We start from the raw sequence: 288,358 nt of genomic DNA, 5'->3' as shown, positions 1-288,358 counted from the left end.
CGACGGCCGCATTTGGTTAGAGCCCTAGAAAGGCTCTTGGGCGCCCCCATCGAGTGAGAGCCCAGAGAGAGGCTCTGGGGGCATTTTCCTTGATTTAGAGCGCTGGAGCTCTATTTGCCTATTTGCTTTGTGAGCCCTGAGAGGCTCCTTGCCCAGTCAGTTGTCCTGAGCCCACGAGGCTCCAACGTTCGCACCCTTGGTATTTACAACTGTCCAGCACTTAGTGGACAGTTGCTACGTTTAGGCTGGGTGTACTTTTTGGCTTATTACAGCCTGCCCTGACTTTGGGACACAGGGACTGCCACAGGTTGTGGCTCATGTGAAGTTTGGCGCAATTGCTTGTGCTCGCACCGCTGAATGTGTTCTGAAGCATCATGTGTCTTTCCTTGCATACTCCGCTGAATGTAGGTACTGCATCATGTGTTGTCTTGTGCTCGCACCTCTGAATGTGTTTGGATCCATCATGTGTCTTCCTTCCCTACACCGCTGAATGTTAATGCATCATGTGTAATGTTCCTATGCTTATACCCCTAGATGTTGGTGATTCCTAGGTGGTTGCTTTTCTCCTAGAACAGGTGTTGCTAGTTGAGGTCTTTTGTTCCCTGCGCAATAGTTTCCTAAGGTAGTTAGGGTTGCGTAGGAGGTTCTTAAGCTTTACCAGTAATTACTGGTTGTGTGTTAATTTGTGATACACGTTCTATTTTGATTCTAAAAGTATTCTATGTGCTAATTACTATTCCTAAAAAGTGATGATTCCTGACAGTGGTCCAGGTGGCCCTGTCTTGTAAATATCCCCCCTGTAAATTCTGCCCGTGCCTGTTGGCACAGTGTAACCAAGTGTATGTTTTATCTAATGTGTTTTTGATATAATACAAAGGCTATTTTTGTATAACCTTGTGTGGAGTTTCCTTTGTGGTGGGCCTTGGGTGTTGTTACTGAGTGCGCGCGCAAACACTTAACCTACATAGCCTCCAAGTTTAGCCTTGACTGCTCGCGCCACGTTACCTAGAGGGCGAGAGAGGGGTTATCTTGGTGTGTGACTCCCTTGCCCTGACACTTAGAAATGGCGATCCCTGACTGACCTCGACGCGAGTCTTGGCCGGCCAGGGTCCCGTTTCTAACAGTGACAAACTTTTAATGCACGTCCTGATTAAGATCAAGTTTGTTTCTGCTATTTAAAGTTCCATTATCAACAACATTCTCTGCCCTGGAAATAAGTGAAAACTAGTTGGCTCTTACGTCAAATCCGATAAACCACTAATGAAAGGGATGATACTAATTGACAACAGGAAACTGGTCGAAACACTAGTCAAAGGGCAGTCTGGTATATGTGGAGATCTGGGCATTGTCAACAATACTGGAGATACACGCATAGGGCCATCATTTACGAGGTTTTGCCGTTGGGCAGCGCAGCAGGCCTTCCCGCTGCACTTCCCTATGGCAAAAGAAAAGGGCAGGAATGGGCTGTAGGAATAAGATACAGCGCATTACTAGGCTTTTTGATTCTACCGGAGCCGCCGCCGGTTACTCAACTACCCAGTCCGGATACCTAGGTGTACTTGTGGCACCCATCCCTTCCATTAACTGGAAGTTTGAGCTTTTTTCAAGAGCTTACGGGTCCTCATCTTGTTAATACAGCCAGAGTGTGCGTGATGTCATCTAATGGTGCTCCTTTCACCTCATTCACCATTTCTTTGAGTCCTGATGAAGGGCCCCCCCCCAATAAGGATATAGCTACCTTTATGATTACAGGGGTCGAAAAGTTGACATATTCTTACTTATATCAAACATAGGCAACATAAACATGTTTATCTGTGCTATAATGTTATGTTTGTGAATTTATGTTTAGCCAAGTAAAAGGCCGGATTGGATCTAAAAAACTTGGATGGATTTGAACCTAATTACCTTTCTGATCCTTTACACCATCACTCAATTCTCCTTGAGCACTCACCTCTTCCTGCCACCTTTTTTCCTGAGCACCAATGTGTATCAATGCTGATTCATCACATATTCTTATGTTTTGATTAATTTCGATTATGTGATGTAAATTAAATCACATGAAATCATCTGTTTTTGTAGTGACGTTTGAATTATTTAATGTATTTGAATTCGGTTAAACGAAGGTAAAATTTGAAATCAGCTTTCCACTGTGACTGTTTATTGATGTACCGTAGCTATAAGATACTGCGCATTCCTGTCCTTTTCCCCTGTGCGGGTGCACAATGGGCTGCCGTGCTCCAACACAGGCACCTTTGCTCCATGGTGCAAGGTTGCCTGCTTTGAGGGTATGATTATTTTTGTACAGGAAGGGAAACCATTCTGTACAAAAATAATCACAAAGGCTTTTTCCTCTTTCTATGTGTGCTGCATTGAGCAGCACACATAGAAAGAGGAACAATGAAGAAAAATAAAGATATTTCTCCTCGCTGTGCCTCCCTTACGCTTCCCCTGGAGAGGCGTAAGCTTTTGCCGCTGCCTCAGATTTACGATTTCTCGTAAATCGGGGGCTGTGTCAAAAGGCCATGGATGTTGCTGCGAACGCCCCCAGCAACACCCATTGCACGGCCCTTTAATGCAGAACACTGTGTTAAAGGGAGTGATATGTATCAGGCAGCATTAAACCAAAAAAAGTGGCTTAGTGCTGCCTGATGAATATCACGCAGGCTTCTGTGCCATAGAACATCACAAAAAGTGGTGTTTGAGGCGCAAGGAGTCTCATAAATGAGGCCCAACATTTAAGGAGTTACTACTGGATTCGAAGCTGGTTTTGCAACAGTTGATGGTGCAAAGCAAGGTCACAGGGGACCATAAACGTACAGTTCTCAACAAAGATTATCACAAATATTCCAGGTCTGTGTTCCTGATACCCTCCAGGAGCAGGGAAACCCCATGGTTAGAAGGAACCAACCCCTAGATTCATCAAAGTCCCGTTTTGCGAGTCCTTAATAGCGATTATTAAGGAATCGCTATTAAGGATTTGCAAAACGGGATTCATGTAGGAATCGCTAAAAAAATTGCGATTCCTACACATTCCTGAAATGTAAATTTAGACTTATGTTGCGCACACACATGTCCAAAGGACATGTGTGTGTGTAACATACAACTGAGAAAAATGCACAAAAGTGCATTTTTCTCAGTTTTCGCTATTTACCACGAAGTCAGACTTCGCTGTAAATAGCGGCAAAAAATAGGGAAATCGCAATTTCTTAATGGTTCATAGATTCCTTAAATGCGATCGCAATTAGAAAAATCACAATTTTTTGCGATTTTTCAAATTGCGAGTTCATGACCCATTGATAAATTCCAAATGCCATTTTTGCGGGAGCAAACAGCCGAATTCTGCGATTCGCACCGTTTGCGCCTGCAAAAATGCTTCATGAATCTAGCTGCAAGTCATTCTTGTCTACCTGTAAGTTTAGTCCCTCCCACACTTGGAAATGCAACTTGTACCCCTTCTCCTAAATCCATTCTGCAACCTCATCAAGACGTCAAAGTAGTTACAATCTATTGGCAGCAGAGAGCTAGGGCCTCATTTATGAAAAGTGATGCATCGCTGCGTGAAAACAGCGATGCGTCACTTTTCACTGCGCACAACTTGCAACACCAATGATGCGTCATATTTAATGTATGACGCATCATGTCGCAAGGACTTACAGATACGTCAGTATTTCTGACATATCTGTAAGCGCAAAAGTGACGCATTGCTGGAGTGTGTCACAAAAGTGACGCAACTCAAGCAATGCGTCCTTTCACATGGGGAAAGCCCCATGTGAAAGGGCTTGCGTCAGTCTTACGCCTGCTGTGAGGCAGGCGCAATATTTTGACGCAACAGCATCCTAAAAGTGACGCAGTGAAATCTCATAGATTTCACTGCGTCACTATTACGAGGCTTCTTGCGGGGGAACGCCCCCTCTGCATTCATTATACCTGACGCAGGTATAATGTGGCGCAGGGGTTTAAAAAGTGACGCATCTACCTAGATGCGTCACTTTTTAAATATGGCGCAACAAGGCACATATTTTACGCCGCTGGTGCGTCACAAAAAGTGATGCACCGGCGGGGCAAAACTGACGCAAGGCCTCAAAAATAAGGGCCCTAGTATTTAAGGAAATCTGGTAGAACAGGTGGGAGTCATTTCTGAATACAAAGTCATGGCACTGTCAAATTTGGATTTCCCGGCCAGCCAATGTGGGAGAATGTTTGAAAGGAATTTCGGATGGCTTCCTGCACTGCAGAGATATGAGGGAGGGAGACAGAAATATACACAGGAATGTGGATTGGGAGTTCACCAGCCAGCTTGAGCTGTTGCAGTGTTAGCCATGTGCTATTAATGCACAAAACTCTGGGTTAAAAGAGAATTGCAGCCCATAAACAAGGAATAGAAAACACTATATAGGGTATCTAAGGTGGGGCCCCCAAACTGGTTTCACAGAAGCAAGCACGCCAAAGAGTGGGCTTCGATTTGGCTACGCCCCTGTGGAGAAGATCCTCTTTATCTGGTGGAGGAGAAAAAACGCGACGTGGAGCTGCTCAGATGGCCTTTAAAATGTTGAGCAACTCAGAGAAAATAATGTAGGGTCAGGATGGCGCCACTGTCCTCATTGTGTGAGGGCTGTAACTTTGTTAGTCAGGAAAAGAGGAAAGGAAATGTTTTATTTTTAACCGCATCGCTGCGGCAGCTTTTCCCGCTGTGTGCGGGAAATTTCGAAAAGGCAGCTTTACCTGATGAGCTCAGCTCTTCATCCGCACACGACCACCGTGGCTGATGACGAGCTGAGCTCGTCATTAGCATCGAAGGGGTTAAAAAAAAGAAGGGCAAAAAAGTGAGTATTCCTATAAATATAAGGTCGGTTTAAATGAACGAATAATCCAAGCCAAATCTCACAGAGGGTTAGGCATGTGATAGCTTGGTAAAAGGTGATTGGTGGTCGCAATCATAAATAGATTACATTCTGACTCCTCCAAAGAAAGCACAAAGAGTTAATGTATACATTCAGCACATTTGTGGCCAAGGCATACATCACATTTCTATGAAAGAAAAAAAAGAAAATTACATTAATTTATCAATTTTAAACACCCAGTTTGCCATATGCAAATCAGTGCACCACATTATTATACACATAAAAACATATTATCAATTACTCTGAGAGATAAGCACCTACAGTGCACGTTGAAAAATATTTCTGTTCCTAGACGCTTATCAAATAATTAACGCATAAATCCGATTTTAAAATAGAACAACTATCATAAATGATTAAGGCCTACATGGTAAACCTTTTCCTATATTCATTCAAAAGAGGTGTTAAAACATTGCACCTACAAGCAAGATTAAAAATGCAAATAACAGAAATACATATATTATTTTCGATAGTCTTTCCATCACGTTAGTAACAGGCCGAGTTGTGTCCTTTCCAATTTGCAGTAAATTTCAATAGCAATATTGCCAATCTTAACTTGACAAAAAGCGCTCATCCATAAATGTACCTGGTCCAATTGAAATACTATTCTACACATTAGGAGATCATTTTTAATAAATACTGTGCCTAGCAACATCTCAGCATTGCCTGCAGATCACACTGTTTGACCGAGGCACAACGGTGAGTTTTAAGATTGGCCTGATCAGTAAATAGATAATCTCTTCATTTGGTTAAATTAACAACAATACGATATTAAAAAGATAAAAACTTATAAAGCATACAACTCTATTCACAAGTTGATAAGGCACGTTGTACATAGTCCCTAAAACATAAGTAATAAGACGAGTACAATTGCTACATGTACAGTTAAAAAAGTAGATCCAATATACAAAGGAAAAGGAGTTAAAATAGTAAAATACAGACAATTAAGACTAGGCCACTTGAATCTTACCCATCAGTAGTTTGCTGGTTTCATGCATTTTTAGGGGGAAAAAGCTGATAGGTAAGAGGCTAAACTGTAGTAATGTTTTTTTTCTTCATAAAATGGAGACAATCTGTAAAATACTGCAATATTTAAATATAAGAGCATCTGGTCTTCTGCTACACTTTCAAACTCGTATTTGGAGACAGGTAATCAGGTTAAACGTGCAGCACGCAGTTTTCCTATTTAACACTTTTCTTTGTTTTAAAACAGTGTGGTATTGCCACAGCACAAATGGTGATAGCACATTGTAGCACGGCAAAATCTTACCCATTAGCATCAGCAAAAAGCTGTGGCAATTTTGGCCACATAATTAATAAAATCATCTAGAAAATGCTAACTCAGGGGCAACACCCTCCTACTGATTGTTGTAATATAATTACAACACTGAAGCATCGCCCTTGATTTAGCACCCTTCACTTGATGAGGGTCCAATTTTAAGATGACTGGAACTGGAATTAAATTATATGTTCCCCATGGGTATAATAGTCACTGCAGTTTATTGTCAGTGGTTTAGCCCTAGATAGTTTAGATGGAATCAAAACATAAACAAAAATAATCAAAAAATGTGTTGCAAATCCATATTAATGATTCACCTAGTACAGCTGCTTAACCATAGATATCCCTTTCCAGTTTGTTTTGCAAAGCTCCCGCTGTCATCTTTCCATCTCTTCGGAATACTGAATACGGTCTAAATACAAGTATATGAAAAAGAAATGCCAGGAGTATTGGCTTTGCTCGTACAGGTATGGCTTTGTATAGAATATAACGACCTATTTGATTTTCATGCCTAAAGCATTTTTATGACTGATAACTGACCTGCATTAGCAGCCAAAGTAATGGCGCTCATGAGGTCTGGATGTAGGTAGATGTATGTGTATGTTGACCACGTGTTAGAGATAGAGGTAGAGATGGTGGATTGGTGGGCTTTGGGTATCCACATAGATCATCCCATGTTAATCTTTAGTTTGTGTGTTTTTCATGCTTTACATTGCTTTGATGGGCTGTCCATTATTTCTATTGCATTTTCAGAATTGTTACATTGTATGATTGGAGGTACCATTAGATTAGTGATGAAGTAGTGCTTTTGTTAGACTGCAGATGCATCATAGCCTGCAACTTCTAATTGAGTACCAGTGCGTATACTTTTGATGTGCTTACATTTATGACATGGTGAGATTGACACTTAGGCTTATCGAGGGACTTCAATGCAGGGGCCACACTGCTTAGATGCAAAAGTACTTTTGGGGTTCTGCACCAGGCAATCCTGTCTCCAGTCACAGTGTGACAGGTAGATGGTGTGGGTCCCTTGCCAGAGGACTTTGATGTACCTGAGACCTCCACAAGAGAACAGGGGCAATCCCTTGGAGACAAACCTTCAGGGTGCAAGGTAGTCACCACATGCCAGCCACTATTCAGGGAAGGTGCACGGTGCCTTCCAATGGCAGTGATTCTCCTTGTGCACTTCAGATTCCTCTGGCAGTGTACACCACGCAAGTCCAGCATCAACGGTCCCACGCCCCCACAAGTGTATCTCTCACCTGCTTAAGTATGGCACCAGTAGCTATAATGTAGTGTGCCTTTGAAGTTGGCGGTGGGTCATAGGATTTCCCTTTGAACAACAGATGTCTCCTCTACATTTTAGTCCAGGCTGACATGGGCCCATGAAATACAGATTTTAATCTTTAGTGGGGCCATGATCTGATTCCTAGAGGCCAAGTGTGAAAAACATCGTCCTCCAATCTGGCCAGCCAGACCCTCAAATAGCAGAGGTCTGTTGTTCCAGTCACATGCCCAATGTTAAAATCTGTCTATAGACAATGCATATAAGTGCTTCCCCAGCCTCCAGTGTGGACTAGAGTCAAACTAAAAGGCACACACACAATTTTACAGCAGTGAAATGTACACTTTCTAGAAGTGGAATTTCTAAGCTTTTAATGACAAATCCCTCTTTACTACAGGAGGGGGTTTGTCATTGTGAATCCAACGAAAAGAAACATTATGCGACTGCTCAACTGTAAGCAGCTATTGCAGCTTGTTAGAAATGGGGATCTTGAGTTGGCAGAGATAGGTACCTTTGTCCAAATATGGACCCTTGCTTCTAGTCACAGTAAGGGGGATACACACTTTAGATAACCCCTGCTCACCCCCTGTGTAACTTGGCACAAGCAGACGGGCCAATCCCAAAGGCAATGTGTAAAGATTTGTACTCAAAACACACAGAAATTAAGTAATATGCCCACAAATGGACACCACATCAGTTTAGGAAAAATGAAGTATCTTTATCTAAACTCAACAAGACCAAAATGACAAAAATCCAACATACATCTAATAAAAATATGACTTTTCAAAGGTTTCAAGCAACTGGGGCCATAGAAAACTATGGATGCGGGATTCTACACAAAGTACCTGTAGATGCGTAACAATTCACAAAGCCAAACAGACACAGAGATGGGAAGCGTGGAGAAACAAGGAGATGCGTCAGTTCCTGAGACCTTGGGGAGGCGATGCAACAGTTCAGCTGCATGCAGGAGAAGTGATTGGTCAAATCCAAACTTTTGGTGGAACTGGTGCGTCGATTCCAAGACGGTTCTGGACCACGGGTGATGCGTCTGGAAAACTTGCCGCACAGGTGCGATGCGTGGAAATCCAGGATGCATCGGTGATCGATGTGGCGGTGACAAGCGGCGCTCCACTATGCATCAATCCTTGCAGCCACAAAAGCCACTGCATCTGCTCAGCAGTGGCGCAGCAATGCATGGAGGTTCTTCTCGCACAACGGTGCTGCGTCGGGAAAAACAGCTGCAAGGAGAGCGATGCGTTGATTTCTTCAGTTCTTTGGGTTTGTTCCACCTCCCAGCAGCAAGAACAACCTCCAGAGCCCTCAGCTAGAATAGGCACTTCCTGGCAGGCCAGAACTCACAGCCGCAGAGTTCAGGGAAGCTGGGGGTGAAGTCTTTGTGGCCCTGAGACTTCAGAACAGGAGGCCAGAACACACAGGCCCTTGGAGTTCTCCTCCAAGCAGGTTCAAAGCAAAGTTCTAGCCTTTGTACTCTCCTTGGCAAAAACAGCAACTGCAGGCCAACCCCACACAGCATACAGCAAAGGGGCAGTACTCCTTCCCACAGTCCTTCTCATTGGCAAAGGTTCCTCTATGGTCAAGAAGTGATCTAAAGTTCTGAGGTTTAAGGTCTACTACTTAAACCCCATTTTGTATTTGTTTTCTTTGTGCAAGAATCTCTGAGCCCATCCAAACTAGTAATGTCCTCACTGGTGCAGTATGACCGCAGGGGGTGGAGACAGCTTTGTGCAAGGTAGACAGGCCCTATTGAGGTGCAAGGAAATATCCTCCCACCACTCTAAATGCAGCCAAGCCCCAATTAGCTCAGCTCTGAGTCATCTAGGAAGGGCCAGGTACACCTCAAACCCCTCAGTGGCTGCCTATAGTAAATGCACATCCCCAGCCCCTGTCACTTCAAAACCAGCCAACAAACAGGCAGAGGCACACAGAATGGTTAAACAAGAAAGTGCATACTTTCTAATAGTGGCATTTTCAAACACACAATTTAAAAAAACAATTTCACTAAAATATGTGTTGTTAAATTCTGATTTCAGAGAGCCTAAACTTTATTTCTCTATCTTGTCCCAATAGGAATTCATACTTGTAAGATGTTACAAAGTATTTCCCTTCTATCCTATGGAACAGATAACCTTTCAATAGTGAAAAACGAAATTGGCAGCATTTCACCATCAGCACATGTCACACACACACCAGTACATGTTTTACCTCTCACATACACAGCACCCTGCCCATGGGGGTATCTTGGGCCTACCATAGGGGTGTCCTACATGTAAGAAAAGTGAAGGTTAGGGCCTTGCAAGTGGGTGCACTTCCAGGTCGACATGGCAGTTTAAAACTGCCTGCAGAAAATGCAGTGGCAGGTCTGAGATACCCTTTCAGGGCTACTCATGTGGGTGCCACAATCAGTGCCCAAAGCATCTAAGCCAGCAAAAACAAAATCCAGAACAGCATCAAAAATAAAGGAGGTAGAGGCAAAAAGTCACGTGAAACCATGCAAAAGATGCCAAGTCTAACACAGCTGGAAGTAATCTCAGCCATTCCCTCATGTTAATCTATGGGAAGAGTGTTGTAATGTGCTTATTACTAATGCGGTCTCTCCACTGTGATTCTCTGCCTTTATGCTCAGCCTGTGGTGAGATCACTTGGAATGTTGAGGTTGGTTTGTATGTAGCAGAGAATCAGTTGGTGTGATGGGCTGAGCAGAGAGGATCCTGCTCCTGGTGGGGCATTTCCAGGCATTACGGTAGATCTTTGTAACTGGGAACCTGAAAGATTACTACAAGAATAAATCCACTATAATCATCTACAAGACATGTCTGAGCTTCTATACTTCGTTTTAACACTGCCGATGAGGATGGGAAATTGTATTTATTAATGCATTCTCCTCTTCTTCTATTCCTTTGAATGTTTAATTATTAAAGGGGAGATGTGTTGTAATGTGCTTATTGCCAATACAGTCTCCCCACTATGGTTCTCTGTTTGTCTGCTCAGCGTGTGGTGATGTCACATAGAATGTTGGGGTTGCTTTGTATGAAGAGAGTTTCAGTTGGTGTGATGGGCTGAGCAGAGAGGACCCTGCTCCTGGTGGGTCATTACCATGGATCTGAACATCTTCTTGTAACTGGGAACCTGAAAGATTACTACAAGAATAAATCTACTATAATCATCTACAAGACATGTCTGAGCTTCTATACTTCGTTTTAACACTGGCGACGATTTAAAAAGAACCTACCTGAGCTACCTTGGATGGACTTGACTTAAGAAACTGAAGTAGAAGAAGCCCATGTAGAAGAAGCAACGATTTACAGAATTTCCTACTGATTGGAAAATTATAGGACTTAAAGGACTCAAGTAAGTGGATTGAAACTCATGGATTAGATGAAACTTGGCACCCTAATGCCCCACCAGTGACCCTGTCAACGGTCGCCCTCAACGCAAGGTGCCAGTTCCTTCCCAGTATTAGACTATTTAATTACAGATTTGGGACAGTTTTTGGCTTGCGTTTTAAAGATTTGCTTGAGCTGTGCTGAGAACCATTACATTTTTGCCATCATGCTTAATGAGAAGGAGCGTTCTGTTGTGCTCTATTACAGACCCTGCATGTGAAATCTAGTCCGGAGGTTGCAGATTTATGGTGACAGCTGTGCTTGGTTTCTGACTAAAGAAAACATGTGTGGAATGTGAGTTAATTACTACTCTCATGGTGTTGTTCGAGTCATTGTGAACAGACAGTTTTTAGCCTCGTGAGCCTTTTATGTAATTTTAATGGAAATCGGATTTAAGGAGAGCAGCCCAAGTCATCTACTGCACGCAGCCCATGTCATTATTTTTTTTCTTCTTTTCACTTACTGAGTCTGTTACAGTTTATTGGGAGCGGCGCATAGTGGATATTGTAAGACTCTCTGCCTGAAGGCGAAGATATGCAATGAGCCTGTTGTAATTTGTCAGTGCTGCGCACAGTCGATGTTTTCAGACTCTCTGTATTGAAGTCAAGATGTGCTGAGAGCCTGTCCCAATGTGCTGAGTATTGTATTTTCAACATTTCATTAATCTATTGTCATTTTATTTTCACTGCGCAAGACTTGAAAGTTTAACTGTTTGTTAATCTATGCGCGTGCCAAGCAATGCCCATTAGTCTTACTTGCTGTCTATCGCATCAAGGCCTTTCTGACGAAGGAGATTTGCTGCTGCATTCTTTAATGTTTTTTCCAGCTGAGGTGTGCCGAGTGCCACCCGGTGCGACGCCTGTTACGTGCCGCCATTTTTGGTGTGGTGAACTTGATTACAGATTCATAGTTTATTTTGCCAACCACATTTTTAACGCTCTGCCAGCCACGTTATTTCCTCAGATTTGGGAACGTTGCAGTTATGTTCAGCTGCAGTTCACATCCTCATGACCTGTTATGGAATTGTGTCCAGGGAAGTTGCATTATACAGATTGTCTGTCTCTCGTGGCTTGTTTTCCTTAAGTGCAGCTACAACAACATTTGGGCGTCAAGTTTAACATGACTAGTATCGGCTGGACAAAGAGCACAACAACAACGAAATTTTTGACTTTCCAAGTAGACTGTTTCACAGTGGAGAGCTGGGCACGGAGAACCCGGGTGAGAGACCGCTCACCGGAGCTCAAGTCTTTCATTTATTTATTTGTTTTAAAGTGCTTAGGAATATTTCTTCCCAGGTTGAAGTATGGGTTTGTTGGGAGTGCAGTGTTCCTGTTTTATTCTCACTTGGAAGGGTTTTGGGGATTGGTGTGTGTTTGCGATGTTGTGTATCTCATAATTGCTAATTGTTTTCTTTTATTTTGAGGCTGGTTTTTGAGAGTATCTTTGGAGAAAATTTTCGACTGTGCCTTATAGATGCACATGTAGAGTATTTTTCGGTCTGTGTGTGACGGGTACACACGTGATGGGTTACCTCTAGCGTAGTGTAACTTCTATCAGTTTTGTTTTACACTTATTTTTTGGGGGATTTCTGGAGTTTATTGGTACTCATAGTATGATTCAAGAGTGTTTTGGGTTTAAAGGATACCCTAGTTTTGTTTTGGGTTAAGGGATACCCTAGATTTTCTGGTTTGCCTTGTGTTATATATGCACATTACTTAGACTGTGTGTGACGGGTACACACGTGGGGGGGTTACTTCTGGTGTAGTGTAACTTCCCCTATCAGTTTTGCTATTACCTTTGTTTTTTGGGATTTGTGCAGCACTTTAGGAAATTGGAGCGGTTTTGTTTTTTTGCTATTTTTGTATTTGATCATTTTCAAGGAGAAGTATGTAAGGATGTATTACAATGTTTTGGTGGTGCGTCCTTTTCTTCTCCCTGTCAAAAGTGTGTTTACCATCTTGATGCATTTTTGTGTTTATGATCGTTATCAATGGGGAAGGATGTGTATATATTGTTATTAATGCATTCTTCCTTCTGATCAAAAGTGTGATTATCATCTTGATACATTTTTGTGTTTATGATCGTTATTAAGGGGGAAGGATGTGTTATATATTGTTTTAATGCATTCTTCTTTTCCTGACTTCTTTATTTTCTGTATTTTATCTTCTTCTATTCCTAACATGTGTATTCTCTTTCCAGACTTGTGCTTTTGTATTTTCTTTCCAGACTCGTGTATTTTATCTTCTTCTATTTCTTGATTTTTATCTTCTTCTGTTTCTTTTGAATGTTTTGATTATTAAAGGGGGAGATGTGTTGTAATGTGCTTATTACTAATGCAGTCTCTCCACTGTGGTTCTCTGCCTTTCTGCTCAGCCTGTGGTGAGGTCACTTGGAATGTTGAGGTTGGTTTGTATGTAGCAGAAAATCAGTTGGTGTGATGGGCTGAGCAGAGAGTATCCTGCTCCTGATGGGGCATTTCCAGGCATTACTGCAGATCTTTGCAACTGGGAAACTGAAAGATTACTACAAGAATAAATCTACTATAATCATCTACAAGACATGTCTGAGCTTCTATACTTCGTTTTAACACTGGCGACGAGGATGGGAAATTGTATTTACTAACGCATTCTCATCTTCTTCTATTCCTTTGAATGTTTAATTATTAAGGGGGAGATGCGTTGTAATGTGCTTATTGCCAATGCAGTCTCCCCACTATGGTTCTCTGCCTGTCTGCTCAGCGTGTGGTGATGTCACATGGAATGTTGGGGTTGCTTTGTATGAAGAGAGTTTCAGTTGGTGTGATGGGCTGAGCAGAGAGGACCCTGCTCCTGGTGGGTCATTACCATGGATCTGAACATCTTCTTGTAACTGGGAACCTGAAAGATTACTACAAGAATAAATCTACTATAATCATCTACAAGACATGTCTGAGCTTCTATACTTCGTTTTAACACTGGCGACGATTTAAAAAGAGCCTACCTGAGCTACCTTGGATGGACTTGACTTAAGAACCTGAAGTAGAAGAAGCCCATTTAGAAGAAGCAACGATTTACAGAATTTCCTACTGATTGGAAAATTATAGGACTTAAAGGACTCAAGTAAGTGGATTGAAACTCATGGATTAGATGAAACTTGGCACCCTAATGCCCCACCAGTGACCCTGTCAACGGTCGCCCTCAACGCAAGGTGCCAGTTCCTTCCCAGTATTAGACTATTTAATTACAGATTTGGGACAGTTTTTGGCTTGCGTTTTAAAGATTTCCTTGAGCTGTGCTGAGAACCATTACATTTTTGCCTTCGTGCTTAATGAGAAGGAGCGCTCTGTTGTGATCTATTACAGACCCTGCATGTGAAATCTAGTCCGGAGGTTGCAGATTTATGGTGACAGCTGTGCTCGGTTTCTGACTAAAGAAAACGTGTGGAATGTGAGTTAATTACCTACTCTCATAGTGTTGTTCGAGTCATTGTGAACAGACAGTTTTTAGCCTCGTGAGCCTTTTATGTAATTTTAATGGAAATCGGATTTAAGGAGAGCAGCCCAAGTCATCTACTGCACGCAGCCCATGTCATTATTTTTTTTTCTTTTCACTTACTGAGTCTGTTACAGTTTATTGGGAGCGGCGCATAGTGGATATTGTCAGACTCTCTGCCTGAAAGCGAAGATATGCGATGAGCCTGTTGTATTTTGTCAGTGCTGCGCACTTTCGATGTTTTCAGACTCTCTGTGTTGAAGTCAAGATGTGCGGAGAGCCTGTCCCAATGTGCTGAGTATTGCATTTTCAACATTTCATTAATCTATTGTCATTTTATTTTCACTGCGCAAGACTTGACAGTTTAACTGTTTGTTAATCTATGCATGCCAAGCAATGCCCATTAGTCTTACCTGCTGTCTATCGCGTGAAGGCCTTTCTGATGTCAGAGATTAGCTGCTGCATTCTTTAATGGTTTTTCCAGCACAGGCGTGCCGAGTGCCACCCGGTGCGACGCCTGTTACGTGCCGCCATTTTTGGTGTGGTGAACTTGATTACAGATTCATATTTTATTTTGCCAACCATGTTTTTAACGCTCTGCCAGCCACGTTATTTCCTCAGATTTGGGAACGTTGCAGAGTTATGTTCAGCTGCAGTTCGCATCCTCATGACCTGTTATGGAATTGCATCCAGGGAAGTTGCATTATACAGATCATCTGTCTCCCGTGGCTTGTTTTCCTTATGTGCAGCTACAACAACATTTGGGCGACAAGTTTAACATGACTAGTATCGGCTGGACAAAGAGCACAACAACAACGACATTTTTGGCTTTCCAAGTAGACTGTTTCACAGTGGAGAGCTGGGCACGGAGAACCCGGGTGAGAGACCGCTCACCGGAGCTCAAGTCTTTCCTTTATTTATTTGTTTTAAAGTGCTTAGGAATATTTCTTCCCAGGTTGAAGTATGGGTTTGTTGGGAGTGCAGTGTTCCTGTTTTATTCTCACTTGGAAGGGTTTGGGGGATTGGTGTGTGTTTGCGATGTTGTGTATCGCATAATTGCTAATTGTTTTCTTTTATTTTGAGGCTGGTTTTTGAGAGTATCTTTGGAGAAAATTTTGGACTGTGCGTTATAGATGCACATGTAGAGTATTTTTCGGTCTGTGTGTGGCGGGTACACACGTGATGGGTTACCTCTAGCGTAGTGTAACTTCTATCAGTTTTGTTTTACCCTTAGTTTTTTGGGGATTTCTGGAGTTTATTGGTACTCATAGTATGATTCAAGAGTGTTTTGGGTTTAAAGGATACCCTAGTTTTGTTTTGGGTTAAGGGACACCCTAGATTTCCTGGTTTGCCTTGTGTTATATATACACATTACTTAGACTGTGTGTGATGGGTACACACGTGGGGGGTTACTTCTGGTGTAGTGTAACTTCCCCTATCAGTTTTGCTATTACCTTTGTTTTTTGTGATTTGTGCGGCACTTTAGGAAATTGGTGCGGTTTTGTTTTTTTGCTATTTTAAGTTTTTGATCATTTTCAAGGAGGAGGATGTAAGGATGTATTACAATGTTTTGGTGGTGCGTCCTCTTCTTCTCCCTGTCAAAAGTGTGTTTACCATCTTGATGCATTTTTGTGTTTATGGTCATTATCAATGGGGAAGGATGTGTATATATTGTTATTAATGCATTCTTCCTTCTGATCAAAAGTGTGATTATCATCTTGATACATTTTTGTGTTTATGATTGTTATTAAGGGAGATGGATGTGTTATATATTGTTTTATTGCATTCTTCTTTTCCTGACTTCTGTATTGTCTGTAAGTTATCTTCTTCTATTCCTAACTTGTGTATTCTCTTTCCAGACTTGGGCTTTTGTATTTTCTTTCCAGACTTGTGTATTTTATCTTCTTCTATTTCTTGATTTTTATCTTCTTCTGTTTCTTTTGAATGTTTTGATTATTAAAGGGGGAGATGTGTTGTAATGTGCTTATTACTAATGCGGTCTCTCCACTGTGGTTCTCTGCCTTTCTGCTCAGCCTGTGGTGAGGTCACTTGGAATGTTGAGGTTGGTTTGTATGTAGCAGAGAATCAGTTGGTGTGATGGGCTGAGCAGAGAGGATCCTGCTCCTGATGGGGCATTTCCAGGCATTACTGTAGATCTTTGTAACTGGGAACCTGAAAGATTACTACAGGAATAAATCTACTATAATCATCTACAAGACATGTCTGAGCTTCTATACTTCGTTTTAATAAAGAGCAAACCTCATAGGTAGTAAAAACACACTTAAGTCTTCTTCACTACATGGGGCAGGGAAAAAACAAGTCTACCTGTCCTGCCGTTCACCTACCACTGGTTTTACCCCTTAAAACTTTACCTCAGGGGTGCCCTAGTGGTAGGGAAAGGTCCCCTCAGTATTGGCCAGTGGTTTAGAAAGGCCAACCTAAGCAAACGTTTAATTACCCACATGCAGGCCTGCAATGGCAGGCTTGACACGTGTTTAAAAAATCTCATAGATGCAAGTGCCTGCCCACCGGACTGCAATGGCAGGTTGAAGGCATGTTTAAAAACATTAGGTAAACACCACTTCCTAATGCGTGTAGGAAAGGTACGCACACTGTCACACTGCATTTACAGTGGGAAATTGCCCAGAGCCCTAAGTCCACTAAAAGAGAATCAGCAAAACCCTTGACGAAAAAGCAAAACCTTTAGGAAACCCTACCAAAAGCATGTCAGATCTAACAATTTTCTTTGTAGGGAAACGTTACCCTATTATAAAGGCATTTTCCGTATCAAAACATCATCCCTATTTGCTTTGGCAATGCTTGTTTTATTGATCTCAGTGGAATGGAAGGCTGATTAAATCTACTGGTATTTGAAAACCATATTTCCATAATTAAACACAGACTTCTACATGTGCTGAATTGCATCACACTGCCATCACAAATGCTGTATTTATGTTGGTTTCTACTATTGTAATAGTTTTCTTGTTTCAATATTAATTGATATTTCTCTTTTGGTAATATGTGTATTTCACTCCTTTCACTTTTAAGATGATACAAAACTATGATCAGAAGCGTACACATGTGGATAATATGTAGGTACCACGAGCTGTATTACATCCTTTGGGCTGAATGGGTCTTTTCGGTTCTCCTGTAGTATTGTAATATTTCTGAAGGGGACTCAGATGCTTTTGAGGCCTGTTCTGTAATGCAGATAGTGTTGGCACACATATAGCACTAGAACTCTCTTAAGGGGTTTTAGCTCATTTGCATGGAAGTGTGGACCCTTGCAATGAGGTAAACACTCCCTATGTGCCCCCGTGTATTATGCATGTGGGCGCTGCAGCCAAGAGGCCTTCAGGAGGTTCACTGACAGTGCGTCATAAAAACTTGGGGGCAGATTTACAAGCCCCGTGTGCCACTTTTAAGCCGCCATTGCGTCACTTCTGTGACGCAGCCGTGGCGTAAAGCTAGCACCATGCTGCGATGGATTTACAACGTGACACATCTAGGGAGATGCGTCATGTTGTAAAGCCCTGCGTCACACGAAACATGCATCAGGTTTCATGTGGACATTCCGGCGCAGGGTGGGCGTTCCTGATCAGGAACGCCTCGGAAAAGTGCCTGAGTGAAATCTACAAGATTTCACTCAGTCACTTTTCCGACGCTGCTGCGTCAAAACTTGCGCCTGCTTGAAGCAGGCGTAAGGCTTGATGCACCACGTTGTGTATGGGCAGGCCACGAGCATTGCTAGAGTTGCATTGCGCTTGCGACACGACTCCAACAATGAGCCACCCTTCCGACTGGAGATGCGTCACGCATCTGTTTATCCTTGCACCATGATGCGCCGCAAGGGTAAACGTGCATGACGCATCTTATCTGGCGCATCTCGGCTGATTTGCAGGGATTAGCCAGTCGTCATAAATCTGCCCCAGAGTATACTGTCAGTGCACCCCTAGAGGGCAGCATCCTGGAAGTGGGAAAGGGACTCCCAGGGACCAGCCTTGACATTCCCTTGCAGGTGGGTCAAGTCACTCACAGGGGATCTCTGTACCCCTTTGAGGTGCGGGTGGGTGCCGCCTGTACAGTAAAAGATTGAGCTGCAGCTTCAAGCAACAGCTCCGCCTTTCAGGATGCCCTGAACTCAGGGCAACTGTTAGGCCACGGCCGCCTGTGGGCAGTGTATTGATTGTAATAGGGCACACTGAGCCTGCTTGCGTCTGGGCACCTGTTTTAAGGTGAGCCATAGCGCAAACAGGGACATTGCCCCCATTACATAATACAGAATACAGCCTCTGAAGCCTCTCGGGCATAGTTGAGTCTAATTGGTCAGAATATCTGCCAGTTTTTGTTTTCATTTATGCTCTCCTTGTAGAAATGAACTAACTTCTGTCAACTCTGGGCAGCTGAAATAACGAAGAAAGACACAAGGCAGTCAGAAAATGAAAACCCGGGGCCACACGCAGCTAGTTACATCATTGCCTAATCATTAAAACAATATTTGCCTTGTGTCTCAACCAAGCTGACATACTGATTCCTCTCATCCATCAGACCGCAGCTAGCTTCTGCAGAACTGAACACGGCCTTGCACAATTTACGGCCCCCACAGGCCTCATCACGATGATATGTCTGAACGCGAGACAGTAACAAAGGGTCAGAGGTGAATTAGCCATGATGGCTGGTGCATTACCAGAAGGTACAAGTCAAAAGTTGAAGATTCCTGTCAGAACACACCAACAAATTATGGAACACCAGGGCACAAGGAGAGGAAAGGAGCAGATGCATAACTATCATGGCTCAAAGCAGGGCCCTATGAATAATTATTAGATAGGGGGGCCACAGAGTCAAAGCAACCATTAAAATTGAACAGCTGTATCACAGTATGCCTTAGTCGTACAAAAAAATCTCTTTTATAAAAAAAGAATGACAGAATGATTTGCATTTTCTATTCTTCTGTAAATTTTACTTAAAATATATTAATTGGTTTTTAACTCCGTATTTTAGAAAACACAGACCCCTTTCATTAGGGGAATCCTATGCAATGTTGTTGTCCCTGGATACAGATGAATTAATTTTCCGCACTAGCACTTTCTTGAGAATTATTACATGTGCACGCAAAACCATGGAAAGCCCTCCTTAAATTGTTTACTTGCCCCATAAGAAATGCTTCAGTTTTTTAAATTTATTATCTTACATCTGTTTTTTTAATGTACAAATGAATGTTTTTATTGTGTACTTTTATGGATTTTATGAAATTCGAATAAAGGTCTTTTGAATTGCATTGAATTGACACGGATTTTCAGATCTCTGAAAAGCTCTTTATGTACCAATGTTGTTGGTTTTCCTTTCGGTGAAGCGGTATGTCTGAGGATGTCACAGATGTCACCGTGTGCTCTGAGAGGTGGCTGCCGCATCATTAGACTCAATGAAAACACGACAAGACAGCAGTATCAAGCGTCCTCAAACTGAAACCCTCACCGTGCTCGTGACAAGTCAAGCACAAGCCTACAAATGCTGCTGTCAAGAAAAGGTTGGGTCGCCTGCTTGTCATTTTCTTAATGTGACAAGGAAATGGCGACAGAATTTAACCATCTGCTCTGACTGTGGCTCTGTAAGGCAGCAGGAGCCTTGTCGCAGTAGCTGTGAAGCCTGCCGCGCAAATGACACGCAGTGCTGTGTGGCACTAGAAATGAGGCACAGGGTGTATTATGTCATGCTGGTTGGTGGTGCTCCTTAAGTGCCTTTACATTAAAAAATGCCCATCCTCCTATAGTCATGTGACTCTGTCACCGACTGTAAAGAATACAGTCAACCCAATGCAAGTGCCATTGGATAACATTGGTGTCCTTAGCATTGGTGACCATGCTACCATGCAACCATGGTTATATTAGCCAGTGCCTGCAATAACTAGCACACACCATATGCAGAAAGTACTTCGACTCCTTACACGTGTATCGCGTTTAAGGGCCATATGTATCATCAAACTATTTTGCATTTCCTAAGTAGCGAATTTTAAGGAATCGCTATTTAGGAAATGGAAAATGGTATGTATGAACAAAGGGCCACATGTATCAAGCCGTTTTTGAATCGCAAAGGCCGAAATTCGCAGAATTTTGGCCTTTGCGACTCGCAAACAGCCGTTTTGCATGTTTTGGAATGTATGAAACATTCCCAAAATAAGGAATTGCAAACTTGTGCGATTCCTTATTTTTCTATAGCATTTAGGGAATCGCAAATTTGTGATTCCTTAAATGCTATGTATGTAGCAATTTTAGCTTGCCAATTTTGTTTAAGAATTCGCAAATTACCACCAACTTTCAGTTGGGGCCATATGTATCATCAAACTATTTTGCATTTCCTAAATAGCGAATTTTAAGGAATCGCTATTTAGGAAATGCAAAATGGTATGTATGAACAAAATCGCTTTTGTTCCTTAAGCTTCCTTATTTGCGAATTTGCATTTTGCAAATTCGCAATTAAGGAATCATTTCCAATGCATTCCTATGGGCCAGGAGGCCCATAGGAATGAATGCAAAATAATTGTCAAATTGCGAATTCGCAATTTGCTAATCGCAATTTGAGAATTATTGCAAGGGTGCAGGGGTGTCTCAAAGACACCCTGCTGCACCCCTGAAAAGAACATGTGTGTGCATATGGCGCACATACATGCCCTATGGGCATGTGTGTGCCTCATATGCCACCTTTAAAAATGCCAATTTGTGCATTTCTGGAAGAATTTGCAAGTTACCATCAACTGAAAGTTGGTGGTAATTTGCGAATTCTTAAAAAAAATTTGCAAGCTAAAATTGCTACATACATAGCATTTAAGGAATCGGAAATTTGCGATTCCCTAAATGCTATGGAAAAATAAGGAATCGCACAAGTTTGCAATTCCTTATTTTGGGAATGTTTCATACATTCCAAAACGTGCAAAACGGCCGTTTGCGAGTCGCAAAGGCCGAAATTCTGCGAATTTCTGCCTTTGCAATTCAAAAACGGCTTGATACATATGGCCCTAAGTGATTCTGGCCCAGTCAAACAGCTTGTAACCATCTTGGGAAAGCATGAGATGTTGAATTGGTAACCGATAGCTACAAAAAAGTGAGAGCACACCAAGGTCTGTCCCTACAGTTGCTCAGGATTGCAACTGTCCCATGAAGAGTTAAAGAGCATTGTCACGTTCATCACAGGTAAAACCTGAGATCGACATGACTTCCTGTGTCCTGAAGAATCTAATCTGATAGATCCGCTATTCGGATACATGTGTTGTTCCATAAAGCTTTACGGTTGTCATGTATCTCCAACTTGTGCTGAATCACAAAATTGCCAGACGAGCAGAAATTATTCATCCTTAGTGGCGTGGCTGAGTAAGGCACTCACTGCCCACCGAATGTGTCAGACCTCTCATGGTGTCCATTTAAACAACCGATATCTTCATCTTTCTTCCCAGCAGCAACATCTCAGGATGTTACACCCAAAGATGAGTATTACTGGGTAAGGTTGGATCCTAATATAAAAAATACACAGAAAAAATTACACCCATAGCAGAATATAACAGTTTTTTAATGAAACTAAAGAGAGAATTCATTATTACAAAATGTATGGTTTTAAATGATATCTTGTAATAGGCATTATAAATCAATGCAATATGTACAGGGAAGGAACGAAAATCTTCGAAAATCAATATTTAAAAACAGAGCGACAAATTGATTAAAAGTTACTATTCAAAGATGTCAGCCTTGAAAAAAGTGTTCTAAACATGTTAAAATTGAAAGCAGTACACCAGCCCACAAACTACTATAGAGTTGGCATATAGGGAACTGTAATTTGAAAGAACTAATTCCCAACATATTTTAGAACAAAGAACCCAATGATCTAGAAGTGACAATTACTCTGTTTGACAAGGTTCTTTAAAAAGCTCCAGTGATCGATTCGCTGGTGGCTTTTCCACGGGGAGATTGTTCATTGTGTTTTAACCCCACTCCTTTGAGAGCCTTCTTAGGGCAGGGACCTGGTTGGCGGCTGCTGTTTTGGAGCATTTGACTTTGGTGCAAAAATCCAGCCCTAGAGCCCTCAAAAATGGCCTGACCCTCTCCCCGAGTCACTAAAGTCAGGTTATGGTGTCTGTTTAGCACACAATTTACATAAGGATGTGGTCATGGCCTGGACTTCTCCTAGAAGCCACACCCACTACTAAAAGACATTTAGTGTTGCCTCTGCCCTTCTAAGGCACCCCAACAAGAATTATGGAAATTCTACAGCAGCCTCGTGGTAATCTAGGGCATGCATGTGGCCCACAGCAATGCCTTTCATGTGACCATAGAATGCCGAAGATTTCTTCTTCCTTTTTTACAAAAACAGTTTGGGCACCCAGACACCTCAAGGGCAGGACCATTCAGCATGGACTGACTTCTCTCTCCTGTGCTGGGAACTCATCTTGGAGATCAGGTGGGGAACATGCTTCCCTCCTACTCTCCCTGTACTCTGATTACCAAGTGTGATGAGTAAGCAGGGAGTAGGGCTGCGCGTGGTGGCCTGGGAATACCCTTCCTTGCAGTAACAAAGGACAGGCCTGAGGGCTTCCCAGGATTCCAGGAGGTAAAGTGTAATTTAATTGTCTGAACCTGTAATGGGTGGAAGTAAAAAACAAATAATGTCACAACACTCTTTGTTTTGTGGGAGGGAGCCCGAACTGACCACATGCTTCTTACAGTGCTGAAATTATCCTACTTGGGGTCAGCTGACGCACTCAATTCCCCTAAGCCCAAGGGCACCGGCTGTGGTGACTTCAGCATCACACACAAATGACTTTGACTTGTTGAAATATCACTGCCCCAGCTAGCTGATTTCAAACAAGTATTACTCTATTGTGCTTCTGGTGGTGAGCACCAGCCATCAGGCGTACTCCAGTATGGTCTTCTGACCTGCAAGGTTTCGTATAATACTTTTTGGTTGTTTCCCCATAGCCCTAAGTATGTCTGCTTTTTCTTCCTCGAATGCTGCTGACTCTGAAGGTCTGTTCAACCCTTGACAGTCTCCCGATAGTAGGTCTCCTTGCAGCAGCATCCCATGATCCTCAAGACAGACCTATTTCCCCGTTTGCACTCTCGGTCCACCAAAGTCCTTCACACAATTGCAGGGTGCTTGTGTGTTGAACAATAGCTTGGGGTTTCCATTCCATTGGCACCCATAACAAGGACCAGTTCAATAGAATCTAGAAGATTCTAGATTGACCTCTTGGTGATAACCTCTAAATATCTGATATACAATATACCGATGAATATTTATTTTTGCAAGTATGTGAGGGACATATGGGTACTAATGGATGCTGAAAGCAATCACAAGCTGCTATCCCTTTACATCTAGTCTATTTGGCAGATATTTCCATTACTAGTGGGAAGGGGAGGAAAGCCCTGTGGTATCCCAATCAGAATTTGTTTTGAATAGTTGGGTTTCTACCATGTGGGTTAATAAAGTATTAGATACACCTGAAATAGCTGCTATTACATCCCTCGTCTGAGTTCGCTCATTTAAAAAGTCAGGTGAGGCTAGAATACTGCATATTTTTCCCTATCGTTTGCAGTAAATGTAGGAATGTACAGTATTTTCCATGAATACATTTCTCTACGTTTTAGCGGACAAAATTAATGTGAGCCATTATGAAATCAGGGCCTGTGTAAAAATGTTGAGAATAGCTCTCATCCTATTTGAATGGTAGAATCCATTGGGATACCAACTGATGTCAGAAATGTTTTTCCACTGTAGATTATATGACATGCATCCCCAAGTTTAAAACGAATCACAATAACATAATTGTTACCAAGCTGGAGTAGGTGTATCATGTCTTAGTAATGATTATTATTTCCAAATAATTTCACGCTGGGTGTGGGACCTGGCCCTCCCTGCAGGGTCACTTCAGATGTTTATCTTCCTTTTCCCTAATTTTCTGAACCTGTTTTGTTGGTTTTTAGGACTCTGTGAACATTTTTCTAGCTAATTAGTGGTAAAGTGCTAATGCTCCTTCCCTAAAACAAGTCAAAAATTAGTCTACACCCAATTGGAGCATTCAGTTCACATGTACATCACTGGTAAATGGTACTACATGTACCCAGGGCATGTACATGAAATGCTACTGGTCAGCAGCAGCATCCATAGTGCCAGCTACTAAAGTAGCCCTGTAAATATTGTCTCAGGCCTGCCACTGCAGCCTGTAGTGCAGTTTTAAACTGCCATTCAAACCTGGTAAAATAATCCTTTTGCCAGGCCTAACCCTACTTCTTTTTATACTCCTAAGCCATGCCTAAAGCAGGCCCTAAAGACTTATAGGGCATGGTGCATTTATTTAAAACATAGGGTATGTGCTTTTTAATCTCTTCTGTATTCTAACACTAGTTTACCTTATTGCATTTATTATGTTCTGACTTCAGATTGGAAGCGGATAGAGGAATTATCTTTGCACTCAAAATTAATTGTAATTTAAATTCCTCTTTAATGTTAAAGTCGGATTTTAAGGAACAATTTTGAAAATGGCACTTTTAGAAAGCTAAATACACAAAATGTAGCAGTGGGTCACACAAAAAGAATGGACTAACTACGTGTCTGGAAAGAGCTACATAACATCTGTAGGTGTTTTAATAAATGGGTATTCCTTCTTTGTTGGAAAAATACCCTTGTCGATCGATACCGCCCTGTTCATCATCTGGGATCCTTCTCAACCAGAAGGTAAAAAATTGTTCTCTACCCACTGTGGGTAGGAAAGATGGAAAACAACCTATCTGGCTAATGTAGCCCAGTGTGAGCTATGATATACCTTGGTGTAGCGTGACAACCGTAGAGCAGTGTATAAGAGTGGTGAAGTGAAAAAGTGCTGAATGTGACTTAAAATTGGAACGTGAAGAGGAAAAAAGAACACTTTAATAAGGCACCTCTTTACTCCCAAATCAATAAAAAGAGCAACACAACAGTAGCTTTAGCAAATAACTGCTGCTTAATTTGTAAGGTCTACATGTTTCTGCAGACTCTGTGGATCACAAAGGGTATCCTGCTGCTTCATCAGGACCAATATTACTACTACTCTAAGTGATAAAAATAAATAGAACAGATATTTTTCACCTGGGTATTATGTATGTCATCATTCTCCGGCTTCTTTTGATAGATGATCAGGAAACACACAAACAAAAACGTAGAAAGACACACAACCAAACATTAATATAGGATTAGTTAAAATTCATATGGTAATTTGGCTTGAGATAAATAATTTTATTCTCTTGTGCATTCAAAGATTGCACAAATACTCTCTGATGGGTAGAGTATAAGCTCTCACTTACCTACATGGCAGGAGAGAAAATCTCCACCTCACCTGGCCACAGCGCAGGTCAATGGAGCACCGCTCTAGAGGCAAGAATGTCATAAAAAGGCGTTTAATATGACCAACTGGTTACACTATTATCGTAGCACTACTCACATCACCAATACAGCGTACCAATCGTTAGCATTATTAGACATTGTTATGTATGATCTTAATTACAAAACCTTGATTTTCTTTACTCAGTGAAAAGCCGGGCTAAATCAAAAGGTACTCTGTTCACTAATGTAAACCCATTTATTCTTAAAGGAACCTAGATCTCCATGTTCGTGCAATGGATTTATCTAAACCAAAAAACGGTAGCGTTAGGATTTCCATCGTAATTACGTTGTGCTGGTATTCAGGCGTGTAAACGACCCGTATGTTTTAAATTGTTTTTAGCATTCACGGAGACGAGCTCCTTCTCTCAGTTTTTCAACAACGCTTCATTCATGTTTGGATGTGACTCCAAGCCGAGTACTGCGCATGCGTAGAGCTTACGATGAGCATATAGTTACAAACAAAACAAATAGTTGTATGCCACGCGTCTCTCGTAAGTGTATTGCTCCGAAGGAGCAACACGAGCATACAGGGCTAAGTTGTATCACGCAAGCTTACCTTCCGGTCGGTACCCCTGGCGTCCTTCTGAGCTGTCTTGGGAAGGTGCCAACCGGAAGTAAGCCCTGCGCCTATATCCACATAGATGCATTGCGCAATTAACGTGCCGTGCGTCGTCTCCTTGCGCGCACACACCACGGATTGATGGGAAATGGAGTCTGGGACTCATTCTCGGCCATCCTTTAATAAAGTTTGTTTTGGAAAAGAGGCTTAAAAACACAGGCATCGTCTCATACAGAGACTCGAAACCAACCCTGTTTCCGATAGAGTTTATTGAAAAGGCGTGTCTATTCTCTATATAAATAAAGAGTGGAAATATTTGATAGAGAAATGGGAATCGGAGTGTTTGTTCTCTTAATTCATAAACCACTTGAAAAGGAGAGAGATAAAGTATTTATGCTCAGCTGCATTGCTCCTGTTTGTTCTTTTCTTTAAAAAGGAGGTTAATTCTTCATTTTGGTTGTTCGATTTGTACACTACAGCATTTGCCCGCAATATGTTCTACACTCTTTTGTCAATTATAGAGTGGCTAAAGGGCTTTACGAATATTCTAATTTGCACTAATAATATTCAAAGTAGTGAAGGTCTATAAAAAAGATCCATAGAGACAGGTAACATTCTCTCATATTTATGTGCAAACGTTTGTTGGTCCTACCCTCCAATGGCAAACACTTACATATATATGTGTTTTAGATGTTTTTTCAGGGGCCATGTTAGTTGGTATTAGCATATAATGTACATTTAAACATTGCTTCAAGCAATACATTATAGGTCGGGTTAACATCTATCTCTATATGACTTTTAAATGTACTGAGAACTCCTGGGTCAAATACAGTGTAGGTCAGGTTGACATCTATCTCTATATGGCTTTTAGATGTACTACCACTTTGTTTCATCTTCAAACACCATATTAGTTCACATGACTTATGCATCCCTAATTAGTCTGAATAAATGTGGTTCGTGACTTTTTCAGTATCTCATAGTGACATCCAAGGGATGTCCTCGTTAAGTCCATTCTTGTCTGAATTCAGTTTTTACACCCATTTCTGCTCTTTTTTTAACAGGAATTTGTTAACATCTGTTACATGGGTGGGAATCAGCGACTGCTCTATTACTGTCCATTTCATTTCAGTGGGTTTGTGCCCTGCTTCTAGAAAATGATTTGTCAGCCTCGTCGCCTGCTTCTGACATCTGATTGAGCTCTTATGTTCAGAAATATGAATCTTAATTTTTCGTGTTGTCATCCCTACATATTTCATATTGCAGAGGTAGGTTATAAGATACACAAGGTTCTGACTATTACAGTTTGTAAAATGTCGCTGTTCCCAGGGACGTGCAGTACCTATATCGATGCTTGTTGTTCTAGAGGTTTGGGGACAAGCTGCACAGTTTCCACAGGGATGGTGGCCTATAACTGCTGGCATATCCCACAGTGTGCCCACTGTTCTGGAAACCTTAGCCTTTGGTGTTGTATGGACCAATTGGTCCTTCAGATTCTGTCCTCACTTAAAAGCGAACAGAGGTGGAGGGAGTTTGTCAGTTCCCGTATTCCGGATCCCCCGGTGTTTTTAATGATCTTCTGGATCTTGTTAGACTGTGTACAGTAAGTGTTAACACATGTGATTCGGTCTTGTTTCTCTTTTGGGGGCAATAATTCTAACAGGCTCTCTCGGTTGTTATTGGAGCCTCTTTTAGAAAGCTGGCATTTTCATTTCCCAACCAACTGTGTCTTCCTGCCAGTGATGTGGGTCACATGATTGTGAATGGTTCTGCTATTGGGGTTTGCGTATCACTTCGAGACATTGAGACAAAGGAAACCTAGGTGTGAGGAGAGAGGTTCCTCTTGACAGGATGGATGGTTAGAAGCTACCTGTCCTTTGCCATGAGTACACTTCAATGGGCCCTACCTGCAGCACATACAAAGTACCTTGACACCAGGCCTGCCATGACTTTTGTCACCATAGATACTTTGGAGTCAGGACCAGGGGAAGGGGAAGAAATCAGAGGAACCACTTTTGGGTATAGATCAGAGAATTCACCCACACAATGGCTGGAACAAGGTAGAATAGGACTCTCAGATCCACTCATTAGAACACTGCTGGACCTATGGAATATTCAGAAGAAGAACTGCCCTGCTTCCAGAAGGACTGCCCAGCCCTGCTGCTGTAAGAACTGCCTTGCTATCTTAAGAAGATAGATAGGACCTGTGTACCTTGATCCGAGGCTTCACAGAGTGACTCCAGGGGTCGGTTGGCCAACCTCCTGTGTGAGTTACAAGGACACAACAAGGTTCCATAGGCCTCCCAACAACTGCCCAGCTGGCCAGCACCAACTGGCCCTCCCTCGTCCAGCTTAATTTCTGATCCTTGAATCTGCTGAAGTGAGTCCTCATCCTCAAGAGGTGCCCCCTAGGTCCAGGACCCTTGACTGGCAGTAGTAAGAGCTCCTCCTCACGTAAAAGATGAACATCCGAAAGTCTGGGCTCTTTGCAACCTCAAATGTGCATGTTCGACCCGAAACTCTGGTGTCTGTGATGACCGCTAATTCACAGCTCCGGTGGGACCTGCTCTTCATGCCGAAATTGAGTGTCTACAACAACTGATAAATCAAGACCATCACTGTGCGCCAACAGCAACCTTTTGCGATTCTCCACCAATACAAAGCTCCAAGGACATCTGGCTTTTCGGGTTACAGCAATGACCGTCTGGACATTCGACCTGCTCTTCACGCTGCCAGTCTTTTCCTCGATGCTTCCTCCAAAATAAACCAAACTCTTTGCGTCAGAAACGAAAAAGTAACTCTTCAGTGAGACTAACCTGGTCCAACCCGCACTCCATTGTGGCCAGCCTGAATATGGTATTTTCCCTTGGTATAGCGCGACCTGATAACCACGTGTGACGCTTTCTTCATTTTGGCGCTATTTTGAATAAAAAACCTTCAATCTCTACAGTCTACTTATTGAAATCTTGCCATTCTGATATCATTTCATTTATTAAAATGAATTCTAATTTTATGAATTGGTTTGGGATTTTTCTTGCATTGTGTTTTCCCATTATGAAAATGTGTGTGCTGAAGAAAAGCTTTACTCATTGCTTCTACATTAAGGTTGCCTGTTTTCGTGCCATGCTACCAGAGGGTTCAGCACTGGTTAATTTAGTGACTTTTGTGGTTCACCTGACAATAACTGTGGTAGCTGATCAAGTGCAGCATCCACCCTTCTCAAACAACAACCCAAATTATTATATTGTGTCTAGAAGCAGGAGGCACAATGATGTGTTATGTATTTTATCTATGCAGAAGAACAACAAACAGTAATATTATATTGGGAAATTTACTGGTACTATTGGCTGGTAACCGTGGTGTTTGATTAGTAAGAACATTTAATTTAAGTGCCTGATGGTAAAAGAGAAATATGTAAATGCATAACACTTTGCAGATGAATTGTGAGTGGATGGATATAAGCACAGCGCTTTTCAGGCACAATGAAATAGTAATTGTATGTTGAAATGTACAGATGTAATTTATATCATGACAAAGTTTTAATGTTTAATATTTTTGTTTTACAGTGTATTTATGAGATTACGATAAATATTTATATGAATTGCTAATACATCTTCAAGTTGCTATATTATATTTTAATGGAGAAGCCAAAAAAAAGATTTTAAAACATTTAGGTGCTGATTTAGAGAGATAACTGGTTTTGTTGCTAGCTTATGCCATTGTTTATATTTGATGAATTATGAAATAGTTTGAAATAACATACTTCTTGTGTGACTAGTAGGTTACCCAATATTTGCATTGAAAATTGTGTGAGAATATTCAAAAGGGACTATTGGTGTGAGCCTCACACATAACTTCTTTGCTAGCAGACATGTAGATGACATACCATTGCTTACCTTGATACCCTCTATGCTGGTGAGAGACAATGCTGGGGCAGTATATCTTTCATTTATATGGGCTGATCTGATCAGCGACCTTTCAACAATCACCATATTCCATATGTACTTTCACTTTTTCCATATGGAGAACCAGGTTGCTCTCTTCCATCTATTAGTGCACATCCTGTATCAGGATAATTAGTTAAAATGCCCTTCCTTAATTCTGAATTGCTGCTTTTGAGCTGGCTATTGATGGCTTTTAGGACAACTCTATGAGAAACTGACCATTTTTGAGAGGTCACCTCTATTTCCCGCTGAATGTATTGCTAGCTTTTAGACTCTGCACACTGGGGCACTGCTATCTGAAATGGCTAGGAGTACAGTGGTTGATGGTAGAAAAAGTAGTTTATTTGATAAACAACCCCAGGAGCATTCAAGGACCAACTTCACTGGAAACTCTGCATCTGTGGTCTGCTCCCTGGATTCCACACTCTGGAATCCAGTGAGCACAGTGGCCATGAGACAGTGACATCATTGCTAGGATACAACATATCTCCCTTTCTATAAAATAACAAAATTGACAACCAAATTAAGAACAAAAATAAAACTAAAAGAGAACAGATATAAATTAATACAAAGTGGATTTCACAACGATACTCAAAAGAAATATCCAATCAAGGACAGATGTAATCCTTCATCCAAACTGGTTTACACTTAGGCCTAGTAGATAAAGACACAGAAATGGGTACATCATCTCTTCTCTCAACAGATGTTTTTGGAGAATTGTCTACCAGGCCACTCATTTGTTTGCATTCTAGATCATTACATCTTGTGATACTTCTCACATTCCATTGTTTACCATCATCTAATTTCACTATATTACCAGTTACAAGAATAATTTGTTTAGGTTTAGACCATTTAGAGGAACCGGGTTTCCGATTACCCACTAATTGTGATCGAACCCAGTCACCAACCTTAAATGCTTTAGCATTATAACTGATCTTAGAATTGTGATTTTGAACATATTTGTTCTGATATTGTCGAACTTTAAGTGCTAGGTTCTTGCCATCAGTCACTTTAGAAACATTTCTAGACATCCACACAGGTTTGACCTTAGAACCAGCTACACGCCCTTTTAATAAGGAAAACGGAGATACTCCTGTAGCTGTGTGAGGAGTATTTCTATAACACCACAACATCTCGTTGACAGCATCCTTACAGTCATCATTATTGTTGCTGGCAAGTTGGATGCATTCCTTCAACACTCGGTTGAATCGTTCTATCAAACCATTTTCTCTTGGATTGTACACAGAGGTGGTAATGTGTTTTACACCAAATTTTTTAAGATAGGCGGAAAACTCCTCAGCTATAAATTGTGGACCATTGTCTGATAAGATAGCGCTTGGATACCCTTCTCTACGGAAAATACCTTCGCAAAATTCAACAATATTGGAGGCCTTAATATCCCTCACAAAAGCTACTTCAGGCCATTTAGAGTGGAAATCCATCAAAACAATAGCAAACTTATTTTCAATCCCTTTGACATGAAACGGACCACAAATGTCAATAGCAACTTTATCCCAAGGCCTTTCAGGAAAAGGAGTTGCTGAAATGGTAGTTTCTTGGGATTTGTGAGATTTGTCACTAGACATGCATGCCAAGCAATTTCTAATGCACCTGTCTATATCCTTGTCCATTCCAGCCCACCAAAAATCATTCCTAGCTCTCTTCTTCATGCTAGTCATTCCACTGTGTCCTTCATGTAATAAATTCAATCATTTGTTACGCAAAACTGCAGGTACGACCAATCTATCACCCCTCCTAAGAATGCCATCATAAAAAGATAATTCCGGCCAAACCATCTTATAATCGGCCAAAATAGACTTGTCCAAGGATGACAAATCTACACCAACATGTAAGTTGTTAATGTTTTGTTGTAATAAAGTGTCATCAGTCACAGCTTGAACCCATTCTTGCTCACTAATTGCACTATTACAAGATTCTGCGATACTGGCAACTAACCACACATCATTATCCTCAGATGTATCATCCTTGTCACACGGCAAAGGAAGACGTGATAAACAGTCTGCATTTATATTTTTATGACCGGGAACATAATTTATTTGAAAATTATATCCCTGTAATCTATATAGCCATTTTGCTATTCTAGGAGTGGCTCTTGAAGCACCTTTTGTTGTAAATATGTCAATAAGGGGTCGGTGATCTGTTCTTAATTCAAAAGAAGTTCCCCAAATGAAAGTTTTGAAATGGTCTACACCCCACCAACATGCTAAAGCCTCCTTTTCAATTACAGAATATGAAGGTTCAGCACCCTTAAGTGTGCGAGACGCAAATGCTATAATTCGTTCAGCTCCATTGTGCTTTTGCATAAGAACAGCACCTAAACCATAAGCACTGGAGTCCACAACAATTATAGAGACATGATCAGGATCATAAGGTTTAAGAGCTACAGCTTTAGTGATATCTTTTTTGATGTTTTCAAAGGCCTGTTGACACAAGGTTGACCATGCAAAAGAAGCACCTTTTTTCATTAGCAATCTTAAATTATACACTTTGTCAGCAAAGTTTGGGACAAATTTAGAGTAGTACTCTGCAAGTCCCAAAAATGATCGTAACTGATCTTTATTAATGGGATGAGGTGCATTTTCAATGGCTTCCAATAGTTTCATTTTAGGTTTAACCCCTTCATTGGAAATGGTATGACCAAGATAATCAATTTCTTTCACTCCAAACTTGCATTTTTCACCACATACAGTTAGGCCAGCATCTTGTAATTTCTGCAGTACACTATGTACTGCTTGGTCGTGAGAGAGTATGTCTTTCCCCCAAATAAGAACATCGTCTTGAAAAATTCTTACATTCAATTCACCTTTCAAAATGCTGCACATGACTCTCTGAAACACTGAGGATGCAGATGCCAAACCAAATGGCATTCTGAGATATTGAAAAGCACCCTCCGGTGTAATGAACGATGTTAAATGTCTAGAGTCAGAATGTAATTTGATTTGGTGGTATGCATTCGACAAATCAATCGACGAAAAATACATAGCATCTTTAATGCTTGAAATCATTTCATTGATGTGTGGCAAGGGATACCTATCAACCCAAATATTTTTATTCAAATCCCTCAGGTCCACACACATCCTAATTTTTCCATTGGGTTTGCGAGCCAAAACGATGGGACTAAGCCAATTAGAAGCTTCAATAGGTTCTATTACCTTGGCATCACACAATCTATTTAATTCTTCCTTTAAAGGATTTCGTAGGGCAAATGGTACGTTCCTTACCTTATGAACAGATGGAATATTGTCTGCTTTTAAGATGATCTTGTGTTCAAACTTGATTAAACATCCTAACTCATTGCTAAACAATTTAGGAAAAACAGATTCCCATTTTGAAGATGAGTCTCCATTAGTTAACAATACATGTTCTAGGTAATCATTAGCCAGAACCACCTGGTCAGGATGATTAGGATTTAATACTAACCCCATTTTCTTAAGATCTTTCCAACTTAATAGAGCACGTCCCTGTTCGACAACATAAACTTTAGTTGAACACGATCTCCCTTTAAAAGTTACTTTGGCATTAAAATAACCTATAACAGGTAATCTAACGCCACAATAACCTTTAGGTCGTGCATCAGAAGTTATTAAGGTGTATTTGTTTCCATTTTCCCACATATTTATATCAATGATAGTGTACGGCGAACATGAATCCACCCAAAGCATCATGTACACATCATTTATTAGCACCTCACATTTAGGTGGACAATAATCCTCAGAAATATCATTAATAAAATCATCCTGCAACATCATCACTTCAATATCATTGTCATTGCCATTAAGTTCTTCTTCATCACTATCAGCATGAGATTCCACAAGATTTACAGAACGTTTCCAATTAGTGTAATCTCCGGTTCTACACCATTTGGCGAAATGACCAATCTTTTTGCATTTAATGCACGTAACTTTACTGGCAGGACATTTATTGAAATCCGCAGTATGTTTTTGACTACCACATCTATAACATACTCTTTTGGTAAAACTAGATTTATTTCTAGAAACATTTTGCTTAACTTCTTTGTTATCACTTTTGTAATCAGATTTTTTATAACCAGAGGATACAGCATTAACATTACCTGATTCATCTTTAGAACCTAATTCTTTAACATAATGGGAAGTATTCTCCATTTTCCTAGCGGTGTCAAGAGTTTTCTGAAGAGATGGATTTTTGAGTTCAAGTAAACGCTCTTGAATTTTGATGTTTTTAACTCTATTTATAAATTGATCTCTTATTATTTCTTCGTGTAAATCTTTGAACTTACACGTAATGGCCAAGGTTCTTAAACATGCCACATATTGTTGCACATTTTCACCAGCTAATTGTGCTCTAGAGAAAAATTTGTGTCTTTCAACCACAATACTCGTTTTTTTCCCATAATTTTCTTCTAATGCTTTTAAAGCATCAGAATAAACATCAATAGCTGTGTCATTAGAACTGGTTTCACTAGTTTCACTTGTTTCATCATTGTCAATAACTGTTGAGACAACACGATTTGTTACAGGTAAAGTTTTTAAAACTTTTCTGCCTTCGACACCCAAATTGTGTTTAAGTAATGCTAATTTTCTAGAAGGTAAAAATACATCACCGCCTATGGCTTCTAAATAGGTCTCAAAAGATTCTGACCAATCTTCCCAATTCATAGAAGGCGGACCTGGAGACTGTAAAAACTTGGGAGGAGCAACTACAGAAGATGAGACATCCATAATGACTAAAAAGAATTATAAATGTTAGAATAACACTTTGTACATGCAATAAAATAATAAAGTAAAATAAATGATGTAGTCACCGTTGTCAGAGTAGCTTGTAAATAAATAAACTAAAATAATTAATGTAGTCACCGTTGTCAATAGTTGATGTTTGGTAGTTTATAAATAAATAAACTAAAATAATTAATGTAGTCACCGTTGTCAATAGTTGAATATGCTTCTAAAATTGACTGCTTAAAGTTTATTTCATAAAGTGTGCCCTGTTGCCTAAAATTTATTTCATGGTGATATACATAAATGATTGAAGTAGAAATGCGCGTTAATTGTATGCTGAGAGGTGGTTTCAGTAATATCCATTTATCATTTGCGCGTTAATTTTATCATTTGCGCGTTAATTTCATGCTGAAAAATGGTTCTAGTAGTATTGAATTGTCACTTGCGGTGTTTGTGGAATATCCGACACTATTTTCCGTGTTGGTAAATGAAACAGCAAGTTTCAATAATACTTGCCGTGTTTACGAACATCCGACGAGAGAAATAGCATCGGTTGCTATGGATATTCCAAAATGGCCGTCACCATGCGTGTTTGACGTGAAGAACGTCAAACTTGATGATGCATGTGCAGTGACGTGATGAAACGTTGAACGCGATGCTTTGTAAACAGTGACGCGGTGGCAGAAAGAAACAGCAATGCACGCGAGGGCGATGGCGATCAGAGAAGCATCTTTCAAAACATCAACGATGTAAGTCCTAATGATGGCATTTTTTAAACGTAACGCGCTGAGAGTTCAATAAGGTCTAAAAAATGGCAAGATGAAGCAAATTTTTTTTGCGATATAAATGAATTTAAAATCACAATATAGCGCGATGTAGTAATATGCAAATAGTTCATGAAAATTAGCTTTAGAGGAATTTGTTAAGTAGATTCCAAATTAAGCACAAAAAAATAGTCTATATTTTTTTTTTAAGAAGAAATAGCAGATGATTATCAGGTACCTTGAAACTTTTATGAAATCTTCAGATTGTCGAAATATCTTCAGTCCAAGTCAGATTTTCTTTATTTCTTCTTCAAATGGATCCCATCCTCGTGGCCACTAAAATGGCTAGGAGTACAGTGGTTGATGGTAGAAAAAGTAGTTTATTTGATAAACAACCCCAGGAGCATTCAAGGACCAACTTCACTGGAAACTCTGCATCTGTGGTCTGCTCCCTGGATTCCACACTCTGGAATCCAGTGAGCACAGTGGCCATGAGACAGTGACATCATTGCTAGGATACAACACTATCCAGTGCCCATTGAATGTGCTCCGACCCTAAAACATGTAGAAATCGGCTAATCACTAATTGGCTTTTTTAACTTTCATATGAGGCCATAGTATATGGTGCAAAAAATACACTAACGGCATAGAAAGTTAAAACAGTACTCAAGGACCTGGGTGAGATTCCATTGACCAAACCCTTCCACAATTTGTCCAAGGCTGAACAAACAGTTGCTAAATCCCTTGCAGAGGATACAAGCATCACTATCAAGCAAACGGACAAAGAGGGTGCCACAGTGATTCAATCCAGTGACGACTATGACTGTGAGTGTAGACGCCAACTGAGCAACACAAGATACTACACGCCTATCTCGGTGGATCTCAGCACTGAGATTAGTAGCATGGTAGTTGTGGCAGGGCGTGGCTTGGATGCAGAGGCGAGGAGAAGCGTGAGCGCCGAGCTCCGTTGAGGAACCCCGCATTTCTCCTGTATAACGGACCACTAGGCTCCCCACACACCCACTGGGGATGGGTGAAGCTGAGCGGAGTTGGTCCGGAGTGTTTTCGCCTCTTAAGACGGCGGAACCCGGGATATCTGTGCGGTGTTGCGGGCCACGTTGGTCGCTGCTGAGGATTTCAAAATGGCGGAGCATATACTGAGTCGGCTCTTGGGCCGAGTCAGGGGTGAGGAGCCCTGCCACTATGGTCTTGGTGGCGGAGCATCTCGCCTTGCGGGGCAGAACGGCATAAGTGGCGGTGACCACCTGCGACAACGGAGGAGGCCCACCTGATCTGGAGCTCCGGGACCTCTGGGCTGTGAGCTGTTGCCCTGATCAGTCTGGCGGAGCGGATCGGCCCAGGCAGGAGGCAGCGCCAAGGAGGTGGCTAGCTCTGCGGCTGTGGAGCGCATCGGCGGGCAGTTCGGGGCCAGAAAGGCTGCGATTGGCTACGGGGGTCCCAGGCTGCTGATGCAGAGTGAATCCCATCCAAACCAGCCCAACTATCGCCACAAACAATGCTAAGGCTATCTAACTGGGGACCATCCGGTGGGGGTTGGATAGAGCCTAGCAAATAGGCCACAAACAGTCAGTTCAGCGTCCAATTACCACCCCAGGAATCCCTAAGAACCATTACCATCGCGCTAACCCCCCCACATAATTTTGCATTCAAATCTATGAACGTTGTCACATCCAGTCACAGCAGCCCCCTACTCCCATGCAGCACACAGAGTTTACTCATCCAGCAGTCCATCCGCCGTTCCCGGGGTGACCAGTGGCAGATGTGCACTGTCCGACGCTGTAAAGTCCGCTTCTGATTGACCCATGTCAGTTTCCAGGTCTGAGGCTCTCTGCGAAGTCAGCAGCATTTCTCTGGATATCGCCGTTACTGCTTCCAGTGCCCCTCAGCGCTCCAGCTCTTTTTGTGAGGTAGACGGTTTCCGCAATCCCCACCATCGGTGCCTTATGCGTTGCGATCTGCGGGACGGGGAATCTGCGGCCAATTCCCGTGCCTCCCTCTCTGGTCCATCCTTACCAGCTCTGTAGGACTCCAGCCAATCCCACGCATCCTCCGACGTGTCATGAAAGTAGGTTTTCCCATCTAGGATTATGCGCAATTTGGCCGGGAAGAACAGGGAATATTGCATCCCCTCTGTTTGCAGTTCTTTTTTGACCGCCTGGTAGGACGCGCGGCGCAGCTGGGTTTCAAAAGAATAGTCCGTGAACAGCGTGACCTTAATATTAGCGACCTGGAAAGGGCCGTCCGTACGTGCCCGTCGGAAAAGCAAGTCTCTGACCCTGAAATGCAACAGGCGCGCCACCACCGGCCGGGGACGGCGCCCCTGCTACGGAGGTCTCGCAGGGACACGGTGCACGCGTTCCAGAGTGTAGAAAGCAGACAAACCCTCAGGGGCCACCACCGTTCTCAGCCAGTCTTCTAGGTAGCTCACCATATCTATCCCTCTATCTTTTCTGGCAGGCACACCACTCGAATGTTGTTCCGCCAGTTCCTCCCTTCTGCGTCCTCAGCGCGCTTTTCCAGCACTGCAATCCGGTCCAATGCACCCGCCATCGTTGCAGCCAGCGCGGTCTGTGCCGGCGCAACCTCCTGAACAGCGTCTTCCACGTGTTTGATCCTATCCGACAATTTCGAGTGATCAGCTCGCAGAAGGCCCAGCCCCGTTGCCACCTGCGATATGTCCTGCTGTAGGGCAGTGCGGGAGTCTGCTATGGCAAACAGGATCTTATCGAGCTGTTGCTGCAGCCCGGGGTCCTGAGTCAATCCATGCAACGACCGCAGGTCCACTTAATCTAAAGGCCTCCCGAGCGTGGAGGTCGCACCACCCTCCATAGTTCAGGGCTCAGTGTCCCATGGTGTCATAGGAGTCCCCGAGGGTATACAACCGTTACCACGCATCTTTTACCACGAAGTACTGTTACAACGAAACCATTACAACGCAAGGGTATTTACAACGCATGTATTTACAATGCATTACTCTACAACGCAGCTACTATTACAGCGCATACCATTACAACGTAAGTATAGGTAAGTTTAACTTTTTTTAATACATTTATTAGGGGTATTGGGTTATATGGTACAGGGGTATTTTAGGGTTCAGGGCCAGGTTTGGGTTTTGGGGTACAGGGGTATTTTTAGGGTTCAGGGCTGGGTTTGGGTTTTGGGGTACAGGGGTATTTTTAGGGTTCAGGGCTAGGTTTGGGTTTTGGGGTACAGGGGTATTTTTAGGGTTCAGGGCTAGGTTTGGGTTTTGGGGTACAGGGGTATTTTTAGGGTTCAGGGCTAGGTTTGGGTTTTGGGGTACAGGGGTATTTTTAGGGTTCAGGGCTGGGTTTGGGTTTTGGGGTACAGGGGTATTTTTAGGGTTCAGGGCTGGGTTTGGGTTTTGGGGTACAGGGGTATTTTTAGGGTTCAGGGCTAGGTTTGGGTTTTGGGGTACAGGGGTTTTTCTAGGGTTCAGGGCTAGGTTTGGGTTTTAGGGTACAGGGGTATTTTAGGGTTCAGGGCTAGGTTTGGGTTTTGGGGTACAGGGGTATTTTTAGGGTTCAGGGCTGTGTTTGGGTTTTGGGGTACAGGGGTATTTTTAGGGTTCAGGGCTAGGTTTGGGTTTTGGGGTACAGGGGTATTTTTAGGGTTCAGGGCTAGGTTTGGGTTTTGGGGTACAGGGGTATTTTTAGGGTTTAGGGCTGGGTTTGGGTTTTGGGGTACAGGGGTATTTTTAGGGTTCAGGGCTGGGTTTGGGTTTTGGGATACAGGGGTATTTTTAGGGTTCAGGGCTAGGTTTGGGTTTTGGGGTACAGGGGTATTTTTAGGGTTCAGGGCTGGGTTTGGGTTTTGGGGTACAGGGGTATTTTTAGGGTTCAGGGCTGGGTTTGGATTATGGGGTACAGGGGTATTTTTAGGGTTCAGGGCTGGGTTTGGGTTATGGGGTACAGGGGTATTTTTAGGGTTTAGGGCTGGGTTTGGGTTTTGGGGTACAGGGGTATTTTTAGGGTTCAGGGCTGGGTTTGGGTTTTGGGGTACAGGGGTATTTTTTACATGTATATTAACACATTCTTTAATTAAATGTAATTTAAATAATTAAATTATTAAAAAAGTTATTAATTACATTATTTTTAAAAATTATATACTTACCTATACTAACGTTGTAATGGTATACGTTGTAATAGTATCTGCGGTGTAATGTCATGCGTTGTAAAGGTATGCGTTGTAAAGGATCCTGCGTTGTAAAAATTGCGTGCTAATGGTATGCGTGGTAAAAGTATGCGTGCTAACAACAGATATCCTTAGCGGGGGCCTTCTGGGTTTGGACTGTAGGGGTCGGCTGGAGGTTTGAAGCGGGTCAGGGGTCACCGGATTTCAGGATCGCAGGGGTTACCGCCTCCTGGTGTTTGCCCACTCTAGCTCGGACCGTGGACGGCGGGTACAGAGTGGGGCAGATTTGCGGTCTCTTTCTGCTGCCAGAGGTTGCAGTTGAACAAATCTGGTGTTCACATGAGAAACAGTCTTTGGAAGTGAAGGCAGGCAGGTCCTCCAGGGTTTTTGAGGTTGCTGGCTGCAGGACACACCAGGATTTCACAGGAGCAGGTTCGAGGGGGAGAAAGGCCGACGGGGCTGGTGCCAAGTCAGTTGGCGTCTTCCTCTTGTTAGCTGCAGCATGGCTGTTTGGTCCTTTTTAGGTCTCGCGACCTATCGATGCGCGCAAGCGCATCGAGCGTAGCGAGAATTCATGTGGCGAAAACATCTTCAAACCAAAGGGCTTTCAGCCCCGCGGTTTTCATGCAGTGCCCGTGTACATGCACGCGCATCGCATGCAAGCCCAGCCCAGTCCTCCCCTTATTCACGCCCACCCACCAGGCTCTCCCGCCCCCATCAGGCTTCTCTCCCAATCCGCCTGCCTCCCCTCGCGCATTCACGCCTCCCACCAGGCTTTCCCGCCCCCATCCGGCGTTCACGCCTCCCACCAGGCTTTCCCGCCCCCATCCGGCTTCCCTCGTAATCTGCCTGCCCATATTCGCCAACGGCCTCACCTCCCTGTTGGTTGGACGTTGGATGGGGGATGGTTGGCAGCCCCCTGTCTCTTTCTGCACTCCTCAGTCCCACCAGGGAGCTCCACCCGATGCTTCCCTCAAACCTCCTGTGTTTTCCGGACCCGTCCAGCCCACTCAGCCTGGCCCTTCCTCCGTTGATGCCTGGGGCTCACACTGGGTCTCCCACCATCACGTTCTCCAATTTCACACTCCACTCCGTCCATTCTCGCACTGGCCGGTATGGTGTCTGAATTGTCTCCTTCATTACCCGTTTCCCCGGTCTGTATCTTGAGCTTGTCGTGGGCCCTCTCACTCCCCTCCACAGTCTCTTTCTCCGGGGTTCTCCATGCTTTACCAGCATGCGACTGCAATCGTTGGCCCTGGGGCGCTTCCCACTATCCCCCTCCGCAGGCTGCACTACAGTCTTGTATTGTGCCCCCTCTCATCCCTCCGGATGAAGGTCAGTCCTCCACTTGCGGAGTCGCCTCCCACCTGAACTGCTGAAGGCCCCTCACCACCGCCGTCCTGTGCACTTTGCAGCTCCTGCTATCCTACGGCAGAGTCTCTATTTCTGCTCCTAGGCTCCTCTTCCGACTACGTTATTCACTTGCGCCTTCTTTGTGATCCCTGCACTGTTTCGGGCTGCAGAGCGTGGCAGGCAGGGCCATGAGTTCTCTCAGGCCTGTGGTTGCTCCAGCTCACCTGCAACACCTCTCCATTTCAAGCACCACTCGCGTTCTCCCATTCATCACAACCTCCTCAGCTCTTCCTATACTTGCGCGTCTTGGGGATATCTGGAATCCCTACCCCCGTTATTACCTCTGGACTCAGACATCCAGTGCACTCCCTGCAGCCCGCCTTCGCTGCTGTGATTGCGCCGTCTCCACACCTCCGATCTCACTGAGTACTCTGCCCGCGGGCTCTCGACTTCAGCACTCGTTCTGCATGGCGGGGCGCCATTTTGTCTGCGGCCTCCCGGGATCTTCCTTTACCTAATCCCGCTTTTCTCGCAATCTGCGGCACGAGACTCCCCCAAGGCCTATATTACTTGCTGTGGGGCTCTTCCACTGCTGTTCCATCAAGGGTTTAGTGAGGCTTGGACTCAGGATTCTGGTGGATTCCTAGGGCAGAGCTCCGCGGTCTACTCCCGGCTTCATCAGGGCCTAGCCAAGCCCTTGAGGAAGAGGGCCTACTGTGGCAGCCATTAACCATGTATTCCACTGGGTGGCCCTCAAGTAACATACAGCCATGCTGATGTCTGAATGAGCTTTGAATCCCTCCAAGTCACCCTGGACTCCTTTATTCCATCTTGCTATTGCTGCTGCCATCATAACTTTATCTGGTTCAAATGTAAAATTAACAATTGCTCCTCATCGGTTGTCTGTACTCCTCCATTCTAATTGTTTATATTGTTGCATACATGCTATCACAAAAGTGTGGGTTCTCTTCTCTCCAAACCTCAGGGAAATAATCTCATTCATAGTTTTTGCTCTCCTCAAAATCTGAAGCAAAGCCCCGCCCAGACTGCAAAACCTGCTTCTCAGCTACAATCAAAAATACATGAAACACTTCAAAGTTGCCAACTTCAAATTAATCTCACACAAACTCAAATACTTATTACATAGTTTAAAAAAACATTACCTCCATCTCAAATAACTATACCCAGTCCTTCTTTGCCTACTTTAATATCATGCTCTTAGGCACTCTGCGAACTCAACTATTCTTATTTATCAACCTGTTTCTAACAAAGAATGACTGGCCACTACAGTGAACGTATAACAAGTCACAGTCTTAGAACTCAATCCGTTACTATACAACTCAGAGAGAAAATTAACCAGATTTACCACAGAAGCCTCAAGAAGAATCAAATTCCTCCCCAAGCACCAGGGTACCCACATTCTCCATGCCTGTCCTTATACCTTCAACTGCTTAATTCCAGATATCCTCTAAGAAAGAAGATTCTGTGTCTCTGTTCTCTTATAAGTTAATTTTTATTCCCCATCTACACCTCTTAAAAGCTCTTTGTCAGCTCCGATTAAACATGTCTCCTCCTGCACCATCGTCATCACACATTTGTAAATCATGGCTGTGACATCCAAAATGGTGTCACCACCATCACTCAACACACTCCCTGCCTCATCAACAGACTCTGAATCTAATGGAGGAAAAGGATAACCCATGCTTTTGCTCCAATCCTTAAAAAGTATCTCTCACCAACACGGCACTAAGGGACACCAACACAGCACTCAGGGACACCACCACATCACTGATGTACACCACAAAATCAATCAGGGACACCACCACATCACTCACTCAGCACACCACTCAGGGACACCACCATACCACTCAGGGACACCACCACACCACTCAGCATCCTTAACACCATCACTCAGCACCGTCACACACCAGAAAAGTCACACACCCTCACTCACCCTCACCCTCACACACCCTAAAAATAACACACCCTAACGCTCCCACCCCCTTACACTCACCCCCTCAACCTCACCCCTCACACCCTCACACTCACTCCCTCAACACCCCACCCTCACCCCCCTCACCCCCCCTCATTCACCCTCATTCACCCTAACACACCCTCACCCTCTCACACACCCTCTCACACACCCCTCACACACCCCATCACTCACGCTCTCACACACCACATCACACACCCCCTCACTCACCCTCTCACGCACTCCCTCACTGACTCTCTCACACCCGCTCAGCCTCACCCTCACTCTCCCTTACACTCCCTCACCCCCTCAACCTCCCTCACTCTGCCTCCCCTCCCCTCACACTCACCCTCACCCTCAACTCCCTCATACTAACACCCCTCATCCACAACAATGCCACGAAAAGACGCAACACTACTCAACTACGCAACGCCACTCAACTACGCAACGCCACTCAACTACGCAACGCCACTCAACTACACAACGCCACTCAAGTACGCAACGGCACTCACATACGCAACGCCACTCAACTACGCAACGCTGCCCACTCACCTACGCAACGCCACTCACCTACGCAACACCACTCACCTACGCAACACCACTCACCTACGCAACGCCACATACCTACGCAACACCACTCATCGACCCAACGCCACTCATCTACTAAAAGCCACTCAACTACGCAACGCCACTCAACTACGCAATGCCACTCAACTACGCAATGCCACTCAACTACGCAACAACACTCACACATGCAACGCCACTCACACATGCAACGCCACTCACACATGCAACGCCACTCAACAACGCAACTCAACTACGCACACATGCAATGCCACTGCCACATGCAACGCCACTCACACATGCAACGCCACTCACACTGCCATCCACACTCACACAGGCAACGCCACTCACACAGGCAACACAAATCACACAGCCAACGCCTCACACACAGGCAACTCCTCTCACACAGGCAACGCCACTCACACAGGCAACGCCACTCACACATGCAACGCCACTCACACATGCAACGCCACTCACACATGCAACGCCACTCACACATGCAACGCCACTCAACAACGCAACTCAACTACGCACACATGCAATGCCACTGCCACATGCAACGCCACTCACACATGCAACGCCACTCACACTGCCAACGCCACTCACACAGGCAACGCCACTCACACAGGCAACACAAATCACACAGCCAACGCCTCACACACAGGCAACACCTCTCACACAGGCAACGCCACTCACACAGGCAACGCCACTCACACACGCAACACCACTCACACACGCAATGCCACTCACACACGCAACGCCACTCACACACGCAACGCCACTCACACACGCAACGCCACTCACACACACAACGCCACTCACACACGAAAAACACTCACCTTGCCAATAGATCGCGCAGTACGACAGGTGGAACTATTACAATGGCAAATAACAATGCCTTTCACTGTTGTTATCATTTTGAATACATAAAGGGCTTTGTCATTTACACAACCAATAGCTCAAACTTTCCTACTGCGAGACCTATTGGCAACGCCAGTGCTTGTTCTTCTTGTTTCTTTTCTAGATCTGAGGAAGCAAGGTTCAGGGTTGCCCTTAAATGCTAGGTTTAGATGTGTTCCAGGTAGATAAAAGGCAGGAACCAATGAGTCCCTTCCCTGGGGCGGGTACACCCCCTAATGGGCCCCCCTCCAGGGGGAGGGGGGCATGTGCCTGTCCCTGGTTGGCTGGACTGAGAGTTGTGCTTCATCTCGCCTCCCTCACCTGAGGGGTGGAGTTGGCAGAGGTGGGCACACCTCTCTTCCTCGATTGGTTTTCCCGCCAGATCTCCCGCCCAAAGTGGGGGGCAGAACCAGTGGAAACCAGTTGCTGAAAGCGGCAATTGGGCTGGGGAAGCTCACAAAGGCGGCAAGCCTTTGAAGCTTCCCCTTCATGAACCCTGCCATCCTGGTGGAGGAGGCCTGGCACCTCATCCCAGGATGTGCATTGTTTCAGGACCCAGAGAGCAGCAGGCTCTCGACCAAGGGGTCCAGAGACATGTCTGGTGGTGGCAGCTGTAAGCAGCCACTCAGCCTGGACACTAGTGGTGGGTTAGTCTTCAGGGAGCATCTCTAAGATGCCCTCTGAGTGCATTTTTCATTAAATCCCACACTAGCATCAGAGTGGGTTTAATGTGCTGAGAAGTTTTATACCAAACTTCTCAGTCTTCAATGTAGCCATTATGGTGCTGTGGAGTTCGTAATGACAACCTCCCAGCACCGTATACTCTTAATGGCAGCACTGCATTTGCAATGTCTAAGAAGGGACTTAGACACTGTAGGGGTACAGGGCTCATGCACCTGTACTCCCCACTGTTATACTGCACCCAGCTAGAGGGGCGACTGACCTATGCCAGGGCAGTGGGTTGTAGACATGGCACACAGAGATGTGTGCCATGTTGAATCTTCACTTTGTTCTGCACCACAACAAGCAGCCTGCAAAGGCAGTGTGTGAGTGTAGTGGTACAGAACCTCGAAGTGTGGCACAATAAGTGCTGCAGCCCTTAGATGCCTTCTCTGGTCATGGTGCCCTGGTTATCTGTGGTGCCATTTACCAAGGACTGATATGTGGCTAGAGATGCCAATTGGGTTAGTTTTGAGGGAAGAACACAGGCCCTGGGAATCTGATGGGCAGGGACCCAGGTCACATCAAGTAAAAGTGCATCAGTAGTCTGCCAGAAAAGTGGGGGGTTACTGCAACAGAAACCTACTTTCCTATAAGCCCTCACACTGCTCTGGTAATGTGCGGAGAATCAGTTGCATGAAGCGCACATCTGAACATATGAGGCTGACTACAGCAGCAATAAGAGGTGCCCCAGTGCTTTTCCTGCACGTTAAGTATTGCATTCCTACATAGGGATTTGGATTACCATGCTCCTGGTTGAGGTTCTGGAGATGCGGTGATGCACACATCAAGGGTCATTAGGATGACGGGCGGACTTAGTTGGCACGCCATCCCATCTGGGAAGGGACCACCTGCCATAAGGGTGGGAGTCCCGTGGGGGGTATTAGGATGTGCCCGCCACAGTGGCAGGCACATAATGCATGTTTAACATTGCGGCGGGCGGTGTTTACACCAGCACTCGCTGCAATGTTAGAAATGCTTGTCATGCATTTACATACACAAAGCGGCAGGCACCGCACAATGCCTGCCACATTGTGTATGCAAATGCAGGGGGGTACCACAGGTACACCCCATGTGCACCCCCCACCTCGCCTTCACCATGGGGCCTGCAACAGGACCCCAAAGTGAAGACCGCTTGCTTTTCCGTGGCGGCATTGCCGTCACGGAAAGGCATCTGACAAAGCCCATCCTGATATGGCTGGCAGTGTCTGATAGATACCCCCACCATATAAACCCTTTTCCGCCCCGGTCGCAAGGCGACCGGGGGCGGACGGTCTTTACGTCCGCTGTGGATCCCCCAACCATGTTAATATGGCGGGGGTCATTGCAGCAAGGATGGCAAGCGGATAGCTCCCGTCAGGCCAGCGGTAACTACCGCCAGCCTGGCGGGGACGATCCGCCCGCCATCCCAATGGGCCCCATGGTGTCTTTCTCAGTTTTACAGAGGGGCAGCTCCAGATTAATCCTTGTTGCTTCTCGATTCTCAGATGAAGGCCCAATCCTCGCAATAATTTAGAGATTAGCAATCTCTCCTGGCATACTGGGTCGCTGTAACTCTACCGACCAAGGCACAGGTCACTGCTGCACAGTAGTCCTTACCACAGTGGCCTCTCCTGGCATATGGGGTCACTGTTAGACTCCTCGCAGGTTTGTACCCTTCTGATGGGCGATAACTTTCATAGCAGCCCCTCCTGGCACACTGGCATACAGGGATGCCACTACAGGCACCACACAGTTTCACTTATTCTGTACTGCACTCTCTCATGACTATCTTCAAGTTGGCCCTCCTTGCATACGGGATTTGTTGACTGGAATCTACACATGGGCAGTGACTCAATCTGTGCAGCAGTCGTCTCCTCACACCTCACACTGGGAGTCCACTTGACTGGGCTTCTCATTGGACCTAGTTCCCTCCAGTGCTCTTCTCTTTCCCACAGGACACACTGGTCTTGGCAAGCAGACAGGTGCTGGGGCTTCAATCTACAGAGCAGATGATCTTAAGCCCTGGGTGATGTCCCCTCATCCAGGAAAGAGGCAAGCACGTTTTAGCTGCCAGTCCCAATCACATGCAGAACTCTTGCTTACTTTCCCTTCTCATTCAGATGTCTAGCTGGTTGCGGGACGACAAATTTGGGGGTCTCAATCCCTTCTCATTATGGTCCATTTCCAGCCAACAAATGTAATTTAGCGTCAGGGTCTTTGAAGTTTTATTTTGGAGTTCTGCTTATTTTGAAGAGCACGTTTCTCTCTCATCTTCATCTTGAAATGTTGTCTCTTACAGTAGGAGGCTGACGCTGATAGTCTCACAACACAGGCCATGGTTGTGACTAGAGTTCACACCTTGATGTAAGGCACAGTAATATGTGCATCAAAAGGATAATCCCAGACCACCATCCTTACTTTTTATGATTCCCATATGAGCTGCGTCTCCTTCTTGAAATGTGCTCAGGCCCTTTCCTTGTGCTCTATCACTGAATCAAAGACCATCTTTTTGAAGTGTACAGGGGAAGGATCTCTCAAACTTCACACCCCAGAAGCCAAAAAAATGCAATCCCTTATGGGGAGATGCTTAGGGCTAGAAGGAATTTTAGCCTAGAATTAGATTTCATGAAGAATGTGACAGACATTGAGAATAGGTTTCGTAATAGGGGTTATTCTGATAATGTGCTAATACCAGCTAAAAACAGAGTAATTAAATTGAAACACACAGATACCCTAAGAAATCCTAAAAAAACCATTACAAGCAAATGTAATAAATTACGTCTTGTAACGAACTATCACCCATGGTCACACAGATTCTATATGATTCTGAAAAAGAATTGGCCTCTTCTCTTGGCAGATAAAACCCTACTGGATTATATTCCCAATTCACCTGGTATTACATACAGAAAGGGAAGAACTATCCAGGGCCTTATTAGTCCCAGTTACCCTAAACAACGGGGTGCGCCAAAAATATGGCTGAGAGAACTTAATATTGGTTCATTTCCCTGTGGTAGTTGTAACATGTGCCGGATGTCGATAAAAGGGATTAAAGAATTCAGCTATAATGGGTCACGTACTTTTAAAATCCATCAACATATTGACTGTTTGACTAAGTATGTTGTATATGCGATTATTTGCAAATGTAAAAAGATCTACGTGGGCAGTACCATCCGCCCTTTAAAAGAGAGAATGACCGAACACTTTCGTGCTCTCAAAAATTTGAATCAAAGGTATCCCATTGGTTGTCATGCAGCGAACTGTGTTGAAAATAAGAGAAGTCTGGGATTTCAGTTTCATGGGTTGGAGACTATATGTAGTGACCCACGGGGTGGAGATAGAGAACAAAAACTGAGAAGATGTGAAGCTAGGTGGATTCTCAGACTTCATGCGGTGGAATGCGGAATTAATGTTGACCAGGAACTACATTATTTTCTCTAATTGATTGAATCTTGAATTGTGATCCAAGATTAGCTGAATCCTATTTAACCTGATTAGACTGTTTCTTATAAGCAGGGTCTTATGAATTGTATTATCTAGTAAAGGGTGAGGAATGGAACTAATGTTTATCATTCATGACTATAACACCCTAATTCTGTATATTACAAATACCTGAGTGCCATGAATTATAAATGTACCTGCTGATCTTATTAAGTGTAAACAATTGCGAGTGATGTAAACTGTGACTCTGATTGCACTTAAAATTGTAACTTTGATTGTATTTGGAAACTAACGTGCAAATTGAGGCTTCATTTTGACTATGTTTCCCTAATACTTTGATACACACTTTCTTCTCTCAGATGCACCTTCTCCCTTAATTGCCTTTTTCCTACTAATCCTTTTACAATGTCTATGATTCTGATTCTGTGAAACACTTATACTCACTAGTGGTTCTCTTTCAATGCCTCTGTCCAAAAGTCCGACAGACAATTCATATTCGAGGTTGGGAACTTGGTTTGAACAAGGTAATTGAATTTGGAGTTACCAGTTATGAATTCGGAATTACCTATTGTCGGTGGTTCTCTTTACAGTATATTGAACTATACTTAGAGTAGTACATAATTCGTATTATGTATGTTTCAATGCGATTTTACTAGTCTAAGATGGCGGGCGCTTATGAAATAACATTGTCCTATGTCGATTTCAACTAACACACTGTGGCGCGAACGAGCACTTAAACGCCGTGTAACATCAACACGGCTACTAACGAATATGGGGTGCATCTGATGTGGCAGGGAGTACTCTCCTAGGTAAGCTGTCCATGCTGCTGTACGAGCTGGCCTTTCATTCATGATATGTAAGCACCTGGCATTAGTTGTTTGTTTGTAGGGTCACTTATATTACGATATCGACTTATAGTATCTCGGTGCCGCTCTAGACCCCCAAGTTTGTGTACCTAGCAATATTCACTGTAATTGGCGCACACAGATAATATCATGTTTATTTATGTGGCTCGCAGTGTCGGATTTGTGCCGCACCGCAAGATATATACAAGTCCAATATACCACTCATGTGGAGTAGATATTCGACGCTAATAAAGTGTCGATTTGCGTTTAAAATTACCTGAAATTTTTTATACTATGTCGGACATTTTGATGCGGTATGACGCAACTTTTATATATACAGCTGGTTTGGTTAATTTTGTCTTACATGCTCGAATTGCAATAATATTCAATGTACCAGCTTAATGTGTAATTTAATTTGATAAAATCGGGGTGCTTGATGTGGCAGGGAGTATTCTCCTAGGTAAGCTGTCCATGCTGCTGCACGAGCTGGCCTTTCATTCATGATATGTAAGCACCTGACGTTAGTTGTTTGTTTGTAGGGTTTGGTTCATTTTGTCCTACGTGCTCGAATTGCAATAGTATTCAATGTACCTGGTAAATGTGTAATTTAATTTGATAAAACTGGGGTGCTTGAGCATCATTTTTAAAAAACGATTTATAGGCTTACCTTATTTTGGTTGCCTAAAAGAGAACAAGTCTACCTGCTATTGGTTTCAAATCCGAACCACTAAATATACTTCTTTGTTTTTAGAACCATGATGATGACTTTTAAAACAAGACATGTTTCACATGTTATAGTGAACCCTAGCTAACACACTGGTTCACATCTTTATTACAGAATGCATCTATATATTTATCCACATGAAGGACTCTACAAAAGGAATGGATAGAGGTAACCATTCGCAAACTCACTTTACAGTGATATTCTTTGTCGACTGAATCTATAGTTATTAAAATAATTTTTATATGCTATTCCCATGATAAATTGGGATATCATGCCTATGTGTACGTAGGATTAGGCTGAAGTCGGTTTTATCAATCTGTTTTGAATACTTAGGTCCTAATTTACTCTTTGTCTCTCATTCAGTTCAAATTCTCTACTTGGAAAACTATTGATTTCTGGAACTGGCGTATATATACCGTTGAGACATTTGATCTATATGGTGAGCTTGCTTTTTGATCTTAATACGGCTGCAATACTTGGAATTGCGTCCTGTGGCCCCTTGCTCATCATTAAACTACTGGTTTACTACATTTTTCCCCTCTACTTGGGTGATACAATAAACTTTGGCCTTTGCTAAACTGCTGACCGGGATTTAAACGCACCCCAACACAATTATTGGACTGTTCTCTTTTCCTCCTTTGTTTGCTTCGTTTGTATCTTATTCCTTACAAAACTTATTAATTAGATCACACTTGGCAATCTTTTCTGTTTTTTCTAGTGTAAATCACACTGGTAGTCCTTTTGTGACTTTCTCACTATACACAGTTTTCGGGTTCTTTGATCTCTAAATTCTGGCTCTCAGGTGGCATGTCCACTGATTGGTGATGGTTTTGCTAAGAACTAAAGATCATTGCTTATACTTTATATTGTTTCATTTTCATTTGTAGCCCTGAAGAAGTCATTTGGGTGACTGTGCCCCATGACGAAACACGTGTTGGCATTGTTTTTTCATTGGCTATGTTTTATGTGAATTTGATGAACATTGGAAGACTGACGAAGAATTCTCAGATGTGTGACGAGAAAAGATAAAGAAAATAAAAAGAATTAATTTATTGGACTCTTGAAAGAATATTGATTCAATAGTGGACATCTTTTCTCTAAAGACTATAAGAAATCTATTTGTGCTCGGGAACTATTTATCCTTTGTCTTTGAATCCTCTGGTTCCACAGAAGATTCCCCTTGGGGAAGCAGGTGGCCGCTTTCCCCTGTTCCCTTGAGCCACCATACTTGAAGAACACTATACCGGTTGCAATTGCTCAAACATTACCCAGCCACCCTTTGTTTTGTGTTGTCAGAACTTTTGCTTACTTTCCCTTCTCATTCAGATGTCTAGCTGGTTGCGGGACGACAAATTTTGGGGTCTCAATCCCTTCTTATTATGGCCCATTTCCAGCCAACTAATGTAATTTAGCGTCAGGGTCTTTGAAGTTTTATTTTGGGGTTCTGCTTCTTTTGAAGAACACGTTTCTCTCTCATCTTCATCTTGAAATGTTGTCTCTTACAGTAGGAGGCTGACGCTGATAGTCTCACAACACAGGCCATGGTTGTGACTAGAGTTCACACCTTGATGTAAGGCACAGTAATATGTGCATCAAAAGGATAATCCCAGACCACCATCCTTGCTTTTTATGATTCCCATATGAGCTGCGTCTCCTTCTTGAAATGTGCTCAGGCCCTTTCCTTGTGCTCTATCACAGAATCAAAGAGCATCTTTTTGAAGTGTACAGGGGAAGTATCTCTCAAGCTTCTCCAGCATATTCCACCCAGTTCAAAGGAATGCAGGAATACACAAATCTGCCTGGGGGAAATCCTCTACTCCTCACATCAGGCCTGGGCTTCTCCAAATGAATCCCAGGGTCCTCCATGTAATGTACCATTACAGACACACTTGCATTCAGTGTATGGCCATAGCACATACACTTATCCAGTATGTCCATGCATTATTGTGCCATCACAGATGCATATACGTTCAGCTCACACATTCATTCTGAGAGCACTGCTCGGTACTGTAGCTTTTCTGTATGTGCCATGCTGTTCTTCTTGCAAAATCACACTGCCAGCACTCACATTCACCATGCGTGTGCTGCACAACATATCACCCTTCATGTTTTGCCCTTCTAACAAGCACATGCATCCACTGTGGATGCCCTGCACAGCACTGTATCTCTCATGTAATGTATCCTTTTTAGGCATGCATACACCCATTACATGTACTCACCATGTATGAACTGCACAGCACCAGTCTATCCCTGTAGTACACCCTTCCCAGGTACACATCCATCCAGCGCAGAGGCACCACTCCTGCACTGCACAGCACTCTACATACAATTGATGAAGACCAAGTGTGAGTTAAGCACACAGCAGCTGAACTTTAAAAAAGCGAGTGACTTGCGCCAGTGAAACAGGTTTAAAAAGGACTTGTTCATATTTATTGATAACTATATGTTATGCTGCAACCACAAGGCCTGTCTTGCTTAACACCTGGCGGAGACAATAGCCTTCGACCTCTATGCGGGTAATGATTTGTGTGCCCCTCCCGGTCCAACAAGACTGCTATTCATGAGACAGGCCTATGTCATGGCATACATGCAAGATCTATGTTTGCCTATGAAAACCAAAATCTGCATTAGGGATCAACACACCAGTACAGTTGGACACTCAAGGCAGGGATTTACATCCACAAGCAATGCAGAGAACCTGCCTGTCCAACACTGGTCTCTTCCTCTTCTGTCCATTTCCTGGGTCTCCTTCCTCGAATGAAATCTCTGGGGTGTATTTCCTTTCCTTGCAGCTGCCTACTTTTATGGAGTTTCAGAATCCTCTGTGGCACCATCCTCTGCAGTTTTGAATGCACGATTCTCTTTCTGTTGTGACTTCTTTATTTTTAAGGGTGGGTGGAGCAGGATTAGTGCCTCTACGTGTACTCCCAAAGTAATTATAAAGTAATAAAAAAGGCACTTACCTGCTGTGACTGCCTCCTCCTCACCATGGCCACTGTCCTTCCTCGTCCTCGACGTACTTCTTCTCTGATAACCCCTACGTTGTACGTCTTGCGTGTGAGCATGCGCAAGATGTTCAACGTAGGGGTTATCTCAGAAGAAACATGGCGAGGATGAGGAGAAAAACAGGGGATAAAAACAACCAAAAAAATCAACATTAGGTTGCCAGACTGGAGAACTAATTGGGCAAAGACATGTCCTCTATCAGAATCTATCCATGTTTACTGAATATTGATTAGGGGATATTTACAGAAAAAAATAGCAACCTCTGTCTTTCGGAAGGGGCAGATGTCAGCTTCAATCGTCAGTCAGTGTTTCATAAGTCTTTATTTCGATTATCAAATCATAAAAGACGACAATATCAAAGACAGGATAAGAAGAAGAAAATTTGATAAAAACCATCATTACTATCATCATTTAAAATGTATTAAACAGTGTAATAAAGACTTTATAAATATGATACCACATAAAACATTTTCCATATTTTTTTTTTTTTTTATCCTCATCTGCCCGACACACGTCCCTTAGATGCGGAGTTAACCACCCAGCCAGCTCACCGCCATTGGGAGCAATGCCCTGGAAATTGAGCCGCTACACTGCTAGGCAGAGATTTTTATGGGTTGGTTGAACATCCATATATCTTGTGACGATGTCTCAAGGCAACTTCGTGCCAGTGAAGTCAGTATATACATGTCGAAATCTAGGCAGGCCATTATACTGAATTGTTGAGTAGATCTACTCAAACATTTTCCATATTAAGATACACTTGGGTTCCTAGTTCGAATAACTCATGCCCACCCAAGGAATTTTGCAACACCAACCACTACCAGCTCGGAAGTGTTGGTACGAAATATCTTCATTGCTTTGTTGCTCCCTTTGATTTCTAGCCTACAGCAAATAGGCCTGATCCATTTCAATCTTGGGGCATGATATGCAGGGCAGGCAAAAAGAAAATGGCCCACACTCTCCGGATGGTCTAAACAGAAAGGGCAGGTATTATTTAAGTTGGCAGACCACTTTTTAGTAAAAGAGTTAATGGGTAGTGACCCAACTCGGAACTGATGGTGTAATTTCCGGTCGAGAGTCTTAGTAATCACATCCCAGTAAATCTCTAGGGAAGGGGTCACTTTATGGGCCAGAAAAAGACCTGTTAGGCTCGTGGCATCAGACTGAACAACAGCTGAATGCTTGACAGAGGCCCAATACAGATATTTAAAATCCTGTTTAGAGGGGAACGTGGAAGTCCCCGGGGAGGCCCAAAGCTGGTTTAGACCCATCTCTTCCAGCACCAGTTTCACTTCCCTTAGCCATGCAATATTGGAAGCGCCCCATAATGATTTTACCTCGGCTAGTTCGTTGGCAAAGAGGCTGAGTTCTGGAGAAGTCCAGAGCCATCGCCACAATGCCACTAAACGATACCGAGCCAATTCATTAATGGGCTTACAGCCCATGTCTAGCAACAAAGGTTTAATAGGTGTAGATTGTGGGCGGCCTGCCAGATTCCGCAAAAATTTATTTTGGGCTTTGACCAAAGAGGTTAGATCTTTAAAACCCCAAAGGTCGGCACCATACAGGGTGGCTGCATTTATTTTTGCTTCGTAGATCTTGAGTACTGGAGCAATACGTTTAGTGAAGGACTTCTTATGCTCCTGGATTAAACAACCCGTGAGGCGTGCAAATTTAAGGTATAATGCCTCAACCTGGGGTTTCCAGCAAAGGCGATAATCTAATGTCACGCCCAAATAAGTCATTACCTCCACTTGTTCAATACTGGCACCATTTAAACTAACCGAGCTTTTAATGGGGCGGTTTTTACTAAAGACCATAAATTTGGTCATACCAACATTGATTTGCAGATCGTTTGCCTTGCAAAACTCATCAAACCTGTTGAGTGCTGTCTGTAGCTCCCTCCGGGTTTTTGAGAGAAGCAAAGTATCGTCCGCAAAAATCAACATTGGGTACTTTATCCCGCCCAGAGATGGGGCATCAGTCGCGGTGTCAGCAAAAAACGTAACTACCTGATTAATAAACAAAAGGAAAAGGGTGGGGGGAGGAGCCTAGCTACGAACGAAGATGGCCGCATAAGCTCTCGGCTCCGTCGACCTCCTCCTGCTGCTTGAATATCCTGCTACAAATCCTGCTTTTTCGCCTAGCCCCCGCGTGGGTGACCTGTTGCTGATACTGGCGGTGTGGTCCTGGGAAACTTACGACCCGGATTGCCGGAGTTACATCGAGTAGAAGTTCTTGGCCTAACGCTGACCGAGAGCCGGGACCTCGAGTACTGACCCTGCCGGGTTGTAGTGCAACAACGGCGGCCGGGGGACCCAGACACGGTCCGATCGATAGGAGTGGAGAGCAACCTGTCCCTGGATTGGTGGAGAGCCTGCGTTTCTGCCCGCATTGAGGAGGTGTAATGATCCTGTGAGGGCTGAGTGGTCGGGGGTTCCCTTCTCGGCGTTCCCTTCCCGCCGGGGTGGGGCCCCCGTCCGAGAGGCCTTATCGCTGCTGTTCTGTGTGCCTCCTGCCCCCGCCTGCCCTCATTGCACTTCGGTCCCTGGGGGAATCGGGTGACCCGAAGGGCGCACTGATGTCTGGAGTTGATCAGTTTGCGGCGGTGCGGGGTGAAGAAGAGCCATCATTGCGAACCGTGATGGCCGCCATTAAGGGTCTGTGCTCCTACATGGTTGCTCTTCCACATAAGTCGATCGCGGATGACACCGAAACTGCCCGATCGCATAATGACTCTGATCTGTCTGGTCCCCCTAAGCGAGCCGTTTCTCCCACTTTGATCCCGGAATCTACGACTCGAGGCCCATCTAGTGTCGAAGCATGGATAGCAATGTCTGTACCGCAGTGTGCGGCTGAATCTGCCGTCATGGTGTATCGCCCGTCCATGTTGACGAGTCCGCCTGTGGTCGTGTTCACGTACTCATCCCCCAATGACTTTATTGAAACTGTGACCCGACGGAAACAGCGGGCATCTATCGATCGTGTGAGCTGTGCAGTGTGTTGGAGTATGGGACGGTCGGGATCTGGTCGCACCGTGGCGAGTGTCATGGCGGCTGAGGATTGTGGTGGACTGTGGACATCTATTTTTTCCTTACTTTTGATTTATCCTGTGAATAGGCGGGTGCGGTGTGCAGAACTCATGGTGAACACTCGTAGAGGTCAAGGGTGAGACTGAAGTTCGACTCGGATGCTAGGGGTTCGTGAGGGACCCGGGACCCGCCATTTTCTTGTATTGGGGGCGGGGCGGTGTAGGACGTCTTTCCTGGGTTCTACCGAATCTACTTTGCTTTGTTGCTGATTGTTTAATGACCAGGACTGTACGTCGCAGGAGGGGGGGTAGTGTGACCGGGGATGCGTGATTCTCCTCCACCCTTTACTTTTCTTTTCTTTCTTTTTCTATGTTTCCTTCCTTTATAAATCTCTTTTCTACTATATTTCAGGTTTTTGGTCGCTGGGCGATAGGCACGCTGCTAGGGGGGTAGGCCGTAGCCATCTGCAGGGGTGCAGGGTGGGGGGTAGGGGGTGGGGTATTTTTGTTTTTCCGTTCTCTGTTTCTATGGCCTTTTTCTCTTTTTAGTTTGACTGGACTTTCCTTTTTTCTCTCTCTCCCTGGGTTGGGGGACAGGGTATCGGGTTACTGTTTGGGCTTTTTGGGCGGTGCTGAGACTGTGGCCGCTCAGCCTCTCCTGTCATTGGATTCATCGGGTGGGGTATTAGTCGGAAGTCTTCAGTAATGTATGCTTGCTTATATTGCTTGCTTCAAAATGTGGTCGTCTCTACAGTTGGACATGCTTCCCTGCCCACCCGGTGATTGTATCTACTTTCCCTCTCCTGTTTTCATTTCTCTCCTTCTCGTTAATATATGGAACTGTATTACGTATTTACCGTATATATCCTGTTTTATTTTTAAAAATTGACCTCTCTTATCCTGAGCTGCTCTCCTGGGTGTGCCGTACCAGTTTGATGCTCTAATTTTGCTGCCATGCCTCCGGGATGTTTGGCTGAATAGCTGTGTGCACCCTTTTCTAAATAAAGGTCTTCCAAAAATTTAAAAAAAAAAAAAGGAAAAGGGTGGGGGCCAACACACACCCCTGACGGACGCCGCGTGTTACTGGAAAGCTATCCGTCACCTGCCCTTGTTTTCCCCATCTCACCCTGGCAAAATTATCCTTGTGTAGCCTAACCACCATGTCCAGGAGTTCTGGTGGCAGGCCCATGGATCTAAGAGCATCCCACATTTTTTCCCTTGGCACAAGATCGAAAGCCGACTTGAGATCCACAAAAATGGCATAGATTGCTCCTCCACCCAACTGAACAACCTTCCAGTACAACATGGTTAGTCTGAAAACCTGGTCTATTGTACTGGTGCCTGATCTAAATCCGACTTGCATTGGGGAGAGAATGTTATCCTGTTCCATCCACCCCTGGATTCTAGCAAGGACCATCCTGGCAGCTATTTTTTGGATTGAGTCGATTAAACTTATCGGGCAGTAATTTCCCGGGGCCGATCTGTCCCCTATTTTATAAATTGGTAAAATTTCCGCCCCTTTCCAAGAATCCGGGATCCTTGCCCCTTTGCGATGGCATTAACAAGCATGGTTATGTAGGGAACCCAAATGTGTGTGTTAATTTTAAAAAGGTCTGCCGGTATTGCATCCATCCCTGGGGCTTTCCCCGATTGTACTATACTGAGGGCCTGCTCTGTATCGGAAGTGGTAAAAACAAGCGTGAGGCTAGAGTCGGAAGGCAAGAGTACTCCCTTCATCTGCTCTGTATTTTATTTATTTTATTTATTTAGAAGTTTTCTATAGCGCTAACAAGACCCGAAGGTAGAAGAGTGCTTTACAGTAAAAGGAATGAAAAGGTGGACAAAAAGGCACATAACAAATAAAGGTGATCATCAAATGACAATTAGGGGGGGAGGAGAAGTTCGTACAGTAGGACTTCTTGGTAATAGGATACAAAGTTATCACATAGTTCTGGGGATGGATGTTGATCCTAGTTACCCAGGACCTAGGGAACGGATGAGGAACAAGGATTTGAGTTGGCTCTTGAATTCCGCATAGGACGGTATGGTTGTGGTATGCGGGGGGATAGAGTTCTATATTTTGGGGGCATTTCCTGTGAAGGAGCAGTCCGCAGTTTTCTTCTTTCTGGTTTTTGGTAGGATGAGCAGCAGGGAGTTAGAGCTTCTCAAAATTCTACTTTGGCCAGCTTTTGGGAGTTTGTTTGCCAGGTATTCTGGTTTTCCGGTATGGAGGGCCTTGTGGGTTAGGCAGGCCGTTCTGAAGGTGCTACGCATATCCACTGGGAGCCATTCAAGTTTTTTGAGTGCAGGGGAGATGTGGTCGGATTTTTTGCATCCTGTGATCATTCTTGCTGCCGCATGCAATGTTGTTTTTAATGGAGCCAGGTGTGGTTTGGGGATGCCTGTTAGGATTGAGTTCCCATAGTCCAGTCTAGATAGAACTAGAGATTGCGTGGCTAGTTTAAGGTCCTTGTTGGGAATGAAAGGTTTGATTTTGTTCAGAAGTCTGAGGTTAAAGAATGCGCTTTTTGCCGAGTTCTTAATGTGGTTTGTCAAGGTTAGTTTGGGGTCTAAGGTGAAGCCCAGAGATTTTAGGGAATCAGCTAGCGTGAGAGAACCTTTAAGAGCATCGATCGACTTCAGCCACTCGATGATTTGAGGGTTGTCTTCTTTGTTTGAGATGAGAAGAGTTTCGGTCTTGTCGGGATTGAGTTTCAGGTGATTCTTTGTCAGCCAATCTTGAGCATCATTTAAGACGGCATTTAGTCTGTGGATGTCGTTAAGTGAAGAGGTTTCCAGGTAGATCTGTGTGTCATCCGCGTAGAGGTAGAAGTGGATATTGGCATTCCTGAGTAGTTTGGTGGATGGTTCCATATAGATGTTGAAGAGCTGAGGAGAAAGTACTGATCCTTGGGGGACACCCTTGTTGACTTGCTGGGATTCGGAGGTGAAGTTCTTCATTTTTATTATTTGCGAGCGGTTGTGTAGAAAGGAGGAAACCCACTCGAGAACTACCTCGCCGAGGCCAGCTCTTACTTGCAGAGTCTTGATGAGGAGCTTATGGTCCACCGTGTCGAAAGCTGTGGATAAATCAAGGAGTATGAGGAGGCAGCATTTGTCAGCGTCAAGGGAACCGTGAATGTCGTCTATGATGTTCAGCATCGCGGTTTCTGTGCTGTTGATGATCTATATTTAAAGCCCTGAACTGAGATGAAAAAAAGGCCACCCAGTCATCAGGAGAGACATGATTAAATGGAATTCGAGAGTCTGAGTTCATACCCCACTTTACAATTTCCCAAAACTTAGTTTGGTTGGATGATTGACACGCCGAGAGCAGCTCGGTCCAGTGGTGTTCATCCGACTCTTTCTTCGCTGCCAATTGGGCTCTTTTATATGTTTGCCATGCCATTTTAATGTCACCAGTGACTCGGGTTTTTATCGTCCTGATCAGACTGCAGTGCGCTGCCCTGCAACTCTTGTTATACCATTTATTTTGTGGGCCTGGTGCCTTTCCTTTCCTTAGGTTTGACGGTTGCGTTAAAAGGGTTTTAAGTTTCGAAAAGCACTTGTCATGCAGATCACTGATCTGGGGGATAACCCCCGAGAGGGATGGGAGAGCTTTCATGGCCTTCAATGTTGCCGATACTTCCTTCTCTATTTCGTTTATTAAGGAAGGATCTTCGACTACCCTGGCCCATCTAACCCTTCTTCTGTCATTTGTCAAAATAGCCTCTGACGTTAGACAGGGGTTTTTCGGAGGCCCGCCACTATCACCTTGAAGCTTCATATCTAACGAAAGGGGGTTGTGATTGCTCTCTGGGCGAACCACAACCTCCATATCTATCACCAGAGACCAAAATTCTATTTTAACTAAGATGTAGTCTATTCGGCTCATGCTGACCCCATTATTGAAGGTGGGATGCCCTACCTTGTCGGAGGTTGTGCGCCCATTTACTGCTCGCAGACCCCATTCCAAACACAGCCCTAGCCAGAGGAGTGCCGCTTCAGTAGCCTTTACACCCTTGTTTAAAGATAAAGGCGGGATATTCCAAACAGCGTCTTCCGCTGTCCCCAGATCCTTACCCACACTAAGCAGGGGTTCAAACGAGCAATTTAGGTCCCCGGCTACGAGGATAAATTTGTCTCTACCTATTGCCTCGAGAAGCAGATCTAGATTGTCCATGATGGCCGGCCTACGACCACCTGGACGTCCACGGGCATAAATGTTTATAACTACAATGTCCTGTTCATTAGCCCTACTAAGCTTTATTCCTAGTAGATCTGAGTTGGTCACTTGAATTTCTGTCATTCTGTACCCAGTGGACTGCCTCACCCAGACCACTAGACCTCCTGAGGCTCTGCCCTTGGGGCCCTGGATCGCTGGCTTGAAAAAATTAAGATACCCTGCCCGATATATGGGGTCAGGGGCCCAGCTCTCCTGAAGGATGACAATGTCAAAGGTGTCGATAAAAACTGCCCAGTCCTCTGAATCAATTCGACCCTTTTATCCCGCAATATTCCAGGAAACGACCTTGAGCGACCCTACCTGACTAAAAGATTTGTTAGACTCTAATACAGACAAATCCTCCTCTGTCATTACAACCATTCCAGAAAGGGAGCTAGATGTCCGGTTAAAAGCTATTGGGCTTGCAATATCGCTTTCTTTCCCTATAGAACCCTCATTAAAACACTGTTCTGGGTTGTATGCCACCAAGTTGGTACCTTCAGCTTCTCTACAAGTGTTTTCTAACCCTTTGTCTGATTCCAGTCAGTCAATACCCTCCAGGCCGGACAGTGATTCAAACCGGTTTGACAGACTGGGAAAGAAAGGGGAGTGAGGTATCCTCTCTATCATGTTCCTCCCTGCAGGTCTATGCATTGGGAAACAATTAAGATGAGGTGCACCAAGTCTTTTGGGATAAAAATAATTAAAACCCAAGGATTGCACATCCCCCATCCTCCCAAACCTGGCCTCCCTACGAATATGTTCTACCACCCAGGGGTCCCGAAAGTTTACAAGAATGCAGTCGCCTTCTAAATCCTTCGTACAATAACCCACCCAGTCAACTCTGCGAACAGTCAGGATCTTAGTTGAAGAGGAGGGTGGGAGGGGACGATTTTTATTTAACCAAAAGGCGACCTTATTCATAAGATCGCCAAGGGATTCAGAATGACCCTCCCTTAGGGGTGCGACACCTGTAAGGACAATAGTATAAGGCGTTGCATCAATTGGTAGGTCCGCTGGCGGGGGTCCCCTTTTAATAGCTTTCCTTGAAGGTTGAGTAATATTAGTCTTTACACGCCCAACAGCAGCACTAGAGTTCCCTGTGGGCTGGGAGGGAGGTTTAGGCTCGCCCTTCTTAGAGGACGAAGCCTGCATATTAGTTGCTTGTTTAGAGGTGCTTGGCTGTGGCGGGCCATTGGATTTGGAGCTAGCCTTCTTATGTATTGGAGCATGGGCTACGGTGGACAAAGATGAATTGGGGGCAATATTTGATGTTAAATTACTGCCTTTTGGTCCCAACCCATTGGGATTAGTATGGGACTGCCTGACAGAAGGGGGAGCCTGAGCAGGAATACGATTTTTTCCCTGGGGCTTGGTGTTACCAGAGATGGCATGAGCCAACGGTACTGCGTGGTCGTTCACCAATTTTTTAAGTAAACAGGAGTTGGCAGTTACAAGATTCTCAAGACCATCTAATTTTAAATTCATCAGTCTGGTTCTTTCTAGCACCGGCAACAGGAGTGTCTTAAATAAGACTTCCATTTTTGCAAGTATGTCAATATCACTACTACTCATGCTTATTGGGCAAAGATTCAGAACCCCTGATGAAGCAATGGGAGAGGTGGCATGATCACTAGAGAGCAGGGGGTACTGAGAGCCACTCGTTATATCATGATTGTTAGCGGACAGAGATTGGCATGCCGTTTTTGGTATTTTAGACACACACCCTCTCTGCCGTCCCTTGTTTCGCTTCCTTTTACCAGGGTGATTACTATTCGGGGAGTCACCTTCAGAGGACGAGACAAGCAAAGAAGGGCTGTCTGACAGCACACTACCTTCCACCCTACTCCCTAATGTATCGACGTTATCAGAGTCGATACTACAGTGCAACAAGGAAGGACCTTCAGCTTCACAGTGAACATCCACTAAGACAGGAACCATGTTAGGATTTGGAGAAGGTAATGGAGGGGGTAACGGGCTAATTACAGAAGCAATAGGCCCCAGAGATGAACGTTTACCACTAATAAGGTCTAGTGATAGCCTTTTCTCTACAAAGGCTATCTCCTTCTCCAAAATTCCCGTGGCCTTGATAATAAAAGCATCCAAGGGACCAGAAACCACCCCCTTAGAGGTCTGCAGGGTAACAGAGCGGTCCTTACCCGAGCGTAAAGACATACCTAGGGCGGGTCAGGCTATACAGACAGTAAACAACACAGCATATATAGCAAGGTAAAAAAAAATATAAACACAACAGAATGAGTAAACCAGCAACCCACTGTACCTAGTAACAAATAAAAAGAAGGGAGAAGAATCCCAGGTCCGAGGTCCAGAGGGGGTGGCCCAACCCAACCACGACCGACCACGGACGGCCACAGACGGCCCCGCCCTTGTCCCGGGCTTCTCCCGGGACGCTCCCGCGTGCTCCCGCGCCGCGGGGAATGGCGCTTGTATATATGGGTGGGCTTGTCAGGCTGATGGTGGGGCTGGGCGAGCAGGGAGAGGGGCCAGGTGTCAGGCGGCTCGGGTTACCGGGAGTTCTGGGAGGTGTAGTCCGGTACCCGACACTCGCAGCCCTGCTTGCACACAGACACCCACGGGAGCAGTCCTGGTCTCCACGAAGGCAGGCACGGCGCTGCGGGACCTGCGGAGCGGGTTCCGCGAGTTGTGAGGATGAGGGCTAGATGAGCCAGCAACAAGAACCGCAGCAGAAGCCAAATGATATCCCAAGGCTGTTAGCGGGCAGGGTCCTTTTCCAGGCTGATGGTGGGGCGGGGCAAGCAGGGAGAGTGGCCAGGTGTCAGGCGGCTCGGGTTATCGGGAGTTCTGGGAGGTGTAGTCCGGTACCCGACACTTGCAGCCCTGCTTGCACACAGACACTCACAGGAGCAGTCCTGGTCTCCACGAAGGCAGGCACGGCGCTGCGGGACCCGCGGAGCGGGTTCCGCGAGTTGTGAGGGTGAGGACTAAATGAGCCAGCAACAAGAACCGCAGCAGAAGCCAAATTATATCCCAAGGCTGTTAGCGGGCAGGGTCCTTTTCCAGGCTGATGGTTGGGCGGGGCGAGCAGGGAGAGCGGCCAGGTGTCAGGCGGCTCGGGTTACCGGGAGTTCTGGGAGGTGTAGTCCGGTAACCGACACTCGCAGCCCTGCTTGCTCACAGACACCCATGGGAGCAGTCCTGGTCTCCACGGAGGCAGGCACGGCGCTGCGGGACCCGCGGAGCGTGTTCCGCGAGTTGTGAGGGTGAGGGCTAGATGAGCCAGCAACAAGAACCGCAGCAGAAGCCAAATGATATCAATCGTCAGTCATTTTGGCTGATTTACAAGAGATAAGGGCCCAGATGCATCAAGGTAAAATCCGCTCGCAAAGGGGCAGATTCTCAGAATCTGCCCCTTTGCGACCAGTATTTTTGCATTTAGCATGCATCATCCCAAATGCAAAAATCGCAAATTAAGAATTCGCTAAATTGCGATTACTTGCATTTAAGGAATCTCAAATTGAGATTTCTTAAATGCAATGCATCAAAGTTAAAAAAGTAGCGATTGCGCTTATAGGAATGGCAAATTACCATGACGTTCAACTTCATGGTAATTTGCAAAAACTTTGAAAAATGCACTTTTGTGCATTTTTCAATGTTTCATGTTGCGCACACACATGCCCTAAGCGCATGTGTGTGCGCAACACATGTGCACACATCAATTTCAGGGGTGCAACAGGGTGTCCTTTGGACACCCCTGCACCCTTGAAATCACATTCTCAATTTGCGATTCGCTAATTGCGATTCGCAAATTGAGAATGTCTTTCCATTCATTCCTATGGGCCTTTAGCCAGCAGTGCATCACTTTTTTGGACACACCAGCCCCCTATATATACAAGGCCACATAGAGCCACCCTATGCAGCTTTTCTTGGTCATGTAAATATGTCCCCTTTCACGCATTACTCTGCGTGAAAGTGGCGTTCCGTTGGTGTTGCTCTAGGTGTTCCCATGCAACATCCATGGAACCTGAGGCATTCCCAGATTTACAAGAATTCGTGAACCTGAGAATGCGTTAGATTCCATTGCCTCCCCATGGGAGGCATAAGGGAGGCGGAACGAGGAGAAATACCTTTATTTCTCCTCATGTTTCCTTTTTCTATGTGTGCTGCACCTAAAGGGGAACCTTACTTGACAAAAACAATCACTCCTACAATATAGACAACCTTGTACCATGGCGCAAGGGTGCCTGCGTTGATGCATGGCAGTCCATTGTGCGCCAGCGCAGGGGAAAAGGACATGAATGCACCATATCTTGTAGATACGGTGCGTTCCTGCCCTTTTCGTTTGATGCACAGCAGCGCAGCAGGATGGCTTGCTGCACTACCATGCATCAAAATATTGTAAATGAGGCCCTAAGAGTTTTTCCCCTTTAATTCAGCTAGTGTGTCCACTTGTATTATATTAGAAAGTGGCCTTATTTTTGGCCTGTTCACCCCCATTGTTTTTTGTGCTGAATGGAATTGGCCGTAGCTGACTCGGACTCTGACTGTCTCTTGGGCTCTTCTAGTCAGGCCTAGGGCCAGTGCTATGTTAAACACAAACATACATTGAGGTATACTTATAATTGCCATGGCCTACCCTATACGAACCTATTAGATAAAAGGGCAAGGGGATAAAACCTACCTATAAGTCCCTAGTATGTAATAGGGCAGGGCGGTTTAGAGGCCAGCATCCTTTGTTGCACTTGCATGTGTGCACTGCTGGGAGTCTGAGGTCATTTTAAAGGCAGCCCTGTGTTACAGTACTGCTTTAAAAAGCACAATTCACTGAAAACTCGACGTTGGTGGTATATTAGGAACCCCCCAGGTCTCCCCTAACTGTTCCAGGGGGTGAAGCTCCTGCTATTATGAGCAGGGGCTTTATAAGAGAGGTTCTATAAACCCTGATGAGGAAGAAATTGCACATTGTATGTTCCCCATTGAAGACAGTTGGCCTCATAGGCTAACATGGTAATATGTTATGGACACATTACTATTGCTAGGAGATTGTGAAAATATATTTCAAAGACTGAACAGAACGGTATTGATAAATCCAGCAACTTAGCATTGTTGAGTTTATCATTACTTGTACAGAAAAGAGGTTATAAGACTTTCTTTCCAGTAAGCCAAACCCCAGCCTCTGAACTCTTCCCTGATTGGCCAATCCTGAGGGTATTAGCCAAGCTGTCTTAGTTTGGTGATAAGTGGCCTGGCCAGGCAGCGGCTATTTGATGGAGGGAGCCACAGAAATGCCAGAGCAGGGGGTTGGACCATAAAGCATTCACAGGAAGAACAGGTCAAGCAAACCTGTCAACCACGACCACCCCCTCTCCCTGCCAGATGGAAGGCTTGAGAAAGGAATTCACAGATATGAGTGGGGGAGTTTATGGAAATAAACCATACTCTGAGTCTAGTCAGTTAGCTCTTGCTGCTCTACAGAATGTTCAGCCATGATGGATTTTGAGGGAATAGTTCTTTCTGATACAGGACTATGCCACACTTTGGAGGAAGTTGTCATGCTTTGGGGTGTTTCCCTGCATCTCATTGGAAATGGGTGCTCCCCTGCTTGTCGCCTGGAACACTGGATAGATGTGTGAGAGGTACCTCTAATGTCTGCTGTCTGAAACTAAAAAGAGAAGGAAGATTGTCCTGCTGGAATCCTGATCTGCACCCAAGTGCCTGCCTTTTGAAGACTGCGCCTGCTACACTATCTGGGGCTACAGCTCTGAGAACTTTGCCTACCTTCAAGGAGTAAGGAGTGAAATCCGGGCAGCTACAGGTTAATAGTGCTTAACTGACCCTTCTTCAGCCAGAGTCCAGCTTGTGTGCATCTAGGGGACTTTGAAGTGGTTGGCTAAGTGCATTGTGAAAATTGAAATCCAGACCTGCCAAAGACCATTTAGGATATTCCAGACCCATGGATATGTGTTTCAAACACTTAGAAAGCACCAGGAGATCTTCTGGAAGGACCTCCAGAAGTTTGGGAAAGTTTGGAAAAAGCTCCAGAGGGCCAAGCCGGCCACCTTCAATCGCGACTGGGCCCAGATGCCAGGTTCATCCTGCTGAAGAGCCCTGGAGGTCCGACTTCCATGGTTTGACCGGGAGCTTGCGGAAAGTCAAGCCTCACTGCATCCAGACTGGTGGAGAGCATCGATGGCCTCTACAGAAAAAGCTCCAGAAAAGTGGCAGGTAGAATTTTGACCAAGGCCTCCCGCATGGAGTATCAGAGCAGGGTTCCATCGAGGTGCCACCAGATGCCCAGAAGTGGCGTTATTGGTTTCTAAGCATTAGAAAGTGTTTATTCTTTAAAACGTCATATCTTCGGTTCCCTACATTGGATTTTGATGGTGTTGATGTCATTTTAAAGATAACAATATTTAATATTTTCATAAATTGGTGGGGGATTTTTTTGTGTATTGTGTTATACCTATTCACTGTATTGGTGTTTTAAATGCTTTACATGCCTGTCTCTTAAGTTAAGCCTTGTTGCTCGGTGTCAGCTACCTAGTGTTGAGAAAGTGACTAATTTATACTGACCCTATGTAGGACCCAATACCATGTTGGTGGCCCTGTTGCTGGTGATAGGTGGCTACCTACCACTCCCTATACCCCACCTTCCAACAAATTAAGTGACCACAGTGAGATGGCTTATGTTTGGAACATGACTAGGAAATTAACTAAAATAAGGTACAAAAATGAACAAAGGGAGTCAACCTTCTGTGGATCCACCGATCGCTCATGGTAAAAAAGAACAAGTCTGATACTGCTGATCTTGCTCAGCATCCTTAAGGGATGATTAAGCCAAGGTAAGCCTCAGTAAATAATGAAATGGAATAATTACAAAAGGGATACATATTTTACCAACTGGTTAGAGTTTTAATGGGGATTAGGATTTATCTTTGTCTCCGAGAGCCTTTCTTGTCAAGGTGCTTTTGAGTTTACATATTTCTAAAGGCTTGGGCTCCATTGAGTCCTCCTTCTAAGTCCCATTTGCTTTGTTGAATCACTGTGTGCAGTTCTTTTCTCTCGTCTATGGGGGAAGTGTCCATATGTATAGAGACAAGATTTACTACATATAAATCCAGCTCCTATGGGTAAGTGAATTCCCTGGGCTTGTCTCACACAGACACAAACAAGAGTTTGCGGTCAAGGGAACCATATCTTTTTGTTTGAGGATAGGGTGAATGGATGTAACTTTACTTTATCATAATCATCTCTTAGGAGAAGTGTCCTGAAAATTATATAATATTAACTTTGTAGTGATAAGGACTGTGCTTCCTTGAGGTCTGAAGAATTTGTCTGACCTGATAGTGTCTAAGACGATACATGATAATTTGTCCTTGAGCATTCTTTCTAGTAGCCTTTCTGGTACAGAGTATGTGCACGCTTTCAAACTCCAGAAGGTGATGAAAGTCAATACCTAGTAAGTTTGGTCATAAGGTAGAGAAAAGATGGGTAAGTTCAGGGATTCTTCTGATTTAGGAATTTGGTCCTGCATTATATTATCCCACCAGCTTTGATCTTCAAGTGTAACCACCTTTCTTGGCAGTTTCCATATCTCAGTGCCCCAGTCAGGAGTTTACCCTAATATTTACTCTAGTGCTGTAACTCTAGTCTCTGTGATAACTGTGTTCAAAAGTAGAACATTTCTACAAGCATGGATTTCATTTTATCATTTGTCACAGTAGTCGATGATTCCACCGTAGTGACATGCCTCGATGTCTTTAAGTTTTCTTATGAGTGCTTTGTGTGTTATCTCTGCCATTAACTGTTGGTAGTACTGTGTTGCCCTATTTCTTCTTTCTGACATTCAGAGCTTCGGAAAATGACAGCTGCCAAGATGTTTTAGGCTTAGACATGAGTTCCATGTGTCAGTGTCTTATAGAGAAATGAGCCAGAATACTATAATGGTTCAAGTGTGAGTTGCATAGTGAAGTTTTAAAGGTGATCACAAGGAAAGCTGGAAATGTATGCCCTCAGGTAGAAGAAGTGTGCACTGTAGACACTTAATGGCAGAAAGAATGTAACTGAATCAACATACATCATCAAAGGGTAGAGGTGTGCTATGTTGTGCTGAAGGACAACATAATCATATATATATGGTTAGTATGTACAGAGCTTGAAAGTGAAACAAAGAGCTGTGATCAGGACTGTATTTACAATAACAGATTGGGTGAATATCTCCACATAATGAAAGTCGCTGATCACAGCCTACTCATTAGAGCCCAATCCAAGATGCCCGCTGTCCAGAAAAACAGTGACCATTCGCAAAATCTTGGCATCTTCCTGGACTCCTCGATCTCAATGAACCACCAAATCAACGACATGGCGTCCTTCCGCTTCCACATGCTCTACCTCCTTTGTAAGATTTTCAAGTATATCCCTACCGAGTCTAGGAAAATGGTGCCCCATGCATTGGTCAGCAGCAGACTTGACTACAGCAAAACACTCTATGCCAGCACCAGCCACAAATGCCTAAAAAAACTGCAGACCGCTCAGAATGCCTCCACCAGACTCATCCTGAACATCCCATGCCGCAACCACATCACCAGCCACCAGTGAGACCTTCCTTGGATTCCTGTCAACAAGAGAATCACCTTCCAGATTCTAATACATGCCTACAAAGCCCTAAACCACTGCCTCTCCTTCTACACTCCCACCAGACATCTCTGTTCCGCCCAACTAGCCTTGGCCACCATTCCACAGATCTGCAAGAACACTGCTGTAGGAAGATACTTCTCCTACCTGGCACCCTCAGAAATCACCATCACTGCCACAATTGAGGAAGTACCTCAAGACATGGATCTACGATTGAACGGCAGACCCCCCCACCCCATCCAGTGCCTTGAGACCCTACCAGGTCAGTAGTCGCGCTTTATCAGAACACTGATTGATTGACTGATTGAAGGCCACTGGGGGTGAAGGTTAGTTATTTCAAGTCTCTGGGTTACATAAAGGAGGAAAGGAAGGGATCGTATTTTGCTCCAGGCAGCCCTTCCCATAGGCCATCTTGCAGGCTTAGGATCCATGGCATACCAAAATTGGTTTCGGCAGCTGTTAGAGCAAAGAGCTGTATACTCAAGTGTTGGCTTACCCTGACCGTTCACCCAAACTCACTGATGGTAATCAGATCTTACTCTAGAATTGGTTATGCTGGGCATCCGAGGGTTGCTTTTCGTCCTCACCGACAGTATAAGTGGTATAATGGTATGGGGCAGCTTGCCAGAGACCGACTAGCAGCAACCTAAGATGGTCTGTGTCATAGCATATATGTGGTTGAGTTTATAGTGAATGAAAAAGATACATACTTGGCAGCCGTCATTTCTGGAGGGACGGAAGGGTTTTTGAGAGATGGAGAGGGCATAGATACTCCCATCAGTAGTGGGAACAGAGAGGCTCAGTTTTGTCTTCACTTCCTCAGAGACAAGTTGGTGATGTCGGAAGCAGGTAAAGACTCCATTATAAAAAGATAAAGGCCATGGCAGGATATCGACAGCAGAGCTAATGTAGAAGTTATCCATTTTCAAAGCTGCCATGCTCTGCTTCTCCTGCAGTGTCTTCTCATATTCTCCCATTTTTTGTTCAAGGCTGCTGTCTCTGCCCATCTTTCAGGAATGCCTCTGTCCTTTGAAAGAAAGAGGTGGTTACTATTGTGGTCCCTCTGAATGAATATTTCTAAAGGTAGGAGAGTGTCAGCTACCTTTGAAGAGATTGTCCTGAGTATGGAAAAACGGAGCACAGGGTGAAGAAAGTAAGAGATAACAGGCCATACTTTCCACCTGACACCACTGGAGCAACCTCTTGGTATCCATGCACATAATTGCAGTGGTAAGGGACAATCTGGGTCTTCCCATGATCCAGATTAATCAGAGGAGTTGGCGATGAGGAGCTCTGAAGGCACCTGGAAATGCCTTGGGCCCCAAAAGGAACTAACACTGGGGATACCGACAGACCACATCACAAGGACAAGCTGAAAAGTCATTGAGAGCTAACATGAACGCAAAACAAAAAGCAGCACAATGCAAGCAGGAGGAATACAAACTGATGATAGAAACAAAACAGTGCAGGTTAGGGAAGCAATGCTGATGATGAACTAAGCAGGAGCACTATAACATATCAAAAGTTGACAGGCGCCATTTTGCTAGTTGGTACCTCTTTTATGACAATCTGGAATAGATTGCATCACTGCTTCTGTTTATTTCAACTAAAAAAAGAATGAGTCTACCATCCTGTATGTTTGTTTGGATCAGCAGCCAAGAGCCAGTCCTCCACAATTGCCAGTCTGTCTTGAGATTACGATTGTTCTTGGATCACCTTTGAACTTTATTACACATGTGTCTTCTATGTTCTCTCGGATAAAAACCTGACAGTAATCCCCTAGAGGCAGATCCTTTCTTGTGACTCCATGACAGCTTATGTGGGAAAGCTACATAAAAGCCCATCACTAACCATGGTATATATAGATGAATTATATGCCTTCGATGGTATGAGGTCTTGAAAGTTTCCCCTTTATATCCTGGAGTCTAAAATAGCACCTACCTCAGATTCCTGTGAAACCTTTATAAGTACTGGTTGGGTGGATTCATGATATATGTTCCACATGATGAAATCACCGTATTCCTGGTAGGGCTAATAGCAAAGCAAAAGAACCAATCAGCTGAGGGAATCTTAAAGGGATCCACAAATTGAGGCATTATCTTAGGATAGGTAACTGGAACTAAGAGGTGGTGATACAAACTTTATCTCCCACTTCATGACTAGAGATGGGGCTTTGATGTCTGTTAAAAATTCTTTTTGTATTCTGCCTTTGCCTCAATTAATTCTGAAACAGATCTTTGGATGTCATGCAGTTTTTGGGCAAAGTGGTAATAGATGGAACTGTAGTGGTCAATAATTGCCATATTCTAGGTTGAAAACCATACATACAATAGAATGGGGCATCATAAACAGAGTTTCTGTATGCTAGATTATTTAAGGAGACCTAAGATGCCTTATCTTCATGATGTTTCATAGTTAAGCATTACAAGTACTGCTCAAGTGTCTGATTCAACCTTTCAGTCTGTCCATCCGTATGTGGATGATAAATCATGGACTTGAAATTCACCCTGCCTAGGTATTGATGACTTTTCAGAACTTAGCTATTGACTGTGAACACCTGATAGTAATAATAACCCATGGAAGCCCAGATAACCTTAATGTATGGGTTACAAATGTTGTGCTAGTTCTGGAGCACTTGGTAACTTGATTAGCGTACCAAATATGCAAATCTAGTCAAAATAATTTGCAGCCACTGCAAGACTTGCATATTCTTGTGAAAGAAAATGCTCCACAATAATTTCCAGGGAAATATTAGACCAAGGATAGGAGGGTTTTGTAGGGATTTGTATAAACCCTACAAGCATTTGCTGACCGCTAATAACGAGACACATCTTTCCAATCAGTAAGCCACCGAATGTTTCTTAAGGTAAGTTCTAATCTATTTCTTATTCCCATAGGGTTGGCTGCACGAATGTCAAAGTTCAAGAAAGAATGAGTCTTTGCTATTCATTTTCAGGTACCCAAAAGGCTGGGTTTTTGCAACTGGATAGTAGGACTCTTAGATGGAATTCCAGAATCTTCTTTTTCTGGCACAGAGCAAGAGAAGGCATCATCTTTTCCATGTCTCTCCCAAACAATATAAAATATCATTGTGAGATCTAGATAAATAGAGGATCCATCATCCATGTCTTGAATTGTTACATCTCATTGACGTAAAAGAGCCAACCTTTTGAATGGTCCTTCCATACTGTCACTTTATGCTTAGCTCCCTCTGGACCCTGTCACAATTGACTAAAGTCCTCCATAATGGCTAGCAACTTTCTGTTATAGATGTTATCATTTCTTTTGTTAGATAAACAAGTGGAAGAGTGGAAAGGAATGGCCTTCAGTCTCTGCATCCCTTAGAGATAAGATGGCTCTGATAGCAGGCGTTGAGACATCTGTTCTGTTTCTACTATGAAAGTGAGCTCACAATCGGAATGGTGTAGAATAGGAGCAGATGTGAGCAATTCTTTTAGTGAGTGAAAGCTTTTTATTGCACAAATCCCATTTAATTATAATTCATGTTTAGTGCCAGAGTTATGGATAGCACAATCATAGAAAAAAGACACATGAAGTGCCTATTGAAATGAGATAGTCCTTGATTTTTTTAGACCTCTTCCACATTCTTTGGTGAAGCCCATTTCATAAAAGCCTTTACTTTATTTGGGTCCATCGGGATCCATTGTCCAGGAATTGGAATTCTCAAGAAGACAACTTATGATTTTTCAAGATTTCACTTTTCAGCCTTAGCACTAAAAGCATGTTTTCAGAGCCAAGATAAACAAAATGTATATGCACCCTATGTTTCATAAAAGAGTTTGGGAACACTTCAATGTCATCGAAGTACATAACCACATACTAATCTACATGTCTCCAAAAATGTAATTAACAAGTTGCTTTAAAACTGCTGATAAAATATAAAAAATGGCCATACTGCGGGTTGAAAATGACATTCTACTCATTTGCCTTCTGGATTTGAACCAAGTTGTAGGCCAATCTTAAGTCTAGTTTAGATAATACTTTGAAAGTCCTGATCTGATCCATCAATGAAGAAATCTGAGCCACTGGATACCTAGTGCAGATAGTCACATTATTGAGTTCACAACAGTTCATGCCTGGCCTGAAAGTGCTATCTCCAAAACACTTCTTTATTCCTTGAACTTCATTGATAGTTACCAGAGACTCCTTCTAAGAGAAATGCTTGCAATAGGCACTAAATCAATGGAACAGTCATAAACCTTGTGATAAGGAAGATAATGCCCAAGGCTTGCTGAACACATTGGCAAATTCCTAGTAGGGTTCTGGGATCTGAGGTTTCAGTGTTGATTGTTCTTGCAGACAGTGCTCAATTTGTAAAAACAATTAGTGCCAGGGCTCTCATCAGGAGGACACTGCAGCTTGCACCATTCATTGCCTCTGCCAGGGCTGCCAATGACAGTTCCAACACAAGGACTAACCATTACTCTTACAAGTGTGACAGTTCATACTATTGCAGGTCCCCAAAGCTATATGAATGCCTTGGGATTCAGCATTAGTCAATGTAAATGTAAAGTGAATTAGTAAACAGCTATTATTGTGCTCAACCATAAATTAGCCATACAGTACCACCATGTGGCAGACTGTCATATGCCCTGGAGCTGGCAATTAAGTGCCAGTCCCAAGCATCAGAAACCACCTGCTGAAATTGAGCACTGGTTACAGAGTAAGACTGTTAGAAATGGGGGTCTCTAGTTGGTAGAGGTAGGTACCTTTGTCCAAGTAGGGACCCTTCTTCCTAGTCAGGATAAGGAAGTTACACTCCAAAAATAACTCCTGCTCACCCCCTTGGAAGTTTGGCACGAGCAGTCAGGCTTATCTTAGAGGCAGTGTGTAAAGCATTTGCACATATCGAACAGTAATACATTGTAAGCACTACAGAAGGACACCACACCAGTTTAGAAAAGTATCTAATATTTCTCTATACCTAAGGCAAGACCAAAAGAACTATAAAAATCCACAACATGGACTTTGAAATCTTCAGTTATAAACATAACCTAGAAATGCAGTTCTTTGAAGTCGATTGCTCCTCCTGGTGCGATCACTGCGCCATTAACAAACAAATCCAAACAGTTCTGGTTGACAGTAGCATCGCGGGCCAGCTACAGTGTCGGGAAGACCTGCAAAACAGTACCTTTATAAATGCAGGGCATCGACAACTTCTTGTTGGATTTCGAAAGCACGGCGTCCGTAGGCATCAGTTCCTGAGGTTGGTGCAGGAGTCGTCGGGCCCTTGAAGTCACACGCATTGCAGATTGAACTCCTTGTGGTTGAAGTCAGGAGCGCTGGCGTCGGCAGTCGTTGGGTGCTGCAGTGCAAAATGCTGCAGGGTGGCGTGCAGTACCCACAGGTTATGGTGCGAGCAGCGGCTCGGTGGCGGCGTCAGATGGCATAATTGGTGAGACCAGGGTCGTGGTGCGAAGTGATGCAGTGCTGGCAGGTCGCGGTGCAAGCAGCAGCGTAGTTGCTGAAGCACTGTCGTCGGCTGACGAACTGGAGTCAATGGTACCGGCGTCTGTAGGCCAAGGCTGCGGTACAGGATAAGAGCTGTACGTCGTGTAACTTTACAAGGGAGGCCCTTGAACCACGGTCCATGCAGCAGTGTCAATTTCAGCATGGACCGGCGGTTGCGGGGATACCAAGGTGGCGGCGTGAAACGAGGCGATGTAGAGTGTGGTGCCCACAGGTCGCGGTGCAAGCAGCGCCTCAGTGGTGGTGTCAGCAGGCGTTGCCGGTAAGACCAGGATCGTGGTGCGGCGGTGCCCTCTGCGGTGCCTTCAGGACACGGAGTCGGCAGCGCATTGTAGACAACGTCAGGTTGCTTTTTCTTCTGTTGCAGCACAAAACACACAGTCCCCAGTGCTTAGTGCAGAAGAACTTGAAGTCTTTGCTGTTCCTGGGACTTCTTGAAGAGGGGGCAAGATCTACCTCAAGCCCTTGGAGATACTCAAAGAAAGAAGTTGTACAAAGTTCAGTCCATTCCTTTCACTTCTCATGACAGAAGCAGCCACTTTAGGCCAACACAGCAAAGCACTCAGCAAAGTGGTAGTTCCTCCTCACAGCTTTTCCAGCTCTTCTTATTGGCAATCTTCTTGGTCTAAAAGAGTTCTAAAGTTAAGGGGTTTGGGCCCCACTTTTTATAGCCCAAAATAATTTGTCCTCTCAGGTAGACAGTGTCTGTGCCCAGCCAGAACTAGTTCTGCCTTCTCTGTGTGACTTCCTGGCAGGAAGTGGAGACAGCATTGCCAGAGGCAGACCAGGCCCATTCAAGTGAAAGGAAATCTCCTCCCGCTACTCTAAATGCAGCCCAGGTCTACTCAGCCATTTCCTGACCCGCCTAGACTATCTGGAGCGACGGCTCCTCTCAAGCCCCTTTCATCCAAAACCCAGACAGTCAATCCACAAACCTAGCAGAGGCCTACTGGATGGCTGGGCAAGAGAATACCTACTTTCTAAAAGGGGCATTTTCAAACACATAATGTAAAAATCACGTTCACTAAAAGATGCATCTTTAGTTTCTGAGTTCAGGCATACTAAACTTGATTTTTCCACCTTGTTCCCAGGGCCCGTTATGTTTATAAGATGATATAAACAAACTCCTCATTCTGTCCTATGGTAACAGGCAGCCTTGCAATAGTGAAAAACAAATTGACAGTAATTCACTATCAGGACATGCCACACACACACCAGGGCATGTCCTATCATTCACAAACACTGCTCCCTGCCCACAGGGGTACCTTTGGCCTACCTTAAGGGTGACTGACTAAAAAAGGGAAGGTTAGGGCATAGCAAGTGGGTACATTTGCCAAGTTGACATGGCAGTCCTAGACTGCACACAGGCTCTGCAATGGCAGGCCAGAGTTACATTAATAGGCTGTTTGTGTGGGGGGCACAATCCAGTGCTGCAGCCCACTAACAGCATTTGATTTACAGGCCCGGGCACACTCAGTGCACTTTACTAGGGACTGACACGTAAATCAAATACACCAATCATGGCAACACCAATCCATAATACAATTTACACAGAGATCATATGCAGTGATGAAGTTCCCAGAGTCCTAAAAACAACAACAGCCGGTCAGTGAAAATAAAGGAGGAAGAAGCAAAATGTTTAGGGAAAACCCTACAAAAAGGGCCATCTCCAACAAAGACATGTTAAAAATTGGAGTTCTCCTTCTCCTGACCCAGGGAAACACTTTCTTTACAGAAATTTGATGAAAAGGTACTAACCTGTGTCTTTGAATCAATGATAGCAATGTATTTTGTAAGCCACCCTTCCTCCCTTCTTGGTCATTTGCACTTGAATTCTTTTTTTCCTCTTCAAATGCCCTCATTAGCTCTTCAGAGCTTGCTTCCTCTCCTTCCAGGACAATAAGAGTTTTTTCCATAGAGGTTGCTTCACCACAACGACAGAAGACAATATTTTTTCTTTGTACGACTATGTCTGACAGTGAGACTGCACTCCTTATCCAATTGTAGATTTTTTAACAACATTGAAAAATTGAATACAAAATTAATGATCCAAGTTACAAAATGAAGATTCATAACCCCTAATATAAAAATAATAAAACGTAATCCTGGGACGGAGTTTCCTGCCGATAAAAGCGGCGATACTGTAACGCCCTTTCTTGATAATATGCCCCAAAATTTCTACAGAAGGCAAACACATTCTTCACAGCGAACAACGTTTCCAATATCCAGGTAAAGGCAAATCTTACCTTGCTAGCTTGTGCTAAAAAGTAGTCTTATAACCTATGTTCACACTTTTTATTACAGAGGTGATAAATACGGGGTATATTTATGAAAGAGCTGTGTTGCCCTTGCGCCATGCATTGGGGTGCAAAAGCGATGCAACTCTTAAGATTGATGTATCAAGCCATGCAAGGCTACCTTGTGTGGCTTTGCATGTGTTGATAACTCTAGGGTAGGGCAATGCAGCACAAATGACTGCATTGTGTTACTCTGCCCCAAGGAGGAGTCCCGTGGGTGGAGAAGGGGTTTTCACTATCACGCAGCACAGCAAGGTGACTTGCTGTCCTGTGCTGCATTATTATTTTTTAAATATTCCCTCAATGCCTCATCCCCATTCTCCTGACCTTCATCAAGTTGCACATTTTTGCTGCCAGTAGCATAAACTAAATGGACTCAGACCAGATCAGAAAAATCAGAAAATGTACATATGCACAGATTCTACCTTCTGTCTGGAAAAAAGCTAGCTTTCATTCCTCTTATATTATTAGCAAATAGAGTACGAAATTATGACATTTCATGACATTATGCAAATATTATTCTAATGTTCAAGAAATTTAGCAAAACAAAATTTGACATAAAAATAGAACGTGAAGGTTTATTCTGTGCTCAAAATTCAAATTCCTGTGTGATACAAGCAGGGGGGACTATTTTGATGGAAAAAATGTCTCCCACGAGACATTTTGTCTTCGAACTAATCTGTCTTGAATAAAACTGCAAAAACGGCTAAAGTTTTTTCCTGCTGAGAATTGTATGCAATTTTGCATATTCATGTGACATGAGATTAGCAGGATTTGAAAACATTCCTCATATTCTTCACTAAATCTGATAAGGGAATTGCCAAAACAAAACTTATTTTGTGAAAACATTGTCACCATATAAAGATTGACAATTTGACTTGATTTCCCTTTTGTGTAGAAATAGGTTGCGGTTTAAAAAAAAAGGTTTCAGGGCTATCAACTTTGCTATATAATGCTTTGTAATCATACAATTAAGCTTATTTGTATTGGTGTATGACTTGTGCATTTTTTGTTACATAAGGGGAGAGGAGTTGGTCTAACGGCTAAGGTGGTCGACCTTGAATCTGTGGAACTGAGTTCAAGTCTAGGCAATGACACTAAACATCCTGTGATTCTGGGCAAATCACTTAGGGGCACATGCATCAATGGAAATTGCATTCGCAAATGGTGCAAATCGCAAAATTCGGCCGTTCGCGAATGCAATTCCAATTTTTGGGATGTATTATCATTTTTGTAATTTTGCAATTTAAGAAATCGCAAAATTGTGATTTCTTAAATTGTGATTGCATTTAAGGAATCTCAAATTGAGATTCCTTAAATGCAATGCATCAAACTTTTAAAATTTGCGAATTCGCAAATAAGGGGAGCAAATTACCATGAAGTTGACCTTCATGGTAATTTACGAAAACTTTGAAAATGCACTAAAAGCATTTTTCAAAGTTCCATTTTACACACACACATGCCCTTGGGGCATGTGTGTGTGCAAAATTTACTCTTAGGCAGATTTCAGGGGTGCAACAGGGTGTCCTTTGGACATCCCTGCACCCTTGAAATTGCATTCTCAATTTGCGAATTTCTAATGGTGAATAGCAAATTAAGAATGTCTTCCCATTCATTCCTATGGGCCTCTAGACCCATAGGAATGGATGGAGAGGTATTCCTTAATTGCGATTCTCAATTAGAGAATCGCAATTAAGGAATTTTAAGAAATCGCTATTTTTTTAGCGATTTCTTGATGCTTTGCAGTTTGCAATTCCTTATTTGCGATTCCTTATTTTTCGCAATTAAGGAATCGCAAAAAGCAATATTGATGCATGTGCCCCTTAATCCCCTCGTGCCTAACAAAAATGAATGTGTCCTCATGTAATGCAACTGGTGCTATATAAAGCACTCTGATACCCGATTCGGGTCAAGTTCGTGCTATATAAAACTCCATAAAAACAAAAAAGGTCAGTCATTAATTAAGAGACAAGTGTGAGCTAAGTGACCCTGCTTAGACAAGGCTAGTTTTACAGTAGCAGTGCTGCAATGAAGCTGAAGCGTATTGCAAATCAATACATAGCATAAGGTCTCCGAGCCTGTTCAGCAGATGTCAGGCAGAAACAGAAAAAGTTAAAAACCTGGGACTTTTTACTAGAAGTGATGGAGATTCTCCAGAAACATTTTGTACGTTTTAAAAATTCACAGATTGCAAGAAAACTTGAAGTCCAAACAATCACAGAACTGAAAATAATTACTTGATTTGTAAACAGATTTCTTTATGGAACCAATTTAAAATCAACTGCTACTCCAGGCGAACATTATTTGCTCCTTTGGCTAGTGGACAACATATTTCAGCATGAGCTTCTGTTGCTGTCGTCAATTGGGCATTCATTGCTTTGAAATCCTACAAAAGACTCAATAAATGAAACAAGGCAGCTGCTGAGCAACACAAACAGAATGACTATATTTTCTGAATAAATAACAGTTTAATTACATTATTGAAATAAAATATAGCATGATAGTAATACATTGTACATGTTACAGAAGTACTATTCTGCTTTAGGTAGTCAAATGGTTGAAGCTAATTTAAAGACAATCTCACCAGTACTTGTATACAAAGTTTTTACAAGTTACAAAACAAAAGATATTGCAGCGGTTTACAAGGATGTTACTAGCTCAACAAACATCTAACAATACAATAATCTGTTTAGAGGATGTGAAAATGGAAGAGTTACAGACAGTAAAGAGTTGTGATCTTCCATTTTGAAACACTGGAAAAAAATGTTTGGCGTGTTTGATGCTCTATTATTAAGACAGACTCCCGCCACATTGTAGTTCACCTTAGCGGGAGCAGCATACACATGTTTTATAAGCCATATTAATGTTTTAAGATGTCACAGGAGCATAACGATCTGTCTATCCTACAACTGGTGATTTTAGATCACTATGGGTCCTTCTCTGGCTTTTCATCATATATATATTTACATACATTCTTCCTGATACAAGTACACACAATGTTTCGTTCATCTCAAAATTGGCATTTTCAACATTCCATCGAAGGTCCAGCGCAAGAAAACATTTATAGCAATTGCCAACAGCAGATAGAAGACAGTTTCATATGATACAAATATACATTTCTGACTCTAAAGATTTAATCTTTGTACATGATATGATTGGTCTCGTGATAGACGTTCAACGATGGAAAATGAAGCTTGAGGCAACTATTTTTGTAGGCAAAGACGGGTGGAAATTGTTATGTGGATACGTGTTAAAGCATTGAATGAATTGATTTGCTGTGCTACTAACTATAACTCGTACAGTAAATTAAAGATAATTCTAGCTGAAGCATAGGTTAAATTTGAGTTGAAAAGACTTTTAGCACAAAACAAGTATACCATATTATAACTTGATATACCGTTTTTGCAGTCAACTGCTTAAACTAGCAAATGACGAAGGAAATGAATGTTCACCAGTTACCCTACATGTTGATGGACATTTCGTAAGATACAAGGTAATGTTTCACAAAGCACAGCTTATTATTAGCTTAAATGATGAAAAAGCACCAGGTCTGGTGCAATGGCAGCCCCATTGTCCCTTAATTTATTACATACAAATAGAATTTGAAATGCACAAAAATGCTCTACAGTGGTGTTGCATTCACAGAAAGACAGTTTCCAAAAAAAGGGTCTCCTAAAATGATTTCACAGTGGGGTTTATTAGATTTGGATAGAGTGAGAATCTCAGTCCTTCTGCCATGTCTTCAAAACATACTCAGGTAAGGCCCTCTGCATGGCTTTGCTAGCGGTGATGCCAGTGGTTTCTTAACTTACGACCCACATGACTTCATCTACGGCGGCCCAGAATTGGAAGCCCATACACAAAAGCCTTATAGTAGAACTACTTTTCGTAACTCATGCATGGTGGCAGGTATGCAGAAATTCCTTCAGTACCAGAGGCCAACACATGCATATCTTACAATCCATAGCTCCAATTTGTTTTGTCTTCTAAGTATCTGTTGTCATGGGTTCCTTCCCTCCCCCACCGGTCATGAATACTGCTCATACTTGACCACTGCAAATACTGAACATGCGTGGTGGCTTCCCATCATGAAGAGCAGCTGAACTTTCACCTTTGATAACACTCATTTTTTTATTACAAAAATAATATCCGGCATCACTTTCTTTTACTAGGGATTCTCCGAATCTAAAACTGTTTTCTCTTCCCTAATATGCTGAAAGAACTCAATTTTTTGAAACCGAATCCTTGTGCAAAACGTGCAACAACTGGTAAAGGTAACACTTGGCCATAGCTGCATCTTTGCAGTTATACTATGACCCACATATTTACAATACAGTACACGAAAAAGCACACACGCACACAGCCATCCACCATATGTATATACACGTCCACACAGAACAGATTTTATCCTAAAATACTTTTTCACCTCTTCAAGTAAACATCGCAAAAAAGAAAACAATATCCGACTTCCCTGGCTTGGAGCCCACCAAGTGCTGCCATCAGAGAGACTATGTTAATCAAACCCCGTCCCCACCCTCTAGTTTACAGCTAGTTCCCCTGCAGTGGGACAACACACCCACGCAGGCGCAGAGTCGCTTGAACTATTCCCTTATAGTTATTTACTTCCGGTCATGCTAGCCAGCTAGCCGTCTCCCCTGCCTCTAAGACAGTAAAGTAGAGATTGTGCAGAATGCAAGTGTTCCTCGGTCACGATGCAATCAATTACTCACAAATGACTTAAAAAAACACCCCAACTCGAGAAACCAGCACCTGCTTTCTCTGAATTCCTTTAGACCATATTCACAAAAATACATCACATTATAGCAAAGTGCATACAGATATATTAGGTTCTCTACGTGAAAAAAATAAACAATGCTGACATTTGTAATAGCGAAAGAACAAACAGATTGCTTTTACAGTGGTATGATGCCAGCACAGTTCCCTGTCAATATTATTGCATTAACATTGAAGTGTCGAATTTTGAACATTACTTAATTCGAGGGAAGTATTTGCACAAGAATTTGTAACACACAGCAATTTAGTGCATAAATCCTGTATAAATAAATCCCTCATTAGTGTAAATGCAGGTATTTCTCTGGGTCCACTGGAGACCAGGAGAGTTGAAGGTATCTCTCAAGAGCCCTCTAATTGAGTGTTTTCGTTGCGGTTTACAGGCTACGATACATTGTTTGCATGGTTTCCAATAAGATCTTTTTATTTTCTTAGTTAGACAACCACACGCATCATGCCAACACGCATAGATGCTCAAGCGGAAAGAGCGTGGGTTGTAATATCCCTAAAATGGGTTACAGTGGATCTAGGAGAACTGGATCAATTCACAAACCATTGGCCAATTTCACAAAATAATGAGAAACAATCTTGAAAATATGTTTCTCACGAAAATGTTTCAAATTAAACCCAGGAGAGTAGATTTTCATATAATTACAACCATGACTTCGTCAATCCAATCTGATGAAAGCCAGTTGCATTTGTTGAAAATAAGCAGTGCTGGAGATGCAATTTTCTTTTCAAACTTCCCATTTTCCTGAACGCTTCCAAAAACATTAATGATGTAAATCATTCTTACCACAACCAGCCATTTTCCAATCCAATATGCAAGTCAGAGGGTGCCCAAATATACCTACATTTTGAAATGATCCTCCCAGAAAGTTTTATCATTTTTGTTTTGATTTTACAAGCTAACAGTCAGGAGTGTTTCTCAGTATGCAATCATACCTTACAGGTGAGCATATTGATCTCCTGAAAGCCTCTTTAACGGTAGCGCATGGCTTCATCTTGGACAATAAGCTCATATGGACAGAGGAACATAGCAGCATAGGAAATTTCGTACCATATGCACTACCTACTTTTTTTTTTTTTTTTTTTACTTGTTAGTGGTTTCTCTGATCACTGATCAATCCAACCTCTAATCTTGATTTGAGATTTATTTTTTAAATGTGCATCCATCACAGTTGTAGTCTTTTGGGATATTGAAGAGGGTAGGCAATGGGATTGTTAATCGTATAATCCAGAAGGGTCAAGCTTGAACACATCCTGTTGACTTTTCTCAAACGTTTATAGATGTGTAGACCGAATATTATTATACAACCTATACTGCTTCACCAGATGTTTCTGTGGAGACAGACATGGTCACTTTGGCGATTTTGACCGTGCTCTTAATGCAGTTTTCAGCAGCCCTGTGAACATTTCCTGCATTATTCCCATGCCTATGCTGATAGTCTGATTCCATACTGTTGTCAAGAGGTTGTGATGTCCCTTGGCAAGAGGGGCACATGCTCCAGAAAGCATGCCTCAAGTCTTGGCTCCGCAGAGCATAGATGATGGGATTCACTGTCGAATTCATTAGGCAGAGCATGCTGCAGAAGGCAAAAACAGTCTTGACAGGGTTATTCATCTTTCCAAAGACATCGTAGACCATAATGGCAAGGAGCGGGCCCCAGCAGATAATGAGGACAACCAGAATAAGGACCAGGGTTTTGGCTAACCGGATGTCCATGCGCGTCTGTTCCGGTCTAGTGACCTGTACTTTGCCATCTTCCGAAGTGTGAATAATTATACTCTTTTGAGCGCCCCGTTGCAACATTCGAACAGCATGACTGTGGGCCTTCCAAAGTATGTAAACATAGGCATACACAATGAACAGCAGGAGTATAGTTGTGACCCCAATCCAGAACATTAAATAGTTCTCATCGATAAGTGGGAATATGTCGGAGCAGACCGATTTGAGTTTTTTGCAGTTCCAGCCAAGTAGAGGAAGTACAGCAATAATAATAGCAATGGTCCACATCACGCAGAATGCGATGACCGCTTTCGTCCTCGTCACTATCCTTTTATAAGCAAGTGGCCTATGTATGGAAATATACCTGTCTATAGCAGTGAGAAAAAGGCTACCTACTGAAGCTGTGAATGAGGCTGTAACTCCTCCCAACTTGAACAAGAAGACATTGGGACTATCTTTTCGATGGAACACGTGAAAGTCAAGAAAACTGTAGACAAAGATGACACTTCCAAGGAGATCAGCCACAGCTAAGCTGCCAATAAAGTGGTAGGAGGGTCTGCATCGGAGGGTCCGAGATTGTAGAATGACACACAGTACTAAAAAGTTCTCCAGGACTGTGAAGGTGCCTAGCGTTAGGGAAAGGACGGCAATGATCAGCTGTTGGCTTGCAGTTAGAATCATGAAGCACTCCATATCCATGAAATTTTCCCCACACCTCATGTTATCATCATTTTCCTTGAATGTTGATACAGACCGATTAAAAAACTCAGTGACATTAAACTGATCTAGAGGATAGAAGCCGAGCAGATTATCATCTCCTATAGTCATTTTGTCTGCAGAGTGATCACTCCTGAAGGAGGACAAGGGTAACTTTTGTGGGAAATACCCAAGTTTGGAGGCCATTTCGCCCTTAGTGTCTTCGTACTGAACGTCGTTGGAACCCATGTAGAGAAGGTCAGTTGTGATGGTTCGAAAGGTTGTGTCTGCAAGGCCATCCAGGATCGACTTCATAACCATTTGCTTTTGATCACACAGGCATCTTCAAAAATGGACGAAGTGTAGAAGTATGCTGTAAAGAAAAAACAGAAGGTCCATAAATGAAAATGAACAAGTAGAGCATTTTGCATTATGTACATGAAGTTTTTTTGTAGATAATTTATCACCAGGCTCTGATAATTTATTGTCCATACATAGATAATCAATTGGTTAGTGGGTCAATTGTAAGAAACACCAAACTAATTAAAAATATTAGAACCTATCCTGTTACACAAACAAATATAAGTAAGGTTGCATGACTCAACACAAACTCCCTACCTTAAGTGGACCTTTCATCAAGATCATGTATTATTGTGATGTGAAATATAGGGGTGCATTATTTTGTACTTTATTTATTATTGCAGGCTCATTCTTGTATTACTTATAATAACTTGTTTCAAGCAAGCAGTAATGTGACACTGCCCTAAACTCTATTGTGGCCAGATCAGGCAGCCGTTCATTGCCATCAGATTTGAGGAAAGTCATACACTGCCATCAAACACCTTCTTTATGGCCAGAAGCAGGGTGAAGATAAGAAACCTCTTCCAAAATGTGTCATTTTCGCGGATTCCTACGGAGGCTAGGCGTGTGGGGGTCCAGTATGCTTTGTGTATCAGCCAGAATTGGTTTGGTTTAGGGTGGTAGTTACTTTCTTTCTCCAGGTGGATGCACAGAGGTCGGACTTTTCTTTCTCACTGAGTTCCCTGCCCATTAGTGATTCCCAGTAGGCCGTGGCTTTGTTGTTAAGTTTGGTGGATCTTGGGCACAGGGCTTTGTAGAGGTATGCTACTTGGTGTCACCCATGTAAGTGTAATGCACCGTGTATATATATAATTTCAATAAAAAAATTACTGAAATAAAAAAATAAAAAAGAAACCTCTTCCAAGCCATTGAGACTGTGCAGGGGTCTCTGTGTGCCACCTCTCTCATAGACACTAAGGAAAAGTGAAGGCCCAAATGCTGCCACATGTCCTCCTTGCAGCAGTAATTCCAAACATGCAGCACAGTGCCCCAGTCTTGCCCCAGCACAGACAGGACACTGGATGAGTACAACATGATGGCTGAAACACATCGAGTAAAAAATTACAATTCCATATGCAGCAACTTTTTCGAAGGATCCCAACCCAGAAAGGTAGATGATTAATGGAAGAACTTTTTTTCATAGGGGGGATAATTGTTTTTTTCAAATCAGTTTTACGATCAAGTAATACAATGGGGCAGATTTACAAGCCCATTGCGCCTCTTTTACGCTGCCGTTGCATCACTTTTGTGACAAAGCGGCGGTGCAAAGGCTGTGGGGTATTTACAACGTGGTGCATCTGGGAGATGCATCACGTTGTAAAGCCCTATGCTACATGTAGGCATTCCTGCGCAGGGGGGGCATTCCTGCGCAGAAACGCCTCCTAAAAGTGGCTGAATTAAATCTACAAGATTTTACTCTGTCACTTTTAAGCCCATGCTGCATCAAAACCCTGTGCCTGCTTGAAGCAGGCATAAGGATTGATGCAGCATTTTAAAGATAGGGCACCCCGAGCCTTGCTGGAGCTGTGTCGTGATTGCAACGTAACTCCAGCAATGCACCGCCTTTACAGCACAGATGCGTCGCCAATCTGTCCATTTTTGCCCCATGGTGCGCCGCATCCATGGTGGCGCAGCCGTGACGCACAATAACTGGCGCATCCCTGCTGGTATGTAGGGATGCGCCAGTTATTGTAAATCTGCCCCAATGTTTTAAGCGTGAAGACTGCTATTCTGCAAGCGACTCAATTAGTATAACAGTTTCTGCCACTCCTCGCTTGTTAGTTAACAATATGTTGCATTCTGCTTGTAGTCTAGATTTTAAATTGTGGATTTGGGCTTAAAATCCCAGGGATCTTGACTAAAAACCTATTGTTAAATAAAGGTGTCAAACGTGTCATGATGCCACTTGGCAACTATGGAAACAGTGGGGTAATATATTATAAGAAATAAAGTACCTTACAAAGCACAGGATAAGGTTAAGTATTTAGGTTTGTGGTTTTCCCCCTCTATTGCGGACACTTTGAAAGCTAATTTTGACTATATTACAAAGAAATTGACTGACTCTATCACCAGATGGCACCCCCTATTTCTTTCATGGTGGGGTCGTTTAGACTCCATTAAAATGATGTTGGCCCCGATCGTTCTATACTCTATTTCTATGATTCCTGTTCGTATACCTTGTTATTATTTTAAATGGTTAGATTCACTCTTAACGAAATTTCTCTGGAAAAACAAACCCCCGCGGATCGCCTTATCTTCCCTTCAAAAAGATAAAATGTATGGGGGTCTTAAATTTCCAGACTTTAAATCATATCATTTTCTTTTATTCTCAAACAAGCCTCCCGTTGGCTGTCCACAGACACTCCCACTTATCCTCTTGTTTGGTTATCTTTGGAAAAATCTCTTATCTCACCGTTTTATTTTCCGGAGACTCTTGTCTTCCCTGCTAATGTTTCTTTCTTGAAATCCCCCGTTATTGCTCATTCCCGCCATATTTTAGGCCCCCTTTTACCTTCCTCTTATCCCTCTCTTGCTTCTTTGTCTCAGCAACCCATCTGGCATATTAAATTACTTTGCATCAGGAATTCTTCTTTTTACTGGAAGTCCTGCAAATCCAGGGGTATATCTTGAAATTCCCAACTCTTGCTAAATAATGTTCCTCTATCTTTTACTGACCTTCAAACTCAATTTCTTCTCCCCACTTCCCTTAGGAAACAATATGACCTTTTAATGCCTGCTCTCCACCAATATCTTCAATCTCTTCCTTCCCTCTCTGAATTCCCTTCCTCCTGCTCTACTATTTTCCCACTTTTGAGCATTTCTCCGTCCGCCTCTTGCATTTACAAGTGCCTCAAGACTATTTCTGAACGACTCAAAACAAAGGTTGAAGTGGCCTGGGAAAGGGATTTGTCAATATCTTGGCCTGCCTCTTTATGGGACAAACTATGGTTAAAACTGCATAAAATGTCCAGAGCCGCTAATACTACCCAGACTCTTTACTTTGTGTACCAACGTCTATTATTAACCCAGCAGAAGCTGGCATCATTTTCCCAAGACCTCTCACCTAAATATTGGTCCTGTCCTTGCCTGACTGCAGACTTACTCCATATGTTGTTCCACTGTCCCAATATTGCCTCCTTTTGGCAATCAGTTTGGTCTCGTATGAGTGATATATTTGGTTTTCAAATACCTTTCTCCCTCTCCAATACCCTTTTGGGCTCCTTATCTTCTGATTTATCACACTTCCCTTCTCAGCCTAAGTTGCTTGATTTATTTCTAGCTGTAGCCTTTCACCTGATTACTACCAATTGGAAAGACTCCACAAAGATCAGTTATTCGGCTTGGTGGAATACTATTTGCTTCCACCACAGACTCAATACCAATTATGTTTCCCCTGTTTCCTTAGCTGTTAAAAGGGATTTCTTATGGATTCCTCTAACTACTTATCTCTCCAAGCTCTCTGCCCCTCCTCCCGCTACCGTTGCCTCTCACCAAAATTCAGCTGATGATGTCCCTAAACCTTATAATTATTGATGCTCGTTGTTCATTTTTTATACTACTTATTTCATGTTACTTTTTGCATACAGTGTTACGCTATACAAATTTGCTGGTTTCAACTTATTTATTTATTTAATTTTTGTCTCCCCCCCCCTTTTTTTAGCTTTCTTTTCATGCATTAGATATAGGTGTTTATTGATCCCGTTTTACTGCATCTTCTCAGATTGTACTTTTATATTTTTCCTATGCCTTTTACTGACCGAGTATACTGTATTATGTTTTTATTTCATGTTTTGGTTTCAATAAACCAGAACTTAAAAAAACAAAAACAAAGCACAGGAAAATTATATTGCAACTCACTTCACTGTTCTGTGAACTTATAAAGCCACTCAGTATGTGACACTATTCTTGTATATGGCAAGATAACTTTTAGACATATAATGAACAGTCAGGATACCTGTCCTTATATAGTTTTCTGCCTACAAGGCTTTTATTTATACCAACCATGATGGAACATCAGTAAGGGCTAGACACGTTAAATAAACTTGGATTTTGTAACAAGGGCATGTTATAGTTGATAAATCGATAAATATTGTAAATATGTAGACAGATTAATTTACAAGACAGGATTAACCCCTTCAATGCTTGTGACGGAACCATTCCGTCATCAGTCACGGTTGAGCTGTGCTGATGACGGAATGGTTCCGTCACGACCACACCCAGTTATGGAATGTCCAGCACCGGAGGGAAATCGGGGCAGCACGCAAGGTGTTAATACTGGTCTCGGATTGAATATAGTTTTACAATAAGATCCACTTTCTCTTCTTAGTAGCTAGACTAGATATGATGGAGGACTTTTATACCAACTGAAACAGCAATTTTCATTGTTTTCCTCTTGGGATCTCACACAGAGATGCTGATAACCATGCTTTTTCCTGCATAAACTGGAGCAAGATGCAAAGAACTGGCTAAATTTAGGTTTTGTAGCTGTTAAACATACAGCATCTTAAAAGTTGCCCCCGTTTCCTTTTTTCATTAGACTAAAACGTGTTTCTTTCGGTTGATATTACATAGATAGAAACAGTTAAAACAGCATATGAATAATTCACATTTTATTTTGCCCATGGCCTCTGCTGAAATACTGCTGCTGTGAGACACTCAGCGTATTTAAGATGCACGGAGAGGCAGAGAAGATTCAAATATACTGTGTAAAAGAAGGGCTGGCTGTGCTTTGCTGTTTTGAGCAACTGCTCTGTATGAAAGTAACTATTTCTGAAACAGTCGATCAGTGTAGTACTATATGGCAATAGGCATCACCATAATACACTCCTACATTCTTTATACCCTGCACGATTTGTTTATCTCTTGCCCACCACATTTTGCTTCTTTCCCATCTTATCTCTCTGCTAGGGTTTCATAACATTGCCGTAACTGGTGAAAAAAGTAAAACAAGCATTGACAAAGCCAATAGGTCCTTACCATGAAAGCTATTGGCTTCGGCAATGTTTTGTAGCCATGCTGTACATCAGCGTGGATGCTATGCAGTGTGGTTAAAACTAAGTGCATTAGTGCAGGATGCATCATACTCCTTTTTATTATTATTAAATTAAGCGATGCTGCAAAGGAGCCATGCTGCTATACAGCATGGCTACAAATCATTGCAGAAATTGGCAATGCCCATGCTGTACAGCACGAACAAATGGCAATGGCAGAGCCAATAGTCTCAAAAGCAAGACATACTATCTTTGCCATTGCTTTTTAGGTCTTGGCAGTTGGCACAACATCCCTGTGTTTGCAAAAAAATCCTATCACATAAAGAGCCCAAGTGCTCTCATGTCCATGTCTTAGTGAAAATACACTTGGAAGCAGATAACATCTAACATCTGTTGCCCAAATAAACATCCATTTCAAAGGAGAAAAGGGCTTCTTTGAAGTTCATGTGCCACAGTAAAACAACGCTACAAATGTCAAGAGGTTCAACAAGGATGACAGGGGAGAAGAGAAAATAGAACTAGTGCCTCAATCAAAGTGGGAGGACAGCAATCAAGCTGAAACAAACAGTACTTGGGCAATATTCCAGCCAAACAAAGAGGAAGAAAAGCAGCAGACCCTGGCAAATTAGAAGGCAGCAAATAAGGGTGACAATGAAGCCAAGTGACAGTAAGAAACGAGCGGGCTGCAAACCCCTTGTTGTGTACAATATCTCTTGCAAGTGAGACCATGCAGTGCATATGCTGTCGCAGTCTAGATCAAAAAAGTTAAGTAGCTATTGCGAGTGAGAAGCTTCTCACTTCAAGGGCCTTCTTTCTGGAATTTCTTACTATTGGACATTTGGCCAGCTTCCTCCATGATCACCTTTGAAAGGCTTTGAGGACATACTTATTTTAGGTAACACTAAGAGACTTTTCAGAAAGGTAGAGAGCACATCATACATGTTAGCAATCAGTCAGTCCTCTTCTTTTGAACCTATAACTGCTCAAATGTTGTTACTGTTTTAACCACCTTAATGTAACTTCAAAAAGCTGCCTTTGATAGCCCCTTCCAACTTTGGTGGGATTCAAAAGGTGTGAAACTCCATGCCTTTGAACCCAATGACAATAAAGTTAAATGATATGTTACCCTGATTACATCACCAGAAGTTACATCTCTCAAGTGAAACAAATCGGTAATTAGTATAAGATTAGCAACATGATGCATTATAATACACCAAGGCCATTCCAATCGTGGGCCAGTAATAGAGCTCTTTTTTGTCTGAGTTTCCCCTACATGACCATATACAACCTTAACTGACTAAATGGAAGAATCAACAGCCCAAGCACAATCTTATGTCAAAGACTGTGGTAATCAACACCAAACAAGAGAAACTGTTCTCCCTTTCCTTCTGCACTTTAGTACCACATTAAACGACTTTACTTAGTACATGAAGAACTCTGCTGTTTTAAAAAAGAATATTGAATTTTCCTAGAGAGATGTGGGTAAAATTGGATAACGTTTAACTCTCTAAATGACCACAATCTTGGTGGGAAGTATGGGTTTAACACTCATAAAGTTAAGTAGGGTATCCATATGTAAATTATACAGGTGGTAGACACTCTCTTACAAAAAGCTCACAAGGTAGCAGCTCCAATGGATACCCACCAATATAGTTTCTAAAGTCATACGGAGTTCACATGCTGATATGGCACACATCCTATTTCCCACAACAGATTGTTTGCTTGACCTAAATTTTGGATGAGAGAAAGTTTTGCAGTAGGCATGAGCATAAGAAAAAAAGATAAGCCATGATACACATAGCTCAACAATCAGTGTTTAGCAATGTTACATTCATGTAATAACAAAGCATTGGCAAAGTCAAAAGATGTGGTGTTTTCTGCCAAACATGTGGCTTAAACAATGTTTGTTTTGCTTTCTCATGTATTTTACAAAGCATCATTGTGAGGTAAGCTACTAGGGCCCTTGTCAACCTAAAAATAATTTTTGCTGAAAGCAAAAATATATTTTGTCTCTGAAAGCACACTGAGCCATCACAGTCCTTGGTATTCAAGGTAACTACTTTGTGTGTGGATGTTGTCCTTGTGAAAATGGCAAAATGCTGTCAGTCACAGTGAAGTTAGGCAATCGATGCAGTGGGCTGATTCATTGCCTCATGCTGTATGCTATAGTGGGTGGAACAAAAATGTGAATGACACAATAACAGACAATGGCTGATGGGGGCTGGGTCTATGTTGGAAGTAACCTCAAAAGGTCATGTCTAACACAGACCTACCCTTTGCATCCTGGCCAATACCCTACCTGAGGGACCTCACCCAGGATTTTCATTTTTACCTCATTTCAGATTAGTTTTTAAAAACACTTTGAAAGTGACTTGATAATGATGGTGCAACTGACCATGACACTTCCTATCATGCTGTGTCACTCATGGGCCACAGCAAAATCACGGGACAACGTTTACAGAAGTGGCAACTTTCAAACTAGACAAGAGAGCCCTGCAATCCCTCTTACTGCATAACTCTTCTAACCCTTTCCTTCACTCCTGCTTTTTCAAGCCACACCTACCTTCTTGTTTCCTCTCAGTTTTCATTTGACCAGAGTTTACTAAAGGTCAAAGTCATGAACTTTTGTGTGCGCCAAGCTACTGAAATCTGACGGCCTGCATGAGTTCACCAATTATGTTTTTAATATGTCCAATGAGTGTCCTCTTATGTAAAAAGGTTACCTCCATTGCTATGATCAGCGTTTTGCAATGGTGGCCACTTTTGCTCAAACATTACATACAATATGGCAGTGACAGCATTTTCTTAATACTGCTTCTCTTGCACTATGAAGGTCCCTTATGTCAAAGGTTATGCCTAATATGTCAAGGACCACGTTTTGTCATGGATGGCCCCATGACCTTGCCACAGTAGTCTTCCCATATGCCAAGAACTTCCTCCAAGGTGCCATCACAAGCAATTTACCAAAAGTGCCAACTATGCCACGATTGTCCTCCAGGAGGCCAGAACTGGCATGTTTTCATGAGTGCTCCGTGCCAATATTTACCTACAAAGCCAGCAGTAGCATTTTGCCGAGGGTATCCCATATGCAAGTATTGCCTCCAGTATTCAAGTGCCAACAGTTTGTCAACAATCCTTCTATAAGACAAGAAGCATGCCAGGTCCAAGAGCGGAACTGGAAACATAACAACACATGATCACTTTCATTCATTTATTCACACTCATTCTATCATTAGCATTGACTTGCACTCATTCATTTTAACCTACTCTTGTGCACTCAATCTCATCCTGAATCACTCATTTGCATTCTCTCACTCTTACTCTGACTCACTTATACTTGCTGACTCATTTTGATACACACACACACATCCACAAGCCCATATACAAACATATATGCTCACACGTATACATGCTCTCTCACCCAAACTCACTCTCACTCTCATGCATGCATGGATCATAAATTAAAAGCATTTTAGTTTCCTGATCTAAAATTCTGGTGAAAGTCTAGATCTTGCTGTTCCACTTTTTATTACACTAATAGTGAATAATAAACTACTATTTACTATCAAGGTAATAAAGAAGATGAGGTTAGAGCCTGACTCTGATAATGCGAGATACCCTTGTGTACTTGGCACTGTTTTTACCACCTCTGAGGCAAGGGGTCGCAAAGGCAGTGCCAGGAAAAGCAAGGGGTAAGATAGGGGTAACAACTGAGACCCTTGGTGACCCCTAAAGTATGTATCAGCTCAGGCAATTCTTCATAGAAATGCAGTTGCCAGAGCTTCATTTTACCTCATTATGTCAAGTGGTTTATATAAGTGATCGGGCTGCAGGCAATTATCTGGCTCTATAGAATTTCAAAAGTCTGAGAGATGTCCCTGTTCCGGATCACAATAGAAGTGCACGATGATAATTCTGTAGTAAACAACCCCAATTGGTATGGGGTGCAGGTCAGCATAGAGGTGATTTGTTCGTGAGAGTACTTAAAACATCTCAGAATAAGGGCATTAGTGCACTGCATAAATCAGTATAGGGATGAACCTGGAGAGTCCCCCCCTATACTGCATAAATCAGTATAGGGATGAACTTGGAGAGTCTGTAGAAGCATTGGTACCAGTGCAAAGTGCACGTCAATATAAAGAATATTGTGAGCGCTCTTGGTGTAATATTTACAAGGCCCTTGTGCCACCAGAGCGTAACTTTCGGTGATGGTCCAGCAGTGCAAATCACTGAATCATATCTATGTGGCCACGCAAAGCGACTATCCATGGCTTTGAACGGCCCCGTAGCTATAAGTAAGACAAGGCAGTGCAAATTTCTGCTTTGCGTGGCGCTCGGGAGGTGTTCAATGGGCGATACAGTGGGTTGTCCCACACAACACTCATGGATTTTGACACTTTCCCAGATTTCCGAGAGCATGTAAACCTGGGGAGGTGCCAAAACCTTACACCTCCTGAGATGAGGCATAACGAGGAAAAAGACATTTATTTTGCCTAGTTCTTTCCTCTTTCTAGCACCAATGAAGAGGAAAAGGACATGAATGCACTGTATTGCATAAATATGGAGCATTCCTGCCCTTTCACTTTTGCATAGGGGAGTGCAGCAAGCTGACTTGCCGTGCAGCCCTATGACAAATCCAAATTAATGGGGGCCTTGATGTCCAAGTAGTGGGAGATTTATGGTCATGTCAGGTCTGACTAGTTGCACACTATGAGAGCTTTGAATGTCGCCACACTAGGATGTCTTTCAAAATTGCATTATGATTTTTTTCCAGTTGGTTTCAGTTGCAAAATAATGACTCCATAATTTGTCTGGATGTGTCAATGTGCAGAATAGTCTCCACTGAAACATGCACTGAACAACAAGTAGCCAATCTGAATGTGGGCAAGAACCACTCAACCGTCTAATCTTCAAGGTTGGTAAACGGAGCACAACCACTAAAATTATAATTACATTGGGTAATAATAACATCTGTTATTTACAGTGCTTAGAAAGGGCAGATGTGCAGAATGAAGAGCTATATAAAAACGTAGGGGCTTATTTAGAATCCCAAAGCACTGCTGATGTGTTTTTGACGCACTGGTAGCGCAGTATGCAGACCTATATCTACAAGGCCACCAAAGCAACTTTGCGTGGCCTTCCATGGTCTTGTAGAAATGGAGTAAGGCAAAGCAGTGCAAGTCACTGATTTGCCTTACTCTGTGTCAAAGAGGCGTCCCATGGGTGTTGCAGTGGGTTTTCCCACACAACACCCAGGGATCTCAACGCATTCCCAGATTTACAAAGACTTGTAAACCTAGCAATGTGTCAAAAGCCTACGCTTCCCCAGGAGAGGCGTAACGAGGAGAAATAACTGTATTATTTCTCCTTGTTTTTTCCTCTTTCTATTTGTGTTGCATTCTGCATCCCACACATAAGGGGGAACACATCTCCATTGATTGTTTGTGTGCAGGAAGGTTTCCCTTCCTGCCCAAAAAGTCATTCCTATGATGCAAAAACCCTTGCATGATGGTGCAAGGGTGCCTGCGTTGGCTCAGGCAGCCCATTGTGTGAAAAGGCGGTGGAAAAGAACAGGAATGTGCCGTATCGCATAGATACAGCGCATTCATACCCTTTTCTTTTGGCACAGGGCAGCGCAGCAAAGTGACCGAATGCGCTTCTCTGCAGCAAGCGCATCCAGGCCAATAGCTCTAACTCTCGCAACTAAGAAGTGGAGGTGGATGTGCCATATCACATAGATACAGGGCATTCATACCCTTTTCTTTTGGCACAGGACAGCGCAGCAAAGTGACCTAATGTGCTTCTTTGCGGCAAGCGCATCCAGGCCAATAGCTCTAACTCTTGCAACTAGGGAGTGGAGGTGGATGTGAAGCGAGCAGCTTCAGGCTTCACCAGCTCACTAAGGACATTCCTGCTTTCAACAAAGTAAGAGAACAATTTTCTAATGCATTTTCTTTTATTAAAAAACAAGGACATCTTGTGCTGTAGAACAGAAAGCTTGGGATGATGTAGAGCCTGGCCTCTGGTTCATATTACGAGTGAGGGTGTCCTTGAAGGAAGTGGTCAGTGACCATATTTGCTCTCCAGATGATGACTATGTTCTTTCACTTCAAAACTTACCCAGCCCCATTTCCACTGCAATAAATCTGCAGCAGCTAATAAGCATGCATTCCCTTAGTGTTAAGTGATTGCCTCCCATTCCAGGCAAAATGGCACACACTACCTGCTTGGAGAGTTGTTGTGAAAACCAACACAAATACGTTAATCATCCGACCTGCGTCAGCTTTTCCCTTTCATGTGTAATAATTTAAAGTAATGGTTTTGTAAAACTGGTATTATAGTGAATATTATTACAGTAATTAACAGAGTTTGCTTCTAAAAACATTAAATGGCATTGACATTGCCTTTACATTTTGCTTTCTCCAGCCATGTTAATGGTGGGTTTATGGCTATACTGTTACTGCCTATTGTTTCATTTAGACACAGATTTACATTCTGAAAGTAAACCTATAAATTAGAGACCACTTGGATAGCAACTGCATGTTATGGTTCCGCTCTATTATTGTGTGAGTCTGGTGACTTGTAGTAATACATGAATGTTGCAGACCAGAAAATTAAATAGGAGACCCAAAGGGTCTGGCTTGGCTCCAAAAGGCCGAACACAAGCGGAGCCGTAAATCGTGCAGCAAAGTAACGTAAAGATATCACATTTCAAAACAGTGTACTCCTTTACCATGTGGAATCGTTTCACTTTAGCATATTAAATTATGTCACTGTATTGAGTGTTTTTTATTAGAAGGGATAGTTCTTCACCAAAGGTTTCCCTCTGAAAGGTAGAATGTCTTTGTTTTTTGTTCAACATCCTAAAAAAACAATTGTGGAACAAGTTTTCATATGTTACAGTTTAATCAAATGAATAGAATCATGCCAAAAAAGTAAAAGGTAAAAGGTTTTCCGTTTTTTAACCAATTACCCAAAATACAGGACAAAACATTACATTTGGCTGAAAACACCATTATAGTTAAGGGTTTATTTTTAGGTCGAGCATTCGAGACCTCTTGTATATACTTTAGTATATACTTATATGTTTCGCGTGCATGCTGCTTGCAAGAAGGAGGCACCCATTGAGTAAAGTGTTCGGCAGAACAAGCGGCTTTGCGTTGTAATATACTTATATGTGTATGTTCTTTGTGGGCTCTGGAGATCAGCCCTAGGACTTGTCTGCTTCCACTTAGGGACTTTTTTTCTGTTTAACTACGTCTATTTAACTGTCTTGATAGAAAACAACCAGTAGAGGTCAGTAAAATACCAGAATTAATTTCTGCTTGTTCAACTGCCTCTATTTAACTGTCTTGATAGAAAACAACCAGTAGAGGTCAGTAAAATACCAGAATTGCTTTCTGCTGAGGGACTTTCTTTTTTAAATTTTTCTGGTAACTGCCTCTCTTTAACTTTCTTGCCAGAATCACTTTAGCATTCTCTAGGTTCCAGTCAATAGAATTTGCGTTCCATGACCGCGAATAGACAATAATATTATTTTAATTTTGGTATATTCTATGATATGATGACCACCGAAGGCCCTGATTTTATATTAAAAACAGAGCTTTGGAGTATACCATTTCCGTCTGAAAGGCAATATTTCTCTCCATGTGCTCCCATGCCTGGTGTGTCACACAGTTTGGTGCTTAAATTCCCTCCATGATAAAGAACAGTAGATGTTTCAGCACCCAGGCTATAATGCTGCATAGCTAAATTCATATAAGTTCCCCAAGGCGAGACCGCTTGCCATGCAAATGCTTGTTTTATCTGCAGTGAAGGATGAGAGAGCTTCAGGCTCTGTCTACCGATGAACTGTACACGGTATTCCATTATAACAAAATGTCATTAAGAACTCACCCTTCTTTTCTTCCAAAAAATGTTTCTCATTCTCACATTTATCAAACGATTTCCTTGCCTACTTTTTCCTATATTCAGCGCCCCTGGGAAAAGTCTTTACATACCCTTGATGTCAAGAAGTCACGTTATTATTTCGGACAAGACTAAAGACATTCTTAATGTCAAAGTGCTCTTTTACAGAAAAAACTAGACTTCTCTCAACATGTCATTGAAAGGTTAAGAGGTTAATGGGTCCTTTCCTGTTAAGGGTAGGGCTCATTCCAAAAGAGGGAAGGCAGCTACTGCAGCTCTGTTGGCAAAGGCCCCTGTTTCTGATATTTGTAAGACAGCTTCTTGGAAATCAGTCCATGTGTTTGATTAACATAAGTGTCTGGACCCAAACTCCAAAACAGATACTATGTGGGCCAGGCGTTTGTCCGTGACTATTTGCCTGTGAGAATAGGGTAGGGCTTGCTCGAACACTACCTTTGGTAAATTTGAGGCAGAACCCTGCGGTGAAGAAGTTAAAGAAAATTAATTCAGGTTGCGCACCATCAGAATAACACAATTTCTGTACATGTATCTCGTCCCTTTGAACAAAAAAAATGGCCTAACTGATACCCAGATGAGCAAGACATGAAATGCAAGTCTTCCAAGTTTCTTAAAGGAGCAGATTTTAGCTGCTGATGCAAGTATGCTTTGGGGCACACAATTCCTGTTTTCTCAAAATGCACTGGGGTTTTCAGCCAATTGTACTATATTTGGGCTAAATGTAACAATTGCATTTGTTTCATGTTTTTGTTTGTTTGGTTTAATTGGAAAGCAATTGAATCTCACATGAGGAAAGAGATAGTCTACCTTACATGAATTCAGAGAGAATAGCTACCACGAAGAGCTAGATTAAGTTAAGTAACTTTTCCTTTCCAAACTTGTAGCTGGAAACATTCATAATCTCCCAACCCCAAGGTCATTCAGTACACTGTGTTAAATAAATGTAAACTAAAACCTAAACAAATGTAGTAAGTTAAGGCAAGGCCAAGCATTTTCTTTTATGCTGATATCACAGCTTCCAGTATTCAACACCGAGAAGGCATTCAGGAGAGGCTCAATGCCTCATTACTGAAAGTTTGAGCTAATGGTGTTGCATTATTACTTGCAACGCCAATGGCTCAAACATTTAGTAATGCGAGACCTATTGCATTGCAAATGCTTGTTTTTCTAGTTGGCCCCCAACTCTCTCACCAACAGGGAACTGAGATCATATAGGAGTCACCCTTAGTCCTATCCCACTTGAGTTTATCCACCCTCTCCCAGTCAGTGAATTAAGACCAGCACACATGGTATTGACATCATCAGTTGCATTTAGTCGAACCGATGTATCTTTTGAGCTGTTTCAATGTGAGCTTCAGGTTAGCAGGCAGGGTAGGGCTGGAGACTAAGATGAGCCCTGGTAGAAATCTTCAAATCATACCCACGCAGCAAGAGGCCATGACTACAATTGGACCATTGGGACATGATGACTGGGTGATGCAGCCCATCATGCCCTGAAAGCAGCTCCTAGGGCTGCATCCTACTGGGGATATAGCAGAGAAGCAGAATGGCCAATCCTTCCCTGTTTGAGGGCCTAAAACAGCAACAGCCTTCAGGAGCATTCAGCACATGGCCTGGTGCAGAGTATATAGGACAGCAGATTGGCACTTTGGAAAGCTGTGGTGCTGAGTTGATAAGACACAGCAAGGCGATTGCTGTCAGTTCAAACTTAACGGGCTCATCCACACATGGTACAGATCATGCTAAGGTGGATCGGCTTGCAACAATCCAACAGGAAGACAGGCCAAGCATGTATCTGTGCAATGCATGTCTTCACCACATCAATGCTGGGTTTCTATAGTTTCTGCTACAACAACTGATAGAGCAACCAGTGTAGTGCCTCAGCCGGTGGGTTGCATTACTTCTATCTCTGGGCCACGCTGCCACTACACTGCCTACGCCACCAATAGCTAGAGCTCAACTGTGTCACCATCTAGGTTCCATCCTGATTCAGTATTTGCAGTCAAGTATATTGATTTAAGCATTTCTGAACTAACTCATACACTTTAGCGCAGGAAGCGCACTTATGTTTATTTAGCCAATGCAAAAAAATGAAGTGCCAGGGCCCTCATCAAAAGGCCTCTTCACCCATTGCCCCTGCTAGCGCCCAATGACAGGACCAACACAACTACTTAATTCACACCCTACAAGTGTAACAATTCAGACTATTTGAGGCCCCCATAGATATAAGAATGGCTAGGGCAGCAAGGATTAGTCAATTTTAATGTATACTAAATTAATAAATGACTGTTGTTGTGTTCATCTCTAATTTAGACAAACATGCCACCATGTGGCAGACTGTCATAAGTGCCAGTGTTTACAATTAAGTGCCACTTCCAAGCACCAGAAATGACTGGTGATCAAATTAAGCACTGCATTTTGCAGATATCTGTCAGGTGGACCTGTCTCACAGGCATTATGCCATGTTTTTAGCGAGTGGCAACCCGGGTGTCATTTCACTTTTGCATTGCAGATAAAAAGTCTGCCGCCTGACTGTTTTGATGATAAAAGAAATGAAACACTCCACGTGTTCCCCAGTAATTCGAAACAGAACACTGTCAGAAATCTGTGATCTGTTTTACAGAAGGATAGCAGTGATTACATAATTTCCTCCTTATACTAATCTATTGGAAAAATGACCACTTCCGTTCTGAAGCATTTAATTTCAGTGTGTTTAGTATTACCATACTCAGTGCCTAATTTTCCAAAATAATAAGTGCTGGTGCCCAGAGCGCTGCTTGGAAGTCAGCAGAAGGTACTATTAAATATCAGCCCTCCAAAGAGCAAGGCTGTGTAGCCATAAATCCAACTCGTGCCTGTTTAATCCACGGGCAGGCACTCCCTGCACATTCATCTTACCAGTTTCTGGTTTCTCTCTTGGTGGCAGTTTTCCCGCATTTCTCTCCCTTCTTCTTTACCATTCATGTATTTTCCCTTTCTTGCTCTCAGAAATTGTCTGGAAAGTAAAAATTGGTACCAGTCCCCAAAAGTGAGTGCAGGTGGCCCCCACCGGCAACCACTGGCTCAAATTAAGCACTGAGTTCATCTTCCTCTAAATCTCCTGCTGTTTGGCCTTCTCAGCCTCTCTCTCCTCACTCCTCATGGGCTCAATCCTTTCGAAGTTGATGATGTTATCTTCAGTCTCCAAATCGACGGTCTCTGCCTGCTCAGACTTCTCGACGTTCCTCTACTCATCTTCAATGGAGGGGACTCGATCCTTAAGGAACTCCTAGTTTCTCTGAGAGGCGCCCATGGCTTGGTGCCCCATTTGCTTTTTAAGTCTCGTCCTCATAGTCCTCAATACTGTGGTCCTTCAGGAGACACAAGTTGCACATCTCATGGGGTCCCTCTGTCTGAACTTGTGTTGGAAGTTGGGGCAAAATTTAAAGGGGGTGTTCTCTATGAATCTGCATTCTCTGACCAAGCGGTATTCCCCAGTGAGGCTCCGAGTCAGGATCGAGAAGGCTCAGCTTCTCTGCCCTTCAAATGCTGTGCTTCACGGTGATCTTCAGTGCTTCTCGGTGGAAAAAACATTGGTGTATTTCACTATTTTGATGAAATTCTTCGGAGCTCCTCTGCCATACTTCTAGACCCAACAGCAAAACAAATAATATGAGGATGGCGACCATGCACAGGAACTTCCAGGGCCCACCTCTGACATCAGACAGGGGATTGACTTATTACAAAATGGTGGTCTACGACGCCCAAAAGAAACAAAAAAACAGAAGTCAGACAAAACATGATTCTGGACCCAACCACTAGATGGCAGAATAGATGTGCAGCATGTAAATCCAGACCTTGGACCTTGTGTTACTAGGTAATTCAAAACTGATCACTGCAGGAAATCTATGTGCTGATTGAGAGATGGATAATATTGTAAAATGCTCAGAAAAGCAGTGATGACATAATTTTCTCCATATATGAATTCATTGGAGAAACGATCACTTCTGTTCTGTAGTATTCTATTTCGGAGAGTTTAGTTTTACCATCCTCTTCTAAATCAGGCAAAATGTCAGTGGCTGCCGACACGAAAATATACAGATGAGGTGGGTGAAGGGTGTGTGGAGGTGGAGAGGGGACCTGCGGGAAGCACAAAGGCAACGGGCTGCGGGAGAGGGCAGCGCGGGGATTGGCCTGAGCAGGCTGAAAAGATCCCCCCCTCAGGACAGGGAGTCTGTGGGGTTTCTCCAGTCCAGCTGTTCAATACTACCGGGCTGGAGAAACCTAAGTGAGCATGTATGTTTGGCCGGCCTGAGACAGCCCGTCAAACACATATCCGCACTTTAAAGTGCACATAACACTCCTCCTCCCCCCTCTCACGCCGCAGCCCACCCCTCCCTGCACAAGCTGGCTCGGAGCCAGTAAATGAAAAATAAATTGATACTGAGATATAGTTTTATTTTTCACTTGCTGGCTCAGATCCAGTGGAGCAATACTCCTCTGTGATTGCAGAGGAGCCACTGCTGCTAAATGTCCGTAAAGCAGCAAGATATTACTGCAGCACAATATGCAGATTAAGTTGTACAAAAATATCAGTAATTCAAATTATCCATTGAGTCATGGAAGGCTAGCGTGTGTTCTAGCTACTCTTTGGACTGGAGTTTGAATCTCGTCGTGCGAACACTGAATGCCCGTGTCGCTCTGCTGCTTCTTTGACTGCAGACAGTACGTGTAATTTGAACCACGCCCGGTTTCCGCTTGCTTCATTTGAGTGGACCTTCTACATATATATAAAGGAATTATTAGCTGTATTGGGGTGAGAAAGTGTTTTCTGCCCCACCCCCCACCCTTGTGTGGGTGGGTGTGTTTGCTGGCCGCCGACATTTGTCCGAGATATTGCGAGGACCAAAAAAAATAGAGTACCCCTTTGTCCTGATGAAGCCTCATCTGGCTGAAACGTGACCGCGACTGCGTCTACACCTTTTGCTTCGATTGGAGTCCCCTTGTTACTTTTAAAATTTGTTTGATTTTTTTCTGATTGGCACCATTACAAATATAGATTGGGTTGATGTTTTAACCCCCAGGTGCTTTACTGCTGGGACTACCATTGTGTTGTGCTCTCTATTGGAAATTAATTGGAGGCATTGTTCCGAATTGGGATATATATATATATTTTTTTTTATATATATCTTATGTTTAGGGTACATAGAAACGTGATACTGTAAATGTGATGAATATTTGTATATATGTACATGTGACGTTTTGTATATAGACTGTCGGTTGTTGTGCTTCCCTTGATTTCCGCTCATATGTGTGTTGATAAATTTGCATATGTGTTTTTTCATGTTTAATTTCTGATTCACAAGAGAATTAATTGTTTCTTGTTTGAGAATTAAATTTGGATCAATTCCTTCGGTACCTTGTGTTACTACTTTTTCATCCTAGGATGTCTCCTGCTCAGGTACGGGAGGGTTAAGTGGGCAGAACCCCTGACCATTTTTTTGCTAGTCCTAGCTACTCTGTAGCACGATTCCTTACTTGCAGACTATTATCGGGAAAACCTACTCCATGAACATAGGGGCAGATTTACAAGTCCCTTTCACCACTTTTGCGTCATTTTTAACATGGGAAAGTGATGCAAAAGTGGCGAAAGGGGCTTGCAAATCTGCCCCATAGCATTTAATGCTCTGTTATATTTGGGTTTCAACTTGTGAAGTAAGAGAGGTTAGTTACACCAATGCAAAAAGTCACCTCAATGGAGACTCGTTTTTTTGGCTCACCAAATAATGATTGTAATAATAAAAAGATGTAGTAAAGGGTCACACTTAAGTGCTCTGAAAAAGACCTGCTTCAAAAGTACAGAAACTCCCTGAGCTGTTCCAACTCTTTGTACTGACCCATAATCCCAGGGTTCTCACGAAAGCTTTGGCATAGAAAGAATTTAGGGGCATATTATCAAGGACCGGTGTTAAAATTTTCGCTGTGTTATCGTCAGGAAACTGCTGATAAAATGGTGATAATGGCTTGATAATACGCCCTTGTTAATTCCTATAGAAGCCCATGTTTTGATGTTAACATGAGCTTCTATGGGAATTAACAAGGGCGTATTAACAAGCCCAATATCGCCGTTTTATCGGCAGTTTCCTGCCTATAAAATGGCGATAATTTTAACACCGGTCCTTGATAATATGCCCCTCAGTTCTTCAATTTCTTTAAGGCGCACCACAGGCAAGATTGGTTTTCCAATTAATGGAAGGGGAATTGTTTTGGAGATTGCATTTGTCAAATCCCTTTTCTATATGTTTAAGATAAAGTCACGAAGTCACTTGAATGCTTGCGCTGGAGAGTTTGAGATCCGTTGTAGAGTCATAGATTGATGTGGATACCTGGGCTGTCTGTTTAGGTATGTCAAAGGCTACATCACACTGATACCAGCTAGCATACAGTACCCAGTTACTTGGAAGTTAAAAAAGATTCTGATTCGGGCTAATAGGGCTAGTAAGGAAGTCTAAAAGGTTTGGAAATGCAGCACATACAACTAACTGGTGGCCCAGTTTAATTTACTTTGAATATTAATGTGCAAAGAAATTTAATTCCATTGATAGTAAATGAATTTAGGACATGCATGGAGTTTAATTTAAATGTTCCCACACCGTTTCACTTAAGAACCAATGCTGCCGGGCCCAGGATCAAAATATGAAATATCAGGTCTTCTGAAAGAACCAGGTGCTTCTCAAGTGGCTTTAGGCACTGCTGCTCATTATCTCCAGAATATAAATTATAGCACTAAAGGGAAAACCTCTGTTTGACACGTCCTCAAAGACTCCAGCCATAACCTATTCCACAGAAAACAAAGGCCCCATAGGACTTTCTGTGTTCCTCCTTCATGTATATGGTGCTAAACCCAATTTGCTTAGATGAAAGTAACTGTGGCATGATTACTTGCTTTCTACTTGCTTCTCCATCTGCCTTCCTTCAAGACATCTAAGATCAGCCTCATCTATACTTGTGTCAGGTCCTCCTATTAGACGCGTTAAATGGGGCGGCTGCGGATTTGTATTGAACGCATCCACTTCCTGGAACTCTCTCCCCCATGTCATCAAATCTCAACCTAATCTGTTAGCCTTGAGGAAGGCTCTCAAGACATGTCTTTTTACTTTACAATAATTTCTAGCCACTGCAGCTTGCTCAGGTTGCTCACTCAGCTAGCGCCTAGACGCCTTATTGGTATTCGATCGCTTTATAAAAGTACGTATGACATGGAATTATGATGGACCTTCGGGATCTTCAAACAAATGAAAAAGAGGTTAATTATATAATCACTCCGCCAAAAAATGAGAAAAGCAGAATGGTAGTTGATAGTGCAGGCTGCAGGAGTTATCTTTGCTCAAGTAGACAAATACATACAGACCAGCTTAAATGGCCAAGATAACACTCATCGTATACAGGTTGGTTTGAAGCCCTCCTACTCAAATTTTGACGTTATCATTTAAAGTATTCATCATGGAATGTATTTTAGAGTCCATGTCACCGTTCATTCAAGTGCGTGGCAAAGCAATGGAATGAAGTGACACAGACTTGAGAAATGATTCACCCACTTTGGGCCCAAAACAAAGCACAGTCTCCCTATAACTATTAGGTGACCTGCACGTCAAGACCGTCACACCTAATACTCTCTTCCTGATCATTAGGTCCACAAGACTATCCAGTCTAGGCATCTACAAAAAAGGCTTAGGCTGTCAAAGGCTGAACACTTGTGGCAACTCTCTGATAGGACTGCGCCTTTTGTATCATTAACCCATGGTAGCCCCAAGTTGGCCTTTCAACCCTCCTGCACAATCTGTCAAAAAGTACTGTCATTTTCAAGTCTCCTCATTTGGATGGAAACACTCCCAAATGTAACACAATTATTGGAGAGACCCTATTTCCTGATTCCACCATCAGAGATGAGACCATTAAGATCGGATTACGAGACCGCTGAAGGTCGGGGCCTCAACCAGGAGGACTTGGAAGCTTTATTTTAGACTTTTGGTTATAATTACCTGCTTCATTCATAACTTCTCTTATGCATTCAGTCAGCAGAGAGGACTACAATGTCCTGAAGAATGTACCTCTACAAATATGAATGAAATTCTTCTATGACAAAAAATGATTGTTGGGGGGAGTCTGTTGTTTCCACATATGATTTGCAAGTTGGATTGAATAGCTTGGAGTCTATATAGGTTGACTCCACTCCTGAAAGGGTAGGCCCATGTGAAGTATGGATTGAGGCTTCCCTTACTAAAATCAGCAAGGCACTAACTGGGTTTCTTCCCTTATATAATTCTTGGGGAGGATTTTCTAAGGACTTACTTTGTCCTTACATGATGCAAGTTGTTGCAAGGCAATGCTAGTCCTTAATTGAGAATTAATAGGCCACGCAGAGCCACTTTGAGTGGCTTAGTAAATACAAAGTAGCATTAGGCAGTGCATGGCGCTGCCTTGTGTTACTTTGCTTTGGGTAATCTTTACATGGGTGCAGCATGGGCGTTCCCATGAATCCACCCATGTAGTTTGATGAACACCCATATATAGAAAGACTCACAAATCTGCGTTTGCATCAAAATAATGCGCCTTCCCAACAGAGGCATGATGAGGAGAAATGAAGATTACCAAAAATAATCTAGACATCACCTGCCTTCCTCATTCTGTTACTTAATTAAACGAGGATGTACCAAAATGGTAGGCCTTCATTGGAATCCATGTAACCTTCAGACAACACACCACAATGTGGCGTAATGCAATGACCCTAAATTAATAGTGAAACATTATCTTTACCCAGACTGAAGGCTCAAAGAACCCTACCTTTCTACAGAAGACGTAGCGAACATGAGAAAAGCTGTCTGAGAAACAAGGGGACTGATTTATCATTCTTTCATGCAACGCAACACAGCAGGGAACTTACTGTGCGGAGTTGGGTAAAAGGGAGAAGGCAGACATGCTCCATATTTACAAAATGATGGAGCATTTCTGCTCTCCTTGTGCTGGGGCAATGTGTGCTGCCTAGCACCAAAGCAGGCACACTTAGACCATAGTGCAAGGGTGTCTATGTTAACAGGCAAGATTGCTTTTGTTCAGGAAGGCACTCCTTCCTACAGAAAAACAATCCTCGAGAAATGAAGACATTACTCGATTCTTCCTTCCTTGTCTAGGTAGTTACGCTAAGTGATCTTTGTCTACGATCAGACAGTGGGCTTGGTGCGAACAGGAAGTGAGGTAGGAATGGACATCCTTTGTAGACCTGGAGGGTTGGGGAAAAAGAAGAAGCTTGTGGAAGCAGTCTCAATCATGGAGACAAGACTACCTTCTCATTTACTTAAGTACAAAGACTGCCCGGGGAAGGGAGAATTGGTGTAAGGAACCAAAGAAAGTCAATGAATTGTTCTTTATAGGCCTCTAAGAGTAACTTTACTTTTTTTTTTTAATTGTATACGATTGTGCAGAACATTAGTGGTCAATAGAAATTACAGAAATGTTTTACATAGGCTAAAGCTTTTCTTTGTTCCTATTAAAAGTGCCTACATTTTGAGGAGAGGAATCATATGCATGCACAAAGCGGCCTATTATCTCTCTCTTCAGTCCCTACAACTGTTCATCTGTTTGTGGGGCGGCCAGATATTGCAGAATATTGCTTACGTCATCTTAGGCGCTATTTCAGCATCATGAAAGGAAACATTAATTCCTGAAATCACACGGCGCTGAAATAAGTTTATAATTTATAAGATTTGCATTAATAATCCGCCGGCATCATCCAGTGACAAAAACAAATCTCGTTTTATCACCTCTACTGCCTTCATTACATCGATAATTAACTCCCAGTTCAACAATAATGTGGAAATTACAGCAATGACATTTTTATGCAAATCATAAAAAACAACATCTAGTTGCAAAGTGGACTCTGTATAAATAGAATCCATTAGAACTGCTGTTATTAGCAATGGAACGTACTAAGGTTGTTTCCACATTAATGTGAAGTAAATCCATTAGAGTGGATACAGAAATGTGTGCTTATATTTTGACACCGGTCATAAAAAGCTTTTGTCGCCAAGGCTTCAAAATGCTGGACTGAAAACAACAGTGTTTGCTTTGTCGAACATAGGAAAGCTGTCACTGCTGCTTAGATATGGTGAAAGAAGTACTACCGACGCATGTGGATATACTTTGCTGTATCCATGCCTAAGCTTGCCTCCAAACAGGGAAACATCACTTACAACGCAACTTTTACCACGCAGTGCCTTTACAACGCAACTTTTACAACGCAAACCATTACAACGCATTGCGCTGGGGGGCGTTCTAGGATAGGGAATAGGTTTAATTTACTGTCCAACACCTTCCCTACTATCCACGGGGACTGGAGTTGGAATAGTAAATTAAACTATTCACTATCCAGCGCCCCAAAGCACTACGCGTTGTAATGGTATGTGTAGTAAAATCCGCGTTGTAAAAGCATGCAATGTAAAAGCATGCGTTGTAACGTCATGCATCCCTCAAAACATGTCACATTTATGTGCTTTGACGGTTTGAACTTGAGGGCCACCATATTTTACAATAGGTATACATCACATTATGTTATACATAAGAATAACAGCATAACACAGACAGTTTTAGAAATCACCTACATTATGATGCTTACTTGATCTTTGAAAGTTTGGGGAGGAAATACTTGCCTTGAAATGTAGTGAGAGAGCAAAGTGTGTAAGCTAGGACTTTTCTAGGGGGCTTCTTCCCCCAGGATACATTTGAAAAGAAAGGGGTAAAACAGTGCATTGTAAAGCACGTTTCACATAAATTTACTAAAATGCCAAAGGCGCAGTAAAGACACTCTTTAAATATTAAAATAGTTTCATGGAATGGCAAGTCAATGAATTCTGAAGTTCCCCGCAAGTTTTTCCCATATTTGAAAAATTACCTTTCTTTGTGCCGGGGCAGGCATTTTGTCACAACGGATGTCTCGCCATTTTCCACGGTGCCCCCTTATATAAAAAATTACATAAAATATGCCAGTGCCAAAATTCTTTGTGTGGGGTGAATCTGCACACCAGTAATCAATTGTGAAGATGGATTGTGTGGATTCTGAAGAAATCTTAGCGTGCTTACTAGTGTGAGGGTTGTGTGCCTAACTCCCTCCTAAATAACAATCATTCAAATACTAGCCCAGGGAAACCCCGGGCTGCTAGAAGCACAGCTGCTGGGCATTAAGCCTCTATAAATTTAATGGAGTTTTAACACATTTGTTCGAACTTCAATATTTTCCTTTAATTATCAAAGATAGCATATTTTACTCGTAAACAGTGGTCATCAAAAATACGTATGCACATGTTTCAAAGGGCATTCATAATCAATGTCAAACAATAGGCACATAAAAATATTAACAAGACATATTTTCAATGCATGTAAAATAGTGTAAACAGTTCATCAATGCTTAATATTCAAAAAAATAATAGCCAACATCCCAATGCATTTCGGGTTACAAGCAGAACCCTTCTTCAGGGGATAAATTATATACGGTCAAAAGTTCAATCTTCCTTGAATGATTGGTCTCTCAAAGTGCAAATTCGACAGGATCTAAAAGACAACAGCATACCAAACTATATTGAGTTTTTTCATATGTACAATTTTTTATCACAAAAGAACGTTCTGGAGTAAACACTGAGGGGAAAGAGCCAAAGTACGCGCCACCAAGAGTTGACACCCGTGTCTTACAAAGCGATCAAAAAGTGTGAGATACAAAAATTGCGAGCCGACTCATTCATAAAGAGAAATGAAATCAAACGTGCTTCACTCTCGGAAGTGAAAAACAGGATCCAAAAGGTGACGTCAAAAAATCATGCTGGTGACAATTTCACCGAGTAAATTCCAGTATTCTATTGTCTGCCCTTAAGTAGAAAAACTCCACTTCAATGTAAAAGAATACATACACTCGTCAGAACAGCCTCTCGTTTATCCGGTAGCTTATCCAGCGTGAATAACCCTTTCTTTGCAAGAACCTAAATAACAAGTTGATGAGAGCCTATTACAATTACGGTGCAATGTGTTGTAAATATCCGCAAGATGTCATTCAAAAAGAGATGTTTTTGCCAGATTCTAGAACTACTGGATGAGTTCCTGTCTAAAGCTCTAGAATCTGGCATCATAGATGAGAACACTAAGAAATTTCTTTTCAACTCCGCACCTAAGATTCCGACCTTATACATGCTACCGAAGGTGCACAAGCACAAAACCAAACCACCTTTTCGGCCTATAGTAGCAGGGTGCGGCTCGATCCACGAGTCTCTAGGATACTATCTTGACTTTTATTTACAACCGTTGGTCCAATCCTGGAAGACATACGTTAAAGACACCACCGACTGTTTACTGAAACTGGAATCACAAAAACATCTCTTTTTGAATGACATCTGGCTCTGTACAATTGATGTAGTCGCACTATACACCTCAATAGCACACAAAGAAGGACTGGAGGCAATAGAATGGCGATTGTTACAGTCAGAAATTGATCACAACAAAGCAGTTTTTCTTCTAGAACTACTACATTTTGCTCTTTACAACAACTACTTTGTGTGGAAGGACAACTTTTTCATACAGCGTACAGGGACAGCTATGGGTTTTCCCGGAGCACCATCATACGCCAATACCTACATGGCTCGTTTTGAGGACCAACACATACTTTCGGATCTGATGTGGAAAAGACATGCAGCTGTTTTCCTGAGGTACATTGATGACATTCTAGTCATCTGGACAGGCACCAGAGACGAACTGGAAGAGAGCATTTGCAAACTGAATGAACAGAACCCTCGCATCCAGTTCACACATAGTATTGAAAAACAGAAGATTCATTTCTTAGATATTGAAATAAGTAAAACATCAACTGGGTTATCTACATCGGTATATAGGAAGCCAACAGATGTTAACAACGCGTTGCTGTTCACGAGCGCACATCCGTACAGCTTGAAAAAACATCTTCCGATCTCGCAGATGATGCGAATTAAGAGGATAACATCAGATGATGCGCGAATTAAGGAAGAGATCACCAAACAGATGCAACAATACAAAGAGCGAGGTTACCCAGACCAAATACTCAGTGAAGCTGCTCAGATCACGTCGAGAAAAACTCGCGATGAACTTTTAACACCTAAAGAGAAAGTACCCACGCAACGTGAGGTATTTGTTCTCAAGAACTCTACGCAAGCCACACAGATCAAGACAATAATCAGGAAACGTTGGGAACTTATTGAAAGTGAACCTGATTTCACAACAGTATTTCAAGGCAGTCCCCTTTTCGCACATACTAGAACCAAGAATTTAAGGGAATTTTTGAAACCTCAAAAGCGAACTGCCAGACAAAGAGAGAGGGGCATGATGAAATGTTATAACTGCGGACAATGTGGGAATGTTATCACAGGTGATCAATTCACTCACCCGCAATCAGGAGTGAGCATCAAACTAAGACACAATGCAGACTGCAACACGGAAGGAGTTGTATACGCGATCAAGTGTCCCTGTGGACTAGTCTACGTGGGACGTACAAGTCGAAAAATAAAGACTCGAATAGTAGAGCACAAAAGCCGAATTAGGAATCACACTACAACCTCCCCATTGGCCAGACACTGGGTAGAAGCCAATCACACAATTCCCCAACTCAGGTACACAGTCTTAGAACGCATAGAACGCTCCCCAGGATTGGATTTGCATACACTTCTAGCTAGAAGGGAAACACATTGGATAAAATTCTTAGGAACTATTAATCCAAATGGTTTAAATGATCATTATGAACTTTTGTGCTTTCTCTGAATTTCACATGATGACGTATTTCAGATTGTAAGGGGGAACACTGAGTCTTGGCACTCATTTTTTCTTTTCTTTTCTCATCTTACCCTGTTTTTCAGCCTTCCTATAAATTATCTAATTGTGTTATTTAATAGTCTGTGTTCTTTTTGACCTTTTCACCTCAGACATTTTTGCGTTCAGCGTAGGAACATAGTAAGAGTCTATGACAGAATGATACAGGTGACCTCTGAGATTGTCTCATTATATATCCGTGCATAATATTATATACGAGCGTATTTCATTACTATTCCTTCTATTTAACTTGGGATACCGCAACTAAGAACCAGAGGCTTTTAAAGTATACCTTGAACAGGTTTTTTCATGACGTATAATACAGACGAACTTACTCTTGACAACGTCAAGGCCGCAGGCGCACTACAACCGCCATGATTAGAGAGGAATAACAAAGTTGCGAGACTACAGTCTCTTCTTAGTGTCGACTAAGGCAGTAACCATCGGACGAGTTCCGCACCACGTGATCGGTAGGGCGGACTCGCACCGATAGACTCATTCAGGACGCCGTTGCAGGAGGCGGCAGGTCAGTACATTAACAAAAGAATAGCAGTTACTTTTGGGAAGGACGGCAGTCCAACAGACTTAAACTCACCACGAGTTTTTCTTAACATACAGATTGTTGCTGGGCGACCCCTTTTGAGCAGCGCGTTTACCCGTCTTGAAGTTGGCGGTAAGACTTGTTACTAAGTTAGACTCTTGCGGATATTTACAACACATTGCACCGTAATTGTAATAGGCTCTCATCAACTTGTTATTTAGGTTCTTGCAAAGAAAGGGTTATTCACGCTGGATAAGCTACCGGATAAACGAGAGGCTGTTCTGACGAGTGTATGTATTCTTTTACATTGAAGTGGAGTTTTTCTACTTAAGGGCAGACAATAGAATACTGGAATTTACTCGGTGAAATTGTCACCAGCATGATTTTTTGACGTCACCTTTTGGATCCTGTTTTTCACTTCCGAGAGTGAAGCACGTTTGATTTCATTTCTCTTTATGAATGAGTCGGCTCGCAATTTTTGTATCTCACACTTTTTGATCGCTTTGTAAGACACGGGTGTCAACTCTTGGTGGCGCGTACTTTGGCTCTTTCCCCTCAGTGTTTACTCCAGAACGTTCTTTTGTGATAAAAAATTGTACATATGAAAAAACTCAATATAGTTTGGTATGCTGTTGTCTTTTAGATCCTGTCGAATTTGCACTTTGAGAGACCAATCATTCAAGGAAGATTGAACTTTTGACCGTATATAATTTATCCCCTGAAGAAGGGTTCTGCTTGTAACCCGAAATGCATTGGGATGTTGGCTATTATTTTTTTGAATATTAAGCATTGATGAACTGTTTACACTATTTTACATGCATTGAAAATATGTCTTGTTAATATTTTCATGTGCCTATTGTTTGACATTGATTATGAATGCCCTTTGAAACATGTGCATACGTATTTTTGATGACCACTGTTTACGAGTAAAATATGCTATCTTTGATAATTAAAGGAAAATATTGAAGTTCGAACAAATGTGTTAAAACTCCATTAAATTTATAGAGGCTTAATGCCCAGCAGCTGTGCTTCTAGCAGCCCGGGTTTTCCCTGGGCTAGTATTTGAATGAGTGCCAAAATTCTGCCAGCATTTTATCAGGGTTGCCACCATCTCATATGCCAAGTTGTCCACCTTTATGCCAAGAATTACCTCCATTGTGTTCTGACCAGCATTCTGCCACTACAGTCCACATGCCAAGAATTTCCTCTGGTTTGCCAGTATTTTTCCACGGGTGGACTATATGCCACGAATTACCTCCAACATGCCAGTACCACTATTTTACCATTGGTGCCCTTTATGCCAACAATTACCCCAGTGTGCCAATATTTTGTCACATGTGTCTCTCAAGCTAGGAACTGCTGCAAGAATGCCTGTGCCATAGACAATAATTACCTTCAGTATTCTCATTGTGCTCCATTTTTTATTGCACTAATAGTGAATAATACAGTTTTGTTCAATATTATTATGATTAAAAACGTGCAAAAAATACGGAATGTGAAGCCTCCCCTTTATTCTTGGCAGTGATTTTGCCCCCTCTGACGCCTGGGGTCGCAAAGACAGTACCAGGGGTCGGAAGGGGCAAGCCAGACATTAAAGCTACGACTCATGGTGACACCTAAGTGACATCCATGAGTTTAGGGTAAAGATATTAGTGAACTATCCCAAATATCTCTTGTTTTTCTTCATACAATTTTTTATTTTATTTATGGGTTTGAATACCCTATTTTCAAATAACATACACTGTTTATTGTAAAAATGTCCTACTTAGAATGCTTTCTTCAGCTTTGACAACTTTAATGCAGTATCTTTATCTCCTTAACCGCAGCCGTTATTTCGCCGCAGTGCGGCGGTTCGCAGCGTGGGCAGGGCCGGGTCGGCCGTTCGCAGCACCAGCGAGGTAGTGCCTGCGATGGCCAACTGCCGACGGCAGCACGGAAGGGGTTATAATTACACTAGATTCCATGATGAATTATACATTTTTTTAAACTATTAATCAAAAATAATATTTGTATTTCAAAGATAAGGTAAAATGATATCCAGTGAAGTGCCAAGCTCAAAGTTTTGCTCAGAAACCCGTGGCCGGCCCTATCAAAGGTTGGATGCCGAATATCAAGGCTGTGTAGTCTTGATTCCACCTGATTCCTCTTTAATCAACCACCAGATGCTTCCTGCCCCCTTATCTCACTACTGAAGGTTCCTTTTTATCCTTGAATTCTTTCTCTGTCACTGTTTTTCCATCATTCTCTGCCACCGTCTTTGTGATTTCCTCTCTCTGGCCCTCGATCAAAGTTTGTCTGGTCAGGAAAAGTAAGTGGCAGGCCACAAAATGAATGCCCCACTTGCAACCACCAACTCAAATTAATCACAGATTATATTCCTACTGAGCTTTGCACTGATCAATTCATTGGTCTCACTTAAAATGTATTATATTACGCCGCCAATCACATATACTATCCACAGACCCCTGCTAACATATGCGGTTTTATCTATGGAAAACCTGGGGGCATATTACCAAGCAATAGCGATAATTATCGCTATTGCTTGGTTAGCGTGGTTAGCGTGAAAAAATTATCGCCGAGCTGCGGCGATTTTTACTTAAACTCACCACGAGTTTTTCTTAACATACAGATTGTTGCTGGGCGACCCCTTTTGAGCAGCGCGTTTACCCGTCTTGAAGTTGGCGGTAAGACTTGTTACTAAGTTAGACTCTGCTTTTTTGGCTTTAAAAGCCAAGAAAGCGGAGATAAAATGATCTCCCTATTACCTAGCTGTCACTAACACCAGTTAGCGACAGCTAGTAGGAGATAGCGACCATCTTGGGCCCCACTTTGCATGTCAGTGATATTTATCACTAATGACATGCAAAGTGGGCGTGCCAAGATGTTAGCGACTGAAAACAGTCGCTAACATCGCTATCTCCTATTACCAACTTTTGGAGATATTCGCGCTAAGCGCGAATATCTCCAAAAGGTAACACCTGCCCTGAGCAGTTTTTAGCCATGCTATCCAATGGGAGGTGGATAACATGGCTAAGAGCATTAGCTCAGTAATGCATGAATATCGCTGACTTTTCAGCGATATTCATGCATTGCGGCCGATTTTTATCGCATTTGCGATAAACCTTGGTAATACCAAGGTTTATCTGCGATAAAAATCGCCGCAGCTCGGCGGTAAATTATTATCTCTAACCAAGCAATAGCGATAATTATCGCTATTGCTTGGTAATATGCCCCGATGTCTGTTGAAAACAGTTAATGAAAAGCTGTCCATGCAAGATTACTTGGCCTAATATTTTTCAAAATGTTGTCAGCATCTTTCTTCACCTCATTTTTCCATCGTGCCTTTTCCAAATACATTTGCAGTCATATGTTATGACTAAGAATCTGCATGGATGGAGCAGGGTTAACAAAACGAAAGATACACAGATCTTGTAATCACATGCTGCAGACAGCCGAGGTAAATAAATATTGCAGGCTCGAAGAGCAATTACAAAGAGATTACAGGCTAAGACAGCAAACAGTTTACTTCACTCATATATACTGAGGGATCAGACGTAGCAGTGACAACATGAAAACTATAATTATAGATAATGAAAACCCTCCACACAAGTCACAAAATAACAAACATAGCCGTAAGTGATCTTCTGCACCAATGCAGGTAAACCGACAATACTATTCGGAGAACCACAAAAATTGGCATTCAAATAACAGTTTAAAATATATTTCAGGGACATAACAATCTTGCTAGTTTATATTAAAGACTGAAAGTTTACCATTAAATACAGACTTTGTACTTTGGATAAATAAGCTCAAATACACATAAAGAGTAGGTTGTCATTACATGAAATAAAACAAACCCTATTTAGTCTCTAGCTACCACATTTTTCTATTTAGCGAAAATGTTCAGAGTCCTCAGATATTAGCTTGCTATTTTCACTAAGCAATCACATAAATTACTGTCCCACATTGGCACACTCTTAGCGGGTGGAGCCAGCCGCCATGCACTGAGAATGTGGGCAACGGAGTTCCTTGCCGCCCGCGATCCTCCCGCCCCCGACTGACAGCAGCTGACCTCCCAGCTCCACTGGAACTGGAGCCCAAACCCATCCAGGTCCTTGGTGCCCCGCCGACGATCCTTGGGAGGACCAGGCTATGCTAAGAGCCTGACATAACTTGCCAGAGCTGGAGTGCTTCCTAGGCAAGCTGCCCACTTTGTTTGTGGTGGCTGCCCTACTGAGACCCATGGTCGTAGCTGTGATTAAAGTTGGGGATGACGCCCCGCCTTCCAGAGGGCACCATCTCGTGCTGCCGACTCTGGGCCCGCAGTGGTGAGAGTCGAGCTCCTTTTGTCTTAACCTTGATTATTGGGTGAGGCAGAGATGCCTGGCTAAGATGACGGCCGTACTCTGATTGCTGCAGCACCCCAAATTTCACCCACAGATGTGGCCAGATGATTCTTGGGGGAAGTTCCCCCTCCTGCTTCTTTGGTGAATCGAGGATTCAGGGGGCCATGCAGCGTTTAGCTCAGGGCCCCAAACCACCAGGTAGCCTTTCCCTGGATATTGGAATTGATTTCTGGCTCATCTATGACGACATTGGTGAGTTCCACGGTCCTAGAGCCCCTTCCTGCTTGTTTAGCCAAGGGGCCTGGGCATTGAGTTCCGCTGCACAACGGACCTGTGAGCCTCACAAGTCTCCTACCAGCCTCCTCCTTTATCCCATCAGAGCTACCTTCCACAGTGCCTGTGACCCCAGCGGTGTGGTTTATATTTTTTGCGGGATTGGTACTCCTTTCTTCCTGATGTACCGCAAGGGGCCCTAGTGTTGATTGATCCCCCACTCCCTTAACCATCCCACATGCTCCTTTTTGTTATCAACACAGGGTGCACACAATGCACTAAAGATGACGGGGCAACAAGTGCCTCCCAGGAAATGATCAAGCAGGGAGCTGGTGAGAGGTACACGTTGCATACGGATGACAAGTTAATTCTTGGCTGCCATTGACGCCCCAGGGAAGTGGTTAAAGGGTAACATCGATTCCCTATCTGTTGAACTGGGCTTCATATGTGAGGATTTGCTGAAGGTCTTGGTGAGAGTTGCTGCCCTGGAAACCGCAATTCAGATACTGACACCGGTGGTTCTATCAGTGGATCACTGCATTCAAGCCCTAGAGGCACAGACCCAACACCTGGCCGCCCACCTGGAGGACCAGGAAGGACGGGCTCAATGCAACAACGTCCTCATCATGGGGCTGCCCGAGGATGCAGAGAGAGAATTGTTATTGGCCTTTCTTGAGTCCAGGTTCTTGCAGGTCTCTCCAAATTCTATGCCCTGGTATGTGCACACAGGGTGCCGGCTCAGGAGCCTCGTCCTGGTGCCTCACTGTGGCCCGTGGTGGCTCGCCTCCTCCATTTTAGTGATTGGGATCATCTTCTGCAGCAGGCCTGTTGCCCACAGCCCATTTGTGGTGGACAATTCTAAGCAGTCATTCTATCCTGATTTTACTCTGCAGGTCAAAACTCAAAGTAAATCCTTTATGGCAGTGAAGAAGAAACTACATGACCTGAGCATCTCATACCTCTGGGCCTACTCGCTATTCTCCTGCACGTCCTAACATTCCCACAGATGTGGGACATTATGCCCCTCTAAGACACAGGTGCTCTGGAATAATTGAGGGTGGTCGAAATAGCTGCCACCGTGGCCACTGATGGGATTACGTTGTGGCCCACATCATCTGAATGCCGATCCTGCTCCTCAGACTCTGAAGCCTGTACTACTCCTGGTCTCGAAGATATTCTTCCTGGGATCACTCCGGAATCAGTGAACCACTTGGTTTTATGTGGACCTATGGGCATAAAATGATTATTTTGCCTTGTTTACATAATCATACCCATGTATCATCATCAAATACCAAAGATGTCCAATATGTGGCAAGCATTTCTTCACCATTTTGCCAGAGGTGCATGGAATTATGTCAAGCTTGTCCACAAAATGTAATAGGTTGGTCACTGTCATGCTAGGTATAGCCAGCATTTTGCAGGATTGGCGACAATGTGTCATAGATGAGTCAATGTGATACAGGAATAGACAGCACATGACAAAAAATGCTCTCCAAATGCCACAAAGGGGCCTCTGGAAGCATGGGTGAACCTCATTGACCCTCTTTTACCAACACACACATTCAGGGCCATATTATCAAGAACAGGCGATAAAATTATGGTGTTAACCTGGGCTGCTATGGGAATTCACAAGGGCATATTATCAAGCCCATTATCGCCGCTTTAGCGGCAGTTTCCTGCCGATAAAGCGGCGATAATTTTATCGCCTGTTCTTGATAATATGGCCCTCATACATGTGTACAAAGACGTACACTAGCTCATTCACACACGCACACTTATGCTCACATGCACAGACATTAAACTCAGAACAGGTGGAGGCGGGTAGAGACAGGAGACAAAAATGAGGCAGGGAAGTGAAAAGCAATCTGACACTCCAAGATAAATGTAAAAAAAAATGTAAATTGATACTTGTATAGCGCACTACTCACCCGCAAGGGTCTGAAGGCACTTGTACGAATACCTCTGTGGAACCCATTCTGGCTTTCCCTGTGAGGAGTCCACTCCTGGGCACCCCCAAGGTGGAGGCCAGGCATCCTAAGCGTTGTGGGGGCCATTGTGGAGATTAAGCAAGCTATTGCCCAGATTTGCAGAGTGGAACTCCATGATTGAAATAGGCACCGAGGCAAGAATTATCGGGTCCGTGGAATTTTTGAGCCCAAGACCCGCCGAGGCGTGGAATTGAACCCTGGTCCCGGGCTAGACCTCTGCATCAGGGTCTGCCGCTCTAATCATTGAGCCACACTTCTCCAAATCAAGTGTCGTCCTCCAATTGGCTGAGTATATCATGGGTCATCCAATTTGAGGAGAAGAATTTCAGTGTTGAAACTGAGCTCATGACCAGCTGGATGCTTTACTTTAACCTGGGAAAGCAGCTACTTTTTGAAGTGGCTTTCGGATCTCACAGCAACCTCACACAAAATTGGGGCAAAATTAAAGGTGCCTATCTTTCAATGCCCAGTGTGCCAGTACAGTTTTTTTAACTCACTTATACTGTCATGTTCTGTAAAAGCAGTAAAACAGACCAATCTGCAAATCTTCTCCTTTAAGAACAATGGGGCACAGCCCTCCATCCAAAGGAGGAGCCACATTTCTTCCATCGAGAGTGCCCACACTCATTAAAATGGAAAAAATCATTGCCAAGCAAGACTTACGAAAGCCTTGCCATGTACACATTAATGAAAGAATGAAAAATTCGTAAATGTTTCAATCCCAGTCATGTAGAATTATCGCTCAACAACCCACCTTCCATGCAAGTTCTTGCCATACTAAAAATTGGAAAAGGAGTTACGGTTGCAGGCAAGTCAAGAAACATTCTTAGCAATATGGTATACCTTGTTTGTGTATTATGAATTAATTTAGAGCATAACGCTTGTGTGCCTATTCTCTCCATTGCTGAAAGACCTAAAGAGCATATTTCTGAATCAAATTACTGCTTAGTTTTTGCTACCTCTTATCATTTGACAAATATGTTCTGCAAAATCTCAATACCTAAAAATACGATCAGCTTCAGGTTCCTACTGCATCAAACAGCCAGATAGACATGAAGACACCAAAAGCCACTGCTTTCAGTGCAAGCGACCGAGAGATATATTTGCTGTTAAACATGTATATCCCTTTCTTGATGTCTTTCACATTCACATTGCTCCTGAGCAGTGGCGGCCGCTAGCTGGGGAGATCAGTGGGGCATCGCGGTTGTGGCTGGGGTTAGGGGAGAGAATACAAAAAATAAAAACCTACCTGCAGCCTGGTGCCGCCGCCTCTTCAAACGATGTTCACACAGGCTCCCAGAGTCCCCAGCCAGGGCCGGCTCTAGGCATGTGCAAGCTGTGCACCTGCACAGGGCCACCAAACCCCAGGGGCCACCACGCCAATATATATCCTTAATATATTAATCCTCTGAGGATGGATACATATTTGCGTGGTGGCCCCTGGCAGGGATTTGGCGGCCTCCGGCTCTGTTCCACTTCTAAACTCCCTGACCCCCTCGCCTCTTTACTGGCCTGCGCGCTCCGCCCCGCCCGGACCCCCTCTTCCGGGCCCCCTACCTACGCTCCCTGCCCAGGGCCACCATGAGCCTAGAGCCGGCCCTGCCCCAGCGCCCCTCCAGATGCTAGTCTCATGCTGGTATTAACCAGCATGAGAGAAGCGTTGGGATTGGGTTGAGCAGGCTGGTTCTATGCACCTGAAGGGACTGGGAGCCAGTGCTACTGAGCCTGCGGATAGCTTCAAGCAGTAGCCTGGAGATATCCAAGTGTGTATGTCGGTTTGGTCGTCCTAAGATGGCCGGCCAAACCTACAAGCGCACTCGCAGTGCACTGAGCCAACCACTCCTGCTCCTGATGGCTCCGCCCTCAAGACTCGGGCGGCTCTGGAGCATAATAAAATAATAATAAAGCAGTTTTATTAACTGTTTTATTATCATTTTATTTTACATGCATCTGTGGGTAATGAAGGAACCGCCCCTGCTCCTGAGACTAGTAATTAATCTTTGTGCCTTCATTTTCAGCTCAGTGAGAATACAGAACTCATTTCCGATAGTGTGTTATGCTATGGGTGTTGCTGCATTGCTGCAATGTGTTTGCTTATCATGCCTTGCTCCTCAGGATGTGATATCTGCCTCTGATGCCCATTCTTCTTGCTACAGTTAGTTGACACTCTATAGACTGATTGTATTGAGGGAGAGGGAGTGAATGACAAACCTCTGAAGAGGTTTACCACCTTTGATCATTACTTCAAGTTTTTCTAACAGCACATCAAGTTCCATGTTCCATTTACGTTAGCGGAATGAATGCAGACATTGTGACAGTGACCGGTCATAGGGGAGGGAAGAGGCATGAGATGCTCATGTGATCATCCAGCAAATGCTTCAACCTTTTTTGCGAGCGCAAATGGTGCGATTTGCAAAAACTGTCTGTGCCCGCAAAAAGGGCTTCTGTGATGCATCAAACTGTAAGGCTCTTGCAATTTAAGAAATCGCAATTTATTGCAATTTCTTAAATTTTCATCGCAAATTGAAATTCCTTAAATGCAATGCATGATGAAATCGCAAATAGCGATTTCCCTAATAGGGATAGCAAAGTGCCATCAATTTGAACTTGATGGTAATTTGCAAAAACTTTGAAAAATTCACTAAAGTGCATTTTTCAAAGTTGTGGGTTACACACGCACATGCCCTTGGGGCATGTGTGTGCACAACATGTGTGCACAGATCAATTTCAGGGGTGCAACACGGTGTCCTTTTAACACCCTTGCACCCTTGAAATTGCATGCACAATTTGCAAGTACCTATTAGGTACTCGCAAATTGCGCATTCAATTTCCTGTTCATTCCTATGGGCCTGCAGGCCCATAGAAATTAATGGGAAGGCATTCCTTAATTGCGAGTCGCAATTAAGGAATGTTTGGGAATCGCTAATTTTATAGCGATTCCTACATGCATAGGCTTTTGCAATTTCTTAACTGCGATTTCATAATAATCGCAATTAAGGAATCGCAAAATCCTAGATTGATGCATGTGCCCCTATATTCCTTCAACACCTGTAAAATAACTGGATGAAAGACTCACCATGCTCATTGTATGTTATTTACTTTTATGGTAAATACTGTAATGGGCGTTTTTCAAGAAACCAATGTTACATTGAAAAATCAGAGTCATAAAAACCTAATTAATATGGTCTGTGTAAATTTTGAGCCAACCCAGAACCCTGCTCCATTCCATCCTCCAAATTTTCCAGCCCCAAAGGGGTAACTGTATTCTAATGTGTGTCACATAGGTCCTAATTGCTCAAAAATGCAAGTGTTAGCCGGAGGACTATCTCTGCAGGTATGAGATACCTGTGTCACTGCCTTTTGGCACTGCGGAGTGGGGACGTGAAGCCAAATAATGAATCAACAGAGTCACATTGCAAAAGCACGTCAAATTAGACCACTGATTAGAAATGTGTAATTGGCAACTGGAGGAATTTCCTTCAGGCTATGGGTTACGCAGCATTAGGTTTTAAATGTTTGTAACACCTTGTGATTTGGGTATTCTACATATTCACTGCCTAATCGCAGTAAGTGGGAAAATAGTTTGCCTTGGATCACTCCCAATTGATATAAAGGACCATGAAATCCAGTTTTAGTGCAATGACATTACCTTGCCTTAACAGTCTTAAGACAAGCTGATGGGTGCCCATTGATCCAACTGTGTTACTCTTTGATCAAGAGACAGTCTACTTACCACCTATTTGCAATCCATACTCTAAATATTCCTCTCCCTCACTGCAATGCTCCTAGAACAACCTCTGCATACCTCTCTGTGCGGCAAACCATGCTTTACTCAATGTCAGTGATCCTGCGGCTCTCATCCTTTTTACTTCCACAGTGAGGCCTGATTCACAAAGGACCTCTGCGTTGTGGCAGAGGCCTCAAAGTCCTGGCAGAGTTTCCACAATCAGGGCGGAATCTCTGCAATATGAATTCTTGAGAAAGGAGTCTCCCCCACGACTAGGGGATGACCACCTATAACACGAAGACCACAGTAAATCACTCTGTGGTGTTCTGTATTTAGGTTATGATGCAGGGTGTGGGTATCCATGTAATAATGTTGGGAGTTGGAATGTGGGGTGGTTGCTAGGATGGAATGTATACTTTTGGTAGGGCAAGCAGTTGGATTTGTGTATTGATGTGGATGGAGTCTCTGCTTCTGATCTACTTATTAAACGTGCTACATCTCTGATTTGGAGCTTTGACTGTCTTAATCTGTAAGTACCATTTTACACACTCCCTTGAAAGTGGTGTAAAACCTTATTTGCTAATCAGTTAATCTTTTCCTCAGTGATTTCCCAAGCCCTCAAATGTTAAATCTTTCTTTTTCCTCCACACTCACCTCCGTGAACTGTCGAAGAGCATCTAACGTATTCCTTTCCATTTTCAATCCTCTTACCACTGCATTATCCCATAGGCCCAGCTTTGCTACATTTTTCTCCAACAAGATCCACATATCCATATTGTCTCTGCTCTTTTCTAAGTGTAATCAAAGAGTTGCCATTGCTTGCTTTTATCTCTTCTCTATACCCAAATAAACCAACACAACATATTCTCCTCTGTTTAATCTGTTCCTGTAATTTGGACAGTTCTGTTTTTCTAAATAGTTGTGGGGATCATCCCCAAACACAAGATAACTCTGCTAATTATTCTGCTTACCAAATACTTAAAGATAGTTAAGGACAAGCAAATTACGCTCTTCCCCAACATGGTGTGAGACTGACAGAGGTGCAGGTTCAGCCAACATGCAGAGGGGACCAATCATTGAGGTCCTATGTGTGAGATTAACCAGGCGTTCCTCTTCAACAAGGCCTGATGACATGATATAAGTTGTTACCGGTGACTGGGTGAGCACCACATAGAGAAAAAGTTTGAGTGTATCTTCTCTTTTAAAATGTTATATGAGGATTAGCAAAAAGGGTAAGAATACTCTTGCCCTTTTTTCTAAGTAATTCTAGAAAGGCTGAATTGTGTCAATCTGTTATTTATTTGGAGGAGCCAACAGAGGATGAACTTTTGCAAATGTTCATGTTGGAGAAGTGCACATTTTAGGACAAAGAAACCCTACTTGTACCTTTACCTTGTTACCTCCAGGTGGATTATGGACTTTAGGAAGTGTATTCATTACCTACACACAACTATTCACGGGTCTGGAGAAGACCCGTGGATAGTTGTGTGTAGTAAATGTTCTTTATGGGGAGTGTATCCACGCTAGGTCTTTAAACTTTCCTTGAGACCCCCTTTTTTCAATTGGTGTATTGTTTGTGTATTCATTAACACCATTTATCATTTCCAAACATTTGTGGTTGGGACAGACCACAGAATGTGTATGTGTTTTTTGTGATTATATGTCCATGTGATTCTAAATATTAATTTTGTCCATTTGCGATTGTCTATATTTATTTTTACAATGTTGCACCACCAAACATCTCCAACTGCATAATACAAAAATAAACGTACACATGTTTTTGCACAAATATATGTACTTTTGGAAAGTTAGTCTAATATATTTAGCGTCACACAATTTTTTTGTGATTTGCAAACAAATACATGTAGTTTTGCTTTGTAAATCAATAATATATTTTGGTTCCTGTACTTTCCATTGTTTTATGGGCAGTTTATTAGCCCAAGAGAAGCAGTGGATGTAAGGACACCCTCCTGTTTTTGAACTATGTATCTTAGGGACAGCTGTATCTGAGGTCTCATCCAACCTCATAGATCTCACATTCTGTTGTGGAAAGATCTTCTCCAACTAGGTCAATTCTTAAAACTCCACAACTCATCGACTTTACTGTACTTCCTTCAGAGAATCCCCTCTGCTCCTGGATTTCATCCTCACCTTCCCATACTCTATATATATCCCCTAACTCCACCATAGTCTGGTTGTACACTTCAATACCAAACAAGCTCTCCGCCTTCCTATTATTTTGATTTGAGAGGGACCTAAAAGAAAGAAGGACCTTTCTGTTGAGTTTTTTTCCTTATGCCCGAGACCCTCTTGACCTGCCAACACACTGCTGAAGGGTGTCTTAAAAAGGGCAGACCCTCTCAGCCTGCAATGAAATGCCTGCTACTGGCACTCCTTCACTTGGGTGGTCACTGACTGGTCAATCTCTAATCCAGCCTCCATTTACGGGGCTTGCAGTCTCAGATAGTATCCAGCAAAGACTACAGCTAATGTACTTTAAACTATAAGCTTATTCAAACCATTTTCTATTGTTTGGTGGGAATTCAGTAGCGTATGAAGTCCCTTACACTGAGGAATGGTTTAGGGTTCTGGTCTTTCACCCTTTAGGGATCAAAATATGGTGTTAAGATTCAGTTTGAACTGTTCTGGTTTTTACTATTGATTATTTTGATTAACGTTTCTACCTGTTGTAATCAGTGTTTTATGTCAGTGGAACGTTTAGACTATCTAATTGTCATCCAGAACACCAGAAAACTAGAATAGGAGTTATAAAACCTCTTTCCTCCTAACGTAATCATTTAGTGTAGTATATTCCTCTTGCCCTCGTGCTGTACTCAGCACGAGGGAACACTTCATGTTATGTTTTGTATTCTGGTTCTAATGGCTCCGTTCGGTTCTAGCATTCTGGTCAACATTAGTCAGTTGCCCGGAGTCCTGGAGTCGAGCGGCAGCACATACCTGTGGGTGTTGCATGTATTTGAATAAAGAAGACTTCAATCTACTTCTCTTTCCTTCGGAGTCATTTCACTACATTTGGCGAAGAGCGGGTCCCGAACCTCTTCAAGACACCCACCAGGAAGATACTCGGCCGACTTTCAAAACTTGCCGACTCAGCTCCCTTCAGACAGCTCACCTTTAAAATTATCTTCGAACTGCCTGGCTTTCCTGTCCTCGGCGTGCACTTTGCCTGTTTCCTGGGGATTTTTCTTCCTTTCGACATCTGCCAGACGGTTCGTCTCGAGCCTGTGAGCCCGTGAGTACTCCGTGTTCCACGCACGTCATCACCTTACTGACGTGCATTTGACGCAGTTCTGATTGACGTCCCCTACGTTGCCTCGTCAACACGTACACGTCGGGCGGCCATTTTTCTTGGTTGCCTAGCTACGCGCTCACACGGAATCGGCTCAATGAAATCGACTTCTGTCAGCTGTGCAATTTTCATTTCGTTTTGCCGATATTTAATCGACGTTTGAAAACATCACAACTGGTATTTTCCATTTTCATTGTTATTCTACTAACATTCATTTAAGTGACAAAATTGATTTATACATTCTAAAGTGTGATTCCTTCGGTGACAGGCACACCACTGCATGCATCTCAGTTTTGTTCATAAATTTCAATTGTTTCATTTGTTTAATCCTTATTCATTTCTTGGGCACATGTCATTATTTTAATTATTTTCTCTGACATCATTTTTCAATTTTGCTGAAACTGTGAAATAACTTATTTTTAAATGGCTTCCTCTCAACAATTTGCTCAACCTCCACCTTTTCCTCAACTTCCTGGCAAACCAACTATTCCTTGGTGTCAGTGGGTCAGAGCGTTTGCTAATCATATTGTTGCAATTGACGCAGTAAAGTTCACCCCTGAGAGAAAAGTCGCTATTTTGTATGGTTGCTTAGGAGTTGCGGCACAGAATGTCTTCGAAAATCTTCCGAGGTCCCCTGTTCCCTCTGGTGATGCAGGTGATCATTGGGATGAATATAAGGAAACTTTGTCTCGCTTAGCCAGACATTATGGTGAAGAACCAAATGAAATGCTCGAGAGACATAATTTCTTTAAAAGAAGACAACGTGAAGATGAATCTATTGAAGAGTATATTGCCCAGTTAAGAATTTTAGCATCCACTTGTGAATTTGAATCAAACCCTGACATCTACATCCGGGATCAATTTGTTTTCGCTTGTTATTCGAAAAAGATTCAACAACGCCTGTTGAGTTGTAAGAAGCCTACACTTCAAGAGACCATTGACATTGCTAAGAGCATTGAAAGGTCTATAACAACGTCTAATGCTCTTCAGAAAGACCAACCTCATATTCCTTTTCATTCTTCCTCAGTTGATAATTCTAATTCTGTTAATGTTGTTAATGTGAATAGGTCTTTTAACCCCTTTACTGCTAAGGCTATTTTCTTTCTTTTATGTAATTTCCATTGAAATCAATGGAAAGTCCATGACGAGTTACCCTTGTCATTAGCGGCGAAGAGGTTAAACAGTTGCCTAAAAAACCTAACCCCTTTTGTTACAGGTGCGGTTCTAAGTCTCATATTGGTAACCACCCTACTTGTCCTGCTCTTGGCAAAAGATGTGTTTTATGCAAAAAAATAGGACATTTTCAAGGTCTATGCAGATCTGTCAAAAAGTCAACCAGACCTTCTGTTAATAACATTGTATGTCCTGATATTGATGATTGCATTGATGAATTTCAAGATATGGTTGTTTCTATTCAATGCAATTATATTCACGCTCCTAAATTAGTTAAAGGTCCATTCTGCTCTGCACTCTTTGGTGAGATTGAAATTTTAGTAATGGCAGATTCTGGATCTCCAATAACCATTTTGAATGATGCAATGTTTCGTGAAAAATGGAATAACTCCATTTCTTTGATCGAATCCGACCTCAGTCCTAAAGCATTCGGTGAATTTGACATTATCATGCTTGGTTATTTTAACTATAGGCTAGAGTGCTTTAGCAGATCTATTATTACAAAGATTTATGTTGCGATTAATTGTCGCAATATTGTTGGATGGCAAGATCTCGCCAAAATGGGTCTCTACTTAGTGCCTGGTTCTCATGATCCCATTAGAGTAGGTGATCCTCCTGAGGATTACTCTCCTGTTCCACCTTTTGTTTCCGAATGTCTTCTCGTCAATGATCATGAGTCTGACATTAAACAAATTTTGGACAAATTTCCAAAAGTTTTTTCTAACCAACCAGGTACTGTCAAAGGTTTTCGACATGAGATCAAATTGAAAGCGTCTGCTCAGCCCATAGTTCATAAGGTTCGCCCAGTCCCTATTAGTGCAAGGGAAGAACTTAAGTCTGTTCTCACTTCTCTTAAAAATGATGGTATCATCGCACCTTCAGACTCTTCCGAATGGGTTTCGCCCAATGTTATCGTACGCAAAAAGAATGGCGAGGTCAGGCTATGTGCCGACTTACGCACATTAAACAAAAATATGTTGGTTGATTGCCATCCCCTCCCCAAAATTCATGATCTCCTGGCCAATCTGGGTGATGCAAAATATTTTTCTTTAATTGATTTGCGTTCAGCATACCATCAGGTTCCCCTCACTGAGGCCTCCCAAGATCTCACCACATTTGTAACCCCATTTGGAGTTTACAAATACTTGAAACTTCCCTTTGGGCTAGCTAGTGCAGCTAGTGTCTTCCAAAAAATAATGGATCATCTTTTTGAGTCCATTCCTGGTGTACAGGCCTACCAGGATGATATTTTGGTTTTTTCTCCTGATTGGAATTCGCATTTGTCACACCTGACTTCTGTTTTGAGCAAACTTAATGAATCTGGCATGACGGTCAGAGCTGACAAATGTAAGTTTGGCTCTCAATCTTTGGAATACTTAGGTCATACATTAACTCCTGAAGGCATAAAACCCAAGTCCTCTCTTATTGAGGCTATTACTCATGCCTCCCCTCCTAAAGACAAGGATGCCCTTCGCTCCTTCCTTGGTTTAGCAGAGTATTATGCCCGTTTTGTCAAAGGCTATGCACAAATTGTTGAACCTCTTCGTTCTTTGCTTCGCAAAGGTTCAAAATTTGTTTGGTCAGAAGAAAGTGATGCTTCTTTTATTCACATCAAGAACATGATTGTTGGAGCACCTGCGTTACATCCTTTTCAAGATTCTGCTAAATGTTTCATTATGGTTGACGCTAGTTTGACTGGCTTAGGTGCTGTCTTAGGACAGTGGGTCTCGGGGAAAGATCACACAGTTGCTTTTTCTTCCAGGAGACTCAAGGATTCCGAAACACACTATAGCACTATTGAGCGAGAGTCCTTGGCTTGCGTATGGGCCATTGAGAAGTTCAAAAATTATATATTGGGACGAGAATTTGATTTATTTACTGATCACAAGCCCCTCACTTGGCTTCTTAATGGTGATGGTCTAGGGAGAGCTTCTTCAAGACTTGTCAGACTCTTATCAAAGTTACATGAGTTCCACTTCAATATAAAGCACATATCTGGTGGCAAGAATTTTCGCGCAGACTGCTTATCTTGCATGTCGCTTAATGATTCATCTGATTTGGAAGAAATTGGTGACATCGAGTGTGTAGTTGCCACTCTTGATGCTACAAAGTTATGTCCATGTATCACAGAAGAGTCTTGGTCCAAAGCATTTGAGAATGATCATAACTTAAAATTAGTCGCACAATATATTTCTAAAGGCTGGCCTGAGAATAGGAAACTGTCTAATGAATTAAAAGCGTTTGCTATGATTTCTTCTGAACTTTCCCTGGTTAACCATTTGATAATGAGACATGATGTTTTTGTTCCTCCTTCAGATATCAGGCCTGATATCATTAAATTCGCACATCAAGGCCATCTTGGCATCACAAAAACATCTCAACTTATCAAATCCCATTATTGGTGGCCTTCCATTGAGTCTCAGGTAAAATTTTTCATTGATTCTTGCAATGAATGCTTACTTTCGGATAAGAAATGGAAACTTATGAATACTCCCCTTCATCCCGTTCCTTTTCCAGATAAACCATGGGAAAAGGTCGGTTTGGATTTTTCTGGTCCATTTGATGTCCTTCTTCACGAGATGAAATATGTCATTGTCCTAATTGACTATCATTCGAAATGGTTGTATCACATGTTTTGTGACTCTCCCACTTCTGCCAACGCCATTAAATTCTTAAAGAAACTGTTTATCATTGAAGGCTGTCCCTCTGTTGTAGTTACTGATAATGGTTCCCATTTCATATCCGAAAAATTTACTTCATTTTTACTGGAACACGATGTGGTTCATTTTAAAGTGGCCCTTTACTCACCCACTTCAAACGGCTTGGTTGAACGGGCCAATAGACTTCTCAAAGATGCTGTTCAAACAGCTATTTCTTCTCACAATGACGTCAAGAATTTTCTTGAGGATAAGTTTTGGTCGTATAATATTTCTCCTCATAGTACAACTGGTATGTCTCCTTTTTCTTTGTTAAGGAATAGGAATGTTCATACTAAGTTGTGCCCCAAGTGGTTGTCTCAGAAGAATGTCGAGACCCAAGTTGATGAACCTTGTGATGTTAGTTTGTCTAATAGGGTTTTACAAAAGCAGACTGTCATGAAGGACAAACATGATTTGGGTAAATGTTTCAATTCAATTGACTTAAAAATCGGCGATTGGGTTCTTATCAAAAACCCAAAAAGAGTTTCTAAAGGTCTCTCCAAATTCTCTACCCCAGTCCAAGTAACTTCTGTTAGTAAAGCTTCTGCTTTACTTGGCAGTAGAGGATGGTGGAATAAGAGAGCTTCAGTCCACTTGACCAATTCGCAAGCACGCTCTTTGTTGAATTTAACTAAAGAACAATTTGATCAGTGTGACTGGTCTTTTTGGTTAGATGTACCTATTTCTAGCAATCCTTCCTCATTGAGTTCTTTTTCTGATCAAACAGACTCACTGACAAGTTCTTCTCCTTCCTCCATTGCTTCTGAGGTTGTCGGGGAGGTCCTTCATCAAACTTCTGGTTCATCTGTTCGATGTAGGAAGTTACCTGTCAGGTTTAATGATTATGTTTTAGGTTGATATGTATTTGTTTTCTTTTCATTACTTGCTTTATTCTTTTGGTTTCCTCTTTGAAATATTGTGAAGAGGGAGAAGTTGTAGTATATTCCTCTTGCCCTCGTGCTGTACTCAGCACGAGGGAACACTTCATGTTATGTTTTGTATTCTGGTTCTAATGGCTCCGTTCGGTTCTAGCACTCTTGTCAACGTTAGTCAGTTGCCCGGAGTCCTGGAGTCGAGCGGCAGCACATACCTGTGGGTGTTGCATGTATTTGAATAAAGAAGACTTCAATCTACTTCTCTTGCCTTCGGAGTCATTTCACTATATTTAGTGATCCATGATGCTAGGAACTCTCACATTGATAATAATGTGATTTGCACTGTATAAACCCTCAAAATAATACAATATTATTTTCTCTTCTTAGCCAAGGGAATTAAGTTACACCAGCACTATTGGGCCCCAATCTTACGACTTTGTTACACTTAATTCCCGGCCACTTTATTTATTTAGGTCATTTATAAAGCACCCTGTCACTCCACAGGTACCCTGGTGCTGTATTACGCATCTACAAGCACATAGTGCTGGAAAAAAAGTGTACCAGTGATTTTCAGCAACATGGCCATTACAATGTTTAAGACATGTTCTACTCTTTTGGGACGAGCCATGTTTTTAGTCTTTTCCTGAAGTGCAACAGCCCCCTTGACTGTTTCACGGTTATTGGGAGTTTGTTCCATAATCGAGCTGCCTCAGTCATGAATGCTCTTCCTCCAAATCTGGTTTTGTTGATCCTGGACATATTGATGAGTAGCGTAGATGTCTTTTGGGGCTATGCCAATAAAGTCTATTTTACAGGGAAGCCAGCCTAGGCCATGGAGGGCCTTAAAGACAATTCAGAGCAATTTAAACCTTATTCTCTGTACCAGGTGTAGCCAATGAAGTCTATGTATGGCCAACTTGGCTGCCACCGGTTGTACTCTCTGTGATCTATTACTTAAGAAGTTCGGAGCTCCCAGCAGCAAGGCGTTGCAATAATCCAGCCGGCTCGGAATTATACTTTGAACCACTAGTGGTCTGGATGAGATGGGGAGCATTGGGAGTATCTTGTGCGATGCTCTGATGAGGGAGAAGCAAATTCATCTATCTTGTTCACCTGAGTTTCTTGGCTGAGTTCGTTTTCAAAAATTACACCCAGGTTCTAAACTGTCTCTAAAGGCACCGGGGGCTTGTCTGATGGTACGGGGCAGAAATTGGAAGGAAGGGGAGTTGGAACTCTTGTCGCTGGGCAGCATAGAAACTCTGTTTTATCACTATTAAACTGTAGTGTATTGGCCTTGAGCCATGCTGCAGGTATTTGCATGCATTTGTGGAAAGTATCTAGTGACAATCATTGATCTCCTTCCAGAGACAGGATCAGTTGGGTATCATCGGCACAATTGACTAAGTTGATTTTGTATGACTTAATGATTGGGATCAGTTGACTCATGTATATGTTGAATAATATGGGACTAACTGCGGACCCTTCTGGGACGCCATGTTTAGTGTCCCTGTATTTGGATCAGTAAGGGGAGGGCTACGGGCGCTGTCTATTAGACAGATAGGATTGCAACCACTTTGCCACCGTGCACCCCACTCCAATTGAGGAGAGCCTATCAAGGAGGATATCATGGTTGACCGTATCAAACACAGCAGACATGTCCAGTAGAATCAATATGACTGTGTGGCCTTTGTCTGCTCACATTCTAAGTTCATCCATGACTGCCAATAGGGCAGTTTCGGTTCAATTCCCCAGCTTGAAACCAAAATGCTCGTCTTCCAGTATATGGTTGATTTCAAGGAAGTGAGATAGTTTTTTGCTGAGGAAACATTCCAATATTTTCACTGGGTAGTGCAAGAGATATTGGCCTGTCGTTATTTAGGGACATGGGATCTAGGTTTTTTTTTTTAGAAATGTTGAAATTGTGAAGGTTTCTATGGTCTCACTCACCCAGAAACAACACCTGCCTCGCATTGCTGAGAGGGCAGACCCATATCTCAAAACATTTTCACTGCTGCTCAAGGACTTTTTCATCTTCATAGAACTCTGATTGGCCTTGATCCAGTCCTGGTCACCAAACCATCTCACTGCATAGTGAAGGGAACACTATCCTCTCTTAATCTCAGCCACGCTTTAATTCCCTGACTGTAAAACCATATCTCTCTAGTTGAAATTGTAGGTTTCTGATAGCATATCAATGGCCTAACGTCTTGATGCAGAAAATTTCACTCACCAGGACCAAGCCACATTCTCTAAAGCAAGCAAGAAATGAACCAAGAAACCTGTCTCCAACATTGTCTGGCAGGTAAGGGAAGGAACCCTGACACATTAAAATAGAATGGGTGACCAGTGAAGTTTATATTTTTTTGCAGAGAAAGTTAATTTGGTATTGTGTATGGTCTTTGAAATATAATTCATTGTTATTTTCATAATCAGTTGCCAGGTGTTGTCTTCTATTTTGCAAACCCCCCTCTGCTAGTGCCTACGCAACTGTGTTTCCTGTCTGTTTGTGTAATATGTAGCCTCTTGGCAAAATGCAGTAGCCTACATATACTCTCCATAAAGTATTTCCTACACTACAAGAAGGCAGCCTCATGCAGTACAAAACAAGAGCCCAGTTGCACTCACACGTGGAGCATGTGTTTTTAAAAAGTTCAACACAGCACAGACCTTACCATATGTCAAGATTGTCAATGTTCATTCACATTCATTTGTGGAATTATAAGGCCTCAATAACTGGCCTGCTAATTTTCTAACAAAAGTCATTCGGTATGTGCCAACTAACAAAATATACACTCAACTGTAACGTTTTCTAAGGTTCACATTGACCAGCTGGAAAAAGGATTTTTCCATTCTCTGATAATCTATAATAACGAGATCTGGGCAAAATGTTTATTACGCAGGAGAAAATGGTGTAACTTTGATAATTTACAGAACTTACATGAAATTACCAAGAGAATGCCAATACTCCACATCGCATCATTTTGGGGATAAATGTTAGCGCAAGATGTAACTTTTGGGATTTTTTTTAAAGCTAGCTGAATTTCAGGTAGATTCTTTACCCACCCCTTTCTCCCCCTTCTGTGTTTGCCTCGGCTTGGATTGCCACATTATCTCTTTAGTCCCTTCAGGTATAGTTCTTGATGGAAATCCGTCTCTATTAATGACGTAATGAAGACCTGTGGCTCCTCCCAGACTTTGGTACAATCATGGTCCTTCATGGTTTGAAACTCCAATGCTGTCCCTCCTTTTTGTACACACCGGTGTGTGGCCCAAATAACTCTCTCCAGTCTAGGGAGCATGTACACAAATGACAATGTCCCTCCCTTTCCGGCTGGACTGGTCTTCTCCCAGATCCCAGCAGTCCCATAGTATCCCGAACCTTTTGGGTATCCTCTGACTTTGTAGACCATTTGCTCTATTGTTCAGTATTTATTCATTTCTTTCACACAGTCCTGGACTCATGGTCGATCTGCCCTCCCCCACTTCTGTAAGGTGTCCCTTTTTGCCAACAACAGATCCAGGTTAACCAGCACCTTTTGATAGGATGTGATTACTGACCCATTCCAGATTCCCAGCAGTACCAGGGGAGCTTTTCCATCTATGTGTATACCCACTGCTGTCTCTTACCTGGCCAATATCCCTGGCTTTTACTATCCCCGCTTCGGGCAGTCCCTCAGTGTGTGGGGTAAGAATCTGCACTGTTCGCACCCTCATAAACATATCATGGTCCACACACCCTATTTTGTGTAGTAGTGTCCTAGTGTAGTAGATCCTGTGCATGACTTTAAGTTGTATCAGGTGGAGGCACTCTTGTATGGCCTCCTCAAGGAAGAATTGTATGGAGTCCCTCTGGTCTCCGTCATCTATGTCCCCTATGTCTGCCCGCCAGTGCTCTTGTAACTTGCTCAGGTCTCCGAGTGTGTTCACCATCAAGGTTCTGTAGGTGAGAGTGATTGTCTTGGCGGTCATTTTGCCATTCAGCAGCCATCTCTCCAGGGGTGCACTTTTCCAATGTCTGTTCCTCAGGTGCAATTTACAGAGCGCATGGCGGAGTTGCAAGTACCCAAACATTTGACTGGGAGCCATTTCATACTCTTACCTCTGATGCTCAAATGGGGTTATCCCGTTTATATCCCATATGCATGCCAGGGTGGACAGACCTATCAGGTCCCATGTCCGGCATCGCGGGAGGGAGTTCAATTGACCCCATCTGGTCCCCCGCCACAGTGGGGTTTTTGGTGGCAGTCACTTTTCCCACCCCATCTCTCCTGTTAAGCAATGCCAGGTGGTTACCAATGTGACATGTGTCATCCTCCGGTTTACTGCCTTATAAGGCATGGAGATATCCCTTCTAACCCATTGATGCATGGTCTAGTCTGTATGCAGGGTCATCCAGGGTTGTGTACGACCAATGATTTACTACACTGAATTGTGTCGCTTTTTAGTATTTCTTACCATTCAGGAGTGCTATGCCACCCGCGAAATGATGAATGTTGGAGTGTCGCAAGGACCATATGCGGGTGGCCATCCTGCCATAGGAGGGACTATAACAACCTTTTCAATGTTTGGAAAAATGTGTGCGGTATGGCATATGGGCTGTTCTGCAGTATGTAAGTGAACCTGGGTAATGCTATCATTTTGAAAAGCCATCAGATCCATCAGACCCATCAGAGAGAGTTGCAAGGCCTTCCAATGTTTTGTGTCCATTTCTAATTTAGTGAGCAGCGGGGAGCAGGTTACTTATGTGGTGTGATGTGTTCCCTGTAGAGATCCACAGCCCCAGGTATTTAAAGTAGTCAGATGCTGTCTTGAAGGGAATGGCTAGGTGGAAGCATGGGTGCTGGACCGTTAATCATTCCCTGCCCCCTCACTTTGCGATTGATAACACCCCTAGTAATAAACAGGGCAGCTGAAATGTGTCTATGAAGTGAAAATACCTTGCAAGTTCTGCCTTGAAGGAAGAAGTGAAGGTACCATAGCAGTTGTATCCTTCACTGTTCTGTGGAGCAAAACAGAAGCCAATTGCAAGCTAAGCCAAGCATGGTCCATAAAGCACCATATACAGAGCAGAACAGGCGTTCTATTCCAACTGACCCGGTGACTGGAGCCCTTGGAGGCCAGTTTTGAAAGCTCAAGGCCGCACCTGGTGCCTCTACCTCTGTCACCATCCCCAGCTCCCCAAGAGAGATAAAGTGAGTGAGAGAGGGAGAAGGTAAAGAGAAAGCAAGAAAGGCGGAGAGAGAGAGGAGAAGAGACAGAGATAATGCATGGCTGGAAAGTGAGAGACAGCTCAAGGAGCTGATGGGAGAAGGGATGGCTCGAGCATGTTTTGCCTGAGCTGCTGTTGGTTCCTCAGTCCAGCCCTGACCATATACAAGAAAGGTATGTTAGATACCTGTGTTAGGTGCCGGGTTACACACAGACTGAGTGATTGCTGTACAGATGAAGAAAAGCAAACGTCAGATTTAAGACATGAAGGCACGAAGATTACGCAGGAAGGCTTTACATGGAACAACTATGCTGTTAATCAGCTTGTTACGGCTAAGGGAGGAAATTAGACTAATTGATTAGCGACTAACAATGAAATAAGAGTGGGGTGTATCTAACCTCGATCTTTACAAATATTTCCACTCATATGCAGAAAAGAGAATATAAAAATGATTGCTTAATCTAAAATGTAAAAGCGTGTGTGAAATTTCTAGGTTGAAGGTAGGGCTGTGTCATATGACCTGCAGATGAAATTTTCTGTCTGGTTTTGTTTAACTCCTGATACTCCTAGCAGTGCAGGCATAGCTCAGTAGGGATGGGTACAAATGTTGCAGTTATGGGACATAGGACATGTGTTGGGTGTAGGGGGGTTAGTCAACAGGGCCGGACTGACTACCGGGCAGTTTCGAATGCTGCTGAGCTGGGGGCTGATTTCACTGCGGTGGGGGCTGATTTCGTTCATTGAGACCTGCGTGTGCTTCGAAATAATTAATGCAAAACGAATTTCTTTTAGCACACGCAGATCTCCATGAAAGAAATCACCCCCCAGCTCAGCAGCATTCCAAACTGCCCGGTAGCCAGTCCCAAATTGCTAGTGTAACCCTTGCAATTTGGGGTAAACCAGACAGCAATCCATAAACTCCTAACTAGAAATTGACAGCTGTTCTGAAGAGTATGGGGGCAGGGAGCAAGCGTCCCACAGGACCAGAGAGTTGAAACTGCACTGTGAATGACAATAGCAAGCATGTGACACTGTGTACAATTAACTGTTTGTGACAAATACACAGACTTGAATGCGATGTGCACGATTCACAAACAAAACTGAAATAAACTTTCTTTGCTTAGAACCCTCTGCTTATTATTTCATTAAAGTACTTGCTTTTATTCAATCATTAATCTTTCTGATCATTTTTTCAAATTAATAACTCATTTTACATGTTAATTTTATACACAGTAACGTCATATGACGAGTTTGTTAAGTAAATGATTTAAAATAAATGAAACATCAGAACATTACACAATACACAATGTAATAATCATGTTCAATTTCATGCCCGATGCATTTCGGGCCGTCAGTGCCCTTCCTCAGGGGCCTATCTTAAAACCCAAAAGAAATTTGACATTATTAAACAACAATAAACATGAGAATTCTCAATCACCCAAGCTCTCTGAATTATGTTAATGGTCCACAAGGACCCCTGGTAATTAATGCCAATCCATGATTAATGCTTCTGTGAATCAACATAAGTCTGTAAGAGTGTTATGATGTACAATGTATACATGCTGTGTACCAATCATGCATTAATACGTTGTGTGCAACTATCACTATTGTAATGGTGGTCCAGACTCAGTCCTATGAGGAAATGCATTGCACTGCGTCAGTCTGGCCCACAAGGCCACAGTTGGGCTGACCTTTGGAGTTTCACTGGTGGTCCTTGGTTCAAGAGGTAGATCCAGTCCTTTTCACTCATATAGCAGGGCAGCACGATAGCAGAGTAGCTGGACAGCAGAGTAGCAGTCCTTTCGCACTAGAGCAGTACTGCAGTCCTTCTGAGTCTTCCAGAGGTCGAGAGGTGTACTTAAGACTTGGTTCTGAGGGTCCAATATTTATACCTTATGCTAGTGTTCAAGAAGGAGGAGGTTCTGGAGGTTTCCACCCCTGGAGGTGTTTGGAATTTCTTGCCTCCATGTTCTGGCCCTAGCTTGTCTGGGGTCAGAAAAGACTAGTGTCAAACCCTTTCTGAAGGTGCTGAGGCAGAGGCTTTGTTATGTACTATTGTTTTAGGTGACAGCTCTGTTCCCCTATCCCCCCTTTGGCTCACTGTCTGGGAGCATTACACAAAGACCAATTGCCAGCTACACCCTAGTCATGTGATCGAGAATACAGGCTGTATGCACAAATTGGTTAGGACAAGAAAATGTCAACTTTCTAAAAGTTGCATTTTCAGAATTGCGAATGTTACCATTAAAGAGGGCTTTAAATTACAATTCTTTCGACATCAAACTTTGCAATTCCCATGTGCTACGAAAAAAAATGTTTACATATGGGAGAGGCAGGCCTTACAGTTGTGAACAATTAATTTAAGAGTTTTTCACTACCAGGACATGTAAGCTGAAAGAGCATGTCCAACTTTTTATATACAGTACACCCTGCCCTTTAGGTGGTTTAGGGCCTACCCTCAGGCTGACTTATATGCATTAAAAAGGATGGCTTAGGCCTGGCACCAGGTCCATTTTGCCTGGTCAAACTGGCATTTTAAAACTGCACACTCAGAATGCAATGGCAGGGCTGGGACATGTTTCACACACTAGCTTAGTGGGTGGTGAAATCCGTGCTGCAGGCTCAGTAGCAGTATTTAATTTACAGGCCCTGGGTACATGTAGTATTCCTTTGCTAGGGACTTATAAATTAATTAAATGTGCCTATTTGGTTTAAGCCAATTGTATCATGTTTTAGGGACTGGGAACATAAACTTTAGCACTAGTTAGCATGTGTAAAGTACACACAGCCCATCAGGCCAACAAAAACGAGATCAGAAAAAAATGAAGGAGTAAGGAAAAGGTTTGATGAAAAATCACCCTAAGTCTCACAGATCTAAAACGTGCCACTGCACTACTCATTTGAAAGGGGTCTCCATTCTCCCACTCATCTTTAGGCTCAAGTTTAAAGGCCTGCCTCCCTTGATCATTTTTTTATGGGGGTTAGTCAATTACATCCATCCTCATCATACGCCGAGCTGAAGATTCTCATATTTTCTTGATCGCATTTGGGTAATTATGCAGACTCTCCCTGGTTAAAGTCAAATCACTCTTATGAGAGGGTGTTTCCTTGAAAGTCCTGACCTCGGATGAACCACTGGCTCAGAATGTCATGGAGTTTTATGAAGTCAACTTTCTTCCTCTGCTGTAATATGGCAATCCCACTAAAGCCAGTGTTTGCTCAGTCCAAAGGTTCCATGTTCAAATTGTTGTTACAACTCCCTATGTACTCCTGTATCTTGTGACTTCCAAAATTAAGTCTTCTAGAGCTTCTGTCCTCGTGGACCACCAACCCCTTGAGTGAAATTATAAGCATATCCGGTACAGTACATAGCATTTCAGCTCAATAACTAAAGCTGAAGAAATAAAGATGTCTGCATGCACTACATGGTAATGCAGCCCTTTACTTCAACTTTTCCAAATACGGTAAGCACTAAAGGACTCATCAAAAAATTATTTGCACTTGTACATCTGACTTACACATGCACTCTTTCTTTTTTTTATGGGTGTAAAGGTCTTTAGTTAAACTTAGAAGACAATTCTGTCACTCGTAGTAAGATTTACTCTTACAGAGTTGTCTGATCGAGTAAAACTCCTTCACTGGATATGGAGTGGAAGTCTAAGTGTGTGAATTCGCAATAGGGGCCTCATTAGGATGCGGACGGACCTGCGTCCGTCTGCCACCCCCGAGGTGGAGGGACCGTCCGCAGGGGCAGCAGCGGTCCCTCCGGTGCAATTAGGATGTGACCGCCACCCTGGCGTTCACATCCTGTATCTTTAACCTTGCGACGGGTGCTGCTTGAAGCAGCAGCCGCCGCAAGGTTAAAAATGCATGTTTAACATTTACATGCACAAAGCGGCAGGCACCGCGGGTGCCTGCCGCTTTGTGCATGTAAATGTTGGGGGTACCATAGGTACCCCCCATGTGCACCCCCACCCCAACACCCTGGGGGCCAGCAACGGGCCCCCAAACACCAAAGACCACATGCTTTTCCACGGCGGAAAAGCCGCCGTGGAAAAGCATGTGACGATGCATATCCTAACCCTCCACACCCCACGGATCAGCGGCGGACGGACCTGCCGTCCGCCGCTGGTCCCACCGCAATCCCACCACCATCCTCATCTGGCGGTGGGTGTATTCTGTGGCCGCGGCGGTGAATCCGCATCCTCCGGGCCAGCGATGGCTTCTGCCGGCCCGGAGGATGCAGATTCTCCGCCATCCTAATGAGGCCCTAGGTTTGCGAACAACTACAAATGTAGAGAGTTGTGGGTATTTCCAAACCATTTTCCAAGCCTTACCACCCTGGAGTGTTTTAGAACATTTTACTAATGCCAATGGCAGATGTTACTCATTTTCTAGTTTTTAAAGAGAAAACCTTCAAGATCGATCTATTCAAATAGGGTGGAGCTTGTGTATAGGGGAAAATGTTTTCCACGGACACAAAGAAAAAGAGAAAAATGTTGGCAAGTGTATTTTCTCTTTCAAAGGTTTACACATGTATATATTTGAGCGTCAAAAAGGAATTCACAAAACCTTTTCGGGATTACACCAGGAAACCTGTGACTGGTGCATGTGTCCATGCTACCCTGAAAAAGTTTTGCCAGTGTGAGACCGCTGGAAATCTACATCCATATATTTGTGGGTGTAGATTTCTGATAGTTTTTTAGGTTTAGGTCCAAAGCTTTTCACAGTGACCTGCGTGTGATACACGTGCATGCTATGCGATTTGTTTTTTCACATTCAGTAAGCAATGCTTTGCCGAAACGCGCTAGTGATAAGGTATTCGGGAGGAAGAGAGTGTAAGAAATAAAAGCAAACTGTAGAAAGATATAAATGGGGAGAGTTATAAAAATAGAGGGCCATATTTTACCATCCATTGATTGACATTGGGAAGAGATGGCTTCTAAGAGATCAAAAATGGACAAAAATTTCTTAGAATGGTATAAGGTCTCACCTATCAAGGATCAGAACAAGTGTAATAAAACTGATTTGAAGAAATACTGGAGAGCCTTGGTCAAGAGAGTAAGGGGGAAGGGAGTCACATTTAAAATGTGAACATTTTTAGCCCTGAGTTACTCTTTGATAATACTCCCAATGATAATTGCCAGCAAAGTTGAACCTCCTCATAGGTTATAAAAAGTGGTTCCTGTCTGAAAAGTTTCAGCGCTCTCTCCATTGTCGCCTAGTGTTTGCTTTGTTCGCCCTAAGTTGGCAGGGTATGCTCAGACCCCGCCCTCAGGGACCTGCTTTCTTTTCGCCGTGCTGTTAAAACCTTCTTGTTCACTTAGTACTCTGTTTTTTCGGTTCTGTGTTGCTTAGTTGTGTTGTGCTGCTGCCTTCTCGGGCGCCAGGACGCTCCTTCGCTGGAGCATCTGTGCGCTTAATAAATATGCATAACATAACATAACATAACGTGGGACCCTTGCTCACTTTGACACTGCATTCAAGCAAGCCTGGCTGATGAAGGGTGTTACCCAGAAACCCGTCCCAGGAGGCTTGTTTCTGGTTCAGGGAAGACCTGGCTTGGCAGTTTAGGCTGGACTGTTCCCATGAGGCACAGGGTCAATACTGAATTGCATTTAGCTGGGTCTGAACTGAGGTGGCAAAGTGAGCTAAAGAATGGTGATGGATTCCACCCAGATCGGTGTCTGGGGGTGGGTGTCTGAAAAGTTTCAGTGCTCCGTCCATCATCTCCTTGTGTTTGCTCCTTTCCTTGTGTTGGCTCCTTTCTTTTCCACCCATTTAACCTGTGTATCAGCCACAGACATCACGACATAATGATGAAACATGGAAGTCTTTTGCTCAAGAGTAACATAGAGTACACTTTGGGAATGGTAGAGGCAGCTCTGCTGTATATTGCTATCCCCGAGTTACAGTTTGCTTCAAGGACAAAGAGCTGCCATATCTTGCTATATTTTTTTCCTGTAACGTCAAATCTTTTCGTAATATGTGAGGAATAGCTGGAGTTCTTTACAGCCTATTCCTAGGGCTAATTCCTTTGCCTTGCCACAGCCCCGACGTCAGATGCGTGAAATACACAAAAATACAGCATGTACCAGAACATATCTCTCATGAATGCAAAATCCATTAATCAAAGATATTAAACAATGAAGCTTCATTAGACTTCATTATGGAGGTGGATAAGAGGAACCCAGCTTTTCAATACCATTGGCTGTTTCAGCAGCAGATTGATTAAATTCGCAATGGGCCATGCAGGCTCTTTAACCCCTTACTCAGTGACTGGGTTCTATGGGTCCTGCTGGAATTCTGCATTCCCAGCAGATAGATGCTGTAACGTCGCAGGCCGAAGAGCTCTTGCAGTACCCGGGCGCAGTCGTCTGCTGGAAATTTACAGAAGCATTCAGATCACTAATTGTTTCCTACAGCTAATATTAATATGCCGGTCTAATGCATTACAGTCCATCATGTGTCGCGCTCAGCGCGTGAGATTATATTACATTATTACGGGCTGCATAGCAAATGAGCTCAGCTGACTAGCCGCGCGCGCTAATATCTGCATTCTGCAGCACACCGGGCCTGGGATTGATACTACTCCACAGAAATGAATAATGTAACCTAAATAATAGCTGGCAATTAAAATGACAGCTGCTACTTTCTCGCTGAGAAAAATAGGGGATACGCGCTGCATACAGTGTTGAGGTTTTGCAACAGATAGTACTGGAGAATATTGATGCTTGTAGCACAGTGAAATGGCACATCAATATAAGTGACTGCATCACATTAGAGGAGTGTGTCGAGCACACGAACATAAAAATAAACCTTGATAATGTTTGTGTCTTTATCATTTCTGTGGGGGAGGGGGTTCTAGACCATGTTCAAGGAATGTATTGTTTGTTAAGCAAATGTATTGTTTGTTAACCACATCGCTGCTAATGGAATTCCCCTCCTGTGCTGGAACTCTTTGGATTCCATTGTTTCATGACGAGCTGAGCTCTTTATAAGCACACGACTAGTGTACTGCATGATGAGCTGAGCTCGTCATGAGCAGGGAAGGGGTTAAGCAAATTTGCCGTACTAGCCCGTGTTTGCCGTACTAGCCCGTGCTGGCCTTGAGATGGTAAAAATACTCCCCCGGGGCATTATGAATGGTGATGCACCCAACCGCTCACTAAAAAAACTCCACCAAGGAAAGTGACAGAAGAAGCTAGTGGGCTACCGTAACCCTCTAGACCCAAAGGATACTCACGAGGAAAATTACTAGAAACACCTAGAGAGAAGAAAAAAATCCTCTCTCATCTTGTCTGCAAGAGCCTGGTGCCTTATGTAGCAGAGGCAATGACACCTGGGCACAAATGTAATGACATGAATGGTTGTTCTGCTAGAATTCAGAAGGAGGAAAAGCTTAGCCCCAAAGGCCTACTGGGAAAATGTTCTTTCTATGTGGGGCTTGTAAATAAAAAGGGGCTTGCACCCCCGGTGTGTCACTTTTTGTAATGCACCAGCGGCGTATATTCCTGCCCCATATTTACAAGGACAGGCAAATCCACACTTTAGGGCTTTTTCCGTTCTTGTATATATGGCCCGTTTGCACGCAGCACTTTCAGTGAAAGGGGCATTCCATGGGTGCTGCTGTAGGTGTTCCCATGTAACACCCACGGAACATGACACATTTCTAGATTTACGAGAAATCGTAAACCTGGAAATGTGTCTGAATGCTACTCCTCCCCAAGGGAGGCGCAACGAGGCAAAATGTATTAATTTCTTCTCGTTTTTTTCCTCTTTCTATGCATGCTGCTTTCTACAGCACACACAAAACGAGTAAATCACCTCTGGTGATTGTTTATCTACAGGATGGTGTCCCTTCCTGCATATAAACAATCATTTAGAAAAATGGTGTTTTGCAAGTTCTATGTGTGCTAATGCAGCACACATAGAAGTTGAAAAATGCCATTTCAGATTTTTTTATGTGCAGGAAGGGCACCCTTCCTGCACATAAACAATCATCCTCGTGACGCAGGCATCCTTGCACCATGGTGCAAGGGTGCCTGGGTCGGCGCATGACAGCCAATTGTGCGCCAGCGCAGGGAAAAGAACAGGGATGCAACATATTTTTGTAAATATGTTGCATCCCTGTGCTTTGCAAAATGCCGCAGCATGGCGCAGCCAAAGGGCTTGCAGTGCTGTTCTGTGGCACTTTCTTGTAAATGAGGCCCAAAATTCATAACTAAAAAAATATATACATGTTTGAGGAGAGACTCGTGATAAAGAGATGATGCCTCAATCATTGTTTATTGAGACTGCTAGGTAAATCACTGTATTGCCAATAAAGAGATGTACGTTTGAAGTTAGATGCCGATATAGGGTATAGAAAAATAGCTACACTACAATACACAAACACATTTAATGGTATATAGTAAAGCGGCATAAACTGTTTTCTAGATATCATTATGTCGCCTTTATTGTTAATTTTAGCAGAGTCTTTCTCAAGATATGGGTTACCATAACAAATGTCCAGGTGATTTTTTGTTAGCATTTTTCTTGTGAATTTCTCTATGTAAGATTGAAATGCTGCTAGAATTTTTACAAAAATCACAAACCATATTCTGCCTGGTACACAGAGTAATTAACAAGAAAAATGCTAATAAAACATCAACTGGACATTTGTCACGGTTTAATTGAAAAGTAATAAGGTTATTTTTAATGTTTCATATATGATTAAATTATTAGGCATATGTTCTGGTTTAATTAAGTCACACTATGTTAATGGGGGTCAATAATTGATAGATTTCAGACACTGTTTTTAAATTGCACTTTCAGGAGTGATAAGCTGTGTCGCAGGCTGAGAGGAAAACATGCAGGGCCAGGTTTATCAATGCATTGAGTTGCCGTTGTGTCACGCATGGCGTCGCAAGGACAATGTAATACTGAAGTCAGATTTATTAACCCCTTCCACGCTCATGACGAGCTGGGCTCGTCATGGCGTAGCCTCCTCGCACGCTGATGCCGAGCCCAGCTCGTCGTGAAGCATGGGATTTTGAAAATCTGAGTGTGCGAGCAGAATTCTCTGAGCGCGGATGCGGTTAAGCAATGCAAGGCCGCCTTGCATGGCCCTGCATCACTTGGTAAATCGGGTGTAATGCAAAGCAGCGCAAATCACTGCCTTGCACTACTCTGCCCTGGGAAGGCGTTCCATGGGTGGAGCGTGAGTGTTCCTACACATACGTCTATGGATTTTAGCGCAGTCCCAGATTTGCTAAGACTGGTAAAACTGGGAATGGTTCAAAATGCTTCACTTTCCCAGGGGAGGAGCAATGAGGAGAAATATCTTTATTTCTCCTCATTATCTCCTCTTTCTCAATGTGCTTAATTCTGCACCACACTCAGAAAGAGGAAACATCCTCTAAGGGTTGTTTTTGTGCAGGAAGGTGTCCCTTTTTGTACAGAAACAATCCTGCCTGCCACACAGGCACCCTTGCACCATACCACAAGGGCTCTTGAATTGGCGCGAAGCAGCAGACTGAGCGCCAGCATAGGCAGAGAGCAGGAATGTGCCATGTATTTAAAAATTAATTTAATTTAGGGTTTCTAACGCGCTAGAATCGACTCCCGAAGGAGTATCTCTGCGCAATAGACTGCTGGGGAACCCATCCTGGCTTTCCTTGTGAGATGGTCCCTACTGGGTTTCTCCATGGTGAAACCAGGCATCCCCGGCGTATGTGGGGGGCTGTTGTGGAGATGAGGCAAGCTAATGCCCAGAGTTGCCGAGTGTGATCCCTGGTTAGAGTAGGCACCGAGGTGAGAATTATTGAGTCCGCTGACCCTGGTCCATGACCCTGCCGCGTCAGGAATTGAACCCTGGTCCCGGGCCGTCCTTTGCTCCCGGGTCTGCCGCCTCTAACCAGTGAGCCACACCACTCCATTGGTAAATATGTGGCATTCCTGCCTTCTCCCGTTCCCGCAGCACAGTAGTTGTTCTTCTGCATCTTGTTGGATGAAATATTGATAAATCTGGCACTTGGTCTCAGTATCTCCTATGGAATTTGGAAAGCAAAGCGCCCTAGATCCAGTTTCTGGCAAACTGCAGACAGTGGCCTCTTTTTGTGAGGCAGAATGAGGCACTAATCTGAGAAAGACAAAACAAATAAACAGTGCTTCTTTAGCACGTTTTACAAATACCACCAACTTATTTACAAAAGTTATATTCAACATGGAAGAAAAACTGCAGTAGTCCAAAAGCTTTACAAGCATAATATTAAATGATTTTGCTTAGAACCGGCAGAAGCATGGTATGAAGCTCTATATATAAAACATCTTAGAATTTCTCAAAAGAGCAGAAGTGCATTGGGTCTTGCTCATAAGCTAAAAATCTTTGTTCATGATACCTGTGTCTCTTTGCTCCATAGTCAGTAAGTAAAAACACTTTATTGCTTGATTAATTAAAATCGTCGCAAGAAAGGGACAAATCATATAAACACAAATAACCACCAACCATCTGATCAGTCATATAATAAATATGCAATAAGATTAAAGCATACTGCAACCAATGACCTGCAATAAGTTACAACACAATAAAAGCCTTCTGAATCATAGTAGCTAATAGATTACGTTAATTATGTTGATTTTTGCTCAATTCCTTAAAATCCAAGTTGATTGATAACAGTTTACTCTATTTAGACACTATCTTGGAGAAACGTTTATCCGGAACTCCAGTATTCCAGTGATCAAGGCTTCTAATTGCTTTAGGGATCTTTCCAGGTAAGAAGACCAGCTGGAGCTGTCTTTCTTTATCACAGTCCATAGATGGAACTTCAGCGTATTGTGGTCCGCCTTTCTTAACTTGTTACAATACAAGAGAGAAGGAGCCGTTTGCAGCTGGTCAAACTGAACTCCAGTGTTAACTGAGCTTGGAAGGTGGCGTACAGGATTTGGAATGTGTGGCGTAGCAGTTACATTGCGTTATCTAAAGCCAATCACCTAGTTTGTCCCTTAAAAGAATCATGCAATACCAAATGGTTGGGAATAATCTACACCTCAACGGCTTTACACAGTTGGCTTGTGTCAGGACATCGGACATTCTTTCGTAATTGCCAGAAATGTGTATGTAAGAATTGCATACAATAAAGGTTGAGGAATGTTCCATTTGTTGAGTTTTGCCCAAAGCTTACCTCTGTTGACGTCGTCAAAAGCTGTGATGAAGTCTCTAAAAGCAGCATATAGCAAGTTATCATCATTGGTCAAGGTGTTTTCCACTAGGATTGAAAATGCCAGGAAAGTATCCTCTATACCACAGCCTTTTGCGTATCCAGTTTGGAAGAGGGGAATAATTATTTTCTCTGAGGCCTACTTGCCTGGTCATTTTAAAAGTAATTTTGTGTAAAACTTGCTTTCAACATCAACCAATAAAATGAGGCAGAAATGTTATGGAGCTCTGTTTGACCCCTTTTTATTAAGCATGGGCAAATTTTGCAAATTCGGGATTCGCGAATTTGCGGATTTGCGAATTCGCAATCCGCAAAATTCACGAATTCGTGCCAATTTGCGGATTTTTTTATTTTTGCAAGTTCACGGGGCACTTTGCGTGTTCGCGGGTGTTCGCGGGGCGCTTTGCGTGTTCGCGGGATTTTTTTTTTGCCTGGTTAATCACTGCCACCCTCTCGTTTTTTATGCCCTTCTGCCCTCTGTATCACTCGTTTCTGTTCCCTTCTGACCTCTGTCCCACTCATTTTTTATTCCCTTCTGCCCTCTGTCCCACTTTTGTGCCCTTCTGCCCTCTGCCCCACTTAGAATGGCGCCGGCAAGCTGCCAGCGCCATTCTAAAATAGCTACAAAGAGCTTCAACAGGAAGCTCTAATAGATAAAGTAAAGCAGGTGCTCGAGTTGGAGGCCAAATTAAGTTACACAATCATTAATCACCCCAAGTTTGGGGTGATTAATGATTGTGTCACTGAATTTGACATTCAAATCGAGCACCTGCTTTACTTTATCTATTAGAGCTTCCTGTTGAAGCTGACTTTTGTAACTATTTTATAATGGCTCTGGCAGCTTGCTGGCGCCATTCTAAAAGAGTTACAAAAGTCAGCTTGAACTTTTGACCCATTCCGTTCCGCTCGCGGATTTTGCGTATTCTCGCGGATTGCGAATTTACCCAAAATCCGCAAAATCCGCAAAATCCGCGAGCGGAACGGATTTTCTGCCCATGCTTACTTTTTATGGATAGGGACCAGAAGTGGCACTCTCCAGCTAATCAGCATGGTACGACTGGAAAAACCTGAGTTGTAAAGAGGGCACAAGACTGGCAACTGGTGAATCATCATTGATTTAAAAATGGAGGCTGGAATAATGTTAGGACCAGGAGCCCGTTTGCTGTGGACAGATTGGATGGCTGCCTCTAAGCGGACAATAAACTGTCATTATATGGATTTGAGATGAACTAATCGGATGGTAGAATGTTCATTGCAGGAGCCTTATTCTGTGTGTCTAGGAAAAGATTTACTATATTATCAGAATTTCTGGGAATCCTTACATTTAGCTGGATCATGTATCATATTCAATTGTTTTTCTTCCTTACCTTTCTTTATATCACAAACGTAGATGTTTACCTCCCTTTCCTAAGCCACTGTCATCATGGCTGTAATTTCTAGAGCCTTGTGGTTCTATTTAACAATGTCTTTAGTTCCCTTGGTTCTAAGTAATCCACAGGATGGTGGTCAGAAATTAAAGATTGCCTTTTATTTAAAGTGGTAGCACTTTCTATTGCTTTTGGAGGTCTTTTTCAATATTGCCGCAAACATATTAAAATGAGGCCATCTATTAATAGTTGAGGAGGAGACCTATTCTGCTTTCAAGATGGTCTGGATACTTTGATGTATCTCTTTCACTAGCTCTTTTGGCAAGTTCAACTTGCCATTTAAGTTTCTTTGTGCACACCATCTCAGCGAAGGAACATAACATTCTTTGTGACAGATGAAACCCTTTTTCCCAGGACAATATTATATTTTGGAGAAAATAGTCACTTACTGAAGTAGGGAAAACTGCACAGTCCATAATAAACTTAAAATCTTAAGTTGTTACCCACGTGTACTCCAAGATGGCTTGCTTTGGTGGGGAGAAATGAGTATAACCATCTCGTCTATCGGATTTAGATCATCCAGTCAATGTTTGCAGGCTGATATTTTTTAATTATTTGGCCTTTATCCGGCTTAAGTTAACAGCTATGGCATATTCCAATGTAGATCATCTGTGACATGCAATTTGGGCATACTGTCACATTTAAATTGGAAAGAATTTAACCTTGATCTTGTGTAGTTTGGGATTGCATAAATGTTGCATATTATCATAGAATTGGAATCAGCAATAATGTGTGCTTTATGCAATGTAGCTGAAGTATTAAGATATCATGTGATCTGGCTAGGACTTCAAAGTCATCCATAATAGTTGAGTTATGAATGTAGGCTGCAACGCCCCCTGATGGATGGCCACAACAGTTGAATGGGTAGCAGGAGAAAAATATTCAGTGAAAAATGCAATTGATAGTGACTCCATTGTCCACGATTACTGAACACAGATAATGTGAAACTTATTTAACATAGATAACCTTTCAGCGGTTTGCAGAGATGCCTTGAACCCCCTGAAATTCCATGAGCACACAGCTATTTTCCAGTCTAGCAGATGATTATGGTGGCATAGTCGGTTTGGGTCTATTTTGTAATGCTCTGAGCAGCCAGCTCCAATCTTCGTTTGCCATAAATTTATAATGGAATGAAGCCCTGTGGTAAATCATTGTTGTGTCCAATGTGGTGGACAATTTCAAGTTAAGATCCAATTGCTGATTCAATTGACAGCCAATCGCACCTTGAAAAAAGCAGCAGCTTTTATAAGAATATTCAACCTTCCCACCTTCTTTGATTCTCTGCTGAAGATTAGACTCATGCACTTCCAGACATACTGCTGTATAGTTCATCAATGGGACAGTTGATTTAGCTCCCCATTCTGCTAGCAGTATACTATTATCCTTCAAACATGAGAAAAGTTTACTAATTGTGAAAATGAACACTGTACTCTCATTGCTTTCCCCTTCTTGCGGAGGCTTAAAGGCGATAATTTCGATATCAATGTAGCAGATCGAGTTAAGACCCGGAAGGGATCTTCAAAAGATTAAGATATTACTTCTTTTTAGGATGTCTACCTAGCCGCTGAAAAAATATTCTTAGTAGAAAACCATGTCCTTCTTCTCACGGATCTCAGCCTAATTTGTAGGTCCTATTTAAATCTCTGAGATTGTACATGACTGTTCAAATGTCCTTAGATGCTGTTCATTATTAATTACATAGGGAAGCAACTCTAATGTTCCCCCTCACCTCTGATGGGATAAATGATCCGCAATCTGGACTGAGATCTGCTCATTATTCATATACAAAAAATGGCAACTTCTCGCATGTTTCCAATCACCTCATGTTTTTTGCCGGTGATTTCTGAGGGATGACGGTTAGTGAGCATTGACTTAACCTTAAATTGGCTGCTGTTCTTTCCTGTGGGATTTCGGGACCTCAGATCACCAATGGATTTTTGATCCCTTTTATCATCAGATGGAGTATGTACTATAGCTGATACATTGCTTTCATCCAGTTGGTCTGTTCGTGCTCGACTGGTAAGTTAAATAATATTTAATGAGTGTTTTGTTGGTTCTACAGTTAGTGCTTCCACCCCTTTGCCTGGAATCAATTATTTTTTCAAATCACAAATCTCAGTCAAGTTCAGCTATTATCTGAGATGACCCTGGAGGAGCATTTTGTGGCTTCAGTGGTATAACGCAGAGTGAAAATGTTGTGACTTTGTTGATCTGTCCTTCTCAAATATTTTGAATACTCAACAATCCGTGTGTGACCAGTACTTAAGTATATTCTGAGGCTGTCTTTCTTTTTCAGACGTTACTTACACTTCTTTGAGATTTTAAATCCTTCTTGCTCAGGCTCTCTTCTTTGTATTGGCACACCCTTAGTGGTTCCTACAACTTTAATTTCACCTTCCTCCTTTTTTCCCTTTTGGAACGTGGATGCACTAGCCAATGAGCCGGTCACTTAAATGCAGACAGCATTGTTATCTTTCACTTCTGCAAGTCCTTTTTTAGGTGAGAGCTCATTGTTTGCATTATATCAGGCAATGAAGGGAATTAATCAATAACTGCAGAACAAAAATAAGCCTCCTCACGCTTTTTATTTTCATTGTGCGCTTTATATTTTAAAGAACTTAAGCTGTTCAATTTAGAGTCAGTAGCGATCACGTAAGTTGCAAACATTTGGAGCATCTCAATTTGATTTCTAACTTATCTGAATGGGTCTGAACAGACTGAATATTAGAAGACAGTAGTGCATCTAGGGCCATATGTACAGGCACATTTTCCCATGGGCACCAAATGGGAAAAACCCTTTGATACATCTGGCCCCTAGTGTTCATCACCACACTGGTGATAAATAAATCTCACTGTCAAACACGACAACCTGCTTGAACTTCTGAAACACAGACTGGGATTGTCTGATACTGTATTTAACTGGTTCGCCTCCTTCCTTCAAAACAGATCCCAAAGATTCAAGGTCAACCAATCCCTGTCCAATCCCATACCAGTAACTCTAGGAGTTCCACAAGGCTCCTCCCTCTCACCGACCCTTTTCAACCTTTTAATGGAACCTCTTACCGATCTTCTCAGCCTCGCCAAGATCCACTTCCATATGTATGCAGATGGCACCCAAATCTACATCAAGATCCACTCACTTGATGACATCAAATCACTCAACTCCACTCTACAAAAAACCCAAACTTGGCTGGCCGAAAACCATTTGAAACTAAACTCCCTCAAAACGGAATTCCTCCTATTTACCCCCCCACCCCCCTAATAAAACTCCCACTATCCTAGATTGGCTTAAGCACTTAACACATCTCAAAGGACAACCGCTCATCGTCTACTCCGCAAAATCGCCAGGGATAACGCTTGACAGCAACTTAAAGATGCAGAAGCATATCAGCGCTTCCACAAAAGGAGTCAACTTCCACCTGAAGACCCTGCGAACACTGAAACCCTTTCTGCCAGCCTTCGATTTTAGACAAACAGTTCAAGCCCTAGTAATACCTAGAGTGGAATATGGAGCGGTAATCTTATGCGGCCTCCCAAGATCATCAGTAGCCCCTCTAAGAGCCACAATCAACTCAGCTGCGAGACTCATTACAGGCTCAAAGAGAAACTCTCACATATCCCCTGACCTCAGAGCCCTCAATTAGTTGCCATTTAAAGCTAGAATCCATCTTTAAATCGCTTGTATGACTCACAAGGCCCTTCACCACAATTCCCCGCTCTACCTAGCTCAGAAACTGGAGCTCTCTGCTGGCAGTAGAGCATCCAGGAGTGCCAAAACACTTCTTCTAAAACCACAATGATTTTCCATGAAAAAAACCTATATTCGTTTATTCTCTGGTATAGCTCCTAGGATCTGGAACACTTTGCCCACTGAAACAAGAATCAACCCGTCCTCTGCCTCCTTAAAAAAAAAGCGAAAGTGATCCTCATGGCTCAATTCATGTGAACATGGGCAGTTTTGCTAGTTTTTTTCAGTATATTATACCTATCTATGTCTCTGTACTCAATAGCTGCCATGTTGTCTTTCAAGATATCTGATTTGTACATGTATAAGCTATGTATCGCTATTTCACCTATTTCTTGTTTTGTTACATCTTGTTTTCTTCTTACATTTGAACTGTAAAGCGCTCTGATACTTGTAAGAGTCTTGTTCGCGCTATACAAAACCCTCAAAATAAATGAATAAATAAATAAATAAATGTAGTCAGACTGGCTTTAGTAGCGCTAATAGCAACATTAGAGCACTAATTGATTAAATCAAGTCAACATCTTTGATTGTGCTTATTTCATTGGTCAAGCATGTATCATCCCTCAGGATATCCTTATACTGACATCCCTCCTTGTCATCATTCTCAAAATCCCTCTAAGGAGTTGATCTGTTGAAAACATTGTTAGAAAAGCACTCTTTAAAAACATGAGTTATCGAATTATCCACAATATTGTCAAAAGAAGAGCATTGATCTGGGGGAGCAAACTGCACGCCATTTACTTTGTGGGACACATTGTTAGCCTTCTCATTAGCGCATACTCTTGCAGCCTTATTGCAATAAATTGCATTGGACCTTTAAAAATAATAGCAACTGGAGATAAAGGCGGAACTGGCTTTTGATTTGTAGTCAACTTGCAAGGATCTGTTTGATATGTTTAGTCCTCAATCAGCTCCCCTTTATTCCTTGAATCTCCAGCCTTAGCTTCAGTCTTGTTTAGGTGTCCAGCTTACTTTCAAGGCCCTTGATAAATTTGGGAGAAGTGATGGGTTGTCCTCTTATCAACGAACAGCTCCAGGCATGAGTACTCCCAGACGTCTCTCCAGGGTCTTGCCTTAAGACTCACGCATCTAGTGGACTCTGCTGGACTCCTCACTAGTTACCGGCAAACAAATGCTAAAATATTTTAGAAGATGTAGGTATGGCGTTGGTGTAGTTGTCAGAACTATGACAGGGGGCCTTTGATGAAGCCAGACAGCCTCTAAGCTGGAAACCTCCATGCTCTGATTGGTCTTTCTCTGTCAGTGCTCAGTGCACTATCTGACTCACTCTGAGACTCAACACGAGCCACCGTCACTGCGCCCAAATGCCAAGCCTCAGATCCAAAGTGGACTTGGTGCCGGCTCTGGCCCCTATGGGCTCTACTGGCTGTACAGCTGGGATGGTAGGACGCTGTCACGACCCAGCACACACACACCCTTCACCTCCCGCCCAACAAGCTTCACGGGCTCCAATCTCCGAGTTCCAGTGGCCTCTGGTAGGCTTCACATCTGTTCTGCCTTTCTGATCATGACCCTTGATCCAATTCAACAGCATCAATCCAGGGACGGGAAGGAATGATTGTAGTCAGTGGTGGTGGAACGATTTTTAGAGTGACGGTGCTCTGCAAACAAGTCACCTCACTAAAGACAAAGTGGATATTTATACAGGGTTTCTTTTAACACAATAAATGCTCCCAGTAGAAAAATCTTTGACTAACCCCTTAATTTCACGTTCTTTGTCTTAACTCTTTCAAGTTTTTTGGAGTGGTGGAGCACCTCCTGTGCTCCTAGGTCCAGGGTCTGTGTCTGTAGTTACCTTAACTCAGTGTTTAATTTGAGCCGGTGGTCTCTGGTGCTTGGCACTGGGACTTAATTGTCAACACCAGCACTTGTGACAGTCTGCCACAAGGTGGTCCTGTCTTGCTAATTTAGAGATGACTGCAACAACATTTAATGATACTTTAATATACACAGAAATATGGCTATTACCTACTGCCCAATCCATTCTTATAGCTTTGGGGGTTTGGAATAGTTCGAATTGTCACACTTGTAGGATTGAGATGGTTAGTAGTTGTTTTTTTTCTATCATTGGCAGCATGGCAGGAGCAATTAAATGAAATACCAGCATTTGTTTAGTGCACAACTACATCTGAAGTGGTGTCACAGCGCTGGGGGCCGTTGGGAAGAATAAGCAAGCTATTGCCCTGAGTCACATGGTGCTGGGCTAACCTGCCACCGGCACCGGGGATCGAACCGTGAACCCCGTGGTCAGGAACACTGGCTGCTGCACCATACCTCTTCCACGTGTGTGGTTCAAGCTGCAGTGGCCTCCTGACAAAAGCCCTGGCACTTATTGTTGTACATATTGAGCTCTGCATTATCTGCAAAAGCTTATACAATACAAAGAAGGCCTAAACTTCATTATACAAGTGGGACTTATTCACTGGCTGCTATTTGTGGTCAGCACCAGAGTGCAATAAAAAAAAAGGTTGTTTAAAAAAGAATTAATGTATTAAATAGTGTTTTTTGGTTGACTGTTTCATATCACTTCTTTTCATAAGAACTGTAGGACCCCACTCAAAAACCTCTTTGATAGTAAATCTTTCTTCTTTCTGGAAAAAGAGCATTTATTTATGGTTTTTCTTTTCCCTGGGCTCTAATCATCTACAACAATGGTTTTTAACCTGTGGTTCGTAGGCCCGTGGAGGTCTGTGTAGCCTACGCAGGGTGTCCTCAACTGCTTAGAAAATTAAACAATATAAGCAGATTAATAAAGCATCTATAAATAAATACGCAAAATGTACAAATGAAAATTTCAAACGTAAATGTGAGAACATTTTAAATTGGCAGCTAAAAATTAAGGGGCATATTACCAATAACTAGCGATAATTATCGCTATGTTGACTTAGCGGCAATATTTATATCGCCGAGCTGCGGTAATTTTTAACGCTTAGGAACCTTGCTATTATCAAGGTTTATCTCCTAAGCGTAAAAATCGGCTGAAATGCATGAATATCGCTGAAAAGTCAGCGATATTCATGCATTACCGAGCTAATGCTCTTAGCCATACAATCCACCTCCCATTGGATAACATGGCTAAGAACTGCTCAGGGCAGGTGTTAGCTTTTGGAGATATTCGCGCTTAGCGCGAATATCTCCAAAAGTTGGTAATAGGAGATAGCGCCAGTCGCTAACATCTTGGCACGCCCACTTTGCATGTCATTAGTGATACATTTCTCTGACATGCAAAGTGGGGCCCAAGATGGTCGCTATCTCCTACTAGCTGTCGCTAACTGGTGTTAGCGACAGCTAGGTAATAGGGAGATAATTTTATCTCCGCTTTCTTGGCTTTTAAAGCCTAAAAAGCGGAGATAAACCCCCTTTGTAATATGCCCCTAAGTTAGTATCCTCAGATTGAATTGTGGGAGCAGTGCAAGTGCATCAAACAGAATACAGTATGGACGAAGAGTGGGCTCCTTGAACTTAGTAAATACTGAACCTTTTCTATTAACTTTTACGTTTTTTTAATATTTGTTTGTAAATAAAATAAAATATTTCAACATTTACATATTTGTTTGTTGTATGCTTGGTCCTGCATTTGTTGGTAATGTTTCTTTGTTCACATCATCGAAAATGCTAAGGCTGGGGTCCCTGGCTTCCAGTAATAACTCAGTGAGGGTCTCCGGATTAAAATAATAGGGGCATATTATCAAGGGGGTTTATCTCCGCTTTTTTGGCTTTAAAAGCCAAGAAAGCAGAGATAAAATTATCTCCCTATTACCAAGCTGTCACTAACACCAGTTAGCGACAGCTAATAGGAGATAGCGACCATCTTGGGCCCCGCTTTGCATGTCAGTGATATTTATCACTAATGACATGCAAAGTGGGCGTGCCAAGATGTTAGTGACTGGAAACAGTCTCTAACATCGCTATCTCCTATTACCAACTTTTGGAGATATTCGCGCTAACGGCGAATATCTCCAAAAGCTAACACCTGCCCTGAGCAGTTCTTAGCCATGTTATCCAATGGGAGGTGGATAACATGGCTAAGAGCATTTGCTCGATAATGCATGAATATCGCTGACTTTTCAGCGATATTCATGCATTGCGGGCGTTTTTTATCGCATTTGCGATAAACCTTGCTAATAGCAAGGTTTATCTGCGATAAAAATCGCCGATGTGCGGCGATAATTTTTGTCTCTAAACAAGTTAGAGACAAAAAGTATCGCTAGTTGTTGGTAATATGCCCCATAGTTCTGTCATTTTCAGTTATGTTTAAGTGGGGGTTCTAGGAAGCCAACAGGTTAAGAACTACCGATCTGCAACAAGCAGAAGACGTTTGTTTTTCTCAGCTCGACCATGTATTTTAGTAATCAGCCACTAGATGGTGCTAGTTTCGGATTTTAAAATCATCGATTTTTATATTCGCTCACAAAATATTCAGTCAAGGGCACATAAACATAATTTCTAATGTGTTTTTTCTCCCAACGAAGTAAGAAAACGCAACAAAGAGTGATCGAGAAGAAACTATGGCAACACTGTTGCAGTCTTAAAACTGCTACCTTCAAACAACGTTTCCATTTTTAAGTCCACAGCCTACTTCCTCTTCAGGGTTTCAAACGCTGCTCAAGGTCACCAAAAATCTGTGCAGTGGGCGAAATACTTTCAGACGCACATGAAAAAAACACTACACATTTGTGCATTTTTATTGTGAAAAGTTATGGGGGCATATTACCAAGCAATAGCGATAATTATCGCTATTGCTTGGTTAGAGACAAAAATTTACCGCTGAGCTGCGGCGATTTTTACCGCAAATAAACCTTGGTATTACCAAGGTTTATCGCAAATGCGATAAAAATCGCCGCAATGAATGAATATCGCTGAAAAGTCCGCGATATTCATGCATTACCGAGCTAATGCTCTTAGCCATGTTATCCACCTACCATTGGATAACATGGCTAAGAACTGCTCAGGGCAGGTGTTAGCTTTTGGAGATATTTGCGCTTAGCGCGAATATCTCCAAAAGTTAGTAATAGGAGATAGCGATGTTAGCGACTGTTTTCAGTCGCTAACATCTTGGTACGCCCACTTTGCATGTCATTAGTGATAAATATCACTGACATGCAAAGTGGGGCTCAAGATGGTCGCTATCTCCTACTAGCTGTCGCTAACTGGTGTTAGCGACAGCTAGGTAATAGGGAGATCATTTTATCTCTGCTTTCTTGGCTTTTAAAGCCAAAAAAGCAAAGATAAACCCCCTTGATAATATGCCCCATGATTCTTTGCTCTGCAGATGGATCTTCCTGTGGGAGGATGGTGAAGAAACTAGACCCTGGCGACAAGACTCGAGGTGCTACCTGAAGAAGGGGCAAGGTACACTATGATAGGTGGATGCTGAGGGCAACAATACAGATCCAGGGTACATTTCTTGGCAGGCCAAATAATCTTGCAGAGAGACACGGTTCTCAGTTTCGAGGTGTTTTGCTCACAAGTGTAGTTCCATGTAAACATACGCAGAGACACAGGTTGTTTACAGTGCCTTCCGTGGCCATAGTTCTGTCTGCCGGCACTACTTAGGGCCAGTAGCGGCTCCTCGAGGGAGTGCGGCAGGGCGGTAGGGCAGGGCGGGGGAGGAATTACAATGTGCGCGCTGCAACGCCGATGGCGTTTCAGCGCACGCAATGTAATTCCTTTAATTTAATTATTTTGTTACCTAACACCGGTCGGCCGTATCCCGAGGTTTACTACCCCCCAACCTACCCCTCCCTCTCCCCACCACACCCGCAGCAGTAGTTTCTCAAGGAGCCACTACTGCGTAGGGCTGCCACGGGCCGTTTTTTACTTTCATGACTAGTATTTTAATGTCCCAACCTATACATAGTTAGGAAAATGACCAAGCTCGTTTTGTTTTCCTCTATCTGCACTTACATAAACAATCATTATAACAAGTACGTGCTTATAAAATGTGTTCTAAAGCTGTCTAAACGACCCCTGAGTGACAGTGGTGGCTGCCCCTGTATGGGCATGGTAAGTTGGGGGAGGGAGGCATTACAAAAAATGTAGCAAACGTATCTTCTTCGCCAGCACCCATCTCTGCTCTGTCCTCACTCTCTCCCATTGGAAGCACCCAGGCTCTCGGAGCAGCATTGTGATTAGACTGAGAGACCTGCTTGGCCGCTCAGGCAGTACCTGGGAGGCTGGGCATGTTCTCCACTGGGCTGTGCTGCACAGCCCAGTGGAGAACATGCCAAGTGCGCATCACTGTTTGGCCAGCCCCAGAGGGGAGGTCAAGCCATCATGCGCACTTAGGGAGGGAGTGCAAACCACTCCTGCTCCCTCTGACGGCGGGGAGCCCAGCCTAGCCCGGCCCCAGCCTAACTTCTTGTTAATATAATTTTCTTTTTCTTTTGCACTGCTCAACGAGCATATGGGGGACGCTCCTCTGCCTTAGCGAAGGAGCCACCACTACTGAGTGATATTTTTAAGTAAACAAAGACATAAGTACCATGTTAAAAATGAAACAGTCATTTTTATTTAGAGTTCTATGTAAGTATAGTGTTTGTTTTGTAGAAAGTTAAAACATAAACAAATGGGCAGTATGTTTCGCTGGGAAAGGTATCAACCCTAGCACTACTGTTGCACTGCACAGCGGGCCTGTGTCACTTCACGGTGTCTTGTACACACCACCCCAGACTCACTGGCATTTATTTAGAAGCCTAATGCTCTGTCCGTGTGTCACTGTGTGGGCCTCATTTACAAGCCCTTTGCGCCGCCGGTGCGTCACTTTTTTTGATGCACCAGCAGCACAGTATTACTGCCCTTGTGTGCAAGGCCACGCAAAATTCAATCTGCGTGACTTTTCATGGTCTTGTAAATATGGGCCTCTTTCTCTCATTACTCTGCGCGAAATCGGCATTGCATGGGTATTGTTGTGGGCGTTCCCAGACAACATCCATAAAACTTGACACATTCACAGATTTACAAAGTGTCATAAACCTGGAAATGTGTCAGAATCCTCCGCCTCCCCAGGGGAGGCATCGGAGTGGCGCAACGAGGAGAGATACTTTTTTTTCTCCTGGTTTTATGCTCTTTGCAGCACACATAGAATCATGAATGATTGTCTTTGTGCAGGAAGGTGTTCCTTTCTTCACAGCAACAATCATTCCTGCAACGCAGGCACCCTTGCACATTTGCGCAAGGGTGTCTGTGTTGGCACACAGCTGCTGTTCGTACTCTGGCACAGGGGAGGGCAGGAATGCACGTGTGGCTCACCGGTTAGAGGAGGCAGACCCGGACACAGAAGTCAGACCCTGGACCAGGGTTCAATTCCCCACCTCGGCGGGTCTTGGGCTCAAAATGTCCACGGACTCGATAATTCTCGCCTCGGTGCCTACTCGAATCATGGGTTCACACTCTGCAACTCTGGGCAATAGCTTGCTTAATCTCCACTACGGCCCCACCGTGATGGGATGCCTGGCTTGCACCTTGGGGATGTCCAGTAGGGGTTATCTTGCAGGGAAAAGCCGGGATGGGTTCCCAAAGCAAGCGCCTTGAGACCCTACGGTGAAAGGCGCTATATAGGAACGTATGATTTACAATTTGTGATTTTTAGATATGACGCAATCATGTCCTTTTATTTTGATGCATGACAGCACAGCTGGTAGGCTTGTTGTGCTGCCATGCGTCAACATATAGTAAATGAGACCCTTAATATGGGAATAAGTGACACACCAGCGGCAGAAGGTGCTTGTAAATAATCCCCACAGCATTCCACTCAAAGCTCACACACTGACATATGACAGGTATGAGTACCTTTTCCATTCCTATGTTTAGTCTATGCATTCCGATTGGATTAGTCTTGAATGCATACAGGTAAACAGAGTCCAGACCCATTGAAAGGAGCAAGTACTTTGGAGGGGAGGGGCTTGCCCCAGTAGTTTCAGCATAAGGGGAGGGGTTGATTAGGGGTTTACCACTATAAAACAATGGAAAATGGCTGCAACTGGTGAGTTGTGTGAAGCTGTGCATCTCAAAGCCCATTGGACAACCGACCTTAATCACATTCAAATACAATTTTGCAGGTGATCCTCCTCTTGTGATCTGTTTTGTTAAAAGTGTGTTCTATGGAGGCGTTCACGGTAATCCAAGCTTCACATGAAGGGAAAGGAAAATTCTTCCATTGCCATGTTTGTTTTGTAAACTGAAGTAACATAGAAGCTTACATGCCAATGTGGGCCTCACATGTAGGCCACTGTGGAAACTGTCATTGCATTGGATACAAGCGCCCTGGCACTAATTGTAACCTGATGGATACCTGTCTGAGGACTGAATCTGTAGGATTAGTCTCCTGATCAATAAGTAACATGCATCAGTCATCTCTGAGCACTCACAATGATACCCTGAGGAGCCCCCTGACAGAGTAGTCAGTTTAGTAACAAAGCCAGCTGCCAGGATCACTTTGAGTTTTAGTTGTCATGCCGACCTGGCTTACTGAGGAAAAACACATTGCAAATTTAAGACTCAACCTTAGAAAGCTGGTAAAATGAGCAACATACTATTACCAACACACTGAAACACTTGCATAGCACGCTATTATGAGAGGCCACAACATGTTAATGTTATGTTATGTTATGTTAATTATGTCTTTTATAGCACTCGGCTACTCAAAAAGAGTGTCCCGGCGCTTTATTGACAATCTGAAAAAAAGACAGACACAACACAAAGATAGAGAAGACGGAGTCAGCAAAATAAAAAAAAGGGAGTCTAAAGAGCAAAAAGCCAAGTTTTAAGGCCCTTCCTGAAGGCCAGCAAGTTCGAGGTACTGCGCAGTGTCAGGGGCAAAGTGTTCCAGAGCTGTGAAGTCCGCAACCTAAAGGAGCGACCTCCGATACGGGCCTTCTTCACACGAGGGACAGTGGCAAGAAACATCGACTCTGATCTCAGAGATCGTGCCGGACGGTAAAAGGCAAGCCTCCTTTGAAAGTATTTAGCCCCGGAGGCATAAAGAGCCTTGTGTGCAAGGGTCAGGGCCTTAAAAACTATCCGCTTCCGGATAGGCAGCCGATGAAGAGACTGCAGCAGGCCAGAGACTCTGGCTTGCCTGTGCAGGCCAAAAATGGCTCGCGCTGCCGCATTCTGGACCACCTGCAGCCGTTGTAGGAGATACTCCGGCAGGCCAAGGTATAGGACGTTGGATTAGTCCAATCTACAACCAATTAAGGCCTGTACCGCAGTCCTCCTGTGATCCTCAGATAGCAAAGGAAAGAACTTCCGAAGCATTTTGAGGAGGCCAAAACAGGTGCCAGTGAGGGCAAGAATCTGAGATCTTAAAGTCAGGCCGTTGTCAATCTTAATTCCCAAGTTCTTAGCCAGCTGAGACGAACGCACTGGGGGAGACATATCCGCGGGCCACCATTCCTGCCAATCTGGGTTGGATTGGCAACCGAAGAAGAGTACCTCAGATTTATCTGAGTTGCACTTGAGGGTCAGGCATTGCACCGCCAGCCTGTCGCTGGAGCAGGAGGCCAATGATGATACAAAACAACCATCAGGTAGGATGACAACAGTCGTCCAGCTTTTTGGTTGTGTGAGGCATCCTAATTCCGATAAGGGATTACCTTTATTCCCTGTCACTAATTTACACAACTTTCAGTGAGAGAGTCACTCCTCTAACCATTACCTTTTGGGGAACTTTGTACATTCTTTGGTTTCCGGTGTTCAGCTGGAGCCATTTAAAAACAGCCCCAAGGCACTTACGGATACTCTCTCCATCAAAATCCTCTCCTTTCCCGCAGGTAAAGAGAAGCTGGGTATCGTCGGCATAGGATACGATCTGGGCCCCGAAAGACTCAGCCAATGCCGCCAAAGGGGTCATAAAGATGTTAAATAGGGTCGGGCTCAACACAGAGCCCTGCGGGACTCCGACTCCCAAGGGCGGCATCTCGGCAGAGCTAAAAGAGGCCCAGACCGTTTGTTGACGGCTAGCTAGAAATGATCTAAACCAGCTAAGCACTGCCCCCCTCAGACCGATCTCATAAAGTCTGACGAGCAGACCCTCGTGGGGGACGGTGTCAAAGGCCGCCGACAAATCAAGCATTATCAGCATGGCTCTACCACCCGAATCCAGCGTCTCCTTAATGGCTTCAGACACCTCCAGAAGCGCCGTCTCAGTGCTAAGATTAGGGCGAAAGCCCGATTGAGTGGAATGAAGTAGATCGTAAGATTCTAAAAAGTTAGAAAGCACAGTATGCACATGCTTCTCCAAGATTTTGGCCAACGCAGGGAAAAGAGAAATAGGCCTATAATTGGCCAAAACCTCGGGATCTAGACCGGGCTTCTTAATGAGGGGAATGAACATAGCCTGTTTCCAGGCCGGTGGGACCACCCCCTGGCTCAAAGAAGGATTCAGGAGGGGATTCGCCGACGGATTTACCACTACCGCCATCTTCGCCAGAAATTTGGCCGGACAAGGGTCAAGCGGCGAACCCGATTTAAGATTGGCCATGAGTGTCAATGACGAAGAAGCTAAAATAGGCGGAAAATCTGACAGGACTGGCCCTAGAGGGACCGCAGAAACTGTTCCGTCCTCAAAACAAGGGGAGACTACAACCGGCCTCAGTGGAAAAGAGTCCTGAATCAGCTTTAACTTAGTAGTAAAGAAGTTGGCGAGATCCGAAGCCCACGTCTCAGTAGGGGCGGTCAGGGACGCATTCGACCGTGGGGCAGTAAATTCCCTAACAATCGAGAAAATCTCCTTGCAGGAATTAGAGGCAGCCTCAATACTCCTAGCAAAATACCCTTTCTTCTCTAGGAGGATATCCCGATGATAGGCCTTAACCATAGTTCTATAAGCGAGCCTGGCTGCAGAATCGTACTGAGCCGCCAGGCCCTTTCGGCCACCTTGCACTGCCTGCGGGAAGCCAGCAGCGCTTCAGTGAACCAAGGGGCAGAGACCCGTTTAGATAGCGAGCGAGGAGCCCTCGCAGGAGCCAGATCATTTAGCCTGTCCACAAGCCAGGCCTGCAGAGACTCCAGGTCCCTATCCAGATCCCCCGTGAGAGGGCATGGATGTTCGTAGGATGCCTGCACCAGCATTTCTGGGGTCACCCGATGGTACGCCCTCGACGCTAATCCCTGCTGTCTGAGGGCACTGCTCAAGAGCTTCTTAGTCCCCAGTATTTGAAAATTTACCAGCCGATGGTCTGTCCAAAGGACCGGCAAAAGTGCTGTCACCTCTATAGGGGATGTAGAAAAGACCTGATCCAAAGTATGGCCTTTATCATGCGTTGGTTCAGAGAGATAGGGGACCAGGCCCAGGGGGGGCTGTAATATCGGACAATTTGATCACATCTGGGTCCAAAGCCTCATCCATGTGAAAATTGAAGTCTCCAGCCAAAATACAATGATCAGCTCTCAGGACCAGCGTTGACATGACAGACTGAAGCTCATCGAAAAAAGAACCAACTGGACCAGGGGGCCTGTAGACTAGCAGCCCTTTCACAGATTGATGCGGCGTCAATGATATAGAGAAGGCAAGGGATTCAGACCCTTTGATAGCCTCCGTAGGAATAATTGAGCATACGACCGATTTCCTCACTAGGAGTGCTACACCTCCACCCCTCCCTTCCAGTCTATCTTGCCTGTAAATATTGTATTCTGGGGGAATCGCTATGGCGATATCGGGATTGGAAGAGACTCCTAACCAGGTCTCTGTTAGCATCAGACACACCGGCTTTTCCGTGGTCAGGAGATCAAAAAGCTCCTGAGCATGACTGCGCACTGATCTGGTGTTTAAGAGCAGGCAAAGATGCTTCACACTGTCCGTCTCCCGACTGGACAGTGTACACGGAGCATTGCCTGGCGACCAGCCGCAACCCGGACATCTCCTCTTACCCCTATAACGACCAGGAAACACCTTATAGCAAGCACACAATACCTTTTGTAAGGACCGCAGCACCGAAGATGTATAACAGACCATGATGACACTAGATGAGGTTAGTCCATTTGAGCCAGCCCCCCCGGCACTCCAGTCGCCTCCGGGACGCTGATGGGCGCAGACGGGCTGGACCTTGGCGTGACTCCGGCGTCACTACGGCGAAACGCTGCGCGCAAACGCTGCGCGTAGAATAGCTGCTTTATATGCAGGTCAGCGTGTCCTTGCGACAGCTGGTCTGCTACCCCCAAATGGCCATTATTATAAACAGAGGGGTCCCCAACAGATATGGAGTAGGTGAAAGAACAAGGAAAATCAAGAAGTTTTTCAAAAAATCAAAAGGAAAAAAATCAAAGTTGTTCTAGAAATGCAGTAGCTCTCCCCTCAGACCCTTAATCAATTGCAACTACACAACTTCGAGGCATCCATCACAACAAGGTAGGACCTTTTGCCTACTGGTTAGCCTGTACAGCAAAGCAACGTTAGAGTTGTACCCGTCTTCGGGACGTCTAAACTCATTAGATCCTCATGTTTCTTTCCAGATACGGATTGGTCTTGAAAATAAAGTAGCTCCATCTTGGACTCTTAATATATTGCAATTAAAACAACTCTGATACCCTCAGATTGCAACCCACAGTTCGTTTCTGATCATTCTGGTCACACCCTGACCTGCAACTCTCAGCAGGTAAAGATCTCACAGATAATATGCCCTCATGGTTAGCCCTCAGTGTTTTTAACGGTGTTCCCGGGCGGTAATTTCCCCGCTACGGTTCTGGTAGGGACGCACTGCCCTGTAATAATTAATTTTGACTTTTAAATGTTCTCTTTAACCCTAGGAGGTTTGCCCATCCCCCCACCCCCGCTTGTCCTGAAGAAGACCCGCACTGTAAGGATCAATTATCCTACAATACCCTGGGTCGAAACGTAGACTGTTCATCTACCCACCCTCAACTCCTATCACCGGCGTGATTTGTACGGCTTCATAGGAGCTTGACTCTTTTGAAAATTTCCAGACCTTTTGGATATTGTATATGACCCTGTTTGGATAGGGATCATCTAGAATTTATACTTGAATCTCAATGTATGTTTTTTGTCCTTATTGAATGTAAAGTGAGTCACAACTTTCTTGTTAACTTTACTACTTCCCCTTTCCTCCTCCTTCTCTCTATGGGCACATGAACCAATTACAATTAAGTGTGTATTTGATCTTCTTTATTGAATAACTCGACTATGATGACATGAATGCATGGTGAATAAAACACTGCATTTCTAGAACAATTTTGATTTTTTTCCTTTTGATTTTTTGAAAAACTTCTTGATTTTCCTTGTTCTTTCACCTACTCCATATCTGTTGGGGACCCCTCTGTTTATAATAATTAAATACCCAGGTCCCTTTGACTATTCGGGTTCAACCCTGTTTTGTAATATACCCCCAAATGGCCAGGCGTGCAAAAGACTCACCCAAGATGGTGGCCAAACCTAAGATGAAGCAGGGACCCGCAAAGCGCGGTGAAGGTACAATTATAGTGCAGGCGAGGGGACAAAGCACCAGCTAAAAACAGGGTAAATGGAAAACAAACCAAACACAGATAGAAAAACGGGGCTTTTAAAAAACGCTATCGCGTTAGTGAATAGCTCGCCCTGCAGCGCGCTATGGCGTTATGATGTCAGGTCAGGCGTCCGATGTAGAAATAAACAGAGCAGCCCGCCTAGAATGCCCCTTTATATGCAGGTCTAACATGGACTAACATGGACTATTTGAGCATTTGTCAAGTATCGGGTGGCTGCACCCTCTCAAAAAATAGCACCAAACTTTTGGTACTTTATTTTCTGGCACAAGCGTTACTGTGCTATTTCACCTAGCAGGAGATCAGTGGTGCAAATGTTGTCCTGGCACTTTATTTAAAATGTTTTATTTCTGCTGCCATAGGATTTTCACTCGGGATTCCTTTCGTGATGTGCAATTTGTGACAGACAAACATTGTTATGCTAGAGAAACAGACTTTTTCTGACTATGAATTGAATGTTTATGCTGCTGCACAGTTATTTACAGGCACACGTATTTTATGCTGCAACGTTTAGACCTCCAGGAGTAAATTACCTTTTCATTTATCTCAATTTCTGTCCCCAGTTAGTTGATGCTTATGGGGTCAGAATCACAGAGCATTCTCTGTACGTAGTTTTGTCATACTCTTACCTTTGCGGTGAATTATTCCTGAATTCTCAAGAGTGGGACACACTTGGGCAAATAAAGCTTTATGATTCCTATCCATCTCCTCTTTCTGTGTTTCACTGTAGAACTCCTTGCTCTCCTGTTGGCCTAGTGTTGAGCAGTGGTGTAACTAGAGCCCCAACCCTGCAAAGTGCATGCAGGGAGCCAGCCCCACAAGCTCCAGACCCAGTCCAGAGCTCTCAGGCCAGGGACCTCTCAGCACCGGAGGAGGCTCCCGGAGGTCTGGGCCCACCCCACAGCACAGTGGCTTCAGGGGCTTATGTTATGCCACTTGTGTTGAGCCTTCAGATGGTCAGACAGCCATTATAAATCTTAATCTGGTTTTCCAGGCACGTTGGGTGCTTGAACTCATCACCTTGTACTTTACACAGCAAGTCTTGAGGGTGATGCAAACAGGCAAAAGGCAGGAGCGAAGCGTGGTCATTAAGATGGTGGGGGTGAGTTTCAGCTTTTCCAACAATCACTCTGGCATATAATGTCAAAATACATTGAACGACAGGCAGGGCACATGAGAGGGGCTAAAGGGGCAGTGGAAAGGGAGACAAATATGGATTGGTAAGGGTACTATGTGAGGGAAAACATTTGTTGTAAGATACCAACATTTTTGAAGACACCTCACCATACCTGACTGAAAGCACCTGCACCCAACTATTTTCCAGATAATACATTTATTATGGGGGTGTAAGACCTCCCACCTCACCGAAGCTACACCCCTGGAAGAAGGAACTCAGTGAAGTTCTCCCAGTATCAAGGTATTTGTGCTTTGGTATCGTATATCTTTGATCTTGTGGACTGCAGCGCATACTCATTCCTTAGAGGTGGAGGCCATCCAGTCGGCTGGTGGTACTTCCAGTGTGGTGTGTTAGAATCATAGCTAAATGAGTTGGTGGTTGCAGGTGGTGCCACCAGCCCTAATATTTGAGAATTGACACTTATTTTTCCTTATCAGACTTTCATCCAGAGCAAGACCAATAAAAACACGAAAAGAGGAAGAGAAAGACTGAAAAACAGTTCCAAAAGGAGAAAGCAGCATGCAGGCATGAGATTAAGAGACAATGCATGCAGTGTCTGGTAGTGGCTGAAAGAGGCATGAGGCGGAATCAAGGCTACACAGCCTTGGTATTCAGCACTCCCACATTCAAAAGCACCAGCTGCAGGCTTCTGAGCAAAACGTTGGGCACCAAGACTTACTGTTTTACAAATTAAGCCCTGTTTAGTACCAGTATCCTGCAATTGTTGCAACTTGCTGTCTCTGCTGATGAGTGCACCTTCTGTATTTGCTTAGTTGAGCGTGACATTAGACTTTGACATCCAGGCCCCAATCATGGCAAGACAATGACTTGAAGCTCATCCCTCTAAAAATGCTACCTCGATGTTGGAGACATTGGTCAACTGGGTGATCCAATGCAGTCTTTTCAAGTGATTGTTCCGATAGGCTTTGCCTGCCTGCATAATCTCAATGTTGGTGATGTTTAGTGATAATTAATTGCCATTGACTCATTTTGATTGGCTAAGTGTTTAGGCAGTGCTTTGCAGTATTAATCACGCAAGAAGGCAGAAAGAGCATTTAACATCCACTGTTGATCACTAGCTACAGTTCCCATTCTCTTTCATAAATTATATTTACCTGTATTTGCATTCATGATCATCATTATACATCTTGATAGAGTCAATAGAAATGGCAAGTACAATTGAGAATTATAACTACCAGACTACGCGTGGACCACTACCATCCAACACCAAATAGAGTGCACAGTGTGCCTGTGACTGCCTGCTGCCGCAGCCCTGTGTGTTGACATGTCTGAGAGGTAGATATGTGAGCAATGATGCTTCACGCTCTGGGCTTGGTGCTGTCATGGTGTATTTAATAATAAAACCCACTGCTTCAATGGATTTAAGCCAACACCTTAAATGGGCTGATGGAAGTGTGATATCTGTGGCACTGTGTTGTCCGCCAATTATAAGACTCTGTTTCCTTACCTATGAGCAGTAGTTAGCTTAATTATTGTTTATGCCATTTGAGGCAAACCAAGGCGTAAGTATTGCCCCGGAATTAAAATTGCTCTGGTGAGCCTACACCGCCAACTATTTGCTTGAACTTTGTGCTTACCAATGTTCTGAATAACAGTCCACTGAATCATGAAGCGCTCTAAGGCAATGTGCATCGAGGAGGTAGGAGTAGCTGGGCACAGGTTTCCATTGAGAAGGAGCCAGAAGTGACAAGTCCCTGTGCAAGAACTGTGGGACGTAGGATTGATCTTAGAGAAAGGAGAGAGAGAGAAGCATGCCAGGAAAAGGGAAAGGAGGGTGGAAAGTGTGAGTGGAGCATGAGTAACAGCCATGCAGAGTCACACATTTGAAAATAGGCCCAGAGATAAATTGGAAAACAGCGTGGGGGTAGGATCTGAAGGGAAGAAAATGACGACAGCATACAAGACCAAAAATAAACCTAGAAACATGGGCCTAACATCCAGTCAAGGAGCTCAGCCTATCTAGTTATGCCGGCTTCTCTGCATCATTTGATAGGAATTCTTTGCATTAGATTGTGGCTCAAAGCACCTTGTGCCATCACATTCTCTTTCCACAGGAAAACAACTGGTGTGAGCCTGGTATGTTTTGCTGAAATCCATTTGCTTAAATTTAGACTATTGTATGTAACAATATATGGCACAGGTAAAAAAAAGAACCTGGGTCGGTAGAGAATCACATTCCCAAAACATCTAGCGAAACACAAGGGCAGTGCCGGCTCCTATGCTAAGGTGAAGGAGCATTGTCCCACTGCTTTGCAGCAACGAAATAAAGGAAAAATAAAATGATAACTCAAGGGTATTACCATTTTATTGGTTCCCTGCTGCTGCAGCTTTGCTGCCGGTGCTGTGCTGCTCTGCTGACAGAGCTGGAGAGGAGTTTTTTGCACTCCCTAAGTGAATTTGGGGCCGTCCAAACATTCATAAGCAGTTTGTATGTTCTCCACCCAGGCTGCATTACAGCCTGGGTGGAGAACATGCTCAGGCTCTCATTCCTTGGCTGAACACCAAACCATGGCATTCAGACCAATCACAATACTGAAAAATTACTCCTCTTGCATTTTTTGCAAGAAAATGTCATTGCATACTCATTTTTATGCAGAAAACATCTCCCACAAGCGAAATGTGGCTAGGTTTGACAACATTCTCATTCTCTCGAAAATTTGACAACTTTGCTCAACTTCAAGAGCAATTTTTAAAAAGTCCATACAACTTTAGAGCCAACCTTTGTTGCAACTGTCATGACTCGTCGAGCTCCCTTGAAAATATGCCAGTCAACTTTAACATGATGGAACCGTTCTGCATAAAGATTGAGAAAGCTTTAAACCAAGTATTTTATCTTGTCTTAAGTTTGTCTTCTCTGTCTTAAGTTTGTCTTAAGTCAAACTTAAGACAAAATCCTAACTTTACTACTACTAAATGCCTTCTGTGAATACCAAAAGTAGTAAGTTTAGGATTTTGTCTTAAGTTAGTTCTGTGAATCAGCCCCCTTGACGCCACATAAAATGCAGTCATAGAACAAGCCCCTAGAGGGTGCTGCATTCCTGGCAGTAGAGCAAAGGCTCCAGCCTGGGAAAAGTTTCAAAACAACATAGTTCATTCTTCATAGGTCATAGTTTAAATGACCCAAGAGACTTTCTGTTTCTTTTCGTAATGTTGCTGGGGGGTGCTGCCCCTTCTAGGAACATAACCAAAAATAAAAAATATCTAAATCGCCCTCGCAGGCCATTATGGGGCACTTGAAGGAGCAGTGAATAATGCATGAGTGGTTGAGGCAGCTCATTTATTACACACTTTTTAAATTTGGATTGTGGATGTCCTGGCCCCACCCAGGATACCCAATGCTTTTTTTTCTATAAAGGGTTGAGGGGGGAGCCCCAGGGCCCTTACAGCCCTGCCGGCTCTCTGCAAGTGGCCCCATTTCTCAGAGCTGTACAAGAGCCAGCAATCTTTTTTTATTATTTAAAACTGCCATGTGTGCCCATCCGGGGCACCCCAGGCAATTACTTTTGTGGGTGGTCCCCACAGCCCAGCTGGCTCCCTGCTCCTGCAGGATATGGCTTTATTTTTTTGCCCTCCTGGGGCATTCTACTGCTGCTCCCTTGTTGGCGGCTGTTGGGGGAGGCTCAGGGCCCCTGCAGCCCACTGGCTCCCCCCTTGCAACCATCGCAGGTGCAGCAGGAGCTGGCATTGCACCCGGCCAGCTGAAGCCATTTTTTGTTTGCTGTCGCAGGCGGGGAGCAATTCGATATCTTTTCCCTACCCAAGTGCATGGGCAGGGAAAATGTTTTGATCTCCCACCGGGTGAGAGCAGCTTTCTGCTCCTGGGTGGTGGAAGAGCATTGCATTTTCCCAGTCCACGCTCTCTGGCATGCAAAATATGGTGTACAGAAAGGAGGTTGAAGACGCTGGGACACCATACCTGAGTCTACCTCAAGGATGGGTTCCACAGGAACTGTTAAAGGCTCTGGGGGGGGGGGCTTGTGGCTCCTTGCCGCTTATTAATATGACAGCCCTGGGGAAGCTGTTCCTGGAGCCCTTTTAGGCTCTTACAGGAGGGTGGTGTGCCCCCTTCTCTTTAATAGGATGCCAGTCCTGGGAAATGGGGCCCCCTAGGTCTCTTAATTTATGCTCCCTCCACATTATTTGTCAGTGCCACGCCCACCTCGGAACCTAGACAACCATCGGGGTAACTTTTTTAAAAGCATGACTTTGCGGAAAATATGTGTAAAAAAACCTGGTTTTGGTCCGTTGCCTAAGAGAATCAGGGTATCCCTAATCTTCCTTCTTATGCTTTTTCTAAAACTTTTTTGTTGTGGTGGAAGCAAATTTGATATCTCCAAGTGATCTGTTGGCCCACAGATACTACATTGCATGAAATATACAATGTTTTTGAGGCACTAATTGCTCAAAGTTGATAAAGGCTCCTTAGCTGAAACGCGTTGTTTGGCACAATAAACATTTGTGCCTTCACTTGGTGTGCCATATTCGTCATTCTGGATTTCTGGAATGATCTCTTGTCACATATAATTGATGGTTGCTGCTACCATCGCTGGCAATGGCACCGCGAGGCCAGGTACAGCGTTTGGGATATACAGTCACAGGTTACAATACTTAGGGCAGTCACGTTGCTGGTCATAAAACAGCTTCAACCTGAACAGGATCATTAGTTTCATTGTAGATGAGTACCAATTAGGTCATAAAACTCGGAGGATTCAATCACAGATGCATAACCAAGGCAGAGTCAGGTCACTGTCCACAGTCCTATCTAAATGTAAGTGTCAGAGAGATGAATACAGAGTTAGCACTATGAGAGCAATCGACAAAAGCATTTATTAGTGATAGGAAACGTTTTAGAGGAGTACTCCTTTATGTACCCTTATATGCCTTTGTGATTCGGCCCTAAAACTTACAAATCTCATTTAGTCAAAATACAAAGAGGAAAGAGGACGCGGAAAAATTATATTTGTACTAGTTGTATATGAATATTATCTGAATATTCATAGAATTTTCCTGTTTTAGATGTTTTGGGACAAATTCACAAAGGAATGTAGTAGTATGAGAATGACTACTATAGGAGCGTTACTTGATGTGCTCTAAAGTTGCTTTATGAATACCCCCCATATAACACAGGCCCAAAAAATGGTCCTGTTAATATAAATTACAACATTTAAACACACTACTTTAAAACCCACAACAGTTCGCTCTAGGAGAGAGCTGTGACAGCTACTGACAACTCTGACAATGGAAGTGAGGATTAGTTTAACACTCCAGCAATATTGACCTTAGTCTCAGCACCCAGGTTTGACTGCAAGGAGGGGCTGATTCACCACTTCATCTTTGAAGGTGAATAAAAATTAAGTACCAACATCTGTCATGAGCGCGTTAACGTTTGATGATTTAGTGTAGTGCAAGATATCAGTCGATTACACATGCCTCAAATAGTTCACTCAGACTGCGTATAGATGAACACGATGTTCGTAATCTTGATAAAGCATTAAAATCTTGATAAAACTGCTTTTAGAAGTCACGCGGGTATAAAAAAATGTTTTTCTCTTTAAAACTTTTCTGTGAATGCATGAGTTTGTTGCAGTGCTCAGACGTATCATTGACTGGATGACGGAACAATGTAGGGAAATACTCTGCATGCCTTTACCACGCATTTATAATGTCGCATTTTTTTAGAACCCATATGCTTTTACAATGTATGCTTTTACCATGCATTCAGAACCTCGCATCTTTTTAGAATCCATATGCTTTTACAACGTATGCCTTTACCACGTATATATATATATATATATATATATATATATATATATATATTTATACTAGCAGCCCGTCCCGACGTTGTCCGATATGAATTGCTGCCGGCCAGTAGTATATTGTTTTGTAGGCCTGTGAAACGCTCCGATTCACAGTGCACTGCTGATGCACTTAAGAGTGCGCGTTCAGTAGTGTGTAAACTCGAGTTTCCCTACTTTATTTTTCCTTGCAATATTATACAGCGCGAACTCGACAACATTGCATGAGCACAATTTACATTACAGAAGAACACATTCATTTGTGGTAGGCACGGGGAGACAAAGCGATTTTCCTGGAATCACAGGATGTTGAGCGGATGCCGTGATTCGAACGTAGTTCCCCAGCTCTAAAGTTCACAATTCGAGAACTTGTGGTGGGAGGTGTGTCTAAAAGTGTATGTCAGTGCTTGCCATCAATGGGAGAGACCTGTGCATTTTTCAAATGGGTGGTGAAAAAATATGAGTATGTTGCTGGAGATGTGGGCCGTCGTGCCACCAATGTACTTACCGGGGGAGGGTAAACACCCATTATTCCGCAACTTTCTTTCCGCATACCATCACTCCGCATACTTTCATTACAAAAGTACCATGACTCCGCAATGCCCTTATAACGCATGGCATTATATTTTATATGCTTTTACCACGCATACATTTACAACGAATTTCGATGTAAATGCATAAATGGTAAAAGCATGTTCTTTTTTTTAATGTTTGGATCAGATAAGTATGGGTATAGGGGTATATGTTTTAGGGTACTGAGGTATATGGTTTGGGCATTTTAAGGGTTCAGATATAGTTTTGGGTTATGGGGTACAAGGGTATTTTTAGGGTTCAGGGGTAGGTTTGGGTTTTGAGGTACAGGGGTATTTATAGGGTTCAGGGCTAGGTTTGGGTTTTGGGGTACAGGGGTATTTTTAGGGTTTAGGGATAGGTTTGGGTTTTGGGGTACAGGGTATATTTATAGGGTTAAGATGGGTTAGTGTTTAAGGGTGTTGTGGTATTTTAAGGGGTAAGGGTGGGTTATGATTATGGGGTGCAGGGGTATTTAAAGGGAGCTGGGTGGGATTAGCACACAATATGAGACATGTCATGAAGGGCGGAACGTACTACATGCCCCCAGCGTTTGTCACGCCCCCAGAACACGTCCACAGCACAACGCAGACACGCCCACAAGGGACTACTTTGCTGGCACGGTTCTTTTACCTTTTAAATGTATATGGTGGGCGTCTGCATAGCCTATGTCCTTCTGCTGCAACAGCCCTTTCCAACGCTGTATTGGGTGTTGTGATTGGTGCTGTGATTCCTGAGATTACCTGCCTCAAAGGTTTCGGCTCTCTCTTTATTATATTAGTAGGGATATATATATTTATATATTCCAACTCCTGCCTGTCGGTCCTGGATACCAACATCGATACAGTTAGAGACCACAAGGAAAACGCTCAAGTCATATGCAAAAGGTGGTTTATTGTCCCCTCGTCTCCAGCATGACGCGTTTCGGCTACGTCACTGTAGCCTTGTTCATATATATATATATATATGTTTCAGCGAAACACTCGCCTTGGTCGCGTGACCAAGGCGAGTGTTTCGCTGAAACGCGTTGGGTTTTTTCGTTGGCTTGATGTCGAAATAAAGTCTTTCAAGCTACTCTGACTGGCTGAATTATTGGAAAAGAGTGCACCACGTACTTGTGTGTACGATGCAGAACGGATGTAGTACAGGGTGACCTTGGGACCTGGTGTGCACCGACGCATGAGTATATATAAACAGTATATCTGTGTTGGGGGAGACCCCCTACACCCCTGAACCTACTTCAAATGTGAGGTAAAGTCTTATGTTGTAAAAGCATATGCGTTCTAAAACTATGCCTGGTAAAAATGTGTGGTAAAGATACAACATGGTAAAAACCTTGTTGTAAAGGCTGTTTCCCTGTATCATTTGTCGAACTAACAAATTCAATGCATTGAAATTATATACAAGCATCTATACCTCATATAGAAACAATTGGGTCATTCTAGAAGATATATAGAGTGAAGTAGCCATAGCTATTGCAAAGGGGGAATGTGCATATATAGATTTGTGTGGCCTCAGTGTTTATCAGTATAAAAAATAAAAAGCTGATAATGCAGGTCAGGACAGACAGTGTCATAACATGTTTAATATTAATATTGGCCTCAAGCCGATGAAATTTGCATTTCTGCCAGAGCAGGACCAAACACAGTTTAAAATCATAAACTGAATCTATGCATGAGCATTTGGACCTTCTCCAGTCTATTTAAAATTTGATGGTGTTTTAGTTATTGTTGTTAGATCTGGCCTTGGAGAGAGCTTCAGCTGTCTCGTAAGCTTGTTTTTGTCACAGTTGATTCATAATACATACACATCGATGGGCTTTTGGTCAGAAGAGTTTGTCCATCGGTTGGTTTAACTATTATTCACATTTTGCTTTCAACCACCACAGCACGCACCATGGGGCAATGGGTCAGCCCTCTATACCCACTGGCTCCCTTCACTCTGAGTATGCATACAAATCCTGTGCACGTTCACATCTTCCACATCTACAGTAACGGCTGCTACCAACCAGGGGTGGTGGGGTGGGGAAGGGCTGGGGGACGGAGGGAGGGCTTACCTATTTACCACCGACTGCTGCCTCTTTTTTCTCTGTCCCCCTCTCTGCAAGTCAGGAAGCACACAGCCTCCCAGAATCCCCTGGCTAATCACAACGCTGCCTTAGCAGCATTGTGATTGGTCTAAACATCATGATTCGGTGCTCAGACAGGGGCTGGCAGGCTGTACATGTTCTCCATGAAGGCTGTAATACAGCCTACGTGGAGAGCACGCAAAGTGCGCATGACGCTTTGACCGGCCGAAGACTGCCGACCAAAGCGTCATGCGCACTTTAGGTCCTTCCACCACTCCTCCCCCTGTGACGTGTGGGGAGCCCAGCCACGCCCGCCTGGCTTCAGATGCAAGCTGAATGAAAAAACGTTAATATATATATTTTTTGCAATCAGCTTGCAGCTGAAGCAGTGGGGCAACGCTCCTCCAGCTTAGCAGAGGAGCTGTCACAGCACATCTATTTCTCTAGCCTCATTGTTGCTTTTGCCCATCTGCTCGCTATGCATTGCCTCCCCATCTGCACCCTCCCTGTTGCTTCCTCCACTCACAACCTCCATGTTACTTATAAGCCCCAGCCCTCCATGTTGCTCCTTCTCCACACTCTGGGTTTCTTCCATCTCACTCTCTCTTGTTCTTCCACCCACCAACCTCCGTGTTGCTTCCACCTATCAACTTTAAAAAACTGCTTCTATTATTTACCAATCCAATGCAAATCAGTAAATAAATAAAAAATATACAACAGTATTATTTTGTAGGTGCACACATGTGTTGTGCGTGTGCCTACAAAGTGACCTAGCCAGCACGGCACAGGCTTTTTTGCCTATTTAGCCATGTGGAAGAACATCAGTGATGCTGTAAAGCATCACAAAAACGATTACAAAGCCAATAGCCCACGTAGGTGAGACCTACTGGCTTTGCCAATACTATGCTAAGTTTCTGCTATAAAGTGTTAAAGTGGCATTGCAACATTGAAGTTGCCTGTGATTTGCATGCTAGGTTTGGCTTTATTCGTGTCTCTCTCACACACAATAACGCTAAAAAGTGCAGGGAGCAGAAAGCTCTCATAGCCACATCAATGCACTTTTTTTTAGAAATTTCAAAATACAGTGCATGGAGACCATGTTTAGGTGACTGCATATTTTTTCCTTCATATTTTTCAAGCATATGCTTGCACTATTTAAAAAAAAATATATATATATATATATATATATATATATATATATATATATATATATATATATATATATATATATATATATATATATATATATATATATATAACAATGGTACCAGCCTTCCAAGAGTAGAACTATTGGCTATGCCAATGTTTCTTGAAAAGAGCTTATGCTCGGAGAAAGGTCTTTAAATCTATTGAGATCACCTGCTAAGAATCGGGCAAAGGCCTGAGAATCCACGGCACGGCTAACAGGAATCCTTGCTCTCCATAGGTAGGACTGTTAATTAGGATCATATTAGCCATAAACTTAAACCGTGGAGAATCTCTTCCCAGGAGATTCGTGAGAAATTGCAAACTTCTGCCAGACATATATTAGCAATTAAACAAGACTTCTCTAATTACTGTCTGAAGAATCCATAGGGAAGAAAATGTTGCAAACTGAATCTTGAGGAAAAGAGCTGAGATTTGTTGAAAAACACCTGTTAAAAGAACGTCAAAATGAGACAAAGTTGCATGTAAAGAGGAAGGCTTGAGGAAGGGGCTTGAGAGAAAATAAGTCTGGAGAGAGTCAGTTTAGTTCAGTGCAATAGAAACTTTGTGGCAACAACTTGCGAAAATTATTGCAAACCACGCTTAGCGTGATTTTTTTATCGCCTCCTATTGCTGGATTTTATCGCGGAGTATTACCAACGGTTATCTCCACGGCAATACCAAATCCAGCGATAGCGGCGAATCCCATGTTTAACAGGAGATTTCCAGCGATAAAAAACCTATCTCTAAGGGAAATCTCGCTAATAGGCAGGTGGGGACTTAGCCATAGAATCCACCTCCCATTGACTATTATGGCTAAGTCAGGTTTTTACCAGGTGTAAAATCCTGGTGCTATTCGGGGTTAGCGCGGGTTTTTTTATCGCGTCACAGGTATTGCTAAAAGGCGATAGCTGTGTTAGCGACTGCTTTCAGTCGCTACCAGTTTGTGTACGCCCACTTTGCATGTCATTAGCGATAAATATCGCTGACCTGCAAAGCGGTCCCCAAACCGGTCGCTATCGCCTGGAAGCTGTCGCTAACTGCTGTTAGCGCCAGCTTGGTAATTGGGTGATAAAAAAAGCGCAGCTAAAGCGGTGATTAAGGCCCTTGCTAAATGCCCCTTTATTCGGTCTTTTACAACCATAAAAGTATACAAACTATTAACAATATTTTCACTTAAATAGATATATACAATTTTAAAGTCAATTTCTAAAACTCACAAATTCATTTTAATCTCCTCAAGGTAGTGTGTTTCTATCCACGTAGCTTCTACTCTTTTGTGGCTCAATCTCCTCGTACATATAACACCTGATCATCTCAATTCTCAATGCATTTACGGGACTCTTTAACTTTTTTTATATATTTTCCCATGGCACAAGCTATGTCTAGGTTAATCATTTCCACTAAAAGGTTTACTGCTTGCATCCTGTTTTTAATATCATACTTTTTAAAAATTGGACATAAAAACTATCTTCGAATTTCTAAAAATGTATGACAATCTAATACAATATGTATAATATTGTTGTTCCTAAGGTGCAAGTGCATTTTCCTTTATTATTTATGGAGAGAGTCGGTGAGCAAATGTTTGAAGGACAGAACCTAAATCAGAGGTTCAAATCTAGGAGGCATTACATAGAATGTCATCCTTTTGAGGAGAATAAAATGAGTGCTGCTGCATTTGGTGACACAACATGGTAGGTCATTACATAAAACAGAATGTGCAAAAGACATATACAGCAGTAAAAAGGATGAGGTAGTGTAGGTGTATGTGCCGAGAGTTGATTGCAGTGTCTTAGCTAAAATATTGTTGTAGGAGAAGGGCTTTCAGGTCCGTTCTAAAGTTGCCAGAGAGGTGGTTATGCGTAGATTTGGAGGTAATGATTACTGGTTCTGGCTGCGCTGCCTGAGAAGGATAGTGTCATCAGTCTATCCCTTATAAGGAAGGGTTTCTAGCAGCACCTGTAAACTAAAGGCCCTCATAGATCTTTGCTGCGGGCTCACCACCCACTGATGTACTGTGTAAGATGTCATGCTGAAAATGTAGGATTACTTTGGATGGGAATTAACATGTGAACCAATGTGGCTAGCTAGAAGTGTTTTTTTAATCATGATATAGGCAGATTATTGATGAGCTAATGCCACAAACCTCCAGGCTGTCATATTGTTTCCAAGTCGATACTCCTAGGCTGGTATGTAAATGTCCATTATTTGTAAAGCGCGAACAATGACCCGAAGGTGTCAAGGTGCTGGGAGCCCTCGGGCAGATTAAGCGAGCTATTCACCAGAGTCACATGGTGATGGGTTGATTTGCCGCCGGCCTCTGGGATCGAACCGTGAGCCCTGGGTTCCGGAGTAAGTCGTCCTGGCCGCTGCACCACAACTCTTCCACATGTTATGGTATGTTAATATTTGCATATACCATTGTTGAGGCCAATGTCATGTCAAGTATTGTGATGATATTGCAACAGTCTGGAATCCTCAGCATGTCATATTGACGCTTATTTTTGAGCAAATTCCAGTAAGAGGTATGGAAATACTCTGTGCTTTACTACTCTGAGGTTGGTGGTCTCTTCACAGTGCTTGATCTCCAATAATAGGCCCACCACATCCACTGAACAAGCTACGGCGTCTTAACAACTATGACTCAGAAAAACAATGAAAACGATTCAACGCCTGTACTGAACCTCTAACGAGTGTGCTCCAATTGGGAGTTCACTTCAATGAACGGTTGAGGCAATTTAGTTTTTGTGAATTTAGTACATACCTGAGATAAACATTATTATAAAAGAGGCATTTATGTAGGTAGCATATAGGTTCTTGTAGTAATAATGTACTTTCCATGAAGTTCGGGTAAGTCCTTTTTTCTGGGACAAAAACGAGCTGCAGCCGTTGCAGCTCTTCACATGACATCCATTTTCTCACTTTCCCCAATATATCATGTTGCTCTCAGACACCTTCAGTATTCCACAAGTGATATAATATGCCCTGTAATACACTGCACACCCCCGTTTTACAATGTTGATAAAAATGATATACATTCTGCACTACGTACGACTAAAACAACTTTGAGGAAGTTGTGAAGAGTAAGGATATTACAACTAGGAAATCATAATAATCCACACAAAATTCCATATCAAGATCTGAATTTAAGGGTATAATACACAAACTCATCATCAATATCCTTTTCTGTATGAGTTGATATTCCATTCTTTTGTATATGGGCATAATGCAGGGAACTACCCTACTCAAATGCAAACATCTACCATCATCAACTGGTGCCAATTTGTTTAACAATTGCTTAACACATTTGGGCTCAAAGAAATTATTAACCCCCTTAGGAGTTTTACTGGGTTTGTCAATCCTTACACATCCCATTATCTGATAGTTTTTCCTGTGGGTTTAATCCTTTGTTTTTTGATTTAATATTCCTTATATACATTATGTGTATTAGATATATTTTCCTTGACCACTTTGGATGGCCAGACACCTTCATATGTTATGGGTACCCAACCCAATTAAATTGTGATCTAGGATTTGTAGCATCCATGATTTCAAAAGATGAAAACATATTAGCAGCAACTTCAGTACTTCTATAAGACCAAAGGGTATTTCCCAATTAGACTTACTTGTACATGCTAATTGTATAGCACTCCTACGAACTCTGTTAAAACATTCCACTATTCCGTTCCCACAGGAATTTTACACAGATGTCGTCTTGTGGAGAATTCAACAGTCATTCATGTAATTCTTTGCTTTGTCCAAAGTAAACTGCACTCCATCATCACTAATCAGACACGTGGGAATACCTTCATCTTGAAATATCTCATAAAAAAATAAATCCATTATACAATTATTTACTTTTGACTTTCACCTAGAGGTCCAACAATGTCTACAGCAACACATTCCCAATGGAGCATTCGGACCCGCATACTTGCTCATAGGTGGTCCTATTGTTTCGTTTCACTCTCTTACCACTCTTTCAACATCTATGCGCCGACCCTTTCCAATAACTGTTTTTAATGGTTGCTTTGTATTTATAATTTCAAGATTCCCTTAATGACACATAGAAATAATTCTATTTCTCAAGGAGGTTGGGAGATAATTGTTCTCCTCTTATCTATGTATCATAAGCGCAAAATAACTTTTTACGTACTTCCCAGAAGAATCTCAAATTACCTAAATCACTTTTGTTAGGCCAACCAGTGTTTATGCGAAGCAATATATTTTGTACAATACCATCTTCTCAGCATTTACTTTGCTGTTCGTCATTTCCAAAAGCTGGCTCCCCACCATCACACACTAAGGCTACCTACATATTATCCATTAAATAATCTTCATTTTTCATTAACGTAGTGGGCATTCTAAATTAAAAAATAACTATGGCATTTCATTTTCAAGGTACATATTCTGTTTTGTAAATGAAATCTATCAACTGCATGGAGATGCAAGCCAAATGTGAAGATACTTTTACCATAGGTTTTTGATTCCATCTTATGATTACTTCCTTACCCCAAATAAACAAACAAGATTGTTCCGGGGCCCAGGCACACACTAAAGCTTCCAATTACTGCATATTTACATTGTGTATCAAACCCTGTAAAGCCGGAGCAGAACAAATAGACACTTTGGTATCCATAAATTCTTGTTTTAAATTTTTGGATCAATTAAATCTCACATTAGACTTTAACAGTTTCCATATGTGAAATGTTCTTGTAAAAACATTATTCAAAAATGTTGAAAAAATTCTACCAACCCTACAAAAGATTTATGTTCCTCTTTGCTTTCCGGGCAAGGGGCATCTCTTATAGCACTTAGTAAAACCATCTTTGGTTGAATGCTGGAATCACTAATTGACCCAAATATGTGTGACTTTCTCCTTGGCAAATTTACACTTAGACCGCTCTACTGTTAGACCATGTTGTTCAAAATGCTGAGTACTTCTCCTAATTTCTTACCATAGTCTTCTTTTTCCTTCCCCATGGCTAAATTGACATCTTGGAAAAGCAGTACTTAGTCATTAGTTGCTGTGGGTGGCAGCTTAGATAGAATGTATAAAGTATGTATGCAACTATAACAAAGACATTGGGCCCTTCATGAGGTAATAGGCAGTGACATTTAGAACTACAATGAGAGCTACGTTTAAATTCTCCAGATGGTGAAGGTAATCATTTAATAACTAACAAAACAATTTGAAACCATCCACCAGAGAATAAGTGGGCAAAAAGATGGGAAATCAACAGATTTCCAGATCTCAGGCATTTATGCAAAAAGTGATTCGACAGTCAGTACAAATCCAAAACGTCACAATAGAAGCTTCTGACAGCAGGGCAGTCCTTCTTCTGAATGTTACATTGGTCCAGGGTGTCCTGATGAGTGGTTCTGAGGATCCTTTTTTAATACCTGGTGCCAGTCTTTATGTGAGAAATTCCATAGCCTACCCCTCAAAACTAGTTCTGTTCAGTTTTTCCCCTTCCCCTGATCCTGGCTCCAAACTGTATACTGTGGCAAAAGACAAGACAGGCCTGGTGTCAGATTATGTTGTAAGTGGTGGTGCATTGAAATGTAATCACAATATGGTACAGCACCTCCCCTGACATCCCCCCCCCCTTTTCTGAATCATTTTTGTCCACCATAAGCGTGGAAGGGTATACTCAGATGTGAGTCCCTAGCTCATTGCACCATCAGGATTCAAGCAAGCCGGGCCGAAGACGGCTGAAATGCCAGAATCCGGTCCCCGGTAGCTTGTTTCCTTCCCAGTATAAGAATTGGCTTGGTAGTTTGGTCTGCCCTGTTCCCATGATGCACTGGGCCAGGGTCAGACTAATTTGCATATAGCCAAGTTCTGAGCTGGGATGGTGCAGTGAGCTAAAAAACGGTGATGGATCAAGCCCTGATCTTTAGACTGGGTAAGAGTGGTCTGCTTAATTCAGACACTCTGTTCATCACCACCCCCCTTTTCTGAATCATCCCTCCAGGAAGACCATCTCCCTGCTACACCCAGGTTTCATTGTTTACTGACTGGCCCAATGCACATTCGTAATGGGAGAACCATTAACAGACCAGGACAGCTAGAAGCTCCCATGAGGCACAGGGTCAATACTGATCTGCATATGTCTGGGTCTGAACTGAAGTGAGCTAAAGAATGATGATGGATTCAACTCAGATCTGTGACTGGGGGTGAGTGTCTGAAATGTTTCAGTGTTCTGTCCATCACCTCCTTGTGTTTGCTTTGTTCACCCTAAGTTGGCAGGGTATGCCCAGATGTGGATCGCTTGCTCACTTTGCCACTGAATTCAAGCTAGCCTGGCTGAGGAAGGGTGTTACCCAATAACCGGTCCCAGGATGTTTGTTTCCGGTTCAGGGAAGACCTGGCTTGGCAGTTCGGGCTGGACTGTTCCCATGAGACACAGGGTCAAGACTGATTTGCATATAACTGAGTCTGAACTGAGGTGGCGAAGTGAGATAAAGAATGATGATGTATTCAACCCAGATCTGTGACTGGGGATGAGTGTCTGAAAAGTTTCAGTGCTCCATCCATCATCTCCTTGTGTTTGCTTTGTTCGCCCTAAGTTGGCAGGGTATGCCCAGATGTGGATCCCTTGCTCACTTTGCCACTGGATTCAAGCTAGCCTGACTGATGAAGAGTGTTACCCAGAAACCAGTCCCAGAATGCTTGTTTCTGGTTCAGGGAAGACCTGGCTTGGCAGTTCGGGCTGGACTGTTCCCATGAGGCACAGGGTCAAGACTGATTTGCATTTAGCTAGGTCTGAACTGAGGTGGTGAAGTGAGCTAAAAAATGATGATGGATTCAACCCAGATCTGTTACTGGGGATTCAGTGTGCTGTCCATCATCTCCTTGTGTTTGCTTAGCATGGAAAAAGGGCCAACAAGAACTGGTTCAGCAGCAGAAGGCAGGAAATCCGGGGGTGACCCTGCACAAAGGGCAAGGTTCAAGATTGCTGATTTTTCAAAACAGATTAAACATTAAAGGTTTAAATACTGCTACTGTGCAGATCAGACCAAAAGGCATCCCTTTAAATTGAAAAGACCCCATATGGGCGTTGAATGCTGTATACTTGTTCTAAATGAAGGGGAACTGGTGGTAGGTGACAGACAAATCAAGTGTAAAAACAAATGTCATACTCTTAGTTTCTGTCAGCATTTCATTAATTCTAGGCACACTAAAATGATAAAATATTATTAGTTATATCATGCAAGTTTATACCTCGCCTAATCTTACTGTTAACCTTGCATGCCACAACCAAAGGGGTCCCCCGTTCAAATGATTCAATTGGTTCTATAATCTTAGCTTCAATCAAATGTGACAAATCTGGCACAACTTCAGAATTATATTTTGTTCAAAACTCTCCATTATGCCAATATTTCCAATAAATACATAAGGAAAACTTCTTAGCATATCCTTACCCTTGGCCTCACCTTCATCCACAATCATAACCTGTTCATCACAATTCGGTAATAGAACCATATGTAACTTCCTTTGAACCTACCATCCCAGCACATATGGTTCTGTTTTTAGTCACATACAATCTGCTACATCTTTTCCTATTTTAAAATCATATACCCTACCGTATTGATAGTTTCACCATTACACATTTACTGTGCAATATCCTACATTTCCAATTTGGATACTAGGTTCTTCTAAAAATTAGCTCTCCTTATTTTCTCATTCACAAATATGTATGGTAACCCACAATCCACTGCTATGTGAATGCCTACTCTCTCTAATCTAATGAAGCACATGGGTTTATTGCTTTTCCTTTGATTTCTTGCAAAATATTTAGCACAAACATTTCTGATTTGTATTATCACATCTATAACATTTAAAATTGTCTCTGTCTGTTTTTAAGTTTTCCATTTCTGATTTGACTTCAAGATATTTGATCTGTCAGATAATACCTTTGGTGAAACCTTTGCTACAACATCTGATTCTGTTTAGCACTTTCTTTTTCAAGCACTTTAGCACACTTTCCTAACATCACAGCCTTCCTAACAATAGCCATTACATATTTTAACTCAGCATTGCCATTCAATCATAATCTCTCCTGTATAACCAGTACATGAGCACGCATAACTACTTGATCACATATTATTCCCTCTACTTATGTGCCAGATCTATAATCCAAAGACAATGTCACTAACTCTGTGACATATTAATCTACTGACTCATTCTGCTATATTTTACCGAGGGAAAATGTAACTCTGGTTATTCCTAAGTATACTTTAGGAGAAATATTAGTGTCTAATTATTTAATGTCTTCATCAAAAGACATTACTATCTCCAACTATATCTTTTTTTTTAAAGTTGACTGTAAACTCTTAGTCCTTCTGGACCTAGAGAATGCCATTTCAAACCTTTTTTTTCCTTTCTGGTTTTAGAATTTCATTGAAGTCAATTGTTAAGATGTATTAAAAAAAAAAAATTCTTTCTATTGTAACCGATGAGCTGGTTGTAACCCCAGAATACACAGTAATTCCTTAGGTGGGTTGACTGTAATAGTTGCATTATCCATAATATAGTAATGCACAGACCAGTTGCTCTACTCTTCTTTCCTTAGTCTTAACATAATTCATTAAAATTGAAATTTCCTCAAGCGACCACTCACCATAAGGCTATTGCAGAGAGCAAAGCAAAATTGTCAAAAAGCGAGAAATTGCTTTTCCTAAGGAATGGCGGGTGCAGAACGTAATGTAAACATGGTCTATCGTTTAGTTCCGGCCAATATGGTGTCTGTCTTACATGAGACGTCCATGGCCTGGAAGACATGACCTGGGGTACAAAGGACACTGTTGATACAAGGAAAATCCTTATAACCGGGCACACAGCTGGTAAATTAAAATCTAATGAAGCACCGGGTGTGTACCTTACCCCATCACAACTATTCAACAGTTGATTCCAAACATCCTCTTATGTTAAAGTTATCGGCCCCATCTTACCTCAATACACATATAACATTGTATCTGCAGAAGGACATTTCACCAAGTTCTAACATTGTCTAAGTTTCCCCAACATTCCACATTCCTCTTTGACACCTTCAGTTTTCCACAAATGATGTAATAATACACACTGTAATATACAACAATTCTATTCTACCAGAGTGTGGCAGAAAAAGTTGTATCACTAGTGTCTATGGGTAGAACAGCAGCCAATGGGAAGTCGACCCATGTTAATGTACACCTTGACCCACATTCACTAATAATTTGCACCAGGTTTGCATAAAAGAAGTGATGCAAACTGGCACAAAGTGCAAACATTGTTTTGTGTAAGAATTAAAAATTAAATTAATAAAAAGTATGTAGCTACTTTGTGACCCTGGGCATACCATGGGTGGTCAGTCAGTCAGTCAAATATCTTTATTTCGGTTAATTAAAACCATAAAAGCAGTACACAATTCAAAATTTAAAACATCCACACAACAAGCAGAGATAAGATTACAATTAAACAGATATACACATGATTGCAGTTCCTATATGAATTCATTAAAAAAGGAATATAAAAACAGGGAATATAAAAGCAAGGAAAGGGCATTTTTAAAAAGATTAGATACAGAGGGAAGATACTAAGCAGCCTAGAGTCACTTAAGGTGCCAATTCCTAATATAGTTGGCACGTTTCTCCAGTACGTATTTAACAAAATATCTACTTTAGTGATTATTTGTCTGGCATTGCCAGGGTGAGTACAATGCTCAAGGCTGCCTAATGTGCAGCAGGAGAGAGAAACAGGACCATATCTAAATATAAAAGAACCCTCAAGTGACTCCATCTGTCCAATTCAGAACAGACAGCACAGACATCTCAATGTGACCTCTGCAGCTGCTTGAACCAGAGGCACGCGGGAACTAATCAGTGTGTCCTATGATGTATCACACGGTTGCTGGAAGCACACAGAGCATCACATCTGTGTTACCTCTATGCACCTTTAAGAAGTCACAATAAGCCGACACTGCAAGATCATAAATGAAACATATTTATGAGCAGGACAATTACTACAAGCATATAAATATTGCTTTATTGCTACCAAAGATGCAATTTAGGATGGGGGAACGTGAAATATTTTAAACATTCTATAAAAAATGAATGTCGTGACATTATTGCTTACCTCCAATTCTTCACTCCTTCCGCCACCCAACCACTAATCTTTCTTCAATGACAGGTAGGGTGGGACTGTCCTTTAGGGCGATATATCTATACCAGAATGGCTGGTCTGACAGGTCAGTGTGTGGGCTGATTTTTTAGCTGTTTATGAGCCTCTTTTATGTGCAGCAGCTTTTTTTACTGTTGATTTTCCTGATTTTGCCACAAGCATTTCCCTCTGCATTTACGAATGCATGCATTCTCCATACTTTACAAATCACCAATGCAGCATCAAATTCTCAACTGTCCCGGTTTGCAAATGTGGCCCACTTTTTTTAGCCATCTGATTAACTAATGAGGGATACTTTTATTGTTGCCTGGGGCTATTTTCTGTTCCATTCCGACCCTCATGACAGCTAATCAGTGTATTGATCCAGGGTTTACAGTAAAAGACCTCAATGGATGGCTCCACTCTCACTGGCAGTACAAATATTTGTCTTTGACCACGTCCAGCGCTCTACTGCTTTTTGACTAGTTCGCACTATAAAAATACCATGTACTTGCATACATTCAATATTGCATATCAATTAGCTGCACTGAATTGTAGTAAAAACGCTTCCGCTGATGCATTTTTGTGTCTTTGTTTACGCTTATTCCAGCCTGTGTCTAAAACTGAGTCTTTTCAGGAGCAGCAAGATTCTTTCTCCTGATTTATTCCTAAATACATCCTCATTGCTATGGCTGTGTGCAAACTTTTGCCAAAATGCAAAATCAGTAATTGAATCTAATTAGCTCGAGGAGCGAGTACGCTATCTCTTTCCAAGTTTGCACTGCTGAGTACAATTTCACTAGTGTGGAGTTATTGCCTCCCCACACACACACACCATTCGCCCCCAAAAAACCTTCTCAAAGAATAATAAAACACGGCAAAGCAGCAAATGTGGATAGCAGCGAAAAAAAAGGTTATTCGTGGCACTATTTACATTTCTGGAAAAAAAATGTGACCCACCTCTATTTGCTGCCGTTTATGTTCTAGTTATTGAAACAAATGCTCACCTTGCCTGCATCGAGCTCCATCTTGTAAAACTTACAATGTTTATTATGAAGAACATTATCTGCTGCCTGATCTTTATAGTTGTGGCTACTGACCACCTAAGCTGTCTATCAGCCTTTTGTTTTGTTTCCGTTTCTTTAAATTATGTATAGAATGGAGTTTGGCTTCACGCACAGTAGTATATTTCCCACCCCCTGCACTGGGTTCTTTATTATATCATTCAACCTCATATAGAGCGCTTGCTTTGCAATGCATGAGGGACTATTTTACATGTAAAAGTACACTAGACCTTCACAATTTTTGTCACATTTAATTGTTTATCTCATACATGAAATAACAATACTTCAACAAGACTATTACCACCTACACAAATACCACCATGAGAACCACTGATACCACCACTGTACCACTAATATCACAACCAACAATACCACCAGCACCACACACTTCTACCGCCAATATAAATACTATCACCAGTAACAGAACAACCACAAATACCAGAACACCACTGGTAATTTCACACCATCACGAACGCCATCACCACCAATACCGCAGCACAACATTACCAATACCATTGTAAATACCACTAATACCACAATCATCAATGACAATACCAATCTCCAGTGACATCCCCTGTATTTCCAACAAAACCAACGCCTCCATAATAACCAGCAACAGTACTATCAATGCCACCATCACCGCCAGTATCACTGCCACCAACAATACACCACCACAAATATCACTAATTCCACAACACAACCAGTATTGCATCACCATGATTGTAACAACCACAATATCACAACCACACCTTTACCACACCACCTCTACCACCAACACTACCAGCACCATTAAAATCCCGCCAATTCCAATATCTCCACCAGTACTACCACTAATTCCAGTAAACCCAACAACACCACCATCTGCACACACCAACACTGGAAATGCTTTAGCATTGACTTCAGTATGCAATTGAACGGAAAAACATCTCTGCATCCCTTAGGTTGCATATATTGTCTCATTGATGTCCAACTTACTGACTTTGATGATGCTCATTTCAACTGTATTCTTTTCATGTCTTGTTTATTGGAGTAAATATCCCCAGTGATAGTATTCCCTGTACTACTTGAGCCAAGAGACCTTCTCTGCTCTATATATTCAGCGAGTTGGCTGACGGTAGCAACACGAATTCTGGTCCAGGTTGTTATGCAACCTCCACTACACCGCTTCTTCAAATGAACTTTTCACTGGGCCAGCTCTATGAATTCTGGCCCTGTCCATAAGGATTTAGATTGTTTACGAAGCTAAACTTTGGTATCAGCCAAACACTGAGCGCGAATCTCAAAATAAGTCAGAAATATACTGTGTTAGGTTTATACATACTTTGGGGCCCATTGAGGAATGGGGGGGGGAGGCAAAACACCACCAGAGACTCCAATTAAGTGTGATAAAGGCCGCTTTATTGGAAGCAGGTGCATCCTACACAATGAATTCCTTGGCCTGCGCCGCACAAAACTAGGCCTCACTAAATATGCAATTTCCTGACACACCCCCCACCCCCTCCCCTAAACTGGTTCCCCCAATCCGCAACAGTAAACAATTAGCAAAACGTCAATTTGCCTCTCCACCTGGCTACACACTTTATTGTGCTTGACCTACCCCCCGATAATCCAAACAGATCTCCTACACTTCCCACCTATCTTAGGAAAAAACCGCCCCCAGAGGCAGAAATCACAACCACACCTGCTCCAGCGACACGACGACCCCACAACCATCAACAAACCCCATTGCACCGGCCTCCAATAAACCTTCCCAATGCTCCCCCGAAAACCCCCAACAACCAACCCAAACCACCCCGAAAAAAGGGGAATCACCTCGCCCTTTGGGCTCCCCCCTTTTACTGTCAGAAAAACCAGGGAGGGAGGGAGGAAAAATAAATTTGTCCGCCACCCCCGCCCGGCAGCTGGGGCACCCAGACGAAATGGTGGCCTGCACAATGAAATGGCCGGTTTTCATGGGGCACCAGCCCAAAAGCCGCCCAAACTTGCCCCGCCCCCAACCCAAAGCACCAACCCGCCAAAACCAGCCCACGGACGGTGCTGGCACTACCCCCCCCCCCTTCCCCGGCCCCAAATTCCCCCGGGAGGGGCAGGCCTCCCGATGGTCGGCCGCCCCCCCCAAAGCCCCATTGGGGAATGGGGGGGGGAGGCAAAACACCGACCAGAGACTCCAATTAAGTGTGATAAAGGCCGCTTTATTGGAAGCAGGTGCATCCTACACAATCAATTCCTTGGCCTGCGCCGCACAAAACTAGGCCTCACTAAATATGCAGTTTCCTGACACACCCCCCCACCCCCTCCCCTAAACTGGTTCCCCCAATCCGCAACAGTAAACAATTAGCAAAACGTCAATTTGCCTCTCCACCTGGCTACACACTTTATTGTGCTTGACCTACCCCCCGATAATCCAAACAGATCTCCTACACTTCCCACCTATCTTAGGAAAAAAACGCCACTCGAGGGACGTGCTAACGGCCCTCGACCCCCCCTAGGACTCCTACACCTTCTGGCACCCGTGCCCACCAACGCCTTGCTCCAGAGCCTCCAGCAAGTGTACCACATCAGATCCGCTCCGTGCGGCAGGTGTACCTCAAAGAGACACTGCCCCATACCCAATCTCCGGGTGCCCCATCCTGTCAACACCGTCCTACCCCTCTAAGATTCGAGCCATACCCTTGGCTTGACTCTGGTTCGTATCCTGTTGCCAGCGGCGTGCCGCAGCGGCCCTACCGCCACGTCGGGCCGCACCAGTCCGCGCGGCCCACCTCATCCGAGCAGTGCTGTGCCTCGATGCGCGCCACTCATAGCTTCACCGATCACCCCCCTCCCCCGCCGACAACCACCGCACCGGGGGCCCAAAATAAATTTGTCCGCCACCCCTCGCCCAGCAGCTGGGGCACCCAGAAGAAATGGTGGCCTGCACAATGAAATGGCCGGTTTTCATGGGGCACCAGCCCAAAAGCCGCCCAAACTTGCCCCGCCCCCAGCCCAAAGCACCAACCCGCCAAAACCAGCCCACGGACGGTGCTGGCACTACCCCCCCCTTCCCCGGCCCCAAATTCCCCCGGGAGGGGCAGGCCTCCCGATGGTCGGCCGCCCCCCCCCCCAAAGCCCCATTTGAGAGTACATTTCTGAAATGTTTCGAATTCACAGCTTAATTCAGCGGCATGCTTAGGACTCTGAAAAAGTTACAGGTTACCAGGAGTTGTGTTAGAGTGCTTTTTAAATTCTAAGCTATTCCCACGTAAAAGGGATTTTTGCATCTGTAAGTGCAGCAGGGTCACATTTAGACATGCGTAAATACATCGTAAAAGTTAATTTCCACTCTAAAACATTTTTCTTTATTCTTCGAAACCCTTTCCATGCAACCCCAGGAATTTAAAGGTGTCTCCTCGCAATTTCCACACTGAGTAGGTACTTACTCCTGTCCTTTAAAGAAGTAACTCTGAGGCCCTATTCATGATGAGACAGTGCCAGCAAAATGTTTACCAATACCCAGTTTGCTGCATGGAGGCTTTCCTGCCCAGGAAGATCCACAACCCTCCACCACCATGGTTTAATGGTACGGTTCGGCTGATACATTTACAAGTGTAAATTAGGAGAACTTGCTGATTGAAGTTTGAACTTTTCTAGATCTTGAACTAGGTTCCCACCTATGGTCACAACATTAGTTCTTATATTGCTTTCTGGTGTCCGGAGCTCTTCAGGAATTCCCACCAAGCCCTTCAACCACATTCAGTCCTATTGCAACCTCTGGAACGCGTGGTTTCATAGGGTCAACCCGTATTGGCAGTGATGGCTTTTTTTTAGATGTATCCAGACTCAGACATTGCTCCCTGGCACATAATACTGGAGCAGCTCTCACTCGCACAGGAATGTGGGGCATTTTTCAACAGCACTCACCGGCTGGGAGTATACCCGACCAGGATAATTTAAGAAATGACTCCCCTGAATACAAATCTGAGATTTTTTCCCTAGTATTCTGGCAGCATTATCCCTTTGCACATTAATCTGTACTGTTCAGTGGCAGAGTAGCCCAGGTTAACGATGCAATTTGTGAAATGAATTACTATTTTTGTTATGTGTTAAGCAGCAGTGCAGGGGGGTGCGGATAACGGATATTATTTTTTATTGTTAACTGAGGCACAGTGTTCCATTATGTTGCGGAAAAACAATTAATTATTGAGAGGAAGTGCGCTCCTGAGAACATTATTTGAGAGTCATTATTAATTCGCGGCCATGTTTGCTGATGCAAGCGTTTGCCATAGACCAGATCCCTTTATGGATAATAAGTGTTTATGGGTGCTTTTCACATGGGCATCAAGTCAAGGGGGCACTGTGGGCGATGGTGCCAGGCCTCCTGCCATTACGTATAGCAGGCTACATAGATTTATTCAAGTCCTGAAGTTGGCAGATTTCTGAAGCATAACCATAAACATGCAATACATTGAAGGTTTTCCTAAATTCTCCAATGCTTAAGTTTCAATCCTACATACACTGTATGTACAGCACATGCTTGTCACAATTGGCATTCACCCTGAAAAGGGGAAGGCATACCAAGTGCTGGTGCTAGGGGCTCTCTCTCTCTTTCCCGGTGCGTCAAGCGTGAGGTGTAAAATTGCTTCTCTGTAAGGCATGCGGTCTCACTCACACTCAAGATCCAGAAGCCCGAAGTGTGCCTGGGGGAGGCTGATACTGGCTAGCAAAGCAGTGGGATGATTGCCACTCCACACCTTACAATCAGAAACCAATGTTTTCCCCGTCTATAGCGTGCCAGTGTGCATGGTACCCTGAAAGATCAACCAACATCCATGCGGATCATCGGGGACTTAATAGTTTTCCAATTTCCTTCTGCTTACTAGGGAAGACCCAACAGGAGCTTCTTACCCATCTCACCTTTGGCAAGGAAAGCCACTTACCCTGGAAGGGATACCCAGACACGAGAGAATGTTGAACTTTTGTTTTTATTCCAAGTATTCATTTCATGATCACTAGTGTATCTGACATTTGTGCTGTATTGTCCTTCAAGCTTGGATTCACGATTCCTGCTTACACCCTTCCCCGTTCAAAATGCTATTATCAACCTGACCATCCCATCATCTTTGTCCTAGTCCTCTCATCTCCTGTCTGGTGTCTGAGACATGGTGGTGGCCCAATCGGCTTATCACCGCCATTAAAGTTGCCCTTACCCAAAACATGTTCACCTTAAGTCTATAGAGTAAAACCTCATTCAGCCATCAATCCTACAACAAAACACTCCCTCTTTGATTCCCAGTACCAGGTAATGCTACAACGTATGCACTCTCAGTAGTCTCCCTGCCATTGGCTCATACCAAAAGGATGAGTGAGGCCACTAAGAACAACACATTCTTAATCCACTAAGTGAAACTTATCAGAGGCTGGTAAACTAGCTGTCCCCTAAACAGTGACAATTTCCATACGTACCTTATCCAGAAAACTCTACTCCTCCAAATTCTCTGTGATTTGCCAATAGACATCTAGATAATGGCACTCTTCATTGAATTGGCATATACCTTTAAATGAACACTAACCCGATTACCTTAGCCTCACAACAAAAACAGTTTCACTCCAGCTTCAGAAATCCTTCTGGACTCTCTTCTGCTCCATAGCTTTGCAATCATTCATCATTACTGTGAAGACTGTGTAGGAGGTGGAGTTGTGAGAAATCATAGGACTTCACTTGCCTCTTGATCGGCTCTATGTCCTATAGTTGAAATTAGGTCCTTTACCTCAAACCTCTTCAGTGTAAATATCAATCACCATCCTTATTGTGCGCGCAAATTATTTGCGGAACAATACATATACCTCTTTAGTGTTCCGCTTGGAAAGTACAGAAACAAAGCGATGTAGGGGGTCACTTAGAGGTGGGTGGTGATAGATCCTACACCAAAAAATGGCAAACACACTATCTGCTCAGCACTTGGGTCTGCTGACTCATTCAGAGATGGGGAACTGCTTAGTTTGTAATGGAGAAGCATGCGGTGGCTCAACGTGGGGCGAGATTGGTGATTCTGCAACTCTGAATTATTTTCACAGTAGACTGCAGGCTAGTCAACTGTTTGCGCACTTGTGCATTGTGCTGCTGCATGCCCCTGGTGACGGTCTGACAACCATGTCAGTCAACATGACGCCGGACCGCCCACCCTCTTCAGACTCTGTGAAGGGGGTGAGCGGTCTGACGTCATGCTGACTAACATGATTGTCAGTTCTTCCTCGGCCTCTCTGAACTTAAGTAAACTGAGATTTTACCTAAGTTCAGAGACACCAAGGGAGATGCAGGTGCGGACGGGGGGGAGGGCAATGCCCCAACGCCCCCAATGGACGCACCGCCACTGCCTTTCGCTCAGTAACACAGACCCTTCACGCTCTTCAGAATGGACAACTGCAATTCTTACCTGGCAAGCCTCCAAAACACCTGGCCTGCATCACTAAAGAAAGTATCTTGTGTTCTGACCAGACTGGTCTCTGGCATCTGCTTTATAGATTGTACTACTGAATATCGAACACAGAAATATCGTGCCATAATAACATTGTGGACAAAATATCAAGAACCACAATATTGAAAATCAAGTGTATATACAGGAAATATAGATTTACTAATTGTAACTCTACATTTTCCCACCTTGCTGTTATACATATATGTACATATATATGTGTGTGTGGGTGTTTATGATCTATATAAAATCTACACTTACCTTTCAAAAAAAATTCCCGATATTTCCAAACCGAGATATTCAGTCTTTGATATTATGGGGGCACGCCCTTTTATAGCTATTTGCACTCTCTTGCAGATAGAAGCCACACCCAACCACAGAAGAACTACTCGGCCCCTATTTGCCCTGAGTTCTCTAATCTACCCTTATGAAACCCTAATACTCCATTGATTAAGACCTATTCTCCTCATTACACTCCACAACCAACATCTCACTCGCGCCATCAAGACTTTTCTCTCAGACGTCCATCAACGATTCCTCCCTCCAGGTGAAGACTTTAGCTCATACTTCTCTTCAGCGATCGCTGGGCTTAGAATGAACCTTGCGGCACTGCACTTAACCCCACCTCCTTCCTCTTACATATCACCTACCCTTCCCATTATCCCTAAATAGTTATTTGCCTTCTCTTGTACATTTCTTGCTGACCTTGTATCCACATTTAAAGCAGCCAACTCATCACGTGCACCATGTAAGCCCTTCAGTCCCCAAATAAAACCCTTGACTCTATCCCCTTGTGTTTTATCTTGCCTACCACACTCTTCCATAGCTCACTCATTGAACAAAGGTAAATAACCAGCCTGTTTTAAAACTGATAGGAATATCAGTTGTTACTTCGCATTTAGCTACATCCAAAACCTTTACATTGTGGTAAGTTAAATCAGGAGTACCTTTATTTCACAGGTAGGCTGGTAAGCATTATTCCTAGCTCCTGGGTGCGCACACATGCACCCGGCATATATTTGTATATATATTTTGCACATTTAAGAACTGCATTTTTAAAATAAACAATAACACTACTTAAAATGTATTTTAAATCATTTAAAATGTAATTCATTTTTATAGAACCTAATTTTAATTCTTAATTTTATTTTATTTATTTTAATTCCGTTCATTTTGTTTCTTATAAATTAATTTTACATTACCCGTTCCTGACCTCCTGCTACCCCTAAAACTACTGATGTCTGAACCTTAAAAACCCTACTGTCCCTACTGATTACCCATCCCTGAATTTAAAAAGCTCCTTGCAACCCCTATAATACCCGTCCCTGAAACCTAAAAACTCCTTAGTACCCCTGTACACTACCCATTCCTGAACCCCAGATAAAACCCTCACAGCGCCTAAAAAGCTTGTATAACTTAAAACATATACCCATTTATTAAACATATTTTGAAAAAATATTTAAGTAATTTAAGTTATAACCATTACATAATCCTATTTTCAATTCATTTTACTTTATAAATGAATTACATATTTTGTCTTAATATTTAATTTCTGTTTAAAATACATTTTAAATACTATTAAAATTAAAGAGAGGAACTTAGGTAGAGTTAATGCACTTGAAAAGTCACTTACCTGTGAAGTAAAAACCTGTCAGTAAAAGACTGAAAACTTACCTTCGATGTAGACACCCGATATAACTCCCGGGATGTAATGGCTCCTCATAAAGAGCCAGGGAAGTAAATGTACAGACCCTTGAATGTCTGCTAACTGCCGCTCTGTCTTTTACTATCACCCTTCTCTAAAGCCGGTGAAGGATTGGTGCTCGCTTGCCTTAATGCGTTTCTCACTGCTCATAGCCTGTCGCGCTTCCATGTTCTGTATTTCACAGAAAATACCTTCGCTGGTTGCCAAGCTTTATAACCTCTTCCCACCATATTTGCCTCAACTGCATTCTCATACTTAGCCCTCTCTGGAGCATTTGGCACTGTAACTCTCCCCACTCGACTGTTCACCCTATCCTATTTTACCCCGTAGACTTGGCGATAAACGGGTTCGCGACCCATCTTTCAGAAAGTACCTTCTGAGTCTCCAGGGGGTTTTCAGTCATCACTGCCAACATATGGTTCAGTCTTGGGCCCTCTCCTCTTATATCATCACTTCTTATTGCTTGTTCTGTCACCTCTATGCGATTGACAGTCAGATCTCTCACCATTCCCTAAGCGATTGATAGTCAAATCTCTCACCTTTTCCTGTATTCACTCCAGCTGCAATCCACAGCCGATGCCAACACCAAGTGTTTAGGGCACAGGGCCATCTTGACAGCTTATTTGCTTTCTTATTTTTTTATGTGCAGCAATAAAAGTACTTTATGTTCAAATACGACTCCCCACAGCTTGCTCTGATTGCTTTTCTGTGTCTTTGTCTGTGAAGATTTAGCATCTGTTTGGCTATTTCTTTTTGAATTATATGTGTCTCTTTGCTTGGGATCAAATGTAAACAACACAATTCTTTTAGAATGGCACTGCAAGGCATGAATTGAAATCACACTTTTTATTGCAGGTTTTAACTATATTGGAAGTAGAAATAGTTTTTCATTTGCATTATTATGTCGATTATAAAAATACTACAAGAAAAAGAACTATAAGGCATTATTAAAAAGATACAAATTTAGTCACGTCAAATTTGTGTCAGCTGTTGTGTCTGTTCTTCTCATGAAGAAAAGCTATCAATAGAGTAAGTAAGACCCTGCCCCTTGTTGGTGTGTCAGAAGGGCTAGTGGAATTGGGGCGAAGTCAGTAGTGCCCCAGCCCCTTGGCATTTTCTGGTCTGCTTGAAAGACCATTGTTGTGCATCATACCCAGTTTGTTCCCTCTCTGCTATTTGGGGACACAAACACACAAAGGATATCGTGCTCCCTATCCTCTGGAGGGAATACTGCAGGCAGAGATCCTACTATGTAGAGCAGGCACAAAAAGTGGGTTTGGAACAAGCTATGTCCACACCGTGGTGTGCTCTGGTTTCAAGACAAACTGGGGTGGCATAGTGAGCATAAGAATGATGGCTTAAACCCAGATCTCTTCACTGGGAGGGAGTGGTTGAAAAGTTTCAGCGCTCCGTCCATCATATTGTTTTGTTTGTCCTAAGTGGCCAATGGTATGCCCAGACTTGAGTCCTCTGCTCTCTGTACCACTGAATTCAAGCTAGCCTGGCTGATGACGGGTGTTACCATGAAACCGGTCCCAGGATGCTTGCTTATGGTCCAGGGGGGACTTGGCTTGGCAGTTCGGACTGGGCTGGTACTATGAGGATCAGGGTCAAGACTGATTTGCATATAGCTGGGTTCATACCGGGGTGGCACAGAGAGCAAAATAATGATGTATTAAACTCTGATCTGACTGGGGGGGAGTAGTTGAAAGGTTTTCACACTCTAATCATCATCTTATTGTGTTAGCTGATTTCAAGACTGACATCTAGGAAGTGGAATATCGGTTGATTTTTAGAAGGGTGTGAGGATTTGGAGGCACATTGAGCAACCGACCATTCCAGTGATCAGATAACAGGCCTATGCTTACCTGCAATGTGTGTGTTGAAACATGCATGGCCAGTGTCCTTTTGTACCTCTATAGAGTTGAGAGAGGCTTGAACTTTTGCTGCCTGTGGTGCACCTGCCCTCTGTATGCATGAGTGAATGCAATTGCATATCAATGCAAAGCAAATGCAATTTTCACTCCTGCTGCGCATGTTGTACCTGCTCTGTGCGAGATTGAAGCTTTAGTGGCTTGTGCCCTCGAAACATATGTTCTGTGTGTGTGACAAACTTGCATTGTAGCAGATCATGCTTTATCAGCTTTGTATATTGTAAGAGTTCATTCCGGCAACCCATGCTGCACCTGTATTGTGCAGTGGCATAGCAAGGGTGCCATGGGCCCTGATGCAAACAATAGCATTTGGCCCCACCTCCTTCTTTAGTAGTAAAAATAATAAAATAAATGGGGCAAGGTGTCCCTGCATACTCCTGGCTCCCGGTGCCACTGCACCTGCAGCTCCATTTTTAGATACATCCATGGGGCTGTGTGAGAGGGTAGATTGCACTGCGGCTGGTGCTTATGCTCGCCTGCTCTGCGTGTGGGAGAGGGAAGTTTTACTTGCTGTTGCTTGTACTGTGTGTTTTGTGTATGTAGTGAAAATTCACATTGCTGCAGCCTACACTGCACCTCTACTTTGTGTGGGAGGGAAGCGCGCACCATTGCGAAATATGCTGTACATCACTGAAGAGTAATATTAGTACTACACTTCATCTGCGTACGCATGTGAGAGAGAAAGAAAGAAAAAAGGAAGGAGAACAAAGCTTCAATTGGTGTTCTGTGATATACAGATTATGGGCCTCATTTCCAAGCCGGTGCAACACTTTTTTTGACGCAGCACAGTGTGCCTGCCCACAAGTACAAGGCCACGTAAAGTAAACCTGCATGACTTTTCACAGCCTTGTAAAAATGAGCCCTATTCACGCATTACTTTGCATGAAAGGGGAGATCCACGGGTGTTGCTGTGGGTGTTCCCATGAAACATCCATGGAACCAGACACATTCACAGATTTATAAACTTTTGTAAAGCTGAGCATGCGTCAGAATCCTACGTCTCCCCAGGGGAGCTGTAGGAGTGATGCAACGAGGAGAAATACTTGTATTTTTCCTTGTTTTTCCTCTTTCTATGTATGTGTGCTCCATTCTGCAGCATGCATGGAAATCTAATCAATTACTGGTTTGGTGCACAAAGGTTTCCCTTCCTGCACAAAAATAATCATCACCACAATGCAGTCACCCTTGAGCAGCATAGTATTGTTGTTAACCCCTTCGCTGCGGGGCAAATTCCGCTGCGGTGCGAAAGGGGTGGGGGCTGGGCGTGGCGCTCCGGTACTCACAACAGCTCCTGGCCATCATGAGTCAAAGTAGGCGTGTGCTCTTGATGGCCGGGAGCCGTCCGAACTCCGCCCACTGATGAATTCTCCCACACAGACGGGGAATTAATCGTGCGTTGGCGGTGGGGCAACATTCGGACGGCTCCCGGTCGTCATGAGCACACACCTGCTGTGACTCATGATGGCCGGGAGCCGTCATGAGCATGGAAGGTGCTAATAGAATGAATCCTTTTGCTTTTAAAATGACACAGCTAGGAACAGCAAAATGGCTTGCGGCACTGCATCCTTTGTTTGTAAATGAGACACCGCTCTTGGATGTGAGAGTGCAGTCTGCATGCACTGCTGCTGTCATGCTGTTCCCCTCATATGACGAAAGTTGCATTGTTCCTGTCCATATACTAACTATTGAAAAATTGCTGTATTTTTTAAATTTTGTAAATATTTTAATTGTTCTATCTTAACTGTGACATCAATTTTTTTGTAACTGCACCCCTTAATTATGCATTTTGTGTCTATGTGCTTTTTATGATTCGTTATGAATCGAAATAAAGTTGTTTTGAACTTGAACTTGAACTTGCATTGTTCCTGTCCATATACTAACAAGTACTCTGTGCAAAAAATATTTACATTAATACTGATATTTTTTTAAGTTGGCGTGAACTGCCGCTATTTAACTCTGGTCTACATTTTTTGTGTGAGAAGGGAGCATGCACTGATGCTGCCCATGGTTGACTCTTTGCATGTCTTTACTAAAGCTAAAAAAGACAATTTTGCTTTACAAACTGCAAAATGATTGGCTGTCTTTGCTCAGGCTTTCATTTGCAATTTTTCCCAAATGATGTTACAGTCGCAATGATTGCTGATGTTTCTTTGATGTCCACAAGTGATGGGCACAGCAGTCATTATTCATTCCCAAGTCTGTGCATCGAGACTGCCATTTCCAATTCTCCTGAATTTTCTCTGGCGCCAGCTGTGGTCATTTGAAGCCGAGGTTGCCCTCGTCCAGGCTATTTTGTTACTCGCGTTTCCAGTAAGTGGTCGGGGATGGCTGGCAGGAATTGATTCCTCTCTGAGCACATTTACACAGATAATATCAGGCTAAGCTGCCGCTTTCCCATGCTTAGAATGTATCCAGAGCTGTCCACGCCTACATTAGTAGCTTGACCTTGTTGTAATCTTCTTTGGGTGATATGTTTCATACACTGTTGGCTCGCAGCTGTTTTATGGTCTCATTACTCAAAAGAGTGACGCTTCCACATAGAAGTAACAAGATATTGTCATAGGGCAATAAGATGACCATGTGAAAAGTTGCAGTTTGCCTAACAAAGTCAGGGGTAGATTTATGAATTTGTCATCCACTGCAGCGCCATAGTCACCTTGCTGCGCTGCACTGCGTAACATGGAAAGGGCAGGAATGTGCTGTTTTTAAGGCAGTGCAGTGCATTCCTGCCTTTTCCCCCTGCACTGGTGCTCTTTTGGCAGCCTAGTGACATTGCAGGCACCCTTGCACCAAGCACGAGTGTGCCTGCATTGCATGCAGGATTGCCTTTGTGCAGGAAGGGACACCTTCCTGCACAAAAACAATACAGGGAAGTATATTCTTCTTTCTACGTGTGCTGCATTCTGCATTCGATTCAGAAAAGGGGGTGGTGATGGACAGAGTATCTGAATTAAACAGAACACTCCTACCCAGTCAACAGATCAGGGCTTGATCCATCACCGTTTTTTAGCTCACTGCACCATCCCAGCTCAGAACCTGGCTACATGCAAATTAGTCTGTCCCTGGCCCAGTGCATCATGGGAACAGGGCAGACCAAACTACCAAGCCAATTCTTTTACTGGAAAGGAAACAAGCATTATGCATTATGCAGCACACATAGAAAGAGGAAGTAATGAGAAGAAATAAAGATATTTCTCCACTTTGCGCTTCTCCTTTGAAGGTGCATCTTTTTGGCGTATTCCCAGGTATACCAGTTCTGGTAACTCTGGGAGTGCATCACAAACAACGGGAGTTGCAAGGGAACACCCGCACAACGCCCAAGCAGCGCCTCCCTTGCGCAGAGTAAGGCAAGGCAGCAATTTCCACTGTGTTGCTATACTCCAAATTTATGGGTCCACCCAGGGCCGCACAAAGTGGCCTCCCATAGCTTCATAAACCTCACTTATGGTTTGCATTGCACATGTATCACACTGCGTGTTGCAACCGCAATGCAAACAGGCTTGTAAATAAGCCCCTCAGCTTAAAAGAATATAGGAAGCACAAAATATGCCGGAACCATATTTCGCACAGCATCTTTGCGCAGCTCATAATTAGCTCGCACTGTTTTATGGCATTCATTTTTGGGAAATTTGTGTCTGTCTTCATCCATATTGTCTGCCCATATTGTTATTATTTATACATAATAATTTATATTTTTTCACAAACAAATTAAGTGGTACCTTGTATATTTCCACATTTATTTTAACCAATGAATGTGTATTGAATTTACCGCTCTAAAAGCCAATTCTAACATAACAATGTGAGCATATTAGCTATAGTTCAGACCATGTGCAAATATTAATGTGTTTAAGAACATTGGAACACTTTTTTAAACTTCCCACGCTCAGATATGGGCCTGGAAGTGTTGAATGATAGCACTGTGACTCATGGTAAAGATGACCAATGTTCTACATTTTTCTGTTTTCAACAAATGTAGGCAGTTAAGCATTTTTTTCTGTCTGTGGTCACCTGTAACAATAGAAAACTGGGATCTGTTCTGGTAATGAAGGTTTCAGAAAATTAATATTTTAGCGCCACCTGGTGCAATGTATGTAATGAGGTCCCCGCTTTTTCAATGTCGTAGAGTTTTGGACAAGGTTCAAGGTCAAAACAGCAAGATGCAAGGAAAGCAAACATCCCTAATACCATAATATTTCAACAAACAGCTCTGTCAAACACTTTAACCCTTTCAGTGCTGATGACGGCTCTCGGTTATCATCAGTTACGGTGGGCATGTGCTGATGACGGTTGGGAGCCGTCATGACCACACCCGCGATCGGAATGTGCCGCACAGGCGCAGAATTCCTGCCGCGGCGGAGCTGTTAAAACCTGCCACGTCTGACACTGTGCCTCTCCAGTGCTGTTCAGGTTGGTTTGGAAAGGATGTGACCAAAATAATTATTTTTTAAATATGACACAAAGAAAATAATTTAGATCAAGATTTTCCTGAGGTACTGGCTAGGAAGCCATGGGTTTTACAAACAGTTCTGAAGACAAACCCATGAAATATTTCAATACTTCAAAGTCTGGTACAACAGACAAGAACAGGAACTCTGTGCCGTACTAATCATACCTTTGCTTATGAGAAAATTGAGTGCCAATCACTGAGGGCTCCCTTTAACGGTTAGGGGGGATGAGGATACCTCAATCGAGCCAGACCTGAAAGCACCCACTGCCCACTTGCCTCAGGAGGGGGAGAGGGGAGTGGGAATCCAGCAAAAGGCTAGTACTCTCCTGGTTTCAATGCACAACCTAACTTTTTCGGCTCAGTAACCTGCAATGCATCCTGTGCTTACTTCCTGGGCTAGTGATTGATGCATGAATATTCTTAAAGTGACAGTCGCAATAGCGGCAACATACACCCAAAGGAGCACGCCGCAGATTCACATTTCGAGCACCTGTTCAGCAGACCAGGCCTCTCCATCTTACTGTCAGCTGGAAGCCTCGATCTAGTGTCTTGATTTGCATTCTTCCTTGTGTGCTATCTCGCAAGGTTGTAAAATGTATGATATATGTCTCAATAGCTCAGAGCGTGCAATTCCTAGAAGCAGTTTGCAAGTATCAGATGTATCTGCAATCCTATTTCTCAAATGTAGGCCTTAAATAACACAGTTCTTTAGGCTTTTAGAACAGCTGCAGTCCTCCACTCGCAATGTCTCAAAAAATCAATTTATTATATTGTTGTTGAACTTCTTCTGTCTATTGGGAAAGTCACTAGGAGAAGATGCAAAACTCAGAAGGCAATCCTTACTCTTTGTATATGCATTATTTGTGGAGAAGTGTGGCTCACTGGTTAGAAGCGGCAGACCCTGAAGCAGAGATCGACGCGGCAGGGTCTTGGGCTTAATGTCCCCAGACTTGATAATTCTCTCACCTCGGCGCCTACTCTAATCATAAGTCCGACGCTGCAACTCAGGGCAATAGCTTGCTTAATCTCCACAACGGCCCCTACAACGCTGGGATGCCTGGCTTCACCTTGGGGGTGCCCAGGAGGGGCAACTCACAGGGAGAGCCAGGAAGGGTTCCACGGCGTTATACAGTGCCGGGACGCCCCGTTGCTGGGGCAGCTGTGCGCTTTACAAGTATACTACATTTACATTTACATTTACACCCGACAAACTCATTAACTGGCAGAAATCTATCTTTTCCAAACGCTAAACAGTCTTTCTAACTAAGGGCTGCAACATTTTGCTTAACTTCAAGGCATCCATCAACTGCTTGTGATTCTGGTATGGCGCATAGTAATGCATTCTCAGTGACATTTTAACGAGTATGTAAAAATCACTTCTGAGATCTGTATAGAAGGCTTAGCTTGGGGACTATTTTCCACCAAACATGCCAGTGACCTAGATTTTGAGAATATGTGTCGAGAATTTTAAAGAGTGGGTTCTCTTTTATTAGGTGATATTACACATCTCAGCAGTACTCCCAGTGGCGCCTGGCCTGTACCAAGGGTGGTTGAGGCGGAAGGGTGTACAAAAAAAATTATAAATTCACTTACCTTCGCAGCGCGACTTCCTCCTTCCTCTGGTATCTTCCAGGGAGCTCCAGATGCAAGAAACTGCACTACCCAATCATGGCGCTGGTCTCACTACATGAAAGCAGCAACATGATTGGATAGAGGAGGCTCTTCCAGTGCTCCAAAGTGCACTGGAGGCCTTCACTTTCTCTAACCCAGCTGTATAAGACAGCTAGGTTAGGAAACTTTAAAATGCGCATGTCTGGTTGGCCATCCCAAGGTGGCCAACCAAACAGACATGTGCATTTTAAAGCGCACAACTCCCTGCTGCTGCCACTCTGTAGCGCTGGACCCGCCCCTTCCTAACACTTAGGTTGGGACGGGTTGCTGAAAAATAATACAATAATAAATAAACTTTATTACAACATTATTATTCAGCTCTGGGGCTCGTGGGATGATGCTCCTCCACTCAGATGGAGGAGCTGCCCCTGAGTACTTCTTTTAGTAACCAGAGAAGATGTAGGGTGTACTGCTAAGAGGTGAATCGCTGACTTGCTGTTTTCTAGGCAAACACGCAATTCAGCTATAATACCAGATGACCAGCCACCATACTAAAATGAACTGATTAATATTGCTACAAATGACAACATGGAACAAGGAGTCCCATGACAAATGTGATCAGAACAAGATACACATTTTTCAAAAAGGATAGGGGGGAGAGGAAAGGTCAAGGAGCTTCGCTTTTCGTGGTGGATTACATTAAATCCCTGTTTTTTTCAGCTCATCTAATTTGTTACCATATTGCACTTCCTATCCTTTATTGATGATTGTTTGTCTTTGTGCAAGCTTTTGCTACCACTGATTAACTCACAACAATACTATTAGACCTGGAATTCTTGGCATGGTTTAACCCATTTGCCTTCGACCCTCTTGTTTTCTGACTTCGTTTTTTCTAGCTTTAGGACTCTGCACCTTTAACTGGTTTATACTCAATTGGTGTATTTTATTTACTTGTGAGTCCTAAGTAAAGTGTCACTACCTGTGCCCAGGGCCTGTAAATTAAATTCTACAAGTGGTCCTGCATCACTGCTTGTGCCACCCTCTTAAGTAGCCCTTTAAACAGTAGCGGTCGGCAGTAGGTGTTTCTATAGGGCGGTGACGTGGGCAGGAGGAGGGGCAGGGTGGGGGGAAATAATGTATGGATTACGGAGTTTTACAGGTAAGTAAACATTTAAATACATAAAACGAATTTCGTTGCGCGCACTGCATCACATTTGGTGATGCAGTGTGCGCAACGAAATTCGTTTTATGTATTTAAATGTTTACTTACCTGTAAAACTCCGTAATCCATACATTATTTCCCCCACCCTGCCCCTCCTCCTGCCCACGTCACCGCCCTATAGAAACACCTACTGCCGACCGCTACTACCTTTAAACATGCCTCATGTCTGCCATTGCAACCTGTGTGTGCAGTTTTAAACTGCCATTTCAACCTGGCAAAATAAACCCTTTGCCATGCCCAAACCTTCCTTTAAAATACATATGTGACTTCTAGGGTAGGCCCTGGACAGCCCCGAGGGCAGGGTTCAATGTATTTAAACAGTAGGACATGTACTTTTAAGTTGTAGATGTCCTGGTAGTGAAATTCGTTTTTAACTACTACAAGGCCTTCCTCCCATAGGATAACATTGGAGTAACCGTATTAGATGTATTATGTCATACAACTGGGAACAACTGAGAACAGGTAATCAGTTCAAGTTTGGTGTCTTTGGAATTGCAATGAAAAATCCTATCTTATGGTGAGGTGAGAATTTTCCTGTGAATGGTATTTTTAGAAATGTTGGAATTTTCCTGTCTTAGCAATTTAGTGCTGGGTCACATGGCTGGGTGTAGTTGGCAGTTGGGCTTTGTGTAGCTCTTCTAGATACATACAATAGAAAGCTTAGGTGTGCCTGGGTGAGCCATCCCTGGCAGAATTTGAGGACGGAGCAGGGCACAGCCCCATTTACACTTTAATCGGCTGTGCCCTGCCTACACACAAAGGGCTGCATACCACCTGTAGTTAGTCTTGAGCCAGGTCAGGGAAGGTGAAACTTCTACAATCTTCTACCCACTTCAAAACACAACTGGGTATCAATATTGGACCTTAGATGCCAACTATTTAGTACACATCTGGACCTCTGGAAACTCTGCCAGGAAGACAGTTGTGCAGCTGAAAAAACTGCCACTCTGCTAGACTGCTGCTCTGAATGACTGCTGCCTTGCTGTGCTGACCTGTTGCCTGCTGCCCTCCTGCCTGGGTAAGATGGGCTGGACTTGCATCTGTTAAACCCAGGGCCACCAAAGTGACTCCAAAGGCTAGTTGGTTGGCCTCCTGACTTGAGTTTCAGGGACAGAAGGCTCTACCAACCTCAATTCCATTACTTGGACTCTGCCATCTGTGAGTCTACCCCACCAAGCGGTGCTACCAATGTCCTGGATCCTTGGAAGTGAGCATAAGGTGCTCTGACAGCCTCTGAGGATCCAGCAGAACTGACACATCTTCTCTGCTGTGCTGTGCAAACCCGAGCAGAACAGACATATCGCCACCTCTGTATGGATCTTCCCCATCGCAATGACCCGCATCGCATTGCAGCCCATTGCCTCATCGGAACCGCCACTGACTGCATCCTCAGCGCAGGCCATTTCATCTCTCATTGATGGCACCCTTCATGACGGACTCTGCATCATGGCCTCGCAGCTCGTTAGAACCGACGCATCACCCCGACAGTGTGACGCATTCGCTGCACCAGACTTTGCATCACAAGCCCTCATCAACATGATCCTCGACAACGCAGGTTTGCTTGTACCTTAACCTGACATGGATTGTGGTTGCTGCTTGACCAGGGCTCACACCCCAGTGAACCAGTAACCCACATTCTTACAAATACCTATTGTCAGACACTAAGGTCTCATGTCTAATGTTGTTTTTATTTCAAAGTTACTGCAAGGGTCACATATGTACTATGCTGTGATCAAGACTCTTGTATCTGATACTGCATTAGGTTGAAACATCAACTTTTCTTTCTCTGAACTATGCACTGGGTAACAAGACAAAATATCGAATTCAAAATGTAGAATTACCAAAATATCGAAGTCAAAATATAGAATGGACAAAATATCGAATGGACAGAATATAGTGGTCAAAAATATCGAATTGAAGGTAAGTAATATAATATCGATTTTATATAATATAGGTATTAAAATATATCGAATTTTTAATAATATCAAATTTTTGTAAGTGTTTTGTATGTTAGTATATGTGTAAAAAGTGTATATTATTTTTGTAATTTATTTTAAGTAATGAATTTTATGTCATTTAGTTTTTGCGTAATTTAATTCTGTAGTGGGTTGTGGGTTTATAGGGGAATAGGGTATGAAGTAATTTAATTATATTAAATTAAATATTAATTTTTAGAAATTACTAATTATTTTTAATTTAATTTTGCCTTTTAGTTGTGTAGTAGGTTGTGGGTTTATAGCGGAATAGGATGGGAAGTAATTTAATTGTAATTAATTAAATATTTGTATTTATTTATTGGTATTCATTTTGAATTAATTGTTAGTTAATTTTTAATTGGCAATTAATTTGTGTTAATTGACTAAATGATAATTATGTTAATTTTAAAAATGTATTTTCTGTAGTGGGTTGTGGGTTTATAGGGGAATAGGGTGGGAAGTCATTTAATTGTAATTAAGTAAATAATTTTTATTTATTTATTGGTATTGATTTTTTATTTATTGTTAATTAATTGTTAATTGGTAATAATTTTTATTAAATGGTAATTAATTTGTTTTAATTTAATAATTGATAATTATGATAATTGTATTAATTTATTTTCTGTAGTAGACTGTGGGTTTATAGTGGAATAGGGTGGGAAGTAATGTAATTGTAATTAATTACATCTTAAAAATAATGTTTGTGTATTGATAATTAATTTACTGTTAATTAATTAATAATTGGTATTAATTTGTATTATTAGTTAGTTTTTGTTCTTGAAAATTAATTTGTTGTTAATTAATTATGAATAAGTAATTAATTTTAATAACTAATATGTATTTGTATTTATAATTGATTAATTATTACATATTATTAAATTGTCAATTATTTTAATGAATGTTTTATTGGTATTGATATGTAATTTATTTGTATTAATATATTAGATCATTACTTTCCCTACTGTTAAATTCACTAGAGTGGGAAGAGTAATATTTACCCCTTCGCTATCCAACTCTTTCCCTACTGTTGCACTCTCTGGAGTGGGAACAGTAATTTTTACCCCTACGCTATCCAACACTTTCCCTACTGTTGCACACTCTGGAGTGAAAATGGTTATTTTTACCCTCTCGCTATCCATCTCTTTCCCTACTGTTACACCCTCTGGAGTGGGAATAGTAATTTGTACCCCTACGCTATCCAACGTTTTCCCTACTGTTGCACTCACTGGAGTGGTAATAGTAAATGTTACCCTCCCGTTATCCTACGGTAAAAATATTGTATATTTTTTATAAATATTATGTTAATATATTTATGTATTAAAAAATAAAAGTGTATGTTTTTTTATAACTTAAATTAATTATTTAATAATTTTTAGGTTATTTAAGTATTTTTACATATGTTTTAGTTAATTAATATTTCATTAATTTTAAATTACTTTTAAGACATTTTAAAAACTTCAATATTTTGACTAACTATATTTTTTAAAACGATATTTTTGATTCGATATTTTTGTGCTTACATGTTTGGAGATAGGAATTCGATATTTTTGAATTCTATATTTTTTCCTCAATATTTTGGTAATTCTATATTTGTGTATTCGATATTATATCAGTGTTCCATGCACTGACAATTTATTAGACTCTTGGGAACAGACCTTACTTTATATACACATTGCTGGCGCAGGATTGTTTTTGCATTTCACATGTTGATTATGTCGCCACTTTCATGTTGGTTTCACTTTACATGCATTGCATAATCCCCTTAACTGCTCTGAAATACCTGAAATATCTTACACTGTGTAAAGTTCTGCTTATTCTTCTCATGCTCCTGTTAGATATCGACAGTTTATTATGCTTGTATTTGTATATCTTTTTAGTGTTTTGGAGAATAATTTTATAGAAGTTATGGTTTCTTTTTTGCACAAGTTCTCAGGAATACTGGTAGCTCCTTTTGTTTATATCTGTATTTGAAGGGAGCCATAAACTCAATAAAATCACAGCAACCTAAAGCACTCGTATGGAGAGACAGAGGAGTTCTGGGATATAAAATGTTGTACAGTACAATCACCTGTTTTGGCATATCCCATGGGTCACCGTCACAGAAGGAACAGTTGCATACAGAATTTATCTTTTTTTCCTTTTAGGATACAAAGTCCTTGGGAATAGGTCCGTTTTACATCTTACTCCATATTTCATCATTCTGTTATGTTTTCTTGTGCAGAAGACTTGTGTCATGTTTCTTCAGACTGGTGCACTAGATGATTTTGGCCTGTTGCTCACCAAAAGGGTGCTAGAGTCTTTTGGGTAATTGGAAAAAACCAATGTAGTACTCCTTTTAAGGTGTGTGCTTACTGTTCCCTTCGCCAGATCAACCCTAATCATACTAACGGGTGGTGGTAGCTCATTATAGACTGCCTACGAGTTCTCCCTGGGCATTTTGTATAGTACGTTGTAATGGGGCTTTTTCATTTCTCTGATTCCATGTGACATGTGCAAGATAGGATTTGGGAGCCATGGAGGTTGGAGTTTCCACTGGATGCATTTAGCCATTAACGGTGAAGGGATCTTGAGAGATGATAGTGGTAATCAGAGATGCTGCCGCCCTTTCTCCCGGCATGTCCCCAGTGCTTCTAGTTAGACTCCCTCGCTCTTTAAAATGTCTTGTGAAGCCAAGTTTAGCTTGAATCATCATCTCAGAGTAAAGAGAAGGAAGGCCTTTTGTTTGACTGTACATGGACTCAATATAGTTTCAGCTGGAGGTCATGTGAATTGGTAAGAGCAACACCAGGACCAAGGAATTGGCAAGAGTAAAGCCAAGTGTGCAGAAGAATTGAGTGTGACTGCCTGCTACAGCTGCAGACCATGCTTTGTGGTGCTGGAGAAATGCCTGACTATAACCACATTCACTTGAAGCTAATTACCATGATACTACGGCATACTGAAAAGAATATGCACTCTAACTACACTGGTCACCCCCACCACCCCCAAAATGTTTGGGGTTTCTTTGAATCTAACTGCGCAGTGCAATTTTGGACACCCGTCCAAGCATTGGAAATAAGCTGACACTTGCACCTCATCCAGTGTACTCATTTGACCGCAAGGAGCACTGTTCACCTGCATAGAGAAAAGAGAAGGCCAGAAGCAGAATTCTTGGCTGTCTCCCTTTGACGGGTAAGGTCAACACATCCAGCACGGTGGAAGAAACTCTGCTGCTTTTGAAAGAGCCAGGAAATTAACTGCCCTGTGTTTAGAGTGCTTAACCATAACAGGAACAGCTCCAGCATTAACTGCTAGCAGCCCCCCACTAGAAGAGCCCCAATTGCCTTCCGCCGCCCTGATTCATTCAGGCGCTGCACGTCCCGCCCGCTGATCAGATTCAATCAACGATCAGCCTTCGACTCTTGAGCGACCGCATGGACCTCAGCTACCCACGCTCCCCTGCCTGGGTACTTCTCACTGATTCCATCGACAACCCTGTCCTGATGACGATCCCGACTAAAGGAGATCGAAACGCCGTCGACTCTACAGCATAAATCATATGACGCATATCACGTTTTGTGGTCCTGTTTAAATTTCTAACAACCTTGTTTTGAGTGATTACAACTTGTTTTTGTGGAGCTATTATTTGATGTACATACTTGAATCTATGCGTCGATCACGCTGTTCACTTTAGCACTTGCACCTTCACTCTCACCAATTGTATATAGCACCCCGCACCAAGTGCCACTGGGTTGTCACATGCTCTGCTCTGTACAGTGCTGTCTAACTGTATTGCCATGTGAAAGACCTTTCCCTGTGCTCATTGGTGAATAATACTGCCTTTTTCAAAAAAATCCAGTGACTCCTTGTTTCTTCCTTTTTGTAATGCAAATTGAATACATTATTTAAATTGCCTTTTCAAGATACCTGTTGGGAATTGTTTCTGCTTACACGACACACCCATCCCAACGTGGTTTATGGATCCTCTCCATAACAGGAACCAGGAATAAAGAGATGTTCAGAAATACAGCCACAAGAAATGATTTCCTCGACCATTCAGATTATGGCATAATTTGGAATATTTAACATGTATTCATCAACAAAACACTGTAGAAGTCAGGATCCTGATGGGCAAAGTATAGTAACCCATGTATAGCTTAGCTTAAAAGAGAAACCCATGCCCTCATAAAAAACAATATAAGCCCCCAAAAGATCATTAAGAAGGAAAGGAGCTGGAGTGCCACATGGTGTAAAGGGCCGGGGTGACCCATTGCTGGATTAAATGGGGATAACTGGAAGATGAGAGCGCCCCCAACCATCCAATGAGAACTTACCTCACCCCGATCTCACTGTACGGCTCATAATGAATCGGAGATGTGCCTGGGCCAGAGGCACATGTCAAAATCATGAACCTAACCAAAGTTGGAAGCGAAGGAATTAACACATCTTATAATTTGAATCTGCACTCCTTCGTCGAACATGTTGCAGAGCAACTCTAGCACCCTGAAGCGCATATTCAACAATGAAAACTCTTGGAACTCCAGGGCATGCAACCCAACACACAAGAAGAATCTTCCTGTGGTGATCGACAAGGAATGTAGATTAACCAAGACCCATCTGAAACTAGCTCCTAAGCAAAGAGAGTAGAAATACTCCAACAGATAAACCAGGCAGCTATGGATGAACTGGTGATACAGAGGAAGGAGCAAGGGTACTCAAGTGAGAAAGGGAAGACTTTGAAAAACCTTCAAAGAAAAATATCTCTCCCCATACTGGCAGGCACAGCCAGTGTACTTTGCAACAAACACCAAACCTAGTGTAAGAAAGTTAATAATTTAGAATTTTTAAAGTCTCTCTTCCTTCAAGTAGAACATGAGGAAAGGAGAAATACCAGCCATTATAGCGGACAAACAGCAATATCGAAAGGAACGGCTGTGATGCCAACTTCTTTTCACGCAGAAAAAGAAATAGATGAGAGTTCAGGTGTTGTTAAGAAGTGGTTGTTGAGGAAAAATGACAAAGGATCAAACATCTCTTCAGGAAACCATTGCCAATTTGAAAGCTGGGAGACGCGCTGCAAACATCGGTCTCCTGGCCAGGACTATTAACCGAATATAGAATAGAATTATGCAGGCAACTGCCCATTCTACCTTTTTAGTTGACTTTCTGGCTCACCCTAAGTTTTTTTCAGTTCACTCTATATCTGGAGCAGGACCCTGTCCGGCGGTGTTGCTTGCGAGCAGCGCTCAAGGATCTGATGAACTTGTGCTGCATCCTTAGTAGACAGTAGCCTCTGTCCCTTGTCTGTTGATGGGGAGACTGACGGCTGATGGTAGCTGAGAATCTGGAGATGACACAGACTTTTTAGTGCTGTGCTTTTTAGTATGGATAGTTACTGGCTGGTCCATTCTGTTAAATCTCCAATACCCGCAGCTTTTCTAGGTCCATGAGTGGCTTTCTGGACTCACATATGGTGGGCATCAAACCTTAGTGCTGCAGCAATGGTCTCTTCTGTGGTGTTACGTTGCAAGCACAACACTCCACAAGGACATGAGTCTGACCAAAACCAATTCTGCAGCTTGGCAGCTCATCAGAATACAGCGCCAGTCCCTACAGGTAAGCGCTGTGGGGTGAGCGGGAGGGGGGGGCAGTTGACAGACGATGGAATAGGGTAAAATAACATAAATAAATAAATCATATTCCATTGTCTGTCGACACCGCCCCCACACCGTCCCACCGTGCTTACCTGCATGGACCACTGCTGTCAGAATCCCTGCTTGAAAACTTCTAACTACTCCTGCAGGTAGCTGATTTGGGTCCCATTTCACATTCCGTGGAGGTCTGTGGCCTCGCCCACATGTACTCTTCCAAGGACTGTCTGGAAATTGGAGAGACCTCTCATGGAGTCTGCACTGTCTCTGTGGGTTTCCACATAAATGTTCCTGACTGACCTGTTGGTGTTTACCCTTCTGTGAATTCCCAGAAAGAATACCTTAAACATGCATTCCACTGAAGTTGTGATTGTTTGCATCTATTTCAGTTTGATGGGCCCTTCCATCAATGTCCACACACAGGCCAGATCACTGCCTCTAAGACCCTGTGGGGTATCTCCTTCTACTCTGACTTACAGATGGCCTTTCCTTTGATAAAAGCAACTCCCAGGAATGTCAATTAGCTTTAAGATGGTCATGCTTATCAATGCACCGTCATATGTTTCTTGATTAGCCTAATTAAGGCAACATTTTTAATCCCTAATGGACATTTCTGTTTGGAAATCAACTCTCCTTAATAAAATACAAGTCTAAAACCAGAATCTAAATATATCTGACGTCCATATTTGGTGTATATGCTAGTTGTATCACCTTGGAAATCGTAGCTCTCTACGTTGGTTAATTATCATTCGTCAGAGACACTGAGGCCAGAGGGTGTCTCACAGGCCTGACGGGAAATTAGAGTTTCTCTCTAGGTCTGCTTTCACATATGCATAAATATTTATTAAAAAGGCTTTGTTACATACGTGCTACCAAGCCTGGTTTGTATTTGTGAAGAAATTATCAGTTTATACAGTGTGACGTGAGGACTGCATCAAAGCACTTTGTGCCAAATGAAGGCAAAAAACTAAGGTACAGAAATGAAAAACCTTTGGAGATTCTCACTATCAAATGGATGCTTACAACCTTGCCCTCGAATTACTCAAACATCCTGAATTCCCATTAAGAGTCACGTGTAAGGTGCTCATTTAATTTGAAATTTGTGTTCAGCATTGTAAAATACAGCTTAGTAGGCATTTGTGGCGAAACATTTCTGACAAAAGTGAGTTTTGTGGCAAAAGTGCAAGGCATGCAACATTTTAGTAATGAGCGAATTACAACGTGATCTTTCAGCAGAGGCCTGCTTCCATTTGAGCAACTGAACACGTTGTTTTCCAACCTTTTAGATAACTCTCCTCTCTGAGGTTTGGCGTTTCAATTTTCACTCGACCAAGAGACGTTTTATGACGTGGGCACAATGGGCAACTCCCAGGGCCCCCGCCTTCCAAGGAACCCCCTGGGAAAGTGACCTTTCTCGGTGTCTTGTCCAATATTTCGCCCTTTCTGCTTTGCGCTTTCTAACTCTTCCTCGGACTCTGGGCCTGATTTAGAAGTCAGCGAAGGGACTACTCAGTCACCAACATATCGGGTATTCCTCCCGCCATATTACGATCCCCATAGGAGAGAATGTGATCCTAATGGCGGACTGGTTATGCATCACGTTTGTGATGAGTATTCCCCTCCACCGGCTTCTAACCTCTGTCTGTGTTAGAAAACCTAGGGGCATATTATCAAGAAACCGCGGTAAGATTATCGCCGCTTTAGCGCCAGAAACCTGCGGCTAAAGAGGCGATAATGGGCTTGATAATACGCCCTTGTGAATGCCCATAGAAGCCCATGTTCTGGTGTGAACATGGGCTTCTATGGGAATTCACAACGGCGTATTATCAAGCCCATTATCGCCACTTTAGCGGCAGTTTTCTGCCGCTAAAGCGGTGATAATCTTGCCGCGGTTTCTTGATAATATGCCCCTTACATCTTAAAGATTTCTGGGGCTCTGGAAAGACGAATTTCAGTTTTTGCTGTCACCCTATTTCTGCATGGTTTTTTTTGCTAACACAGGCTTGAATTAGCAGAAATTGGTAATAGAAGTTAAAACTGTTCCAAACCGGGGCCCCAAAACATTTCTTGACCGTGGCCCCAAACATCCTTAAGACGACACTGGCTCGCAAAAGGCCATCATCAGAATGATTATATTTAACCAGGAGAGAATTAGTGTATTCAGCGATATCACACAAAGGTAATTCATATTTAAGGGTCCGAGGTAATCCAGAGTGGGGAGGATGGTGCGCAGATTGAGGATCTAAAATGACAGAGATGTCCCAGTGTTAGGGTGACCAACTGGCATGGGTGCAAATTCAGGACAGTGAGTGTAAAAATTCAGGACAAAGGGTCAAAATTCAGGACACAAATTCAGGACAGGAGGTCAAAATTCAGGACAAAACTTCGGGACAAAAGGTTACGTTTTGCAGATGCATCAGAGGATGTCGAGCAATAGAATATAATTAAGCCCATCCATATCCAAACATATTCAATCCATCCATCAATCCACCCTTTTACCCTATCATTGGTACACTCATCCATCCACTCTTCCCCACCCATTCATTCATCCATCCAGCCTTTTAAACTTTCACCCATCCAGCCATCCTTTCACTTACTCATCCATCCACCTAGTCACTCATCCTTCCACCCATTCACCATTTCAGTCATTCATCCATCCTTCCTTTCTCTCTCTATCGACTCTTTCACTTAGCCATCCTTTTTTCCACCCATCCATTTATTCATCCACTCATGAATCCATCCAATGCCCAATCACTAATCCATCCCCCCTTTCACTCCTTCACTCATCTATCCATCCTTTTGCCCATCTACCCTCCCTTTCACTCACTCATCCATCCTTACATCCACCCTCATCTGTCCATCTAATAAACCTTTCACTTATCAATTCATCAGTCCAGCCATCATTTCACCCATCCATCAACCATTCACTAGCCCATCATCCACCTTTTCACTCATCTATCCACCCTTATACCCATCCATCTACCCGTCCACCCATACATCCATCTTTTTACCTTTTCTCTCATCCATCCTTCCACTCACTCATCAATCCATCCTTTCTCTCATTATCCATTCACACTTTCATTCATCCAATCACCCTTTCACTAATCTATCCAGCCATCCACCCATCCCTTCACTTACTCACTCACCCACCTTTTCATATTAGTTATGAGCTGAGCCTTTGTCTACTGAGTTGCAGACAGAAGAGGCCCATCAAGAATGTCAACCTTGCTGTGGTCCTAAAGCAAGGGGAGGGGCGGGGGAGGGCTCACCATGCCCCTGTACATAGGCAATCTGAGTCATGAGTCATGCATGATGCACAGTGCCTGGCCATGAAGTGACTGTGACATGGTGTTGTTTCCAAGGCTTAAAGTGGGATGAACAAACTGGGGGGTCTCTCCAAAGGGGGTGTTCGATGTAATTAAGGGTGTGGCTTAAAACACCTAAGCAAAAAATCTGTGCTTAGTATAGTGTACCGCCTGACTGGTATTTTGCCTCTTCATTCATTGTATCCAGATATATACCAACAAGTAACGTTACACCTGCAACAAGCCAGAACTATTGGGTTTGTCAATAGCTGTTAGTTGCATAAAATAAAAAAGTAGCAATCATGGCTTCCTTGAATATAATATTGAAAATGCATCAGTTCTAAAATGGCGAGACTGTTAGAGAACTCTAGCCCCTTTTTTTCAACTTCTTTCACCAGCTTTTTTCTTGAACTAGACTCTCATGTAGCAGCATTGGCGCTTTTACACATTTCTTCTGTCTGACAGAATGCCCTGCCCTAGACAGAGGCAGGAGGAGGTCCACCACATGCTTTGCCAGCCCAGACTGGCCCATTGTACTCTGTATGTGGCAATCAGACAGCATACAGAATGACAATGGGCGGGTGGGGCTGCTTTTGTGCTCCGAGGAGGAGAGCAAGGCGGCCCCATCAGGGAGTTGAGGCTTCATGTAGGGAACAGTGCTGTTCCCTGCAATGCCCAAAATTACGGACAAAAGGCATCCGTAAAAAGTATCCTCATGGACAACGGACGTGAGGTCCAAATTTTGGACGGTACGTGAAATTTACGGACGGTTAGTCACCCTACTCAGTGTGGTGGCAGTGGCATAAGCCCTGAATTCCAGTATCTCTGGTGTTTACATGTATTGACAGGGACTGTATGTTCTTTGTTGGCAAGCGATGCCATAAACTCTTCCCATGAGGTTTACACAGTGCCACAAACATCACTTCCGTTTTGCTCAATTTCAGTTTCGGCCATTTTGAATCCCCTTCGGTAATTGTCTCCTAACACTGTCTGGCTGCTGCTCCGGGTTAAGCTGCTGGAAGCAGAGGCGTAGATTAGCTGTGTATTGATGAACCTACAACATATGTTTCTGCATGATATCCATTAAAGACAAGACCTTGCACAATGAGCGAGACAAGAGATAAAACAGGGCTTCCTGAAAAAACACTGGTGCGGGGGTGCAGCAGTCATCTAGAGCTGTGCAAAGCTATAATTCGATTGATATCTTCCAGGAAACTGCTAGGTTGATAATCTTATAAACCAGCCTAATTAAACTCATCTCTGCAACAAAAAAACCTGACTTCAATACACAGCAGCATGTGCACGGCATACTAAAAGCAGCAATAAAGACTCATGTGCAGACGGGAATCCAAACCTCTGAAGACCCTGGGGTTGGGCACAGGGGAGTCTTTTGATGGGGACCCAACACTGTCAGCGGATCAGAGCCGCCAGCTCATTCAGACCGCTTGCGGCATGCTTATTGACACGAATGTGATCACAATTAACGTTTCCATCATACACCATGCACAAAACTTGAACAAAGACATATAGTACACAAGGACCCAGGTGGTTTGTGTGGTATCATAACAGAAAAATCTGAAGATTAATAACAGCTGTAAGGAAGCTGATGCAGAGTTAAACATACAAGAAGATTATATAAGCATAATATGTAATATGCATTAGATGCCTATCTATTGAAGGGTTTAACCATGAATGTTCATGAGATTTGAAGGGACTGGGTGTGGTATTCAATTTCTGAAGGGATCCATTCGTCGGAGGTGACCTATTAGAGCAGTTTCGAAAAATGAAAGGGCCCTATTTCATCAGTGAAGGCACTGCAGTGCAGCAGTCTGTTGGGGGGGGGGGGGCTTGAAATGTGGAGGCAGCACAAGTAGGCTTGAGAGACTGGTATATTTTGGCACCCAGACCATAGATTCCTGATGGGTTAGTGATAAGGGAGTACCAGGATATATGAGGGAGAAGATTCATGTATGGATTTAAATGCCAAAGTGAGCAGTATGTCCTGCGCTCTGTATTTTGCAGAGGATCATACAATCTCCTGCTAATATTTGCAAGTAGATGTCTGTCACAGGAAAGTTGTGCATGGTACAAGTAGTGAAGCTTGCAAAGGAGAAGTGGCTGGGTTGATCCCAGTGTTAAATCGTATTCGTAAGCTGCAATGATCAATCTCAAAATGCTAAACGGATAAGAAAACGGCCACTGACCATTTCCAAGGCGGAGACAGAAGACTCCAAAAGCCAGAAAAGAGTTATCCTGAGCAAATGTCCAATTTATAAACGGCCACAAGTATGCTGTAGTCAATATGTTCTCCACTTTCTTTTCAATCTTGCAACACATCCAAAGCGAAACTGTAGTCAGCCTTATTTTCAAACTTGTAATACATCGTGGCTACATTATCGATTTTGGATGTATGACAAGATTGAAATAAGGCTATCTACAGTATCGCCTTGGATGTGTTGCAAAATTGAAAATAAAGTGGAGAACATATCGACTACAGCATACTTGTGGACATTTATAAATTGGACATTTGCTCAGGATAACTCTCCTTCAAGTAGTGAAGCTGATTACCTTGTCTGGTGGAGACGAAGGATAACGTATTGAGTCAAATGAGTATTTGGCTGTCGCAGTAGTGAACCTTACTCATGACTAGTGTGCTGACTAGGGGCTGGCCCATGTGAATCTCAGGCAAATCAGTGAAACTTGCAGATGTTCAGAACTTGGAATATGGCTACCATGGAAGAGGACAAAATGAAATGTTGAAGACACATCTGTGAATTGTAAGTCACACCAAGGTTACATGTGCAGAGGGATGGTGTGAGTGAGACAGATGAGAATGGAACAGAGGGCTTGAAGCAGTGGTAGCTGGAAAGTAAAGAATTTTGGTTGTGAAAAGTTGATTATGACTAAATGAAAAGTCATCCAATTGTAATTGGTTTGTTATCAGTCAATCAGAGATGTGCGACAGAAGGTGCAAAGTGGTTTTCCTCTTCTCAGAGATGGTACAAGAACCCAAAGGAAGACATTATGTCATATAGGGCTGTGGTGTATAGTAAGAAGAGGGTTCGGGCAGATCCTTGGGATGCATTGATGGGTAAGAGGGTGGAAAAGGAGAGAAATGACCATTAGAAGACTTGACAGAAAGGCAGGAGGAGATACAACTAGGCATTTTGACAGTAATGCCAAATCCCTCTAAGTGCTGGATGTAGAGTTTGATGGTCCAGGTGTGAAAGATGTCCAAAGCAGAAAGGCATCAAGTAAAATATGAGTGGAGATTGGTGGTTGGGGTGGAGCTGGTGATGAAGTTCACCGTAAAAAGGCTTTGAGCTGTTTCCATTAACTGGAGGGTCTGAAAGCTAGGCTGCAAATTGTCTAACGCAAATGTATAAAAATGCACTTGATGTTCCAGAGACCCTCCATTACTAAACAGTGATTTTTTGCTCCCCAGCTAGGTTTGCACTATGAAATTATCAATACTTACATACATTTAGTAGTTTGTTTATGGAGGGGTGGGTGTGTCAGCATCTTCAGCATCAAGCATTCAAGTGTATTGGAATAGACTGGTTGGAAAGGGATAAGAGGTTAGCAGAATTATATTGCTAGTGATGGCAGGACACCAGCAGCTTTAGAGGCAGTGAGGATATACTCCCCACGAGGAAACAATGATTCAATAGAGGGGTAAAAAAGGAGAGGATGTTTCAAAATTCACAACATCAAGAAGTACGACAAGGCAATGCATGGAATCCCAGTTTTGAGTATGAGTAAGCTCGGCAGGGGTTGTCGATGTGAAAGATGCAACATGGACAGAGTTGATGCAAATAGGAGGAGGTTTGTATCATCTCGGAGGTGGGTGGGAAGCATAGCTGAAATTGCGAAGCAAATCTTAGAGATTCTGCAGCAAAAGGCAACCCACAGTCCAGCCCAGAAGGGCTTGAGTGAGTGGTGACTGAGTGGAGAGGAGAGACCGGGAAATTGATTGCCGCTGTTGACATTGGGGGCAAGGGCTGTTGAGTTACCGTTAGGCTTTAAAATAATTCTCTTTTAACAGTTTCTGGTACTTTGGTAAAGATAGGGGCCTGTTTATATTTAGTGAATGAATGTGGAATGTGTGTTTTCCTCCGCTTGTGGAAAATAAAGGGTTTGTGTGTGTTTTAGTGTAGAGAGAATATGGGTCATACAGGGTTCAGGTGTGGAAACAGTTGGTGGTTTCTGCAAGACAATTCACCCTCTAAAAGTGGCAGCCTACTCCTTGTCCCACACCACCCCCCACCAGGATACACTTCTGTGCCACTGTACTACAATATTCAGATCTGCAAATACCAGCATTAGCTATGCCCAGGTATTTTTTATGCAAGCATAATTTTGCATAATCCCAGATTATTGAGTTTCACATATTTCACATAATATTTGTTTTCCTTACATTTTTCATGTCCTTTTATCTCACAGAGACTAATTCGATGATTTAAGTAGCAAACGTATGGTGGGAACTATTACATTTTGTGTATGTCAAGTCTACGTGCACTGCACTAGCAAAGTTCATCTCAAGGTGTTAGAAACATTAAGAAGATGTCTCATGCAACTGATGTAGGTGGCAACATGCCTCACATATAAATGCCTCACATACAATTTACCACTTTAGTGCAATGCAAGAGTGAATCGCTAAGTATTTCCTCCTGTCCTTGTATTTCATACTGTGCCAAACCATAAACATGGGAGAAGATACTCAAGTAGAACTACTACTTGCTTGTCACGGATTCATGGGCATTTGAGACCCAGGTACAATTGCAGATTGTGAAAATGTAGGGAGTTGTAGCAGGTGGACAATGATGTTAATAACTTGTACCAAATCTTTCTTTATAACTTGTGCTGCTTAAGTGAAGTGTTGTCATGCCTTGTAGATTTTGTGTTGGATAAAGGTAGTCAAATCCAAAAAGAACGAGTTGATGAATGCAATGCTTGATATAATCTCAGCCACTGGCAATCATGCGGGCTGCATCCCCATCAATTATTTTTGGTCCACCATGCCACCTCAGTTTGGACCCTGCCATATGTAAATCAATCTTGACCCTAACTCTCATGGGAACAGTCGAGTCAGAACTGCCAGGCAAGGTCATCCCTGAACTGGAACACAATCAACCTAAGACCAGTTTCACCCTTATTAGGCCTCTTTAGCCAGGTATAGTTTGGCTCCAGGGGCACAGTTAGCCCGGGACCCACATCTGGCATCATGGTATGCAAATTAACGATGGATTGGGATACAGCCCCATTGATTACCTGTGGCTGAAATTAATTAAAGCATTCCTTCCATCACTGTTTTGTATACGTATTGGATAAAGACAGTCAACAGAAAGCCCCTTTGGATTACAACTCATGGTCTCAGATCTGCAAAGTGCACATAAATACCATTGTGTGTCACTCTAAAGTACACGTCATCAATCCTGATCTCAATTTTATGTCCTTTCACTGACAGACATCACTTGTGCCTTTGTACCACCTAAATCTCCTGCTTCAGTGCATCTTTCTAGACTCTGCCATCAACTTCAGTGATATATTCATCTGCATTTTTCAAAAAAAGGGGAAAGATGTATAAGAGTGAAAATAGTCCATGACAGATCATAAACACCCAAACACAGCAAAAGTTGTTAAATTTTGTTTATATGGTTGATTTTGGGTAATCAAGCACACCAAATATCTAAGATCCATGCAAATTCGTGCCCCAGTACATCTCAGCTACCAATATTCTCCATACCTGGCAATCCTTACTAGAAAATAAACAAATTTTGCGGTTTAGCCTTGAAAAATAGGAATCTTCTTGCTCCTGACCAGGCTTGGTTAACTTTTTGTATCATTAAAACAATGTTTCTACCCTATCTACGCTTTATACCAAGATATTGATTTAATTTCATGCCACAGGTAATTTGAGGCTTTGTCATACATGATCTCATGCACGAAGGTGAGCCCCACAAAGCCAATTCTCCACTAACTACCTTAGAACCTGCTTAATGTCATTCGTTTTGGGCGGTTTTGTCAGTGGTCTGGGTAGATCATCACAGAGCACTTGTCATTTCATAATATGTGTTGCTGTTGACCCAATCAAAGTTGAATTGAGTGGTGGACTATCAATGGTACTGTAGCTCTAGCAAACGTTTTACAATGCTTCTTTGAGTGGGTCTTCATAATGAGTCTTGAGCCAAGGGCCAGTAGTGTGGCTGCAGCGAAGAACGCTTTTACCGCCTTCTTAATTCACAGGAGATATTCCATTTCATTGTGTTTTGAACTTAGATGTATTAAAATCTTTTAATTTACTTTTATAATAAACTTTTTAATATTTACTGAAGACCTTTGATAACAAACTTCAAATTATTTCAACGTTGTTTATTTCTTTACACTTTTTTATATATTGTATTTGCACTTTCATGGCCCGGTGGTCCAAATAAAGCATTTTGGATTGAATTGCAGTGGTGGGTCCAAGACGGATGTTGAGATGGCTTTCACTAAAGAGTCAAATATATCCCAACAATCACCGACATCATTCTTAAACAGTGCTTGGGTGTTAAGCTTGACAATAAACTCTCTCTGAAAACGCACATCCTTGGCCTGTCCGGCACCTGTTTCGGCATCCTCAGAATGCTCCGCAAGTTTCTACCCCTTTTGTCTGCAGAGCACAGACGGATTACGGTGCAGGCGCTCATCGGATCCAGGCTAGATTACGCTAACGCCCTTTTCTTAGGCCTCCCGGATTACTTGGTTCAGCGTCTGCAGGTGGCACAGAACTCGGCAGCCCGGGCAATCTTTGGTCTGCATAGACGAGCACGGGCTTCGGTGTTGCTGCAGACGCTCCATTGGCTTCCTATCCGGAAGCGGATTGTCTTTAAATCCTTGACGCTGGTGCACAAGGCTCTGTTTGGCTCAGGCGCAGGATACCTGAAGAAAAGACTAGCTTTTTATCGCCCAGCTCGCTCATTGCGTTCAGAATCCCTGTTCACTGCGGTGGTCCCACGCGTGAGGAAGGCCCGTATTGGGGGGCGTTCTTTTAGCCTCAAGGCTTCCCAGCTGTGGAATGCGCTTCCATTGGCACTCCGCAGCACTCCCAACTTGCTTCAATTCAGGAAGAATTTGAAGACTTGGCTTTTTAATCATTCTGTTTAGGTGGGTTTTCTTTCTTTCTCTTTTTTTGGGGTTCTGTCTTACTTGTTATGTTGATTTGACACTGTAAGTTGCCTGTGGAAAGCGCCGGGACACTCTTTTAGAGTAGCCGTGCGCTATAAAAATGCACCGTAACATAACATAACATAACATAACAGTGCTCTTATTTAAAGTATCAAAGGCACATATAATACCAACCATTCTTATTGTGAATTGACCACTCGTGTCTATTGTGAGATTGAATTGTTTCCTGAAAGGGTAACCCTGTTTTCAGCAAAACTGTTGATTTGAAAACCAGCATAAAACTACTTTAATGAATGTCTTTTCTAGAAATCTATGAGGTTTTATGGCCTGACCCTTCCTATAATTTCCTGAACATAGTGATTGAAAAATGGCAATGACGGATGGGCGCCATGTCTATCAAGTACCAAAGACATTGTTGGGGGTGCGTTTTGTGTGTTCTCACCAGATAAGACTTTTGACCTTGTCAGGATGTTTGTTCAGTCAAGATGAAAGTATATCTTCACCACATGAAGTGGTGCTGGTCATTTTAAGTATTTTCTTAAAGTAAGACTTTAACAAAAGCTATATAGTGTGCACAAGCAGAGTAGCTCTTTTCGGTGTTTTTGCCATAAGGTAGCACCACAGGTCTTCCTGGTGCGCTGACCTCCAGGAAAAGAAAACGGTAGGAGTTCGCTGTATTTATCACATATGGTGAATTCCTGTCCTTTTCCCATGCACCGTCGCACAATGGGCTGCCATGTGCCAACGCAGGCACCTTTGCACCATTGCGCTAGGGTGCCTGCGTTGAAGGGATGATTGTTTTTGTGCAGGAAGGCAAACCTTCCTGCATAAAAACAAACACAAGGAGATGTTTCCTGTTTCCATGTGTGCTGAGAATCCCTTACGTCTCCCATGGGGAGGCATATCTCTTTGGAACTGTCTCAGTTACGATTTCTCATAAATCTGAGGCAGTGGCAAAAAGCCATGGATAAACCAATTGCACTCCCCTTTAACCAGAAACCTGCGTTAACCCCTTAAATGCTGCCATCGGCCAACGGTCGTCGGGAGCACTACCTTGCCAGTGCTGCGCACGACCGTTGGCCGACGGGCCAGCATTCGGACTTTGAACGTTCAGCACTGGGCACTGAACGTTCGACGCTCATATGAGGTTAAAGGGAACAATATTTATCAGGCAGCATTAAGCTAAAAAAAGCGGCTTAGTGCTGCCTGATAAATATCGTGCTGGCTCCTGCGGCATTGGAACGTCACAATAAGTGACGTTCCATCGGCGCAAGGGGCCTCATAAATGAGGCCCACAGTGTATAGTAGAACTTATATTACATTTTGATGACTAAATTACCATCTACATAGCATTATTTTCAATAATAGTGTACGTACGTACACTGCACAGCAGCTGTTTGAAACTGACAACAAATATTCACCCCGGCCCAACTCAATGGTGATCCTTTTATTCACCCCGGAAGGATGAAAGTATTTATGTGCCTGCTGGGATTTGAATCTGTGACTTGAGGTTGCATGCACATCTGTACAGCGGACCTTACCTCACTGTCTTTGTGGCACTATTTAAAATGGCGGAACCAAGGTTATTTTGCAGGATTAACTTTGCTGATGGATTTTTTTCCCCCAAGAACGGCTTTCTTGATTTGGAAATATGTTAAATAGGCTTCTGTGTTGATTTATGCAGCTCAAACCTCACTTCGAGCCTAATATACCATGGGTCTTCTTCAGCAAACGAGAATTCGGGTATTTTCGCCTTTATAAGTCAACAGATTTGTCTGTAAACAAAGGCCCTTGTGTATTGAATTACAGAGGAAAGCAGACAGATGAATTACAAGCAGCGGGCTGCTTAGCACCTATTGTTTGTGCCAGTGATCTCCTCATTACGTGCAAAAGGATTAGGGCAACGTGCCGCGTGCCGCAGTTGCAGGCCGAAGACATCTCATTTGCACTTATTTTGCATACGGATGCCTCGGGCAGCGGAGCTGCGCCTGCATCCCAGATCCCCATACGTGCTGACGCAAGAGCGCATCTACATGCAGGGAGCTTGCGAAGGGAGCCATGGGAACCCATTTTAGATGCAACCTGCGTTCACAATGTAGGCATCTCGTGGCTACCAAATACATTAACAGATTTCACTGAAAATGGAAAGTTCTGTTTTTCATTTTAAACAAAAGTGATATTGTTATAGTACCAAGAGAGGAAATTCTAAATCTTCAATACAAATCCTACTGAGATGATGTTTTTATCCCTTAAATTACATCAAATGCACACTGATGTGTGTACGGTGTAGCCTATGTGCCATAACTGTAAACCATTTGATGTGAATAATTGTGGTTTACTCCTGCCTTAGAAGCTAGATGGCTTATTTCTGACTTAAATTAGAAAATTATTTTGTGTAAGCAGTTTTCACTAGGCCTGGGCAGAATTTTGATTATGCAACACATAAAGATGATGGACGGAATGTGGAACATTGTCAAACATTCACCCCTCATCACAGATCTGGGTTTAATCCATTGTTGTTTTGCTCACCTCACCATTCGAGTTTCGACACAGCCATATGCAAATCGGCCCTGACCCTGTTCCCCATGGGACCAGTGAAACACGAAATGCCAGGGCAGGTCCTACCTGGACCGGAATCAAGCATCCTGGGACCAGTTTGGGGGTCTCACCCCTCATCAGCCAGACTAGCTTGAAAGCCGAGGCGTAGCGAGTACAGGACCCACGTCTGGGCATACCCATCTCACTTACGGCGAAAATGCAACACATAAAGAGGATGGACAGAATGCTGAACATTGTCAACCATTCACCACCAGTCACAGATCTAGGTTTAATCCATTGTTATTTTGCTTGCCATGCCATTCTATTTTGGACTCAGCCATACGCAAATTAGCCTTTTTCCCTGCCCCCAACGTGACCAGTAGAGCCTGAACTGCCATGCCTGGTCCTCCCTGGACTGGAAACAAGCATCCTGAGACCAGTTTTGGGGTCTCAACCCTCATCAGCCAGGCTAGCTTGAAACCAGTGGTGTAGCGAGCACGGGATCCACATCTAGGCATACCCTTCCCACTTAGGGCGGAATTGTAACACATAAAGATGATGGATGGAAGGCTTGGCAGTTTGGGCTGGACTGTTCCCATGGGGAACAGGGTCAAGACTTATTTGCATATGGCTCGGTCTAAACTGGGGGGCGTGGCATGATAAATAATAATGGATTAAACACAGATCTGTGGCTGGGGGTAAATGTTTGAAAAGTTTCAACACTCCATCCATCATTTTATTTTGTGGGGTTTAATCCATTGTTATTTTGCTCACCACACCATTCAGGTTTCAGCCCAGCTATATGGAAATCAGCCTTGATCCTGCTCCCCATAGGACCAGTCCAATCCGGACTGCCAGGCCAGTTCTTCCCTGGACTGGAAACAAGCATGTTGGGACTGGGTTGAGGGCATCACCTCTCATCAGCCATGCTAGCTCAAAACCCCGAGGCGTAGCACGTACAAGACCCATGTCTGGGTATACCCTTCCCACTTAGGGCAAAAATGCAACACATAAAGATGATGGACGGAATGATGAACATTGCGAAACATTCACCCCCAGTCACAGATCAAGGATTAATCCATTGTTATTTTGCTCACCACACCATTCCAGTTTCGAACCAGCCATATGACAATCAGCCTTGACCTTGCTCCCCATAGAACCAGTCCAACCCGAACTGCCATACCATTTCCTGCCTGGACCAGAAACAAGCATCCTGGGACTGGTTTCAGGGCATCATCGCTCATCTGCCAGGCTAGCTCAACACCAGTGGCGTAGCGAGCAGAGGACCAACGCCTGCGTATACCCTTCCCACCTAGGGTGAAAAAGCAACACATAAAGATGATGGACGGAATGATGAACATTGCGAAACATTCACCCCCAGTCACAGATCAAGGATTAATCCATTGTTATTTTGCTCACCACACCATTCCAGTTTCGAACCAGCCATATGACAATCAGCCTTGACCTTGCTCCCCATAGAACCAGTCCAACCCGAACTGCCATACCATTTCCTGCCTGGACCAGAAACAAGCATCCTGGGACTGGTTTCAGGGCATCATCCCTTATCTGCCAGGCTAGCTCAACACCAGTGGCGTAGCGAGCAGAGGACCAACGCCTGCGTATACCCTTCCCACCTAGGGTGAAAAAGCAACACATAAAGATGATGGACGGAATGCGGAACATTGTCAAACATTCACCCCTCATCACAGGTCTGGGTTTAATCCATTGTTGTTTTGCTCACCTCACCATTCAAGTTTCGACACAGCCATATGCAAATCGCCTTGACCCTGCTCCCCATGGGACCAGTCCAGCCCGAAATGCCAGGGCAGGTCCTACCTGGGCCAGAAACAAGGATCCTGGGACCGGTTTCAGGGTCTCACCCCTCATCAGCCAGGCTAGCTTGAAACCAGAGGCATAGCAAGTACAGGACCCACCTCTGGGCATACCCATCCCACTTAGGGCGAAAATGCAACACATAAAGATGATGGATAGAATGCTGAACACTGTCAACCATTCACCACCAGTCACAGATCTAAGTTTAATCTATTGTTATTTTGCTTGCCATGCCATTCTATTTTGGACCCAGCCATACGCAAATTAGCCTTGACCCTGCCCCCAATGTGATCTGTAGAGCCTGAACTGCCATGCCTGGTCCTCCCTGGACCGGAAACAAGCATCCTGAGACCAGTTTTGGGGTCTCAACCCTCATCAGCCAGGCTACCTTGAAACAAGTGGTGTAGCGAGCATGGGATCCACATCTAGGCATACCCTTCCCACTTAGGGCGAAATTGTAACACATAAAGATGATGGATGGAAGGCTTGGCAGTTTGGGCTGGACTGTTCCCATGGGGAACAGGGTCAAGACTGATTAGCATACGGCATGATAAATAATGATGAATTGAACACAGATCTGTGGCTGGGGGTAAATGGTTGAAAAGTTTCAACACTCCATCCATCTTTTTATTTTGTGGTGTTGCTAGATACGTGCTAAGTGGCATAGGGTATATCCAGATGTGGGACCCTTGCTCACTGTGCCACTTGATTCAAGCTAGTCTGGCTGATGAGGGACGAAACTCTGAATTTGGTCCCAGGATGCTTGATTCCGGTCCAGGGAGGAACTGGCTTGGCAGTTCAGGCTGGACTGTTCCCTTGAGGGGCAGGGTCAAGACTGATGCATTTGGCGGGGTCCAAACTGGGATGATGTGGTAAGCAAAATAATGATGGATTAATCCCCGATCTGTGACTGAGGGTAAGTGTTTGAAAATGTTCAACATCTATCATTTTATATGTGATGTTGCTAGGTGCGCCTAAGTGGGACACGTATGTCCAGACATGGGTCCCTTGCTTGCTGCACCACTGGATTCAAGCTAAACTGGCTGATGAGGGGTGATACCCCGAAACCAGTACCAGGATTCTTTTTTCTGGTCCAGGGAGAACCTGGCTTGGCAGTTCAGGCTGGACTGTTCTCATGGCTTCAGAGTCAAGACTGAGTTGCATATGGCTAGTCCAAACTGGGTTGGTAAGCATTACAGCCTGCGTGGAGAACATGCGGAGGCCCCCAGTCCCTGGCTGAGCACCGAACAACCGCGCTCAGACCAATCACAGTGCTGCATTGCAGCAATATGATTGGTCAGTGGAGCCTTTGTTCTTACCAATCACAATGCTGCCCCCTCACCACCGCCCTGCAACCCCAATCTGTGCCATCTGCTTCTGCCCGCTATCCGTGTCCTGTTACATTTACCACTATTTCGTAGCCCAAGATGCACCCTCATGTCCATTTTGCACACAGGGGTTTTTTTGCGCTAAGAAGTAGTGCTAAACACAGAATTTCTTCTTCCATAACTCAAGCATAATCTCATGGGATCATTAGGTAATTCTGATTGATTATGCTACAAGGAACTACGATTGTTACACCCACCCCTAGTTTTCACCAATTTGACATGTTTACTTATGAGCACTGCGAGTAAGAAAGTATTTCTTCTGGACATATGATTAAGTCACACATAAATCTCGAGAAAGACATTCATTCTCACAGAACAATCTCTGTGACTCAGACCCCTCTTAATAAGACAAGAAAACCAAGAAATACGTGTCTACGCGTGAGGGATTCACTTGTCACAATGAATTCTTGTCCCAGTGTGCACCCAAGGGCAATACGAGATGGTAATGCCATCAACGGGGGCCATTATCACTTAAGGCACCTAGAGACGGCCATATCTTTGTTCGATATCTAAGTGATGTTGACTGGCAGCAGCCTTCCCACTCAGTTAATTAACGGTTTGACTGAGGAACAGATGAGCCTGTAGGCAAATCCGCAGCCCTTCATTTACCAACGCTCAGAACAAAGGGTCTGTTTGGCCTTCAAGCCATTCAGGCTTTTGTGCACTGCAACGTGCCCGTGCTAACTGGCTTCAGCTATTGTAATTGCCTTTGCCCTTGATATTGGTGCGCCCCTGACAACCAAAGCCCTCTATCCTCAAGGAGCGGTGCGTTTCCAGCCAATCACAATGCACATTTTGCATCCCATGTTCTAGGCTCAGATTATCTGCCTTAAACCAGCTTCAGCCCTTACAAGTTTCTCAGTTCCCAGAGTGATGAGCGCTCCATCCGGGTTTTTTCTTTTAATTCTGAGACTTGTAGCCTTGTTTACTCAATTGTAAAACAGGACTACAAGTCCCAGAATTCAAAGGAAAAAAGATGGGCTTGAGGAGCATGGAACTGAGAAAAATGGCAACTATGCAGTTTCCATCACGTGTGTTGTTGGCTATGGGGAAGCATTTTTTTTTTTTACATTCAGCGTGGCCAGTGTCTTTACAACAAACCTCATATCAAACATTTCTTGAGCAGATGAAATTTCCTCTAGGCCACTTATTCCCTATGTACACGTGCTCTAGAGAGACAATTCGGTTATATTTACCATTTTAGATTTCACATGATCAAAACTGCTTGTTACTCCAAAAATTCGAAGACACTGAAGGGCTGTGAACCATCAGGGGAAAATATCAAACTACAGACGCGATGTATTCGGATCTGTGATATAATGAAAGCCATTCTTGATCTTGTTCACAAGAGTCTGAGACGGAAAATAAAACCGTCCAGCAGAAAGTCACCACAAAACCCCTGTTCACTAACAATATGCACTAATCCTGAACCAAGGGCCCTTGAGTGCCAATATTTCAATGCCTGTGAGTTCTGGAGCCCTAGCACTGTATATCCAGATAGAAAGACATATCTAATCAGACCTGCTTAATGCTAATACGTACAAAAATCAGTCTAGTGGCACCATCATTTCGACTCACTTGCTGCAAAGGTGACCGATATAGGCAGAGCCACTGGAATTATGCAATTTTGTGTCTGCAGGTTTTTTTCCCGCATGATTATAGATTCCCCTCTTTTGCCACATAATCTATCATCTGCTGCATAATCTAAAGATTTTTACCAAAAAATTGTTTCAAGATCAAACGGATTAAATGTTGCTAAAAATGCTCTGACACGTTTGCGCGCTGTGGAAGGAACTTCCTAAAGGTTAACTGGTCATCTTGCTGTTGCTTATTTCTGTATTAAGTCGTCAAACTGGTACTAATGAGGCGAAATCTTTGCCCAGACAATATCACCATGAGCAAAAATTACAAAATAATGAAGTAATACTATCAAAAAATGTGCGACCTTATGTTGCATAATTAATTTGCCGTCTCTTGCTGCAAAATGTGTCAACCCTGTCACATAATTTGGTACTCTCCTGCCAATTCCGGTGGCCCTGAATATAAGTCTTAATGGAATCATCACTTGATGGATGAACCAGTCAGGGAGGCAGCGCTGCACCGCAGGTGGGCAGTGGTGCTGAGTGACGCAGTTCTGCAAGGTTCTTAAAATCGCAGGCAGTGGACGGTCAGGTCTATGATTCAGAAGCTACTAAGTTAAGGGCACTTCCAAAAGGCAGCAGATCCATCGGCTGTCCTCATTCAAGAAGGTCCCATTCCTAAAACCTGTGGCTCACCTTTGGAACAAACAGGTGCACAGAAATTGTCCTCTGACCCTGTGAATGCCAGATTTGGATTCAGTGAACTAGTGCCTGTCCACGTTGATGGACTCTGAGGGCCCTTGGAGAAACACTACTAGATGTACTGATTTTCCCTAAGTGAGGGGGTTGAGAGGTGGGAAATTAAATTTCCAAATGAGTCCTGTGGAAATATCCCAGCAAATGTGGGAGAGGCTGCACAATCAAAGCTTTGTCAATATTTGCCAACATTTCCAATGATTTCCAGCAAGTGTTCTTTAGAAATTTGAGTTATAAGTTGAGCTCTTAGGATTGGTAATGTCGTGGCATATCCCATATTTAGTCTGGATGCGTGGAAGAGAATCTACATGAGAATATTTTTCCGAATGATGGAAAAGTGTCAAGTACATATTTTTGACAGCGCTACGCTCAATCATAGTTCACTTTTTAAACCATCCACAGATAGTGGTTAGGGTCAGACAGTAAGGCACAGAGATTACTACAACAGTCAGTTTTTCTATGAGTCTGCCAGACTGCTTGGTGGACCTGATTCACCAAGAATTTTCTATAAGTATTGTCTCTTACTACAGGCTTAGGAGCAACTTTTGCAAGAATTTTTAGGAGTAAGGTATGCTCAGTCACAATTAAACATATTTTAATAAGTAAAAATATCTTATTTATAGGTAAATAACAACTAAACCTAAATTAAGACAGGACTACTTACAGAACATTATCTGCCAACTAAGGCCTGTACCATGTAAAGGTTGAATTTCCCTGGTCTGTGATGTAGTACACCATGAACTGGTGCAGTGGGTGCAGACGGAGTTAGTACCCCCTCTTATTGTTAATGCATGCCCTCCAGGGCTATTCCAGACTCACTCCTGGGAACAGGGCGTTAGTGAAAGTCAGTCTGGCTGTTTGAAGCATCCTCTGCATCTTGCCTTTCTAGGCTTCAATGCGGCCTACCTTTCAAGGGTGGCAGAGAGCCCCCTGCATGTGAGTACTGTGCAAGTGCAGAGGCAGCTCCTCCACTAAATTATAATAATACAGCGGTATGAACATTTTTTTTTCCCATACTGGCCCAGTTTTGTTTAAGGGCCGGAGCCAGACTTGGCTGTCAGCCAGCAGGGGGAGGAGTGGAATGTGCACTTAAGCGTGCATGACTGTTTGGCCAGCCATCTTGGGCCGGTGAAACATTCATGAGCACTTTGCATGTTTTCCACCCAGGCTGTATTCCAGACTGGGTGGAGAACATGCACAGGCTCAGACCCCATCTGAGCGCCGAATCACAGCGCTCAGACCAATCACAAGGCTGCTATGAGCATCATCGTGATTGGCTAGGGGAGTCTCGAAGCCTGTGTGCTTCCTGTTCCTGTGTCGTCCACGGAAGAAGAACGGAAGAAAGGCGGCGGCCAGCTAAGTGGAATTGTATTTCTTTTTTAAGTCCCCCCCCCCATCCCCCCCCTTCGCCTGCCCATCCTGCCCTCCCCACCACCACTGCCCCATAGCAGCTGCCACTGTGCAGGTGAGTGCAGTGAGTGACAACACCCTGAGCAAGGGATGTTTTGGTGGTCCATGAGACCCCCTTTCCTAGTTTTTAGGTGGCACCCTTGGATGGACCGTATTCAGAGGCGCTCTGACTGTGCACATCTTTTGTACGCTTCCCCTGGCAGCTTTTTTGCCTCTGTGCTGATGTCTATAATACGGGGCGGGCAGAGAGGCAAAGTGTTCCCTCATTTACACAGGTCCACACATCCATGCAAATGAGGGGAAGCCCGCGTGGCATTGTGCCAGTGCCATCTGTCTTACAGCAAGCGGGGCATATGCCCGTCAGGCTCCTGAGGTTCTGTGTGTAATACTTCCCCAGGTGGGGATACTCAGCTGTAGTATAAAAAAAGATTCGTGAAGGACGCAGGGTGAATGGTGAAACTCTCCGCAGGCTGCAGGCTTGCAGCTGCAGAGGTTTGCCAGCAATGCCAGCCACATGGGTTGGAAAGGCTGAAAGGAATCAAACTGTGAAATGGGAGTGCGAAGAAAAGCGCCAGGGATGGGAAGGGCAGACACGGGCTTCTGGCCAGGCGAGTGTCTAGACAGGTGACGTCACTGCACCGAGGGCTCCTGAAGGAAGCTTCCTGCATGCTTTATTTCTCAAAGCCCTTTTTAAAAACGATTGTGTCAAGACCATGACTTCTGGCGAGGGGTGGGGGGCGAGGGAGGTGTCCTCAGTCCAGCTGTCTTCCGTGAACACCGACCAATGGAGCTACCTTTCTGATCTACGTCACGCGTCTCTGCGTTGGGACCCCCCTCTGCTCTGAGAGCCGAGCTCTGCTCTGCCCCCGTGAGCGGACGAAGATTTATATTTTTGCTTTTGTGCATTAAAAACAAATTCCGTGCCACAGTTCAGAGGGCCGCGCCTCTCAACCGACTTTTCATTTGTAGCATCCGTTTAATACAGGCTGTTTTGCTGTACGGAGTTATTCCTTTTCACTGATATAATGGTTTGCTAGACTCTGCTACGTCACAGTTTGTTATATTTTGTTATTTCGTGCCATTTATGTCGCACAATTAAGGTGTTTTCTTGGCGCTGTAAAACAGACGACAAACGTTTATTTTATAGCGTCCTCCGTTGATGAAATACATGTTTGCACTCTATAAATCCCGCGCATACAGGATGTGATGTTATTCAGCTGTGGTTTGGGAAATATTGAAGCATTGCGGAATCGATAAGATTGGGTGTGACGGAAATGTCTTTCGCCTTCGTTATCCCTTAGAGATGCCCAGGTAAAGAGCAGGGCAGGGGATAAAGGTTAACAAATAAAAGCATTGCCCGAACTTTTAAATGCAGTGAACTCTTTAGCTTAGCAAAGATGTCTTGGGCCAGGTGCAAGCAATGACCGCCCCCCTCCCCTATTGACTGCTGTTGATATAGTAAAACAAACCAAATCTCATGGATCAAACAGACCCTTCTGGCTCTGGGCCCGGTGCCACTGCACATGCAGCACCAATGGTCGCTGCTCCTCAGATTGGGGGCGCGGCACGTGCCGTTTAGGCGTCATACCTAAATCCGTACTCTTGGGGGCGCTGTGGGATCAGAGATTTCTTGTCAGCACGTACCTTTACCCAACTTATATACCGCATAAAACGTGCAACCAATATTTCCATAGGAATAAGGTATTTACTTTGCTTAGTAAGGTCCTCATACAAGTTATCATGGTTAATCTTCGTTATGTGTCGGAGAACTCTTCTCTGCGGAAAAGACCGACAGCGCGACTCCTGTTGGGTGAATCCGGTATTACACCCATCTTTGTTTTGTGCTTGATATGTAATTCGTACACTAGTCTATGACAAAAAGTAAAACCTCGGCTTGCGATAAAAGGCTGTTCAACCATTTCTATAATAAGAGGGCCGGGATGTGATTGCGGGTTTGTTCTTCGTGGCGTTTTGACGAGGTCACTGCACTTGGCTTTTTAATAAGCATAAAGGGGGATATAGTGCTATTATTATGTCGTCAACACTTCGTCACAGTTAGTCGACACTACTAATGCATACAATTCTTTCTGTAAAATCTGTAAGGATATGTGCTCGCCGCTGGCTTCTGACTGGGTTATACGCCGCCGTCAGAGCAGAAGCCCGAACATCAAGTCTCGTGAAAACGCACTATTATTCCCCATCCAATGAAGTGCATACACGGCTCGCACACAATTTGTGTGTGGCGGTGGGAACATGTGTGATTTCTTCATACACTATCTGGCGCCTGCCAGTCAGCCCCGTGACCCTTCCGGGTAAACATGGGAAAACAGATCAGGCCGACCGAGTTCACCAGGTCCACCCCTCCCCGTGTTCACACAAGCGCCGGGCCCGCGCTGCACTCTCTCTCTCTCCTCAGGGACTGTCACCAGAAGCATCCCCATAACAACGGGGAGCCGCTTCCTCTGCCCCCTCCCGGGTGCAGACTTGTGCCAATTAACAGGGCCCCAGCCAGAAGTGTCAGCGCCCCGGGCTGGGGGCGTGAGTGAGGGCGCCGGGGACACGGGCTGGTGCTGTGGGTTCACCGCGCCGTGTGACTGGGCCGCCTAGGGCTCGGTGCCACGGAGGGTGCAGTGCCCTGCACACGACCGAGTGCGGTGGTGCAGCCAGTACGTCATCATGGGACCTACTGCAAGGAAGGAATGAACTCCCGACGGCTGTTTCAACTGTGACATACACCAACAATCAGAGTTGTGTGGGCCCCGGTGCAGCTGCTCCTGCTGCGCCAATGATAGCTATGCTCCTGGCTATGTGAACGGGGATTATCTACTGGCTAAAGAGGCCCTGGGGGAAACGTTCTATCTGCGCATAGGTGGCACACTAGCGGGTTTATTTAAGAGCCCTTGCGTCACTTTTACGCCGCTGGTGCGTCACTTTTTGTGACGCACCAGCGGAGTAAAAAATGTGCCTTGTTGCACCATATTTACAATGTGACACATCTAGGTAGATGCGTCCCTTTATAAACCCCTGCGTCACATTATACCTGTGCCGGGTATAATGTATGGAAGGGGGCGTTTTGAAGCAAGAAAGAGTGATAGAAGTGACGCAGTGAAATCTATAAGATTTCACTGCACCATTTCTTGGACGCTAATGCATCAAAATTTTACGCCTGCCTCATGGCAGGCATAAGACTGACGCAGGCACTAACAACATCGGACTTGCCCATATGAAAGTACACATTGCTGGAGTTGAGGCACTTTTGTGACACACTCCAGCAATGCGTCACTTTTGCGCCTAAAGATACGTCAGAAATACTGACGTATCTGCAACTCCTTGCGACATGATGCGTCATACTGTAAATATGACGCATCGTTAATGTCGCAGAGGGAGCGCAGTGGAAAGTGACGCATCACTGTTTTCACGAAGCGATGCTTCACTTTCCATAAATAAGGCCCAAGCTTCCTTGACCCCGTGTTATGCGCAGGGTCTCTGTAATTTTGCGTGGAGGTGGGGGTTTGCTAATTATGCGGGATGGCTGAGTAAATTATGCGGCAAGAAAAGGCAAAATCTGCTGCGTAATTTGACACCTATTGTGATAATATTACTTCATTATTTGACTTTTTTTTATCTTGTTAACACTGTCTGGGCATTGGTTGCACCACATTAGAACCACTTTAACACCCAAATGTAGCAATAAGCAACAGAAAGGACAGTGTTTTAAATAGGCCGGTACTGTCTCTGAAGTGAGTATCAGCGCTTTTTTATTTTGAGAGAGAGAGAGAGTACCGGCACTTCTCAAGAGAGACGTAATACTTTTAATTGGAGAGTACCGGCACTTGTCAGAAACAAGCAGGTACTCTGGTACAGGGTAACTGCACTTCTTTTTTCCCATTTCAAGCTGTAAAGGCAAAGGGCCTTTCACAGCAGAGCAACAGGTGCTGCTGCGTTTTTGTAACTTTTGAACGGTTGGACCTGCAAGCATCTTTTGTAGTAAAATCTGCAGATTGCACATCAAATGATGGATTATGTGGCAAATGCTGCAAATCTGTAATTATGCAGAAAAAACACAGCCGCATAATGACATAATTCCAGTGGTCCTGAGTTATGCGTGACGCCTTTAATTGGGCCGGCTCTCCAGCCACAAGCACAATGAATTATGTATGGAAGTATGCAAATTCCAGAAGGAAAACGATGCAAACACTACTCATCCCTGGCACGGACAGCTTGAGATTGCCAAGCACTATACAAAATATGGTCAGGCTTCTCTGCGATTTCTGCCACACGTGGTCTAAGAGTACAATTGCTAATATTCAAGTTACTTCAAAGAGGGTTCTCCATTACTGTGTTTCTTCAGGGCAGGAATTACCCTGATCACATGAATCCATACAAATGATTTCAGCTCCAGAGCTTTCTGGCACATGTAAGAAAGATTGAATTTTGCCAGAGTAGTGTGGCATTTGTGTCAACTAGCCCCATGGCAGGAGGGTCACATTGGCCCACTTATGTTTTCTTAAGGCACAGTAGCATAGCAAGGGCAACATAGTCCTTAACCCATTCACTGCGGCGGCTATTCCGCCGCAGTGCTGGGGGGGCGGGGCAGAAATGCAGCAGGCGCATGCTGGTGACGGAACCGCTCCGTCACCAGCGTCGGTTGCGCTGTGCTTATGACGGAGCGGTTCCGTCATGGCCCCACCCGCTCAATAGAACGCTCAGCGCAGGCGCGGAATTCTCGCTGCGCAGGGGCGTCGGGCGGGCCATGATGGAACCGCTCCGTCATCAGCACAGCGCCACCGCAGCTGATGACAGAGCGGTTCCGTCATCAGGAGGGGAGGGGTTAAAGCAAGCAAGGAAAACAGCCCCCATTCCCAGTTTAGGCAGTAATTAAAAATTGCTACGATTGGAATAGAGTGGGCCTCCTGAATCTCAGAGCCCTGGTGCCACTGCACCCGCTGCATGATTGATTGCCACTCCCCTGTTCGGGCCCAGCACTTTGCATGTTTAAAGTTATGGATACCTGCATACAATAATGAATGTAAACAAGGCCTGGCACCACCAGTGCTAATGTTAAAAAGCCCCAGCATTTGACTGTGACCCACTTGTCATGGCAGCCATGATGCTGGAATTATTTCCCCCCCTTAGCAAAGTTCTCAAGAATACCAGGTCCATTCATGAGTAGCTCGTGAGTAGCTCATCCTGTATAGGTGTGGCTTTAGGTGCTAGGATTTACAGCTCTGGTTTTATAAACAGAACTATATTCTCCAAGAATGAAACAAAGTGAAACATCTGGCTGTGGCTTTGCATGATGGGACTCGCAGCTCTGGTTTTATACATAGACAGGATTGCAAGCCCCAAAATGCACAGCAAAACATATGGCTGCAGCTTTGCGGCTGGGACTTGTAGCTCCGATTTTACAATTGGATATCAGGGCCACAAGACCCCAAATGCACAGTAATACATCTGGGTGCAGCTCTGTGTGCTGAGACTTGCAGCTCTAATTCTTCAATTGGGTAAACAGGGCTACAAGTCCCACAATGCACAGCAAAACAACTTGGCTGAGTCTTTGCGTGCTGGGGCAAGCAGTTCTGATTTCACAGTTGGCTAAACTGGCCTGAAAGCCTCAAAATGCACAGGAAAACATCTGGGTGAGTTACTTATACATGAACAGAGGACACTTGAGGGGTCTTCCATAGGTGACAGCACACCCGTTCCCTGTAAATCTAGTGCATCTGACGCAGACTCCTTGGGATACTTTATCTCAGCTCTTAGGTAGGCGGGTCCTGCTTTAGGATAACATGACTCAGCACAACAGATCATGAACAGCATAGCACCTCCACCCGGCCCATATGTGTGACATCGGAATTTCATTCGGTGATTGTGAGCTTGCACTGTGCATTCATCCGTAAGTGCTTCAGGCGGGACAAGGCGAGGCGATGACAGCCAGACGAACACATTGGAAATTGCGGGTGTCTGCGAGACTTGAGAATACATTTATATCCTCAGAAATGCACAGAAATGAACAATGATTGATTGGACTGTACAAACGTCGATCCAGTGATCAGCGCGTTGTACAGCCTGATCACCGTTCATTTCCGTGCAACATTTTTTATTTAAACAATGCAACTGTCTGGCACGTGGATATGGCGCAGCGAGATATTCTCAGAACACCCCTCCCCCCTCCTTACGTAAGTGAGCGCTGCCTGCCTCCTGGCCTAGTAACTCGCCCTCTGCTATACCTGTGCCAGTGGGCACGGAGGGCGTTGCAGCCATTCCTGACTACTAAACTAACTGGTTTCCACATCCAATGTATCAACAAAAAGAATGGATCGGACCGGATTTATAAATAAAAAATGCCCGGGACGTCTTACTGCGCCAGTCCCTCGTCTTGGACCTGTGCAGGCAGAGGTCAGGAGGCGAGCCAAGTACACCCTCTTGCCTGTCTCTTTTTCAGACAATGCACTTTTCTATTCTTTTTCTGCTAGTGCGTGACAAACACAGGGCCAACTAGGGAGCGATGTTAATGTCTGCGCTTTTTATAACACCGGCAGAACCCGCCCCAAGTAAAGCACTGCCCGTCTATGTAGGTAAGCAGCAGCAAAGGAGGTTATGAGGCGGCACGTCACTTTGATGGCTACATTCTAAGCGCTGAGTTTTAAGGCATTCCTTCGTGTTGTCGCGAGCAGCAATTTATGGAATGAATAATTCTATTGATTAGGCAGTTTGGGCTCCCTTTTGATTTAAAATCTACGATTGTACGCCTGGAGCTGTCACGACGCAATCCATGAGACCAGCTGGCATGGAGAAGGCGCGCACGCAGTACTAGCCAAGTGTGCCCGTGGTTTACTACTGGTGCCCCCACAGCTCACTAGTGAAAACGGTTACAAAGAATGCAAACATACATTCTATTAAAAGTCGTTCTTTCGGGAATAACCGCCGTAGAAACGCTACTACCAGGGAGCTCAGCTTTCCTTCTAGATTCTGTCTCCTCCCCCCATAGAATGGGTGAGAGAAAGCGCTTTACTAATGTATGGTCTTCAAAGCACGTATGAGTCTGCCTTGCTCAGATTCAAACTCTTGCCCAGTGGCACGCTTCCCTGCATCGGTGAACAATTAGCGTTAAACCACCTACATATCTGGCCACTTTATCAAAAAAGATCAATTTGCTCCACAGGAGGTAAAAACCCTTGGCTGCACCAAATGCACAGATTGTTTAAGTTGCGGATTCTCGGAAAATGCAAACACGTGTGCAGCTAACCAAAATAACCCTATACGTCGGTGAAAAGCGCGTCGCGCTTGCATGTTTTGTTAAAGTAGTTTCAAATCAGAATAGATTACAGTAGATTTACATTGAATCAATACATCAAAGGGACTGCTTGTAACTGGAGTCGGGGGCGGGGCACCCACTGCACGGTGTTCAGTTCGACTTTGAACCTGCAACTGGCGGTGAAAGTGAGTCTGAGCCTTGCAGCGCCCTCATTCATTGAAGTGCCCTTTGCCTCATTACTGTGCAATAAAGCGCCTAACTACACTGAAGCATGGAGCTGGGCGCAGTGTACACCAAAGCCTCCGTCGGGAGAGTGGTTACACAACAGACGGACGTCTTTCAGCAGAGCAGACGGAGAACAGGCATCAAGAGCACGCGCCGCGCTCCCGACTCCTGACAGAGCTGCTCATGACAGGACGGGGTCCAGAGAGAGCGGGAGTCCGTGCGGAGCTCACACCCATCATCTAGGAAAGCGTGCGTCGTGACTGGGGGGAAGCGAGTCGGAAGGGAGGGCAAGGAAGGGGAATATTCCGTATTCAGACGAAGAGAAGGGGCTGGCAGGGAGCTGGAGCGCTGCTGAGGGAAAGAACATGTTCCTAGTGTGTTCCACCAAAGATGAAGTCTACCTCCCTAAATACCTGTCTGTCTGTCTGTATGTCTGTCTGCTGTCTGTCTGTCTGTCAACCTCTCTGTCTGTCTGTCTGTCTGTCAACCTCCCTGTTTGTCTGTCTGTCTATCAACCTCCCTGGTAGTAGTGCGCACAATACATTGTTATACCACAACATAACATATCCATCCATCCATCCATCCATCCATCCATCCATCCATCCATCCATCCATCCATCCATCCATCCATCCGGCTGTCTATCTATCATTCTTAGCATCCTCTCTCTCTCTCTCTCTCTCTCTCTCTCTCTCTCTCTCTCTGCATCCCCCCCCCCACACACACACATACACTCTGCGTTTTATCTTCCCTATTCATCGCTGCCTATGTGAATTGTTTTCTTGGAAGTGCCTGCTTGTCTGTATGTGCTTCTGTATTTGTGTGTGTATGTTCATGTAGATTAATATGTTTGCATCTCTATGTGGGGGATGGGAATAAGCATATGCTTTGTGTGCCCGGGTATCTGTGTTTATATGTAGTTCTGTCCGCCAGTGTGTCTACGTGTTGTGAATGTGTATATAGTTGTGTATGTGAGTGATTGTGTCTGCGTGTGCCTGTGTGTAGTGGGTGTGTTTGTGCAGCCTGTGATCTTCTTTCTATCTGGCCTTCTGTGGGAATCTGCGTGTGGTCTGAGGGTTAGTGTGGTTGGGTGTGTGTCTTCCGCTCTGTGTGTGCTTCAACCACAATACAGGTGGAGAATGTAATCCTCATCCCGTAGCAGCAAGTCCAGCAGAGGTATGACCGACACAGCCCCAGGCGCTGCTGGGGGTACATTTTAAGGCCGGTGTTGTTCTGCAGGCGGGGATTGGTTGTCTCCAGTCGCGAAAGGAAAGACTGCCGGTTCTGTCCTTTCTTCCACGAGTCTGCCAGCCTTCTAGGTTCAGACCGACTTGGAGGCAGAGGCTGGTAGGAAGAAGAATGCAGGCTTTCCACCCACACTGTGGCTGATGGGCATCCCCTTACATTAGCCTCATACCTCCTAACAGCCGTTGAAGAGGGAGGCAGCACACTCAGTAAAGCAAAACCCCCTCAACTCACCACGCCCAACCCTGGGGGCAGAAAAAGAACAAGAGACGCTGGTTTCTTGCACTGTCCATCCTCGCTTACATAAGCACCACCTTAACTAACACACTCCTGTCGAATCCCGGTCTTATGCGCCAAGAGGCAGCTGTAATTGTAGTGTGCGCTATACGAATGCTGCTATTCATTTAGGCTCTAAGATTCCTTCCTCGGTGTGTAGACTGATAAGCCACCCTTGATTTCTAACTGATGGACTCTCCCCTTAGGGTTGACCTGAAAGTCTTTTCAAACGTGCAGGGTTCGGGTACTTTCTAGAACTACACTGTGCACGCGCCTGAGCGGCCCCATAAGGGGTAGTAAGAGCTTTATAAATGTTACAATACAATGCACACACAGGCGCACCCTAAAGATAAGGAAATATTTCAATGAGAGCACAGCACACCTTCAAGCTACAGAAATCTCCTGACCCCCGCCGTGCAAGTAATGCCTCGCCTTCCTCCCCACCCCTGTGGTGCAAGGTCCTACCGGCCACTGAGAGGGCAGCTGTCAATATTCGAGGCACCCGTCTATCTGCACTACAAGGCCTTATTAAGGATAATCAACATTTCCACAAAGCAGGCAGGGCTGCATAAATAATGCAGGCGCGCACGCGCGCACCCACAAGCTCACGCGCGCAGTGCAAAGGGCAATGAAAAATTCGACACAGGTGCAGCAAAGGGGCGGGCACGGGAAGATGCACCCCGGGGAGCATAACCCTGAACTGATAATAATCATTATAGTCATAATCACAGGCAGGAGGAAGCACTTTCCCCGGAAGCAACAGGAAAGCACGCGGTCCCCGAAGCAGTATAAGGTGTCCGGCAGCACTGGCCTGTCCCGAAGGTCGACGGCCGAGTTTTTGCTTGAGCGGCAATAAGAGATTGTCTTGAATTTGGCGACTGCCACAATGCTCAGCAGTGTGAATGCCACATTTCTCAAACGAGAAGCACAGCCTTCCTTCAGCTGCGCGTTTGCTGCGACCAAGTTCGCTGTCCACAGACAAGGTGCTGAACCAGCGAGGGAGCGGCCTCCCTGCCTCCAAAGACCCAGGGTGCCCCCAGCCTCGCGCTGCCTCATCACGGTACTCGGTGCTGCGCCTCTTATGGGCGGTTATCAGCGCGGTTGTTTCCACACCGTCGCCTCGGGTAGCGAGGGAAGAATCTCCATCACAAAGTCCCTCGAGGCTTTGAAACTAACGCGTAAAAAAGGTTCGCGAAGGGACATGAAAACACTACCCACTGCAGCAGCTATGATGTGTGTCCTATTGCAAGGAAGGGCAGGGGCTCCCTAGTCGTTGTTTGAAGTGTCACATACAGCACCAATCGTGGTCTCGTGGGACCCTCAGTCCTCTGAGCCCCGGTGCAACTGCACCAGCCACACCAGTGGAGCATAAACCCCTGACCTTTTGTCTTTAAAGACCGGCCCGCAGACCGTGGGTGCACCAACCCTCACTTTTGCTCTGTCTTGCGTCTTTCTCGTGTTTTTCCACTTCCCGGGCACGGCTGGTTTCCATCTGTCAGCCGCATAATGGCTTCACGGGTTAATCGATATTGTTCAGCGTGTCGCTGCGGACGGCCAGTAAAGAGGTATAAATTGAAATAAAAGTACCCCGAAGGTAGCATCAGTCTGAGTGGCAGTATTCTGGCGGTAACCAGGCTGCAGATGAAACAAAGACGTCTTGTCTAGTGGCTGACACAGGCAATGCGGAGATCTATCAGTTCCTCTTCACACGGCCTCCTCTCCAAATAATCTATTAAAAAGAGAGATGGCACTGACACGGAACAGTCACGTGACAGGCAGTCTGTTATATTTCATTTTGTGCAGGCTACGTGACAGAATTAACCCAAACGGCTGAACATCAAGGCACGCCGCTTATCGAACAGGGGCACGTGCGAGCAATATGTGCGATAAAATGATACTAAAATCTAAGACACTTTAATCTTCCGGATAAACAACATCGTTAATATAAATCATATTTATCTTCATATTGTATGCTGGAGGCGTATCTCGCTGCTCGTATGTCACCCTTCAACTCAACAAGCACTGCTAGTGCATATAAAAGGCAGCCAGAAACAAACACTCACGCAAACAACCACACATTCGCGTGCTCAGGAACGCACAAATGTGCATGCACGCACACACGCACTCACGCACAAAAGGAACACACACACGTTGAGGAGGACACAGACACATGCATTCGTGAGTTCTCGTCTATGCACAGGCACACACTCAAATGTGCATACACACGCGTGTCGTGAACATGCATAATGCAGACAAACCATTCAGTAGTATGACTACGCTGCGCATCTGAGACATGTTGTTAACACTCACATAACTAGGCAGCTCAACTGGAAAGACAGGCGATTACATTATAAATATTTTGTGACTGTGAGTGAGGGTGTGAGCGCGAGCATTCATTATGTACTTATATAACCAGCTTTCTAAGCACTATGTAAAGCCGCCAGTTTAACGCTTTTATTCGTCCTGTTTCAGAGTTCGTTTATTTATTGAACTTAGATGCTTGTAACCGAAAAACAGTTTCCGAATTTTAGGGATACCATTTGCCCTCCCGCGCAGGCATCGAACGAAGTTTCTTAATGTATGGTTTCAGCCTCAGGTCATGGGCACCGACCCTCGGTGTCGCCCCGGGGAAGCATCTGTGAGCTGCGGCAAGCCCTGGAGACTGTTTCAGACCGGAGAAGTAGAAGAAAGTGTGCAGTACAAAAACAGCCAGCGCGCACCGGAGCCACCTGTTACTGCGCCCCTCCCAGAGCCCAGTGCTTACCGGTCACATCACTCGCCCCACTCCGGCTGCAGTCGCTCCCGCACTGTGGCACTCTGAGCTCAAGCAGGGGTGGTCGTCCTGGGCTGGAGACGCTCTCGCGCTGACTCTCTGGAGCTCAGGCAGGGGTGGTCCTCCTGGACTGGAGATGCTTCGCTCTCTGTCTTTGTGGAGCTTAGACAGAGCTGGTCCTTCTGTGCTGCCGAGAGCTCCCGGGCTGCAGTACCGGGCTACGCCGGCAGAGGGGGGTGCTTGGTGTAAACCGCTTCCCCGACAGTGCAAGACCGGGCAGCCCGGCGGCAGAGAGTGAGAGGCAGGAAGGGCTCTTCCGCGGGCAGCCTGGGGGCAGTGAAGGGGGTGCTGGCACCTCTTCTTTCACGAGGTGTCAGTCTCGTATCAGAAGCATGGGGGAGGTGGGGGCAGCAAGGGGTGGAGCAGATGAGATTTCTCTTCTGCCTGTCGTCCTCTTCAAAGGCTTCCTCTGTTCGCAGTGTCTTAGGGATGGTGCTCCACACAGCTGCCCCGCATCCCCCCCTGCGCCTACTGCGCGCTTCCTGCTCCCCTGGGTGTTTCTGTGCTCGCTGCCTCTCCCAGCACCTCTCTCCCCGCCTGTATGCGCGCCTCTTTTTGTTGCCCCCTCTTTCCTGCTCTCAGTTCCCATTTATGAGGCAGCCCCTCATCACGTGTTAATGCGATTCTGTGCTGGCACCGCACATCGGCTACGAGAACAAGTGCGGGAGAGATGGCTGGAACACGCAGGGAGTCGGGAGGAGGCAGCCGTCACACGCAGCCAGTCAGTCACACACTCACAGTCACGGGCACATGCTGCCACCGAAGCTGCTGGGGGTGGATGCATCTCGCGTGCCCTCGACAGCAGACGGATGCCGCATAATTCAGGGCTGCTTGCACTGACGAACCCGGCTTCCGCCTTTTTACCCACCTGTGACTCCCTTTTCAAGGAAATTATGGGGTGGTATTTGAGATCAAGTGTGTCCTTTCTCCCATCCCATGAAAGTATTCTGCCCCACATGAAACGCCCCACATGGCATCAAATTCTGTTTAGATGCGCATTTATTCACGATTACCCTTGTTAGTCGCTTAGAAGGCGAGGTCAACTTTTTGCGCTTGAATGGCGTCTGCGTGAGCGAGGCAGCCTGTACAATGTCTAGACCTACAGTGTTTTGCACAGAGACAGACTCAGTTTCCCAATTCACACCCCACCGTCCCGAAATCTCGACGTCAGAAACTGCCCGCCAGGGGGCGCTGACACCCAATGCCCCAGCATCATAGGATAGCGATACAGGCAGGCTAGGAAGGAAGGCATCTACAGACAACAACGCGCATTTCTACAGCCATCAGCTTGGGTTGTTTATCAGTCATCAATCAAGCCAAACCTGGTAAAGAGGTGGGAGGAATTAAGGGGCGGGCAAGTGCCTCATTTACCGGCTCGCGCGCACGAATTAAACCCCATAAATAAACGTATGTCATATGAAATGTCATTTTCACCCTCAAGGCAAAAAAAAATAAAAGTACGTCATGAGGCCTTCCCGGTAGCAAGGGCTTTGAAAGAGGCTTCGTGGGGCCTGTCTTATTATTGTTGATGCTATGGCGGGAAGCAGGAGAGAGGGTGCTGACGGGACACTGGGGGCCTGGAGATCAAGTGCACGGGAAGCATATTGTGTCCCACCCTCTGCTCTTCAGCCTCAAAAATTCAGAACAAACCAGATGTCTGCGGCTTTCACCCACCCATCCACCCACAATTCAACTGCATATGAAATATGTCCATGAAGCCGTAGCACAACTACCCCTCAGCGAGCAGTCAACAGCCCGACGAGAGCTGCCTGGGAAAGAGGGTTATTCGTCTCAGCAGACCGGCCGCCTGGGGTTTTATCCTCATGCTAATTGCGACATCACCTGCGTTACGGGTGCAGGAAAACCTCGGGGGTTTCTTTTGTACAGTAGCAGCATTGCGCACTCGTGACTGGAGGAAACAGCTCGATTCTGCCCCCGCCCCTTTGAAAATGTTAGATAATTTATGATTTACTGAGTAAAAAAAACACATATTAAGGAGTCTAGCTGCCAGACAGGTGGCTGTCGCGCCCTGACGTGTCTGACATATGAGCTCAAAGCACCGCGTCGCATCATTACTGCTTCATGGGCAGATTATGCAGGTGGGAAGGAGCTCGCGCTGGAAGGTAATTGCTGTCGCGGTTTATAAGAACCATTTCTACTTTAATGATGCAGGGGAGTTCTCTGCCTTGTCAGACTTGGTATCTGCTTTCCTGGCTAGATGATAGAGGTGTCCTTACTACCGGGCCTACATTATCTACTGGGAACAGGGGCCTGTGCTCAACCAGGGAACCTCTGTTGGACCAGAAATCTCACCCACTGACTCTTTCTAAGACTTGGTATTTCATCATCATTGGCAATTTTAGGCCTTACCTGAAATGATGGTGCATGATTACATTTGGGTGTGCCATGCACTCATCTGTGCTGGGGGTTCCTTATAAAAAAACAAGCATTGGCAAAACCAGCGGGTCTGATTTATAACTGAAAGTACTAGGCCACTGCTTCAATTAATTAAACCATTCATGCATCTGTCCATGCACTCAATCACAAATGCACTGATAGTGCATGACGACTGCTCAGTTGGATGTGGGAGATATGTTAACAGTGCGAAACTGCTTTAAGTGAGAGGTGTGAAGAATGCTCCCAGTGGCTTGTGTCTGGTACTCAGTTAGGACGAGAGACAGCTGATGGTATTTTAGTTGTTCTGTTTCTTTCCCCCCTTAAAGGCTTTAACAGTTCTCCTTGTGCTTTCATTAGGGAAACTTGCAAAAAACAGGCTCTCCGCACCACTGGAGTCAAGCTATCCAGGCTGATGAAGGCTGATAGCCAGAAACCGGTCCTTGGATGCTTGATTCCGGTCTGGGAAAGCCATGGCTTGGTAGTTCGGACTGGACTGTTCCCATGAGGCACAGGGTCAGAGCTGATTTGCATATAGCCATTGTCTAACCCAGGGTGGTGCGGAGTGCAAACAAACTATGGATTTAGGCCCAGATCCTTGTACTGGGGTGAATGTATGACATTGTTCTACATTCTGTCCATCAACTGTGTTTTTTGCAATTTTCATTAGGGAAACGGCTGAAGTGAAGACAGTCTCTGCACTTATTTAACACTGGGAGAGTCTTATTCTTGAAACAATGTGACCACAATCATTCATTTGCAAGGTTCTCTTTTGAGGCCGTGCCTAGGTAGGCCACATGCAGTATCTGGAAGACCTGGTGTAATCACTCTATGGAGTGTTATCCCGCCTGCTGCTTACCATATGTGGAGTCCAGCTTTGCTCTTCTTTGTTGGCTCCTCATTGGTTCATGCTCCCGATACATCACTTCCATTTGGAGCTAAGGAGCACCACTGAACTACACATTGATTCTCCTTAATTAGTGGCCATCCGCTTTAATGCAGGGACTGTGTCTACAACCCCCCCTTTCATTTCCTTTGCTGTCTTTGCCAAACCCCTTTATGTTATTGTTTGATGAACAGTTTGTGGGAAATTGTTGCTTTTCCAGACTTAGCTGCTTATTTTGTGTTGTTTTTTTTTTTCTTTTGTTAATTCACAAGTATCGGAGCACTTTATATTAAGTGATTTACGCAGACTCACAGGATTTTGAGCCTCTGAGACCCTGTTTGCTGGCCTCATGATCAGCTGCTCTAGTATTTACACCATATCCACTCACCTTAACACCAGCATAAGAGATGGCTGACACTCCTTTGGAAAGCACAATTATAATGCATTCCCAGTGCGCGTTCCAAAGCAGCGCCAGTCATCTTGTTTTCTACTGCTTGCGTGGGAGGGGTAGTGGGGCTCATAGTCGTGGGGGTATTGTAGTGCCATAGTTTATCAGCTGCTCTGCTTGGTACAAAGGTTAGACAATGTGCCTGCTGCATGTCTATGTCTGCGTACATCCACTACAATTTGCAACACCAACAGCTCTAACTCTCACAAACGCAAGACCCATTGCATTGCAAATGCGTGTTCTGCTTGCGAGCCTTGATGGTCTGCTTCCCCGAAAGAGGCTGTTCAAAGGCTGGGTGAGCATTAATGACGTAGGCTGTTCCATTTTGCACTTTCAAGAACTCTTGACCTGTGACTGCTGGCAGGATGCTCCCACTCTCCAAACACCCAGCACAGATCACTGACCCCAACCTTATGTGCACATCCGGTTGCAATTACAGTCATCACCGAGCATCATTAACACCAGTGAACAAATTAACCTGCTCCCCTGGATCCACCAGTGCTGGCCAACACTCAACCTCTGCTCTGGGACACTGTATCTGGAACCACATGATCAAGTCCATGGACGTTTCTAGCAGATGCTCTTTCTGGCTGATGCTACTTTCAGTGAGGGGCGGCTCCTCCATTAGGGCGGAGGAGCATCGCCCCACTGCTTTTTTGCAGTGCGAGAAGCAGAAACATAAAATGGTATTTTAAGTACCATTTTATGTTTCTGCTTCCCGCGCTGCAAGAAAGCAGAATGGTATGCTTGGTTGGGCGCAGGCAGATGGGTCGGTCGGGAGGAGGGGCTTGCTCAGTGCTGTGGGACCTGAATGTTTGGTCGGGCATCGGTGGCTGACCAAACCAGTCATGCGCACTCTGCATTTCCTCTATGTAGGTTGCATGCAGCCTACATAGAGAAACTGGCCTCCCTACAGGCGCCCGGCTGGGCACTGTCAGCACCAATCACAACGCTGCCATTGCAGCACTGTGATTGGCTTAGGGCAGGGGAGGGAGGATGCCTGCTTCCTGTTCACGGAAAACAGCAAGAAAACCCTGGACCCGCCCAGAAGCGGAGGTGGCGCTGGACCCAGTAAGGTAAGTTTTATTTTTTATTTGCTAAATGCGTCCCCCCCGCGCAAACACCTGCACGACCCCACCACCCACCACCCCACCCGCGAGTCATGCAAGTCATGCAAGCCGTGACTTGTCTCAGTGCACCAACCCGAAGCCCACTCATAGTCCTCTTATGCAGCAAAGTGTCCTTCACGTGCTGGGTGCATGTGCAGTACAGGAAGCTTGAGAGAAGCTGCTGGTTTGCCAATGGGCAGAATCCCTATTATGTGCATGTGCAGAAGCATGTTCACAAGTGCACCAAAAAAGCTGCACACTCAAGAAATAAGCAAACCACCATAGCATAGTTTAGACCCCACACCCGCCATCATCACCCTTCAGGATGGAGAGGCTGTAGCTCCTGGGAGATCTTGGTAGTGGTCAAAACCATGAATACCATGATCACTGCTGTGACAGAGGCCATGGAGCACAATTTATGCCATTGTAGCTAATCATGAACGCTCACACCCCCAAACAGCTCATAACCAAGCTCTACAGGGAGTTACAGGAGGTGATGCCCGCACGGGCAGTCCCCACTCAATTTAGGGTGGGGGAAAGACTAGGCCTGGAGGGAAAATTCCGTTCCACTCGCGGAAGTTGAGAAGTTTGGGAATTTTCGCGTTCCTCGGAGAACACAGGGATGGCGAAAGTTCCGCGATCCGCTGCGTAACATACGTTTTTTCTTGTTTGCGCTTTAAAAATGCATTCTCGCATGCGCGGTAGCGACATACCCCATCCCTGCATTCGCCAACGAGTTTTGCTATCCGTTTGCGTGCGCCACGAGATGTTGGACTGTTGGAAGCCGGTCGCGCTATCCGCGAGAGTTTGCGATCGCGAACACGTCATTCGACCCGGAACAGGAAATAAGCGTTGTGAGCAAGATGGCTGCGCCCATTAGCGACCGCATGGGCAAGTTAGAGATATATATCCCCGCGATAATTTGCATTGGGCAACTACGCAAATTCCGCCCACCCCTAGGAAAGACCTCAAAGCCTCTATCTCTGATGGGAATGTTGCCGTGCCCAAACGGGAGAGCTCTTACACAATATACACCATAGACTGATACACTTTCAAGTTCTACACTGTGTATATATTACCCTGGTGACTTTGTGCAAATAGGGACTGAGGGAGGACAACAATTGTGAGAGATGTGGGGTGCCTGAAGCAGGAATTTTCTATCTAGCCTAGGAATATAGAGGCATAAAAAGGTTCAAGTCCGAAGTGGCGCACACTATTCATCGGATCTTAGATTTGCCCATTGAAATATCACAGCAAATGGCACTTATGGGGTGGGCAAAGGACATACACAATGCCAACAGGAAATGTATTACTCTGGCATTACTGCAGACTAAGTACCTTATGGAGAAGCATTGGGCTATAGGACGTAACCTAATGAAAAACCACTGGCTCGCCTTACTTTTAATGAATAGCTGGAAATCCATGCAGAACTTTAGCTGGCACTTCCCACTTATGTGACATATGGAGACTCTTTTGAAGATTCCCGCTGATAGTGGGAGAAGAGGGCACTTATCACAGTGCCCACACTTTTACCACATGAACCAAGCCTGATCAACGAACTGGGGGGATGGGGGAAGGAGTGCATATAAACTGAGCTGAGCTTGAAATAGATGGTTGATATGGTACAATATTTTCTTTGGTTGTCTGTAAGTTTATCATTGGAACAACTGAATAAATAAAGGCCTGCTATGTCACTTTCCTTATTGTCTGAGGAAAGGGTGACTGTTCACAGAAGCCATAGTGCCACTCTGCACAGTACAGTATGTGTGAAAGACGTTGTGTCTTCTTAGGGAGGTCACAGCTAGGAGGAAGCCCCCCAAAGGGTAAAATCCTCCTGGGCATTCTTGTAGCTTTTTATTGAAGATGACGTTTGGATAGAAGCACAATCACAGAACACCAAACTACTACTAACATCAGGGAGGAGGAAAGTGCCAAGGAACATATTTAGTAAGGAGTTCCAGAAGATCGTCAAAAAGCCAGGAGCAAAAATCTGTGACAAAAATAGAAGCAATAGGGTGAAGAACTTGGTACAACATATAGAGCTCATGCATTGTGACACATCCAGTACCTGAAAATGGCTCTTTATATGATATTGGCAGGATTTGACATCACACAAAGGATTTTGCTTAATCTTGGATGGGAGACCTGTGTTAACATTCATGGGCTGACTACCATCTTGGATGGGGTTGATATATAGAGCTTGTCGCTGCTCATTTTGAGGACTCCATGACCTTCACCATATAGATGAAAGAGAATTCCAAGCTTTACATCCTTCAGCTAGTGCAGTGCACAGTTCCATGACTCCACAGTCACCCTTCTTGTCTGGGGCTCAAACAAACTCGCCGAAAAACCATCCAGGTAGCCTTGAGCATGGAGATGCTGGGGCAGCTGAGGTGGCCTAAGTGCTGTACAACTTGGAAACGTACCACCCATCCAAGATAGCAGAGCTTCCCCCTCATCAGTCAGTTGAGCCCTCTGGTGAGTCTACAGTTTCAGAACAGCTACACCAAAGCTCCAAACTTATCTGCCAAGGCACAGCTGCCAAAACAATGAGATACACCAATTTGGGACATTTCTTATACTAAATGCAAAGTGTAACTGATGGAGAATTCATCAGCACCAAAAGGAACTTCTTAGAGGACAGCATCCTCAAAGAAAATGTTCATGAATCATAAGAGAGATTCCAGTGACGAAGACACCCAAAATACTCCCTTTTAGAAGCAGGAAGACCAACTGACGAAACTGTCAGGATGACCCTACTAAGCCTCAAACTGCAAGAGTCTGACAAGGTAAGAACTGAAATTATACCCACCACTACACTTACCAAAGCCCATCCTTATATTCAGAGAATGCTAAAAAAAACACACTGGAATCAATCAAAAACAACACCTAGGGGCAGATTTACAAGGACTGGCGCATCCCTGCATATCAGCAGGGATGCGCCAGGTAAGATGCGTCACGCAAGTTTACCCTTGCGCCACCACAGATGCGCTGCATTTACAATGCGGCGCATCATGGCACAAGGATAAACAGATGCGTGACACATCTGATGGCGTAAGGGCGGCGCATTGCTGGAGTTGTGTCGCAAGCGCGATGCAACTCCAGCAATGCTCAGGGGCTGCTCATACCTAACATGCTGCGTCACAAATTAAGCTTGCTTCAGGCAGGTGCAGGGTTTTGACGCAGCAGCATCGGAAAAGTGACTCAGTCAAATCTTGTAGATTTCACAGCATCACTTTTCCGCGACTTTTTCCGACTGAACGCCCAGCCTACATACATTAATCCTGATGCAGGTTTAATTGGGCACAGGGCTCTACAACGTGACGCATTTTCCTAGATGCGTCACGTTGTAAATAAAGCGCAACATGGCGCATGGTTTATGCCTCTGCTGCGTCACAGAAGTGATGCAGCAGCGGTGTAAATGTGTCGGAAGGGGCTTGTAAATCTGCCCCCCAGTCTTCAACAAAAATTGGCTGACAAAGAGTCCTTCATCTCCAGAAAGGCCACAAACATAAAGAATCCCACCATCCCCATGGAATTCAAAACATGCAACCAGTTGCAATGAGATCACCATTTACACTTGAATCAAAAGCAGAAGAATTCCATATTTTCCTTCACCGCTCAGATTGTAAAAGTAAATATTTCGGTGACCATCTCATTAAAAAAATCTCATCAGCAATTCTTCAACTGCTTAATTAATTATGTCATCAGCACCCCTTGTTTCTGCCATGTTGGTGCCCAGAATTAAGTGAAGGAACAGAGCTTTCCTGAGTTTTTGCATCTCAGGGAGGGGAATTAGTCGCATTTCCAGAGCTGTTCAGTGCACTGCTGCATGCCACACCATGATGAGAGCAGGGTTTTCTTATCCTTGGAGTCACTTTGGTGCCTTTGTTTTGGATGGGTAGCAAATGTGCAGAGTACAAGTGGAGGCATGTGGATTGTCAACTTTGGGATTTTTCTTCTGGATTATGGGCCCATGATCCAGAAGAAATTCAAGAGCAGTGTTTACCCATATAAAGTGCCCCATCCAAGACTTTGGTCTCTCCATTGGGAGTTACTGGAGCTTCCCAATCCAAGATGTGGAAGAGTCTTCTCCTAAGAGGTTCATTTTTGTTCAGGCACATAAGAGGCAGCACCGGAAAAGGCAAGATGCATCACAGCGCATTCCTTCCCTGATATTTTGTTACAATCTTTGTCTAGGTCTAGAACTAAACCTATGGAGTGATGCAGCACCCCCAATCACCTTAAAGAACTTCAGATGAAGAAAAAACAAACAAAGAGCCCCACGAAATAGCCCAGTAGCTTTTGTTGTGTTTTCAAAGACAGGTTAAACTGTCCTTGGGATGCAGGTAAACTAAACTTTGGAGATATTTTCAAATGTCCCAGCAGCATGCTAAGGGTACGATTCATAATTATGAAGGGAGATTGGAAAAAAAGAGAAAATTATATGATGGTTGCGTTTACTTCGCATGAGGCATACTACGCTAAAATTGCTTTTATTTGATCATATTCATTATGTCCTATTACTATTTTAAATTTAAAGCCACAAAAACTAAATTCGCAGGGGTCAAATCAAAGGCATTTTCATCTACAGCCAAAAACATCGGTTTACAGCTGAAAACGTCTCCCCTTACACCCTCCAGGAATTCATAAAAAGAATCCTGGTAGGTGTAAATTGGTTTACTATTGAGGATTTCTCCGCCATCACGCTCACTCTGAAAATTGTTGCAGCACCCCATGCTTTTGTACACCTTTCTATATTTCCGACCCTGGCTTGTGTCAGCATATTGGATTTTCCACTCAGAAGTATTTATTTACTTTTTGTGCATCTTTCTTTATTGCAAGTTTCAGCCCAATCTAACAGATGCAGTGTACTGTATCTGTTCAATTATAATACCATAATAATAACATCACGACAAATATATTGCATGCCTAGGCTTGCCAGCCACATTGCATTTAAGCGTGATGATTAACAGAAAAACAAAAAACAATGATTAGCACCGTGTTCCAGTGAAACTCTTCATGTAGCCCCTTGGAACAGTTAGTGAGTATGCCACTCCCTCTTACAAACAACAATATAATTAATGCACAACTATTTTGTGTAACGCGCCTGCCTATGGCACATTATGTCAGTTCTAGTTCTTAATGAAGGCACAAAAACATGAATAACCCACGGATTTGACCAATGAACTCCGAAGATGCAAGTGCAATACCACACCATCATTCTTTGATCATAATTATGAGTGCCTTTGACCTTACTGCCTCCCCGAATTACTCTGTACTTTTTGGAATTCATTGGTTGAAGATGCATAATCCTTATGTCAATTGGTCAACTCCCACCATAGCTTACTCATCATAGTTCTATCATGACCATTGTTATTCTTCTAGAAAATGTGGTCACTGACAGATGAATTGGGGGAATCTTCTTCTGAGATGACAGCGGCTATCTTGTCTTCTGAGTCACTGGAGTACCATGCCCTTTCTCTAGTTTTCTCTAACCCTGAAACCTGAGGGGCATATTAACAAGCAATAGCGATAATTATCGCTATTGCTTGGTTAGAGACAAAAACTTACCGCAGAGCTGCAGCGATTTTTACTGCAAATAAACCTTGGTATTACCAAGTTTTATCGCAAATGCGATAAAAATCGCCACAATGCATGAATATCGCTGAAAAGTCAGCGATATTCATGCATTACCGAGCTAATGCTCTTAGCCATGTTATCCACCTCCCATTGGATAACATGGCTAAGAACTGCTCAGGGCAGGTGTTAGCTTTTGGAGATATTCGCACTTAGCGTGAATATCTCCAAAAGTTGGTAATAGGAGATAGCGATGTTAGCGACTGTTTTCAGTCGCTAACATCTTGGCACGCCAACTTTGCATGTCATTAGTGATAAATATCACTGACATGCAAAGTGGGGCCCAAGATGGTCGCTATCTCCTACTAGCTGTCGCTAACTGGTGTTAGCGACAGCTAGGTGATAGGGAGATAATTCTATCTCCGCTTTCTTGGCTTTTAAAGCCAAAAAAGCAGAGATAAACCCCCTTGATAATATGCCCCTGAGTTTCTTCCTTTTTAAGGGAGGATGATTGACTATTTTAAATGAACCTTGGACTTTTGTTTATTTTGGGTACATTTACTCTCTTGCTGAATAAGTTTGTCCTGCTGCATAGGGTTGATATGTTTGTGTATTTTAAGAACTTCAAATAACATCAAGAACATATGTGTATGATACATCTTTTATATTGAATGCCAGAGAAATGTTCATTTGAAAAGGAAGGCATTGCATAGCATGGGTTTTAGAAGTGCTTCTAAATCAGTGGCACTCAAAGTCTGGGGGCAGCATGCGGCCATCCTGACCTTTACATGTGGCCCCCTACGCAACAGCAGCACCAGGCTCCTGTTTACTGGACTCAGCACTAACATTAAAAAAATTATGAAATAAACATCAAGCATTTTTTTAAAGGTTCATTTCAGTTAAAGAAAGGAAGTATCCAGGGTGTACTGCACCCCAGGTTATCCAGTTCCACATTGTGCAATTCAGTTCACCCACTAGAAGAACTTGCTTCGCTTCCCCTACACTCACTCCCACCACCCTGCTGGCATTAGTGCGGCCCTCGGTCACACCAAAGACCAAAATCTTCGGCCCCTGGTAAAATGTTTGCGAGTATCCATGCTCTAAATTATCCATGGATTCTAAGAATGCATCTGCCATTTGGACATATCATCTCCAACAGAGAAACCAAAATTTTTCTTGAATTCACAATTTCTATTATTGGGATGATCTGGCTCAAAAAGCCTTCAATGTATTAAAAGGACGCCATCGAGATAATTCAAAGAATTTTACTATAGAGACTGATATTTCTGAAAAAGCAGGTGGAGCAATTTTACTTTAGAAAACAGAAAATGATGGAAAGAAAACCTTGGGGCAGATTTATGTTAACTGGCGCATCCCCAGGGATGCGCCAGTTAACGTGCGCCACAGTGCGCCACAGCTCCGCCACCCATGGTGCGCCGCATTTATAATGCGGCGCACCATGGTGCAAAAACGGCACAGATGCGTGACGCATCTGTGCCGGAAATGTGGCGCATTGCTGGAGTTGCGTCGCAAGCGCGATGCAGCTCCAGCAAGGCTCGGCGGTACACCATCTGCACAATGCTGCGTCAAGACCTACGCCTGCTTCAAGCAGGCGCAGGGTTTTGACGCAGCATTGCCCTGAAAGTGACTAAGTGAAATCTCATAGATTTCACTCAGCCACTTTCAGGAGGCGTTCCTGTGCAGGAACGCGCCCCCCCCCCCCTGCGCAGGAACGCCTCCTTATGGCGCAGTGCTTTACAACGTGACGCAGCTCCTGAATGCATCACATTGTAAATAGGGCGCATTGTTTGCGCCGCAGTTGCGTCAAATAAAGTGACGCAATTGCGGCGCAAAGAGGCGCAACGGCCTCATAAATCTGCCCCCTAGTATTTTGAATCCCATATTTTGTCAGAATCTGAACAACATGATTTTGTGTCTTTGAGAGAGTTGATGGTTAAACCAACCATCAGAAGTTGCAATGTATGAGAAACTTTTGATGCCAGAATAGTCATCAGGCAGGATGGATATTTTTCTTTCCACAAATGGATGTTGTCTTCACTTGCATTCTCGGTTCAAAGGATGTGGTGGCAAATGCTTTGTCACTTCGGTATCAAGACTCTGCACTCACGTATGAACAGTCTGTAATTTCTTCAAAATTAATTCTTAGATTAGGTTGGTTTTATTTGGAAAATTTGCAAAAGATCAATTTAATCCAAAAGATTTCAAAGATCTTCAATTAAAGACTTTCCCAGTTCGACAAAATGAGCTCTATAATAGTCAACGAGCTATCAGCAATCCTACTAAGGCAAAACAAGTTGAATTAATGAAGACTTGTCATGACCCTGTTGTTTCTGGTGATAGGTAAGAAAATAATAATTGGGGTTCCGTTCTATAAACCTTTTGGGAATACACTATCAACTCTGTTGCCTAGAAATGTCTTGCCTGTCCATTTATGCTCAACACAAATCCTTTCATTTTACATTTATGATTTCAACAAACTTTATTATTGATCTTCCAGCTTCTGAAGGTTATCGTGTGATAATGGTTACAAAATACAATTGTCAAAAATGGCTCATTTTTCTCATTTGACAGATTTATTTTGTCTTCATGGACTGTCTCATTCTATGATCTCTAATAGAGTTACCCAGTATCTGTCACATATTAGGAAGACTATATGTAAAGCAACAGGAATTGAACAGATGATGCCTATTGGTTAACATCCCCAGTCCTAAAGATGGAGTAAACTATTCAGAGTTTGGAAGACTATTTTCAGGGTTAGTGTAATTCTTCTCAAATGACCTGATTTGTTTTCTTCTACTTGCAGAATCGTCCTACTATAATTCATCTCATAGGTATCATGCTTTTTTTGTACGCAAGGTTTCCATCAAAGAGTTTTTAATTTGCTCCTCAAGTGTATCCTTGATCTTGCAGCCAAAGAGTATTTGAAGCGATTGAAGAGGCATGAGAGACTTAAAAAAAAATATATATATATTGAAAAGAAAAAGACAGGGTACAGTGCATTGGTAACATAATATGTGAGTCCACTGTAAAAGCACGACACATACAGCCCATAAAGTGCGACATATGCATAGTTCACCACCCCACTTCCCATCAAAAGCGGGAGGAGCTTAACCACTTGGCAGCAACCTGCATTCCGACATAATGTTGTGCTCAGTAAGAGTCCTCCCCCTCTGCTGCATAGAATAGGGCAAGCTTATCGTTGCCATTAGGGCGGGAGTGTGTCCTCAAAGTCATAGACCTCCAGGAGGAGGCATCAATCTCGCTGCAGTTCAATGGTAGGGGATACAAACAAGTCGCCTCTATACTTGTTCCACCTCCCCCACTTGTGGTCCCATTTTTTGGGGAGGCATGGGAGACTTGTTTCAGAAAGTTTACATCATTCTGCAATCATGATGAAGGAATATGTTGATCAAGTTCTTCTTTTTGGTCTCTAAAGAAGGTTTGATTGTCTGCCCATTTTCTCCCAATTCATACTCTGTCTGTAAAGATTTTAATATGATTTTTAGGTAATTTTTAATTACTCATAAAGTTAATCATGTGTTATTTTGGCTGATGTTACTTCATACTTGGAAGATTCATCCTGTGTTTAATTCTTCATAGCTGATGCCATACGTACCTGCATTTTATAATCAAATTCCACCTGAACCTTAACCATGAATGATACAATGACAAGCTATGAAGGCCCAAAGATATTTGATTCTTGAAAGTTCAGAGGAAAACATATGTTTTTTATCCAGTGAAAGGTCGACTCCATGATTGAGCATTGCTGAAAAAAATGCTCTTGTGATGGTCTATCGTTTTTTCCCGAAAACGTCTGGATAAGTCCTGAGCTTGTGTTGGGAGCCATACTCTCACATTCATGCGCAGAAGTGAATGAAGGATCAGAACTTACTCAATACTATGTAGCTTTGGGAGGGGGAATAAGCTTCTTACATGCCACATTGAGTTAAGGGCATGGCTTTTCGATTGTTGGAGCCGCTCTGCTGTTTCCACATCTGTGGGGACCTAGAGAGGTCTGAATAGGAGCGGATGATGCAGAGTACACAAAGCGGAAACGAGCCTCCAGAGAAACACATCTCATGGAGTGTCAAGTTTGAGCGGTTTCACTTGGAGATCGCAGTCACCAAGAATTCCCAGTTGAGTTCAGAGTTTGAATGCAAACAGTGGTCAAATCAAGATGGTGGTCTCTCCAGTGGGAGTTATTGAAACCTTTCAATCCAAGATGTGGGGGAGTCTATTCCTATGAGGTCGGTTCCTATTTAGGCGTACAAAAGGCAGCACTAAAAAAAGGTATGGTGGAGAGCGACAAATTCCATTTCCTGATTTTTTTGTGACCCTTTTCCATCCTCACTATATAGTATTGTTCCTGATTTTTCTCAGTTGATTGGATTCTTCCTTTGGAAGTATGCTCTTTCATCTGTTGTCTTATTTAGCTTTTTTGCTGTTGTTGTAATTGTTCCTAAAGAAGTTTGGATCAAATTCCTCATGGATCTTCAGAGCCCAGACCTGTATCTTTCTCTGCTCTTTTCTCTTCTTGATGTCAGGGAGCGTTTGGGGCCATGCTGCTTTCACCAGCTAAGCTTACATCTTCAATCAAGGATCATATAGATTGCCAGAGGAGGCTTTTCACATTTGAGGGGTTTCCTCCTAGCTGAGACCATCTAAAGGAGACACTTGCTGCCTTTTACATACAACATTCTGTGTAGGATGGCACCATGGTTGTGAGGAGTCACCCTTTCCCCAGGCAATCACGAAGGATACTTAACAGAGCTACTTTGTGTCCATTCTCCGACAATTGCTGTTGGTCAAAACCAACCATATGCAGGGAATAACAAAATAAATCTAAAACTATGAATACAAGAACATTCAAGGGCATTACGAAAATTAGATTAAAACATCCACTCCCTGAACATAAGGGACAAGCACACAAAACTGTATCACTTTCACATTTTTGGGGTTAGTCTACATTAAGAGGGCCAAACATGGTGGAGATAGAGGACAGCTGCTCATAAAACGAGACACATAATGCATCCTGATGCTGCACAATATTGAGCATTTGATCAGTCAGGATGCCAAAATGCATACTGCCTTACACCTTCTTAAGTGACCCTATGGCCTAACAAAACTTGAAAAGGCCTTCTTGCAAAGACCATGAAGGGGGCCCCCAATGCTCCAGACACTGTCTGGAGCTTTAAGGCCAGGTGTCTCACTGCCTGTGCACTGTGCAGGAGGGTTCCCGGGAATTCGGCCCCAGCAGCGCAGGGGCTTTGGGGGCAATTGTTACACCACTGAACTGACCCTTGCATCTCGTCCTAGGACAGAATTTGCCCTCCCTTCTCTGGTTCAGCAAGGATAGATTCAGGACATATATCGCTGTAGAAACGGATGCCTCTGTACATACTTTCTTTTACTTATCAGAGTGACAACATACTATAACTACATATTCCTCATCTTTATTTGAGGAATTACCCACATAATAAGTATGGTTTTAACAGACACTATGTCCAGCTATTGTGTTGCAAACTTGATGCATGAAAACAGCACCAGAATTGGAGGGAGTATCCTCTTTCGCCACTCCCGAGGACACTGGAGCCCTATGCTGTCTCTAACCCAGTAGCTGGGATTGAGAAGTTTAAAATCGCATGTCGAGCTGGCCGTCGCAAGAGAGCCAGCCAAAAAGACATGCACACTTCAAACTTGTAGTGCCCTACCCATTATTACGTTTTGCTGCTGTCTGACTGGCAGCAGCAGAAATCAGAAGGCCCCATCCCGACACTCGGCTCCGGGCTGTGAAAAACGCAATGGTAATAAACGAACTTCTAATAATAGTTTATTCAGGGAGCAATTCAGGGATACATGCAGATACAAGGCGTACACCTACTATTTTCACAGAGTGGCCGCAGTCCCACCTACCAAGAAATGTGGCCCCACAGAAATGTGCTGAACTTGTCCCAGTGTAATTTTCAGACACCCGGACACATTCAGCAGCGCCTGTACGTGGTGTGCTTTCCATTCCCAGCAGCACGCTCAGGCAGTGAGGGAATTTTCTTTCACTTCCATCTAGGCCACTATTAAGGGGCCATCAGACCTCTTTTTGTTTGAATAGCCTGATTAGAGGTGGCCTGGAACCTTACACTTAAATGTAAATGCCACAGATTTGAAAAAAAGGCACACAGCTTGTTATCTCTTCACAGGTACTAAGAGCGGTGTGATTTTGCCTTTATTCAGTCCTTGATCATATGAGATGCATGCACTGTAAGAATTCCTGGTGTGTTGGTCTGTCCCAGCATTTACACAGCAATTTCAATAGCACGATTTTATTTCTTTTATAGCACTAGGCAACCCCATGCAGGGTGTCAGAGATCTTTATGTAACATACACATTAAACATTGACAAAAAATCATGTACATGTGTAAATCAATGTACAAGATGAGCTACATGAGACAGGGTTACAAGGCTTAGGAGTCACATGTCCTTCATAGCTCACTGTGCTTTATTACACAGATTTCAATTTATGAGCTGCAGGTAACAAAAGGATCTCTGTGTTAAAACCAGCAACCCACTTTACTATCTAAATAAAATAAAAATCTGTATTTTATGTGATGCTCTTTGCAGAAGACACATTACCCGCTATGCTACTTTGATTCAAATCTGGGACTTCACAAAACACAGATCTCTCCAATAAGCGCGTTCACCTGCAGAGTTATCTCACCATTATTATTATTCCCTAAGATTTACTGAGCACCTTTTACAGCAGATTCCTTAACCCATAAAATATTTTAAAATGCAGACTTTGCAACCAATTAGCAGAACAAATCGACTACCATGCTGCTCTTTGTTGCCAATTGCTTTGTGACAAGGTTTAAAAAAATTAACATATTAGTTGAGGTCCACATTTTGCGTTGGGATTGAGCCACTTTTTGTTGGCACAGCCCCTACGCCAAATCTCATTTGTTAAATCTCATAATGTGCTTAAATGTATTCATGATATACCTGATAAACATGTATGAGGTCTTAATACCTGATGTCACTTCTTATGATGTCACATCCAGTGAGGTCACTTCCTGTTATGCCACGTGCAATGCCACGTGTCGTGACATAATGCGCTGTGATGGCATTTGTCATGATTTCACTTGCCTATTGCCTAACCTGGTTAGTCGCCCCCCTCCTTTTCTTAGGACTTTTGCCCTTATTTTATTTTTTCCTTCTCTGGGGCAATGTTTTAGTGGGGTGACGCTCTTCCACCTTAACGTATTTTATGTAATGTTTGCTGCATGATTTACATGGTGTGGCTCCTAATGGGCTCTTAGAGCGAAGGCAAACTGTTGGTTCAGCCCTGGCTCGGAACTCCCTGTTATTTTGTTGACTCGTCCAACCTTACTTGTAACTGGTGAGTTTGGTCTGGCATGATGCGGAAACTCATGCAGTGATTCATTATGATGATACTAATTTGTCATCTCGCTTATAAATACAGACACAGTATTGTGACTCTATTGACATTTGCTAGGAGCTTGACCTTTTATCTAATTCCACAACTGGAGATTAATCACTATGTTGTATTACGTGAAATGCAAATGACCAATTAAGGTATTAGGCAATTACACTTAGATTGAATCCATTATGGGCCAGCGCCTGTTTTTAATATATCTCATTTAATAGTTATGAGTTCTTAAAGCGCCCGGTGATTAGCCAAGCATATGTTTACAGGATTTTTCATCTCACTGAACAGTTGTTACTCATGGTCTCCTTGTCATCACGTTAGCCTACACAAAGTACAGAGGCAAGGATCGTTTCTATCAGGATAACCACTCCATGGCCAGTCAATGCATTGGTATAGAGCCGGCTTTGTCACGCCGACCTGGAAAGGGGGAAAGACACTGACCTCAGGGGTCTGCTGTGTTTAGCAAAAAGCACCCGTTACAGAGTTCCTTGGGCATCCAGCTTTCAGGCAGCAATAAAAATGTCAAGATAACTCTTGTGATTAATGTTTCTGCAAGAGAGGGAGATCAAAGTTTTGTCTAGTGGCAGTTTTGACTCGCCATAAAGTAGTGCAGAAGGTTAACATGCCTGTTGCAAAAAAACAGATTTGTATTGTAGGCGAATATCTGAGTGTATTAGCGACACCAGCCTTTACCAGCACTTCAAAACAAATGAAATGTATGTGAGAAAAAGGCTATGGAGAGATGAGGGGCCATTTTTCCAGGTGGTAGTGAGGGAATCTGAGGAGGAGGTAATTGGAGGGCCCCCCACAATGATTATTGCACCGGGCGCCACCAGCACTAACACCGGCCCTGGTATCCCACACATGTTTCCCCCTCAATACTGCAACTAACAATCATCCGGGTTCTTTGCTCATACATTATTTTCTCTTTAACTGTGTAGTGACTAATAACACAGAGTACATGTACGCCAGACACAAGATTTATTGCATGATATGGATCATTTACCACATGCTACTGCCCCCTTTCCCACACTTTGTGATCCTGTTTCTGCAATCATCGGTACATTTTTCAGCCTACCCTATCTCGCAACACATCTTGGCAGCTGCGGCCCGTGGAGGGAGTTCTGGTGTGACAGACAGGCGGGGCAGGGGAGGGGCAGGGTGGGAGGTGATAAACACCGGAATATGGATGATTGCTGGTAAGTAAGCAATTAAATTAGTAAAACGAATTTCGTAGCGCGTCCTGCATCGCATTTTGCAATGCAGGGCACGGAACGAAATCCGTTTTATTAATTTAATTGTTTACTTACCTGCAATCATCCATATTCCGGTGTTTATCACCCCCAACCCTGCCCCTCCCTCGGCCCGCCTGCCTGCCCCACGGAACTCCCTCCACGGGCCGCGGGTGCATCATGGAGATTTGTTATTAAAATTATTATTGGGGGCTTCAGCCCTCGCTAGTTAGTGATATCATGCATTCTCTGCATTTTGACAGTGGCTTTTGCTCACGCTAAAACCACCTCAATCTAAAAACCAATCACTCACTACATATTTTTCAATCTAGTGGTCCTCCCCGTTTATGAGGCACTGGATGCTCAATTTGTTTTATGTCACAAGCACATATCATATTTTTTAAATGCATTCTTAGGTTTCCAACAGCCCTGGAAAGCCTCATGAGTTTAATGGCCTCAGAAAAACATATACTAGGAGAGCATTGTTTTACAGATTATTTTTTGGATGGGTTTGCTGACTGCTGCTTATTGAATTTGTGCGATGCCAAAGCAATTTGGACTCTGCCAAAGCATTCATGAACAAGTCAGATATTTTTTCTAATCGAACATGAACCAAGTAGGAAATAAAGAACCTCTTTTCAATCACCAACAACTTAGCCTCTTAATATAAATCCTATGGTGTGCTGCATAAAACTTCTTTATTAACTGTGGGCCATATGTATCAAGCTAATTTTTAGTCGCAAACACTGCGAATCGCAAAAAAAAGCGTTTGCGATTAAAAATTTGCTAATCGGATTGTTTGTAGCAATCTTTTCTAGCAAATAAGGAAATCGCTAAAATAGCGATTCCTTACGTTGCGAGAGGCAGAATTCTGTGTTTTTCCATGTGATTCCTTATTTTGCGATTACCTCAGTTTGTGAAATTCGCAAATTGGATAATCGCTAAATAAGGAATCGCAATGAAATGTATCAAAAAATCGCAATTTGCTAATTCTCGAAATTTGCAATTTAGTGAATCGCAATTACCACCAAGTGGGTGCAGGTGGTAACCAGGTGCAAAGTATAAAAGGATGCCCACAATGCAACTGACTTTTTCCACAATGTCTGGGCTTTACGTGATAGTGAGGAGGATGCAACGGAGAGCTGCTGCACAGAGGAGGAGACGCCAGGAGAGGATATTCTGTGCGCGCATTTCCATCTTCCAGCGCACAGAGGAGGACATCTACACACACTACAGACTGGATGAAGAGAGTATCCTTGACTTAATTGAGGAACTCAAACCCTTCCTTGAACACCCCACACGCAGGACACAATCCACCCCCACCAACATTCAGGTCCTGTGCTCTCTGCACCTCTTGGCATGAGGCTGTTTCCAGGGGGTGATTGCCTCAGTAGTAGGGGTGTCACAAAGTGCTCTTTCGCGCTTTTTCCATGCATTCCTTGATGCCATGGTACATAGGATGCCCCACCACATTTACTTCCCAAGCACCCCACAGGCACTGCATCAGACCAAACAGGACTTTTATCAAATTGTCCAATTTCCCCATGTCATCGGATGCATATGTCGTAATTTGACAATGGCCGAGTTAGCGCTTAGCTGTGCTACACGTTTTTTCCCCTTAACTTGACTATACTCGAAAACGCTATTTTGTGTATTACGGCGGCCATTTTAGAGAATGAGCGGCCTTGTGGTCAGCATGCCCTTTAGTCCATTGTCCGTGCCACTGACCACTCAACTTTGCCCAGCAACAGGCTATTTTTAGCAACAGTCAAGCCTGTACATGCGCAGTTCCAACTGACCAGTTACCCCTCAGGAATGTGCCGCCAAACTGACCAGTGGGGTTGTAACCCCTCCCATGAGTTGGCTGTGCTCCAAAAATGACCATATATGTACATAATCTCTGTAACCTTGTGGCGCCTATCTTTTTATTGCTTGTAAACTGTATAAAAGAGGGACTCACACCAACGTTCGGTGTGATACTTCTTGCATTGCCGAAGGGTGCTGTAGGAATGTACCACCACCCCATGGGGCCTTAATAAACTTGTTCTTTGTACTTTTCAGTTTCCGTGCCAACAGTTCTTTCAGTGTAAGTGGGTTATCTACGGAGCATGTAGGCCTTGGGAACCCGATACCACAAATTGGCGACCACGAAGGGACTCATCGGCGACTCGGATGCCCGAAGGAGAGGTCGTGACGAAGGTTTGGAAACTCGCCATGGACGCGTACGCTGCCACCGAGTGACCCGAGTCTTGGCACCCGCGGTGTTTCTTCCTTTCCTTCTGATCCGACCTTCCAGGTGGCGCCGGTCCCCGACTGAGATCTTGATCGTCTGCGTTGCTGTGCAGTGCCTGTTTGGCTGATTTGATTAAAGACCTTGGCAGTTGGAATCTGGATATTTGAAATTGGGTAAGATTTGTGATCGGTAAGGTAGTCTACGGACGCTTACTGAAGTTCTATGATTTGCGATCGGTAAGGTAGTCTTCGGTTGCTTGCCGAAGTTCTATGATTTGTGTCTATGATTTGAGTTACCTAACATTTGTGACTTTGTGACCTTTGAATCATATGTGTAGTGCACTTCACATAGGCAGGCATGTAGAGATGTTTCTCTAATTTTGTTTTTTTCCTCTGAGCGGCACATTTGTGTGAAGTACTGTAAGTGCCAGTTTATACGGTATCACGCTTTCGTGATACTTTTCGAACATGCCTGTTTTAAGCACACTCCGAGGGATGTGCTGTCTTGGAAATGGTACCTCAATTAGGTTAGCGGAATCACAGCCGGCTCCCCCAGAAGGAACTCCAAATCGTGAAATGTACATAAAATTTGGCCTTCCCCCTATAATGTACAGCAAATTATGGCATAAATACACCAAAACCGATCCTGAATTGCAATGGCCACTACATGGGTCGTTTGATTTGCGAAAGGTTCAGTTTGTGGAGCAATGTTTGTTTCAGCGTAGGTCTAGACAGAATATGTTTGACTGTGTACGAATGTGGGAGAAAGCGGTGCGTGAACGTATGAAGCGTGAAGTTGCCTTGGCGGATAAAGAGCAGCGCAAGGCTGCTCGAGATAAGGCTTTACAGCTTGAGGAAAAGGAGGCGCAGGAAAAGAAAGAAAGGGAGGAACGGGAACGAAATTTGCAAACGACCGGTCAATTTCCTATTCGGCGACCACTTTATCCTGTCCTTACTAATGAAATTGATGATTTTTCATTACTAGATCGATCACCGCCTCCGTACGTTTCGCCGACGGCTCCGACTGCAGAGTCTGACGACGAAGGACAGGATAAGCCAGGAAAAGGGGATAGGTCCAGTGTCAGGTTATCTGCGGAGAAAGCCGCGGACTTGCGTAGTTGGGCCCGTAAAGTGAATACAAATTTTGTTACTGTGACTGATGTTGTTGCCGAGAGGGGTAAATGGACAGAGCGAGAATTGATGTATTTTTTGGCTACTTTGGCTGATGAAGTTGTTACTACTTTTCGTAAATTTTCGGACACGTTAGAACCTAAGGCTGTGTCGGTTCATCGTGAGAATTTGGATAAAGGCTTATTTGTTCTTGCAGATGTCGATACATTTTACAAGCAACTGATCCAGCTGCGGGATGAGACGTCCAGATTGCGGGACGAGCGGAAAAAGAATAAGGAGTCCGGGCCGGGGTCCGCTGAACAGTCTAAGGAGTGTTCTCTCCGGGGTTCAGATAAGAATTCTAACGTGCATGTTATGCCTATGCGTGAAGCCGCACCTCTGTATGTTCCCCCTAAGGGGGAGGGTACAGATGAGGATAAAATGTCGAAGGATGCGAAGGGGTATTTTATATATAATTGGGTGTATACGCCTTGGAATAGAGCAGATGTCATGGCGCTTAAAAATTCTTTGCCTGATCTTCGGAAAAATCCAGCAGCATTTTATGAAGGGCTGGAAGGGGCTATTTCGTCCTGTGTCATGACTCTTGTTGATATAGATCTGTTCTTTGGGTTAATTCTTCCGCCCGATATGTGGAGATTGATTCGTAAAAATAATGATGAAACACTGCTCGGGGGAACGTGGAAAGAAATAAACCAGGCCGATTTAGACAGGGAGCCTGCATGTAAGCCATGTGACTTGATTCTAGACCTTCCGGCGGCTATCTTAACTAAACTGAAAACGCTTGTTCCTTCTAAAAAGATTGATTGGACCATGTTAGCTTTGTGCAAACAAAAATCAGATGAAACGGTGTCAGATTTCTTTCCACGCTTCGAAGAGGCATTTCATGATTACAGTGGTCAATCGTTAACAGACGATACGGGTAGGCATTTGTTTGTAGATAAGTACGTGGCTAATCTCCTACCGGAGATTGCAAAAAGATTAAAGTCGAGTGAAAGTTCCTGGGCCACGGCGACCCCTGCATCTTTGTTAACTATGGCTCAGTATTATGAGCGGCAGGAATTGGAGGCTAAAGAAAGTATTGATAAGAAAGCGAAGGAATTGAAAACGAAGGTGATGTTGGCACAGGTTCGTGGAACGCAATCTAGAGGGAATGATAGAGGCAGACGAGGGGGTAATGCGTCGTACGGGCGTACGGATATAGCGGAGGATCAATGTGCCTATTGTAAGGAGTTTGGGCATTGGGCTGATGATTGTCCGGTACTTCGTGAGCAGCGTAGTCAGCGTGGTCGTGGAGGTGGACGGTCGAGGGGAAGTTACTCGGGGGCGAGAGGCAGCGGAAGTGATCGTAGCAGGTTTGAGGAGAGGGGCCGTGGCCAGGATGAGCATAATACCTTTGATAGACGGAACCAGTACCAGATATCGGAGGGCGAGAATGTGGAGCATCATGATTATGTACATGCATAGGATTGCGTAGGATGCATGGGGTACGGAATCAGTTGAAGTGCCAGTAGATCAGAGTGGTCCATATGTATCAGCGGGTATCCTGGGTTCTACTGATCAGTTTCTAGTCGACACAGGAGCTACTCGTAGCGCTTTGTCTAAAAAACTGGTTCCGAGGGCTCCCCTGTCTGGCGATATGATTACATGTATTGGGTTTGATGGCACACCCACTCCCAGCCCATTATCGAAGCCTCTTGCACTTTGTCTCGATAAATTTTTCAGTTTTGGCCAATTTTTGTTGTCACCTTATACCCCAGATAATATTCTGGGCATTGATTTGCTCAAATATTTTCGAGCGACGATACGTTGCGCTCCGGAGGGAGTGCGAGTTATTTTGAATGATAACTATCCAGATTCAGACAGATTTTTTACTATACAAGAATGTGAAGCATTAGCCTCTCTCCCTCATACGTTGTGGGCGACCTCAGATACGGATGTGGGACAGATGCTTATTCCACCTATTCGCATTACTGTAAAGGAGGGAGTGCTTTTGCCACGTGTACCACAGTATAAGATCTCCAGGGAAGGTGAAATTGCTTTGACACACATTGTCCAAGATCTGATCATTGCAGGGGTAGTGGAGGAAGTCCCCTATAATGTTTGCAATAGCCCTATTCTTCCAATCCTTAAGAAAGATACTGACGACAAGGTCTATCGATTTATTATTGATTTGAGAGAAATTAACAAAATTGTCATCCCCCAATACTCGGTGGTGTCTGATATCACGACATTGCTTACATTGGTCCCCCCAACGGCGACGACCTTTAGCGTCATCGATCTGAAAAATGCGTTCTTTTCCATTCCCATCTATCCCGATAGCAGATACTTATTTGGTTTTACGTTAAATAATAAATCGTATAGATTTTGTCGTGTTCCTCAAGGTTACACTGAGAGTCCGAGTATCTACAGCCAGGCTTTAAAGAGACAGCTTGATTCCTTTCAATTGCAATCTGGAGTTGCCCTTATCCAGTATGTCGATGACCTTTTGTTAGCTGCTGACACTTATGCACAATGTGAGGAGAGTACGCTTGCTTTACTTTCCTTTCTGGCTCAGAACAATCACAAAGTTTCGAAGAAAAAGCTCCAATACTGTAGACCCAAGGTGACCTACCTCGGTCATCTTTTGTCTAAGGAGGGGCGTGCATTAACATCAGATCGAATTCAGGCGGTTTTAGATACACCAGTCCCCCGCACACAGAGAGATGTACGTGCTTTTATAGGATTAACGTCCTTCTGTAGACAGTGGATCATGGGGTTTTCGCATATTATCAAACCTTTGTTAGCGTTGCTGTCCAAAACTACACCAATGCCCCTTGAATGGACAGATGAATGTCAAAATGCTTTCGAACAATTGAGACAGGCCCTTTGCTCTGCACCCGTGTTAGGTACACCAGACTATTCAAAGATTTTCACATTGTACGTACACGAGAAAGATGGGTGCGCGTTATTGGTGTTAGTGCAAGCACACGGGGATAAGCAGAGGCCATGCGCATATTTTTCAGCCATTCTTGACCCTGTAGCACGAGGATTACCTGGGTGTTTTCGAGCAGTTGCAGCAACAGCAGTAGCTATACGGCAGAGTGAGGGGATAGTATTATCACACAAACTGTTGGTGCTAGTTCCCCATGCAGTAGATGCCCTGTTAAATCAAACAAAGACTCAATATCTTACCAGTGCACGTTTAACAGGATATGAGCTTACACTTTTGGCGCCACACATCACACTGAAAAGATGTGCTACCCTGAACCCTGCCACTTTATTGCCCTATCCGGTTGAGGAGGGTCAGGAAGAAAAACATCATGATTGTGTTTTCCTGACCGAGGAACAGACAAAGGGTCGTGTTGACTTACAGGATATGCCACTTCCAGATGTGGATGGGGAGCTGTGGGTTGATGGATCATGTTTGAGGCTGCCAGATGGCACGACTTCCGCAGCATATGCGATCACGACACTTAAGACAGTGGTAGAAACAGCACGAATACCACAAAAATCAGCTCAGGCAGCAGAGCTGATAGCTTTGACGAAAGCCTGCGAATTGAGTACTGGCCTATGTGTGAACATATACACAGACAGCCGGTACGCCTTCGGAGTAGCACATGACTTCGGGCTACTCTGGAGAGAACGTGGGTTTTTGACTTCTCATGGAGTACACATTATGCATGGAGAACTGGTGCGTGATCTCCTAAACGCGTTGCTTTGTCCAAAGAAAGTAGCGATCATTAAATGCAGTGCCCATAAAAAGATCACTGATAAAGTGGGTCAAGGAAATGCTTTTGCAGACAGCATAGCGAGACAAACAGCTATGTCCCGAACTGACTCCCCCATGTACGTAACAAAATCACAAGCTGAGCGATGGTACGATGCTAGAGCGGAGATACTAGATATCCAAAAATCAGCGACTGAAGCCGAACTTGCGGCATGGGCAGCAGATGGGGTGCTAGATGATGAGGGTTGTTGAAGAAGCAAAGACATGGAGAAATGGAAATTGCCTGCAGCTTACTTGCAAGCGATGGTTCAGATGACTCACGGATTAGCACATGTGGGAGCTCTTGCGATCAATCGATTGTTATCACGAGTTTGGGAGCATCCCGAGATTGCCAATACAGCCAAGAGAGTAGCACCTCTTCCGTCACTTTCTGGTCAGCTCAGCGCTTGGACGCCCACGGGCAGCAATCGCGCTCTACAAATACCGCTACAATACAATACAATACAATAGTGCAGACCTGTCTGATATGTTTACAACACAATCCTGCGAAAGGGACCCATACTCCGAAAGGAGGGTTCGTTCCACCTTCTGCACCATTTGAGGTACTCCAAATGGATTACATCCAGCTTGAGCGCTGCAATAACCTTAAGTATATCCTAGTGGTGGTATGCGCTTTTAGCAAATGGGTTGAGGCCTTCCCCACGAAAGACAATACAGCTTTAACAACAGCTAAGGTGTTGCTCAAGGAGTACTTTCCTCGCTTTGGAGTTTGCACATTTTTGTGGAGCGATAATGGGCCTCATTTTGTTGGGAAAATTGTGGAGTATGTGCTGAAGGGGTTAGGGATCCAGCAGAAGTTCCATGCTGTGTTCCACCCTCAGTCAGCAGGTCTTGTTGAGCGGTACAATGCTACGTTGAAGCTGAAACTGGCTAAGATTGTGGCGTCCACGTCATTGAAGTGGCCGGATGCCTTGCCGCTAGCATTGCTCTCTCTTAGATCAGTGCCCCACTCTCGAACAGGCCTCACACCGTATGAAGTGGTGTTTGGAAGGCCTATGAATATATGGGGAGTGCCTAAGCCGCGATTGATACATGATGTGCCTTGTATAATGATGAATGATTATTTGGCACGATTAACAAATGATTTGCTTTCTATTCATCAACAGGTTCGAGAAGCGCTCCCTGACATTTCTACTGGAGAGGCTCATAATCTCCGTCCTGGGGATTTTGTGATGGTCAGATCGTTTCAGAGGGCAAACAGCTTGGAACCGAGGTGGCGTGGCCCCGAGCAGGTCCTCCTGGCTACTCGAACAGCTGTACGAGTGACCAACAGAAAGCGGTGGGTACACTCAACTCACTGCCGGCATGTCTCTCCGGACCTGGTGAATCCTGCCGTGCTGACTGACTACAAGGAGATTCTGGATAAAGAAAAGAGCCCAGCTGTGACATCGGCCGAAGTCGAGGGAGCCTTCCCGGACCACACTGTTTCTGGATGACAGCGGTACGATCTGCGGCCACGATAAGGAGAAGATTTTTTTTGGTTTTCGAGACTGGTTGGTTACCGCTCTGGGGTTTGTGAAACGGAAGCCGGGAATCTCAAGGGGGGGGGATCAGTTCTGCCAAGAGTAGCGACTGCCGTCTTGACCCCGGAGAAGAAAACAGCGGCTACCTCGGAGCTCAGTACCGTATTTTTCTTTTTTAGGTATACATTTGAGACATTGTGAACTTTTTGAACTATGGCGTCTTCTGCATCACGAGACAAAAGAATACTTGGTGCCATCCTGTTTGTCTTGACAATTGTGGTGATAGCAGTAATAGCCTGGGTAGTGGAACTTGTGGTGCCTGTACGTGAACATTTGCTGCCGACTACCCCGGCTCCATCTGAACATTTTCACTTCACTTTGTCTTACCATGAAGAACGGCACCGACAGACTTACTTGAACAATAGCTTCATTCAGATTTTGCATCATACTCACAATATGACGAACACTTCAAACTGTTGGGTGTGTGGGATGTTGCCTGGGCATCAGAAGAAAGGGGGCACTCCACTCATTCCACTCCCATTTTCGCATAATGGTTCCTGTAACGCCTGGTACACTCTTCTTTTCACCTTGCGATGGCCAACGAAAGGGGGCGTGCTCTTCCGTTTGAACAAAGTCTGTTACCATGATCGAGATGGGTATCCACGAGCTGAGGGTACTCGATTTGAATGGGAAGAGTACCCCCCCGACAATGTGTCTGCACCTCGTGTTTACAGTAATCAAAGGAACATTAATATGTCCAGTACGCATGTTATTAATGTCATTACTATTAAGGCAGACCTTTGCATTCGTAATAAAGGCACGATCCCGGTGGGGAAAAGTGAATGTAACACTACACTTACATTTGACAGTCCAAACGGTATATCATTTGTGGCATCCCGAAATACGTACTTTATTTGTGGCAATAAAGGTTACCATCAGCTCCCTTTAGGATGGTTAGGCACATGTTATGTATCGTTTGTGTTGCCCCCTGTATTCATCGCCCCACCAATGTACCATAATGACTACATCCTTTACCATGACTTTGTACTAAATCGTGTTAAGCGTGCCGTGATCTTAGATGACATCGATCAGACTGATACTGCCTTACAGCAATATGTGGACTTTAATTCGGGATTGTTTTCCTTTGTGGGGGCTGCATTGAATAGCCGGAAAATTCGACGGCTGACCCGTGTTGTTGAGGCTGTAGCCAATGATACTGCTATTGCATTGGGGAACATAACAGAAGAACTCCAAATTTCTAGGATTGTTACGCTCCAGAACCGTATGGTTCTAGATGTGGTTCTAGCTGACCGTGGGGGGGCATGTAGAATCATTGGAAGTAGCTGCTGTGTGTACGTACCAGATAATTCGCCCTCTGTTTATGATGCCATTTCAAAATTGCATAAAATAGCAGCTGAAATACACCCGGACAATGGAACTTGGACTCTTTCAGGGTGGTTCTGGTCTATGCTTACCACTTGGGGTTGGAAACTGCTGACGATTTTATGTATCATTGTTGGGATACTGTTCTCTGTATGTTTATGTATACAATGTGGCCCAGCCTTATGTTCCATGTGTTTATCGGCTTGCATACCATCAAGACGAGCTCTCGCTCAAAACAAAATGATGCTTCATAAAGAAGTAGCTCAAATAATGCTAATTGATATTGAAGATGAACATCCCGATTACGTCCACTATGAGGTAGCTTCAGCTAAACGCTAAAAGGGTCGTCTGTCGTAATTTGACAATGGCCGAGTTAGCGCTTAGCTGTGCTACACGTTTTTTCCCCTTAACTTGACTATACTCGAAAACGCTATTTTGTGTATTACGGCGGCCATTTTAGAGAATGAGCGGCCTCGTGGTCAGCATGCCCTTTAGTCCGTTGTCCGTGCCACTGACCACTCAACTTTGCCCAGCAACAGGCTATTTTTAGCAACGGTCAAGCCTGTACATGCGCAGTTCCAACTGACCAGTCACCCCTCAGGAATGTGCCGCCAAACTGACCAGTAGGGTTCTAACCCCTCCCATGAGTTGGCTGTGCTCCAAAAATGACCATATATGTACATAATCTCTGTAACCTTGTACCGCCTATCTTTTTATTGCTTGTAAACTGTATAAAAGAGGGACTCACACCAACGTTCGGTGTGATACTTCTTGCATTGCCGAAGGGTGCTGTAGGAATGTACCACCACCCCATGGGGTCTTAATAAACTTGTTCTTTGTACTTTTCAGTTTCCCTGCCAACAGTTCTTTCAGTGTAAGTGGGTTATCTACGGAGCATGTAGGCCTTGGGAACCCGATACCACACATAGATGGGACGCACGTTGCAATATCCCCCCCATCCCACAATGAGTACGTGTTTAGGAATCGTAATTCTTACCATTCCCTGAACATACAGGTGGTGTGTGATGCTAAGCACATCATCACGGACATTGTTGCGAAACACCCTGGCAGCACGCACGACTCATACATCTTCCGCCACAGTGGGATACACCGTAGACTCACCAATGGGGAGTTTGGCGAGGGCTATCCACTAGGTAAATGCATTTGAACAGTGGACACACTTGGTAAGGATTCTTTGGAACAATACAAGGGAACCCAGGGCGCAATAAACTAAGGAACTTGGGTAAGTACTTATTTTCAAAAACAGAGGTCCTTAGTAAGGAAGGGGGAAGTTCAAACAATGAATATAGACTAAATAGGACTATATTTTTAAGAATGCCCAGCCGGACACTTAAATTTCTTAATAGCAATGATACAAAAAGGAAATAAAACACGAAGTGTGATGAACGTGGGACACCAGCCGATGTCCGGCTAACACACTGGGGGAACAAAAACAAGGAAAGGAAATAATCAGGCAAAATCGGGTCATCTAACAATCAAATCATAAGAAGATAATCCACAGTATACACATATGCATGTTAAATTTTTGTGTTAACTATGCATTTAGTGCATTTGATGTCGATGACGTTTCGAACCTCACAAATTATCGGTTCATCCTCAGGACAGCAATGATTTCCTAAAGAATTAACAATTAAGCTTGAAACCGCTATATAGGAGTCAATATGTTATACAGTAACAAGGAGAATAATAACACAAAAATTGAACATGCATATGTGTATACTGTGGATTATCTTCTTATGATTTGATTGTTAGATGACCCGATTTTGCCTGATTATTTCCTTTCCTTGTTTTTGTTCCCCCAGTGTGTTAGCCGGACATCTGCTGGTGTCCCACGTTCATCACACTTCGTGTTTTATTTGCTTTTTGTATCATTGCTATTAAGAAATTAAAGTGTCCGGCTGGGCATTCCTAAAAATATAGTCCTATTTAGTCTATATTCATTGTTTGAACTTCCCCCTTCCTTACTAAAGACACTTGTTAAGGATAGCATGTGTAGGACAGTATCTAACCATATACCTTCCTCCCCTCAGGTGACAGTGTGTATGCAGTTCGTGACTTTATACTGACGCCCTACCTCAATCCAGCCAATGCAGCAGAGCGGCGGTACAACAGGGCACACATTGCAACAAGAGGCACCATTGAGAGGACATTTGGGATTCTCAAAAGCAGATTTAGGTGCATACACAAGAATGGAGGGGCACTGCAATACAGCCCAGAAACCTGTTGCAAGATAGTGGTCGCATGTGCCATCTTGCACAACATCGCCACCTGGAAAGGCACACTAGTGGAGGTCAGTGAATCTGACACATCAGATGTGGAGGGCCCAGCTCCAGGATGCATGCCTGCCGGTTTAGCTGGTACAGCTGCTGGGCGCCAGAGGCAGGATGAGACTACGCGCAACTATTTTTAGGTAAGAGAAAAAGACACAATGCTAAATTACAATTGTCAGACTGTGTTTTTATTTCTTAACATCAGGATTGTAAACGTCACACAGGCTGAGTGAAAAACAATGTCCTACATAATGTCCAGCACATGTTAATGCACAGTGCAAGTATCCCTTCATGGGCAAGTGTCCATGCGCAGTGGTTAGCTGCACCCATCCTGTGGTCCCATGTATGTGTCCTTACAAGCGGCGCGGGCAGGAGGAAGCTCCTGTTTGTGGATGCACAACGCCTCATTCCCTTGTTTCAGTCACCCTACTGTGACGTCCACTACGGCGCCTATCCATGGTTGGTGGGGGATAGATCTGCTCCGTAGTGATAGGGCTTCCTCATCAGTTGGAGTCAGGACTCCTGGCCCTGTAGTGCGGATTGCGCGCAGCTCATCTACAACCGTAGAGATTTGGAGCAGGGCCCTGGCCACGTCCTGGTTGTTGTGCGCAACTTCGCGCTGCATGCAGATGCATCATCAAGCTAGAATATTGTTGTAAGAGGCCAGGCGGTTCACCACACGTGTATATAGGTCCAGGCGCTGCATCTCCCTACGCCTGGCTGTACGGTCAGCCCTGAGTTTGCCACAGTCTGCCCTGTTCCCATGATGCACTGGGCCAGGGACAGACTGATTTGCATATAGCCAGGTTCTGAGCTGGGATGGTGCAGTGAGATAAATAACGGTGATGGATCAAGCCCTGATCTTTGGACTGGGTAAGAGTAGTCTGCTTAATTCAGACACTCTGTTCATCACCACCCCCTTTTCTGAATCGTTTTTGGCCACTATAGGTGTGGCAGGGTATACTCAGACATGAGTCCCTTTCTCACTGCACCATCAGGATTCAAGCAAGCCGGGCCGAAGACGGGTGAAATGACAGAAACCGGTCCCCGGTAGCTTGTCCCCTTTCTGGTGAAGAATTGGCTTGGTAGTTTAGTCTGCCCTGTTCCCATGATGCACTGGGCCAGGGACAGACTGATTTGCATATAGCCAGGTTCTGAGCTGGGATCGTGCAGTGAGATAAATAACGGTGATGGATCAAGCCCTGATCTTTGGACTGGGTAAGAGTGGTCTGCTTAATTCAGACACTCTGTTCATCACCACCCCCTTTTCTGAACAGAGTGCCTCCCTGGCACATGTCATGCTCCTGTAGCCTGCCCTGACTTCCCTTTGTAGTGATTTAACATTTTTGGCTTGCAGGCGCTGTACCTGCAACATGTTCAACTCAAGCCCGGCAAACACGGACCCGTCCCCAGGATCTACAGCACTTGTTGCAGCACGGGACCTGCGCCTGTTTCAGACTTCTGGCATTGGCTCTGCACGGTGGTGCTGTTGTGGTTCAGGCTGTGTGTAATCGGTTTACCCCTCGCCATCAGTGTCCTGGCCCTCGTCCTCCAAGGGGGTAGTGGTCTCACAACAATCCTCCTGTGAAGCTTGGGAGTTTCACTGGACTAGCCTCGTCCTCACTTTCATCCTCCTGCGCAGCTGCTGTTCTGGTAGGGGAATTGCCCTGTCTCCCACTGCCTGTTGCCTGATTTGCAGTAGATGCTGTGGAAGTAAAAGCACACATTTATTTTCTGTTCTGACTGGCACTTGACAATAAATAAATTTCACTTTTTAGGATTAGACGTATCTTGTTTTTCACTTTCCAGATGCGCACATGCATTTGGGGAATGGCTGGGTGTAAATATACCAATGTAATGTGCATGTGACTACATCTCCCATAATGCATTGCAGTGTGTGTTTGTGTACCTGCACTGGATTACTACTTTCATCCTGCCCCAGGGTCGCTGTTGGGTGTGTGAGGGTAGTTGGGGAGGGGTCAGGTGTGTGATGGCATGCCTCTTACCTTGTCCTGGTCCTGGGGGGTCGGAGCTGTACAGGTCAGCCACACACATGACGCTCTCAGGAAGTAGTGTTGCCTCCACAAGTTCCTCCAAAGGTGTTGAGTCTGTGGCTGTGGAGGTCCCTGCACCAGTCGTTCTTGCTTGCTCCAATCTGGTAGCCACCTTCTCTTTGGAGCGCTGGCACATGTCGTACCAGCGCTTGCGCAGGTCCTCCACACTCCTATGTGTCACCCCAACAGCATTCACCTTTTCTTGGATGTCTGCCCATATGCGCCTCTTCCGTGTCTCAGGCACCCTCAGAGATTTCTTACCAAACAGCAATTCATGGCTTGTAACCATTTCCTGTATTAGGACTTCCAGCTCTGCTTCTGAAAACTTTTGTTTTCTCTTCTATGGTTTTCCTGCTGCTGCTGCTGGGGGTTGTCCTGGCTGGGCATGTCTCCTGTGTCCTGCATTTTCAAAATCCACTACAGAGTTCCCTCTCCAACGCTCCTTCACTCTGTGAATCAGAAACTCAGGTGCAGCATGGGTAGTCAAACTTACTGGTTGTGATGTCATCAAGCTGCACATGAGTTTCAGATTAGCGAAATTTGCAATTTTGCGATTTTTTCCGTTAAGGAATCGCAAAATTGCGATTTTTAACATAAAAAATCGCTATTTGGCGAATCGCACTAGAAATAGCGATTTTTAAGGAATCGCAATTTTTTTGCGATTTCCTACATACATACCAGTTAGCGATTCTGAAATATCGATTTCTTAAAAATCGCTATTACAGATTCGCTAACTGGTATCTTGATACATATGGCCCTATATCTATCTGTAATGCAGTCAAACCCAGAGGACCAGGCACCCAGCTAGTTACATCTATTGTTTGAACCTAAGTGGAGTGCTCTACCCATTTTCAAGCGAAAGACCAGTCTTCTTAACAGCCCCCCACCCCCATTGCTATTCATATGGGAGTAGGGGAATTGGGGGTGAGGGAAATCAGCAGGTACTGAGATCTAAATGTGACAATTAGGGATTCTAATTCTTGTGTTTTATTGGACACCAACAAAGCAGCAAGGACACCTCTTTAGCACTTGACCCTCAGGATAGCGAGGCAGAGCAGGCTTAGGCTTACTCAGGGAGGTGCTTTGGTAGAAGCTGAGAATGCTGCAAAGCACACAATAATACTTAATGCAACAATGATGTGCCAGTAACAGAGATTTGAGTATTTCAGTGCTGAACAATAGAAAGCTCCTTCCTAAGGTATTTGTGAAGGAGTTTAACATATAAAACCCCTCCCAAAAGTTTTGGTTATAGAGTCATAGAATGCACAATGAAAAAGACTGCCTTATTGTTTTTGTCAGAGTTCACACTGTAAAACTCTGTCCTATTGTATTTTTTAGACAAGTCATCATGTAAAGCCCTGTCATTCAGCACTGGGAACAGAATCTGGGTATAGTCGTCGACTATACCCATCTCCTAATTACTTTTTATTACACGAGTGATCTTTATTTTAGAGAAATAAGTGTAATTTGTCTTTTATTTGTAATTGGTTTGGGTTGATTTATACAGATGAGATATAGGGACAAGTCAATATTTCCTTGTTCATTTGTAAAGAGTACTGATTAATTCTAATGGTTGATATATGTACCCTACAAAATTTCAATTTTTGCATATATATAAAAATCTTTATGTGAATACTACAAAGTTCCCGTGTTGCTTTCTTTTTCATATCCTATAAGTCATCACTATTTGCTCAAATAATTGGCTAACTATTGGTACAAACACAGATTAAGTTGAAACAGACATTTAAGTATTTGTGATTGATTCTTTTGAAATAAAATCCCTTGCTGGCACTTTTCTAATACAATATAATTTACCCAAGCCCGCAAGGGTATATTGGGTTTCCCACCCTTTTCTTCTCATTCGGATCAACAGATAGGCTGGCAGAGCATCTTCAGGCCCGCTTTCAAGGGTCCAAGATTGAGGATGGCACCACTCAGGATGGAGGAACTCACATATTGCAGAGTCCAGGTACTGAGCCCAAGGCTGTTGGAAACCTGTTATGTCCCTGAGGCTTCTGATCAGGAGGCCAGCCAACTAGCCCTTGGAGTCACTTGAGGTCCCAGTTTTAGAAATGCCTGTCATTCCTATCCAGGCAAGAGGGCAGCACAGCAGGGAAGCAGTCCTTCAGAGTAGAAGTCCAGCATATTGACAGTCCTTTCAGCAGCATGGCTGTCCTTCTTCCTGACACAGTCCACAGGTCCAGAAATGTACTGAAGAGTTGGTCCAAGGGTCCAATATTTATACCTGGTGCCCAGTTTGAGGTGGAGTAAGCTTCTAGTGATTTCCACCCCCTGAGATGTCAGGCATCCTTTTCCTACCTGTCCTGGCCTCAGCATGTCTGGGGTCACAGAAGACCAGTGCCAAACCCTTTGTGAGAGCACTCAAGCAGAGCCTTTGTGATGTGCAAGTATGGTAGGTGACAGCTCCTTTTTCCCCTCGTTAATTAAGAGTGGCCTATCCTGCCAGCACCTATCTTACTTTTGTATCACTGTCTGGGAGCAATACACAAACAGCTAACTACACTTACAGCCTGATTCATCAACGGGCCGTTTTGCGAGCCCCTAATAGCGAATCATAGCGATTCGCTATTAAGGACTCGCAAAACGGTAATCATGTAGGAATCGCATAATAAAATGCGATTCCTACTGATTCCTTATTTGCGATTAGCAAATTGCTAATCGCAAATAAGGAATAACTCGCCATTCATTCCTATGGGCCAAAAGGCCCATAGGAATGAATGGGGAGTATTCCTTATTTGCGATTAGCAATTAGCTAATCGCAAATAAGATTGCGATTTGAAGGGTGCCAGGGGTGTCCACAGGACACCCTGTAGCACCCCCCAAATGAAATTTCACACAGGTGTTGCGCACACACATGTCCAAAGGACATGTGTGTGTGTAACATGCAACTCAGAAAAATGCATTTAAATGCATTTTTCTGAGTTTTCGCAATGTACCGCGAGGTCTGACCTCGCGGTAAATCTCGGCAAGAAATTGCGAATTCGCAAATTTAAATCGGATGTTGAATTGCATTTAAGGAATCTCTAATAGAGATTCCTTAAATGTAATTCCTCGCACATTTGCGACATCGCAATTAGCGATTTTTGCATTTGGGATGCTGAATCCCAAATGCAAAAATCGCACTCGCAAAGGGCCGGATTCTCAGAATCCGGCCCTTTGCGAGCGCAATTTCCTATGATGAATCGGGCGGTTAGTCATTTGACTCAGGAACAGACTGAAGGCACCAAATGGTTGCGAGAAGAAATTGACAACTTTATAAAAGAGGCATTTCCAGAGTTGTGACAAAAAAATCTGACTTTGACAATAAAGAGGGCTTTCAATTAAAATTCTCTGGAAACCAAAGTCAACCTGTCCACCTGGTCCCAATTGGAAGTTACAGTGTATTAAATATAACAATATAACTCCAATGTTCTCTAATGGGAGAGGTAGACCTTGCCGTAGTTATAAAGTAATTAAGCAATCCAGAGCACCACAAAGATATAGTAATTGTGATGTGACAATGTCACAGATCAACATTTTATCTATTTTAAACATTTGTATCTTACACTTGTTGTTACATCCATCACTGAACCAAAGTCTGTTGGTATAGATCAACAAGCCATAATCTGTGGACATGCAGGTCAGTAGACGATATTCACAGCTGACACGTGTTTCGTCGTTTTGATGAATTTTTCATGGCTGTCAATAAAAAACAATTAGAGTACAAGGCATTAAGAACTGATTAGCCATTTGTTGCAATGTCTTGTTGTGTATTACACATTTTATATGTTCCACTTATAGCCTAACACTGCACCGAAAGTTAAGAGAGGACCCCACACAGGCCACAGAAACTGCTGGTGAAAATCTATTAGTGAGAAGATATACTAGATTGGTAAAAAATTGATAAGAAGAGGGAAGGATGAGAGCATCACGTGATAGTAAATTCATTATATTTTGACAAATATGCAAAGAGCAGATTTCAGACATGGAGTGAGTGGAAAATACACCCACCGTCAACCATATATATCTAAAAGTTATGATCCACACTCAGTAAACAGCACTAAGTCACCTCATAATTCTTTCAAAAGAGGAAGCTCAGCATCCGTGGCCTTCTTCAATCTGTAGATCAGAGCACGTAAGCAATTCTGTTCTTGGAGCCCCGAGGACCGAATGGGCTAGAGCTAAGCATGGGCGGAAAATCCGTTTCGCTCGCGGATTTTGCGGATTTTTGGTAAATTCGCAATCCGCGAGATTCGCGAATCTCCCGCAAAATCCGCAAGCAGCGGATTTTGCTCGCACTGCTCGCACTGTTCGCGTGAGTTTGCGGCTTCCCAGTACAACTTCGCACCCCGCGAATAAGTGCAAAATTGCAGAAATACGATCTTAGCAAAACTGAAACTACTTACCAGGTTCGAAAGTTCAGGCTCATCATTAGTAGCCATTTCCTGTAGTGCTTCCTGAGGGGCCCCATCAGAGTTCAGTTGCCAGTTGCAACTATTATGTGACCCTGCTCTGAACCTCAGAATAGTTACACATATGCCACAAAGGTCCTGAATTACAGCTAAGGGAGACAAGCAGGAGCCAGGTTGGAAGTTCAAATCCATTAATCAGCCCCTAATTCATTATTGTCAGTTGGGGCAGGGCAGGTGTTGTAACTAATTTTGCAACAATGAAAGCACTTAGCAAGTGCAAAAGATCACTAATCAGGAAGCACTAAGGAAGCAGGTGCCAGCTAAAAAAATATTCTGCGACACATTAATCAGCCCCAAATTAATTCAGGTCACTTGAGGCAGGGAAGGTGTGCTTGCGTTGCCACAATAATAACACTGACTGGACAACCAGAGGGTGCTGTGATGAAACAGAGGGTGGCATGGGTGGGCCAGAGGGTGGCATGAGTAGTCAGAGAGTGGCAGTGGTGACAAAGAGTGGCAGTGATGAAGAAGAGTGTCCCAAACAGGCTGGACACGTAGAAACAACAAGTTCGCGAAACTTGCGACCCGACAGGTAAGTTCGCAATTTGCGAAAGTGTACAAAACCCTCGCGAACTGGCAGAAACCCGCGCAAACACAAAAAAAAAATCTGCAAATTCGCGAGAATTCGCGGATTTTGCGGATTGCGAGTTTGCAAATCCGCAAAATTCGCGAACGCGAGATTCGCAAAATTCGCCCATGCTTAGCTAGAGCACAGTCAACTTTATATACCCAAATGTATCCAAAACTAAAACAATAAGGAAGAGGCCCAGTAAGTAATCACTGAAAAGTATTGATAATATACACAAGTCTAAACACAACTAAAAAACATAGTATAGTTTAAGCAGTTATACCTTTTCACCCGCACCAAATCTCATATTATTAGGTGCCTAGCATAACGGTTTGCACCTTTGGTGGATGCGAGCTCTCACACTATTTGTACAATAAGCGTTCTTAAAAACAACCTTGTGGCTACAAATTTATAATCATGAAAAAGCAGGCTGTAAACCACATTGCCGACACACAGCGCACTTGGAATACGCCTCCTCCTATCGTGGTTATACCAAATCCACCATTGCAAGACATATTTTTAATTCTAGAAACCAACCGTACCTTAAACTTGTCATAAGTTACCCCCAGTTAGGGTGGGAACTAAAGAAAGAGGCGAAAGCTTCAGTCAGCCTCAAGTTTACAAAAAACTCATGTAAACAACAATTTGGGCCAAGTTTTAAAAAAGCAACAGCCCATCACTTAAGCTAGAAAACGTGTTAACGGCAACCTTATTGCCTAATAAACAACTCACCCGTAGCGGCTCTGTGAGCACCAGCAAATGGATGTCCTATGGTCTGCATGGTTGGGTCTCTCTTCTAGAGTCACCAGCAGACATTGGAAGTAAATAGAAACAGACAACGGAGTGCCGATGAAGCAGTAGTTCCCGATATAAGCGCCATCTTACAATGGTCCTAAACATGTGTAACAATTGATATAAGCAGTTAAACACCAGTATCAAAATCAGACCAGAAAGAAACAAAGGAAGTTGTACTTTGAAACAATATCTCATTAGAGAACAGAGGATAAGCTATTCGGTACCATCATGGCATGGTAGCCAATGTTTTTGGTCACAATTTACTAATTTTTTATGAAAGATATAGCAGGGCAGCTGAGGAGGTCTTTACTATCTAAAGTGGTCAAACGGTGCAATAAAGAGTTAGTAATACCACTAAAATGAAGCTTGCTATAAAGCCGGAAATAGGCAAATTATTAGTAGGGCTCCAACACCGTAAACAAAGAATAAGGTGCAGCCAACGCAAAGGCACATTCTCATCTGTAAACATAATAGTTGTTGGGCATTTAGCAGTTCCTAAACACAGCGGGTATATTCTCAAGGAATTATCACCAAGTTATCAGCACTTTATGGCAGCTAAAGTAGCGATAAAGTTATCACCCCATTCACAAGCTGTTGCTAAAAGACCATATCACCAGTTTACCTGCTATAGCAGCCACAAAAAACATCGCCACAGATGACCCCAGCAATTATCGCTAATGAGATGCAGAGTAGGCTTTCCAGTGCAAAAATCAGCGACAACAACACGCCGCAACATTCTCAACGACCAGCCAGATTGGCGATAGGAACCCAAAACAGTTGATAAGGCGCGTTAGCAGCAGGAAATTAAAAGCTGCCCTGACCTGGTATAAAGTCCGACGACAGCCTGCTCCAGAAAAGGGAGCCAAGGCCAGAGCCACACCTGAAGGGCAACAGATGCCATGGAGCCACTGATCATGCAGCTGGGAGCCTCAACAGGGCCACACACCCACCACCACCACCCACAGGACCCCTCCGGGCATCCCCCCCGGCAAAGACATGTCACATCAACTTCACAAAAAATCAGGAACAAAACAATTCGCCTGATGTCACACAACCACAACAGGTAACATGCATGTGTCGTCACAAAAAGGAGCATCACACATTCACATTTGAATTACCAAACAAAACATTTTATTAAAAAAATCTCAAACCACAATTTTGAAGACTCATGGCGGGTCTCCTTGGGACAATCTTTAGGTCACAGCCTGCAAGACATAAATCCAGATAAGAGTGTGTGTCATGCACTCATCAAAGGACAGTGAGGTAAAGCAAAAGAGAGAGAGATACAGAGAGAGAGAAAGAGACGGAGAGAGAAACACAGAAAGAGAGGGAGAGAGAACGACAGAAAGAGAGGGAGAGGAGGAGAGAGAGAGAGAAAGATGAAAAGAGAGGGAGAGAGAGAGGGAGAAAAACTGAAATAGAGGGCGAGGGAGACACAGTGAAAAGAAGAGAGGGATAGGGAGAGAGAGTGCTGACACTGCGCACCCAAGCCTCACTGCTCACCTGCTAGCACCAGTGCGTCTCTAACAACATGCCGGTATGCATCGCAGTTCATCAGGTCATTGGTCTGAAAGAGATCCCTCATCTCAAACAGAGTCCAGATACATGAATGGCAGAGTACATATGCCATCATCGCTTGTCCAGCCCTGCGCACCCAGGCAGCTGCACCCCAGCCACTCCTGCCACACAGCGGTGCATGCCCGCCCCTGTGCACCCAGGCAGTTGCACTCCAGCCCCTCCCGCTGCCCAGCGGTGCATGCCTGCCCCTACGCACCCAGGCAGCTGCACCCCAGCCCCTCCCGCCGCTCAACGGTGCATGCCCGCCCAATCGCACCCAGGCAGCTGCACGCCTGCCCCTCCTGCCACCCAGCAGTGCATGCCCGCCCCTGCGCTCCCAGGCCTCACTGCTCACCTTCCACCATCGGCGTGTCTCCAAGAGGGCTCACCACATGCCGGTGCAAGCCCCAAGCCCGGGGCCCACAAACATGGCACCCTCCACATCATGCAGCCCCACTCCATGGGCCACCAGGTCTCACACTTGATTTTGTGCACGGAAAGTCATAATCCCGTGGCGATGTGCCTCTGCCGGCCGCTTTGTATCCGGTGCCACGAAGTCTGGGCCCCGCAAGTCATGGACCCTCTATGATTGAGTATTATAGTGTGGACGCCATCATGTCACCTCCGGCCCTGAGGAATGTGATGTTGCAGGGCACTAGGCCATCACGCATAAATAATAACCACATGGATACACCCAGAGAGACAGTGGAAATGGTGCCAAGCACATATGCCTGGCCCTTTTTATTGCAAGGGTCACATGTACTGTGACGAGTGTGCTGGATGGGTGTGGTGTGGGTGTCAACCAGCCATGAGGTAGTTGCTGTGGCATGCTGACAATTAGACATGTGATCAGCAGATCACTACAGGGAAGACCTGGGACATGTAGCGTTCCCCCGTGAGGGTTAGCGGAATGGGCTGGCCTGGCGTATGCCAGTCCAGCGTAAGGGTGTGAACAATCACCCCGGGACTCTGGGCGTAAGTCTGTACTGGGATTGACAAGGAAGTAACTAATGCTTGTGTCCCTGTTGTTGTGTCAGTGCCACCTTGACGGCATTCGGCAATGTGTCACCCTGTAACCCAAGTCCAAAGACATGAGCAACATGGACATAAGGGGGAATCTATGACCCTACATTCATCCATACTTACACACTTGAACGATCATAGACATGACACATCTGTGTGATTATTAATGTTTAATGCACGTTCAGTGGAGTGTTGCAGCTGGAGCATTACAGGTCCTTGCAAACCCCACTTAACAATGTTGGCCCATGGAGGGCCAGCCAGAGTCCTTCAGGGAATGGCAAGTCCAAAGGAAGAGGAAGAGTTCAGTCCACAGTCTGATTGCTGTGTCATTGGCGATCAAACAGAATATGGCAGTCTATTTCGAGGTCCAAGGTGAGTGTCGCAGAGTGTATTGGGGACAGTGGAAGGTGATGGTGCAGAGGGCAGAAACCGGCCATCTGGCGGAGACGAATGCTATTGCGTCCTTTGTACCATGAAGGCAGGTTCATCCCCATCTTCTACCACTGCTGTTTCATGTGCCTCATGTGTGGGTGGTGGTGTTCTATATCCTGCACTGTGTGGCACTTACACCTCAGGGGCCGGAGGTGGAATGTCTGCCGCACTGTGTGGCACAGACACTTTAGGGGGTGGAGATGTGGATGGAATGGTAGCAGCAGCATTCATCAGCACCAGGCCTTGTTGCAACAATGCCATGAGGATGGTCTTGAGGTCATTGAGGAAACCAGCTACCTCTCGCTGGTGTGCACCCGTGGATGACGCTCTTTCCGACTGCGTCCCCTCCATGTTTTCCATTAACCTCTGCATGTGTTCCAACTCCTGTGTGACATCGCTAGAGCCCCTTTTACTGGCCAGTTGTTCTTGTCTCTGAGTCAGGACTCCAGCGATGTCAGCCATGGTCCGTTGTAGAGCATGGAGCGGACTGTGGGTGTCCACTAGGGACTGTGAGTGGTCCCTGATGGGACTTAGACACCCACCTATGGCATCTAGTATGGCTGCCATGCGGTCGAACCCCGCCCGCACCTGTTCAGCCAGCTTCTCCAAGCACCCCAACACACGGTGTTGGATGGACATGTCTTCTTCGTGGGGGTCCTGGGAGGCATATACACAACAAAATATTTCTGTGGGTCAAGAAGGAAAAGATAGGGTTCTACTGTGTAACCAAATATGAGGTGCAACCAAGGCAGACCAAAGAGTGACCGTGCAAATGTGTAACAGAACACACTAAATTCCTTAATTAGGGAAAAAGTGCCCATCAGTTCCCGTCCGGTACTGCCCTGTTCATCATCTGGGTTCTCCTAACCCAGGAGAAAGGGTGGTCTCCACTGGATGTTTTATGTGACAGACAGGAATTATTTGTAAAGGGTGGAACCGGAAAAATTAGTACAGCAGGGTGACTGAAATGCAGTGCATAAGTGTAAAGTGAAAAAAGAATAAAGTGTTATACAATTGGGTAGAGTAGAGTAGAAATAACCAATTTTAATAATGTCTCTCCATTCTCCCAATATTAAAATTGTAGATAACTGACAGATTTAACAAAATGTCTGCCTGCAAGTAGGGTCCTGGGAGGCAGCCATGGTGGTGGGTGCTGCCTTCTGTGTGGTCTGTGTAGGCGGTGGGGTCTCATTGTTGCAGCTGGGTTGCCCTGCTCCTGGAGGTGGGTTGACATAGCTGTCAAAGAACTCTTGGAGGGTGTCAGTGTCATAGGTTTGGTGGCCCTCTTCATCATCAGAGAAGAGAGGTTCGGCCTGCTCTGCAGGAGGAGTTGGTGTTCCCTCTGCAATGTGAAGGGGAGGTGCAGTTTAACATTGTGTTCACATGTATGTTGTCGCATTGTACATGTTTACATATAGACTGCATGACAGAGTACATTGTGGCTGTTTGGGAGGAGCTACCTATTTGATGCGGGACAGTGGACATTTCAACAACATCACGGATGTGTGTTTGTACTTGTACATTATCAACTCACATTTCCGTGCAATGCCAAATGGGATTGGCCAGTTTCTACACACATGCAGCACCAGTAGTGTCCTCTATTCTGTTGTGGATGTGTTGCGGTTTGTACCACATTGTTGTCAATGTTGATGTGCTCTGCATGTTATGTGTGTGTCCTGCATCTTGGGCAGTCGCACCTGCACCACTGATTTTGCTGCCCCTTCTCCCTTACATGCGTTGTGCCTTTGACTTCCGTGCTTTTACAGTGCTGGGATGTTGTATACTTGTGTACATTGGTTTCTTGGTGGGAGTTGGGGGTCAGGGGCATGGTTTGTCTGCAGATATGCTCTAC

At 43.7% G+C, this 288,358-nt stretch overlaps 1 protein-coding gene across 1 annotated transcript; it reads right to left on the bottom strand.

Moving 5' to 3' along the window:
- Positions 1-82,946: 82,946 nt before the first annotated feature.
- CNR1 (cannabinoid receptor 1) lies at positions 82,947-244,318 on the bottom strand. The gene is made up of 2 exons (XM_086926664.1): positions 244,160-244,318; positions 82,947-84,643 (listed from the first exon to the last, which is right to left on the bottom strand). The coding sequence occupies exon 2, from the start codon at positions 84,589-84,591 to the stop codon at positions 83,164-83,166; it is 1,428 nt and encodes a 475-aa protein (XP_086782790.1). The 5' UTR covers positions 84,592-84,643; positions 244,160-244,318; the 3' UTR covers positions 82,947-83,163.
- Between the last annotated feature and the right edge of the window lie 44,040 nt (positions 244,319-288,358).

This window comes from Lissotriton vulgaris, chromosome 6 (genome assembly GCF_964263255.1).
Source record: "Lissotriton vulgaris chromosome 6, aLisVul1.2, whole genome shotgun sequence".
Lineage (NCBI taxonomy): Eukaryota > Metazoa > Chordata > Amphibia > Caudata > Salamandridae > Lissotriton > Lissotriton vulgaris.
This window is presented reverse-complemented; position numbering and strand designations above follow the sequence as displayed.

Coding starts and splice junctions, on each gene's coding strand:
- CNR1 (XM_086926664.1), bottom strand. CDS start 84,591: ATGGTTATGAAGTCGATCCTGGATGGCCTTGCAGACACAACCTTTCGA.